Source organism: Myotis nattereri (assembly GCF_964212035.1).
Source record: "Myotis nattereri genome assembly, chromosome: 19".
NCBI lineage: Eukaryota > Metazoa > Chordata > Mammalia > Chiroptera > Vespertilionidae > Myotis > Myotis nattereri.
In genome coordinates this window covers 11,335,838-11,618,286 of record NC_138095.1, presented here as the reverse complement: position 1 = coordinate 11,618,286, position 282,449 = coordinate 11,335,838, and the positions used below count along the sequence as shown (strand labels likewise).

Below are 282,449 nucleotides of genomic sequence, written 5' to 3'. Positions count from 1 at the left end.
CGTCCAGGGTAATAAAGCGGACAGGGACCCAATGCGGTGTCTTTTGGTGTCTGTGTGGGAGGCCAGCGCAGTGACGCCGTTTGGCCACCAGGGGGCAGCAGCGCCGCAGGAGGCGTCCGTGTTAGGCGTCGGGTGCCCCGCGGGAGCCGAGGCGCCAGGTGCAAGCGCTTTGCTAACAGGACCGCGCGGTCATGGGTAACTCTGGACACCGGGCGGGCAGAGGGCTTACTCTCTAGAGGGGCGGGCAGTATCGTTTCCTGAAGTGGTAAATGCTATCAAGAAAATAAAGCAGGGCCGTAACCGGTTTGGCTCAGTGGATAGAGCGCCGGCCTGCGGACTGAAAGGTCCCAGGTTCGATTCCGGTCAAGGGCATGTACCTTGGTTGCGGGCACATTCCCAGTGGGGGGTGTGCAGGAGGCAGCTGATCGATGTTTCTAACTCTATCCCGCTTCCTTCCTCTCTGTAAAAAACCAATAAAATGTATTTTTTAAAAAAAGAAAGAAAATAAAGCAGGGCCCGGGGCGGCGTGGCTCCGTGGTTGAATGTGGACCTATGAACCAGGAGGTCACAGTTAGGTTCCCAGTCAGGGCACATCGGGTTGCAGGCTCCATCCCCGGTGTGGGGAGTGCAGGAGGCAGCCGATCAATGATTCTCTCTCATCATTGATACTTCTATCCCTCCCTCTCCCTTCCTCTCTGAAATCAATAAAAAGAAATCAATAAAAATACATTAAAAAAGAAAAAGAAAGCGGGTGGTAAGACTGTGTGGAGGTGAAGCTGGAGGGAGGGATTACTTTCCATCAAGGGTGACATTTGGGGGCCAGCGTGGGAAAATTTGGAAAAACAGCATCCCGGGAAGAGGGAACAGCAAGAGTTAAGGTCTGAAGGTGAACCGTGCTTGGCAGCCTTCTCCTGTCTGGCGGCTTCCTGATCTCTAAAGATGAGCCCTTCCCAGCTTTGCTGCCCTGAGCCCAAACTTCTGGGCATAGAGAGGGGAGGGTTAGCAAAGAGACTTTGGGGGAGCATTCTTGCTCTGCAACCATGGGACATGGTTTCCAGTCTGAGAGGTAGAACGGGTAGGAGGGATCTGTGCAGCTCCAGTCCCCACAGCCTTGCTAGTTCATACTCAAGTGTGAATGACCCTTGCGAAAGAATGACGCAGTTGGGAGAGGAGCTACTAGTCCTAAAACTCTTGGAAGGAAAATTTTCTTCAAAATCACTCAACCCATTGAGCCACACTGGCCAGGCTCTAAAGTAAATGTTAAAAAAATGGGCGGGGGGATGGGGGAGCGAGTGGCCAGGGAGAGGTCAATGGGGAGAGGAGAAAACATATGTAATACTTTCAACAATAATTTAAATTAAAAAAAAATCTAGTGGGTCCCTCGATCACCCCACCACTGGATCAGGCAGAGTTGAGCCCTACCTGGAATACCACAAACACTGCATATATTTCACTCTTCTCAACCTGTTTTATCCGTCCCCTCCCTCCTCAAATGCAGACAGAGCACTGTCCCCTTAAATGTCCACCATTCCTGAGTTCTAGTGATGGCAGCAGGATATTGGACCCGGTTTCCTTAACTGCAGACTATTAGCCGTGTTAGATTCCCAAGGTTTTAAGAAAGCGTCTGGACGGAAAACTCCCAAAAGCTGTGACTTGCCCGGCTGGCGTGGCTCAGTGGCTGAGTGTTGACCTATGAACCAGGTCACGGTTCGATTCCTGGTCGGGGCACATGCCGGGGTTGCGGGCTCGATCCCCAGTGTGAGGTGTGCAGGAGGCAGCTGATCAATGATTCTCTCTCATCATTGATGCTTCTCTCATTCTCTCCCTCTTCTTTCCTCTCTGAAATCAATAAAAGAAAATATATTTTTTAAAAAGCTGTGACTCAGTTTAAGACCTGCTGGCCTGGGTGGACCATATCACACCGACCCCCTCCTGCCCCCAGCACAACCAGCCCACCCTCCACGGGGCCGGGTGTGCCCCCAACAGGAAGGAGGGAGAGGAGAGCAAGAGAGACGGCGTATCTGTAAGAAAAGTCAGTATATTTATGGTTTGCTTTATAAAAGTTACTATAATACAATGGTACATAGTATTGAATTCACAAAAATATGAACAAATATTTACAGCAAGACACACCCACAACGGAAACACTTCTCTTCAAAACAAGTTCCATACGGATGATAGAGCTAGATGCACAAACACCCCTAAAAGGTGAGGGTTCTTTTCTTTGGGGGAGGGGGGAGGGAGGCAAAGGGGGGAGGGAACAGAAACCCCCAACTCTTCCAAAGCAAAGATTTGTTCAACGAAAACAAAGGCATTGAAAGAAAAAGGAGCCAACACATTCCTGGAAATGACAAGCCACTCCAGGGTTGGGGTGGGGGTTCCTGGGGACAGGGGGACGGCTCGGTGAGGCCAGGTCTCCCCACGTCCCCTCCACTTCCTCTGTTGGGGGGGGGGCGGGGAGAACACAGACAGCCCCTTGGGGGCTGCACAGTAACTGAAATCAGCCGTCTCTACAAACTACACATTTCCTCGTGTGAAAAATAAATATTTCCTCGGTTGCACAATTAGGCAGAAAACCGCAAATGGGAGAGAAGGTCGCCGCTATGCCCAGGTTCCCCCTCTGTGTCTTCACGCCACCGATTTCATGGGCCTCGATGACGTGGCGGGCACAGTCTCAAACAGAGAGGGCTTGGGGTGAAGAGATTGAAAGAAAGAAAGAAAAAGAACACAACAAAATCACCAACGACAAAAAAAAAAGAGAAAGAGAAAAAATAACAATTCTTTGTACAGAATTTACATGATAACAAGCTTGACACAAGCTGAGATTCCAGAGGCCCCTCGCAGGGTGGGTGCCCACCGACGGTGAGGATGAGTCCTGGTCACTTTCCATAAATTATGTACACGCCTGTTCTGCGTCCTGGGGTGCGGGGGGACTTGTGTGATTTTTTTGTTTTGTTTTTTTGGGAAGTACAAAGAAATGAGCAAAAAAAGTCTTCCCACGTGTTTCTACAAGAAACAATGTTCCCGAGAAAAAGTCCTTTACGGCCGCCTATATACAGAAGTGGGATCTGAACTTCGAACACCTCCTTCCCCCTCGGCTGGACTTTACACACGCACGAGCGCCAAGTCCATGGACGTGAACCCTGAAGAGGATGATGGGGATGGGGGGGGAGGAGGGGCTAAAAAAAAAAAAAGAAAACCTTGTCAGGTTGAGATCTGAATTCTGAAATCTTTTCCGAGATCTTCCTTTCTCTGGGAGAAATCGTCTCACTCTGAAAATAAATATGCTCTTGATGTCTTAGGGCGCGTTGGGCTGGGGGCAGGCAGGTGACGCTTATAAACGAGGAAGTCCACAGGCATCCACGGTCAGACACCCGGAGCGGCGAGGCTGGGCCCCGCCTGCCCTGGGAGGCCCTCCCCTCGCCTGTGAAGGTGAGGACGGGGAGAGTGGACAAGGCCCTTCCCAGTGCCCCGCCTGCCCACACCGGGGCCTCCTGCAGGGTCCTTCGTTGCTGGCATTCGAATGAGAAAGCAAACACTGAACCCAGATTTGGGTGGCAGAGCGCCAAGGGGGGAGGTTCCTGCCTGGGACCAGCTTGGCTTCACCAGGGTCGTCAAGGGGACGTGGCCCCCCGAGGCTGCTGGGGGAAGGCCAGCCTGGGGGTGGGGGTCTGTAAGGGTCTTCTCGCTGAGTCCACTGGTAGAGAGGGGGGCCTTCCATAGTGTTCTGAGGTCAAAGCCACCTGCCAGACCCCCCTCTGTGCAGCACCTGGCGCAGCGCCCGGACGGGGGCCTCCAGCACGCGGGTCCACACACCTCACACAGAGGCCTCGCAGCCCCTGCCGGGCCCCCGCTCTCCGCTTCTGCCTTCACATTTCAACGGTTAAAATGTCTTTTCTTTTGATAAGAAAATAAAGGGAAGACAAAACAAGGTAGCAGCATTCACGGAAAGAGGCGACGACAAGACGGGAAGGAGACGGAGAGATGGAGAGCCAGGGACAGCGACACGGGCACAGAGGCGTTCACGTTGGAGTCGGACACAAGTCCTCGAGGGAGCACGCTGAGAAGCGACAAGACACAGGCTGACAGACAGAGAAGCCCTTTCCCACTGAGGGCTGGAGCCGGGGTCCTGGGGGTAGTGTTGGGGCGCCAGGCCCTGACGTGGCCGCTGGGTAGAGGACAGCACCTGAAATGGGGGAGGTGGGGCCGGGCCGGGGCCCCGGGCCTAGTTGAGAGTCCCCCGGCAGTTCTCGGAGTTGCAGAGGCAGGGGATCTTGACGTCCTCGATGGGGAACTTGTAGTCGTAGGTGATCTCCTCGTTGACGTTGATGTGCTGCTTGGAGTAGATGACGATCTTCTTCTGCGACTCCACCGTGATCACCTTGGCGTAGCAGTTGGGCTGTGGGCCAAGGGAGGGGACGGTGAGCAGAGGACCCCAGGGCAGCCTCCACCACCAGGGGCCCGCACGGAGCCCCGTGCCTGCCAGATGTCCCCCATGCCCACTGCCACCTGCTGTGGGCCGCAGCTCTCCCCCTGCCCTCTCGCCAGCCTCATGTTCTTACCCTACTCCATCCCCACTGCCCCCCAGCTGACCCTCAAACAGGTGTTCACCCCCCAGCCCCAGGGCCTTTGAACGGAACACTTGCCCAGCACTACCTCACCTGGGTGATTCCCTCCTGTCCCTCAGCCCTCACAGGAGAATCACAGGAAGGTCCCTACCAGCCCAGGTAATGCTCAAGCCACAGCCCTGAGGGCAGCAGGGCTGAGAAGTCGCTGAGTCATCACACTCAGAAGGCCTGCATGCAGGACACACTGGGTCCTCCCAACGACCTACCAGGAGGAACCACCACCATTCCCATTTTACAGATTAGGAAGCTGAGGCACTGGCTAAGTAGTGACATCAAGACGTGAAACCGGAGTTAGGGGTGTTCTCCGGGAACAGGCTTGTCTCCTGTTTCAAGCTCCCCGTGCTTGTTTCTATTTATTTATTTGCTTATTTTTATTGGTTTCAGAGAGGAAGGGAGAGGGAGGGAGGGAGGGAGAGAAACATCAGTGATGAGAGAGAATCATTGATCAGCTGCCTCCTGCACGCCCCCTACTGGGAATCGAGCCAGCAACTGGGGCAGGTGCCCTGACTGGGAATCGAACCACGGCCTCCGGGTTCAGAGGTTGACACTCAACCACTGAGCCATGCCAGTCAGACTCCCTGTGCTTGTTTTCAGAGCGAAAAACACCCTTGTTATCAATGACACCTGTCCCACTCCAGACCTGCGAGATCCACCCTGGTTGTCACCAGCCACAGGTGAGGCATTTCAGTTTGAACTCGTATCAATTAAGATAAACACGCAGCTCCTCTGTCACTCCAATCACGGTTCAGGGCTCCACACGACACAGGGCGGTCCCGTGTCTGTGGACAGCATGGACCAGAGCTTTCCCAGCACCGCCCAGACCGTGCCCCACGTCTCATTGCACCCATTGCACAGACGGGAAGACTGAAGCTCAGAGGAGAAAGGCTCCCCGCTTGAGGTCCCCCCGGCCCCGGAGGCACTCACGTTGCAGCTGTGGTTAATGAAGCGCGCAAAGTTGCCGCACTTGGTGGCGTCGATGATGGTGTCGTGGTCCACCCGGAACATGTAGCTGCTCCCGATGCCCTCGTCCTCGTAGCGCTTCTCCCGCATGTCTGCGATCACCTGCAGGGACCGGGCCTCAGCGGGCTGGGCCGCTCCCGTCCCCCCCCCGCCCCCACCCCGGCCACAGGGCGGCGCCTACCTGGCGGATGTTCTGGCCCACGTACTCGATGACCATCTCGTCGGCCGCGATGGGCTCCATGGCGAACAGGCCCCAGTCGTGAATGTGGCTCTTGCAGAATTTGAGCTTCTTCTTCCGGAACTGCGCGGAAGGAGAGGGTGAGGGTCCTGGTCCGGTCCCGTGCCACCCGGCCGCCCCGATCGCCCGGCCTCACCTTGAGCTGGTTGAACTTGAGCAGGTCGCTGTCGCAGCTGCCGGTGAAGGACGACAGCAGGCGGCGCTGCTCCGAACGCCGCTCGGAGCCGGCGCGCGTGGAGGCGTGTGGCTGCGCCGGGATGCTCATGCCCTGCGCGGGGGCGGGGGCGGGGAAAGGTCAGGAAAGGGGCGCGGACGCCCTAGGAACGTGGTCCCACCGACTGATTGTCCCCTCTCCTCCCTGGCAGAACCTGGGCGGCTCCAGCCCCCCAGTCTTCAAGATGACGACACGCTTTCCCTCCCAGGCTCAGCGGGGAGACCTGGAATGGCCCCACTTCTCCACCAGGAGACGGTGGGCGTGTTTCCTCCAACCCCCGTGGCTCTCACCACGGCCCTCACAGCTCCCCCAAAATCCGAAATCAGTCACAGCTCCTGGTGCCACACCCTCGAATCCCTTCCTTCTCCGGCCGCCCTCACCCTGCACTGGTCCCTGCTGTGACCTGTGATTAGCATCTCCATGGTGACGATGCCCAACGTGCAGGTGCCACTTCCTTCCCACCTCAGTGCTGGGCATCCGGCTCCCCAGACCCGCAGGCCAGACCCACCCAATTCCCTTGTCTCTCATACCCAATCCAGCCCCCGTCCTGTCCATTCAACTTTCTAATATTCTAACATTCCTGCTATTCTTTAACAAGTATCCACTTCTGTCCTCACAGCCACCCCTTCCCAACTACCCGCACACCCGGAATGGAGCCGGCAGCACCTGCCTCAGTCGCTCCCCAGCAGCCAGTGTGAGCTCGGGAAGTCGTAGGCTGAACCGTGTCCCCCACACACACGTTCTCTCAAATCCCTCCTGTGGCCTGTATACAGAATGCAAACCCACCCTGCACGGCCTGATCTCTTTGGCGACACCTGGCCTGGCCGCTCCTTTCCCGAGTTCCTCCTGCCGCAGGCTGTCCTCTCCACAGGGGAACTGCCGGACCCAGTGGACCCCTCGGGCCCCATCTCCTTACGGAAGTTTTCCTCTGCTTCTCGGGGGTCTCTCCCAGTCACCCACATGGCTTGTTTCTTTACGTCATTCAGGTCTGGCTCAAATGTCACCTTCTCTGGCCCCGACTCGCCAAACCCTAACCTCCTGTCCTGTGGCCTCCACCTGGCATCCTATTTGTTCACTTATTTCCTATCCCCCTTAGGATGTAAGGTCCATGAGGAAAAGAATTTTGTTTTGTTCACTGTTCTGTAGCAAGTGCTCCACAGGAATCTGCTTCATTTAAAAAAGGAATGGGCCGGCCGGTGTGGTTCAGTAGTTGAGTGTCGACCTCTGAACCAGGAAGTCATGGTTCAATTCCCGGTCAGGGCACATGCCCGGGTTGCAGACTCAATCCCCAGTGTGGGGTGTGCAGGAGGCAGCCCATCGATGATTCTCTCTCATCATTGATGTTTCTCTCTCTCTCCCCTTCTCCCTTCCTCTCAGAAATCAATAAAAATATATTTAAAAAATAAAAAAGGAATGAGTGAGCCTTCTGGAAACACAACTGAACTCTGCTCACATCCCTGACTAAAGCTCTCAGAGGCTCTCCACTGCCCACCCTCACCTCACCACTCACACCGGAGCCACCAGGGCCACCCTCCATGCGCCACAACCCCTCAACCTGCCTGCACCCCATCCAGGACGACCCCTGCCCACTGCCCAGGCCAGAAGGCTCGTGTCTGGGCACCGGACGGCAGTACCTGGGTGTCTGTGGGGGGCTCGTCTGTGCTGGCGCGGGTGTTGTTGAGGTATCTGATCTTGTCCTTCTTGTCGATGGTGTAGAAGCCCTCGCTGCGGGCACAGCCTGTCACGTGCTCAGGGATGTCATCGTCCCGTTTCTTTTTCTTGGCTGAAGAGAGGCTGGTGGGTGGGTGTGGGTCAAGGGCCACGTGGACACTGATGGCAAAGCCCTCCTGAGACTCACCCCACCGGCCCAGCCGTTCCACCCTCAGACCAGTCTCCAGGAGGCTACAGAATCCAGCCTCACGGCCCACAACCACACCACCTGGCCCGCCGGCCAACTCCACGGATGGCCAGAGCTCTTGTCAAGGGTACCTAGTTGCATAGCCCTGGGTGTGTTTTATAATTAACCACTTTCTGCCTCAGTTTCCCCATCTGTAAACTGGGTTCATAACGGTGCCTCTCTGGATAATTACTGAGGTTTAGGTGCCTACCAGAGTTCCTGACACAAGGAAAATGCTCAATAAGTCAGTTTAGAACAACTGGGGAGATGAGAGTTACAACCTCAAAACACTGTTGTTAACAATTGACTACGAGGGTAGCATTGTGGTTAAGAGCCCACATTCTGGAGCCAGGTTTGCTTGGGTTTAAATTTCAGCTCTGCTACTTTGTAGCTGTGTGACTTCAGGCAGGTTGCTTAACCCTTGAGCCTTGGCTGCTACACAGATATAATGGGATGAATAGCCCCCCGTCCCTGGGCGGTTGGATTAAATTAGGTGATGGGAGCCCAGGGTGAGCAGGCCCTGTCAGTTCCTGCCACTGTGACGTGGTGCAGCCTCGTTACTACATGTGATTGGCTGAGACCTGCCGTCTGGGGGGTGAGCTGGGCCTGGCCTGAGGGTGTAAAGGTGCCAGTGCCGACTCCCTATGGGCACAGACACTGCCTCATAGGTGCCATGGCTGAGCTCTCGCCCTCACGGGTATCGTGGGCGACAGCTCGGTGGGTGAGGACCCCCGGTGCCGGGCGGCGCGGCCCCAGCCCGTGTGGCAGGATATAAGGGTGGTAGACCCAGAGCGTGTCGTTGAGCCAGTCCATGCCGTTGTCCTGCTGCAGCAGCCGCTCGTAGGTGACACACAAGAAGCGGATGTCCTCCTCGTCGATGCCCCCGTTCCAGATGTCGTACAGGATGGTCATCTCCTCAAACTCCATCCGGGGCCGGAAGAGGGGCTGTGGCGGGGAGAGCTCGGGCGAGGCCGAGGACACCAGGTCCTCGTGGCGCTTCTTGGGCGGCCGGCGCCAGGAGCCTCGCACCTTGGCCAGGTCCAGGAACTCCTCGGTGACACCCTCACGCCCGCGGGGACCCGGCGGGATGGCCTCAGAGAGCCACTGGTTCTCTAGCTCCTTAAAGGGCAGTTTGGTGGGCTCCACAGGGGGTGGGGGAGGGGGTGGGGGAGGCTGGGGAGGTAGGGGTGGTGGGGGGGCTGGGATCCCCGTGTTCCGGAAGTCCAGGGTCACAGCCCGGGGGTCGTGGGTGCTGGGGAAGACGGGGGTCTGTGACTGGCCGGGCAAGAGCAGAAGGTCCCTGCCCAGGGCGGCTGCCCCCGGTGGCCGGACCAAGGCCCCATCCAAGGAGAGCAGGGCCGGTGGGGAGCGTCGGGGCCGGCCCGGCTTCCTCTTGATGGGGGGCGGGCAGGCGGCCAGAGGGGTGGGCAGCAGGGGTGGCAGTTGGGGAGGGGCCCGAGCTTGGGGCCGCAGGACAGGTACAGGCAAAGCCAGGGGCAGGGGCAGGGGCAGGGGCAGAGGGAGCGGCAAGCCCGTCTCCAGGAGCACCTGGGGCGGCAGCGGGCCAGGCCGGTCCTCGCGTCGGCCAGCGGGGAGGGGGCAGATGGGCAGGAGCAGGGGCCCGCTGGGCTCGGGGAAGGTGGGCGTGAAGGTAAAGTCCCGGCCAGGTGTCCTCGGGAGGCCACCGCTGCCCAAGCTGGGGGACTGGGATGGGTAGGAGAAGGGGCTGCCGGGCACCTGCGGGGAGCTCAGGGACAGGTTGCTGCTGCCCCCCGACAGCGGGGGCTCCCCGCTTGGAGTGGCCGGCACTGTCTCTGTGCTCTGCGACTTGGCCAGGCTGCCGCAAATGCCTGGCGTACGTGGGGGCTGGTCCTCAGGGGGCGGCTCCAGAGGGACGGGTGGGTGTGGGGGTTCTGGGGTCTCGGGCTCGGGCGGTGGGCTAGGTGGCCGGGGCGGTCGAGGGGGTGGCAATGGTGGCTGCAGAGGTAAGGAGAGCAGCAGCGGGGGCTCGGGCTTCGCTTCCAGCTCCTCCCCTGCAGAGACGGGTGAAAACCAGGCCGCTGTTAGCTGACTCAAACACCTCTGAGTGCGCTACTTCTGCCCTGCTATGCACTCGATACCTGACCAACGCATGGCTCTGAGCCCACAAGACTCTTCTGAGTATAAAGACCGTGCCCCCAGCTAAACCCCTGAAGGACTGCTCGGCCTCCAGCCCAGTGTCAGGTACACAGTAGGTGCTTAATAAATGTTACAAGTAAATCAAAGGCTGAGACATGGTTGGAAGCCTTTGACACTGTCTTTAGAACAGTGTTCTGTGAACAGGGAATGTCCTGTGAACCAAGACAATGGGCTCTGCTATCGAATAAAATTCAAGTTTCTTTTGTGCAGGACTTGTCAGAGCGTTTAAGGTTTTCTCCAAGCATTTATCTCCATTGCCATATACTGCGTTTTCTAATGTATCAGCTGTTACCTATAACCTTGCCCTAGAATCAAAGCTCTACGAGGGCAAATGTTTTTGTTTGTTTGGTCCACTGTTGCCCTGTTAACACCTAGAACAGTACTGGGAATGCAGTAGAGTCTTAATAAAATACTTGTGACAATAAAGACCTGTGGTTCTGTAGCCAAACAACAGAATTAAACACAATATAACAGGCTTCTTTCCTAAGGACTTATTAGAGGTACGAACTAACCCCTAACCACCTGGCTGAGTTTAAATCAATTAAAACTAAGTAACATTACAAACTCAGTTGCACAGGCTCCTCACCACACTTCAAGTGCTCTTACAACATTGTGTCGAGTGGCTGCGGATTGCACAGGGCAGAGAGCAAACATTCCTATCGCTGTGGGGAGTTCTCCTGGAGCGCACGGCCAGCCTCTCACACACTGTGCAGCTCTATCCGGACCGTGTCCCCGGCCGCTCTCACCTGGCCCAGCACCCCAGGGCCTCCCCAACCTGCCTGTCACTGAACCACCATGCACGCCTGGCCCTCTTTTTGGGGAGCATCTCATAGGACTACGGGACAAGGACTAATCTGTGGGGACACCGGCACTGAGGATGGTGACAGCTGGTCCCCTCTGAGGAACTAGCAGGTGCCAGGCTCTACGCTGGCACATCACACACCCTCCCATTCTCTCCTCCCACACCCCATGGTGGGGGCATTCTCCATCGACCCCAGTTTGCAGAGGAGGAAACAGGCTTGGGACAGTTCCATGATTCACCCAGAGGATTTGGCTCATCCTGGGCCTCCCAGCGGCCGGGGCAGTTACCTCGGGGGGGCTCCGGGGACGCTGGGAGGCGGGCCTCCGTGTCTTTCGCAGGAGGCTCTGGAGACAGTGGCCTGGCCACTTCCTGGTTCAGACCTGGCTCCTTGGGGGGCTCTTTCACACCCACAGGCAGGGGCGGCTCTTCCAACGTGGGGGTCCGCTCCTCGGGGACCTCGTCCTCAGCCTCGATGTCCACTTCCTCTTCCGTCAAGGGCTCCATCACGGGTGCCCTCGTGGCCACCTCCTCCTCAAAGTTCTCGGGAATGGCGGGAGCCATGCTCTCATCTGTGGTGGCCTCCTCTTCCTCCTCCTCGTCCTCCTCCTCCCCGGCCACCAGTTCTTCTTCATCCTCCGAGGATGACGACGAAGACTCAGAACTTGATTCAAACTCCGAAGACTCCGAACTCTCGCTGGAGGACCCAGCCCCAGCCTTGCGGGTGGCGATGCTCGCGGTCTCCTCTGGGCAGGGGACACAGGAGGGAGCCTGTCATTCCTGCTGCACCCCAGCCAGGTGCGCCAGCAGTGGGCTCAAAGGGGGACCCTCAGGAACATGGGGCAATGGGTGTGAACTAGTCACCATTTGTTTAAATTGAGGTAAGAGCCACAAAACAGAAAACCAACCATTTTAAAGTAGAGAATTCTGTGGTACTGAGCACATTGACAATGTGTGCAACCACCGCCTCAGTTCCAAAACCTGGCCATGAGCTCGAGAAGTAACCCATCCCCTGTAGCTCTTACCCCCTGCCCCCACCCGTTGCCCCAGCAACCACTGGTCTGCTTCCCAGCCCCAGGGACTGCCCCTTTCCGGACATTTCACATGGACAGGCCCACAGGGTATGCGGAGCGTGTGCTTGAAGGAGTTCACGTTGCAAAGGCAAGACATGGTGCCCAGAACGTGCTGGTGACTCATGCTCAGGCTCCGCCCTCAGAGGGACTCTGGCCGGGCCCGGCCCACAGCCTGCCCCGCTCACCTCCGTCCGAGTCGCCTTCCTCCTTGTCACTCGCCTCCGACAGGGCCAAGTCTTCGTCTTCGTGCTTAGAGTCTTCCTGGCCGTCGCTGTCGTCATTGTCGTCATCCTGGGGGGAGACGCAGAGGGGTGAGCGCGGGGCCCCCTCGCCCAGCCTGGCACCCCAGGCCTCCCCACCCCGAATGGCACCTTATCTGACACGGAGGAGGTGGAGGAGGAGGAGATCGGGCTTCCAGGGGCCTCTTTCTCCTCCTCCTCTTCTTCATCCTCCTCCTCCTCCTCCTCCGTGCTGTCCTGCCCCTCCTTGTCCGAGGCTGAGGACGAGGGCGAGGTCGTCGAGGACCCCGAGGAGGAGGACGCCGAGGAGGAGGAGGACACGGACAGCGACTCCTTCTCGTCCTCCTCCCCGCCGCTGTCCAGCTCCAGGGGCCGGGCCGGCCGCCGCCGCACCCCCACGCCCTTGGGGTCCCGCTTGGCGAGCTCGCAGGGGGCGTCGACCATGTCCCGGTCCCGCTCGCGCTCCGACTCTGTGGGGAGGGAGGGTGTCAGTGGGCGAGGAGGACGGGGATGGAGGAGACCCCAGGACCTGCTGGGAGACGGGGGGACTGGACACAGACCTTCGTCTTCCTCGTCCACGGAGGTCGAGGGCCGCAGCCGTTTCTGGTCTCCGGACGTGGCCGTGTCCGGGGGCTCCTTCCTCTTGACCTTGAAGGAGGGCAGGCGGATGGCCCCGCGCAGCCCGATGCCCAGGCCCAGGCCCTCGTAGCCCAGGCCCTCGCCCTTGCTCCACGACTCCAGCAGGCACGAGGTGATGCGGTCCTTGGGCTTCGGCCGGTCCTCGTCCTTGTGCTCGCCCGACTTCACCGGGGTCAGCGAGGCCTGGGGTGCGAGAGGGGAGTCGCCGTGATTAGGGTGCTGCCGGCGACACCCCTGGGTGGCCCCCAAGCAGCCTGCCCTCTGCCAGTGTTGGCAGCCGCGGGGTGACCGGCCGCTCCCTGCCTCCATGCCAGCACTCGGGACACCCTGTATTCTCTGCCTCACCGAGCCTCCATTTCCTCCCTGGCGAGTGGACCCCTCCAGCGTCCTCTGCCAGGGCCGTGGCCGCCCACTCAGAGACTGCGATTCCCCACAAGCATCGGTGTTACTGACACACACGTTTCACAAACCACATTCGTGCTGGCCTGTTCTGAGGGCACAGCAGTGTTCCCAGGCGTGTGTCTTGGGAGAAGAGAGGGTGCTGGCGAGGCTGTCCGCTCGCGACCTGGGGCCGGCGCTGCCCGCTCACCTTCGCCATCCGCTCCTTCTTGTCCCACCACTCGTCGAAGGCCCGGAAGGCCACCACCTCCACCATCTTGCGGTTCAGGTCGCGCTTCATGATGGCCTTCAGCTCCTTGAGCACCACCAGCAGGACGCCGTCCACGGTGGCCTTGTGGGGGTCCTCCTGGCGTGGCAGGTAGCCTGGTGGCGGCACTGATGGGTCGAACTTGGGCAGGGGTGGCCAGGGCTGCCCACGCCCTGGGCCCGTGTTGCCCAGGGAGAAGGGGTTCCGGTAGGGGGGCAGGTTGACAAACTGCAGCCCCGCCGCAGCAGCCATGAAGGGGGGGTAGGGGCAGGCGCCGTGGCCGGTCATCAGACGGCTCAGCATCTGAGTTTGCATCTGGAAGGACATGGGCATGCCGCCCCACTGGCCGCCCAGCACGTGGCTCATGTCCACCTGCATCACGGGGAACAGCCCGGGCGGGAAGGGTGGCAGAGGTGGCAGGATGGGCGGGGGTGGGACACCGGGTGGCGCTGGCAGAGGTGGCGGGGGCACTGGCACGGCTGGGTGGGCCGGGGGTGGTGGGGGTGGTGGTGGCGGCAGAGGTGGGGGCATGGGGAAGCCAGGCTGTGGTGGAGGTGGTGGTGGGGGTGGGGGCAGAGGTGGGAAGCCAGGGGGCGGGGGCAGCGGCAGGTTCGGGGCCAGCACAGAGGGGCCTCCCACAGCCGCCGAGCCTGGGGTCACCACCATGGGCTTGGGACAGTCGGCACTGGTGATGGGGGCTGAGGGCATCTCGTCATCTGAGATTTCCATGTCCTCACCGGAGGACTGCTGGCCCTACGGAGACAAGGGAGACAGCAGTGAGTGTGAGCCTGGGAGGCCAATCCAGCCCCAGAGCCCCCTTCCAAACATCGGCAAGTTGGAGGAGAGGCCTCCAGCCATGTGGCCCTAGCCAGTAACTTCACCTCTCTAAGCCTCAGTTTCCCCATCTGCATAATGGACATCATAGTACCTGCCTCATGGGGTTATCATGAGGACTCAGTCATTTCACAAACATTTGCTCAGCACTGTCCTGGGTGCTGGCAACACAGCGGCCAACAAGACAAAATCCTTGCACTCACAGAGCCGGACTTCTAGAGCAGTGGCTCTCAACCTTCCTCATGCCGCGACCCTTTAACAGTTCCTCATGTTGTGGTGACACCCATTTCATTGTTACAAACTGACCATAATTAAAGCATAGCGATGAATCACAAAAACAATATGCAATTATAGATGTGTTTCCCGATGGTCTTAGGCGACCCCTGTGAAAGGGTCGTTCGACCCCCAAAGGGGTGGCGACCCACAGGTTGAGAACCGCTGCTCTAGAGGGAAGAGGCAGAAGGGAATCGGGATGAAGATGTGAATATACCGTCTGTCCTGGAGAAAAAGGAAGCCGGGAAGGGAGATGCGGTGAGAAGAGGAAAACAGATTCTGTTTCAGTTTGTATTCCGAGAAGATACTAATAACTAATAACTAAGCCTCTGCAGCTCTCCCCATGTGCCAGGCGCCTTTCTGAGCGCTTCACATGCATTCACGCAGCCAACCCGACACAGCAGGTCTGTTCTCTCCCTTTTCCCTGAGTTAGAAATGGGGACGCAGAGAGCTTCAGTAACTTGCCCAAGGCCACACAGCCAGCACGAGGCGGAGCCAGGATCTGAACCAGAAGTGGCTCCCCAGCCTGGGCTCCCGGTCAGCCCACTGCCCTCGCTGTGGCAGAGAAAGCGGTGGAGAAGGTGACATGTGATGGGGGGGGGGGGGGGTGTAACAACACTAAGGGTGCATAAATAGGAGGTGCGTCTTTATTTTTCCTTAATTACTCCTTTCATCGACTCTCATGACTGCACACAGTATGGGCCGGCGTGGGGCTGGGTGTCATTTCTTTTTTCACTTTGTTTTGTAAATGGAATGTCCTGGGGTCACACTGGATAATAAAGTTATAGAGGCTTCAGGTGCACAGCTCTATCACACACCACCTGTAGGCCATGCTGTGCTCTCACCACCCCTTTCCCTCTGGTAATCACCACGCTGCCGTCTGTGTCTGAGTTTGGGGTTTTTTTTTTTTTGCTTAATCCCTTCACCTTTGTCACAGCCCCCAACGCCCCTCTGACAGCTGTCAGTCTGTTCTCTGTATCTATGAGTCTGTTTCTATTTTGTTAGTTCATTAGATTCCACATATCAGTGAATCACAGGGTGCTTGTCTTTCCCTGACTGGCTTAGGTCACTAAGCCTAATACTCTCCAGGCCCAGCCACGCTGCTGCAAAAGGTAAGGTTTCCTTCTTTTTTTACAGGCAAGTAGAGTACGTGCACCACAGCTTTTTGTATCCTCTCATTACTGACGGACACTCGGGCTGCTTCCAAACCCTGGCTATTGTAGGTGACGCTGCAGTGAACACACGTGTCCCATTTCCTATCCGCGCTGTAACCTCGGGATGTGGGCTCTACTGCAGCCCCTCCTGACAGGCGAGGAGACACGCCAGAGAGTCGAAAGCCACTGGCCCAAGGGGCAGAGCCAGTCATAATCCGCCAGGACGCCGCCCAGAGCGGGGGCTGCTGCTGGTTCCGGGGACCTGGTAGCCGCCCCTGGTGAACAGGGGAGTGGAGTCAGGGGTGACCCCGCTCTAAAACGGGCAAGGGCCAGTGTACACTGGGATGCAGGGGGGGGGGGGGGCCTGGGGTTGCACGGTGGGGGTGCAGCAAGAAGGCAAGCGGGGGTGGGGAGAAAAAGGCCGGGCCACCCCCAGGCTCTTCAGTCAGGACAAGAGGCGAGAAGCTGCCCTGGATGAACCTGGCTGAGACAGAGCCTTTTGTAAGTTGCAAGCCTGGGAGTGCGTCTGAAGGCTGAGGGGACGAGGTCTTGCAGACTGTAAGGTCAGCCTATAGGCGAGGAAGGCCTCAAAGGAAACTAGGGGGTGGGAGGTGGGGGTGGAGAGGAATAGCAAATCTATGGCAGCAGCAGCAGCAAAAAGCCCTGGCTTTAGCTAGGTCCTCTCTATTCTCCTCTCGTCCTCTCCCTCCCTCCCACGGTCCCCAGCCGGTGAGAGCAGACTCAGCCTGGGACTCAGGGACAGCGCCCAGAAGATCAGCCCTGGACAGCGCCCACAAGACGGGCGCCGCAAGCAGAGGGTTAACCCAGCCGGCCAATCGCAGGGAGACGGGATCTGCGCGCTTCAGCCCTCGGTCGGCCCCTCCCTCGGCGCCTGGGGTGAGAACCAGAACCGGTGGAAACAGCCCGAGCGCCCAGCACCAACCTGCACCAACCCATGCTGTGCCTGGAGCTTCCCTTGCGGCACCTCACTCAGGCCCAGACGGTGTGAGACAGGTGCTCTCACCATCCCATTTCACTGACAACGAAACTGAGACTCAGAAGGGAAAGTGCCTTCCCCAAGGTCGCATAACCAGTGAGTGCCAGAGCCGGGCTCAAGGCCTGGCGCCTGCAGTTTTAACCACCAGCCTCTGCGAAGAAAGGGCATCTCCCCCACCAAGCGGGCCTCCCCGCGCAGCTCTCCAGCCCCCAGAGCAGGCGCTGGCAACTCCCAGGTCAGTCCCGAGGAGCCGGGATGCTGCGCTCCCGGCTGCCAGCAGGGGGCGCCCGAGGCCAGCCTGGAGGTAATCAGTGCTCCCAGGCTTCCCTGGGCTAAGGTCCTGAGGCACCCAGGACCCCAGCTCTCTGGGCCTCAGCCTCCCCGCCCCCCACTTCCCTACAGTGACTCGGTGGGAAAGCCCACCCTCCGACTACTTTGTGCTTCTCTGCCCAGCTGGTCAACGGAGGGAAGGAGGGAGGGCCGCTGGGCTGGCAACCCCCACCTCTGCACACCTGTCAACTCCCCAGGCTTGGACTCCTTGGCACCTGAAACCACTTCCCCAGGACTGCCTGAAGGCCCCCGGAGCCCCAGCCACCTGTGGTCGCTCCTGGGCAGGCCATGTCCCTCTGTTCCTCCCTGAGGCAGCCAAACCGGCCTAATCAAAGCGCCCGCCGGGCGGGGACCCTCCTCCTGCCACCCACAGGGGCACTGTGCTCTGTCTAAGCCCCTGGCTGCTCATGCCCGTCGGGCCCACAGGTTCCAAGCGGGTGTCCAGGAGGGGGAGGAGTGGTCAAGGAAGGTGACCTAGTACCCGCCTCAGGGAAATGTGGCCAGGGAAATGTGGCCGGCAGCACCCCCCCCACCCCCCCACCATCCTGAAGCTGGAGGTTCGGCAATGAGACCCCAGGAGAGGATCTAAGGGTGAGGAGAGGGTGGCGGGTGGACAACTTGGCCTGCTCCTGGCTGTGGCCCTCCCCCTGCGCTAGCCCTTAACTCCTTCACTACTGGAGCCAGGGAAAGTGGGAGAAGGGAAACTTCAATGCCCTCCCTGCCTGCCCGCCATGGTTCCCCTTCTTTCCGGAGGCACCGGGTGCAGGAGACAGGGCTCCAGGGCTCCCACTTTCTCCCCAACCTTCCTGAGCCTCGGGACCAGCCCTGGATCATCCCTAAGGCACCCAACAGAGAAGGGAGCCCACACCATCACCACAATCCATACGCTCTGGACCTGGAAACTCCTACCAAAGAAGATCAAGTCAGAATGGGTCCCTAGGAAGCCTTGACTTCCCGTTCGCGACAGAACTCGGCCGCGCTTCCCTTCTCTCCACGGCTACTCGGGAACCTAAGAGCCAGACCAGCGGCTCAGGCTCAGTCACAGCCTCCCGCTTTTCGCATCCTTTTTTAATTCTCTACAGCAGGGGTCCTCAAACGACGGCCCGCGGGCCACATGCAAATACAAATATTGTATTTGTTCCTGTTTTGTTTTTTTACTTCAAAATAAGATATGTGCAGTGAGCATAGGAATTGGTTCATAGTTTTTTTTTAAACTATAGTCCAGCCCCCCAACGGTCTGAGGGACAGTGAACTGGCCCCCCTGTTTAACAAGTTTGAGGACCCCTGCTCTACAGACTGACCTGTTATTCTGGCTGCTCTAGCCCTGTTGCTTCTATGTCTTAGCTAGTTGTCCAAGGAGAGGATGTTTCAAAGGGGTAAGGAGGGAGACACCAGACAGACAAAACCAACCCCAGACAAGAGATGGACAGACAGGGTGGTACCTCATCCATCTTCTCTGAGGTCGGGGTCCTGTCTCCAGCCAGGTCCAACGTCACCTCAGTTGTCTGGCCCAGAAGACCGGTGGGGTCTGGGGGGCCTGGCTCGGGTGGGGGTCGGGGCCCCAGCCCCAGGTCAAGCTCCTCATCCTCATCAGAGTCTGGCAGGGGCGTGGGGCTAATGTCCTCCAGGCCAGTGCTGGAGGGGCGTGAGGAAGGCGGCGTGGGGCCTCGGAAGCCCGGCTGGGAGTTAGTGCCGAAGGGAGCCAGAGGGGAAAGCTGGGAGGAGGAAGAGGAGATGGGGCTGCCCTCCATCTGCAGCTCCGTGTCCGAGTCCTGCTCCGGGAGGAAGGGGAGCTTGGTTCGCTGCTCCTTCAGCAGCATCTCGATGCGCGAGTCCAGGCTGTCGTGCGGCTTCTCCAGCCCCGCAGGCGACGACTCCAGGGTGGGGGTGCCCGGGCTGTCGCAGGGCTCGGGACTCCAGCCGAAGGTCGGCCGGCCACCCAGCTCTATGCTGTTGGCATCGGGGGGCGGGGGGCCGGGCGGCGTGCCTGGCTTCTCCTTGGTCCGGGGCTCAGTGGGCGGCAGGGGCGGGGGCGCAGGGGCCCTCCGGAACTCCCCACTGTCGCGGGCCCCAAAGGCGGTGGTGGCGGCGGCGGGGGGCTCTTCGGGGGGTGGGGGGAAAGGGGGCACAGGAGTCTGATAGGGAGAGAAAGCAGACTTGAATGTGACTCCAGGAGCAGGGGTCGCTTGGGCGGGTGGTGGAGTGTGGGCGAACGTGGCTGAATCCTGTGGCTGGGTCTTGAATGGAGGGCCACCGCCGGCCCCACTGCTGCCGACCACCCCAAACGGGAGGTCCACGGAGCCCCTGAAGGTGGCTGTGGCCCCGGCCACCACAGGGACCGCAGCAGAGTTGTGGACATAATGGTGCTCGTGGCGGCGGTTGTAGGCATCTGTAAACTTGCTCTCGTGGCGCCGGCTCTTGAAGGTCACGGTGGGGTCCTGGCTGAAGAGGTACGAGGGTGTGGGCTGGCGGCTGGAGTAGCTGGAATCCTGCGAGAAGGGGGTGCCCAGGCGCGGCGTGAGCGGGGTGCCCTGTCCATAGGAGTTGGGTGTGTCCAGGCGGCAGCTGGAGTAAGCGGTGTCCTGGGAGAAGGGCGTTCCACCACTATTTGGGGTGACCGAGGATGAGCCAGAGCCACAGCCTGTAGAGAGGCCACCATCCTTGAGGCGCTTCAGGGCATCAGACAACTAGAGAGGGGGGGGGGGGGAGAGAGAAGGGGAGAGGTGTGAGATCACTGGGGGGATCTGTCCCCTTCTCGCTCTGGCTGCCGGGAGTTCAGAGCCAAACTGGTGGCTTTAGAACTGCAACATGGAGAAGTCAGGCGCGTGGGCGGTTGGAGGGGCACGTCTGGGGGGTCCTAACCTCTCTCTACTCTCAGGGTAGCCAATTATCCTCATGGGCTCTGGAGGGTTTTTCCTAATCCCTGAGGCAGAGAAAAGAGAAGATCCCAACATCCTGGTTAGAACTGGGATCTCCTTCCTGTCTCAGGCTGGCAGAAATCAAAGACCCTCCAGGCAGGGGTCTTGGGAGGGAGAGGGTGGCCTCCCAGAGTTTTGATTGACATACTATGACATGGTAAACGTGCCTAAGGAACCTAGCTGACCAGCAAGTGAACGGTCTCTTCATTCAGGGAAAGCTACTCCGGAGGGTGGCTGGGTAGACGCTGGGGAAGGGCTGGGATGGGAATCCCCCCAGGTGCAGGCGGGCCAGGTGAGCATCCTGGGAGGCGGGGACTGGGGGAGGAGTCAGTCTTGCTCTGGAACAGTGGTTCTCAACCTTCTGGCCCTTTAAATACAGTTCCTCATGTTGTGACCCAACCATAAAATTATTTTCGTTGCTACTTCATAACTGTCATGTTGCTACTGTTATGAATCGAAATGTAAATATCTGATATGCGGGATGGTCTTAGGCGACCCCTGTGAAAGGGTCGTTCGACCGCCAAAGGGGTCGCGACCCACAGGTTGAGAACCACTGCTCTGGAAAGAGGGACCTGAACTCTGCTTTGGGGGAGCAGGGGGAGAGGGGTGCACAGGACATAGGATGCAGCCGTGTGGCAGCATCTACGTGGAGAGCGGGCTCCAGATGGGCTCTGGGGCTCTGTGCGTGGCCAGGCTCGGTTCCCTCCTAGGCCCCGGGGACCACACGAGGGAGCTGGTGACGGGAGAGGGGGCGCTGATGTGAGAAACCCACCTGCAGGGCCTCATTCACGATGGGAGAGACAGCATCCAGCTCACCCACCGGCAGGGTCTGGGGTGTGTACCGGCCCGTGACCAACAGCTCGTAAAACCGCATTCGGGTTTCCCCTGTGGAAGGACCAGGGAGGCGGGATTCAGCCAGGTTCCCCGAGGGGGCAGCCCCCACAGGCTGGCTTCTTTGTGGGTCCCTGTGCCTGAGCCCCCAAGCCTGGGGAAGCTGTGTGAGCATAACCAAGTTTCCACCCCTCTTTGCACCCTTCTCAGGAGCCCTATCTGCTCAACGAAGCTGCTAAGTTGTATGATTTTTCTCATCCTGAGACTCAGAAGTTAATGCCTCGTGGGGCTGGGATTCCCCCAGATACAGAAATGCCACCCCCAACACAAAGCCTCTTCCTGTCACCTGGACACCCAGAGAAAAGAGTCAGGTCTCCCAGTCTGTCCTCCCCCTTCCCCACGTAACAGCCAGGGCCTGGAGGCACGTGGTGAGGAGAGGGGACAGTTTGTTGGTAACTGTTGGGGGCCAGGTGACCAGCAGTTTACAATACCAGGTTCCTGGGAATGCCACCTGCCTCTCCCTCCAAACAGACTCCCCAGCTTTGGGGCTGGTCCCACTGAGCCCTGTCTGGTGACCTTCTACCCCTCCCAGCAGAGAGAGGCCTCTATAGAGGGGCCCCAGATTACTGATATTTATAGAGCCCCGTGAGGCAGCTGCTTACATATGCAAAGGAGACACATTCCTTGAGCTTCACTTTACACTTTACTGGTCTCTTTCTTGAAATACAAACTTAGCTGGCAGCTCTGAGGGCCCCCACCTTTTTTTTTTTTTTCTTCGCAGAAATGAAATTGTGGTGAGAGCTGGCTGCTCCTTCGAATAATGGGGAGGGGGCTCCACATTTGATTCTCAGGCCGGCAGCCACCCAAGGGGATGTAGATTTGAAAGGGTCTGTACTCCCCTCGCAGAGACTGAGCAACTAGACCTGAGGGTGTGGGGGCTGTGACTTAGGGAGGAACCTTGGACTTGTGTCCCTAGGAGACTCAGAATGAGGTACAACTCAGCAGAGTTTAGGGGACAACAGAGCCCACCCAGGACCAGCAGGGTCTCAGAGACTCAGCCAATATGCATTCATCATTAAAAGCAAAAATAAAGGGTCAGCTCTTTCCGTCTTGGGTTTTGTGTGCCCGGGTAGCTCGCAACACCCCTGGAAGCCGCCCACCTCAGCCCACCCAGAGGCCTCGAGGGGCTCTGGACCCAGTGACAGTATCTGCTCAGTCACAGGGCCGGCTGGTCCTCAGAGCGCCGGGCACCTGTCCCAGCTCCTTCTGTCTTGGTGGGGACTGGAGTCCGTGCTCACGCCCTCCAGCCAGCATTCAGTAGGAGCCTCCCAGTACCCACAGGGTGGGAGGTGTGGCCTCCCCAGCCGGCCGCTCCCAGCAGCCAGCAGGGAGTGAACACAGTGCAGGGGAGGTGCTGCTGTCTCTTTAAGAGAGAGGAGGGACGACACCGTGTCAACCCTAGAGCACCCAGAGCAGCCCGCCCCACACTATCTGGAACATTATCAATGAAACCACACTCTGGGCCCAGATTGGTTGCCACTTCCAGGGGGAAGGGGTGGCATGCGGGGAGGGGGGCCCTGGATCCTTGGAGGACTCTCCTTTTAGTTGAGGGACATACTCCTTATGCATTTAAAGGCATCCTGGTCGCTCTCCCTCATCACCCCCCCCCCCAAATAAACAAACGCAGACTCCTCCCCTCACAGAGGGCAACCCTGGGGACTGACTAAGCCCAGGCCACCGGGGCTCTAGAGGGTCCCCCCTGGGTGTCGGCGGTGGGGAAGCCTCCGGATGGTCCCCAGAGGCACAGTGGCCAAGGACCCGCACATTTGGTAAATTATAGCTGGTCTCCTAGCAACAGACAACACATTTAGCTCCACGTGACTCTAGCCTCAGGAGGGGGGCAATCTTTTTTTTTTTTAAAGATTGTAGAGAGGCATTCAAGGAAGAGTGAGGGGTCCCCCACTCTACAGGAGGGGCTCTGGGAGGGGGAGGGGCCGGACTGACAGGTCTTGAGCTCCTGGGGGAGGGGGGGGGCCTCCTGAACCCGCCTCCACTCACCTTTGGTGTCAAGCTCCACGTGGATGATATTGCCCATGACCGAAGTGCTATGCAAGTGCTGCACCGCCTCCTTGGCTCCCCGGACCGTGGCAAAGACCACCTTGGCGATGCCCAAGTGCTTCTTGGTCTTGGGGTTGTACAAAATCTCCACTTCCTCCACCTCCCCATACTTCTTGCACATGTCCCTCAGGAAGTTCTCGCGAATGTTATCGTTCAGCTTGGCGAATGTCACCTGCTTCGGAGGCACCGGGCCCACGTAGAACTCATCGATCTGGCAGGAGACGAGGAGGAAGGGAGTTTGGAGAGCATTGAAATGGAAGGGAAAACACAACCTTCCCCCCACTGGCCTGCCCTTTGAAAACAATGAAGGGTAAAAAAAAAAAAAAAAATTAAAAAAAAAAAATTTAGGGGGGGGGGGAATGCACGCGGGCGGGCCCGGGAAGCAGAGGATTAAATCGTTTGGAACGTGGAAGTCCTCCGGGTTCGAAAGGAAAGGGGGAAAAGAAACAGTTTCTCTCTCCCCTGCCCCCGCCTCTCCGGCCCCCCATTCTGGCCTCCTCTCCCTGCTGCCCAGTCCAGGGCGACCCCTTGGGCTCGGAAGTTGTCCCTCTACAGCCACAAGGCTGGGGAGGGGGGCGGGTCCTGGGGCCAAGCCCCCGGGCCGGCAGGAGCCAGGTGGGGACCCGCAGCCCCCAGCTGGGCGGGCAGGACATTGTAGCAGCGCCTCGATTACAGTTTCACCGCAGCGTTATTCTGTTTACAGCAGCTCGGCGGGGACGCCCCTCTCGCAGCAGCCTCCCCCTCCCCGCCAAAACTAGCCCGTCCGGGACGGCGGGAACTCGGAAGGCGGCCGGGCTCCGGCAGGGCTGGCGTTATTTTCGAACTCGGGGAGGGGGAGGAGGGGCCGCGGGGCAGGGGGAGGGGTCCTACCTTGAATTTGGGCACCGACAGCTCCAGCTCCTTGTTTTTGGTCCAGATCCCGACCACCCGGGGATCTTCGACAATTTCCACCGGGCGGTTGCTGGACATCTATAGGGAGAAACGGGGGGCGGGGGGCGGGGTGCGAGGGTTGGTCCCACTCCCCAGGGCCAGGGGCAGACCCCCCTGCTCCAGGCACTTGTCAAACTCCAGGGCTGGGGACCGGGCTGACAGTTGGCCGGGTGGTCGGGACGGGGGGTCCCCGGGCCGCTCGGACCCCGCTCCCGGGGCACAACCGGGGGTGGGTAGGGGCGGCGGGGAGGCGCGCCGGCTACTCACCGCCAGGCTGAAATGCTGCCCATCGTAGCGGTACAGTTTATGGTGTCCCTTTTTCAGAGCCGGGTCAATCATCAACTTGTAACTTCTCCAATGGTGGTTCCTCCTCTCGCCCGACGGGCCGGGCTGCGGCGGGGGCTGCTGGTGGTGGTGGTGGGGGTGACTGTTCTCCATGCCGTTAACCCAACCTGAAAACCAGCAAGTTGTTGTCGTCTCCGCCGCGCCGGCGGCGGCGGCGGCCGCTGCCACACACACTCGCCCAAGAATCAAATCGTCCAGCCCCCACCCCCTCCCACCTTACCAGCGCGCCCCAAAAGGCGCTGTCTCGCCGGCTCCCCCCAAAATAAGAACAGAGCGAGAGAATAACCCTTTCGGGAGAATTAGAAGCCCGCCCGCTCGGCCACCGTCTCGGGGAGACAGCGAGGGGCTCCCGGGGACCCCCGGAGCGGGCTGGCGGGGCCCGGGGCGCCGGGAGGACGCGGGCTCCGGCCCATGGTGCCGCCCGGCCGCCCGGCGTGGCGCGCACTCGCTCGCTCGGCCCGGCTCGGGCGCGGGGCTCGCGGCAGGCCTGGCTCCGCCCGCCCGCCCGCCCGCCCGCCCGCTCGGCCGGGGCCCGGGGCCGAGGCTGGGGGCTTGGGCCGCCCGGCTGCCCGGCCGCGGCCTCTCCCTCCCCGAGCCGCGCTTACATCCCCGCCGGGCGCCGGCCTCCCCGCGCCGCCAGCCAGTACATGGTGTCCCCCGCGGGAGCCGAGACCGGGGCTGCCGGACGGGGGGCCGGGGGAGGGGGGAGCCGCCGCCGCTGCCGCCGGGCCCGGAGCTGCTGCTGCCGCCGCCGCTGCTGCTGCTGCTGCCCCGGAGGCGGCTGGCGGCGGAGGCTCGGCTCCCAGTAGCCGCACATCCCACAATACACCGCTAAGGAGCCCGACCCGAGCGCTCACCCTCCTCCTCTTCCTCCTCCTCTTCCTCCTCCCCTCGCCTTCCTCGCCGCTTCCCCAGGCACTCGCCCGGCAGCGGCAGCTGCGCCGCCAAAGCCTGGGCCCCAGCGGCCCCCCACCCCTCACTCGCGCGCTCCCACACTGCCTCCCCCCTCCCCAGGGGAAGGCCTTTTAATTTATTTATTCTGCTGGGACCTAGGTGGGGGTCTTGGCGGGCGGGGGAGGGGGTCTCCCCGGGCTCTACCTCCCGCGGCTGAGGCTGCCCTTCGAGCCGCGGCGTGCGCCTCGGGCCTCCACTACTGTTTCCAAACTGCCAGGGCCGGGGGTGGGCGCGTGGGGGCTCGGGGAACAGGGCCCGGGTTTGGGGGTGTAATCGTGTGTCTGGACGCTGGAGCCGCGAGGGGGGGGTGGGGGGGTGGGGGAGGCAAGACGACTCCAGACGAGTTGCAATCGAGGTATCTCCGCTCCGGCTTCCTCTTCTGCCCGGCGACCCCCTCCCCCCTCCCGGAGCCGAGCCTGGGAGGGGCAACCAGGATTTTAACCAAATTAGCATTCACATTCCTGGGAGGATGCAGCCCTCGCCTGGACCTGGCTGATACAAGCTTTTTGCTCTGTTTTTATTTTTGGAGAGCAGAGCCCTGTAATTGTCCAGAACACATGCTTCTCCCCCCTCACCCCCCCCCCCCCACCTTCCTCCTCCAGCCACCGGCCGAGGAGAGAGTCCCCCCTTTTTTGCATTTATCTTTTCCTTCCCCTTTCTTTATTAAAGGTCCGGGCGAGGCGGCGGCCAATCAGCGCGCGGCTTCCATCTTGTGAGTTCAACTCCGAGGCTCCCGGGCGCCGCGAGGACGCGTTTGCAGCCCCCTCTGCCTCCCGGGTCGGGCGGCCGGGGCGAGGGGCCGCCGCGCCGGGGCTTGGTGGAGGTGTATTTCATTTTGGGGCTCTTTTCGGGGTTCGTAATGTGGCCGTGGGTAGGTAATTGGCTGGAGCAGGGCGGCAGGGCGCGGCAGCCAATCGGCGCGCGGCTTCTATAGGGCTTGAGTTATTAGACGCTGATCTCAAAACATCCTTCATCAGACACCAAGGAGAGGCCAACAGATGAGGGGAGCCATTTTTCTGCAATGGAATTAAATGGCCAAGTGGGTTTTTCCTTTGTTGCAAGTGGGGAATGCTTTTTCCTTTGACTCCACCATCCAGTTCAGGACGCCTCAGTGTTGTGTTTAACATTTGTCAACAGGCTAAAGGACTCACAGTTGGAAGAATGAAGACTTTTTTTTAAAAAGATCTGGATTTTTCCTTATGACTTGGAATCCATCTTTGTCTTGTATAACTAGGTCATAGCGCACACCATTAATGTCAGCAGTTAACAATTTCGAATTCCAAAAAAAACTAAGTAAATGACATATTTAATTTTTTTTTTTCCTCTTTTATTTTCTTGGGTGGGTGGTGGGGGGAGCTTGGAGCTGTCTTAATCTGTATTCTCTTAACTGAACAATAAATTTTTAAATATATATATATAGTTTCCTCTATTAAACACTTAAACCTGGCCATCTTATTAACTCCTCTCTTTTTTTAACAAGGTAATGTTTTAAATGTATAGTTTTAGGACTAGCGAAATGGCAGCAACAACAACAAAAAAAAACTGTAAGCAGTCGTTAACTCTTTTTAAGTTTTTAAAAAAACCTTTTACATTGTAAGTACCCAGTCCATTATGTCCTTAACGCAGTGCAGTTTTCATGTTAATGTCGCTGAGATGTCCTTAATTTTCTGAACCTTCATTGCATGTCTGTCTTTGTCGCTCTTGTCTAATATATAAGCCAGTTAAAATGCTTTTAGACGACTTTGCTTTTATAAAGCTAAGGCTTGAGCTTGAAGCTTTTTGAAAATGTTTACAGCAGTAAATGCCAGTCAGCTTTCTTCCCAGTAACAGGTACACTTTCTTTGAAAATCGATCTGTTTGGAGGAAAACAGCTCTGTTTCTCTGGTCTTGGTAGAGGGGTGGGTGAGGGGAAAGGGAAGACCTCTTTGTTAAGAGACTAAAAGCCGTCACAGGAAACTAGATTAAAACTGGAGAACAAGTCCTGGCTGGTTCGAGCCAAACACCAACGTTAACTCGTGGGTATTTTCTATGGTGGTTGGGATGGCCGCGTGTCTTTTTGCCTTTTGTTTGATTTGATTGTGTGTTTTCGCCTTTTGTCTCTTAATGACGGTCACACCATTGCTATATCCAGAGCAGTAAACAGCCCTCAGCGAAGCCGCCTTTTGCCAACCCAACCCTGGAAAGTTCACAGAAGTGGAAGGAGCAGAAAATGCCATGAGAGTCTAACTTACAAAAAGGTAACAGCAGCAACAAAGGCACCACCATTTCCCCAGATATTCCCAACTAAACAGTCCCCCACAAAGATATTTTTTTTTCCCCAATAACAATCTCCCAACCCTCCGCCCAGCTTGATTTGCAGACTCCATGGCACCGGGCTGAACGGGTAAGTTTAAAAAAAAAAAAAAAAGTGCCTTTTGTCCCTTCGAGGAAATCTGTTTTCCGAGCAGGCCAAAGGCTGCAGATGTGTGGGAGCTGAGGGGAGAAGGTGTGTGCAGCTTTACGCTTGACAGCCGGGTCCGGGAGGGCTTGGGGGCCGAGGAGGGCTCTTCGGACCCTGTGCCCCTTCTGCCCGGGAGGCGAGAGGGGGCTCCCCGGCGACCTCGGGCATCCACGCAGCTGCCTGCGCTCGCCCCTCGCTTCTCTAGATCTGAGCTTGGGTGGGGAGAAGAAATTGCAATGTTTTGGAGGTGGGGGTACTCAGAAGGCGAGGAAACGTCCCCGCCAGGCCTAGGGAACGCTTTCCCTTTGGGCTGGGGGGTCTGGCACCCCGAAGCCGGCACTCGGGCTCCCGGGCGCGCCTGCGCTCCCTGAGCCACCAAGGACAAAGGGCCGGCGTCCATGTTGGCACCATGACGCAGCACCTCGCCGCCTGCAGCCCTGGCGCCGCCGCTGCTCTCGGCCGCGCTCGCTCCTCCCTCCCAACACGAGTTTTATTTTCAGGTTCTGAGCCGAGCCGGGGCCGGGCGGCTGCTCATGGCGGCCGCTCTGCTGTCCTCGTCCTTCCTCCCGTTGTCGTTGCGCGCCCGGGGCAGGTGGGGGTCCTTGGGCAGAGCGGAACCCCGAGAACCCGCAGGACACAGAGCCCCGAGCCGGGGGCTAGTCGCGGAGACCGTTTCGGGGGCCCCCGGGCTTGGGGGCGTCGCGCGCTGGGGCTTGGGCGCTCGCCTCCGCGGGGCGAGGCGCACAGACCGGCGCCATTTCGCGCGCCGCCCGCGGCTCGGGCGGTGGCGGCTGCTGCGCGCCAGGCGGGAGGAGCGGGAGGAGCGGGGGGAGGCGGCGGGGCTGGGGGGAGGGGAGGCCGGCGCACCGTCGCCCACGCTCCAGGCCTCCGCCTCCGTGGACGCCCCTGGCCTGGGGGCCTCGACGTCGAACTCGGGCTGCGCAGCTGGCTCGAACCCCGCACCCGGGTCGGAGAGCCCCCGCGGGCACCAGGAGGCCTGGCTCCCCTCCCTTTCTCCCGCCCGCGCAGGAGCCAGTAGCAAAGGGCCACGGGGGCCGATCGGGGCCTCGAGGCCGCCCCCTGCCCCCGGGTTGCACACCCGGGCCTCGGCGCCCAGGTCTGGCTCGCAAGCGCCCTTTGATAGTCGAGCCCAAGGCGCAGGGGCCCTCTTTGTCCCCACTTTGGGCGTGAGGCCCTCGTGGAAGCCACCGACGCTGGATCTGGTCGCACAGGGCACGCCCTCCAACCGGCGCTCTAGAGGCGGAGGTGGGGGTTGAGGCCTGGGAAAGCTGAGCTGGCTTTCCCCGGGGTCCCCCCCAGGCGGAGGGCTCCCGGGTAAACATCGCTGGCCCAGGCTGGGGGAGGGGATGCGGACGGGGCGGGCCTTTGGAAATGCAGATGAGTCGCCTCCTGCTGCTGGTCGCCCGAGCTGAACCTTGGTGACTCAGCCACACACTCGCCCCCTCCCCCCGCGCACACACCCTTAACCATTCCAGAGTCAGGGCGCCTTGGCAGCTGGGGGGGAGGGGGGAGCTTAGGCGGGGGCGGGGGCATTTGTAGGGATCCCCTGTCGTCCAGGAGATCCTGTCTGGTTTGTGGCCGTCAACTCCCTAACAAACCCTCCCACTTCTCCCCACCCCCCACCCCCCAGGCTCTTGGCCAGAGAAGCGGTACCCCCAGAACGGACCGTCCTCCTCTGGACAGCAGGAGCAGGCCTAGTTTGATTCTGACAGTCCTACTAAGGTAGGTGTGCGCCCTTTCCCAACCGGCAAGGGAGATGTGGGGGTCTTTGGCCTGGAGCCCGGGGAGGGCGGACGCCTCAAACCGGCTAGGCCGGTTCCGCAACCCCTCCCCCACACAGATGTGTAGGACTGTGTGTGTGAAATCGGCGGCCTGCTGGGCCCATCCATCCCCGCCTGTCAAGCTTCTGTTGTCAGGAGTTTGGGGCCTGCAATTCTCTGCCGTATTTAGTAGCACAGGAGAGGCGGCCCTGGCCAGGCTTTCCCAGCGGTGTTTTGTGGTGGGGGGAGGGCCCTGGATGCCTCTGAAAGACTCCTCCGCTGCCAGGAAGCCCCGCCCTGCCCCTTCCTTCCTGCCCCGAGTCGGGGCGAGTGGGGTGACTCTTGAGCTGGCCTCTTCTGCTGCCGTGTCTGGCTGCCGGGGAGGTGAAGCACAGGGCCTGAGGCCTGGGCAGCTTCCTTGAAGAGATTTCCTGCCTCTTCTGCTTCCTGGGAATCCCCACGATCTCCTTTGCAACCCCACAGCCAAACCAGCCCTGTTTCTAGAGTCCCACGAGCCGGCTAGCTACTTGCCTGCTGTTGCCTAGCGCAGGCTGCACAGTCTCTGGGCCCATCGGCAAAGTGGGGGTAGGTCGGCGATTCTCGAACTAGCTGGCAGCCCCGTCACACCGTGGCACTGACTCTGGGCCTGTCCTGAGTTTCCGATTCAGTAAGTGGGGCCCCCAAACTTGCATTTCTAACAAGCCCCGGGCTGGTGCGGATTCTCCCATGTGGGAACGTTTTGAGAACTTTGGGGCTAGGTAACACCTGGGGTGTTGTGAGGCCAAGAACTCGGTGCTGGGCACGGCGTCGCTGGCCTGGTAATAATGGCAACTCCTCCTAGTTCTCCCAACACAAGCTCTGCACGCTGTTTCCCACTTGCTCCACAGCTGGAGACGGTGTGGCCCTTGATCTCGGCCCCCCTCCCGCAGGTGGTCTCTAGAAGGTGATGACTTTGATGAACCATTTGGGCCAGGTGCCTCCGATTGAACTGCCTCCCCCGCCCCCGTTTGGCTCCCAGCTTGGCTTCTGTATCCGTATCCGATCAGCCCTGCCCACTTTCACACCACCCCCTCAGTGTGGGGGCTAGTCTGAGGTCTGGGGGAGCCTGGAGGGCTTGACCTGAGATTTTGTTGTGGGCATCTTGGTGCTGAAGCAAGGGAGGCTCTCAGTCAGGCAGCTGTCGGCTTGAATCTCCACAGAGCTGGTGACCTTGGGCCAGTCTCCTGTGTAAAATGATAAGGATGCGTGCCGAAAGGGGTGTTGGGAGGATTAAGTACGATTAAGGGGGCCGGCCTCACGTTGAGGCTTCACACTGGTCGGCCTCCATTCCGATGTGGCTGGAGGGAGTGGAGGCTGGGCTGCCGTCCAGCTCCTCCCCCACTGGCCCACCCCGAGCACGTGGCTGAGCCTCCGGGCAAAGGGGAAGGCTGGGAGGCAGCGTCCTTCTTCCTCCTGTGTAGTTGGAGTCAGGATGGTGGCTTACCCCTCCCCTTCCATGATCAGTCATGATGGGGGGGGGGGTCGCAACCCCGCACTGGAGTATAAATTACCCAAGGTCAGGAGGTCACCACAGGCAGCCAGGACGGGGTTCCAGGTGTCTTGACTAACAGCCAGCGCCTGTGTCCATGGCACCCCCTTGCCCCAGCTGTCTGGGTTATTTTGGGCTCCCTCCTGTGCCAGCTGTCTGCTGGCATCACTGCTGGGAGCAGGGAGAGCAGTCTGGTTGAAAGTAATCCGTGTGGTGCACTTGGCTGCTTCTGGCTACCATGCCTCTCCAGTCCCAGATAAACCCGGCTGGGTCCACCTTGTCCTTCGCTGGGGACCAGGGGCGCACCCCGCCGCACCTGCACCCGTCTCTTACCTGGCATGAGGGGAGGGGAAAAGCTCTTTGTAAAAGTTGATGAATTATCCCCTTCCCTCCCAGACCTCCGGTTTAAATTAAGTTCAGCTCCTTACTGAACTCTCATCCCTCATAAACTGTTCAGCCGCCTGAGGGTGGCCTGTGTCCCTGAGGATAGAGCCCCGAGGCTGGGGGGGGGGGCAGGGGTCTACCTACTGTGGCCTCGGATTGTTCAATATAATGGGTTTAAACCCTCCCCTTATGGCAGCTGCCTGGAGGGCCGCAGCCTGTTCTTCCACTCCCGCCCCGGGACCAATTAGGGAGCAATTAGGTGCTAAACTGTGGTCTGGGTGTGATTCTTGGAAGGGAGAGGTGTCCCCATGACCTGGAAGGATCCTCTTCAGGGCACCTCCTCCCCGCTTCCATTTCTCTTCCACCCCTTCCACATTTTTTGTGCTACCCGCCCTCCCCACCCCCATCACCTCCTGGGGCAGGGAGGGGCGGGGCAGGCTGTCATTCCTCCTTGCCCAGAGGGCGGCCCCGCCCACCGGTCACCCAGGGGGCGATGGGCGGGCCGCTCCTGGCGCCTGGCCCTAGGGGCTGCTTGCAGAGGGCCTGGCCGGCCGGGCGGAAGGGCGTGCCGCTGGAGACGGAGGCCGGGAAGCAGCCAGACCTGCCTTACCACCGGACGCCAGGGTCCTGCCTCTTCCGGCCCAGCTACCGGGAGCCCAGCGTGGAATATGACCTTTTGGACCCTCTGGGTGGAGACGACTGCGTGGACTGTGGAGAGAGGCACCCCGCCATCTCAAGGCCATCTGGGTCCACCGCTGTCTCCAGCTGGCCTGTGACCTTGGCAGGACCCTGCTCCGCGGGGATCTGTGGTCTCCCCACGGAACCAGGAGGAGGAAGTTGGTGGATAACCTTTTGAGCCGTTTCTGAGCCTCAAAAGGTGTGTGGGGAGCGCTTGGTATGGCAGTGACTCCCCCGGCCACCGCCCATCGCTGGGACCTCAGAGAGTAGCTCAGTCTCTGAAGGCTCGGTGTCTTCAGCCTCACGTGGAGTGGATGACCCTCAGGTGTGCGGTGGCCACTCAGGATGTTCTGAGGCACCAGGGGAGCGGGACCATAGGCATGTCACTGACCATCCTCACCTGTGCTGCCAAATGAGTCCGCCCCACAAATGCCACCTGGCAGCTCCCCTTGGGGTCTGTGGCAAGGACCAGTTTAAAGTGTCTTTCTTGTCTTCCTAAACCTCTCCAGGAATTCCTGGTGAATAGAAGAAGAATGGCCTGGGTCCCCAGAGCACCTCACAGGTAAGGAAGCGGGGCGCCCCGGCTTGTGGGAGTACCCAGGTCCTCAGCTGCCTGCCCTGACCCTGCCGCCTCTGAGCCGCTGGCTTGGGGAGTTTTAGCTACAGATCCAGCCCCTACATCACACTGGAGCTGGGTCCAAATCAAACACGCTCCGTGCTGGCTGGGGCTGGGTTCTGCCAGCCTCTTGGCCAGGCAGGGGCGGGTGGGCTGGGGCCAGTGTCAGCTGTTCTGCCCGGACCCAGACGGGGCTGGACAGACTCACTCTTCCTCTCCCCCTCCTCTCAGCCTTGTGTAAGGAAGTGGTTTGTTCTGTCATAAGCTAAAATTGCAGCCCCATCTCTGAGATGGAAAGTGGAAACTGAGGAGTAAGGATTTTGAGGATAGTCAGGAGTCCTCCCACAGGCCCATGGGGTTAATTTCTAAGTGAATTCTCCCCAGGCCCCTCCCCCTCTTACTCTCCCAGTCCCTCCCTACGCTTTAGGGTTCCTGCTTTAGGGTCACTGCTGCGGCAGGCCTGAGATGAGAAGGTTGCAAAGATAGGTGGTCCTCCTTCCTTTGTTGGAAACCTTCCTCTTCCATCCTTCCCCTCCTCCTGTGGTCCTGGGGTCATTTCTGACATGTGTCTGGACCTGGTCTCTTCTTTTTTTTTTTTTTTTTTAAATATTTTATTGATTTTTCAGAGAGAAGAAGGGAGAGAGATAGAGAGTCAGAAACATCGATGAGAGAGAAACATCGATCAGCCACCTCCTGCACATCTCCCAGTGGGGATGTGCCCGCAACCCAGGTACATGCCCTTGACCGGAATCGAACCTGGGACCTCTCAGTCCACAGGCCGATGCTCTATCCACTGAGCCAAACCGGTTTCGGCAAGGACCTGGTCTCTTCTCCTGTCAACCTCAGGCTGCCTCACCAGCCAATCATAGCTCCTCTGAAGAGAGCTTGAGGGTCCAGTTTGGCTGGGCCAGTTCAGGAGCCTTCTGTCCAGAGCCCCCTGTTTGAGCCTGACAGCTAGGCCCTCTGTGGGCTAACCCTGGTTACCTTGACAACAGCGTCTGGCCTCTATCCTCACTCCCCCGCCACTGCCAAACCTGCTGGGGTTTTCCAGCCACCATGCGTTTGCCCAGGCTGAGTACCCATCTGGCCTGCTCTCCGAACACTGCCAAGCTTAGTTCACGTACCAGCCAGCTCTCAACCTCCTCTGAGCTCCTCACAGGTAGGAACACAATTTCCTCTCAATAAACTTGTGTTGCAAAAAAAGAATGAATGAGTTGCTGTAAATTTTTCTGAGGGTGCTTGACCCCCCTGATGCCACCCTACAAGCTTAACTTACCTCCTCTTCCCAGCTCTGGCTCTTTCGGGGCTTCCACGGGCGGTCGCTGCTGCCCTCTGGTGGTCAGTCCCTGCCTTGCATCCGCTGAAAACCTTGACCCTGCATTTATGGAACTGCCAGGTTGGCAATTTCCTGCCTGAAGTAAAGTTTACCTCATCTTTGCTGAGAACTTGAAAATTGGTCATCTTCGGGGTGGGGTAAGGGCAAGAAGATGCTGAGTCCTGCCAGCCCCTCTTGGAGGAAACTCCCAGAGGTCCTACCCCAGCTGGGAAGGCCCTGCTTGCTCACTTGGCCGTGCCCCTAACCTGCCTGCCACTCCTACCAGTGGCCTGGCTTGTAAAAAGGAAGTCAGCGCAGGGTCGCAGGGAGGGGAGGGATGGAGGACAGGTGATAGCAGCCATCTGCCCGACAGTACCTACGCATGGGGAGTGCTCAATAAATAGCTGTTATGGCCAGGGGGGTGGGAGGATTGGGAAGAACCCTTGGGATGAAAGACGCATGGCTGCTGGCTGTAAAACTTAAATTTCTGGGCGGAGGTGGGAGTTATCAGTCTCAAATGATCTCAGCTAGCGCTGCCCTGGCCTTCCTCGACAGGGTCCGGCTGGGTCAATGCCTCCAGCCCCTGCTAGAAGGAGGTTCCCGCCCACGTGATTAGGGCGCTCACCTGTCACCCATGCTCAGGCGGTCGCCCGGCAGAGGGCGCCAGAGGTCTACCTTGCGCCCCTAGGGAGGCGGGGGGGGGGGGGGGGTAGGTAAGCGGAACCACTATTCCCCACCCCACCCCGCGCCCACACAGGAGACAGACGAGGTGGGCAGGCACAACTCCCGTGCCGGCATCTTCCCTGGCACCACCAGCCTACCTCCTGTGGGGAAACAGGTGTGAGGCGGACTTGCCCCAGCCCCACAGCTGGAGCGATGCAAAGCTGGGGGGCTTCTTCCAAAGCTTGAAACCAGGGCTCCACAAACCAGGGTGCTGGGGCGGGGGGGGGGGGCAGCCCGCCAATCAAAGAGACCCTGTCCAAGCCGGCCAATCAACGAGCCCCTGGCGGAAGGCGGAGCCTGCCAATTAGGGGCCCCAAGAGCAGCGGCGGAAACGGTGGGGGGCGCGCCGTGATGAGCTGGGGGGCGGGTAGGAGCTGCGCTGGCGGCTGAGCACCCCGTTGCGCAGTTTCCCTGCGAATGAAGGGTGAGCGCCCCGGGCTGGGGCCCTAGCCGGAAGGAAACTGAGGCTGGAGGGTCGGCCCGGGCGGCTGCCTGACGGGGGCGGGGCCGCTCGGGGGCGGGGCTTACCCTGGCCCCGCCCCGCCCGCGAGCTTAGCCGCGGCTCTCAGCCCCGCGCGCTGCTGCCAGTACCGCCAGCTCCGGGCTATGGACGCCCCGGCGACCCCGGCGCCGCCCGCCGCCCCGGGCCCGGGGAGGAAGGAGCTGAAGATCGTGATCGTGGGCGACGGCGGCTGCGGCAAGACTTCGCTGCTCATGGTGTACAGCCAGGACTCCTTCCCCGAGGTGAGGCCCCCGGAGGGCGGGTGCTGGAGGCGCGTAGGATGGGGCTGGGGCGCGCGAGGGTTCCCTGGGGGCGAGGGACGGCCCTCGGCCTGCACCCGAGCCTGGGCCCTAGGTCCCCGGCGTCCTGCGCGCCTAGAGGCGGCCGCCCCCCGGGCGCCCCCTCGGGAATTCCGGCGCCTAGCGGTGTGGGTGCGTGGGGTGGCGGGGGGCCGAGCCGGATGGGGGGAAGGTGGAAGATGGGGAGTCCAGCGCACGTCCGGACCCCGCCGCGCTCCTGGGGACCAACCCTGCCCCTTCTCCGACAGCACTACGCCCCGTCCGTGTTCGAGAAGTACACGGCCAGCGTCACGGTGGGCAACAAGGAGGTGACCCTGAACCTCTACGACACCGCCGGTGAGTGCGCCTGCGCGCCGAGGGTCGGGGCGGCCCGGGGCTTCCCCGCCCGGGCATCCCCGCCGCATCCCGCATCCCGGCCGCCAGCTCCGCGAGGCCCTGACAGCCCATCCCTCCTGGAGGCAGCGGCGCGGTGCTGGCCCGGAGCCGGTGACCACCGCCTGGCCGGGGAGGAGGGGCCCTGGCGGCATAGCGGACCCCGGTCGCCCCGTCTGTATGTAAAAGGAGGGTGTTTGCACGAGATGAGCCCCTGGCCACCACCCAGCCCTGCTGTATTGAGAGCCACGGCTGGGTTCCTCTCGTTTCTAGAAAACCACGGGCTCCCTTCTGCTTGGGGTGGGACCTGCTGTGGTCGCCTAAGGCTCTGCGAGCTGCACATGTGGGTCCCGTGGGGCTGGGCTGCATCTCGGGGTCCTGTGCTTCCCGAATACTCTGGGCCACAGATGAGAGCGAGCCTGTGACCCCCAAGATCCTTGGCCGACAGCCCGAGGCTCCAGGGTCCTGTGGACCCACATTTTGACTCCCACGCTTCTGGGATTCCGCAGGCGACAGGGGGTGATCCTGGGATTTGGTGGTCTCCTGTTTGAGCTTCTAGGATTCTGTGCCTTCCTGGTTCCCTGGAAGAAACCGGGGCGCTGAGGAGGGAACCGAGCTCTAGGGAATGCCGGGGTGAGGTTCTGTCACCTGCAGCTGCTAGTGGGTTCGTGCTGCCTGCCTGGCCATCGCCATCGCAGGCCTGTTGCTGGGGGATGGGTGGGGGGAGCCCAGCCAATGAGAGGACTTGAGTGGCACTGGTTGGGGAGGGGGCGCTGCCTCCCCTCAGGGAGTTTCCTTCTTTGCCTCTGGACTGAATAAACATTGGGGAGCGAAGGTCAGGATACGCAGCCTCTGTGAGTCAGTGTTTAGTGAGCTGCGTGGAACCCTGTCATCAGGTGCCCCCTCCCCAAGGAAGCCTAGTGTGTGTGAGGTGACGTCTCCCACTGGCCTTGGATGGAGCCAAAACCCAGACCCTGCATCCCTTGCCAAGCTGCCAGGAGCATCTCTCCTTCTACCTGGACGTGGCAGGATAGGGCTGGCTGTCCCAGCCCCAGACCGCTCCTGGGTTCCTGGCTTCTGACAGGCTTTGTTTGGGTGTTATTCCCCCCCCCCCCTCCCTGCAGTGGGCTCTGAGGACCTCCCCTTCTTGTTGGATGAGGGCCCCGCGGGGCTGCCCCCAGAACGGGGATGTATGTGCCTCTGCTACTAAAGGCTTCAGAGGAATTCCCAAGGGTGTGGCCGCAAAGAGCAGTAAAGATCACAGTGTGTTTGGGACACTTTTCGTTTCACACGTTCCCGTCTGGGACCCAGGGAGGGGCAGGTTCCTTAACCCCACGTGGTGGGTGGAGTGCTGGTGGACCGGGAGAGTCCAGGGGAGTTGTGTGTCTCTCCTCCTGCCTCTGCCCTCAGGGCGTCTCCTCTCAGAGTCCCCAGCTCTTTCACGGTTCCCACTGCCTTCCCATCAGACCCGGCGCAGGGACCGCTTCTGGCCTCTCTGGCCTGGGCCAGAGAAAGATGCTCGAGGCACACGTCAGGGTCGGTTGTCACGTGCAGGCTCTGCGAAGCGCCTAGTTGCTTTAGGAAAGGATTTGCTCTAAGAGCTACTTCAGGAGGGATGGGGAAGCTGCGTCCGAGTTATCAGAATGGCTGGGTACCCTGACCTTTGCTGCGAGCACCCGGGGCCTGTCAGCCTCGCCCGCAGACCCGACACGCTCAGAGAACGGAAGCTGTGGTGAGGTCTGAAGTTTCCTGGGCAGGGGAAGCGGGGGGCGGGGGCATGGGCGAGGAGGGAGGTTAAGACACCAACCAGAGACGGAGCTGTTTGGACCTCGGGGTGGGGCTCAGGGCTAGGGCGTCACGAGATGGGGTGGCGATTGCCCAGGAGGTGGGGAGCTGTGGCTTCCTTCGTAGCCTGAGATGGGAACACGAGGAAAGGTGTGGGGCAGACGGGGAATCGGACCAGAGCGTTGTCTAGCAGCCAGGAGCACGGAGGCTAGGGGAGCCGCAGTGGTGGGTCCTCAGACCCGGTTCTGGGCCGCGGGCTGGCGCTGCCCGGGCCGCAGCTGCTCCAGTCTCTGCGGAGGGCGTGCAGGTGGCAGGCCCCAGAGCACTCGTGAGGGTGGGTTCCTTTTCTGGCAGCTTCCCCTTCTCGTGCTGCCGGCAGCCATCCCCTGACCAACGCCCTGGCCAGAGCTGGGACCCACCTGCCCTGTGTATGTCCTCCAGCCGATTTGGGGACCACCATGGCCCGATGACTCCCTCTCTCCTCCACCCAGCGCCACGCCTTAGAGACCCCTGCCCAGAGAGATGACGGCCCCAGCCACGCTCCCTCCCACAAAGGAAATACCCTCTCGTGAGGCGAGGCGAAAGCCTCACTTCCTCCCTGCCCCACAGACCTTTCCTCGCCTGAAACAAACGTCTCCTTTTGCACATAACTCAGGGCTTTTTTTTTTTTTTTTTTTTTTTTTTTTTACATCTGAGGCCCATCTGCGGAAGCCAGAGTGGGACACCTGTATGCCCGTAGACAGGGGACTTGGCCCCTTTAAGCCTTGGCATTACCAGGGGTAAATGGGGAGGGTAATACCACGTTGTGGGTGGAGGGCCCCGTAAAGCTTGTGGGTCTAAAGAGCCAGGGTTAGAACCTGCTCTTCCCGCCCCCGCCCCCAGGACCCTGTTTGTTTCAGGAGTAACCATAGTAGCAGTCCCTCGCCTTTTGCCCAGCATTGCTCAGCCTACCAGGAGCAGGGTTATCACCAGATAAGGAAACTGAGGCCGAGAGAGGGAAGGTACCAAGTCATGGAACATGAGTCTGCGGGCAGCCTGGCCTCCTGACTCATACGGGAGGCGTCCAGGACACCCTGCCCCTCCCAAGGAGACGCGAGGTCAACAGCCCTGGAAGTCTATCACCTGCAGAGTGGAGGCCCACTCTGAGGCCTGGGGAAAGCCGAGCCAGGCACAGTCAAGCCAGGAAGGCAGCCTGGAGGAGGAGCTGGGATCTGGGCTGGCTGCCCATCTCCTCCCAGAATCCCTCTCTTCTTGAGATTCCTGTGTTGGGAGCTTTCACCTCACCTGGTCAGGGCTGGAGTTTGTCGGGCCAGCTCCCTGTCCTTTGGGATGGAGCGAGAGGGAGGCCAGCTCCCTATCCTTTGGGATGGAGCAAAAGGGAGGCACCCCAGTAGTCCTCCCATGGTCTTCTGTCATTTACAAAGCTTCCTGTGAGCTCTGTGACCGTGGACAAGTCCCTTCGCCTCTCTGTGTTTCAGTTTCTGCGTCCGTAAAATGTGATAACAGCAGCCCTGTCTTATAGGATTATGGTGAGGAACGATGAGTCAATGCAGGTAAAGGGCTCTGCATGGGGCCTGGCATATGGTGACCCTTTTTATTGTTATTGTCAACAAGGCTCACTTGCTTCTCACACGTCCATTTCACAGATGAGGAGACTGAGGCCGGGAGGTTAATTCCCACTTGGGAAGGCTGGAGAAGGCTTCCTGGGAGAACTGGTGCCTTTAGAGTGGCTTGGCAGGCAGCTGACCTTGGCGTGGGGACTAAGTTGGTGCTCCAGCTCCCAGGGAGCCTGTCTCTGACCTTGAAAAATGCCCCCTCAGCCACGTGGTCTCCTAACAGGAAGAACCCTCCCCGCCAGGCTTACTCCCCGGGGCGGCTGCTTAAAGGAACAGAGGTGATGCAAGTGCGGTGCCCCTGCAGACGCCTAAAGCCTTGGGGACCATCATTGCACTTCCTCCACTCACTCATTCATTTGTTCATTCATTCACCAACGGAACTGAGTTCGCCCGTGTAGCAGAGATGGCCCCTGTCCTCACGGGGAGACCAAACAAACAAACAAAAACCCAGAAGAAAAAGCCACAGCTGGTCGTGGGACCCACTGGGAAGGAGGCTGTTTCAGAGCAATCCTCTTGGAGACGGTGACCCTTCTGCAGAGACCTGACGGAAAGGAGGGACCGAGCCATGCTGCTACCTGGGCAAGAGCCTCTAGAAGAGGCGACAGTGAGGGCAGAGTCTCGGGGGGGGGGGGGGGGGGGGAGCCAGCTTGGCCTGACTTCCTCCTCCAACCCAGGGCCGTCTGACTTCTGCCCTCACCGACTGCTGGAACCATCACGTACTTGGCAGACCTTCCGGCGCACCTCAGCCCTGGTCTCCACGGCGTGCCAAGAGGTGAACAGCTTCAACCAGCCAATACCGACTGGATGCCTGCTGGGCACCAGGAGTTAGTATTTCAGGACAGACGTGGGCCCTGCCCTCAGGGTGCCTCCAGTCCACAGGGACACGGGCAGTAAACAGCACACCTATGAGGACAGGCTGTGGACACACAGGGCGGTGGACTTTGCACCAGGCGAGATGAAGAGAGACGTGGGAACAGTAGGCCCCGTTTACGACGTGGCCATTCCAGCCACGTGTCTGGAAGGGAATGAGAGCGCGTGTGTCACGCCACAATTATGAACCGTGTCGTGCACCGTAGAGGGCCAGGACCGATGTTTGCACAGAAGCAAGAAAGCGTGTCGCTGCGTTTTTGCAGAAGGAACACGGGACTTGGGATTGAAGGAGCCGGGCAGAGTCCTGGCTCGGTCACTGGTGCAGTGACCAGGGGTAGGTTACTTCACTTCTCTGAAACTCCATTTTTTTCTGTATCAGTGGAATGTTCCTAAGTTCCCTGACTAGCTCCTCAGAGGGTTGCTGTCAGGGTGTGTCTTAATAATTTACAGGCAGAAGCACCCGGAAAAGTACATAAGGTGTAGGGTGGTGGTGTTATTATGTAGAAGTAGAGAGAAGGCAAAGGAAATAATGTGGTCAGTCTGAATGCTTGAAAAGAAAACGCTAGAAAGATGGGGAGAACGTGAGGGAAAAGCATTCCAGGTATGGGGAACAGCAAGTGCAGAGGCTCTGAGGCCCGAGAGCTTGGTGGGTTTGAGAGGAGGCCCCCTTGGCTGGACCTCAGTGAGTGAGGGGTGTGGAGGAGGGAGAGGAGGTCAGGACTAGTGGGCCCAGGTCATGTGGGCCATAAGAGATGTTTGGGTTTTAGTAAAGGGCAATAGGGAGCCATTGAAGGTGTTTCAGTTGTGAGGAGAGGGCAGGTCTTTGTGTTTTAAGATCCACATAACTGCTGCATGGAGAATGGGATTCACTGAGGGGCAGCAGGGGAGCAGGGGGAGGCGGCCTGGATGAGGACGGTGTCGTGCTGTGCACTAGAATGTTCTGTGGTGATGGAAATGTTCTGTACCTACGCTGTCTGTTACAGAAGCCACTGGCCCTGTGCGGCAGTTAATCACTTGAAATGTAGCTAGTGTAATGGAGAACCTGCATTTTTAATGTTAATTTAAATAGCCACCTGGGGCTAGAGGCTACCCTATTGGACAGCAGAGGTCTATAAGACACGCACAGAGGTGAGGAATGGGGACAGTTTGGGACAGCAAGGGGAAGGCATGGGCTGGACAGCACGCCGGGCCAGTTCTCCATCGTCTGATGCAGATTTATCCAGCTTTGTGGCGGTGAGCATAGGGGGGTCTGAGTGCGCTGGGCCCTGCCTACCCCTCCCCCCTTCTCCAGTGTTGGGGGACTTCAGCTGAGTGACAGCACGGACAGTCCTCCTGGCCCAGCCGTTGTCATAACTGTGGCAACCATTCACTGCACAGTGGAGGGAGTCAGTGGGAAGAGGGTGGCTGTGCCCTGTCATCAGTAAGAGGCCAGAAGCAGGACATGGTCTGTGCTCGGTGAAGAGGCCACTTGTCTTGAGAGGCCTTTGGCAGGGAGGGAGCTGGCCTCCTGTCCTGTTCAATGGAAGGAAGTCACCTTGCCTTTCTGCAAAGTGGCTGGGGGTTGCCAATGAGCCTGAAAGGCTCCCAGCCCTCGCTGTGAGAGTTTTCCCAAGATGCCGGGTGTAACAGCTACGTGCAGGACGTACAGACACCACCTGCCTCTGGACTAGCGGGAAGTCCTGGAGGACATTTGGGAAAAGCTGAGAGCGGCCAGTGGATCGGCTGGAGCACAGCTTCGCCGCGGCTTTCCCAAGTTTGGCAGACGCACTGTGGCCGGTGAGAGCTTGTCCCGTGTTCTTTGAATGTCCTTAGAAAATCCGCAGGGAACTAACTATTCCGGGCGCAGGAGCCCAATGTGTGCACCTGCTCCTCACGTGGCTCAAGCTGTTTCCCTGTAGATACGAAGTGGGGCCAAACGTAAACAGTGCATCTGAGTAAGGGTGTTCTTGGCGCTGTTTTTTGCCATTTTTCTGTAAGTTTTAAATATAAATAAAAAAAAAGAAAAAGAAAAAACCAAACCTACCCAACTGGCGTGTTTGGCCAGGAGGTCACAGTTCGATGCTGGGTTGGGGCACATGCCCAGGTTGCCGGCTAGATCCCCAGTGTGGAGTATGCAGGAGGCAGCCAATCAATGACTCATCATTGATGTTTCTCCCTCCCTTCCCTATAACAGTGGTTCTCAACCTTGGCTGCACATTAGAATCACCTAGGAATCTTTTTAAAATCCTGATTTCTGGGCCTCATCCTCTGGAAATTCTGTTTCTTTGTTACTAATGTTGTGGCCTCACCCCATAAAAAAGAAACAGAATTTCCGGAGGATGAGGCCCAGAAATCAGGATTTTAAAAAGATTCCCCGGTGATTCTAATGTGCAGCCAAGGTTGAGAACCACTGCTCTATAAAATAAATAAAAATGTATTAAAACAGCCATGACCAGTATGGCTCAGTGGATAGAGTGTCGGACTGTGGACTGAAAGGTCCCAGGTTCGATTCCAGTCAAGGGCTTGTACCTTGGTTGTGGGCACATCCCCAGTAGGGGGTGTGCAGGAGGCAGCTGATCGATGTTTCTAACTATCCCTCTCCCTTCCTCTGTAAAAAATCAATAAAATATATTTATATATATATATATACACACACACACACACATACACACACACATATATATATAATAAAACAAACAAAAAAACCCACCACTGCTCCAGCCCAGCCTGGGGGTGAGTCTGATGTGCCCTGGGGGGTGGGGAGAGGGTTCAGGTGAGAAACTTGCTTTTATTTCCAGCGGCCCCCACTCTTCCTAGTCCCCACTCCTCCTAGCAGTGGCCAGAATGGCAGGATGAACTTCACCTGAGGCCACGCACCTCTGGGCTTGGGGGGCACCCTCCTCTAACTTGTTTTGGGGGCGGGTGATGTGACTTCAGCCTGAGCACAGGGTAGGGGGTAAGAGGGTTGGGGGCGGGGTGACCGGCTCCAGAGTAATTGCTCGTGGCGTTTCAGCACTTACTGCTGTGTTTTCTCTCATGCCATCCTCGCTGCCGTCCAGGACAGCGGGCGGCCACCTGTTTTCCACAGGACAAAACTGAAGCCCAAGCAGGTGTCACTTGTCCGGCAGACCCCCAAACCCCTGGCCCTCCTGGGCCCAGACCAGGGACTCAGGTGGACAAGGAGGGGCGCCTCCCTGACCCCCACCTGCTCTCCGGTTGGTTTCAGGGCAGGAAGACTACGACCGGCTGCGGCCCCTGTCCTACCAGAACACCCACCTGGTGCTCATCTGCTATGACGTCATGAACCCCACCAGCTATGACAACGTCCTCATCAAGGTGAGGCCTGCCCCCCGGGTGGGGGCCTCGGATCCAGCCCCAGCCCCAGCCCTGATGCCCAGCCTCTCCCTCCACAGTGGTTCCCCGAGGTCACGCATTTCTGCCGTGGGACCCCCATGGTGCTCATCGGCTGCAAGACGGACCTGAGGAAGGACAAGGAGCAGCTGCGGAAGCTGCGGGCGGCCCAGCTGGAGCCCATCACCTACACGCAGGTGGGCTCGGGGCCCTCCCTCCCCTTCCCCACCGCCCCACCAGGAGCCCAGGTCCGAGGCACAGCTGTGGCTAAAAAGACGCCCAGGCCTTTGGCCTCTGCCACGGGGTGCCTCTGGCCTTTGGCACAGTGGAAGCAAACAGGATTCTGAGAATAATAGCTGTAGAATATTGAGAGCCCACATATCTGAGCACTTTATTTAATCCTATGACCCCGAGGCCGATACTGTTAGTGCTCCCCATTTTATGGGGAGATAGATTGAGACCCAGAGAGGTTAAGGAGCTTGCCCAGGGTCACACAGCTAACCTGAGTGAAGCGAGGATGCCGTCCCAGTCACCATGGCTCCAGAGTCTGGGCCCTTAGCCATCATCCTGTCCCGTCTCCCCAGGGGACCCCAGGGGCGGCCCTTGTTCAAAAGCAGCGAGTCCCGTGGCTTCCTGAGGCGCGGGAGGATGAAGGGAACACGAAGCAAATCTAATAAGGTTTAATAACAGAATAAGCATGAATGAAAGTAAATCTGTTTTAGAAATAGGTATTTTTAATTCTAATGACAAGCTCCGTTGCCTAAACGGTGCTTTCCAGAGGGAGAGAGGTCTGGGGAGGAAGCCCACCTCTCCTCACAGGCCTGGCAGACACGAAGGACAACCCCGTTCTCAGAATTCACCGCCCCCCCCCCCCCGTTTCTGCCTGAGTTGGGAAGGAGGGTGGGAAGGAGGCTGGGAGGGGACAAGAGGGGCCCCACACCAAGGCCCCGCAGCCCCTAAAGCCAGCCCCAAGCCCACCAGGGGGTGTTGGGAGGCGCCCCAGGCCCAGGCCCCGCATCGAATGCTGTCCCCTCCTCCCCCAGGGCCTGAACACCTGCCAGCAGATGCAAGCCGCCCTCTACCTGGAATGTTCCGCCAAGTTTCGGGAGAACGTGGAGGACGTCTTCCGAGAGGCCGCCAAGGTGGCCCTCAGCGCCCTGAAGAAAGCGCAGCGGCAGAAACACCCCCGGCGGTGCCTGCTGCTCTGACCTCTCAGGGCGGGCACTCAGCCCTCAGAACAGGACTGACAGGGCCCAGCCCGGCTACTCCCCGGGACCCTGCCCACCCCCAGCTCACGGAGGCACTCGGAGTTGTGTCTGGAGCCTGTGGCAAGACTCTTTGGATGGTCTGGAACTTTCTCCTTTCCCAGCTCGGCTCTGACCAGGAACTCGAGCTGCGGCCTGTGTGGCGGTGGGTGAGGGTGCGGACTCGGGCCCTCTGTGCCCTGGAACTGGCATTTGTCCCCAGGACTCTGGCGTGCCCTCTTTGCACTCTCCCCCCAGCCACGTGTCCCCCTTCAAACACCCAGTAGGTCCTCAAAGCCTGTGCTTGAAACAACCAACTACACTGGTCCGTGGGCCACTGTGGGTCTGGCAGCGCCCCGCGGCCCTGGGCTGGGGAGATAGGCAGGGCTGCATCCTCCGGTCTCGCTTCCTTCCCCCGGGAGCGCCGAGCCATGATGGGACCAGGCCTATCAGGAGAACGCAGCCCCGGACACGGACACAGGAATTGCATCGCCCCCACCCACTCTACGCAGAGGACTTCAGTGGTAGCCTTTGGCGTGGCCGACATCTGCCCAGATCCGGGTGCACATGACCAGGGGGAGAAGAGACTCGGAAAGCAGAGCAAACACTGTGGACCACCCATCCGACCCCTGCCTGGGGTCTCCTCACCTGCAGCCCCCACTGCCGGAAACTCAGATGAAGTGATAGCAGCTCCTGATCGTGGGCAGGCCAGTCCTGAGACTGTGTCCCTGTCTGCAAAGGAGTCGTCTAGCCCCCCTGCCCCCCACAGCCCCCACTGCTGGGGGATGTGTTCCAGAGCCGAGGCCACCCTGGCCTCCTTCAAGATCGGACTTGACTGACCGACCCCCCAGCCGCAGATTCACGGAACTTCCTTCTGGAAGGTCTGGGTTCAGGGACCCAGGAATTTTTTTAAAGTGCCCCAGGGGATTCCAGTACCCCAGAGACTGACAGCTGCTTGGTCCTGAGCTCACTCTGGAGTCAGCGCTACCAAAGGTGGGGTAATGGCTCCAGGTGGCTCCTGCTCCCCAGGTATCTCTGCCTCCGTACCCTGTGCCCAGTGCTGTGCCTAAGCCTGAGCTTCTCTGAAGTCACCTGCTAGGGCAAGACCTCTAAGCCCACCGCACCCCACCTAGGTTCCTGGAGGCCCCTCCATGGGGACTCACCAGAGCCTTCAGACCAAGGACCTCTGGTTCCAGCAGAGTCCAGGGCCTCGTGGACAAATGAGGGTCTAGAACAGAGGTCAGCGAACTATGGCCTGTGAGCCAAATCTGGCTGCTGTGTATTTTTGTAAATAAAGTTTTATTGGAACACAGTCATGCCCATTCATTTATGCGTGGGCTGCTTTTGCCCCACAACTGCAGGCTAAAGTCATTGTGACTGTGACCATCTGGCCCGTCACAGGAAAGGTCTAGGGCAAACCCAAGTTCTTAAAGGGCAGATGGGCAGCGTGGAGAGTGAAGGAAGGCAGGGCTAGGAGGGGGTGGTGGGGTCTCCGCAAACTAGAAAGCAAGCGCCACTCCGGGCAGGCAGCCAGCCCAGGTGAGCGCTGTTCTGTGGGAACGCGGCCAGGGCTTTCCACTTATCTGGGGAAAGTCAAGACCTGGATTTTTATGTGGAATCTTACTGGGGGTGGATTCCATATTTTAAAAATGTAACTAATTTAAAAAATTTGTAAACCCCTTTGAGGGCCACAGCATAGCTGTGGACACCAGCTATGACCTCCGGTCCAAGAGGATTTGTAGGGAAGTCGTTAAGGGCAGATGAGGCTCAGGTGTGGGAGAAGGGGCAGAAAACTGGCTTCTTCACCCTCCAATTCAGAATCTATCGTGAGGTGACCAGCAGCCTTGCCCTGTGTGACCTCCTGAAAGTGAGGTTGCCCTGACACCCCCCACCCCAATTTCCGGAACCTCTGAGTAAGGGAGGTGGAGGGCTGGGTGACATTGGTGCTGGCTGAAGTCCCGGCCAGCGCTGAGGGTCTGGGTCTCACTGTGAGTTCCCACTGTAAGGATTCGCATTCAGGAAGGTGGGCTGAGGGTTGAGGGTCAGGAAGTGTCAAATAACCCCTCAAACCACCTACATGGTGCCGAGGCTGGGCGCCCTCTGGTGGTGACTCAGAAACCCTGCCTGCCTTGGGCCCAGCTGCTCCAGGGGCCAAGAACCCCAGGCCCCAGGCCGGCCCGGCCACTTTCCCCAGGTGACCGGCAGTCAGGGGACTCAGGAAGCACAAAGAGCACAAGGCACAACAGCGGTTCTCTGAGAAGGTAGATACCCGCCCCGCAGAGAAACGGAGGCTGGGAGGAGGAGGGAGCCGACAGCAGAAGCGTGTGCCTGCGGAGGGAGTCCCCACAGGACTCCCAGGGCCCCCCTCCTGCCTCCGCCTGGGACTCTGTAACAGGTCACACATCCAACCTCAGGAGGCATGTCCACACCCTGCCCTGAGGGCTTCAAGTGCCAGGACGGGGGGACAGAGGGGCTCCCTGAGGCGTTGCCTCCCCCAGGAAGACAGTCCGGCCAAGAGCAGCGGGGGCTACGACTCTAGGGAGGTGGGGAGGGCGCGGCATTAAATACGTCATAAATAGGAAGGGTGGCTAATACTGCTCGGACAGGCTGGGTCACATTTCTCTTGTCCAGTCGGGGACTCGGGCCTTGGCCCTGCTCCCGGGGAGGCCACTGGCCCCTGAGGTCACTGCGCCAGTGGCCACTGGCACTGCTGAGGAGGAACCGGCAGCGAGGGCGCCGACTGAGACCCCCGCAGTCTCAAAGTCCCGGGCTCGGGGGCGCAGCCCCGTGGCTCACGGCGTCTTCGCCTTGCTCCTGTTCTTCTGGAGTTTGGTGTGCACCACTTTGAGGGTGGTCAGGAAGTTGCCCAGGAAGAGGACCAGGAAGGTGATTGCCAACACGAACACCTGGCGGGACAGAGGGCAGAGGGGAAGGAGGAACAGGCCGTGCCAGCTCTGACCAGCTCCCCCTGCTGGGGTGCCACCCCACCCCAGACCTCAGAACCCTTCGCACAAGCCACCCACCAACTGCAAGGTTTTGCAGGCGGAAGGCAGACATCCGGGCCAACTGGGTGAAGGACCTGAGTCCTGGGGTGGGGCCGGGCCCTGGGGAGTGTTCAATGGGGAGCCACCCCTGAGGGGCTCCCAGGCCCAGCAGCAGAGTCTGGGCCCCATGGAGGAGAGCAAAGGGGGCAGGCGGCTACGGAAGTAATTTCCCCCAAGTCGGCCCAGCCTTCCCTAGGACCTCCCCCTGCCCCTCCACATACACACTGTTCCCCAGGACCACACACACACACACACACACACACACACACACACACACACACGCCAGCCCAGCCTTCCCCAGGACCCCCCTCCCCCCCCCCCTCACACACACACACACACCCATACCTGCCATTCTCTGCATTCCTCGTGGCTGGAAAGCTTGAAGAGCGTGACTGCATTGTAGAGCTGCCAGAACTGCAGGGGGGAGGTGGAGGGGGGGGGGGGCACTGCTCAGTCCCAGTTCCCCTGGACACCACATGGGAAACCCCCAGGTGAGGCACCAGGACCCCAGCTTCTGGTAGCCACTGCCCTGAGACACTGAAACCCACCAAATGAAACTGGGGCACCCTAGGCCAGAGTAGCCTGAGGGCCAGTTCTGGGCCCTGCCTTTGGGCTCCCTGGACCCAGGGCCTGCCATAGCCTGGGAACCCATGAGGCCCAGCCCGGGGATGGCTGGTGAATGGGGAAATGAGGGAGAGGCTACAGACACTGTGTTCCTGGAGGTTACCCCAGAGTAGGGGACACCCACAGACTCCAGGGTACTCACATGGCCAAAGAACAGGAAAGGCAGGAGGAAGGTGAGGCCCCGCCACATCCAGGACTGGAATCCCTCTGTGGAGGAGGGAGAGGGCGAAGGCCTGTGTGAGGGACCCGGCTGCCCGCACGGCCCCACCAAGCGCCCACTGCTTGGCCGTGCCAGTCACCCCTAGATTAGCTAGGCACAGACAGACACAGCGCGGGGGGAGCAGCCCTCAGCTCTTACAGGTGCGGGAGCGCTCACCATGAGAATCACCCAGAGAGCATGCAGAACGCCCGTCACCAGGCCTGACAGCTCAGCCTGAAGTCACCAAGGACAAGTAGGCTTGACAACACTTCTGGAACGCTGATGTGCCAGGGACTGTTTTTAAATTTTTCTTTAGTTTGCACTTTATAGTGAACTTTCAAATGCATCATTTCAATCGAGTCTTGACAAAGCAAGGCCTACTTTGTGGAGCAATTCAATAGAAATGACCATCTTAAGAGATAGCAGAGTTTTATTAAAAACAGTTTCCCCTGAGAGCTTCGATGAAAGGTCTCCAAGCTTTTCTGATTAGGCACCCAACCCTATGAGATAACAAGTTACACACCCACCGCCGGCCGGGGTGGCTCGGTGACTGAGTGCTGACCTATGAACCAGGTGGTCACGGTTCAATTCTTGGCCAGGGAACATCCCGAGGGCTCGGTCCCCAGTAGGGGGTGTGCAGGAGGCAGCCAATCAATGATTCTCATCATTGATGTTTCTATTCTCTCCCTTTCCCTTCCTCTCTGAAATAAAAAAATTTTAAATAAATAAAGATATATTTTTTTAAAAGTTACACACACATTCCCAATGTGTATATATGTATATGTTGATATATATTTATATGTAGACATACTACACATCGGTTATATATGTACAACAGCAGTGGGCTAACATATATATAGTATATTTTTATTATAAATCACAGACAAAAAATAGACATTTTAAAAGGATAAGAGAGAAGCCAGCACTGAGGGTGCACAGCTGGTCTGACACTTCACTAAAACAGAATCCACAATGAATTATGAAAAGCAACTTGGGTAGAGGCCAGCAGCCCTGCCTTCACGTGTGGGAGGTTTTGTTATGTCCTTACCGGCACATGCTCCCACTGTGGGGGGTTAGGAGTCAGATCTGGGGGAGCAGGCAGGGGCCAGTACTTGTGTCTCCACCGCCCAGGTCGGCTACTCACCCACAGTGAGGTCCAAATGATTCCTTTCCCCCAGAGCCCGCAGCCGGTAGAGGCAGCCCCTCTGGTAATAATATTGCAGGAACTGGACACAGCCTGCAGGGGGAGCACAGCACGCGGAGGATTGAGTGGCACTTCCACCGCAAAGGGGTGGGTCTTCACAGCCCAGAGGGTACAGCCCTCTCCCACCCACACCCCTCCCTCTCTCTCAAATAGAAACTTCTAGAGCTTCCCTAGGCATGCAGTAGGCACTCAAAAGAGGCTTGCACCGGGCTAGGAGCTGTGTGCAATGCCAGGTCAGCAAGACAGTTCCATACAATGGGATACCTGTACTGGGGGTGGAAAAGCCCATGGTAATTGTTTCCCGGGTTACACGCAAAGCTGTATGTACAGAGGGATCCCGTGTTTGTGGACTATACATAATGCAGTATATATGCATATACGTATTTGTGAGTAAAATGTTAGAAAGGACATAGACCTATTACCAGTGGTCACCCCAAGGGCGAGACTGTACCTAATTTTCATTCTCAGCTTTATATATTTGGACTTGTTCGTAAGCAGGGTTTTATTTAAAAATTAAGTTGTATTTTTTTGAGTTGGCAATATGCACACGGTATAAATTCAAAGGGAACAAACAGGTCTATGGTGAAAAGTAAAACTCGCTCTCCCTGTCGCCAACCATTCAAGCTCGCCGACCCCTGGGGCAGTGCATTGTATATAAATCCAGGGCTGTTCCTAAATGAGAAAAAAGAACATATATTTCCATTTTAAGGAAAACAAAGTTAGTGCCCCAACACCAGTGGGTTCTCAGAGGGGGCGATTGGTTGGGAGAGGAAAGAGGCAGTGACTGGGGGTCCAGGGGGGGCAATGGGGCAGGCCATCGCTAGAGCTGGGGGTGGAGGGGTAGGATGGAGTTGACCTGGGGGGCAGGTAGCTCTTTGGATTTCCAGGGACCTCCCCCAGTGCCCTCTCCCCTCCAGGAAAGACCTCCCAGGGACAGGGCCTCCACAGGGAACCGTGCCCCCTCCCCTGAATGTAGGCAAGAGACACTCACTCTGAAATATGGAAAACGCTAAAAACTGACTGCGAAACTTCTGATAGATTAGTCCGTTGGGCCTGCAGAGAGGAGGGGGAGAAGGTGAGGGGTCATGGGGAATCAGACATCCATCCCGCCCATCCTGTTCCCGCTGGGAGAGAGGAAAGGGTTTTACATTTAAACCCAAATCCCAGTGTCTACCTTCTTTACCACCCGTGTCCCTGGGAGCGTGTGTCGTTTTGAAGCCTAAGGTCCCACAGGTCCCCCCTCCCTCTGGGCCTGACGCCTCGGTGCCACAGCCTTGTCCTTGCGCTGCTGTCCAGCCTTGCTCCCTGTCCCCTGTGCCCCAGCCTTGCTCCCTGTCCCGTGCCCCAGCCTTGCTCCCTGTCCCCTGTGCCCCAGCCTTGCTCCCTGTCTCCTGTGCCCCAGCCTTGCTCCCTGTCCCCTCTGCCCCAGCCTTGCTCCCTGTCCCCTCTGCCCCAGCCTTGCTCCCTGTCCCCTGTGCCCCAGCCTTGCTCCCTGTCCCCTGTGCCCCAGCCTTGCTCCCTGTCCCCTCTGCCCCAGCCTTGCTCCCTGTCCCCTCTGCCCCAGCCTTGCTCCCTGTCCCCTGTGCCCCAGCCTTGCTCCCTGTCCCCTGTGCCCCAGCCTTGCTCCCTGTCCCCTCTGCCCCAGCCTTGCTCCCTGTCCCCTCTGCCCCAGCTTTGCTCCCTGTCCCCTCTGCCCCAGCCTTGCTCCCTGTCCCCTCTGCCCCAGCTTTGCTCCCTGTCCCCTCTGCCCCAGCCTTGCTCCCTGTCCCCTCTGCCCCAGCTTTGCTCCCTGTCCCCTCTGCCCCAGCCTTGCTCCCTGTCCCCTCTGCCCCAGCCTTACTCCCTGTCCCCTCTGCCCCAGCCAGCAGGAGGAGGGTACATTTCCGGGAAAACTCCCTGGGGCTCTGCTGTAAGCTCACACTCTCCTTGGCCCCGAAGTCAGCCCAGCTGGGGCCAGGGCCTTGGAAAGCCATCTGGGCCCCTCACCCACAACTAGTCCCCATTCACGGCCCCCTGGGGAGGGCAAGGGGAGGCGTGGGGGGCGGGGCAGGAGACACTCACCAGGTCAGCATCACTCCAGACAGGAAGGTGGACACGTAGTGGTGCGACACCCACCAGCCTTTAATTCTCGGAGAGAACAAGAGAAGGGAAAGCTCAGGTGGGGAGAGAGAGGCAGGCATCTCCCAGCTTCCCAGCCTCTGTGTGTGTGGTGGGCGGGGGACTTTGTCCTCCTCCCTGTCCTACGAAGACGCAGAACCACACTGAGCCACCCATCTATGAGCCAGGAGACCCACAGAGGCTTCCAGGGACCCTGAGAACGCAGCCCCAACCTCAGCGCGGCTGTAACCACCGCCCTGTCCCCTCCTCCTCACACTGCCGATACCTCAGGACCTGCTACGGACTCAATTGCGTGTCCCCAGAACTCACAGACTGAAGCCCTAGCTAGCCCCCAGTGACGACATTAGCAGAGGGAGTCTTTTAAGAGGTCACTGAGGCTGAATGAGGTCATAGGATGGGCCCCCATCCAACAGCACTGGTGTCCTTAGAGGAAGAGGAGGAGGCGCACGAGGAGTGTGCGTGCGCACAGAGCAAAGGCCACAGGAGGTCACAGGGACCGTCCGTCAGCCAAGGACAGGCCTCAGGAGAAACCAGCCCGGCTGGCCCCCTGGTCTCGGATGCAGAGCTTCCGGGATTGAGAGAAAATGAATTTCTGCTGTTGGAGCTGCCGGTCTGTGTATTTTGTCATGGAAGCCGCGCTGACCGACGGGGAGGGCCTTCTGTACTTTCTCTCTGCTCCCGGGCCTTGGCCTACAGGCCTCCTGGTCCAAGTTCAAGTTCTGTCTGTCACCTCCTCCAAGACCTTCCCCGACCTGCTTATTCAAGTCAGCCAGACAGCCCCACCCTGGATCACACGGTCCTGCTGCCTCTGCCTCGAGGTGCTCACCACTGTCTGAAATTCTTACTGTTTTCTCCTTTGTTTCCTGAACCCCCTTCCCCACTCAGATGTCAACTCCAGAAGCGCAAGATTCCTGTCTGTCTGGTTCGTTGATGCACCTGCTCAGAGCAGGTGCTGAGTAAATTTGCTGAACAAACACAGAACACACACACTTTGACACAGAGCTGCAGCACTTCACACCACCCCAGCCGCAGCTGCTCCCAGGAGCCCACACCCTGGGCGAGTCTGCTCCTCCGTCCACTGCAAGCCCGCATCCAGCCCTGGACTTCACCCCACTTAGTCCAGAAGCTGTGGGGACCCCGTTGTCAGAGCCCAGTGTCCCCCAGCTCAGGGTTCTCACTCCACAGCCGGGAGGGATGCTGGACCCAACACCTTTGCCCTTCAATGTCCCTGAGATTGTCTCGGATCTTTGCTGGCCCTTCCTGGCCCGGCTCTGGGAGCTCAGATAACGGAACACAGGGCGGCAGGGATGTGCTTTGCCAAACACAGCCTGGGAGCAGGAGGGCTCCCTCGTCCCAAGGATGGGGCTGTAGTGATTGGGACACCAGAGGCATCTATAGGAGGTATCAAGCCATATCTTTCTCTCTCTCTCTCTCTCTCTCTCTCTCTCTCTCTCTCTCTCTCACTGGGGAGGAGATGGGGTCCAGGGCAGCACTGCTCACAAGGAGGAGGAGCCCGAGGACCTGCTGGCTTGGGGGGTGAGCTGCTGGATTAGACTTCCTTTTTAACTAAATCATGCTGCAACAGGCTTTCTCATCTGGATTCCCAGGCTGGTACCCATAGACCTGTCACATGGCATTTCAGGATGTGGCTCTGCCATAGTCCACGTGGTTGTTCCTCAACGGTCACTACCATCCTCGGTGCTGCCAAGACACCCCCATGGAAGTCCCTGGTGTGATGACATTGTTTCTCCAAGAAGCGGGATGACTGGCTCAGAAGTTGCCCCCCAAAATCTCAATTCCAATTTATACTCCCATCAGCAGCAGGGGAGACAATTTGGTTCCCCAAACTCACCAACGCCTGAAACCAAATTTTAAAATTTCTGCCCAACTTATTAGGTAAAAATTGGTGTGTCATTGAGATTTCCATTTGCATTGTCCTAAAGGGGGTGTAAGTGGCCTCAAAACCTCCCGACCAGAATATAGACATCATAAGAGCAGGGACTGGCTCGTCCTCATCCCTTCTTCTCTTTGCAGCCCCATTACAGTTCTGGGTGCAAATCAGGTTCAGACAATGGCCTGTGGGTCCCTCAAAGGTTATGGTGAAGGACAAGGCTTTTTCCTTTATTCCTAGCATGACCAGCACTAGGTAAACAGTAGGAAGTAAATTAATGTTGAAATGCATGAAGTGATGCCCAGGAGGTGCAGCTGGGGAAAGCCACAGCTGGTCTGGATGCCACCAGCACAGAGGGGACAGGAGATGGCTGCAGGTGCCACGGGAGTTCATGGGACAAGATACGACGTCCACTCACTTCCCAGTTCCGCCTCTCCCTCTTCGTGTCCCTGTCTTGCCTGTCAGAATCTAGGAGGCCCCTGGCACTGGTTTTCTGATAGAAAAGGCAGTTGGCCACCTCAGACTTTTAGCTTGAAGAGCACCCAGGAAACCACTCTGGAACCTCCCCAGCTCTCTGCGAAGCCACACACAAGTCCCAGGGTCCTGGCAAGTCCCGTGCTCCTTTGTCCTAGTCTCCCAACTCCCTGGACAAACGCCCTCTCTCCACCTGGGAGTGGCCTGAGCCAGACACAGGCTCTGGGCAACAGGCTTGGTTGAGCAGCAGCTTTTCATTTCACAGCTTGCTGTGCCCATAGCCCAGCGATGACAGCTGCCACTCAGTGGTACTGGGAGAGGCTAGACGTCGCTTCTTCCCCAGCCCCATCGTCCATCTGCACATCCCAGGCCTCTGGGCAGGTTTTGTGCACGTGTGTGTGTGTTTATATAACATTTTTATTGTGATACAGTTCAGACCCATACAATTCACCCATTTAAAATATAGATTCAGCCGAAACCGGTTTGGCTCAGTGGATAGAGCGTCGGCCTGCGGACAGAAGGGTCCCAGGTTCGATTCCGGTCAAGGGCATGTACCTGTGTTGCGGGCACATCACCAGTAGGAGATGTGCAGGAGGCAGCTGATCAATGTTTCTCTTTCATCGATGTTTCTAACTCTCTATCTCTCTCCCTTCCTCTCTGTAAAAAATCAATAAAAAAATATATTAAAAAAATATATATATAGATTTAGAGTTGTGCTACGTCACCACAATCAGTTTTAGGACATGCTTGTCACCCCAGAAAGAAACCTGCACCCAGTAGCAGTCACTCTCCGAGCGTGATTTGGGCAGAAAGGATGCTTGCAGGGCGGGCGGGCTTTTTCATGAGCAGACAGTAGATGCCCCAGGAAGCATGGAGCTCTCCTGCCAGAACGTAGGGACATCAAGTCCTGGTGTCTGCGGACTGTGCCCAGGATGACCACAGCCCCCCTACAGGACACCTTGCCACATCTGGATGTGTGTGGAAGATACCGCACCAGCCACTATTCATCTGAAGGCCGTTCCTGTAATCTGGGCAGTTGGTGGAATGGCTTCTACACTGAAGCTCCCTCCGTTGCCAGCTACCACTCTGCCTTAAAAGCTTGTTAGAGCCAGGTGCCCAAGGCTGGCTAGCCAGAAAAATGAATATGATCCCCGATTCATTATTTGTTCTGGCCCAGAACTAACTGCAGGAGACATCTGCTGTTTTGCCTGTCTGTCAATCACCCCCATTTCGGTCCAGGCTTCAGCTTTCTTTCAGGGAACCTATTCACGGCCACTCCCAGTCAGGATGCTTGGGTGCAGCTGAATAATATAACTGGGCCCATGACCCAGAGCCAGCCACAGTGATTGGCTCAGGGATGAGCATGTGACCTGTGCCTAGCCAATCAGGAGTCTGTCTCAAGGTTACAGCTAGATCTGCGAAGGAAAGGGACTCTGGGTTGCTGATCCAGTAGGATGCTTGCTGACCCCGGCTGCTGGGAACCAGTGCAGGGGACAACAGAATAAGGAGAAGGAGGAGGTACTGTTAACATTGAACCCTTTTTACCTCCTTGAACTATTTATATGCTCCCATAAATCCCCTTCATGTTACTCCTATCAGGTGGTTTTCAATCATTTGCAAATCTGCAAGGGAAGCTGACTTGCTTACCGCACTAACTAAGCTAATGAGTTACTTCTCACCTGGGAGGCATCAGACACAAAGCAAGGGTGGCTCCGTCCCACGAGGGGGGAGTCCCCCACCTCTCTAGGCCTGCTTCCCTGACCGTACCTCTAATTCAGGTCCCAAGTGCAACAGGGAACAGGATGACAGAGGCTCAGTCACACCAAAACTGGGCACCAAGTCTCCAGGAAGCCATATGGCTCAGCTCCACCTGTCCTCAGAGCATGGTAAGGCCCCATGGGCCCTGCCTCATCACAGAGCTGGGGTTGAATTCATTTCCACAAAGACCATGGGGCGTTTATGGGGCAGCAACGCTGAGCGCCTGAGCTGACCCTGGGATGCTTCAGAGGTGAGAAAGGTAGAGCTCACCCCTCCCTCCTCCTCACTGTGCTCTCTTAGCTACTGGTTTCTTAGCTATTCCCTCGTAAGGGCCAAGTGTGAGGGGGCAGAGCGGCCCCACATGCAAAGCTTTGCATCACAAGCTCAGAGACAACACTTCCTGCTGTCCCATCAGAGCACGCATTCCAGAGAAGCCCTGGAAAAGCCCCAGCTAAAAGCGTTAGGCAAATATTTAGGCTTGGCTTTGGAACCCCACTTCCTCCTTTTGTCCCCTCCGATTTTCCTGGTGTGCCCCACATTAGCAGAGACCTCCCCTCAGTCCTGCTCCCACCCACGGCTTATCACACTAGAAAAAGAGCTGACCAGAGTAACTTACTAAAGTGTTAGTGACCATCAGAGACACAGCATGCCCCGAACACCCTTACTATGAGACCATCAGGAGGGTGAGACTCCAAGGCTGACGGCACAGGAAGATCATTAGTAACCAGGAAGCCCTGCCAAACGCCCTGGTCCGTTTCCCCACTAAATGCTACCCTGGCTCCCCTCCAACCAGACCTAAAAGCAGAAAGCCACTATTCACTAAAATTCAGGCAAACTATGAATGTTATTTATTGGGTAAGATTTTCTACTTCGGTGTTTCCCAAAGCATGGGGTGTGCATCACTGAGTTTTAGATGACATTTGAGTGTAACACTAGATCAAGCATGTCAAACTCATGCTTGCACCAGATGATACTGAATTATATCTCTTTTCCTTCTCCTGATTAAGTCGAGGAGATGGTCTTGGTTAGAATCTAGTACATCTTTAATGCGTCTCTACATCCGTTCGTCTCCCTTTCTACACATGAACAAACACACATAAGGAAAAACACAAGCCCAGAGCCTTCAATAAATTAGACAATGAAAACAAAAAGATATTTTTATACTACTTCCTCTTTCCTGTAATTGATGCTGGTTTTCCATGTAAAGTAGTGAAATAGAGCTTCCTTTTAAAACAAATATTTATTTAAGTAAAAAAAAAAGGAGGCGGCTGATTTAGAATGTGGGAAAAATGATGCCCTGACCGGTGTGGTTCAGTTGGTTGGGTGTCGTCTAGCACACGAAAGGTCGCAGGTTCGATTCCTGGTCAGGGCACATGCCTGGGTTCTGCGCTCAATCCCTGGTGGGGGGTGTGCAGGAGGCAGCTGATCGATGTTTCACTCTCAAATTGTTGCTTCTCTCTCTCCCTCTCCCTTCCTCTCTCTCTAAAAAGCAATTTTTTTCAATTTAAAAATGCAATAAAAAATAAAATGTGGGAAAATGACCATCTAGGTGATACAAGGACATGGCAAAAATGGCGTGGATGGGACAGGAATGAGTGCAGTGTGAGAAACACTGATCTTTTCTAACAGGCTACATGCTACAGGGCTGTGTGCTTAGGAACCGCCGTTCCTGTCCTTACCTCATGGCTCTATGTTCAGAGCAGGCCCTGCTTAGAGACCACTGGGCAGAAAAGTGAGAAGGTGGCAAATTATTTGAGGGTTTGGATTAAATACATGCTCCTGGTTGTTCTTTATAGCCCCTGGGAGGGAGGGAGGAGAATGGGTTTGGAAAGTTGTTCCTTCGTGTTTTGGGAAACGCTAGGGACAAGAATGGTGTGCAGAGGTTCAAGTGGCCACCCCAAAGAGGAATCAAACTGTGGAAAGTAGGTTCTGAAGGGGGAAGGCAAGCCATGGATCTCAACAGAGTCCTGAGGCTCCTCTCCCTGTGGGGGACCATCACTCTTGTCACCAGAATCCACTCATCCACTCATCTAGTGACCTCATCCCAATTTTCCTGTGGGGAACCAGGCCCTCCTGACACTCAGCTTCTAGATTTCCAATGACAGCTAGAGGGGTGGTCAGGAGGCTCAAGCCCAGCCAATCAGAGAAGTGCATTCTCTGGCTACAGTGATTGGCACATGATCTAATGAACACCAAGAGAACCCAGTAAGACACCTTGCAAGAGAGGAATGTGCCCTATTTTGCTGGGAATGCTAAAAATAAAGACGTGAGCTGGGAACTGATAACTCTACCTAGAACCTGAGAATAGACAACACAAGAAGGCAGAGGTGAGAGACAGAGAGCAAGCGGGTCCTGATGACACTGAGCACCTGGATTAAGCCTTACCTGAGTCAGCCCCCAAGGACCTGTTTCTTAATATGAGAAAATAGCCAAAACCGGTTTGGCTCAGTGGATAGAGCGTCGGCTTGCGGACTGAAAGGTCCCAGGTTCGATTCCGGTCAAGGGCATGTACCTGGGTTGCGGGCACATCTCCAGTAGGAGATGTGCAGGAGGCAGCTGATCGATGTTTCTCTCTCATCGATGTTTCTGACTCTCTATCTCTCTCCCTTCCTCTCTGTAAAAAATCAATAACATATATTTAAAAAAAAATATATGAGAAAATAATGTCCTGTTATATTGAGTTAGGGTTTCTTGTAAACACGAGACTGACCATGGCAAGCGAGGCTGCTGCAGTAGCAGTAACGGTTTTCCTCCTCCCTGGGTCTGAAATGTCACGGATCCCCGAGGAGGAAGGGAATGCCGCTGAGGGTAGCAGCCCTCACCTGCCTCTTCCATGACAGAGTTCCCTTTGGCTGCCGCTACGCCCCCCATAAAGCCGGGCCCCCAATTACCTCGAGCCGTTGCTGATAAGAATACTCTCCCGAATCGTCAGGGTGCAGTAATACCACACCAGTAGGAAGTTAAAGATTTCGTCCGTTACCCTGTGGGGAGAAACAGCCCCCGGAGGGGAGCAGGCATGAGAACCAGGTACGGTTGTCCCAGCCCCACTGCAACGGAACAGAGAACCAGGCCAAGGGCCACTCACACAGGGGGCCTTCAGAACCCCCTGATGTCCGGGAAGGCAGAGGGGGTCTGCCCCTTAGGTGTCTCTCCCCCTAGAATGCGCATGCCCCCTCCTCACCTTTCTAACTGAATCCTACCTGTCCTTAAGGCTCTAGCTGAGGTTTCCCTCCTTCCCTGACCATCCAGCCCACAACAACCTGTCTCCCTCCCACCGAAGGGCCTGTGGGTGGGGCACCCAGCAAGGAAATGATCCGAAGGGGACAGAGTAAGGAAAGAAACTCCTGCTCCCAGGATGCTCAGGACATTAGGCTGTGATCTTTTCCCTGCCTGCCCAGCGTAGCGGGAAATAACGGTGGCAATAACAACTGCTTGTGTGCCAGGTCACATCTGAATGCCATAGGTGTACCTTATCTCATCCTCACCACTGTGCTGCTGGGTAGCTCCCCTTTTCCTCACTTTAAAAAAAAATTTTTTTTTTATTGTCTACAGTTTTATATATGTCTCCTTTTTCCCCAATTGACACCCCTCCTCCAGTCATATGCATGCATACAAGTCCTTAGGTTTCTCTCTAACCGCCCCCCTCCTTCCCTACCATTTGTCTCTGGATCTATTCTTGTTCATCAAATTATGTTGATCATTATATCCCACATATGAGTGAGATCATGTGAGATTTATCTTTCTCCGACTGGCTTATTTCGCTTAACATAATGCTCTCCAGTTCCATCCATGCTGTTGAAAATGGTAAAAGTTCCTTCTTTTTTATAGTGGCGTAGTATTTCATTCCACAGTTTTTTAATCCACTCATCTGCTGATGGGACTTTTTTCTTTTTTAAGAAATATATTTTTATTGATTTCAGAGAGCAAGGGAGAGGGAGAGAGAAATAGAAACATCAATGATGAGAGAGAATCATTGATTGGCTGCCTCCTGCACGCCCCACACTGGGGATCAAGCCTGCAACCAGGGCATAGGTCCCGACCGTGACTCAAACCGTGACCTCCCGGTTCATAGGTCAATGCTCAACCACTGAGCCACGCCAGCCAGGCCTGTTATCCTCACTCTCTATGAAGAAACCAAAGCAGGGCAAGGTTAAGTTATTTGTCAAAGGTTAAGCATCAGGACCTCAGAATATGACCTTATTTGGAAATTGGGTCCTTGTAAATGTAATTAGTTAAGAGGAGGTCAGCCCTGACCGATTTGGCTCAGTGGATAGAGCGTCGGCCTGCGGACTGGGGAGTCCCGGGTTCGATTCCGGTCAGGGGCATGTACCTTGGTTGTGGGCACATCCCCAGTTGGGAGCGTGCAGGAGGCAGCTGGTCGGTGTTTCTCTCTCATCGATGGTTCTAACTCTCTATCCCGCTCCCTTCCTCTCTGTAAAAAATCAATAAAATATATATTTTTTTTAAAAAAGAGGTCACACTGGATTAGGGTGGGCCCTAAATCCAAGGACTGGTATCCTCCTAAGAAGGTCATGAGAGAGACTCATAAACACACAGGGAAGGAGGCCACCTGGCAAGACTGAGGCATGTGAGGCAGAGACCGGAGTGAGACGGCTTTACGCCACGGAACACGAAAGGTGGCCAGCGACCACCAGGAGCTGGAAAAGCAGGGAAGCGCTCAGCCTGCAGAGGGAGCACGGTCCCGCCACACCTCATTTCAGACTTGTGGCCTCCAGACGGGAGAGGATCTGTTTCTGTTGTTTCGAGGCACCAGCTTGTGGTGCTTGTTACGACACCCCTTGGAAAGGAAGACAGACGGGGTGGGGAGCAGTGGGAACATCCAGGCCCTCAGTGAGCCCTGGAACTAAGTGCACCACACGCCACAGGTCTGCCCTCTGAGGGCCCAGAGGACCCAGCACAGGAATCTGGTTGCTCATTGAGAACTTTCACCCCCTTCCAAAGGGGCATGTGAGCTGGCATTACTGATGGGTGCAGCCTTTGCCCTCCAGGGAAACGGGCCAGGCCCAAGGCAGCAGGCAGGCATGAGCCTTTGTTTTGGACGTTCAAGTGGCCAGACCAGCAAGTGGACTCCCAGCCAAGCGTCTGCTAGGAAATAAACCCTTAACACCTGGGCCAAATGCCCAAGCTGTGCTTGGCCGCCTCCCCTGGGGCAGAAAACCACATGGAGACATGAAACCCCCTGGGGCAGTGTGGCTTCAGCCCCTGGCCTTGTCCTCAATGCACTGCTGGGTGGCACATGCTGGACAGAGCCCTCCACGTACAGTGTTAACACGCGAGTACCCTGTGAGGTAGGCACTGGTGTCACCCTCATTTTACAGACGGGGACATGGAGGCCCCCAGAGGGAACCTGCCTATGGCAACAGCCAATCAGTCTCAAAGCCACGAGCAAACCAAGGTTCTCTGTGACCTATTCCCTTTTTCTTTCCTTGCTTTTTGTTCCCTTCCTCCCTCTTTCTTTTTGTAATTGAGATATATAACTCACATACCATAAAATTCACCCTTTTAGAGTATACATTTGGTGTGTTTTTGTGTGTGTGTGTATTCACAATGTTGTGCATCCATCACTACTACCTAATTCCAGAACATTCTCATCACTCCCAAAGAAACCCATACCCATCTGCAGTCCCCTCCCATTCGCTGCCCCCGCCAACTCCTGGCATCCACTAATCTACTGTCAGTCTCTATGGATTTACCTGTTCTCAGCATTTCGCATAAATGGAATCATACGCTCTGACCCTTTGTGACCAGCTTCTTTCACTTAACATTCAAGTGGAGGTTTACAGTTTTCTTATGGAAAATAACACCATCATTAATAAACAACAATACAAGAATAAACTCTGTGTTTCACATACTCACAACTGTAAACCCACTTTTGCCTCACCCTGTAATGTTTCCCAGATTCATCTGTGCTGTAGCCTGTGTCAGAACGTCATTTCCTTTTACAGGCAAATACTATTCCATTGTGCGAACATGGCCAAACTGGGCTTTTTCCTGACTGCACTCGAGGCCTCTGCAGCAGCCCTTTAGTAGATATTATTGGAGGGATTACGGCGAACAGGACTGCTATTTCTCATGAGAAATGGCCCTTCTCTATCGACACCTCATCACACAAACAGGGTGGATGCAGGAGGGACCCTGGATCCCTCTCTCACGGTCCCCTCTCACCCCAGAGTGTCCCCCACCGCCATGCTGCCTTACCTGTAGTGAAGGACAAACTGACAGGCCACAGCCCCCAGGAGCAGGATGATGGTCAGGTAGAGCTTGAACTTCTCATACTCGTCCTTGTAGGCAAATCTATGGCAACAGACATGCCCGGGAAAGGTCACGTGACTGTTACTACATTTATGGTAGTATAACTACATCCCACTGGGGGCAGGACCCTGGCCCCATTGGATCCTTGACATACTGCCAACCACACCCTATTAGGACCTTGTGATCCCACTAAAGGAGAGACTGGACCTTAAATGACTGGTGACGTCAATTAGGGAGCGAGACAGGGTCCCCTCCCCCAAAACACCACGGCTCCACCTCCCTAGTAACTTGACAGATTGTGGCTGGACACAACTGTCTACTTCCCAGGAGAAAAGTGTATGAGACGAGACGAGGAATGGGGCAGAGCCATTTCTCACGGGAAACGCAGTCCTGTCCACCCAACATATGGAACCCATGAAGGAAGCCTTTCCCAGGGGGTTAGTCAGAGAGACCAAGAGCCAGGGCACCGCCTGTTAAAGTTTTTTCCTTTACGCAGAAGTTCTAGCTTGGTCCCATCTCCCCTGAATTGGAAGCACAATGCCTGGGTTCTGTAAAGCCAGGTGGGCGCCTGGGACACTTACTTGGCCTGGTTGCTGAGGAGGGTCACGCTCACGTTGCCCAGGACCAGATTCAAGTAGAGCCTGGAAGGAAAGACCTGTGAAGTCGCCACGTCCCTAACAGCCCTGGGGGCAGCCCCAACCAAACGTAATAGGCATGCATTGAAAAGCCAACACAGAACATACGATGCTAAACTCAGCAGTACAATGGGCCTCACATCGAGTTCGAATAACGATGAACTAGAGAACGGGAGGACTGTGACACTTGACAGTCATGACTGACACGTTTTCCTCCCCATATTTATCCCAGCTTCCCTTGCAGCTAATGTGAGCATGTGACTAAGCGCCAGCCAATGAGGTGAAGGTATATGTATAATATCTAGGTCAATTTAAAGCAGGCTTTTTTTAAAATGAAGGCATAACCTTCAAAAGTACATAAGTCTTGCTCTGGCTGAGTAGCTCCATTGGTTAGAGCATTGACCAGACACACCAAGGTTGCAGGTTCAAAACCCATCAGGGCGCATTTTTTATAAGAATCAACCAATGAATGCATAAATAAGTGGAACAGCAAATTGGTGCTTCTTTCTCCCTCTCCCTTCTTCTCTTTTTCTAAAACTCAATTTTTTTTTTTTTATATATTTTATTGATTTTTCACAGAGAGGAAGGGAGAGAGATAGAGAGCTAGAAACATCGATGAGAGAGAAACATCGATCAGCTGCCTCCTGCACATCTCCCACTGGGGATATGCCCGCAACCCAGGCACATGCCCTTGACCGGAATCGAACCTGGGACCCTTCAGTCCGCAGGCCGACGCTCTATCCACTGAGCCAAACCGGTTTCGGCTAAAACTCAATTTTTTAAAAAGTACACAAGTCTTAAGTATACAACGTGATGGATTTGTACATATTTATTCATCCCTGCAACCAACACCCAGATCAAAGAATAAAACACTTCCAGCCCCAGAAGGCTCCCTCCCAGCCCCGCCCAGTCAGTGCCTGACCCACAGTGTCCATGGAGAAACATGTGAGGAAGCCTCCTTCTCTTTCCTGCCCTCACTTCTGTCTTTCCCCCTCAACCTCAAGCCCTGATGGGAAGGTGAGAATTATGCAGACCAGGTATCCTAAACCTGGGTGTCTGCCCCAGCAGGGGGTGGGGAGCGGGGTGTGTAAGTTCCCAGCTCCTACCCGTTCTTCTTGGGCAGGTAGGCCTCCATGTCAAAGAAGGTGTTCTGCCGCTCCTTGATGGTGACATCTATCTGCTGGACCAGCTCCGCCTCCTCCAGACTGGCACGGCGCTTGTACCTGCGGTCAGAGGTGTGGGCATAGGAGAAGCAGGGGCGTTACCAGCCTGGAGGAAGAACCTGGAAGCTCTGGCCACTGCCCTCCCACTCTTCCCTCTCAATGCTTCTCACAACCTCAGTCTCCACCTGTATTCCTGGGTTTGATGCAAGCTCCCTGCTAAGCCTTGTGACCTTGGGAATGTCTTTTAACCTCTCTGCCTTATTTTCCTTATCTAAAAAAATAGGGATAATGTCAAGCCTACCTTCTGGAAATACCGCTGCGACAAGTAAATGAGTAAATGCAATTTAAAGTATTTAGCGCAGTGAAAAGTACTAGCAATAGCATTCCTCTCACTATTCTTTTTTTTCCAAATGACTCTGATTTAATCATGGGGAGTAAACTAAAAGGAAAGCTTACAATAGAGAAGAATTATTATATGTCAATGTCTTTTGCAAACTAAGCTGGGACACAAAGGGACTGGGGCTCTGCTCACTAGTCTACAGGAATAAGCTGAAGATTACTAAGAGGGAGACAGGATGGCACTTTAAAAGAATAAGCAGCCTGGCCAGCGTGGTTCAGTGGTTGAGCTTCGACCTATGAACCAGGAGGTCACGGTTCGATTCCCGGTCAGGGCACAAGCCCAGTGGGGCACGTGCAGGAGGCAGCCGATTAATGATTCTCTCTCATCACTGATGTTTCTAACTCTCTCTCCCTTTCCCTTCCTCTCTGAAATCAATACAAATATTTTTTAAAATAAATAAAAAATAAATAAATAAAAGTATAAGCAGTCAGGGGGCTGGGCAGAGGTAGACAAAGGGTAGGGCAGGAATGGGGACATCTGTAGTAGTGTCAACAATAAAAATAAAGTAAAAAAAAGGAAACAGCATAAACAGTAAACTAATCAAGGTCTAACTGTTAGTCTTTCAAGACTAGAAAAACAAGTCACAGACGTGCTTGGAGCAGGGGTTGTCTTCAGTGTAAGAACCTAAGTCAGGGGTCAACCTTCTACCCAGTGGTGCTCAGTGGCGATGTCTGGGAACTTTTTGGTTGTCAAGACCGAGTGGAGGGTGTTACTGGCATCAGTGGGCAGAGGCCAGCAATGCTGCTAAACATTCTACAACGCACAGGGCAGCCCCCGACAGCCAAGAATTACCGTTCGTGCCAAGGCTGAAAAACCCTCGGCAGATGTAAAGGACTCTGAAGTCCTGCCATTGGTAAGATGTGCTTTTCCAAGAGAGGCGATGGCGCTGCATTGAACCACTTACGCTTTACCCCACGACTAACGGGCCTCCGTTTCCCAAATGGTCAGCTAAGGTTAGGGGTACAATCAATAACCTTCCCAAAAAGTGTCCACGAGGGAAGGGAAAAAGTGACCCGGAGCCACACACTCTGGAATAGAAGCCCATGTAAGTGACCAGGGACAAGCCACTCAGAGCCTCAGATGTCTGCCCGACTGAGGGATCACAGCATCCACTGGACCTGTTCGCCTACGGGGGATGAGAGCACTTCCGAAACCAGAAAGACACAAGGACTGGAAACGGAACGTGTAATCCTGGCCTCAGGAGCTGACCTCAGTGATGAGCTCAAGTGTATCTCCACCAGGGATGCCAGACCTCTTACCCCCTACATCAGACAGCCTGGTGGAGGGAGCCCCCTCGCGCCTGAGAAGTGTAGTTAATGTTTACCTGCCCAGCAGGACTTCTTATAACAGTTTTCTTCTGGGGAACTACATGTCATCCTCTTCCCCCTGCATGTGGTGTAAGTAGGGCTGTCCCATTCCCAAGGTCCATAAACTGAGCATATGACCTAGTCTTGCCTAACCAGTCTTGGTGATTTGATTGGTTCAAAGATGGGCACGTGACCAATTCCAGCCAATGAGAACTGCTCCCAGAACTTGTGCTGAAAGACAAGTTCTCCTTAGGCTGGGGTGCCCAAGCCAGTAGGAAGAAAGGCTGCAGGATATAAGCCTGGCACTGCTGGTGGCCATCTCAGTGCCCATGAGAGGATGGTTAGCCATAGAGTGAAGCCAATCTAGGGAAATGCAGAATTTAGAGGGAAAAAAACAGATTCCTAAAAACATCCTTTGACCCCTGGATCCTAAAGCCACTTCTGGTTTTTTTCCATTAAAATTTCCATTCTCTGCCTCGCTGGCATGGCTCAGTGATTGAGCGTCAACCTATGAACCAGGAAGTTACAGTTCAATTCCTGGTCAGGGCACATGACCCAGCTGTGGGCTCGATCCCCAGTGTGGGGCATGCAGGAGGCAGCCGATCAATGATTGTCTCTCATCACTGATGTTTCTATCTCTCCCTCTCCCTTCCTCTCTGAAATCAATTATATATATATATATTTTTAATATATATATTTTATTGATTTTTTACAGAGAGGAAGGGAGAGGGATAGAGAGTTAGAAACATCGATCAGCTGCCTCCTGCACACTCCCTACTGGGGATGTGCCCTCAACCAAGGTACGTGCCCTTGACTGGAATCAAACCTGGGACCCTTCAGTCCGCAGGCCGATGCTCTATCCACTAAGCCAAACCGGTCAGGGCAATAAAAATATATTTTAATAAAATTTTCCATTCTCTGCTCAAGCCAGTGTTGAGCTGGGTTTCTGACCCTTAGAACCAGGGGAGCTTTGATTCGCAGCCCCACCTACCTCTGGAGCGTGCGCTTCAGGTCCTTCAGTCGCGTCTTATGCTTGCTGATGGAGCTGCTACACAAAGTCTGGAGCGCAGTCAGCTCCTCCAACTTCTGCCTGTAGATCCTGTGAGTTTCCTGAGGGATGGGGCAGCCCGGGCAGGGTGTAGAAGAGAACACCAACAGGTCATTTGTCACAGTTTGTTTGTGTCAGGGGACATGATTGCAGAGCTCACAATTGGACAGCTGGGACGATACAAGTACAACTATCAAATCTGCGGCTCAGAAACGTGGGACTGGAACTGGGGAAGGCGGCACAGCACAGCCCTTGTGCAATAAGGAATTACTGTTTTCGTTCTTACCCAAGTCCCTTCCTTCCTAATGGTAACAGCAACTAGGTCTGACTTTGAAGGGCCACTTCTTGTCAATTCTTAGTCCAGATGGTTCCAGTAGAGCTGACAATCCCCAGGCCAAGAGTGGTCATGCGATCTAGGCCTAACCCATCAGTATCTTCCAATCCCTTGGCAACTGACTGGTTCAGACATGGACACAAGGCTTAAATGGGCCAATGAGAGTAAGTCCTGGGACCCTCCTGGAAGAACTGGGGTAGAGATGCCCTCTTTCTCCTGAGTTTGCTCATCCGATAGCATGTACACATGGGGTTGCTGGGTGGGGAGAGCCTGCCTAAGCATAAAGCCAAACAGGAAAACAGACCTGAGACATGGTGAGAGACAGAATTCTCATAGCCTCATTTCAGCCCTTGGATCTAACCAGGTCTGAGTGTAATGCTGTTCAATACTCTTGGTTATATGAATTCATAAATTCCTTTTCAGTGAGGCCGGTCTGAGTTGGGTTTCTGATCCTGGCAATGAAGAGAGTTCTTACCACATCAGCTAAGGAAAGGTCATACCCCTTCCCTTACAGCCAACCCTGCCTACCTCGGGCACAGTCGCTCCAATTAACTCAATACCTCATTCCTGGAAATAACCAGTCAGGGCCACAAGAAATACAAGAGACTTTGCCCCAAAACTGGGAGAAAGGAACACAGTAACTTCTCGGCATTGCTGCCACAACAATGCACCTCCCCCAAATAATGCCATGTGCCAGGAAACAAGCCCTTGCCTCTAATCTGATTATCTAAGACAAATACTAACCATTTGGAGAAGCCAATGTGAGGGACGGGAGCCATGAAATTAAACACAATAATCCAATGAACACATTTAAGTGGCTGGAGGAGAACTGTATTTGGTAGAGGGAGAGAAAAAGGAGATGGTCCAACAGTGAGGCCAGAGCCTAAATTCCCATTCGTGCCTGCCAAGCAAGGTCCCTAAACATGCAGGGTAAGCCAGGAGGTAAGGGAGAAGTGAAGACAATGAAGTGAGTAGATAGCAGTTAGGGGCAACACTGAAGCACGCGGTGAGCAAGTCTCCCTTGGCTCCCAGACGGGAGGGCTCAGTCCCTCGGATTCAAACAGTATCATACAGTTGCTCCTTGCTGGCCCCCCAGAGAGGAAAATCCTATCTCTATTTTATTTAACTTTTTATCTTTAAATAATTTCACACTTGCAGAAGAATTCTAAGAAGAGTAGAAAGAACTCCCCTCTACCCTTCACCCAGACTCACCAACTGTTAGCATTACACCATCTTTCCTTATTTATTTTACGCACCACCACCACCACCACCAATACCACTGCCACCCTCGCCGTGTGTGTGTGTGTGTGTGTGTGTGTGTGTGTGTGTGTGTTCTTTTTCGATATCAGGCAACAGGAATTTATAGCCCACGGGCCAAATCCAGCCAAATCCAGATTTTTGTGCGGGCAGTAAGCTAACAATGGTTTTTCCTTGGTTGAAACAAATCAGAAGAATAGTTTGTGACATGAAAGTATACGAAATGTGAAACTTGCCGAAACCGGTTTGGCTCAGTGGATAGAGCGTCGGCCTGCGGACTGAAGGGTCCCGGGTTCGATTCCGGTCAGGGGCGTGTGCCTGGGTTGCGGGCACATCCCCAGTGGGAGATGTGCAGGAGGCAGCTGATCGATGTTTCTCTCTCATCGATGTTTCTAACTCTCTATCTCTCTCCCTTCTTCTCTGTAAAAAATCAATAAAATATATTAAAAAAAAAAAAAAGAAATGTGAAACTTCAGTAGCCAGAATAGAGCCCAGCCACACCCGTTCATTTGCATATTGTCTGGGGCCTCTCGGGGAAACTACAACAGCAGAGTGAGTAGTTATGACAAAGACCATATGGCCTGCAGAGCCTAGAGTCCTCACTACTTGGCTTTTGTGCCAAAAAAAAGTCTGCCTCCTCCTTTTCTAAACCATTTGGGAGTTAGCTATAGATAGACAACATGTTTCTTTACTCCGCAATCCTTCATTGTGCATTTCCTAAGAACGATGACATTCTCTTACATCCACAGTACAATGATCACATACAGACAATGCAACCTGGATCCCACACAATGCCATGACCTCACATCTTGCTAACTGTCCATCGATGGCAATGTCCCCGCAGATCCCGGACCCGACTCAGTCTCCTGCCTTGTACTACTGCTTGCATCGTTAGCCTCCTTTAGTCTAGCACAGCTCCTCAACCTTTCTCTGTCTTTTGTGACATTTTTTAAGGAGTTGAGTCTAGAATTGGGGCGTGTCCCTCCGCCTGGGTTGGTCTGTTGTTTCTTCATGATTGGACCTGGGTTATGCTGTTGGAGCAAGAATGCCACTAAAGTGACACTGTGTCCTCAGTGTCTCCCATCCAGAGGGACACAGTGTCCGTGATGTTAATGCTAACTGCTTAGAGGAGGCGGTGCCACCTGCTTTCCCCGTTGCACAGCGACCAGCTTTCTATCTGTAGTTAATAATGAGCGATCTGTAGAGAGACAGGCTGTTTTAATCACTTTTGAATTCTTCAGTCCCAAAACAGCCATCCACTTACAACCAATATCTACTGCAGTCTAGTCAGGGGGTCTCCATGGGGAGAACGGGGGCAGAGACCCCCTGGCTACGGTCCTCAAGAAGGTGGGGCCATTGGACTGAGTGTCCGGGCAACACCAGCTGCGGCTCCTGGAAGATAAGAGCCACGTGACCTCCTTGGCACTCTTTGGGGTTGGGTGCCACCATGGGGAGATAAGACCAAGACTGCAACATCAGCAGCCAGATGTTTACCAGGCCCTCTTCAGCTTGAATTAATATTTAATTTCAAAGTAAAATGGGAAGACATTATCCTTATAAAACATTAAAACACAACAGTTATGGCTGGAGTCAGCTTTGAACACATCCCTGACTTCTCCCCCATCCCCAGAAGTAACCACAGCTGCCAGTTGCTTCTAGACCTTTTCCTATGTATTCTTCCAGACTGTTCTATGTATGTACATATTTCTATATTTTATATAGACCCATTTCTATATATACACATAAATATATAGACATATATGTGAAAAACACACTTGCAAACACTAATTGTCCCTAATATTTATTCTCCTTTGCTGCGTTTTAGCAACAGGACCCCACAGACTTATGGCTACACATGTGGCCTACAGACTACATTTCTCAGCCTCCCTTGCAGCTAGAGGTAGCAGTCTGACTAAGAGTTAGCCAGTGGGAGGAGGACAGAAGTGATGTGTAGTAGTTCTGAATTACATTTTTATAAGGGACTGCTTGGCCTCCACTCTCCCTTTCCCTGGCTGGCATATGGCAGCTACGGGTCCCATTACATTGAAACCAGAGATGAAAGCTACATGATACAAATAGCAAAGCCCACTGTGCCTTCCCTCGCCAAACCAACAAGAATCCCACGTGACCTCATATGACGGAGCTTCCAACCTGTAATGGTTTAAAAACTTGATCGCCCATCCTTTAGCAATCCTTACATCGAGAGGTGGGGGTCTCTGTTCTCTCCCCTTAAATATACGTAGGCTTGTGGCTGGCTTGACCACATAGCTAGATAGAAAGATAGATGATAGATACATAGAGCAAAAGTGACACTCTATAATTTCTGAGAACATGTCGTAGAAAGACATATGCTTTGGCCTTACTTACGGAAACACTCACACTTAGAGCAAAAAGTTCAACTACCCTGAGGCTACCATGCTGTATGGAAACCCTAATCAGATGGAGAAGTCACAGGTAGACACTCAGATAAACAGTCCTCACTGGAATGACAAACCTTCTTGTCATTCCAGCTCAGGCACAGAGGCACAGAAACCTCCAGATGACTCCAGCCCCAGCCATGGGAGTTACTGCCAACTATTCAAGTCTTCCCAGCCATGGCCTCTTGGCATCACAGAGCACAGTCAAGTTATCCAGACTATGCCCTGTCTAAATTCCTGACCCACAGGATCCATGAGCAAAAAAGCAGTGATTGCTGTTTTATGCAGTGACAGGTAACTGGAATACCACTCACCCTGGACCACACCTCCCTCTGCACTGTTCTGAGAGAAAGAAAGACGATACCTCATTTCAGCCTTTTTTTATTTGGGGATCTCTCTCTGTTATAACAGCACAGCTTATACCCTAAAGCACATACTTTTTAAAACAAATATATATTTCTTTATTGATTTCAGAGAGGGAGAGAGAGATAGAAACATCCATGATGAGAGAGAATCAGTGACGGCTGCCTCTTGCACGCCCCATCACACTGGGGATTGAGCCCACAACCCAGGCATGTGCCCTTGGCCAGAATCGAACCTGGGACCCTTCAGTCCACAGGCCGATGCTCTATCCACTGAGCCAAACTGGCTAGGTCAAGCACATACTTTTGATTTTGAAAACTATATAACAGTATCAGAACATACATATGATTCCACAACTTTCTTTCCTTACTCAAAAATATGCCTTGAAAATCTACCCATGTAAGAATACATTTACTTCATTTTTCTTTAGTGCTGTGCAGTTTTTCATGCTGTGGACACGCTGCAGTTTAGTTAAGCCATTCCTCTATTACTGGATATTTAGGTTGTTTCCAGTCTCTGACTAGACCTAACAATGCACCCTTGCACTGCCTCCCTGGGCACACAGGCTAGTATCTCTCTGGGGAAGATTCTTTCTGGGGAAAAAAATGGAATTGCTGAGTCAGAGGGTACAGGCTTGTTTTCAGTTTTAACAGATCTTGGCAAACTGCCCACAGAGTGGCTGTACCACTTTACAGTCCCACCCACAGCATATGACAGTTGTCCACATCTCACCAACTCTCAATGCTATCAACATTTACTTTTTTAAAAATTAAATGTTTTTATTGATTTTAGAGAGACAGGAAGGGAGAGGGAGAGAGAGAAAAAACACTGATGAGAGAGAGAAACATCAATCAGCTTCCTCCTGCAGGCCCCGTACTGGGGATTGAGCCTGAAACCTGGGCATGTGCTGTGACGGGGAATTGAACCGATGACCTTTGGGTGCACTGGACATGGCTCAACCAAATATGCCACATCGGCCAGGACACAACAGCTGTCTCTTGATGCACTGTCCATGGGGGCTTCTGGGACGTGGGGGCAATACAATTCCTGCCTTCCCTTGGAGTCCCTAGCTACCCTCGCACATGATGGTATCTCCAACGGGCCCTTGATTGGACCTGTGCTTGGAGATGCTTTTTCCAGGGGCAGATGCACCACACTGAGGCAATCCAATCCTGACCTGTGGCCTCAAATGGAACTAGTTGCCAGATGGAGACCTTCTGTTGTGTTTGCCGACTGGGCAGCTAGTCCCCTTCTGGTTAATGTCCCCATAGTTTCTTTGGAGACCCATCCCTGAGTTTCTTTGGAAACTCAGTCCATGAGATCTGCCTAGGTTTGGGGTTGACCCTGCCCCGGGCTCCGGAGAATATAACGCAGGCCTCGCATGTCAGATCATCAGCCTCCCAATCCAGCTGGTTGATTCAGGGAGGGGCATTTAGAACCAGTGAAACTGAGTCATGGAGCTTTTATCAGAACTGCTGGAAAAAAGAGACTCATTTTTTACTAGTTTTGAAGGCAGTAGGATGTAAGCCCAAAGTTAATGGGGTTGTCTGGCTGAGAATGAACCCAAGAGAGAGGAAAACAGGATAGAAAGGTAGGTAGATAAAGGCTGAGTCCTGATGATTTTACTTGAGCCCCTGGATCGGACGGTACCTGAAGGCAGATCATCTTTGACTTTCCAATTATATAAATAAACATCTTCTATTTTGTTCTGTTTGGCTTTGCCAATTGGTTTGAGTGTCTTCATTTCAGAGGCAAGTGTGACAATCTAGATTAAGATGACAGAACCCAGCTTTCCTTCCGGGCAAAGTTAATCACACAAGGTAAGAGGAGAAGCCACAAATCTTGGACTCATTATTACCAAGCTCTTGCCCAGGACACTGTCATCTTAAAGATGCCAAAAGCAAGGACTTGGAGCCTGGCTGGATGAATCCTTCATTAAGCCAGTAACTAGTCACCCCAAAAATGCAGACCACTAAACAACCATATTGGGTAGTTTTCTACCAAACTAAGAACCTAAACTACTATTTTTTTTAACAACTTTATTGAGGTATAATTTATATACCATAAGATTCACTCATTTTAAGTGCACAATTCAGTGATTGTTATACATTTACCAAGTTGTGCAACCATTACCACATCCGGTTTTTATTTTTTATTGATTTCAGAGAGGAAGGGAGAAGGAGAGATAAAAAACATCAATGATGAGAGAGAATCATTGATCGGCTGCCTCCTGCACACCCGCAACCTGGGCATGTGCCCTGACTGGGAATCAAACTGTGACCTCCTGGTTCTTAGATCGATGCTCAACTGCTGAGCCATACCCACCAGACACCACATCCAGCTTTAGAACACTTCATCATCCAATAAGATATTAGGATCTATCAGCACTCACTCTCCACTCTCCCCTCCCACCAGTTTCTAGCAACCTCTAACCTGCCTTCTATCCCTATAGAGCTGTGTTTTCTGGATATTTCATATAAATGGAATCCTACATGTGGTTTTTGTGTCTGGCTTCTTTTAGTTAGCATAACTTTTTGAGGTCTATTTACATTGTAGCATGTGCTACTCAGCAATACAGATTTGGTATAGATTGACCACATTTTGTTTACCTAGTCACCAGTTCCTGGACATTGGGTTATTTCCACTTTTTTTTTTGCCTCTGATGAATAATGTCGCCATGAGTATTACGTACAAGTGTTTGTGTTGACATATCTTTTCATTTCTCTTGGGTAGATACCGAGGAATGGAATTGCTGGGTCACATGGTAAATGTATGTTTCACGTTTAAAGAACACGCCAAACTGCCACACCATTACTTACTCTTATTTCTAAACTTGGCAGCAGTGGATTGGAGCATGGGAGATACTCACCAAAAACGAGGAGTCAGTTCTCTGCACACGGCGCAGGGAACTCCAGCTTATTAACTGTGTGACTGACTCTCACATCAAGTCACTGCCCCTAAAAATAGCCCAGAGGGCTGGGGCACCAGAGCGGACCAGCAGCTGTGGAAGAAGGGACCGGTGCTGTAGCACAAAGCAGGTCCCAACCCCCCACACCACCACCACCACCACCACCATCAGCAGCAAGTGTCTAGTTCAAGACCAATCCAAGAAAAGAAACATGCTTGATAGAATATGTGCTGACAAAACGTTGGGGGGAAAAAGAGGTAAGTATAAAGCAAACATTGCCAGTGAGAATCAAATGCTAAGACACTTATTTCTCCAAGACAGAAAATACAACCACGGTACACTACTCAGTTCTGCTGTAAATGATATTTGCATGGTCATAATCACATCAGATGGCGGACACTGAGCCTAGAGAGATGTTCTCCTTTAAACGTCTTTTGGTACTGATGGATTACCTTCCAGTTTCCTGCTCGTTTTATGAAATATTTCAGGCACATAAAAAAGGACAGAAAAATCATAGGCTAGAAAATAAACACATTAACACTCATATTCTCACCCTCATTGTAAGAGATGATAGTGCACATAAGGTTGAAAGCCCTTGTGTATTCTCTGTGTGTGGGGGGGTGGGGGTGGGGGGGCGCGGTGTGGGTGTGCGCGTGCATTCTTTCTAGGTGGAATTCCCATCTCCTTTCCCCAAAGAGGTCAAACCCTATGCTGTTATTTCCGCCCCCCACGCTCACCCCAGATCACTTTAGTCTTTCTCTGTGCTGATGCTGACCCTTTCGGACTCTATTTCCTAGGCTCCCTTACTCTGCCTCCTACTTAGGTTTGGCCCATGGTGGGCCAGGACCGAAGACTGGAAGGCGGGAGGAGGAAGAGGTGGGGATGTTGTTCCTCCTGTCTCCTCCCTGCAGCCTTCAACGACTACTGCTCCAGCCCTGTAGCTCCCCTTCCCAGCAACAAGCTTTGGCCAACCTCTGGTGACTGACCCCGTCCGCTGTCCCTTTAGGCTCCAGTGGCCTCACACTTAAACTGTCACACCTCAGTACTACCCCTTCCTGAAACTCTTCACTGAGATCCTTTAGGGAGACACGTTTCTTGCCAGAGCCCTGCCTGAATCTCCACTACACGGCATCTGGCCCATCTCACTCCCTTGCAAGTGTTTGTATTTGTACTATAAAGATATGTATCAGGGCCCTGGCCAGGTAGCTCAGTAAGTTACAGCGTCATCCAGGTACACCAAGGTTGCAGGTTCAATCTCCAGTCAGGAAGCGACCAATGAATGCATAAAAAAGTGGGAAACAAATTGATGTGTGTCTGTCGCTCTCAAAACCAATTTTTAAAAAAGATATCTACCACCCTAGCCCCATGGTCAGCAAACTGCGGCTCGCAAGCCACATGCGGCTCTTTGGCCCCTTGCGTGTGGCTCTTCCTAAGCCTTAGGAGTACCCTAATTAAGTTAATAACAATGTACCTACCTATATAGTTTAAGTTTAAAAAAATTTGGCTCTCAAAAGAAATATCAATTGTTGTACTGTTGATATTTGGCTCTGTTGACTAATGAGTTTGCCGACCACTGAGCTGGCCAGTTTGGCTCAGTGGATAAAGCGTCGGCCTGCGGACTGAAGGGTCCTGGGTTCCATTCCAGTCAGGAGCACATGCCCGGATTGCGGGCTCGATCCCCAGTGTGGGGCGTACAGGAAGCAGCCAAGCAATGATTCTCTCTCATCATTGATATTTCTATCTCCCTCTCCCTTCCTCTGAAATCAATACAAATATATATATTTTTTAATTTAAAAAAGATATGTATCAGTAATACATAGTTCTACTTTATTATACATGTCATACTGTATACACCTCTCTGCAACTTTTCATTTCAGTGTTGCTTTTCTATTTAAAAGATATATCCATATTGATACATGTAGCTCTAAGTTTCTTCATTCTGCTCTTCATACCCCACTCCATGGCTCAGTGGAATTATCCATTTTTTAGTTGTTATAAACAAGTGGTTTGAAAATTCTTGGACAAATCTCCTATTTGAATTTTTAACTATGTGGATATATATTACTTATAAAAATGTATAATGGATTAAAAAAAAAAAAAAGACAGAGAAGCACTGCCCTGATTGGTTTGACTCAGTGGATAGAGCGTCGGCCTGCCAACTCAAGGGTCCCAGGTTTGATTACGGTCAAGGGCATGTACCTTGGTTGCGGGCACATCCCCAGTAGGGGGTGTGCAGGAGGCAGCTGATTGATGTTTCTTTCTCATCGATGTTTCTAACTCTCTATCTCTCTCCCTTCTTCTCTGTAAAAAATCAATAAAAACAATAAAAATGTATTTAAAAAAAAAAAGACAGAGAAGCACTAACATTAGCTCTGAGCTGAGATGCCCAGAGTGTCTTTCCTGCACATCTGATTACCCTCCTTTCATACCATGTACTGACGACACAAACAAGCGAGTTTCTGTTGGAGGACTCAGATCTGCCACCTCTCCTGTCCTCTGAGGCCCCAAGCTCTGCTCCAGTGGGAAGAAGAGGTTAATGACTCCAGGCCCCACACGGCTGTGAGACACTTGGAGATGCCTTCCTAACACAAGGCACTTGAAATGAGTCAACATTTAATGCAAGAATTGCCAGCAATGGAATCTCGTGGCATTGTCAGGGTGGGCTCTGGCCTAGGAGCATCAGGAGTTGATGGGCAACCTAGTAAATTTCAACAGAGCCATGGTCACCACCAAAATGTGGTGCCTGAGAGCTGTGTCCTTCTCTGGTGGTAAGTTTTCAAAGATGACATTTATATAGTGTTCTTTCCAAGATATCAATGTCAGATAAAGATTTCTGGATGCTGAGTATACCTAAGACTCATCACCATGGAAACACTACCAAGGTTGGCAAGTTGACTTCACCTCAACTGTATCAACTTTATATGGGGAAAGATGCTGAGTCATGTGCAAGGATTGATTAGTAATGTCTGTTATGTGAGCAGTAACTGAAGGTGTCAGCATGCATATCAGGCACTTGGAAGGCAGGATAACATAAATAACTAAATGATTAGCCGAAACCGGTTTGGCTCAGTGGATAGAGCGTCGGCCTGCGGACTGAAAGGTCCCAGGTTCGATTCCGGTCAAGGGCATGTGCCTGGGTTGCGGGCACATCCCCGGTGGGGGATGTGCAGGAGGCGGCTGGTCGATGTTTCTCTCTCATTGATGTTTCTGACTCTCTATCTCTCTCCCTTCCTCTCTGTAAAAAATCAATAAAATATATTTAAAAAAAAAAAAAAGAACTAAATGATTACATTATATAGTTAGACTGACTTCACATCCAGGAGTCTGCCTCTTGTTAGCTGAGTTATGTAATCTCTTTGTACCTCAGTTTACTCAGCTGTGAAAGGACTAGAAGATGAGGTCTATTTAACAGGCTACCTGCTGGTTTTTAAAAATCAGCTTTATTGAGGTATAACTTACATATCAATTTGCCAGTTTTCAGATGTACAATTTAATGAATTTTGGCAAATATATACAATTGGGTAACCACCACCACCATCAGCACATAAAACAAAGCTTCTGTTCAGGCTGCTATTGCTCAGTGGTCAGAGCACTGGCCCGCAAACCAAAGGGTCTCGGGTTAAATTCCCGATCAAGGACATGTATCAGGGTTGCAGGTTCAATCTCCAGCCCCAGTCGAGGCATATGCAGAAGGCAACAATCGATGTGTCTCTCTCACTTTCTCTCTCTCCCCCGCTTCTTCCCACTCTCTCTAAAAAAAAAACAAAAAAACAACAACAATGGAAAATTATCCTCGGGCGAGGATTAAAAAACAAACAAAACAAAGGTTCCTAAATTTTTCTGGCTTACCACACCCTTAGCATCTAAGTAAACTTTTCACAGAGTCCTCGGGCCAAATAACTAAAAAGTATTTAGGTCCTAATAACCTAGTAGCCTTTTGGAGGCGGGGAAAAAACTTTGAAATTGGCAAAAAATATTTATTTTCATTCCGAAAACAAACAAACAAAACAAAGTTATTTACTAATGAGAATGTGTGTGCCTGTTGGCTCCCCACAAATTCTCAAACCTTGGCATCAAATTAGACAGGGCTGCCATCATTTCCTGTTCCATGTTGATTCTCACATAGCACTTGATTTTAATCAGAGACCACAGCAAATCCAACTTTACAAAGATATGACATCATCGAAAAGGATGTAGCATGACCTAATGTACAACTGTGAACTGCCCCAAGCTAGCAGCGTCAGTGGTGTGGGACAGATGTCATCGTGTTTCCCTTGAAAATTCAATCAGACCATAGAACCCCTGTGACTTTTCTGCAGTTTCATGGGGAAGCCTTGACACGGTTTGGGAATCACAAGTACAGGCTGTTTCTATTAGCCCCCAACGATGCCTATCTAGCAACCCTTGTCTGTTTGTTTTCACTACCAGCATTTTTATTTTCCTTCATGAAACCACCCCTGCCCTATTCTTATTTCATGTGGTTTAAAGTAGCACTGATTCCAGTTTGAGCTCCAGGGGTAGACATGTAACCAAGGCACTGCCAATCAGTGCCCCAGTGACTGGTAAGGGATAATCACATGACTCAAGTCCAGCCAGTGAGAATCAGCCCTGGGACTCTTACTGGAATTACTGGGAAAAAGATGCACTTTTTTCCCCCCGGTTTGCTAAGTAGATGGTATATGTCAGCCTGGAGCCGCCAGTGGTCATCTTTACTATAACAAGGGAGATGCAAATCGCCTAAGAATAAAGGTGACAAAGAGGAGACAGAGAGACACACTCACAGAGACATCATTGGAGCCCCTGGATCCAGCCTTACCTGAAGCCGTTTGTCACTGGACTTTCCAATGCATAACCAATAAACCCCTTTTTTTTGGCTTAAACCAGCAGAATTGTGTTTCTGTCACTTGCAACTAAGAGTTCTGACTAAATGCTATTCTTTTAAAGAACCACACAAATGAAATGAGACCTCACAAGTTCAAAAGTTTTCTTCTAGAGCCAAGCGTCTCAAGAAGGGTTCAGAGTCCACTATGTTAGGAACCCAGAAAATATCTGACCCACAGAACGCAGACTCTGGTATTCAACAACTTGGGTTTGAATCCTGGCTCCAGCATTTACAAGCCATGAAACTTTGTATAACTTATTGACCTCTGTAAATTGGTGATAATGGGATCTATTTCTTAGGGTTTTAATACTATCTTCCTGCTTGCAGCCTGCCTTACCCTGATGTCTATTCCATACACAGCAGCTAGAGGTATGCCCATTTCATTGGTAGTAAGAGCTAAAATATCTTTTAAAAATATTTTTATTGATTTCAGAGAGGAAGGGAGAGGGAGAGAGAGAGAGAGAAACATCAATGATGAGAGAGAATCATTGATCAGCTGCCTCCTGCACACCTCCCACCAGGGATCGAGCCGGCAACCCAGGCACATGCCCTTGACCGGAATTGAACCCAGGATCCTTCATTCCGCAGGCTGATGCTCTATCCACTGAGCCAAACTGGCTAGGGCAAAAGCCAAAATCTTTACAATGGTCTACCTACTATGAGGTCAAGTTTAGGGAAAGCCCACTCCAGCTATCTCCTTCCTTGGTGGGAGGGGCAAGGCCAGGTTTCCAGTGATGTAAGGCAAGTCAGGAAAGGCTCATTAAACCACCTGCCACCCTGTCTGTACGTGACCTTCTGTGGTCACACCACCGGCCACAGAGCCACGCTCAATTTACCAGCAAGGCTGAAATCCCAAACAGCTAAAAACGGAATAACCACGGAGACCTGACCTTGCCCCAGAGTCCAGTGAGGCCCCACAACCAAAAGAAATCAGATCTTTTCCTCTGGAAATTCCCAGAGATTATGACTTTTGCGGGGAGGGAGGAATTCTAAAGACCTTTCAAATCCTCTAGTGCAGCGGTTCTCAACCTGTGGGTCGCGACCCCTTTGGCGGTCGAATGACCCTTTCACAGGGGTCGCCTAAGACCATCCTGCATATCAGATATTTACATTACAATTCATAACAGTAGCAACGAAAATAATTTTATGGTTGGGTCACAACATGAAGAACTGTATTTAAAGGGCCAGAAGGTTGAGAACCACTGCTAGGGCCTGAGTTAGGTTACCTCTTTCCTCCCTTCGAGTGTAAAAGGGAAGGAGAGGTAAAACCTAGGGATACTCTACAGTGCCCCAAGAAAGGAAATCAGAGAGATACAAGCATGAAATCCATGAATCCCAGGTGCTGAGGTAGATTAGGAAAATTAAGATAGACCGAGATTTTCTGGTGAAAAAAAAAAGAAAAACCTTCCTATTGTGAACCTTTCTAGTTCCCATCTGTCCACCTGCCACCTTGCTGTAACCCCCTTGTTCCCCAATAAATGCCTCATCTGAAAGTCTGTCCAATACATACACAATGACAAGGTACACCCTACTGATTCTATATGTATTTCCAGAGACTTTCATCCCCGGAGTTCAGAGCTCTCACACTGAATATGACAGACAGGGGCCTCCCAACACAAGGACATCCATGTGAAGTAAACATTTACAGGACTGAGCTCTAGCCCCAACGTGGTCACTAAATAGCTGTGTGACCCCGGTTACATTAGCGTGCCCAAGCTTCAGTCTCCTGATCTATGAACTGAAGACACAGTGTTTTTCACCTTCACCCCACCCCCACCCCACCCCCAGGGGACTCTGTGGCCTTCCATCCATCACTGGCCTCTGATCCAGAAGCTGCCACCAGAGCCTGAGGCCAGCAGGGGTGAAAGCAGCCACACAACCTGTCACCCAAATGCCTCAGTGTGCATTTGGGCTGGGGCAAGGGCTAAGGCAAGGGTTATGCCCTCCTGACAGGTAGGGAATTGATGCTCCCTCTTCCCCAAGTCCACTCCATGCCCTACTGCTGAAGAACTAAGCAGGGACGTCACAGTTCCCACCAGGTGAGCCCTTCTACCAGCCCTGCTAGGCACCCGGGGATGAAATCCAGAATTAATGCCCCATCCCCCCTGTCCCTCACCCATCTGAGCCCCAGAGACACCAAATAAGAACACAACAACAAATCAAACTGTCTCCTTTGCAACCTCTGCCTGCCAAGACCTGCTGTCTAATTGCTGTTAATTGCATTAATCGCATAGCTCTGAAGTGTGAGGACTCCTCCTTCTCCTAGAATAGTGACGGCGAACCTTTTTGAGCTCGGCGTGTCAGCATTTTGAAAAACCCTAACTTAACTCTGGTGCCGTGTCACATAGAGAAATTTTTTGATATTTGCAACCATAGTAAAACAAAGACTTATATTTTTGATATTTATTCTATATATTTAAATGCCACTTAACAAAGAAAAATCAACCAAAAAAATGAGTTCCCGTGTCACCTCTGACACGCCTGTCATAGGTTCGCCATCACTGTCCTAGGACCTAACCTAAGGCAGGACAAGGGGAAGGAATGATGAACAACAAAAGCTCCACACCGCACACCTCTTCTCCCACTGCGGACCCCAACACCCCCTCCGTGGACACGACATGAGAGCACAGTAGGACACAGCATGAAGAAGCGGCTGGGTTTCCTCAATGGCAGTGGAGCCACCAGGGTCCCCAGGGAGCTGGGTGGGACCCAAGCTCCAGACCTGAAGGCGAGGGCACCAACCCACACACGCCGGACAAGCCCAGAAGGGGATACCGCTTTGGCTCTAGGTACCTTACCCTCTGCTCATGCCTCAAACTGTCCCGTCTCTCCAGCACCCCTCTCTCTATTCATCCGGACCTGCTGCCTCAGGTCTAGGAGGACTCCTTACAAATACCCTTGGCAATCCCTTCTCCCCTCCTCTGGACACTGTAAGAGGCCAGCCAACTGCAGACAAACCTATGTGCTCGGGGTGGGGGGAGGGGGGGGAATGTCATTGCTCAGGCTGAGGACGAGGAGTTGGAGAGATGCGTGATCGGACTTCAGGCAAGCAGAGCCTAACTCTGAGAAAACAAACACAACAGGGTAGCTGCAGAGGGGGCACCCCATCTCCAGAAATGGTCCAGGAGTCCCCTTGGCCAACCCCACGGTTTCTCGGGGCGTCTCTAGTCACCAGGGTAGGTAGCTGAGGCCTCTGAGAACTCAGGAACAAACCCCCCTGCCCGGACCTCCAGGCCACAAAGCCATTCTCTCGAGGGGCCTCCCTTGCCTCCACCCCCAGCCCACCCGTCCTCAGGCTCCGGGCCAGAAGGGTGAGGGCAGGAAGCAGCCCTCACCCTCCCGAGGGAGGCAACCCAGCTGTCAGAACTGACAGATGCCATCCGCCACGCCAAAGTCAGCCTGCAGCAGCGCCCCGAAGGCGGAGAACGGGGAACCCTAGTCCCGAAGCAGAGCCGATGGATTCAAGGTGAACGTCTCCCAAGCACATCTTCCCAACAGAGCCGCAGCGGCGGGCTGCTCCCCAGGACAGACGGGCAGTTGAGCTGCCACAAGCCGAAGGGCGGGGTTAGGGGAGACCCCTGAGGAGGTGGGGGCAGGGCTGTTCCCTCCGAGTCCCAGCACAGACCTGTCCCCGCAGGCCTCCCCCACATGGACACGCCTGGAACTTCCCCTCAGAGGCCACAGACCAACTTTCTGCAGCGAAGGAGGTGCTCAGCGCCAAGAGCCGGTGCGAGGGCGGGGGGAATGGGGGCTTCGAGCGGGCGCCCCAAGTGGGTGAAGAACTGAAGTGCTGGGAGATGGAGGGGGCTGGTCCACGCGGACCACCAGCCTCCAGGGCCTGGCCAGGGACACCCCTGGGCCCTGATGGTGCCCACCGCCCGGGCTGGGGGCGCAGGAAGGGGAAGGTACTGCAGCTCAGGTAGCCGAGTCGAGGGACCAGGTGGCCCGGCCTTACCTGCAGTTCCTGAAATTCTCCCTCCAGCTCGTGCCACTCGCGCTCGCAACGCTCCCGCTGGCCGGACATGGTGCAGCGGCGCGAGGCGGCGGCGGCGGCTCCCGCAGCGTGGCGCGGCGGGCCCCGAGCACCCCACGGCCGTGCGCTCGCCGGCCGTCTTCAGAGCCACCAGCTGTTCCTGCGCAGCCGGAGCCACGCGCGCACCTGACGTCACAGCCCCCGCCCCGGCGCCCGCTCCACCCCCTCGCCGGGAGGCAGGCTCCGCGCATGCGCAAGCACCTCCCCCGGGCTCCGCCTCCGCGGGCCGCGCGCGGGTCCGGGGACGTCAGGAGCTTTTCGGGTTCTAGCCTGGTCTGCCTCTGGCCCCTGGGGAATGGGTTTGCGCCTCCAGGATCTCTCTTCTAGTTGGGGCTGGGGAACTTGTTCGCAGGCTGCATTTGCAGACCTTATTTTATTTAGATGAACCAGGTTGTGTTTATTTGGGGTGCCTGGGGGTCGAGAGGGAGAGAGGCGATTTAGGGACCGCGAAAGCTCGCCATCCCTTAGCATTACCTGGTCTGAGCCAAAGCCAACAGCCTGGAATGCTAGAACTGACATTGCCTATCCATCAAGGTCGCCAAGCAGGGCGGGGAAACACAGAGAAGGCCCTGTCATCTCACATTGTCATCATGTACTGCAACGAATAACATCCTAGATTCCTGCCCTCTGAGACTCTGGGTGACTATCTTGACAGCTGTTTCTGTCGCTCAAATAACACCACCGCCTCAAAGCTAACTGAATGCAAATCCTCCTCCCCCTCAAGATCTGTCCCTGCCTAGCTTTCCAGTCACATCTCTTATCTCACCCCCATCTCCAGCCACTGTTTTTCCTCTTCCTGCTTTTGCATTACTGGATGCCAAGAGCCAATCTCTAAAAAGAGCACCTTTCCAAGGAAAAGTGAAAATTCCAGGGTCTTAGGCTCTGGCCAGGTAGCTCAGTTGGTTAGAGCATCATCCAGATACACAAAGAATGTGGGTTCATCCTGGGTCAGGACACATACAAGAATCAAATAATAAATGCATAAATAAGCGGAACAACAAAAAAAGAAAATTCCAGGTGCATTTCCTTCATCTGCTTCCCACAGATGCCCTTGCTCAAAATAGTCCCGAAGATTGTAACAAGCAATTTGTGCAAAGACGTTTATAGCAGCACTTTCCAATGAGCCACACACTGAAAATATCCCAAGTGCCCCACAACAGGGAGATGGTTAAGAAGCTACATCCTGTCCATTTCGTGTAATACTATATGGCTGTTTAAATGATCATTATGGGAACTAAATGCATGCCTGTAAACAGGTATATGAAATCATGGTAAGTAAAAAATCAGAACCCCAAATAATCAGTATGTATACTGGTTAAAGTTATACGATCACTGGTGTACCCTGAAAAAGATTGGGCGAATTTAGTATAACAGAAAAAGTAAATCATGTCAATTGATGGAATTTTTATTTCCTGAAATGTTGTGCAGGTGTTTGAAAGAAATTTTAAACACCTGTTTTGCTGTTCGTGGGTGCAGAATGTAATGGAAACAGCAAGCATTATCTATTAAATTTCATTTGCTTACTGTTTACGCTTCAGGTATCAAGATGTCCTTTATGTCCTTATGCAGTTATTTGCTTACTGGACCTATCTGGGGCTAGATGGGGCTGTGTGATTTATTTGGCCCAGTCAGACAGACCTGAGCTCAAATCTCAGTTCTACCATCTGCCGAGTACAGGATCCTGAGAACCTAATTCACCTTCTCTGTAAATTGGGAGTCGCTCTGGTGGGATTGTTGTGAGGATTAAATGCAATGAATGATGTAAAGTGGCAAAACATAAGCACCAGAAAGCACTGACTTTATATGTTTGGGTGTTTTTTTAAAAAATATATTTATTTAGGGATAGTTTCAGATTTACAAAAAAAAAAACAAAACAAAACCCTGCCTAGATAGTATAGAAACTACCCAGCTACTCTTCACTCAGTTTCCCCTAATGTTGACTGTGTCCATAATTTCTTCAAAACGAAGAAATTAACATAGGTGTATTCCTAGCAACTAAGCTCCAGACTTTACTCAGATTTTATTCTGCTCTTCATCAAACTTTCCACTTATTTATATTAGCAAGAACTCATATTTTTCTATTTTAGTCAGTGAGTTATAATCCATTATTACATTTATTTATTTTGATGCTCAAGCGGTCATAGACTTAGTCACTGAGATCCACTTCAAGCTGGATTCTGTGTCCTTTTGATAGGTCGCCATCATTTTTAAAAAATATATTTTTATTGATTTTAGAGAGGAACGGAGAGGGAGAGAGAGATATAAACATCAATGATGAGAGAGAATCATTGCTTGGCTGCCTCCTGCATGCCCCACACTAGGGATCGAGCTCACAACCGGGCATGTGCCCTAACAGGGAATCTAACTGTGACCTCCTAGTTCAGAGGTCCACGCTCAACCACTGAGCCACACCAGCCAGGCCCCTATCATTTTTTAAAGGCCCTCACATTTTTGACACCAAGCACATCTTACACCTTCCCTGCTCCAACTCTGGAATCAGCCATTTCTTTGTCATTCTTGGTTCCTTTTAGCAAAGACTGGTATTTAGAAACCAAGTTCTGGGTACTAGATGTGTGTTTTCACAACCATGGATGCCACCACTCTTGGTTCTCTTGGGGGACAGATCTAGAGACTATGCTTATGGATATATGTACATAAATATTTGTGCACGTTTACACCTTTATTTATATCTATAAATATTTAAAACCATGATGTCACACCAATATGCAATTCCAATCCACAGATTTCATTCTAGTTTCCTCCCTTCCCCATATTCACAATTCACTTCTTCAACAGTGAGAAACCTGGCTCCCATTATGCTTATATATTTACTCATTCGATCAGTCCTCCCCATATATAACCAATCTCCCACTGCCACCACCATCCTGATCTTCCAGTCCTCATCCCCACCTTGCCCCAAATAAATGATATGAAAGGGATGATGAGCATCCCTTTCTTGCCTTGGTGTCCAGACTAAAATGGCTTTTTAAGTAATTAAAATTTCCCCAACCTCCAATGGCCATAATCAACAAGACATAAGTGGAAGTGCTTGATAAAGATTTAGAAATTGAATACTTCCTAATCCAGCTCCAAAGTCATCTAACAATATTGGAGGAATGTATTTATTACTAGACACCTTTGCTGTCCTCATTTCTTGTAGACACAGAAAAGCTCTATATCCTGGGTTCTGGCATCCTATTATTTTGAAGGCCCTCTGTCAAACAACAGGGAGAAAGCACCAATGTCTATGTTTTTCTTTTTGTTCCATGCATTTGAAGAATTAGATTTGACAGTTTCCCCAATATAGTCGTATTTACCAGGTTCTTTTGTATGATGGCTCATTTTGAAGGAAAACTGTAGGTAGTGGGAAATGCACCAAAATGTTTTCCAATGACCAGATGAAATGTTGGCTGCTTTTCATGTTTTTGTTTTGTTTTGCCCTTTTTTTTTTTTTTTTTTTACATGACTGAGAGGTTAAATATTGTTTCATTGCGCCACCTGCTGGCAACTTTTCATAATATCTGTTTCTTCCAACAAAAGGTAAAAAAATAAGGCTTGTTCAAAAAAGATTTCTTTTTTTTTTTTTTTAAATATATTTTATTGATTTTAGAGAGGAAGGGAGAGAAACATCAAAGATGAGAGAGAATCATTGATTGGCTGCCTCCTGCACGCCCCCTACTGGGGATCGAGCCCGCAACCCAGGCATGTGCCCTTGGCTGGAATTGAACCCGGGACCTTTCAGTCCGCAGGCTGAGGCTCTATCCATTGAGCCAAATCAGCTAGGGCCAAAAAAGATTTCTTAACAAATATTCTTTTTTTTTTAAAAAAAATATGTTTTTATTCATTTCAGAGAGGAAGGGAGAAGGAGAGAGAGAGAAACATCCATGATGAGAGAGAATCACTGATCAGCTGCCTCCTGCACACCCGCTACTGGGGATGAAGCCCGCAACCCCGGCATGTGCCCTTGACTAGAATTGAACCAGGAACTCTTCAGTCCACAGGCCGATGCTCTATCCCAGGGGTCCTCAAACTACGGCCCGCGGGCCACATGCAAATACAAATATTGTATTTGTTCCCGTTTTGGTTTTTTACTTCAAAATAAGATATGTGCAGTGAGCATAGGAATTTGTTCAGTTTTTTTTTTTAAACTATAGTCCGGCCCTCCAACGGTCTGAGGGACAGTGAACTGGCCCCTGTTTAAAAAGTTTGAGGACCCCTGCTCTATCCACTGAGCCAAACCGGTGAGGGCCAAATATTCCTTTTTTTCTCCCACCCTAAAACTACCACTCATAGTTTGCATAGTAGAAATATTTCAATGCTCTTTATCTTTAATAAAACAAAACATTTGCTTTCCAAGTTTCAACAATGAGAATACATTACTTTTTTAAAAATATATATGTTTTATTGATTTCAGAGAGGAAGGGAGAGGGAGATAGAAATATCAATGATGAGAGAGAATCACTGACCGGCTGCCTCCTGCACGCCCTCTACTGGGGATCGAGCCTGCAACCCAGGCATGTGCCCTTGACTGGACTTGAACCTGGGAACCTTCAGTCTGCGGGCGGATGTTCTGTACACTGAGCCAAACCGGCTAGGGCTATATTATCTTTTTATTGTGACAGATAACATTTGGCTTAAATAATACTTATAAAGAGAATCTGTGTAACTAAGACCCAATTCAAGAATAAGACATCAGCCCTAGCTGTGTGGCTTAGTGGACACAATGTTGGCCCAAGGACTGAAGGATCCCAGGTTCGATTCTGGTCAAGGGCACATACTTCAGTTGCCGGCTCTATCCTGGTCCTGCTTGGGGCACATGCAGGAAGCAACCAACTGATGTCTCTCTCTCACCTTGATGTTTCTCTCTCTGTGTCTCTGCTCCTCCCTTCCACTCTCTCCAAAAATCAATGGAAAAATATCCTCAGGTGAGGATTAACAAACAAAAAAAAGAATAAGACATTACCATCACCCTAGATAACACTATACCCCTCTTCCTTAATCATAACTTTTTCCCTCCCTTCCCCCTAACATAACCACTATGCTGATTTTTTGGATAATCATTTGAGCATGTACTATTTTTATAACTAAAAAACAACTAAAGTATTCATTTGAAAAAAAATATGTAAAAAATAATGTAAAAAATTTGGTGTAGCTATTTAATCTGGAAACTTGGTTATTCCTGCATTTAACAAATATATATTGAGTTCAACATCATTCATCATTAGGGAAATACAAATGAAATCATGGTGAGATACCACTGCACACCCAGGAGAAAACATATGTCCACACAAAAACTTGTACACAAATGTTCACAGTGGCATTACTCATAATAGCCAAAAAGGTAGAAACAACCCACATGGATAAATGAATAAACTGAGGAATGGATCAACAAAATGTGATATATCACCCAGTGGAATATTAGTAAGCCATAAAATGGCATGAAGTTCTGACACCTGCTACCACATGGGAAAATCTTGAAAACATGATGCTGAGCGAAAGAAGCCAGTCACAAACGGCCACATATTATATGATTCCATCGATATGAAATGTCCAGAATAGGCAAGCCCATAGAGACAGAAAGCAGATGAGTGGTTGCCAGGAGATGGAGATGAGGGGGAGAGTGACTGCTAATGGGTTTAAGGTTTCTTTTGGAGGAGGTAGAAGGAAATGTTCTGTAATTAAATAGTAGTGATGATTGCACAACTCTGAATATATAGTATGCTGAAAGCCACTAAAGTTTACACTTTAAAGAGTGAATTTTATGGTAGGTAACTTTTTGTTTGTTTGTTTTGTTGTTGTTGTTAATCCTCACCCATGGATATTTTTTCCGCTGATTTTTAGGGAGAGTGGAAGAGAGAGGGGAAGACAGAGAGAAACATCGATGTGAAAGAAACACATCAATTGGTTGCTTCCTGCACAAACCCTGACCAGGGTCCGGACTAGAGAGAAGCCTGCAACCAAGGTACGTGCCCTTGACCGGAATTGAACCTGGGATCATTTGGTCCGCAGGCTGATATAGCGCCAAACCGGCTAGGGCTATGGTAGGTGACTTTTTAAAAATATATATCCTATCTAATAAAAGAGAAACATGGTAATTAGCGTACATCCGCTACCCTTCCCATTGGCTAATCAGTGAGATATGCAAATTAACTGCCAGCCAAGATGGCGGCCAGCAGCCAGGCAGCTTGAAGTTAACATGAGGCTTGCTTGCTTCAGTGACGGAAGAAACCAACGCTCCCCGTTCCCCGCCTGCCTTGCCGGCCTCTGAGCTTGCAGTTTGAAACATTGTTACAAATATAGAAGCTAAACAAAACCCCAGAAACCTGCTTTCAGCACGCAGGGATCTCAGAGCTGGAGTTGATACAGTGTTTCGATTATAGAACCCAAACAAACCAGATACCTGCTTTCAGCAGCAGAGGCCTCAGAGCTGGAGCCAGAGCTAAAGCTGGCCCAGAATAAAAAAGAAAAAAAAAAGAAAAAAAGGAGCAGTTGGGAGCTTCAGTCACCCGCCAGCCTGAAAACAGCCCTCAGCCCCTCACCCAGACAGGCCAGGCACCCCAGTGGGGACCCCCACCCTGAAGGGTGTATGACCAGCTGCAAACAGCCATCATCCCCTCACCCAGGCTGGCCAGGCACCCCAGTGGGGACCCCCACCCTGAAGGGTGTGTGACCAGCTGCAAACAGCCATCATCCCCTCACCAGGCTGGCCAGGCACCCCAGTGGGGACCCCCACCCTGATCCAGGACACCCTTCAGAGCAAACCAGCGGGCCCCCACCCGTGCACCAGGCCTCTATCCTATATAGTAAAAGGGTAATATGCCTCCCAGCACCGGGATCAGCCAAGCCGCGAGGCCTCCCAGCACCGGGATCAGCAGAGCTGAGAGGCCTCCCGGCACTGGGATCAGTGTGACAGGGGGCAGCGCCCAAACCCCCTGATCGCCCTGTGGCTCTGTGTGTGACAGGGGGCGGGGCCACAATCGCCCTGCTCTGTTCGTGACAGGGGAAGGCGCCCCAATCCCCTGACCAGCCCTGCTCTGTGCCTGACAGGGGGGAGCGCCCCAACCCACTGATCGCCCTGCGGCTCTGTGTGTGACAGGGTGCGGTGCCCCAACCCCCTGATCTGCCCTGCTCTGTGTGTGACAGGGTGCAGCACCCCAACCTCCCCCCATGGGCCCTGCTCTGTGTGTGACAGGGTAGAGCCATAACCTCCCCATCGGCCCTGCCCTGAGTGTGAGAGTGGCAGCGCCCCAACCCCCTGATCGGCCCTGCTCTGTGGGTGATAGAGGGCAGCGCCCCAACCTCCCCCCATGGGCCCTGCTCTGTGTGTGACAGGGTAGAGCCATAACCTCCCCATCGGCCCTGCCCTGAGTGTGAGAGTGGCAGCGCCCCAACCCCCTGATCGGCCCTGCTCTGTGTGTGACAGGGTGCAGCACCCCAACCTCCCCCCATGGGCCCTGCTCTGTGTGTGACAGGGTAGAGCCATAACCTCCCCATCGGCCCTGCCCTGAGTGTGAGAGTGGCAGCGCCCCAACCCCCTGATCTGCCCTGCTCTGTGGGTGATAGAGGGCGGCGCCCCAACCCCGATCCGCCCTGCTCTGTGTGTGACAGGGGGGAGCTCCCCAACCCCCTGATGGGCCCTGCTCTGTGCGTGACAGGGTACAGAGCCCCAACCCCCCTGATGGGCCCTGCTCTGTGCGTGACAGGGTACAGAGCCCCAACCCCCCTGATGGACCCTGCTCTGTGCGTGACAGGGGGCAGCGTCCCATCCCCCTGATTGGCCCTGCTCTGTGCGTGACAAGGGGTGGCGCCACAACCTCCCCATTGACCCTGCCTTGAGTGTGACAGGGGGCGGTGCCCCAAGCCCCCAATCGGCCCTACTCTGAGCGTGACTGAGGGTGGCATCGCAACATCCCGATCGCCCTGCTCTGTGCATGACAGGGGGCGGCGCCCCAACTCCCCAATCGGTCCTGCTCTGAGCCCGACCAGGGGCTGCACCTAGGGATTGGGCCTGCCCTCTGCCACCCGGGAGCAGGCCTAAGCCAGAAGGTCGTTATCTCCCGAGGGGTCCCAGACTGCGAGAGGGCACAGGCCGGGCTGAGGGACCCCCCCTTCCCCCCCGAGTGCACAAATTTTTGTGCACCGGGCCTCTAGTATATATATATATTAACTGATTTCAGAGAGGAAGGGAGAGATAAACATCAATGATGAGGGAGAATCATTTATCATCTGCCTCCTGCACGCTCCCTACTGGGGATCGAGCTCACAACTTGGGCTAGTGCCCTGACCAGGAATCAAACTGTGATCTCCAGGTTCTTATGACGATGCTCAACCACTGAGCAACACCAGTGAGGCAGTAGGTGACTTACCTTACTTAATAAATTTGTTGTAAATAATACATATTGCCCTAGCCAGTTTGGCTCAATGAATAGATATCGGCCTGCGGTCTGAAGAGTCCCAGCTTCAATTCTGATCAAGGGCACATGCCTGGGTTGCAGGCTCAATCCCCAGTGAGGGGTGTGCAGGAGGCAGCCGATCAATCACTCTCATCATTAATGTTTCTCTCTCTCTCTCTACCTTCCTCTCTGAAATCAATAAAAATATTTTTTAAAATAATAATAATATGTATTTCAGTGGTTACTATGTGTCAAGCACCATGCCAGGTACTGGGATTATGATAATGAGCAAAGCTAGATAGGGCTCCTGTTCATATATAGTGTGTGTAGTGTTAAATATCACATAACACAAAAGATTTCAAAGAATCTTTAAAGGGAAAACAATGTCTGGCTAATAATACAAGACTTCCCAATTATTTCCACCTCGTAGAATTTTGTGATGGTGAAACACAGCTCCAAATCGCATCTCTTAGTTTAAGGAATTAGAGGCTGATGCTGGAGCCCCTGCACCCCAGCATAAGGGTAATTAACAAGTAAATGTAGAATGGAAAAGATGAAAACATATCATTACATGTACGTTTAATTTTTTTGTTTTTTATTTCGGGAAATCTGGGAAGAAAAGAAAGAAGGGAAGGGAGGAAAGAAGGAAGATAATTTTTGTGAAATATGCATACAGAAAAGTGCAAAAACATGATGTGCAGTTTAACAAATATTTATGAGGTGAACACCTATGTGACTATGCCCAGGTTGCCCCCCAGAAGACTCACACATGCTGGTTCCTAATTGAAATCCTTCCTTCCCCCCTAGAGGTAACCACATCCTAATTTTTATGGTAATGTATTTGCTTTTCATTGTAGTTCTACCACTTATGTTTGCATCCCTATATAACATCGATTTGTTTTTCCTAGTCTGGAACTTTTAGAAATGAAATGATACTTTATTTCTTGGTTGGTTGCTTGCTTTTCATGCCTGTCTTCTTTGCACACAATATTATGTTTTTAAGTCACATCCATGTGACTATAATTTGTTTGCTTTCACTGCTGTGACATTCTATTGTATGAACAGTACACAAATGATATTCCTGGGCTATCACTGATAAAAACCCGAGGTGTTTCTTGTTTGGGTTTTTAAAAAATATTTTTTTATTGATTTCAGAGAGGAATGGAGAGGGAGAGATAGAAACATCAGTGATGAGAGAGAATCATTGATTGGCTGCCTCCTACATGCCCCATACTCAGGATGGAGCCTGCAACCCGGGCATGTGCCCTGACCAGGAATTGAACCGTGACCTCCTGGTTCATAGGTTGATGCTCAACCACTGAGCCACACCGGCAGGGTTGAAAAATATATTTCTTGAGGCCCTGGTTTGGTAGCTCAATTGGTTAGAGAGTTGTTCCGATATCCCAAGGTTGTGGGTTCGATCCCCCGTCAGGGCATATATAAGAATCAACCAATGAATGCATAAATAAGTGGAACAACAAATCAGTGTTTTTTCTCTCTCCCTCTCTTTCTCTCTCTCAAATCAATACATCTTTTAAAAAGAAAAGTATATTTCATATGATTGATGATTTTTTTAAAAGTCTAAGTAGGTTTTCATGAAAGCTGCTACTGATCTATTTGAAATGGGGAGGTTAAGTGCCACTTGCCAGAATAGGCACTTAAAGAATTTACCAATTGCTCAGTGCCTCTCAGCTCTCCACTCTGACAACAGAACAGATGTCACCATTTATACATTTTCCACACACTGCCACTGTGAATAGTTGCTATTTACAGTATGCTTTCACAAAGGATATTTCATTTAATCCTCATAACAATCCCAAAAGGTAAATGTTACTATGGTATATTTTAGAGATGAGGAGACTGAGATTCAGAGAGTAATACCTATCTGGTTTATCCAGTAAAATACAGTGCGGGGGCTTGTACCTCGGCTTATTTATTGTCATCATAGCATAACTAGGAACCTGACAGGGTATTTTGTTGTAAAAGACTCATTGTAAGCAAATCAATAGAGCATTGTATACACCCTGGGCAGAGCGTACTTCCTACCTCTTCAGCTGGGATTTGGTCCTGTAGCTTGTTAGGGCCAACGTTACCAATGACTTTGAAAACATTGCATGAATAGACTTGCTCACTGCTGCCATTGCAGTGAGGAGAGTATTCCTGAGTTACCCGCTAATGCCAGACGGAGGAAGAGACACTTAGTACAGAGCTGCCCCAGCCAAGGGCCAGCAATCAGCCAAACTGCAACTGAGTGAGCTAAAAGAATGTTTATTGCTACCTGCCTTCAGAATAGGGGGCTGTCAATTTTATTGCAAAAGCTCACTGACCATCTGGGATAAGGAATGAATTTGTCATTCAGAACCCTTCCTTGGAATGGCACCTAGGATCATGAAATTTCCTTACTGGTGATTTCTCTTTAGGGCCTGCTATGACCTGAATGTTTGTGTCCCTCCCAAAATTCACATGTTGGAATCCTAATTCCCAATGTGATGGTATTAGGAGATGAGGCATTTGGGAAGTGATTAGGCCGTGAGTGTGGAGCCCTCATGAATGGGATGAGTGCTCTTATAAAAGAGACCCGAGCGCCCTAGCCAGTTTGGCTCAGTGGATAAAGCGTCGGCCTGCGAACTGAAAGGTCCCAGGTTCGATTCCGGTCAAGGGCATATGCCCGGGTTGTGGGCTTGATCACCAGTGGGGGACTTGCAGGAGGCAGCCGATCCATGATTCTCTCTCATCATGGATGTTTCTATCCATGGATGTTTCTATCTCTCTCTCTTTCCCTCTTCCTTCCTCTCTCAAATCAATAAAAATATTTTTTTAAAAATAATAAAGAACCAGCATTTAAAAAAAAATTATATAAAAAAATGAAAATAAAAAAAAGAGACTTCACAGCCCTAGCCAGTTGGGCTCAGTGGATAGATAGAGCATAGGCCTGCCTACTGACGGGTTCTGGGTTCGATTCCAGTCAAGAGCATGTACCTTGGTCGCAGGCTCGATCTCCAATCCTGGTCCAGGCACATGTGGGAGGCAACCAATTGATGTGTCTCTCACATCGATGTTTCTCTCGCTGTCTCTTCCCTTCACTTCCACTCTCCCTAAAAACCAATGGAAAAGTATCTTCAGGTAAGGATTAAACAAAAAAAGAGAAAGAGACCCCACAAAACTCCCTAGTCCCCCTTCTACCATATGAAGCTATAACGTGAGAGAAGTCAGCAACCTGAAAGACAGTCTTCACCCAACCATGCTGGCACCCTGACCTTGAACTTTCAGCCTTCAGAACTGACATATAAATTTTTGTCGTGTATATGCCACCAGAACCAAGTAAAACAGGGCCTAACATTTGAGTAATGAATGAGATCCATATTATTTGCAACACAATCTCAATTTCATTCACTATTTAGAAGTGCAGTTACTACTGCCAGATATATATATATATGTAAATAACAGAGAATGTTTGGCCTGCAAAGCAAAAGAAAAGTTTACTACTTTACAGAAAAGGTTGGCCCAATTATAATTCACTCCCTGGCTCTGGGGAGTGGGTCACTTTTCCCAGGCAAAAGGGAAGCTAACACATTTGGAGATCTGCCATCAAGGAGGAAAGGGGGAGGTGGGGTGTTGAACCAATAGTGCCCACCACCATTGCCACCCACTCTACCAGCCCATATTATCATGGCCCAGGACCAGTGTGAGGCACAGGACAAAGCCAGTATTAACCAAATACAGTGACAATGTCACAGGAGAAAATGAAGCAGGTTAGAGAAAGGGCCTTCACCAGGCTTGAAAGGCTAGACAAAGTTATTATCTTGATACCTCTTTTGTCATCTTTTGAAGAGCCATAGACAATAAAATTGTCCTTTATTCATTCACCCCTTTATTCAACAAGTTATATATTAAGACCTTATTGGGGACCATGGTCATTTGCTAGGGCTGCTGTAACAAAGTGCCACAAATTGTGTGGCTTAAACAACAGAAACATATTGTTTCCCAGTACAGAGGCCAGAAATCTGAAATGAAGGTGTCAGCAGGGGAGGTTCTCTTTGAGGCTGTGAGGGAGAATCTGTTCTGTGACTTTCTCCTAGCTCAGCCGTGGGCAAACTACGGCCCGCGGGCTGGATCCGGCCCATTTGAAATGAATAAAACTAAAAAAAAAAAGACCGTACCCTTTTATGTAATGATGTTTACTTTGAATTTATATTAGTTCACACAAACACTCCATCCATGCTTTTGTTCCGGCCCTCCGGTCCAGTTTAAGAACCCATTGTGGCCCTCGAGTCAAAAAGTTTGCCCACCCCTGTCCTAGCTTCTAGTAGTTTGCCTGAAATCTTTGCAGTTCCTTGGCTTATGGTAGCATCACTCCAATCTTTTTAAACAAATATTTTTATTGATTTTAGAGAGGAAGGGAGAGGGAGAGAGATAGAAACATCCATGATGAGAGAGAATCATTGATCGGCTGCCTCCTGCACGCTCCCCCACTGGGGATCGAGCCTGCAACTCGAGCATGTGCCCCAATCAGGAATCAAACCATGACCTCCTGGTTCATAAGTCAACCCTCAACCACCGAGCCATGCTCCCTGTGTGACTTCCCTGTGGACAGGATTGTACTAACTAATGTATTTTGAGTCCACTTAAGGATTTCATTTTTTGTTTTTTCGTTATTTTCCTGTGCTCTTTATGAGGTACCTGTGAAGTGGTCATTGTGTTAACAGCAGGTTCATTCTTGGCTTAAGACCCTGCTAAGAGCCTGTCTCTCAAGGAGAAAATAGCCTAAGGAGATGGTGGCTACAAACAAGAAAAGCTTTTCTCCTTAGCCCTACAGAATGTTCAAGCAACTTTCTCAGGACGCCCAAGAATCACCTTTCCTTTCCTTTCAGTGTTTTAGGTCCTTCATTAGGATATAACTCGTGGCATGGAGTTTTGTGCCCACCTGCTTAAGACTGTTTTTGGTTTCCCCAACCTCTCCCTGATTAACCAGATCACCGTGGTCAGAGAGTCACCTCTGCCTCATCCCATGCCATCAAAGCAAGTTCAAGAAAACACAATGGTTCTGGTCACTGGGTTTGGGCCCAAACTTCCTCAGCTTGGCATCGAGACCTCCACACTCCCAGGCTACCACACTATAATTTAGGGTGTGCTTTCTTATGTTATTTGAGGTCATCCTTCTGTTTTAGTCAAAGCAGTCTCCAGAGTCTATGCCAGCGGTTCTCAACCTGTGGGTCGCGACCCCTTTGGCGGTCCAACGACCCTTTCACAGGGGTCGCCTAAGACCATCCTGCCTATCAGATATTTATTTACATGACGATTCATAACAGTAGCAACATGACAGTTATGAAGTAGCAACGAAAATAATTTTATGGTTGGGTCACAACATGAGGAACTGTATTTAAAGGGCCAGAAGGTTGAGAACCACTGGTCTATACACTTTACTATCATTCCATCTCCAAGACCTTGCCTGGGCTACTCCTACACCTTCCTCCCAGTGAGAACTCTTCAAGGGCAGAGGCTGAATTATATAACATATACTAGTATACACACACACACACACACACACACACACACACACATATATATGCTTTTCACAAATGTTTATGGAATAAAGATGAGTTGAACTGAGGGGCTTCCAAAGCATTTATAAATTTACTAGAGGCCCAGTGCACAAAATTCATGCACGGTAGGCCTTCCTTCCCCCAGCTGCTGGCACCAGCTTCCCTCTGGCACCCGGGACCCAGTCTTCAAGGGAAGGACATCTGGTCTAATTAGCATATTACACTTTTAAAAATATATATATTTATTGATTTTTTACAGAGAGGATGGGAGAGGAATAGAGAGTTACAATAGATGAGAGAGAAACATCGATCAGCTGCCTCCTGCACACCCCTTACTGGGGATGTGCCCGAAACCAAGGTACATGCCCTTGACCAGAATTGATCCTGGGACCTTTCAGTCCGCAGGCCGATGCTCTATCCACTGAGCCAAACCGGTCAGGGCAACATATTACACTTTTATTATTATAGATGACACAAAATCACCCTTAACTCTGTGCAAACTTGTTTCTTTTTCTGGCTCTTACATAACAGATCTTCCTAACGGTTTTCTGACTACATGTTTCTGTGGGCAAGCACCTGTCCTCTTATTACTTTTTTTTTTTTTTTTTATAAATTCTTTTTTTTTTTAAATATATTCCATTGATTTTTCACAGAGAGGAAGGGAGAGAGACAGAAACATCGATGAGAGAGAAACATCGATCAGCTGCCCCCTGCACATCCCCCACTGGGGATATGCCCGCAACCCAGATACATGCCCTCGACCGGAATCGAACCCGGGACCCTTCAGTCCGCAGGCCGACGCTCCATCCACTGAGCCAAACCGGCTCCGGCTACTTTTCTTTTTTTATATATAATACTTGTTTTCAACCTGGGCACTTAGGAGGCATTCAAATGTTTCTTTATTGAGTCTTTTTAAAAATATATATTTTTATTGATTTCAGAGAAGAAAGGAGGTGGGGAGAGAGATAGAAACATCAATGACCAGAGAATCATCCACTGGCTGCCTTCTGCACGCCCCTTACTAGGGGTCAAGCCTGCAACCTGGGCGCCGGAATGGAACCCCGGGCCTTTCAGTCCACAGGCCGACACACTATCCACTGAGCCAAACCGGCCAGGGCTCTTTATTGACTGAAGTCTTCGAGAAATGTAAGAATTCATGGGGGTTAAGCTTCCCTCCACCAAAACCTTTAACACATATGTAAACAAGAATAACCTTGTAAAACTTTAAAAATGTTTTTATTTGAGAGAGAGAGAGAGAGAGAGAGAGAGAGAGAGAGAGAAGAATAATCATCGATGAGGGAGAAACATCCACTGAAACCCCAGCATGTGCCCTGGCCCGAACCCAACCAGTGACCTCGGAACGACGCTCAATCCACCGGGCCACACTGGCCAGGCTTGCAAAACTTTTCAAATGTTGAAGTTCTCAGTGTTCGTATTCTGGTCTTTACATTTCTAGGTTCAGTAATTTTACGGCAGGGTGTTTGGGGCAATTCCTAAATTCAGCTTTCCATTCAGGTACACTTACTTACCTTGGCCAGGTTTCCTCCCTCCGCCCTTTCCTCTTTGCAACACGATTCCGCCCACTTCCGGCTACGGGCTCCCAGAGCGCAAGCGCAACTCCCGGCACCCTTCATCAAGCTCTCCATCTATGCGCATGCGCAAAAGGGGCGTGGCTGGGTTATGCGCGGGAGAATGCAGGTCCACCAAACTCACGCGACTGTCTCCACCCACCTAAACAGGCAGGCGGAGCCCAGACACGCCTCAGGGTTCAGGCGGCGCATGCGCACTGAGGACAGGAACACTGCGAAAGAACAAGGGCGCGACTTTACGCATGCTCATGTAAATGAAGCAAGAAGCGTTTACGTCAGCATCAGAACCCGCCTCCTTCCTCTCTTCACCTGCCTCGACTTTTAAAGGGCCAGACCCCTATTTCAAAAAATAACTTTTTAAAAATTAAGCATTTCTTTAAAAAAAAAGTAAGCATTTCCTGAGAGCCCACTACGTGCCAGGCCCAACTGGTCTCTTGTGTGCCTTTTTCAATTGTTCCTTTTGTGATCATTGTAGTAATTATATTATTTTTGCATAAATTTCTTCCATGACCCAGTTGTACCATTCCTTTGGAGACAATAATTCGAAATGGGAGGCAAAGTGGTCTGGGCAGGTCTTCCTAGGTCAAGAGGTTTGAAATTGAATCCTGATTCCGCCACTTCCATGCTCTTTTACTCCAGATATGGTACTATCTAATCTGTGAACCTAAGAGTTTGCTAATTGTTTAAAATAAAAATTTTCAGTTACAGTTGACATTCAGAATTATTTTTTATATTACTTTCAGGTATACAACATAGCAGTTAGACATTTATATAATTTACGAAGTGATCCCCTGGTAAGTCTTGTGCCCACCTGGCATCATACATAGTTATTACAGTACTAGATTCCTGTGGGATTGGGCGGAAACTGGCTCTCTGACATCCGCCAAGGGCACGGGCCAGGCGGAGGGACACCACCAGTGCAAGATCAGGGCCTGGGAGGGACCGCGGGAGGGCTCCAAGGCATGTCAGGCCAGTCTCACTCAGTCCCCATCTGCCAGACCCCAGCAGTAAGCTAACCTACCAGTCCGAGCGTCTGCCCCCTGGTGGTCAGTGCACATCATAGCCAGCGGTTGAGTGTCCTTAGCATATCATTAGCATATTATGCTTTGATTGGTTGAACAGCCCACTGGTCGACCAGATACTTAGCATATTAGGCTTTTATTATATAGGACTACTGACTGTATTTCCTATGCTGTACTTTACATCCCTGTGGCTGTTTTATGAGTTTTGCTGATTTTTTAAATGCTGATAAGGTTCCTACCTACCTCAAAGGATTATTATGAAAAGTATATATATTTTTAAAGTATGTAGAGTACCAATACTATGCCTCACACCGGCTATCTATTAAATAAATAAAAAGCAGTCATGAAGTGAAATTATTTAATCAAAAAATAGTTTATAGTTCCTGTAACATAGTTCCAGATGATACTTCAGGAGGAAATACTTAATTACCAGGGTGGCTAGCAGTGTGAAACAGTGCCTATTTCCCCACAACGTTGCCAATACCACAGCCCTTCGTTTTACACACTTTTCCTTGTCTAGACAGTATGTAATGGTATGGCAGGGTTATTTCAACGTCCTTTAATTGCTAGTGAGACTCTGCATTTTTCCTTCGGAGGATTTTTTGTCTGTATTTCTTTGCCTAATAATTATTTTCAAACACTGTAATTTCCACTGGCTTATCCCTGTAGACATGATGTTAGGTTCTGACATAACATTTTTCTGACCAATTAAAAGAAGAAGAAAAAAGAGGATTGGGGTGGAGAGAGACAATTAAGAGGAAACATTCCCACGGAAGGGATAGAGACTACAGGACAGAGGTCTCAGAAGCAATGTGTCCCCCTAGCTGGTTTGGTTCAGTGGACAGAGCATCAGCCTGCGGGCTGAAATCCTCTCTGAAATCAATAAAAATATATTTTGAAAAATAAAAATATATTGTAAAAAATAACAAAGCAGCAATGTGTCCAGTAGAACTTGCTATGATAAAGGAAATCATTTGTATCTCTGCTGTCCCTATGGGAACCAGTAGCTACATGTGTCTACTGAATACTTGGAACCTGGCTAGTGTGACTGAGGGATTGAATTTTGGTTTTATTAAATTTATTTATTTATAATATTTTAAAAATTGATTTCAGAGAGGAAGGGAGAGGGAGAGAGAGATAGGAACATCGATGATGAGAGAGAATCATTGATCAGCTGCCTTCAGCACACCCTCCACTGGGGGTAGAGCTCACAATCCACCCAGGCATGTGCCCTGACTGCAATAGAACTATGACCTCCCGGTTTTATAGGTTGACTCTCAACTACTGAGCTATGCCGGCTGGGCGGTTTTATTAAGTTTAAATATTAAATAGCCACCTTATTAATGGCATAACCGTAGAGATTAGGAAAGAAGAATAAGTAGGGTTGAAAAGGGGTGTGCCTAGTCATTCTGAAGTGGCCATATAAATATGAAGGGACTCAAATTTAGATTTTCGGTATGATTCCCAATGAGATAGTCCGAGACAAGGTGTGTTCCGTTTGCAAAAATCTATCAAGCTATATACACAAACGATATTTCCACTTTTCTATGTGTATTTTACATTCAATGAAAATTTAAACTATATTTGCCACACTTTGTGTTACACTCTTTAGGCATTTTTGTCTCAGGGGATAGAGGGATAGAGCGTTGGATTGGGGACTGAAGGGTCCCAGGTTCAATTCCAGTCAAGGGCACATGCCTGGGTTGCAGGCTCGATCCCCAGTGGGAGCCGTGCAGAGACAGCCGATCAGTGATTCTCTTTGTATCTCTCTCTCTCTCTCTCTCTCTCTCTCTCTCTCTCTCTCTCTCTCATCTCCCCCTTCCTCTCTGAAATCGATTTAAAAAATACACAAAACCGGTTTGGCTCAGTGGATAGAGTGTCGGCCTGTGGACTGAGAGGTCCCAGGTTCGATTCCGGTCAAGGGCATGTACCTGGGTTGCGGGCATATCCCCAGTAGGAGATGTGCAGGAGGCAGCTGATCGATGATTCTCTCTCATCGATGTTTCTAACTCTCTATCTCTCTCTCTTCCTCTCTGTAAAAAATCAATAAAAAAAAAAAATACATTTTTCCGATTTTTATTTTAACGAAGTCTCCAAAAATAGAAGTGGGCTGTGACTAGCTTTGGACATCTGAGAGCCCCTAGAGGGCGCTCATTCCGCATTAGAGACTTGAAGGCTTCGTTGCGAGAATTCACATACCACACATTCATTCCTTTAAAGTGCACAATTAAATGTCTAGTCTGTTCACAGAGTTGTGCAACCATCACCACAGTCAGTTTTAAAATATTTTCTCATCACTGCAAAAAGAAACTCTCTGCCTATAACCTTCCTAACTCCGCCCTGTCTCCCCCTCCAAGCAACCACTAATCTATTTCCTGTCTCTAAAGATTTGCCTTTTCTGGATATTTCCTATAAGAGTAATCCCATAAAATGTGGCCTTTTGTGCCTGACTTCTTTCACTTAGCATGCTTGCACAGTTTATTTATGTTGTAGCATGCATCTCTATTTCATTCCTTTTTAGGACTGAATAATATTCCATTGTATGGATAGACCACATTTTGTTTATCCATTCATCTTTTGATTGATACACAGGAGAACTCCCTTCACCCAACCTGCAAACAAGGCCTTTGAGAAGAACCCAGCCAAATTCTAATCATTCAAATCTGGCAAGTAATTATCAAAAGAGTCGTTAGGACTGGGGCCTTCAAGCTTGGTGCTCCTGACACTTCAGTATGGGGCAGTTGCCAGGCGACAGCAACTCCTCAGGAGTTTGTGAATCATGGTAGCAGATTCTGACTCGAGATGAAAAATAATCTCATAGATTTGTGACCTGCCCTTCCAGCTGGCCTGCAGATAAGCCTTCGCCTGCCCCAAATTCTTTTCTAGGGGACAGTCCTGCCTTCCCCTGAACCAGGGTCTAACTAGGGGCTGTGAAAGGACTCTTTGCAATAGTGGGACTGAGGCTTGTGACTGTGTCTTCGCCTGGCCTAGGAAAGAGAAGATTTTAGTCCACGAGGCGCCATTCAACAGGCAGCAGGACAGCTCTGGACAAAGCCATGAGCCAAGGGACAGTTTGACCTACTTGGCTGGGCATGCTGGCCAGGTACCTAAGGAGGAGAGGCAAATGTCTTGAGGAGTGTCACAGAGTGTCAGCAGCATGACTGGCCAGGGGCAACTTTGGACCCTAGCTAGGCTACTCTGGAATTAGGGATTGTAATTCAGAAAGAGCCAACTAATTTTGGTGAGTGATATAAGAGGCAGCCATTTGCACCATGAATATAAGAACAATAAAGGAGAAAGAGAGAGAGAGAGAGAGAGAGAGAGAGAGAGAGAGAGAGAGAGAGAGAAATAGAGAGAGAGAGAGATAGAGGGGGATGATTGCTTTGCTGTTGACAGCTTTCCAAACTCTTGTATCCTTAATAAATTTCCTTTATTGCTTAGTATGAGATGGTGTCTCTACTTGCAACCAAAAGACCCTTGGATAAAGCAAGAAGATACATTGTGCAAGTTCTGTGTCCACTAGTTACTATGCACTGAGAGAGAGGCACACACTCCACAAATTAACTATAAATGATGTGGTGAGTGTGGAAACCAGAGCAAAATCCTCATTCCAACTGGAGTGAAGAGCAAAGCAATGAAGGAGCACCCACTGGAACAAAAATGACACTTCAACAAAGACTGCATGAAATCAGTGAAGCCAGGCACCCAGAATAGGCATATTTGTTAAGACAAAATAGAACAGAGGTTACCAGGAGCTGGGGGAGAGAGGAATGGGAAGTTGTTGTTTAAGGGGTACAAGAATTTTAGTTTGAGCCTGGCCAGCGTGGCTCAGTGGTTGAGCCTCAGCCTATGAACCAGGAGGGCACATGCCTGGGTTGTGGGATGGATCTCCAGTGAGGGGCGTGCACAAGGCAGCCAATCAATAATTCTCTCTCATCACTGATGTTTCTATCTCCCTCTCCCTTCCTCTCTGAAATCAATAAAAATATATACATATATTTTTTAAATATATTTTATTGATTTTTTACAGAGAGGAAGGGAGAGAGACAGAGAGTTAGAAACATCGATGAGAGAGAAACATCGATCAGCCGCCTCCTGCACATCTTCTACTGGGGATGTGCCCGCAACCCAGGCACATGCCCTTGACCGGAATCGAACCTGGGACCCTTCAGTCCGCAGGCCAACGCTCTAGCCACTGAGCCAAACTGGTTCCGGCAAAAATATATTTTTTTAAAAAAAGGATTTTAGTTTGGGATGATGAAATGTTCTGGAAAGGGACAGTGTGAATGATAGCACACTCTTGTGAATGTACTTAATGCCACTGAGCTGTACCCTTAAAAATAATTAAAATGGCCCTGGCTGGTTTGGTTCAGTGGATGGAGCGTCAGCCTGCGGACTCAAGGGTCCCAGGTTCGATTCCGGTCAAGGACATGTACCTGGGTTGCGGGCACATCCCCAGTTGGGGGTGTGTAGGAGGCAGCTGATCGATGTTTCTCTCTCATCGATGTTTCTAACTCTCTATCCCTCTCCCTTCCTCTCTGTAAAAAATCAATAAAATGTATTTTAAAAAATTAAAAGGGTAATATGGATAATCACAATAAACAAAAAACAAATCACAAAAAGAAAAAATTACACCCAAGTTCAATCAGGCTTGAAGTTAGGGCCTTCAGACTCATGTGCAGTGGCTGCAGGAGCTCAGAAGAACTGCCGATGGAAGAGGAGGCCGCTTGGCCTCCCGCCAGGCTGCTGTCTGGAGGAAAAGCAGCCTTGGCTGAGGGCGCAGAAGAGGCAAAGGCCCTGAGGCAGCAACATGCCAGGGACTTTCCAGGAAGCAGGTGTGTGGGGCTGGAGCAGAGGGGGAGGGGGCACTGAGCAGGGGACAGAGTCAGAGAGGAAAGGGAGGGAGGCGGGCAGATGAAGCGGGGCTTTCAAGGCCACCAGGGCTGTGGCTTTTACTCTGAGTGACCAGGGGAGCCAGGAGAAGGATGTGAGCGGAGGGACCGGGGGCCTACCTGTGTCCCCGTAAAATGTACGCCTCTTCCAGGGCTGGAGGGGCTGTGAACCCGCCCTCGGGTCCTCAAAGGCGGCTAGCAGACCCCCCCCAGGCTGAGAACCCGTGTGGCCTCGGCTTTCCCTTTGTACTTTTGCCACTCGTATGTTGGCAGAACCGCCCTTAACCCTTTCCTGCCGGTTTCCGGCCTGGGATTTGCTCCGGGAAGCCCCCGCGGCAGACGGGCAGGCGTGGAAAGGGCGGGAACCTGCCGGGGCGCACCGGGGCACTCCCTCCTCCCGCCCCCTGCACACCTGGGGCCACCTGGCGGGAGGCCCCAAGACTTCCTTCCCCGACGCCGCCGGAGGACCTGAACCGTTCCCCTCGCGCGGCCCGGCAGGAAGGGGCGGGCACTGCCAGCAGGCTGTGCTGGAGCCCCACGTTGCCATAGCGACCCCGGCCGGGCCGGGGACGCCGGAGCGCGCTCTGCCGGCTGCGATTGAGGCGGAGGCTGCGACACCTCATCCCGCCCAGGGGCTCCGGATCCAGGCTCCGCCAGGCAGGTGAGCGCCGGTCAGAGGGCGCAGGTGGGGCCGGGCGGTGTCGCTGAACGGTCCCCTAGCCCTCCCAGGCCAAATTCTAGCCTTAGGGCCAGCATCCACTCTGGATTGGTCGTACCGGTTATCAAATATGTGACCATCACCACCTCCGGCCCGCGGACAGCTTCTTACTGATGTCATCACAAACCCAACTGTTCTCCTGGTTTCCCTGGGTTCCCAAGGAATTGTGCCATCAGACCCCGCCCCCTCCCCCCGGGGGCACCTGGAGAAGCAAGGGAGGAGACAGCTGAGGATCCGTCCAGCACAAAAGAATCCCCTCCGAGGGCAGCTCATCTGCCCCAGGGACTCAGAGCACACATGATTCGCCCCACTTGAGCTCAGACAGTGCCTCCGGGGGAAGCCCCAGAACCCGGGCATAGCTCGAGGCACACTGAGCCCCTGATGTCCCTCACCCTTGCCAGCACCCTCTGGCCCCGCTGAAGCAGCCAACATGCCTATCTTCAAGTGCCCACCCAAGTCACAGCCCCCGTGGAAGGAATGGGACCAAAAGGCCCAGAAGAATGGACTGAGACACCAGGTGTATGCTGTCAATGGCGACCGCTACGTGGGCGAGTGGAAGGACAACATGAAACATGGTGAGTAAGGGACCTTCAGGGGCTCAGGTGGGGTCTGAGCCAAGGAAACGGGGTACAGAACTCATGAGGGACATAAGATATGTCCCTGAGGCTCCTCCAAGGGGTGAATGCTGACCTGGACCAGCCAGGGACCTCCACATGGAAAGGAACTCAGCCCTGACTTCAGCTGAGAGAAAGTCTCAGGGACCAGTAGGGCCCAAAGCAGTCTTGAGACACCAACCCCAGGTACAGCTGGGACTCAGGAGATGCCAGCTCTGTCCCACCCTCCCCTCTGAGACCTGGGCTAGGCCTTCGGCTGGCTAGCGGGAGGAAAAGGCAGACGCCGGAAATCAGCTTGCAATTGGGATGCTGGTCTTCAAACTCAGCCCTGATGTGAATTCTGACCAACAGGGGGTAAAGGAGGACCCCTCCCTTCCCTCAAGTAGCTGGGGCTCAGGCTTTAACTGCATTGGGCTCTGGGTCTAACCAGCAAGGGGGGGGGGGGGGGCAGGGGCACAGGAGTCCTGTGATACAAATGAAGACCTGAAGGCAAAAAAAAGTTTTCATTTTAAAAACTGGCATGACTTTTCATTCCAGTCTCGCAATTCCAGATTCTTAACCCCTCTTCTCTCCCGCTTACCTGCATTGAGTGCAGTGGAGTCCATAAACCTGGGTGAGAATCCTAGCTCCACCAACTATGACTTGAGTGACCACCATGCCATTCTGGGCCTCAGTTCTTCCATCTGTAAAATGGGAGTAAAACCTATTTGTGAAGATGAGAGATGACATCTATCAAGCATGTAGCCCAGGGTCTGTGCAAAAGGGAAAGGGTGTATGGAAGAGGCTTGTAATTTTATTTTTTTAAATAAGTTTTTATTGATTTTTACAGAGATAGGAAGAGAGAGAGATAGATATGGATGAGAAATATCATCCATCAGCTGCCTCCTGCATGCCCCCTACTGGGGACCTAGCCCACAACTGGGCATGTGCCCTGACTGGGAATAGAGCCAGTGACCTCTTGGTTCATGGGTCAATGCTCAACTACTGAGCCACACCAGCCTGGCAAGGCTTGTAATTTTAAATGGGATTACCAGGGTAGGCCTCATTGAGAAAATGAGATTTGAGCAAAGACTTGTAGGAGGTAGGAAGGGAGTGAATATTTGAGGAAGAGCATTCCAGGCCAGGGAACAAGCAGGTGCAAAGGTCTTGAGACAGTAGTATACCTGGTGGGTTCCAGGAACAGTCGAGGCCATCGCAGTTGGAGGGCAATTTGAAAGGTGGGAGTGGAATACACAGAAGGGGTTGGAGTAGTAGGAGATGGGTTCAGGAGAACTAGAGAAATATGCAGAACATCTTCCAGAAACTGTCCATGAAAAAAAATCCCAAATCTGTCCAGCCAGTGTGGTGCAGTAGTTGAGCATCGACCATGCACCAGGAGGAGGTTGCAGGTTCCATCCCAGTCAAGGCACATGGCCAGGGTTTTGGGCTCAATCCCCAGAAAGGGGACTGCAGGAGGCAGCCAATTGATCTTTTTCATCAATGTTTCTATTTCTTTCTCCCTCTCCCTTTCTCTCTAAAATCAATAAAAACATACTTTTAAAAAAAATCCCAAACCTAAAGAAAGGTTTTTAAAGTTTATTTTGAGACAAGGGTTTTGAGGTTAGTCCCGGAAGCAAAATCTCAAGGAATTGAGATAATGCTCCTTAGAATGGCAGTTTTGCAGCTTATTTTATACTAGAGGCCCAGTGCATGAAATTCGTGCACGGGTAGGGTCCCTAGGCCTGGCTGGCGATCAGGGCCGATCTTTGAGGTGACTGGCGAGGCGATTGGGGGCCCCTGCTGGCACCCGCCTTGGCTGGCCTGGCGCCACCCGCTCTCTGGCCCTGCCCCCCACCACCGCTGCCAGTCACCTCCCTCTGCAGGGCAACTGACGGGTTGATTGGGGGCCCCCACTGGCACCCACCTTGGCTGGTCTGGGGCCTGCGGGCTGGGGGCAGCTCCTGTGTTGAGCATCTGCCCCCTGGTGGTCAGTATGCATCATAGCGACTGGTCATTCCACTGTTCAGTCAATTTGCATATTAGGCTTTTATTATATAGGATGGTAGAATCAAAGGAGAAGACCTAAGGTGGGCACATGAAATCCACGGGTGGCATATTAAGGACAAAGCAAAGCAGGGAAATCTCTAGAATTGGGTAAAAAGTAAAATAGAGAGATACATACTCTGTTTTTTCCATGGATGGTTACAGGATAGTTAATATTTCACATACATAGTTTACAGGGGTATGTGGGCAATGAAGCATGTTGGAGTTATCTTGCCCCATACCAGGTTCTGAAGAGCATTTGGATATTTTAAATATGCTTTTCTAGATGCACAAAAACAATGGACAGGGCTCGTTCAAGGTAGAGCATTATCTATCACATAGACCTTAAGACGTGACTTTCCAACATAAGTTAATCAGTTATGATTTTTTTTTCTTTAAATATATTTTATTGATTTTTCACAGAGAGGAAGGGAGAGAGATAGAGAGTTAGAAACATCGATGAGAGAGAAACATCGACCAGCTGCCTCCTGCACATCCTCCACTGGGGATGTGCCCGCAACCCAGGTACATGCCCTTGACCGGAATCGAACCCGGGACCCCTCAGTCCGCAGGCCGACGCTCCATCCACTGAGCCAAACCGGTCTCGGCTATGATTTTTTTTTTAATGATTGAAATATCCCTTGAGGTTACTTCTAGCTATGGAGCTTGCCAGGCTTGCCAAGGTAGCCCCTTTTTGTTCACAAAACCCTGGCCAGCTGGCTTATCTATTCTGTATTATTAAAGAGATGAAACTGAAATCCTGGAGGGGCCAGTTGTTACTTGGGGTTTGTTTGCTATGTCAATCTGGCTTCAAGGCAAAGGACTGGAGAAACACCGTTTAAAGAAATGGAACTTTCTGGGGGGTTTTCTGAGCACTGGTGGTCTAGAGCAGTGGTGGGCAAACTGTGGCTCCGAGACACATGCGGCTCTTTGGCCCCTTAAGTATGGCTCTTCCACAAAATACCATGTGCGGGCGCACACTTACAGTGCAATTGAAACTTCGTGGCCCATGCGCAGAAGTCGGTTTTTGGCCTGGGCGAGTCTATTTTGAAGACATGGCGTTAGAAGAAGTGGGAGGTGTCGGTCGGTGGGGTGATGGGAGACACGGGCAGGCGGCCTCGGGATACGCAGCGGGGGAGGCGCGTGATTCATACACAAGTTGAGTGAGCCAGTCAGGCAGCAGTCTCATGTGCAGTGGTTAGTGCTAGTCGCATCCGCAAACCGCGCGCGGGTGACAAAAGTACCTACTCGAAGCATAAAGTTACCTGTATTTTTCCAACCAGCTGCAAATCCTACAGGTATTTTTGTCATCAATTTAAGAATTGTAATTATTTTGTGTTGGTGGCTTTATTATTATTTTAGCAAAGGCCAACTTAGGAGTACCCTAATTAACTTAATAACAATGTACCTACTTATATAGTTTAAGTTTAAAAAATGTGGCTCTCAAAGGAAATTTCAATCGTTGTACTGTTGATACTTGGCTCTGTTGACTAATGAGTTTGCCGACCACTGGGATAGAGACGATGCACAGACCCTGTCCCAGTCCCCCAGAATCACCAAGTCTAGGGGCCCCTGAGGCCCAGGCAGACCCAGCAACTGCCCTCCAGCCCCATGATGGCCACGTCTGCAGTGCTGGCCCATCTGTGTGTCACCAGGAAAAGGAACCCAGATCTGGAAGAAGAAAGGGGCCATCTATGAGGGGGACTGGAAGTTTGGGAAGCAAGACGGCTATGGCACCCTCAGCCTTCCTGACCAAGAGAAAGGGAAGTACCGGAGAGTATATTCGGGCTGGTGGAAAGGCGATAAGAAATCGGTGAGTGGTTCCCATCATGCCCTGGGATGTGGGCCAGGCTGAAAGCATAGTGTGTGTGTGTGTGTGTGTGTGTGTGTGTGTGTGTGTGTGTGTGTAGGGGGAGGAGCCAGAGAGGCCTGGGAGAAAAGGTGGGGGGATGGATTTGAGGAGTGAAAGGGTTACTGTGTGGGTAGGAGAAGGAAGGGGTGGGGGGACCCTTAAGGCTTCTCAGAACAAAACCCAGGAAACAGGAAGGCGGAGGAGAGACCCAGGGAGGAGCCTGTGAAACCCTGTGGCTACAAGAAGCCAGCCAGGCTATGGGCTGGTGGGTGGGGGAGAAGTCTCCTCCTCCTTCTCCCCCACTCATTTCCTGGCTTTCTTTTCCCTGGGAGGCCCTTTCTGAGACTCCCCCTTTGGTGGGCCAGGATAAGAGGAGGGTAGGAAGAGTGGGAGCAAGAAAGCTGAGGTCACACCCTTAGTCATCTGACAAGAAAGGAAGGTCCCACGTCCCAGGGGTAGAAGCCAGCCAGAGGCACGTTCTCACCCATAAACATCAATATCCTCACCATAGGCCATGGGAACAGATACAAATATATTATTGCTATTGAACAACTGCTATTGCAATCCTGGCAAATGATATGGTACTTGAGCTAACTCTCACATCATCGTCGTCGTCATCATCATCATCATCATCATCAGCCCCATTTTACTGATGAGGAAACAAGCTCAGAGGTGAAGTGCTTTGCCCGGGGTCACACTGCTGGCAAGTGATAGAGCCCAGGATTTCATGGTCTCTGCTTTCAAATTGTTTATTGGCCAGTGATGAGAGAAGTGTTAGGACAGAGCTTTGCACAAGGAGTCCAGAGGAACATCATTGAGCATTCACAGGAGGCTTCCTGTAGGAGTTGACACCAAAAAAAAAAAAAAAAAAAAAAAAGCAAAGAGTTAACCAGGGAGAAATAAAGGAGAAGGGGAAGTAGCAAAGGAGGCAGAAGTAACAAAAGGAAGGATATGTCAGCAAGGTGTGTGTGCCCACAGGGGTGGGAGTAAGGGGAGGGAGGGAGGTGTGGGCCTTGCTGTGGGAATCGGGATGTGGAGGGAGGCTTAACCCAGCCCCCTTAGATGTCCACGATTCTGTGACTGAGTGCTAAGTATGGTGTTGATAGTCATTTTACCTGGGAGGAAAATCCATAGCTTTGATCTGATGCTCAGAGGCATCTGTGACTTTTAATAGGGTCAAGTCAGAGTTGGGCAAAGATAATTAGATGGGAGATGTAAAGATCCTTCTAGTTGCTGTATGCTGGATGCACGAGGGCAGGGAGAACGGGAGAGTGGAGGTAGGGGAGATTGAGGAGCGGAGAAAGGACCGTGGGCTGCATAAAGGCGGTAGCAGAGGGACAGAGGGAAATGGACAGCCTGGAGAAACTTTTCAGTACAGGATGTGGGGCTCAGCGAGGAAGGAAGCAGCCCCGGTGCGTGGTTCGGGTGCCAGGGAGGATGGTGGGGGGCGCGGTGAACAGGGACACCTCCGTGCTTTCAGGGCTACGGGATCCAGTTTTTCGGACCCAATGAGTATTACGAAGGTGAGTGGTGTAGCGACCAGCGCAGCGGGTGGGGCCGCATGTACTACAGCAATGGTGACATCTTCGAGGGCCAATGGTGGAACGACAAGCCGGACGGGGAGGGCATGCTGCGCCTGAGTGAGTGCCCCGCCCCGCCCCGCCCCAACGGCCTGCTGGCCACGCCCACATGACCACGCCCAGACCTGCTCACCACGCCCCCTCCCGTGCCCTCAGGGCCGCATTCCTCCGGGCCCTGTGTAACCCAGACCCCATCAGGCCACGCCCTGCAAAGCCCCAAAGCGCCACTCCAGTGTGGGTTAAGGTGCAAGACAGGACCAGATCCCTGCCCTCAGGGAGCTTATACTCTAAAAGGAGGGCCCAACCATAAACATGAGCAATGAAGACATTTTCTTATGGTCAAAGCAATCAGAGCTGCACTTGTACAGTACTGAAATAACTTAATTTTTACCACAATTCTGTAATACAGGTACTCTTATCCTGACTCTACAAATAAAAGGAGGATCAGAGAAGTTAAGTTACTTGCTCAAGGTCACACTATCTGTTAGTTGTGGCATCAAAGAGTGCTAAGGAATTCCCCTTAAATTCACCGCCATCAGATGAGAAGTTGAATTGACTCCCAATGAAGAACATGGATTCCTGGGATGAACAGGCCTTGGTTTCGAATCTTGCCTCTGTCACTTCCTAGCTCTGTGACCTTGAGCAAGTCAATCAAACTCCTTGAGCTTTGCAAGCTCCATCTGTAAAATGGAGTCCTTCATCCTTCATAGAATTGTGTTTGTGAGGAGTGACGTCAGAAACAGGCAAGGAACCAGGTGCAGAGTAAGTGCTGAAAAAAACATTACCGATGCATGTTATTAGCAATATTTTTCTTACAAGTAGGAAACCATGTGGCTTGTTCACGTAAGTAGTGGAGGCAAGATGTGAAACAGGTTTGATTCTGGAAGTCACTGACACCCCAGGGCTCTGATGTGTATAGGTTAGTTGTCCCAGACCCCACCCCATCTACCAGCCCAGCTCACTCTAATCAACTTAGTTTTGGTCTGGCTTCCTGGTGGGCCTGGTGCCTAGCCTGGGAGTGGCAGAAGGCCAGCCGGGCATGCTCTGCCCAGCACCCACACCTCCCTGCCCTTTCTTCCAGAGAATGGGAACCGCTATGAGGGCTACTGGCAGGGAGGCTTGAAGAATGGGCCTGGGCGTTTCTTCCATCTGGACCACGGTCAGCTATTTGAAGGCTTCTGGGTGGACAACATAGCCAAGTGTGGCACAATGATTGACTTTGGCCGAGATGAGGCTCCTGCGCCTACCCAGTTCCCCATTCCTCAGGTGGGCAGCTCTCACCAGGGCCCTGTGGCCACACCCAGAAAGAGACAGAAAATAACACCCCCACCCCCCAACCACACCCAACCTGGCCTGATCCAGCCCAATCCAACCAGGGAACAGACAAGGTTTTGTTTTCAGTCTGGGTATCTCCAGGGAGGCAGGTAGCACCTCACAAGGCAGACAGCAGCCCCAAAAGCAGGCAGCACCTCATAAAACTGGCACCCTGGGACTTCCATGCTCCTCAAACCCATCCCTGCTGTTTCCCCCCAGGTCAAAATTGTAGACCCCGATGGTGTCCTGGAGGAAGCCTTGGCCATGTTCAAGAAGAAAGAGGAGCCCAGTGACACAGGAACCAGGAGGCCACGGTCAGATTCCCCAGTCCAAGCACATGCCCGGGTTGCAGGCTCGATCCCCAGTAGGGGGCGTGCAGGAGGCAGCTGATCAATGATTCTCATCATTAATATTTCTCTCCCTCTCTCTTCCTCTTTCTGAAATCAATAAAAACATATTTTTTTAAAAAGAAGAGGAAAAACAAGGAGACTGATGCCAGGTGAGGGGGTGGGCACACCTGTCACCCTCTATGTGGGTGAGGCAGCTCCTGGAGTCTTCTTTGGGGGAGGGTTTCCTTGTCCTTTCTGGTTCCTCCCCTTCAAAACCCATTTCACTGAAGACCAGTCCATTCCAGTCCTGCCCAAACCCTCCCATTTGTACCCTGGGCTTACTGGGAGGAACGCTGCTTGGAGGACTTTTTTGCCCCAGCCCTCCACTTGTCCAGTGGGCTCGTCCAGTCCTCGCTCCTCCTGCTGTGGGTATTAGGTTCGAGGAGAGGGCACTGGTACAGTGTCTTTGAAACACCAGCTCCCACCACCCCTTCACCCCTGCAGAGACTACCAGAACTTCAGGAGAAAGTCAAGTCCGCATCTTCCAACTGCTCAAACCGGTGGAGCTCCCACTGGAGGAGTGAGTGGTGACTCCGGGCACACCCTTGGCATCCTCAGAGAGCACCTCATCCTCCCAGCACTGGAACATTCTTTGTCAGTAGGGGCCAGTGCTTCTCCCCCAGTTGGCCTTGGGGGCCCTCTTGTTACAGCTTTTATTCTAGGCCCCTATCCCTGGGTGCATGAGAATAAAGGAGAACCTGGTGGCATTCGCCTGGGCCTGTGATGTGAGGTTTGCGGGGCAGGAGAGCCACAGGAGGGATTTCAGGTAGAGAAGAGGGAAGAGGGCTCTGGCCTGCATGGGTTGACCCTACAGGGGAGAGAGAGGAGGTGTCTCCCAGCCTCTGAGTTCTGAGATGCTCCAGAGAGCAGAAAGCCTGCATCTGCTCACATTGGTCACTAAGATTTGGGGTTAAACCAGGGGCTCTGGACTTGGGAATCCTGTGGGAACTTTAAAAGCTACAGACGCCCACGTTCCACGCCCAAGTTTCTCATCTGTCTGGGGTGAGGCCTGGGCCTTCAAAAGCTTCCCCAGATGACTTCAATGTACAGCGGGGGCCAAGAACTCCCGACTTACTGGATTTGTGATCCTTAGCCAGGGACCTCCGGGCTTCAGCTACAAAATGGGACTTAAGAGATCTCACAGGGGCATCTTGAGGATTTGCTAACAGATGTAACCATATGAGTAACATGTATTGAGGTTAGTTGTGAAGCAGATATCTGGGAAGGGCTTTGCATCACTCTAATCTAGACAACATTCCTGCGCGATAAGAAAGACTCTTACATAAGGAGTAGGAACATGAGCTCTGCAGCCAGTTTGCCTAGGTGTGAATCCAGTGTGATTTATTAGCTGTGTGTTCTTGGGTACATCACCTAATCTCTCTGTTCTCTAGGTTTCCTCTTCTCTAATATGGGAATAACGGTACTTACCACCCAGGGCTGTTGTTGTTACTGTGAGGATCAAATAAGGCACCCCATCTCCTCCCCAGGCACATTTGGCATGTCCCGAAACATTGTTGGTTGTGAGAACTGGCAAGAATTCTACTGGCACTTAGTGGGTAGACATGCTGCAGTGTAAACTCTACAAAAGAATGATTCAGCCCACCCTCAACAGTGCAGCCCTGAAATACCATGATGTTTGTAAAGGCCTCGCCAAGCACCTGGCACACAGTAAAGACTCAATAAATGTTCACCGACACTGTCGAGGTTCTCTCTGCCTCTAAGTCATAAACAGGGTGGCCTGACCCAAGGCATGGTACCTCTGACACCAGGAAGCTGAGCCTGGCATCCTCGGGGCACAGAATTAACAGGGCACCCACTTGGGTGCCAGGCCCTATGCTGACAGCTTTACCCGTGTCCTCTCCCAGGACCCCTCATCAACCTATGAGGTGTCCTGCTATGATAGTGCCATTTTTATTGTTGTGAATCCTCACCTGAGGATATTTTTCCATTGATTTTTAGGGAGAGAGGAAGAGAGGGGAAGAGAGAGAGAAACATCGATGTGAAACAAACACACTGATTGGTTGCCTCCTGCACGAGCCCTGACCAGGGCCTGGGCTGGGGAGGAACCTGCAACCGAGGTACGTGCACTTGATCGGATTCAAGCCCAGGACCCTTTGGTCTGCAGGCTGACGCTCTATCCACTGAGCCAAACCAGCTAGGGCTATTAGTGCCATTTTAGAGAGGAAACTGAGGTCCCGGGAGGCTGCCTAGTCACCGAGTTGTAAGTCGATTGTACTTAAACAGAGGCCTATCTGCTCTTAAGGCACAGAACAGTGGCAGTGTGTGCAGGCTACCACTTTTTTCAGAAAAAGCAGAGATGTGTGCTGGTTTATGTATAACTCTCTCTACATGGGAAATAAAGTGAATTGGCAACAATGGTGGTCTCGCCCCCTTGCTGGTGTGGCTGTTGGTTGAGTGTCCTACCATGTACCAAAAGATCACCTGTTCAATTCCCAGTTGAGGTGTGTAGGGAGGTAACCAATCAATGTTTCTCTCTTACATTGATGTTTCCCTCTCCCCCTCTTCCTTCCTCTCTCTCTAAAGTCAATTAAAAAAAATGCTGTATGATAAAACCCTAATATGCAAATTGACCAAACGTTGGAACGACCAGTCGCTATGATGCGCACTGACCACCAGGAGGAAGATGCTCAACGCAGGAACTGCCCCCTGGTGGTCAGTGCGCTCCCACAGCAGGAGCGCAGCTCAGCCAGAAGCCGGGCTCATGACTGGTGAACACAGTGGCGGGAGCTTCTCCCACCTCTGCGGCAGCACTAAGGAGCAGCGAGCAAGTGGATGGTAAGGAGTGAGGGGTCCTGGACTGGGAGAGGGATCCCAGACTGCGAGAGGGATGTCTGACTGCTGGCTTCAGACATCCCCCGAGGGGTCCCGGACTGCGAGTGGGCAGAGGCTGGGCTGAGAGACCGCCCCCCCTCCAGTGCACGAATTTTGTGCACTGGGCCTCTGCAGTGTGTGTGTGTGTGTATGTGTGCGTGTGCATCTTTTTAAAAAAATATTTTACTGAGTTTTTACAGAGAGGACGGGAGAGGGATAGTTAGAAACATCGATAAGAGAGAAACATCTATCAACTGCCTCCTGCACACCCCCTACTGGGGATGTGCCCGCAACCAAGGTACATGCCCTTGACCGGAATCGAACCTGGGACCCTTGAGTCCACAGGCTGATGCTCTATCCACTGAGCCAAATCAGTTAGGGCTGTTTGTGTATATTTTAAAGTCACTGTCTCTGGGGAGACTCAGGAACCTGGGAATAGGAGAGGGAAAAATTTCACTGTGTATCTGGAATCATGTGATTGTATTATCTATTCAAAATATTAATAAAATTGAAATTAAAGAGACTGTGTTCTTAACTACTAGCATTTTCATAAATTGCCTGGATTTAAAAGTACCTGGAATTAAAAATACAGTATCAGACACACCTAGGGATGGGCTTGGTTATCTGCATTTTACAAGCCAATCTGGTGATTCTTGAGTTCAGGCAAGTTTAGGGGGAAAAACTTGAGACTACAGGCATAGAAATTATTCCAGCGGGATCCCAGGTCTCTGCAGAAGCAGGGAGGTGGATCTCTTAGGAAGATGCATGGAAGGTGCCTTCGTCTTCTCTAGGGAGCAGTGGAAGGTTTCCAACAGTGGCCCCTAATCATCCCAGGCCAACCAGGGTGGGTCCTGGTGCACGTGCTGCAGGAGGAAGGCAAGAAACTGCCACAGGAGAAAGGACGGCCCCCTTCCCCATTCAGCCCACAAAGCTGCTGTTGGCCAAGTTCAAGTCTGCACAGGACAAGGACTAGGGCCACACTTGCCCCCAACCAACTTTCACTTTAGTCAGAGCACTTTGTATTTATAAAACCACTTTCTGAGACAGACAGAGCTCTCAAATGCAAAGACCCACGGAGGCCAGGCAAGTAGCATAGATGAAGCTGTGAGAAAAGAGGGAGCAGTGGAGACTGTGGCTAACATATGTCCTGAGGAAGAGGGTGGCTACAGCTCACTCCTGCTCGTTGTTGCTCTACAAAAAGGTGGGCCCAGTGCTACTGCTGGATCTTCTCACTTCTTTTTTATTTATTTTTATTTTTTAAAAAAATATTTGTATTGGTTTTTTTACAGAGAGGAAGGGAGAGGGATAGAGAGTTAGAAACATTGATGAGAGAGAAACATCGATCAGCTGCCTCCTGCGCACCTCCTACTGGGGATGTGCCTGCAACCAAGGTACATGCCCTTGACCGTAATCGAACCTGGGACCTTCAGTCCACAGGCTGACGCTCTGTCCACTGAGCCAAACCGGTCAGGGCTCTTCTCACTTCTTAAGCAAAGCCAGAGTCCGGCCCTGTGAATGCCCAAGACTTTCCAGGTTCGAATTCTGACCAATTGTTTAACCTCTTCGGGCATCAATTTTGTCATCTGCAAAATGGAGACAAATACTCCTGACAAAATGCACAACCTGATTATAAAAATGACAAAAAAATACCAGGAAAACCAGACGGAGGCAACATCCTACAAACCACAGATCTGGACTTTTCAAAAATGTCAACATCACAGGATAAAGAGAGGCCGTCCCAACTAAATGTAACACCCTGATCCTGGATGTAAAAACCACTGCCAGAAAGGACATGATTGAGACAAGTGGGAAAGTGAACACCAATGTTCTATTAGGTAGTATGGCATCAACATCAGATTTCCTGAACTGTGGTTATGTAGGAGAATGTCCTTGGTTGTAGAAGGAAGTATTTAAGCATGAAGGGTCACCATATCTGCAATCAACACATATGGCTCAAGGGCAAACACACAGTGATCCTCATCATTCATGGTTTCTGTATTTGTGAATCTGCCTACTTGCTGAGGTGGAATAAGGAAACCTCTGCCTTGTTTCAGCTCTCATGGTCTATTTAGTGCCATGTTTTTCACGTTGTGTGCTTTTTATTGATTTCACCACTTAAAATGGTTCTCAAGAGTAGCATACCTGAGGGCTGTGACGTGCGTTACCTACCTGTGTCAGGTGTAAGCTTCATTCATGCACGAGTGATAGTTCTGTTGGCCTGAATTCAATATCAATAAGTCAACAAGATATGTTCAATAAGATGTCTTTAGACAGAAACATACATCAAATCAGTTGACAAAAAATATTGTGACCAGAGGCTCGCAGGAACCTAAGCCCATATTTCCCAGAGAAGCAGTGGTTCAGTATCCACTCATTCAGCGTTCACAGTGATTTTATAGAACAGAACTACTGCGAATAACAAGAAATGACTGCATTTATATTTCAGTTACTGTTCATGCAACTTTTTGGTAGGTTTAAAATTTCTCAAAATGTTGAGAAAAACAATCAGCTTAGAGGCTCACCTGATTGGGGCACCAAGAGAAATGATACCAGGCAGCCCAGACCCAACAAATACAGACACAAGAGGCATCCCTTATGAGTATATTTATGTGTTCACACACACGCGCACACACTCGACGCTGAACAGGGAGAGGGAGGTCAAGACAGAAAGGACAGGAAGCATCCAGATGGCACTGGCATGGGCGGGGAGGAGGGACAAAGGGAGCATTTGTCCTGGCTCTGGCTCCCATTGGTGGCCACCTAGCAGGAGGTGAATCCTGGAGCTGGAAAAACAGGAAGTGCTTATTCTCCTAGAAGAAAGTTTCAAAGTGCAGTAATTTCTCTTTAAAAAGAGCTTCTTCCCTCCATTTCTGTCCCCTGACGAAAGCCCGCACCCTATACAGGCTGTCCTTGAGGCTGGGGCAGGACAAGGTCATGGGGAAGGGCATAAGGCCAAAGCTAGGAAGTGCCCAGGCCTGGGAGGGCTTAAGCGTAGTGGCTGCCTGGTGTCAGGGGGTGGTCTCCTCTGTGGTCCAGCTGGTCCTGCAAGCGGGCGAACTCAGCCAGCTCGTTGAGCTCCTGGAACTGTCGGTCCGTCTTATGGCTGACCAGCGAGCGGTAGAAGTGGACAGCAAAAACAATGAAGACCAGGCCAAAGGGGACCATGATGGTGGTTGAGGCGATGGCGGCGGCCTGGCCTGGGGTGATGCCGCCAGTGCCACCACTGCTGTCATTGGAGACCGAGCCGGCGGCTGGGGGCTTACTAGTGGGCCGCGGCTGACCTGGCTGCCTCTTGAGGGGCAAGAACTTGACCCAGCAGAGCAGCACCACCTCAGCCAGGAAGAGCAGCGTGCCGATGACAGTGGAGAAGGCCCAGGCCAGCTCGATATGGCGATGCATGCGCTCGTGGGGTGACTCCTTGACCGAGTTGAGGTTGTGCACATTGCTCACTGCTTCGATGTTGGGCAGGATGCAGGTGCTGATCATTAGTGCAAACAGGTGCACGGCCACTAGCACCGTCGTGCAGGCACTGAAGGCGATGAGCAGTCCCGGTGGGTAGTCATGGTCAGCATCCAGCTGCACCTCCACCATCGCCACCTGGGGGTAGGGGAGAGGCAGGCTGAGCACCAGGACAGTCACGGCCCACAGAGGCTTTCCTCCAGCCAAACCCTGTGACCCTGGGAAAGTCGCTTTGCCTCTCTGAGCCTCAGTTTCCATATATGTATAATGGAGATCATAAGACCCATCCACTGGGGGTTGGGGAACTGCAGAAAGTATAGGCCACGAAAGCAGGCTTGGCGCCCAGGCTGCCAGTACTTGAATCTACCAATAGTTACATGCTCTTGGAAAAGTCCCTGAATCTCTCTGAGACTCAACTTTCTCATTTGTACAGTAGGAACATCATATTAATTCAAGGATTATTTTTAACAATTAAACAAGAGCTCTTAGCACGTAGCAAACACCTCCCAAATGGCAACCGCTGCTCTTACCACCCAGCCAGGTATTAAAAACCAACCACCACAAATGGTTCAAATTGTTTTATGCATGTCTTACTATGATAAAAAGTTTGCATTAAAAAAAAGAAAAAGAAAAAGCAACCACCCCCAACCTCCCTCTTGGCCCCACACTCCCATTCTCAAGAAGACGGGTGAGGATGGAGATGAACACCCTCCGAGGTCATTCCCAGGCCCTTTCTGAGAATACAGTGCACCAACCAACAAGGAACCACGAGCAGCTTCCCAGAAGAGATGGGCTCTAGCCAGGTGCAGTGGGACAGCCCTGGGGCCATCTACACCCCAGGCCCCAGCTCAGGGCTCCAAGGCTGACGCACTAGCTACTCCCCAGTTCCTGGAGACTTATGGATCCGGGGTCACCAGGGGCATGTTCTGGGTCTGCCACCTGCTGCTTCTCACCTGGACCTTGCAAATCACCCCCAAGTGAAGGAGCCAGCACATGAGATCTGAGCCGGGAGCAACAGGTGCTGGGCACACTGCCAGGGCCTGCCTGCCGGGCCTGGAGCAGTGAGCACCAATGGCAATCATTAGGGACAGTGACCCTTCATGCAGTGTCCACTTCATATGTACCAGGCTCAGAGAATGGGAGGTCTGATGCTGAAATGTGTCTACCAGCCCCACACCAGCCTGCCCTGACCTTTCCTTACTCCCGGGGAGGGTAGTGGGCTCCTTCCTTCCCCACCAGCTCTCCTTCTGCTCGTAATGCCTGGCCTAGTTCGCATTCATTTCTCGTTCCTCTAAACACTTCCTATGGCCTGGAGAGGCAGAGTAGGACAGTGGTTAGGGGCACAGGCTCTGGAGCCAAGCAGCCTGCCTTTGAACCCTGATTCCTCTGCCTTTTATTAGGCTGTGACTCTGGCAAGTTCCTCCAATTTTCTGGGCCTTGGTTTAGAAACGTCACCCCCAAACCCACTGTCTCTATACGAAATCCTCTGAGGTTTCTCTCCTCCAGTTCTAGGAGGATGTACAATCTAGATCCGACTTGGTGTCCAGCGCCTTCAAGAATCTGGTGACAACAGTGGACACCCTTCTTAGAAGGCCCAGGTTTATATATTCATAGGACTTTTCAGACACACCCAATGGGATTCATAGATCCTCGCTCTGTAATTCTCACAAGGGAAGACTGTATGAACTTTTCAGTACAAGAGTTTATAAAATGTTTCAAGTTCCTATAAAGGTGAAGCAGTGCCATTAGGATTTTAGTCGTTTTTAAGACCATTGGTGGCCTAATGTCAACCCTGAGATTTTTAGCACATGTGGTTGAGGAATATGGGGCATCAGAGCAGGCCACCAGGGCACGGCGAATTAAAGGCCACTTCCGGAGGCCCCATGGCCTCTGTCCCCAGGGGTTGCCCACATGGGAAAAGGGGGGCATGCACCCTCCAGCACAGGGTGCCTCTTGCCTCCTCCCCACCCCCAGCACTTCCTCTTCCTCTTTTTGCCTGCTGCCCCGGCATCTGAAACCAGAGAAGGGACAAGCAGGAGAGCCTGCTTCTTGGCTGCCCCAGGTCCACTGGCTACTTATTCACTCACTGGAAATGTCCAGACCCATGAGGTGCATCAGGCCCTGAGCTGGACACTGGGAGCATAAGGGGGGCGGGTACATACAGGTCATGCTCCCTTACTTGCTATCCCCCTCAGTATATAGCCATTACGAGTGAATTGGCTCTTCCACTTGTCCTTAGAAGACCTGGCATATAATAAGCTTAATTAGTGTCAATGATTATTGGCAACATCATTATTAAAGTCTTGTGGAAAGGGAGTAACAGGCCCTAGCCAGTTTTGCTCAGTGGATAGAGCATCGGCCTATGGACTGAAAGGTCCCAGGTTCAATTCTGGTCAAGGGTACATGCCCGGGTTGTGGGCTCAATCAAGGGGCGTGCAGGAGGCAGCCAGTCAATGATTCTCTCTCATCACTGATATTTCTTTCTCTTCCCCTCTCCTTTCCTCTCTGAAATCAATCCTATATAATAAAAGGCTAATATGCAAATCGACCAAAAGGCAGAATGACTGGTTGCTACGATGCACACTGACCACCAGGAGGCAGATGCTCAAGGCAGGAGCTGCCCCCTGGTTGTCAGTGCGCCAGAAGCCAGGCTCACGGCTGGCGAGTGCAACTGTGGTGGTGGGAACCTCTGCCATGGGGAGTGGGCCTAAGCCATCAGCTGGACATCCCCGAGGGCTCCCGGACTGTGAGAGGATGCAGGCCAGGCTGAGGCACCCACTCCCCTCTGCCTGAAATGCATGAATTTCATGAACCAGGCCTCTAGTAAAAATATAAAAAAAGAAAATAAAAAAAGAAAGGGAGTAACAGGAGCATTTCCCTCATAGGATTATGCTGCTATAGACTGAATGTTTACATCATCGCCTCTAAATTCATACCTTGCAACCCAAACCACTAATGTGATGGTGTTAGGAGGTGGGGCCTTTAGGAGGTGATTAGATCACAAGGGTGGAGCCCCATGATGGGTTAGTGCCCTTATAAAAGAGGCTTTGGAGACTCCCTGGCCTTCCCCCATGTGAGGACACAGTGAGAAGATGGTGTCCATGAACCAGGAACACTGAATCTACAAGTGCCTTGATTTTGGACTCCAGAGCTGTGAGAAATAAACGTCGGTTGTTTATAAGCCATCCAGCCTGTGGTTTCTGATATAATAGCCCAAAAGGACTAAGACTAAGGATTAAATGAGATCTTGACATGTAAGTGTTTAACACAGGGTTGGCCCACAGGAGGTGCTCAATTAATCTCAGTTAAAAAGAAAAATGCAGGGCTTGAAGTGGAAGAGAAATAGCCCCTGATGCCCTCAGCTCAGGCTGGAGAGAGCTGACCCCACATGCCGATGTCCTACCCCTTGGGGTGGACACCCATTGTGGGCCTTGTTTGCCCCAGTTACAATCTCTGGGCACAGCAGAAAGTGTGTCCCAAACTGCACTGGACAAATGGCCACACCAGCAGGACAGAGACCGCCCTTTGCAGATCATTTGTCACAACCACAGGCCTCAGGGCTGGATGCAGACACAGCTGGCCTGGGGACACCAGAACTGGCTAGCCCTCCCCCAGCTCTTGGGCCAAGGAGAGGCTGGGCGGCTCCGTCTGTGACACTGGGCCCTCGGAGGAAGAGGAAGGGGCCCGAGGCCCTGCTCCGGAAGAAACCCTATCACCCTTGCCGGACCCTACAATTCCTGGAACTTCGACCACGCAGGCTGGCTGTATGCATGGTTCCCACAGTGGGGATCAAGTTCTGTGCCATGGGGCTGCATAAAGGAACGTTTGGCACAAATCACAGATCCTGATGAAAATTGTTCACAGGAATAAAGCCACTGCTTTTTCCAGGATGCTTTCCGCTTGGGAAATCTCCTCATGTGAAGGGAGCGTAAAATCACAGGGGCCTCATGAACCTGGCAGGCGACTCCCAGGGCCCCAGCTGAGTCCGGAGCGATAGATCAGATTGCAAGCAGCTTCACAAGGTAATTATAGCTGGAGCACTGGGCGAGTTAACCCAAAATAAACAGCTCCCATCCAGCCACGGGCCTGTTTGAACCTGGCCACAGGGGTCCCGAAGGGATAGGAAGGGTGAGAGACTGCCAGCCCCACCTCACAGTGGTCCACGGATTCCCCACATGTGGGATTGGGACACTCAGATGCCAATTTTCAAGCAAGCCAAGAGGGTCATGTGATTCTGGAAGGTAGGGCCTGGTTGGCTTTGCCAGAGTCTGCCCCTGTGCCTGAATGCCAACCACCTCTCCTCACTCCTGCTGGGCTCCATAGAGACCCTGGCCACCTGGCGCCCGGAAGTCTAGGTCCTTCCGAGGCAGCCCTCCTACGCTGCCTGGCCGACCCTAGCGCCTGCAGCCAGGACACAGGACGCTGGGCTTCCCCAAGCCTGGGCTTCTCTCACTTTGAGGAGGGTGGGTGGCTGCAGCCTGGAACAAGAAAGCTGCCAAGCCACCGTCACCTCGGCTCCCTCGGAGCTGCCTGAGCCTGCCCGTCCCACCTCAGATGCAAACCATCTATTAAGAGAGGGCTGAGGTCCAGTCCAGCAGTTTACAAACTCTTTTGACACCACCTCCAGTACTCCAAATGTTTCTATAAATAGAAACACACACATTTATAACAGAAACTAAAGTTCCAACAAACAATACTTATCCTTAAAAGCACCAACAAGGTCTATTCTTACAACACAGGATGCATGCTGCTACTTTCCTTTTCATTCCATTAAAAAAAAAATGCTGGTTGCAACTCACTAAATTTATGCCATAAACCACGGGTTGGGGGACGAGGGGGAGAGAAGAGGCCTAGACTTTCTCTTCCATCTGGCTAATTCCGACTTCTTTAGGTTTTACCTTCCAAGTCACCACTGTCCCATGGCCTCCCGGGTGAGGACAGGGCCATTCATTCATTCATGAAAATATTTATTGAGAACCTACTATGTGCCTGGAAGGTCTTATGGCTCTGCTGGAGAGAAAGCAGGAAGTGAAAGAGCCCCAGGGAGGAAGACAGGCACTGAACATTTAGGCAAATAAGTATTTTCAGGCTGTGATAAGGATCCTTCATCAATGCGCCTCCACCACCACACTTTACTGAGCATGTTCTGAAGATGTTGCCTCCACTCCACTCTATTTATCTATGTTCCTCAAGCACCCAGCACTGGGCCTGCCCTTCTAGGTGCTTCAGTAAAAGGATGGTGAACAAATAAATGGAGGCAAGACCTGATCTTCAGGTATTTTAACCCAGTGCCTCTAAAGTGTCTGACAGACTATCCTATGTAATCCACTGGAAACCAGAAGACCATCTCAGAACGTGAACGTCTAATGAACTTCTTACTTAGCTCATTTCTTTCAACTTCAATATTGTATTTTTATGTAAGCTTTATTAGAATGCCTATCATAAATAAGGTACAATACACATAAATATATGTATATACATAAGCATACAAATACTGAAGCTAGTACTAACAATTTTTAAAAATATACATATTTATTTCAGAGAGGAAGGGAGAGGGAGATAGAAACATCAATGATGACAGTCATTGATTGGTTGCCTCCTGCATGCCCCCTACTGGGGAGCGAGCCTGCAACCCAGGCATGTGCCCTTGATCAGAATCAAACCTGGGACCCTTCAGGCCGCAGGCGGACGCTCTATCCACTGAGCCAAACCTGCTAGTGCTAGTACTAACAATTTTTGAGCGAGGTGTGAACTCAAAAATTTGGAGACCACCACTGAGACCAGGGGATGGCAAACTGTGGCCTGTAGACTACAATTTTTGTAAATAAAGTTTTATTGACAGCCACACCCATTCATTTACACATCAACTAAGCTAAAATGGCAGAATTCAGTAGGCACCACTGAGGTTGCATGGCCTGCAAAGTCAAAAATACTATCTGGTCCTTTATAGAAAAAGTTGGCCGACTCCTGGGTTAAACCAATGATCCCAAAGAGGGCTGTCCAATCATAGTCCCAGGAGATTCTCCTCTGAAGAAAAGCTCGTGTTCCTATCAGGTTGAGACATCCCTTCTGGAGAGCAGAAGTCCCATCAGAGAGAAACCAGCTGCCTTTTGTTTAAACTTTCTCAGTTTTATTCCTCCCACTTCCGCACTGATTCCCATAGGGCCCCCCTTGGGAACCCTAGAGTCCTTCACCAGGCCTGGACCCAGGAACCAGCAGAGGTCAAAACAGATGCCTACTGAAAATCCCAGAAATGTGCCACAGGCACTTGTGAACTTTTATAAAAGGCTTCTTAGCTAGGCAGGGAGCATCATCCCCTCGGGGCATTCAGCAAAATTCCATTTATACACAGCCCGGAGTGCAGAGCTGGACATCTGGAAGACTTCAATGGCCCAGTTATCAGCCAGCTAGAGAGATGTAGAGAGACTGTAGCTGAACAGAAAGATCAGGGTTTGAATATTACTAGCTGGCTGATCATAAGCTCTATGAGCCTTCGTTTTCCTATCTACAGTACATAGATTTAAAGCTGTTCTGAGGATTAAATAAGACCAAAGGAAAAGGTCCAGGCACATGGCTGGTGTTCAGCAAATAGTAATATCATCAACATTATTCTAGAATTCATCCTGTTACTCCTCTGCTCCAAAACCTTCCATTGCTCCCTATTGCCTATATCAGAGTTCAAACTCTCTAAATAGCCAGTCAAGAACCTGCACCATCTTACGTGGCCAGATTCATCTTTCTCTACTACTTTCTTTCTTTCTTTTTTTCCCCTTAAATATATTTTTTTATTAATTTCAGAAAGGAAGGGAGAGGGAGAGACAGAAACATCAATGATGAGGAGAATCACTGATTGGCTGCCTCCTGCATGCCCCCTACTGGGAACTGAGCCCACAACCCAGGCATATGCCCCTGACCAGAATCAAACCCAGGACCTTTTAGTCCACAGGCTGATGCTCTATCCACGGATCCAAACCAGCTAGGGCTTTCTCTACTACTTTCCACACACCAATTCCAGCTAAAGCAGCCCCTCTGCCTTGCCCTGAGACCCTGTAACACTTCCTCTGATCAGAGTGTTCTTCCCTAAGCCCTACCTCTACCACCCTCAAGGTTTAGCTGGAATTACATTCTTCCAAATCAGTTATCCTTATAAAAACAGTCCCAACACCAGGAGAGCAAGGGTGAGCAAGATTCCTGGGTACCCGGGCCAGATATAAGTGATTTGCAGATACAGATGCTTCTCAACTTACAATGGGATTACATCCCAATAAATGAATTTTAAGTTGAAAATATAACAAGTCAAAAACTGCATTTAATACACTTAACCTACCAAACATCATAGCTTAGACTAGCCTACCTTACACATGCTCAGAACACTTACACTGGCTTAAAGTTGTACAATAATGCAAAGCCTATGTCAGTGATGGCGAACCTATGACACGTGTACTCATTTTTTTGGTTGATTTTTCTTTGTTAAATGGCATTTAAATATATAAAATAAATATCAAAAGTATAAATCTTTGTTTTACTATGGTTGCAAATATCAAAAAATTTCTATATGTGACATGGCACCAGAGTTAAGTTAGGGTTTTTCAAAATGCTGACATGCCGAGCTCAAAAGGTTCGCCATCACTGGCCTATGTTATAATAAAGTGTTGAATACCTCATGTAATTTGTTAACCATATCACTTTTGCACCATCGTAAAGTTGAAAAATCTGTTCAATCAAACTACTTTAAGTTGGGGACTGTCTGTACTAATTCAATGAATCCTCACCCACCCCATGAGGCTGGTACTACCACCACCCCCATTTTACAGATGAGGAGACTGAGGCCCAGAGACATTAAGTGACTTCCCCAGGATCTCACATTTGTAAGTGGAAGAGCCGGGATTTGAACCTAAGATGCCTGGCTCCAGAGTCCCTGTTCTTACTTTGAGTCCCATAGCAATGGCACTACACCACAGACACAGGGTTTTGCAGCTTACCGGCCAGGTAACCTCAGGCAAGCCATTCAACCTTTCCTAGGTTGTGTGAAGATCACAAGACATGGTACAAGTACAATACTTAGCACAAGGTCAGGTCTCTTACAAGAGCCTAAGCAATAATAGCAATGATCGCTACTAGTAATGAACACTATGAGAAGTGATAGTAATTTCTTACTCATCTCCATGCCCCCTGGATTCTGAACATGTTGCAGAGGCTCAATAATGTCTTATGATTTGAGCCCTACCTTCCAACTCATTTTCACAGAAATTCCAAGCAACTTTTGAACCCATTCTGGAACCTGGGAACAAAAGGGTGCTGGCGGGCAGAGAACCTGAGGAGGAAGATAATCCAAAAATAATTGATCCCAGGTCGTGGAAAGCATTTTGTTTACGGCAGCAGGCTGACCTTCCCAATTATCTTCTGCTTAGGCTAACGTTACAGCCTGCCCTCCCCAGCAAACCAAGATTGCCATGTGTGCACGCCACAATCCTTTAAGTAACAGAGTCAGGCCAAGGCTGGCAGCCTCTCACTGAGAGAGAAACTGAGGAACAGACGGCCTGAATCACAGCCCTCATGGGTACCTATGGCTCGAGAGCACCTGCAGGATGCTGATCATGTGCTGTTCCAGGCCCCCCCTGTTCAGAGTCTGGATGCTAAGCTCAGACAAGGCCTGTTTTTTCTAGAAATGCCATCAGGAGCGGGAATCATGTCTGCAGACTAGAGGGTCCAGTTAAGGTGTACGTCACATCATCAGATGCTGAACATTCTTCAACCTGGCAAGTAATGAATCCTCAGGCAAGTCCCAGGGAGAGGAATGTGCTCCCTCTGTACATACGAGAAAACTGGCCCCAAAGAGTAAAGCCGCTTGTCTGAGGTCCCACGGCCTGTCTGGCCTATCTCCCCAACACAGGAGGACACCTGGCCAGGCCCTTCCACCCATTGGAGGCGAGGGGGGCGGGCTGTCTCTCAATTCCTCAATCTCACCTGGAGACCAGGTGAGCCTGGCATCCCTGATAACTCTATCCCTGGAGATCAAAGGTCACACTAGCTCCTCTACTTTCCCAGGTCTCTAGGAAGGAAGCCCAAGGCCCTCGGGGGCAGGCAGTTGGTAGTGCTGACTCACAGGACAAGGGGGAGTAGTCCAGGAAACTCACTCACTCTGTTTCCATGGTGCTAGGCTGTGTGACACCCCTTCTCCTCAGAGGCTCGCTCACAAGGCTGGGTGTCTGTGGTGGAGTTGGGGTGCAGGCAGACTTGCCCTGTTGAGTGCCTCTCGCCACTCCAATCCCATCTCTGCCATAGATTTCCAGGCACGTGGCAAACACAGTTACCCTCTTGTCACTGCTTCCCCAGAATGGAGGCTGTCATGGGATTCAGCCCTTTTCTGCTGGCAGAACTTGGGGGGATTCCATCAACAGAGCCAGGAAGTCTGCCTCCCAGACCAGGGAAAATAAAGGTCCCCAAGAGATAGTTGGGTGAGCCAAGGCCCACCCAATGCTACTGCCTGACCCTGCCTACTTCCCCCGCACTGTTTTTAGTAAGAGGAAGAGGGAGGTGACATTTGTTTAGAAGGCCTGCTTCCTCGAGAGGAAGAAAGGACTAGAGAAGGCAGGAGAGTTATCACCCACTGATCCTCACTTTTCCTGGAGTGGGAAGGGGCCTGGGTAGCTGTGAATTTATGACCCCAAGAAAAAGGGGAGCAGGAATCCCCCTATCTTCAGAGCACTATCTTAAAGAGCTGATAATCACTGGTGTCACTCCCTTCCCCTAAACTGTAAAATTCTATTTTGCTTTATAAAATCCTTTTCTGGCCCTAGCCAAGTGGCTCAGTTGGTTAGAGCGTCACCCCAATATTTTGGGTTCAATCCCCAGCCAGGGCACTTACAAGATGCAACCAACAAAAGCATAAATAGGTGGAACAACAAAATTGATGTCTCTCTTTTTCTCAAATCAGTAAACACACAGACACACACAAAACTTCAAAAACAAAAATGTTCAGCTCTATTTCTCATTCTCTAGGACAGCGGTTCTCAACCTGTGGGTCGCGACCCCTTTGGGGGTCGAACGACCCTTTCACAGGGGTCGCCTAAGACCATTGGAAAACACATATATAATTACATATTGTTTTTGTGATTAATCACTATGCTTTAATTATGTTCAATTTGTAACAATGAAAATACATCCTGCATATCAGATATTTTACATTACGATTCATAACAGTAGCAAAATTACAGTTACGAAGTAGCAACGAAAATAATTTTATGGTTGGGGGTCACCACAACATGAGGAACTGCATTAAAGGGTCGCGGCATTAGGAAGGTTGAGAACCACTGCTCTAGGAGGTCTGGTTCTATACGTGACTGGGCATCAATCAGAGCTCCATACACACAAATGACAAAAGTGCCCGAGAGAGTTCTGGGTGCCAGCCAACCTGGGTTCAAGTCCCACGCCAGCAGACTAGCTCAATGGCTTTGGGAAGTCCCATGACAAAATCACCTCAAAGGGTGGTGAAGGAGTTAGTGCAGAAGTTAGGGAAGCCCATACAATGCCTTGGACATAGTGAGCGCTTGCCAATGTCGGCTCTTCTTACAGAGTCTTCAGGCAAAGGCAGAGACTAGTCTCAGGATCTGGCACTGATAAAAAAGAATTTCATCACATCAGCCTAAACTAAAAAATGGATGCCACTCCCTTACTCTCTCTCTCTCTCTCTCTCTCTCTCTCTCTCCTCCAATTTAATTCTTAAAGTCAGAGAAACTTCGTCGCTTCTCGGCCTTTGGCTAAAATCAAGTGAAGTCACAGAAACTTCTGAGTAGCGCCTTCACGCACCAATTCAGAAATCAAGTCTGAGGTCACACAGGCTGCAAGTGGCAGAGCTCAGAGAGCTCTTCCCACCCCCCACCCCCCCACCAGCACCGGCCTTTGCACTGTGGCTGGCCGAGCTCCGCGCCCCGCTCAGAGCTTCTAAAAGTTCAGGCTCCGCGGTCTCGGCCCACTTGTTTTGCAGAACACTGGGAGAGCACCAGACATACTCCCTTCCCGGGAAACACAAAGGGTGCAGCCACTCCCTCCCTCAAGGCTGAAGGCTGAGCTCACTCACTGACAAGCAGGAGAGCTCTGGGCTAGAGACCCTGCCCTGTGCGGGTGCGGGTGGGGGTGGGGATGGGGGTGGCAGACCCCATGCATGCAGGCAGATAATCAGGAAGTGTTGGGCAGCACCCTGTCCTGGGAGACTCCAAGATTCCAGGCCAGAAGGCATCCCAGGGGCCACTTCTCTGCCCAGCCAGCAGCCTTACCTACCCCACCCCTTTCTCACTACAACGCAGCCCTGCACGGGGAGGGGAAAACGATGCCTACCCCCGAGGTCAAGAAAGAGCCCATTCACAGGCACATTTCCCACCCTCCTCCCACGCGCCCGGTGACTCAGTGGCAAGTTGCTGGAGGAGAAACTGAGAGTGGCGGCTGGGTGTCAAACCCCGGGCTGAGGCTCTAGGCAAATGCGGCAGGAGAAAGGGTGTCAGGAAATCCCCTTTACTAGGTGATAAAAGAACGTGGCCAATACCTCTGGCCTCCAGTATGAGAGAGAGAGAGAGAGAGAGAGAGAGAGAGAGAGAGAGAGAGAGAGAGAGAACACTCGGGGGGTCATCTCCTCCCCACCTCCAGGCACCTGCTCCCAAGATCAGCCACTTGATGCCCTTCCCTCCCCCCTCCCCCAGGACAGATGTGGGACGGGATTCTTGCAGACCTACTTGGAGGATCCTGCTGCTTCTCCCTCCTTGCTGCATCAAACTGGCCCATCTGAAGGCACCTGGGCCCCCCACCCCAATTCTGGACAAGTGTAGGGCACCCAAGCGCCCCCATCAGGGGTCACCTGTCGCCACCTCACCTCACGTCCACGAGAGCCTTCTCCCAGCTCTTGCCCTCACCCTCAGCCCGCCCGGCCCGCCCGGCCCGCCCAGCCCGCTGCGCCGGGGGCCCGGTCGGGGCTGCGGGCGGGAGCCGCCGGGACAGGAGAGGGGGCAGGGCAGGGCGGCCCGAGCTCACCATGGCGAAGCCGGAGAGCAGAGCCGAGGTCCGGCTGGAGGCTTTGAGCTTGGCGCGGCTCAGGTAGAGCTTGCGCCAGGACAGCGCCTGCATCGAGTGCTCGTTGAGGCTCATCACCTCGGAGTAACTCTGGCTGATCCAGTCCGGGTAGGTGACGGCAGGCGGCGGCGGCGACGACCCTGGGGGCTCCCCGTCCCCGCTGCGGCGGCGGCTCCGGTGGCTGCCGCTGGTGGTGCTGCAGCCGCTGAGGGGAAGCTCGGGACTGTTGTTGCTCGGGGGCGGGGCGGCCTCCGGATGCATGGAGCACGCTGCAAAGGCGCGGGCCGGCCCGGGCGCCAGCGGAGGCAGCGGCACCCACTCCCCGCCGCACCTCCGCCTCCGCCCCAGGCAGCCGCCGCCTGTCCTTCGCGCGGGCCCGGCCTGACGCGACGGCCGCCGAGGACGCTGAGCAGGGCGAGGAGCAGCGGCAGCCGCGGCTCGCACACACGCAGCGCCGCCAGCGAAATCACGGGCAGCTGCTACGCAAGCCTGCGCCCGAGCCAGCGTCCCGGATCCCCCGGCCCGGACCCTCGGCGCGCGCCGCGATTGGCCGACGCCTCAGGCTCATTTGCATGTGCCCCGCCTACCAGGACACCCCGCCCACCGTCGTGGTGGGCGGTGTCTGTGCGAGTCATGTGACTCTCCTTCTCCGACGGCACCGCCCACAGTCCCTGGCGCGAAGCCGCGGGCGCCCGCGCCTCTTCCTGGAAGTGCCGCGGGTACCCTGGCCCCGCCGGGCTTCGGCTGCCGGCGCCTCCGCTCTCCTTCGGACTCCTTGGTCGGGTCGCCTGAGGTCACCCCTGGGCGGTTCCTGAGGCCCGTTTCCCCCTTGGAACAAGGTAGCTCCAAGTCTGCAGGAAAAAGCAGGCTGAGACCCAGAGGTCATTCTGTATTTGTTGAGCACCTACTGAACGCCGACACTGTTCCAGGCTCTGAGTGAGGGTAGGATGATGAACCAGGTGGGCCAGATCCCCTGCCCTCGTGGAACTTTCATTCGAGTTGGGGAGACACACCAAGAAGTAAATTATAATAGTTTAGAGCAGTGGTTCTCAACCTTCCAAGTGCCACGACCCTTTAATACAGTTCCTCATGTTGTGGTGACCCCCAACCATAAAATTATTTTCGTTGCTACTTCGTAACTGTAATGTTGCTACTGTTACGAATCGTAATGTAAATATCTGATATGCAGGATGTATTTAAGCGACCCCTGTGAAAGGGTCGTTCGACCCCAAAAAGGGTCTCGACCCACAGGCTGAGAACCACTGGTTTAGAGGGTAATAAATGTATAGAAAAAATAAAGCAGAGTAAAGGGATGGACTGGGCTGCAATTTTAAATTTAGAATGCTCTGGGCAGAGATTTTTTTTAGTCTTTTTTTGTCCAGTTCGTTCACTTACAGTTCACCAGCGTCAGACACAAGACACAAAGTAGGCGAGGCTGGCACCCTCTAGCACATCCAATTCAACGAATGTTTATTGAGCACCTGTCAAGTGCTAGGCTGAGGATTCCAGGGAAATGGTAACTTTCATGGAATCTTACATTTTAGTGGGGAGAACAGGCAGTAAAGAAGCAAAATAGGTTCACACTTTTCTTGCTTGGTCATATGTGAGCTGAGATCTGAACCAGCAATGTAAAGAGCCAGGGACCTGTATTCCAGAGGGAAAGGAACAGCAAGTGCAAAGACCCCGAATCAGCATTCCGTGGCTGGAGCCTCAGGAGGCCAATTTAGCTGCAGAATAGTGGGGGACAGAGGTGAGGTGGGAGTAGAGCACTGGGCTGAGAATTGTCCCCTAGGATGTCAGCTCCAGGAAGGCAGGATCCTCTTTTGTTGAATTCTACCCCCGGCATCTGGAATATCACTTGGTATATATACGGTGCTCAGTAAATACTAGTATTTCTTGCAGTGTAGGAGAGACAGGAATGAGTGGCATTCCAGGTCAGCTGAGTGAAATGTAACTGTTGTCACCACTAGAGAGCGCCCCTCCACTCACCTACATCATGGGATAAAACTGAAGCACCCCTTCCCAAAGAAGTCTTATGGGATTCCCCCAGAGGCCTTTCTCTTTTTATGAACACTGGGATAGAGAACTGGAAACCTCATCCCTCTGGACTTGGTTCTTTGGTGGCCTTTGTACTTGTTACTCCCTCCACTTACCATCTGTGTCTCAGCTCCAGGATCACCTCCAAAGAGAGACCTTCCCCATGTCATGTTCCATCACCTCACCTGGTGTTCTGTTTCCTTTATAGCTCTGATCACTACAGTATCTGGAATCACCTAGTTTATGTACTGACACTACAGATGAGTGTTCTGAAAGCTGAGTTCATGTGTGTTTAAATTTTGCCACCACCCAAGGGCCTCTCACAGGGTCCGGCACACCACAGACTCTCCATAGAAAATGTGTAATGAATAAAATAATGAAATGTTCTTGGTTCGAAGAAACCACAACTCAGAGTTGGGTACACACAGCATTTGGAGGCTGATGGGGCCGGAGGGAGGCCAGTAGGTCTAAAAGGGGGAAGAGGCTGGAAGCTTAGAGAAGAGATTTACTGATTAAGGAGAACAAAAGGATGCGAGGGAACTCAGTAGGGTTTTTTTTGGGGGGGTGGGGGTGGGAGGGAATTCAATAGGGTGTTTTAGGGGGGATGGGACCAGGTTTCCTTTCTCCTGCTCCTATATCATGTCCATCCCCCTCCTTTTAATTCTCTGGGGTTTGAATCCCACCATCTGCACAGAACAAAAATAATTAATAATAATAAAAGTGCTATCCAGACCTGAGGGGGACCTGTCTCCCAACCTAGGGTCCTAGAGTCCTGAAAGGCCTATGTGGTTAGTAGCTTTTCCCCACCCTATTAGAGCCAGGTGCAACCATGAGATGGGCAACACCTATTTAACAGATGGAGAAACTGAGGCTCCAGAGAGAAGGCACCTTGTGAAAGGACACCAAAGGAGCCAGTGAAGAATCATGTTTGGAACCCAGGGTGTCTATCCCAGAAGTGCCTCCAAGCATCCTGTGTGGTTCCCCCTAGTGGCCAAGGAGGTGTGCTCTCAGCCTTTTGGGGTTTATATCCGAAGAGACCAAATCGAATTTTTCAATCAACTGTGCATGAGGGTGTAAAGATCCAACTGAAAGGACTGTAACAACCAGCTGCACCACTTTGCCCACTTGACATAGCCCAGGGCTGGTCAGAGATGGCATGATCATCCTTAGCAGGTAGCAAGCTCACCATTATATGGGGTAAAAAAAATAGTTAACACTTACTTAAGTAGTACTTACCAATGACAGGCACTATTTTAAGCCCTTTATTATTAGATAATTAATATATTTATTATAAATATATAATATAAAATGTACTTAAATAGAAGTATATATTTTCATAAGAATGCCCACCTTCCATTCTTTTATTTTTATTTTGAGAGAAGAAACATTTATTTGTTGTTCCACTTATTCATGAGTTCATTGGTTGATTCTTATATGTGCCCTGACCAGGGATCAAACCCGAAACCTTGGCGTATCAGGGTGACACTCTAACCAACTGAGTTACTTACTCAGCCAGGGCTAAGTAGAAGTATATATTAATTATATATTAAACTAGAGGCCCGGTGTACGAAATTTGTGTGCGGGTACAGTCCCTAGGTCTAGCCTGCGATCAGGGCCATCTTACCCAGCTGCCCACAGCTGACCCCGCCCGCTGCCGCCACCCACCCCTGGTTCCCCGTTCACCATCCGGTGATCACTTCCTGATGGCCAGAGGAAGGGACCAAGAGGTCTGCTGTTCCCATCTGCTCACTGGCCCCGCCCCCACCACAGGTCGCTGTCTGTGTGTGAGGCAGGGCTGGGGCCTTGGCCTGGCGCCGCCTGCATCCCCCGCCACCCAACCCCGGTTCACCGTTTGCCATTAGGCGATCGGAGCCTGCTGGCCAGAGAAAGGGACCGAGAGATGGTCAGTGTGCCTCATAGTGACTGGTCCAGTGGTCATTCTGGTCATTCCGCCGTTAGGGTCAATTGGCATATTACCCTTTTATTATATAAGATTATCTTCTTGTTTATTATTTTATTATTTTGAGTATATCACATAGAACTTGGAAATTCCTTATAACAACCCACGGTGTAGCTGATACTATATTATAGATGAGAAAACTGGACAGAGAGCCAGTAAGTAGTAGTACAGAACCTTAAATCAACCAGCATCTGGGCTTATCCACCACCAGAGTCACCTCCTCCTCTGCATCAGAATCTCCAGAGGTTTTGTTAAAATGCAAGTCACTAAAACCCACCCAAGCAGTTTATTTTTAGCAAGGTCTTCGAGTAAAGTCTGAAACTGAACTAGAGGAGCTTGCATTTTTAATTATTTTTAGTATTTTACAGTGATTCAGGTTGGTTGTTCCCATGGCCACTCAGCTGCAGTGTGACTTTAACCTCTCTGAACCCCCAATCTTTTTTTTTTTAAATATTTTTATTGATTTTTCACAGAGAAGAAGGGAGAGGGACAGAGAGCTAGAAATATCGAGGAGAGAGATCGATCAGCTGCCTCCTGCACACCCCCCACTGGGGATGCGCCCGCAACCAAGGCATATGCCCTTGACTGGAATCGAACCCGGGACCCTTGAGTCCGCAGGCTGACGCTCTATCCACTGAGCCAAACCGGTTTGGCTGAACCCCCAATCTTTTGAGCAAAAATGGAGATCTTACAAATGCTTATTTCTGGACCCTGAATTTGGACACCTAGTCGCCCACCCCAGGCAGATTTTTAGGAGTGGTAAATCTGATGCCCAACTGAAGAGGAACCCTCCCCCCCTTCCTGCCCAATTAAGACCTCAAAGAAGTCATCGCTTGCACTTCAATTAAAAAAGAGAGCATTTTTCCAGAGCCCATCATAGTCCTTTGGCTTGCCTCTGTTCACTCCCTTCCCCATCCATGCCTCCCCTCTGACTGCTCTGAGTCTCAAAATCCCTAAATTAATAGTAATAAAAAGAGCCACCATTTCTTGAGCGCTTGCCTTTATAGAACAAAACTCCCATTCCTGGACTCCTCAGGCTCACGCTTCCCCCTGGTCAGAAGCCATTGCTGGGTCTGTGGCTTCGTGCCCATGTCTTTTATGGTTAGTGCTTTTTGTGTCCTGGCTGAGAAATCTTTGCCAACCTCAAGGTCATGAAGGTCTTCACCTATGTTTTAAAACATAGATTTAAAAATAACACCTGTGCTTGTATGTTCAGGTGTATGAGCCCATCAACTGATTTTTAAGTGAAGTAGGTTTCTCAATTGAAATGCTTGGACTTTTTTGAAAAAAATGAAGTGTCTCAATAATGGATTTGGAAAATTTCATACCAATAAAAAAGAATGTAAATTTTCTCAAAAAAAAAAAGAGAAGAAGTAACTATTTCTGGACTCTATTCTAGTCCATTGCTCTACATGTCTATTTTTCTGCCAAATCCATTGTCTTGATTACTCTATCTTTAAAATAACTCTTGAAGTCAAGTAGATGAAGTCATTGCATCTTTTAAAGGGGCAGGGTGTCAGCAGAATTAAATATCTTCCTGGAAGATCTAATCCTCCGTTAGCAAAACAAGACCACTGCGTCACATCGTAGAGACTGAGCACCTGAGATCAGGGAGGACTGTTGGGGGTTGAATGGTGTCCCCCAAAAGACACGTTCAAGTCCTAACTCCCAGTACTTCAGAATGTGATCTTATTTGGAGACAAGGTCTTTATAGAGATAACCAAATTGAAATGAGGTCATTACAGTGAGCCCTAATCCGATATGACTAAGTGCTTATAAAAAAGGGAAATTTGGACATAGACCTGTCCAGAGAGAAGAGAGTATGAAGAGACATAGGGAGCCCTAGCTGGTTTGGCTCACTGGATAGAGCGACGGCCTGTGGACGGAAGGCTCCCAGGTTCAATTCTGGGCAAGAGCACATGCCTGGGTTGCAGGCTGGATCCCCAGTAGGGGGTGTGCAGGAGGCAGCCGATCAATGATTCTCTCTCATTGATGTTTCTCTCTCCCCATCTCCCTTCCTCTCTGAAATATATATATATATATTAAAAAAGAGAGAGACAGGGAGAAGATGGCCATCTACAAGCCCAGGAATGCCTCTGGCTAAGAGAAGCTAGGAGAAAGGCCTGCAATAGATCGTGTCATAGAGTCTAAAGAGGGAACATGGCCCTGCTGAGACCTTGATTTCAAACTTCTGGCCTCCAGAATCGTGAGACAGTACATCTCTGGTGTTCTCAGCCACCCAGTGTGTGGTACCTTGTTACAGCAGCCCAGGAGATTCATACGAGTGCCCTGGAGAGAACTGAGGAGGGGTCTTCAGTCAGCCATGGAAGTTGAGTTCTCATGGGCGTATCAGGGGCTGTGTGTTTAGGATGTTAACAGAGATTAGAGAAGGGCACAGGCTTAGGAACTAGGCCTACCTCAGTTCGAATCCCAGCTTTGTTAATTTAGAACTGTGTCCCTTTGGGCAAGCAACCCAACCTCTCTGAGCCCCATCTGTCAAGTGGGAATGGTAGTGGGACTTGGCAGAAAGGGTTGTTGTGAGTGTCCTGTGAAAGCACATTTGTCCGGCAATTAGCACAATGCCCAGTAAATGGTGGATAGTATTTTCCCTCTTGTGGGATGTTCTGTGCTCAGTGAAAGGAGTGTATCTCATTCCAAACCTAAGGAATTGGCTAATTCCAAATCCAATGAATTGGCTATTTACAAAAGGCAGGATACCAGTGAGAATCCAACTAGGGAAAATATACGAGATTAGAGGAATTTACACAGAGAACTGCTTCGTAGGTAATGGAAGAACTATGGAAGAAGGCAAATTGGAGGGTGACTCACCTACAGGTTCGCAATAGCAAGAGGGTAAGCACCATTCTTGGGTTGGAGGGACAGAAGGAGGAGGTGTTTCTGGAACCCAGGAAGGACTGGAGTCCCAGATAGAAGCTGGACCCACCGTAGGCCTGTGTGGTGAGACTTGGAGAGACAGTAAATATGGCTGCTGTTGGAGATTCTACCCAAAGCAGAGAGAGGGAGAAATACCCCGGCTTCTCCCTTCCTCCCGCCCACCAGGCTCCTATCACTGCCTCCCATTAGTGGATCTATGCAGGAAGCTAGTTGATTGACAGCCTGTAGGGATTGGCCTCCCTGTGATACAAAGCAGAGGAGGGCAAGGAATGGTTTTGAGGACAAAGAAGCCCAGGCCCTACAATGGGGAGTTGGGGTGACGTTTAATCTCTCCGAGCCTCAGGTACCCCATCTAGAAAATGGGGATCATGGTATATGAGTATCGACTCATGGAATAGTTGAGTGTATAAAACAACTTAACCCAGTGCCTGGCACGTAAGAGGGAGTGCCTTGTAAATGTGAATGAAGGATCGAGTTAGCTATTTTCTGCTCAGAAAGGAGGGAAGAGGACAGGCCTGGGAATACACTCAAGGTGCAAAAGCGGTGCTGCTGCTGGTGGTATTTTTATCTCGGAGACATGCCCATCTGTCCTCTCTCTGCTCTAAGCTGGTGATTCTGTCAGTCTCCTTTTAGACATCCTGAGTCAGGGCTGACCACACCGAGTTTGGGGCAGTTGGGAGTTTGGTCTCCACGCTCCTTCAAAAGGGTTTCAAATCCACTGGATTTTTATTTAGTGTCTCTGCCTCTAACTGCTGCCAAACCTTCCTCGCCTCCTCCATCCTGGGGCTGAGCCGTCTCCAGACTCTCTCTTTGTATAATTAAAAAGAAAAATAGAACAGCCGATGTTGCCAAACATGTATTTAAAGTGACACCCTGGGTCCAGGAAGTGAAAAATAAAAACGTTTAAGGTTTAGATTAAAAGGCTCCGTGCTCAGCTGTCTCCTGACCCTGGGCCTCCTTTAATCCCTTGCCCTGGTTTGTAAAAGCCTTTTAACTGAGGCATTTATTTCCCAGAGAACTAATCACACAAAAATGCCCAGCCTCCCAGGAACCGCCTGTCAAGTGCAATGCGGTTCTATGAGGCTCTTGGGGAGGTGGGGAAATTGGGGTGCTGATCACCCTAGGAGCCACCCTGAATCCTTGCTTTCCTTCACCCCTGCCCTTCCCCCACCACACCTAATCCATGAAAAAACCCAGTTGAATGTAGCCCTTAACATTTTCTTAAAATCTGTACCTTCTCCCCCAGCACCCTCTTCCATCTTCTCCAGGCCGCTGTTATCACTTGCCCAGAAAAATCTACAGTAGTAACCTGCTCCCTGGTGTCTCTGCTGCCAATGGCTTTGCATCTGAGTTAGAATAAAATCCAAGCTCCTGCCAGGCCAGCGTGGCACAGTGGTTGATCGTCGATCTGTGAACCAGGAGGTCACAGTTAGATTCCTGGTCAGGACACATGCTTGCGTTGTGGGCTCTATTCCCAGGGTGGGGCATGCAGGAAGCAGCCGATCAGTGATTCTCATCATTGATGTTTCTACCCACCCCCCTTCTTCTCTGAAATCAATAAAAATGTATTTTAAAAAACTAAGCTCCTTACCTGTGATGGGAAGGCCTTATCTGATTTAGCCCCTTTCTATCTCTCCAACGCCATTCCGCCCACCCACCTTCCCCAACTTACTTACATTGGTAGGAGCTACTTGCTTTTCATTGTTCTTTCCACAGGCCAAATCCTCACGGCCTCTGCACGTGCTGTTCCCACTGTTTAAAAGCTCTTCCCCCAGACCTTCCCATGGCTGGCTGCTTCTTCCCTTTAGAATTTACTAGGTGTACCGGTTAATAATGTGGATTTTTTTTCAATAGATGGAGTTACACAAACGTTGTTATATATGCGCTTTGATATGTATGCTATTTTGTTGTATTGACAGCAAGCTTAAAACTTCATATGTCAAATTTTCTGAAGGTGTTAACATCATAGATATTTTTACGCTTGAAAATGTCGAATTTCGTGCCAAAAAAAGAGCATTTGTGGGAAGTTTTTTAAAAAATATATGTTTTATTGATTTTTTTACAGAGAGGAAGGGAGAGGGATAGAGAGTTAGAAACTTCGATGAGAGAGAGACATCGATCAGCTTCCTCCTGCACACTCTCCACTGGAGATGAGCCCTCAACCAAGGTACATGCCCTTGACCGGAATCGAACCTGGAACCTTTCAGTCCGCAGGCCAACGCTCTATCCACTGAGCCAAAGCGGTTACGGCAGGGCGGGAAGTTTTAATTCATTACTTTATTTTGAAGAAAAGTGCTGCTGAATACTTCCGGAAGCTTATGGTGGACATGCTCCATCTCAAGACACTTGTGAACGCTGGTTTAAACGCTTTAAAAGAGATGATTTCGTTGTGAAAGACAAAGAACGTCCAGGTCAACCGAAAAAGTTTGAAGACCAACAGTTACAAGCATTATTGGATGAAGATGCCTGTCAAACTCAAAAACAATTTGCAGAAAGATTAAACGTTGCTCAGCTTTCTTCTTTTTTTTGTTTTCTTTTTTTTTATTATTACTTAAAGTATTACAAAGAGTATTACATATGTCTCCTTTTTTCCCCCCTTGACAATCCCCAGCCTCCCCACCCCCCAATGTCTTATGTCCATTGGTTATGCTTATATGCATGCATAAAAGTCCTTCGGTTGATCTCTTACCCCCCTCCTGCCCCCCAACCCTCCCCAGCCTTCCGGCTGTAGTTTAACAGTCTGTTCGAGGCAGCTCTGCCTCTGTATCTGTTTTTGTTCATCAGTTTATAATGGTCCTTATTATCCATAAATGAGTGAGATCATGTGGTATTTTTCTTTCATTGACTGGCTTATTTCACTTAGCATAATGCTCTCCATCAGCAAACAATTTCTGATCATATACAAGCAATGGGAAAGATTTTAAAGGAAGGAAAACTGGTGCTACATCAACTGAACGAGAGACAAATGGAAAACCGAAAAGTGATCAGTAAAATGTTGCTTCAACGGCACGAAAAAAAGTCTTTTTGGCATCGAATTGTGACTGTCGATGAAAAGTGGGTTTATTTTGAGAATCCCAAATGCACAAAATCATGGGTTGATCCAAGTCAACCATCAACATCCACAGCAAGGCCAAATCGCTTCAGAAAGAAGACGTTTGGTGGGATCAGGAAGATGTGGTGTATTATGAGCTTCTAAAACCATGTGAAACTATTAATACTGATCGCTACCAACAACAAATAATCAATTTGAACTACGTTTTGATCGTCAAATGACCAGAATGTGCCAGAAGACACGGCAAAGTAATTTTGCTTCATAATGACGCACCATCACACACTTCAAAACCAATTAAAGACACATTAAAAGATCTTGCCTAGGAAGTATTAACCCACCCGCTGTATTCACCAGACCTTGCTCCTTCAGATTACCGCTTGTTCAGATAGATGGCACACGCACTTTCTGAGCAGCACTTCAAAACGTACGAAGAAGTGGAAAATTGGGTCTCTGAATGATTTGCCTCAAAACAAGAAAAGTTCTATTGGGACGGTATCCACAAATTACCTGAAAGATGGGAGAAATGGGTAGCTAGCGATGGACACTACTTTGAATAAAGCACTTTTGATGTTTCTCTTGAAATTATCATGTTTTCTTGGATTACAAAATCCGAATTATTAACCGGTACACCTAGTAGCTCAATGTCACCTTCTCAGAGAGGCCTTTCCCTGATTAATCTATCTCAACCCCCACTCCCTGCAATCTCTCACATCACCAGGGTTTGCTTAATGTCAACATAAGCCCTTAACATTACTTACTTGTTTTTAAAACTTGTTTATTTATTTAGTGTCTCTCTCTCCCACTGAAATGTGGTGGGCAAATGAGAGAAAAACCCCTCCTTGCTTTGTTCCCTGCTTGCATTCCCAGTGGCTGGTGCACAGTCCAGCCTTGTTAAATGGATGAATGGATAGGTGATGGTCTGGACCTCCACTTTGGTCTCTGGAATTCAGTTTCCAGGATGTAGGTTGGGGATGGAGGTAGGTCAGAGAGGCAGGAGGGTACAACACTGAATGAACACTCCCTGTGTGCCAGGCCCTGTGCTGCTAGTTCTTTCTTCGTGAAGGTCAACATTATTATTGAACACCAGCTGTGTGCTAGGCCTGGTGCAAGTTATTTATTCAATTCAAGGAACATTTATTGAGTGCCTACTGAATGCTGGATGCTATACATTTATTAAGCATCTACTGTATGCCAGCTGTCCCAAATCAGTGCCTGTGTACACAGTAGTTCCATAAATGCCTGAATCAATGAATGCCCTCAAGGGACCCCCATTCTTCTTTCTAAAATGGCCTATAAATACATAACTCTAGCACTCAAAGGTAAGGCCATAATGTGGGTGTGTTCAGAGTGTAGAGGGACCCTTATCACCTTGTATTGCCAGGTACCTTTCCCAGAGCCTTACTGCCTCACCTGTGACCAGCTCTTTGAAGGGCAGGTTGACTTGCCGCTCACTCACCTGCCTGTCCATCCCCAGGGCAGCCAGGAGGGACTTTGCCTGTAGCACAGGTTCAATCTGTGCACTGATTCCTGCTGCTTCTCCTCCTGGTAATTGTTTGTCATTCATACACCAGACAGGAGGGCAACAGGCTGGTCCTAATCCTGAGGTTGCCAGGGAGCTGGGTGCCTCCGACAGGCTGCCCACCCTCCCAGTTGGCCTGCCTTTCCAGCTGGAAAAGGATTTGATTCTTCCTCTTTTTTTTTTTAAATATATTTTATTGATTTTTTACAGAGAGGAAGGGAGAGAGATAGAGAGTTAGAAACATTGATGAGAGAGAAACATCGATCAGCTGCCTCCTGCACATCTCCCACTGGGGATGTGCCCGCAACCCAGGTACATGCCCTTGACCGGAATCGAACCCGGGACCTTTCAGTCCACAGGCCGACGCTCTATCCACTGAGCCAAACTGGTTTCAGCTGATTCTTCCTTCTTGGTACAACCCTTTGCCTGGACCTCTTATAAAAATTCAGACAATGCATAGAAATTGTTAAAGCCTAAAATCCTTACCATAGTCACAAGGCTTTGCCTGATCTGACACTTCCTTCCCTCCTTCCTTCCTCCTCCTCCTCTGCTTCTATTTTAAATTGTGGTAATATGTACATAACAACTTACCATTTTAACCATTTTAAAGTGTACAGTTCAGTGGCATTAAGTACATTCACCTTGTGGTGTAACCATCACCACCATCTTTTCCCTCTTTCTTAATAATACAAGATAATTTACTCATTTATCATTATCTTATATTGAGATCTTATATTTAATAATCAGTTTATTTAAAACATAAAGATAACTTTAAATATATAAAAATTATTTTGGTAATAAATGGCTAATACTGTAAGCATGTGTAAAAAAGAAAGAATATTATGCAGTTGTAAGCTTTAAAAATAAGAAATAAACATGTAAATGAGCTTAGCTGGTGTGGCGCAGTGGTTGAGCATCAACCTATGAACTAGGAGGTCACGGTTCGATTCCCAGTCAGGACACATGCCCAGGTTGCAGGCTCGATCCCCAATGTGGGGTGTGCAGGAGGCAGCAGATCAATGATTCTCTCTCATCATTGATGCTTCTATCTCTCTTTTCCTCTACCTTCCTCTCTGAAATGAATAAAAATATTTTTTTAAAAAAGTTATAGAGTTGGGTGGTACACAACAATTTGAATGTACTTAATGCCACTGAACTGTAGACCTGAAATGGTTAAAATGGTAAATCCTATGATATATATTAAAGGCCTGGTGCATGAAAATTCAAATTCATGCACTGGAGTGGGGATCCCTCAGCCCGGCCTGCCCCCTCTCACAGTCCAGGAACCCTCAGGGGTGGGAGGTGACCGGGCAATCAGGGGAAGACGACGCCCCATCACACCTCTGCTGCTGCCACTGCCAGCAGTGCAAGCCTTGACTGGCCCTGCTTACCTGAGCCTCAGGCGGCCCTGGGTGGCTGGGCAGTCGACATCCGAGGCTTGCCTGCACCTCGGGCAGTTCTGGGTGGGCTGGGGGGCTGAGAGGTGGGCCTGGCCTTGCTGTGTGCCTGCCAGCCTGGTGGGGCTGTGGGGACTGGGCGCTGCCATCTTGTGGCTGTGGGAGCTGCCATCTTTGAGGGTGGGGCAGTCATTAGCATATTCCCTCCTTATTGGCTGTGGGCGCTGCCATCTTTACGACAGTGTGAGGGTCAATTAGCATATTCCCTCCTTATTAGATAGGATATATATGTTGCCACAATAAAAGAAAACAGTGCTCAATTCAACAGTACATTTACTAAAATTAGAACCATACATAGAATATTAGCATGGCCCCAGCACAAGGACAACGTGTAAATTTGTGAAGTATTTCATAAAAAAGAAAGAAAAGAACAACAGCAACAACAAAAATCCCTTTCTTCCCCAAAGTCACTACTATCCTGAGGTTTTTTGTTGTTGTTGTTGTTGTTTTGTTTTAGTATGTGTTTTTAAAAATCCTCACCCGAGAATATTTTTCCATTTATCTTTAGAGAGAATGGAAGAGAGAGGGAAAGACAGAAATATCAATGTGAGAGAAACACATTGATTGGTTGCCTTCTGCACTAGCCTGACCAGGGCCCGGGTGGGAGAAGAGCCTGCAACCCAGGTATGTGCCTTGACAGGAATTGAACCCAGGACCCTTTGGTCCACAGGCCGACTCTCTATCCACTGAGCCAAACTGGCTAGGGCCACTTTATTTTACTTTTAAAAATTAAATCTTTATTGTTGAAAGTATAACATATGTTTCTAGTCCCCCTGCTCAAGTACCCTCGTATTGATTCTTCTTCTTTCCCTGCTTCAGTCCCCCTATTCCTCACTCTTGCTTCCCCAAAAAAGTTGCACCGCACCGCACAAACTTCTGATTCATTCTCTGCTTCCCAAGGAACCCAAGAAGGACATATGCTGCAGTCTCTCCACTCTCCTGTTGATATGGTTTCAAGTTTTTTGAGATTGCACACGGTGTAGCTCGGATAACATTCTAGTTTGCGCTTCCTGGTGTACTTGTGTTTGTGTTTCTGTAGAATGTTCCTAGCTATGGAACTGCTGGATAATAGGTTGCACACTCCTTTAGCTTCACCAGATATTACCCGATTGATTCCCAAAGTGACCACTTAGATTTTTCCAGTTTATTTCACCTTAACCCCTGCCTTCAACTCACTGGATTTGTTTGGGTCATCTGGGTCTTCTTTCAGTTCCTTTAGCCCATGTCGTCCCGTTGCACCCCCTCCCCCGAGCCCCCATCACGAGGCTTCTGCATCTGCTCTTTTTTCAGCTGAGCACACTTTCCCCACATGGCCTCGCTAAGACCTCCTCTTTCCACAGAGATCAGCCAGCTCAGTGCCTCACTTCTCTGCAACAGCTCCCCAACTTCCTGCTCAGCCCCAGACCAGGACAACCCCCTCCTCCCCCTGCCCATTTTATATATCTCATAGTCTCATACACCTCTCGGTTGTGATACACTTATCCGTTGCAATGTTTCACCCATCAGTGCAACTGTTGGAACCAGATCTAGTCGCCTAGCTAAGTTCACTAGCCTAAAAGTAGGGACCTCCATGTTTAAATTCACTGCCACATCTCCAGCACCGAACACCATGCCTGGCACACAGTAGGCAGCTGATATTATTCTCTTCGCTATTTTATGTTCTTACTCATAATTGAGTTTAGCGTGTGATTTTTCCAGCATGTTTAACATGAATTAGCATCTACTGGGAGCTACCAGTAAGATCATGACAATGTAAATAAACACAATGTCTTTCCTTGAGGAACTCACAGATAAAGGTCAGTAAACATTGTTGAGCTGGCTGGAGCCTGACATGTTTTAAGTGCTTAGCAACTGTTGAATTGACTCAGAAGTCACCGCTAGTCTGAGTATTACTATAACATGTAACCATGGCTCTTGTTTATTAAACACTTATTACGTGCCTGGCACTCTACTCAGTACTCTTCATTTGCGATCTTATCCTATCCCACACCTTGCCAGGGAGGCGCTGTTACTACCTCCATTTTACAGATTAGGAAACTGAGTCTTAGGAATATGAAGTCACTTGTTCCAAATCAAGTAACTAGAAGTAGTGCAGGCAGAATTCCTCAGCCAGAGCTCCTAACCCCCTACCATGGTGCTAATTTTCTCCTACCCCAACTACACTCCTTTCAGATTCCAGAGGCTGAGTTCTTGATTACAATGGTAAATTAATAATATCTACCATTATGGGGCACTTATTGAATATGAATCACTTTGCATCCATCCATTCATTGATTCAACAAATATTTACTGAGAACCGACCCTGTGCCATGCTATGTGTGAGGGGCTGGGGAAAAAGTGGTGAACAAAACAGAATAAAACACCTGCTTTGTGTTGTTGATATCCTAGTGTGAGGAGGAAAAAAATATATATACATATGATACTGATCAGTGCTACAGAGAAAACGAAAACAGAAACAGGAACTATGGAGTGGGATGACTGGGCTTTCCGTGATCTCATTTCATTCTACCAACAAGCTGTTATTTTTCCCATTGATAATGAGATTCAGAGAGGTGAAGACGCCTCCTCACAGGCACATAGCTCACAGGCTGAGGAGTGAGGACTCTGGAAGGACCGAGGATCCCGTCACTGCCAATCACTTTTTAAAAAAATATATTTTTCCCCCTAGCCAGTTTGGCTCAGTGGATACAGCAGTTCTCAACCCGTGGGTCACGACCCCTTTGGGGGTCGAACGACCCTTTCACAGGGGTCACCTAAGACCATCGGAAAACACATATATAATTACATATTGTTTTTGTGATTAATCACTATGCTTTAATTATGTTTAATTTGTAACAATGAAAATACATCCTGCATATCAGATATTTACATGACAACTCATAATAGTAGCAAAATTACAGTTATGAAATAGCAATGAAAATAATTTTATGGTTGGGGGACACCACAACATGAGGAACTGTATTAAAGGGTCGTGGCATTAGGAAGGTTGAGAACCACTGGGATAGAGTGTCAGCCTGCAGGCTGAAGGGTCCCGGGTTTGATTCTGGACAAGGGTATGTACCTTGGTTGCTGGTTCCATCCCCAGTAGGGAACGTGCAGGAGGCAGCTAATAGATGTTTCTCTCTCATCCATGTTTCTAACTCTCTACCCCTCGCCCTTCCTCTCATTTTACAGGAAGGGAGAGGGAGAGATAGAAACATCAATGATGAGAGAATCATTGATTGGCTGCCTTCTGCATACCCCTCACTGGGGATCAACCCTGCAACTAGGCTATGTGCCTTAACCGGGAATTGAACTATGACTGATTGATCTGAGAGAGACCGAGAGAGATTTGTTGTTCCATTTATGTATGCATTCACTGGTTGATTCCTGTGTGTGCCCTGAAAGGGGATGGAACCCGCACCCTTGGTGTAAGCGGATGATACTCTAACCCAGCGGTCGCCAACCAGTGGTCCACGGACCACTCTAACCTACTGTGCTACCCGGCCAGGGCAGGGACTTTTCATTTTAGTTTAATAGACAGACGTTAGACTATTAACACATGAGCGTTTTATTATCATTGTGAGAAATAGTCTAAATGAGAAAGGGTTTTGTGCTTGGGTAAACTGGGCAACTGGCTGGCTGTTGAACTTCTAAGGGCCGCGTCAGAGATCTCTCCCTTCCGTCTGGGGATAAGAGCCAAATCTCCGTCTCTTTTCGGAACACCCTCACCTCACCAGGGCGAAAGGCCTCCTTCTCTGCCATGAATAGGTGCTGAGGGGCCAAGAGGAGGGTTTCCTATCAATGCTGCTCTGTGTATGAGGCTAGGAGGCACTCAGTAAATAACTGGTGAATTAATGTTATTTCAAGGCGGGATAAAGAGCCACTGACTCCATTAGCAGAGGGTGAATGGCTCGCGGGGAAAGAAGAAATCTCGGCGCTGTGATTCCCAGATTTCTGGAAGGATGAGGAATTTGGGGACCAGGGAAGGCACAATAGCGATGCTGGACTTCCATTAGACACATCCTTTTAGAGTAGGTGCTGGCACCGTGCAAGGTAGGAGATGCATCAATGCATGAGACAGGTTGGGGGCGGGAGCGGGGGTCCCTGCCCTCCCCCAGCTCAGTCTGTTGAGAGTGAAGGCAGCAATGAGATAATGTGATAAGCATTATGAGGGGGCAGGAAAGAGAAGACAGCTCGGTTGATTGTAGGAAGATGAGAGTTTTGGAGAGGAAGAGGGCAGGCAGGAGAAAGTGCTCAGGGTGGAGGAATCAGCATATGCAAAAGCCTGGGGGAGAGAAAACAACTTCATTCAAAGAACTTAAAGTAGCTCTGGGAGTTCAGACTGATTGGGGTGAGAAAGGATGTTGGAGAGAAAAGCAGGGCCGTTCCACGCTTTCAGCCTTCCCCTTGGGGGAAAACTAAATTCCCCCAATCCACAACTAGTTAGGGTTATGAAGTCCAGGAGGTGGACTTCATTTTAACGAAGACCCATCATTTACTGACCACCACGTTATAGAACACTGGCTCATTCCATCCTCATGCAGCTCTTACACGGTTGATAATATGACTCCCATTTTACAGGAGGCCACAGCTGAGACTGTTCGGGTGCCTGGTCTAAGATCACATAGCTCTCGATGTTTGGGAGTTTAAATGTTGTTTTATGCAAATGCTCCTGTTGTAGCAGTTCCTTTTACATGAGGTAATGCATGTAAAAGCCTTTTTGTAATAGAGCCATGTAAACACGAGGCATTATTAGTTTTCGGTCTACAGCATTCGGGGAGCCCAGGAAGGGGCAGTAATGAAAGCCGAAAGGCCCAAGGGCCTCTCTTAAAATTCCCCCGAGTCTATTCTAGTTCCCTCTTTGGGGCACCTCCAGATATTATCTTCTGCCAAGTAGAAAGTTTCTCAGAAGTTGCAAGACGTGGGAGATTAAAAAAAAAAAAAAAAATCAGCACCAACAACTACAAAAACTCCCGCAGCAGACTGAACACAAAGAGTCTGAATTTTGAACAAAGGGCAGGGTGAGACCCAAAAGTAAATGCTGACACATCCTCTCTCCAGCTGTGAACTGGGGGTCTGAGGGCTGCGGCAAAGGTCATCTCTCGCCACATCTTCGGGCAGGAAATGCAATTCAATCCTCTCAGTGACTGATGGCTCTGCAAGATTAATGGCATCGTCCCTAACCCTGGACTCTCTTCTGACAGCACAAAAAGTGAATCAACCCCCCCCCCCACCCCCGCTTTCCTCTTACTAAGCGAGGTTCACTGATTTCTTATTTTAAAAGTTCAAAACTTTTCTCCCAGAAATTTGTCCCCAGGTGTCCCTTTGCAGGGGGAAACTCTGCCTTTTGGGGTGAGATTCTGAAGGTCTGGGGATCTTTGTAGGCTTTTCCTCTGTCCCTACTTCATCTTTCAAAATAAACATTAATGTAAAGGGCATGGCTGTCCCTGAGAGGGTTAACTGCCAGCCCTGCTGTCTGGCCCTTGGGGATTGGCAACCAATGACCACTTAGCACGATGAAGTAATTCTTGGGTTTTGATTTCCATTGGGTAGCACACTTGTCCATCAATCCAAAGATGCAAGTTTTGAAAGTATCTTTGAACTTTTATGACTAGCTTCCTGGCATTAACCCCTTAATAAGCTCACCTGTTATTTCCAACGTTCCTTCCAATGCTCACACAGGAAGGGACATTAGAAAAATGCAGAACTCTAGACATCAACTTAAGTCTTCTCCAAATGACCAAAGCTCTATGTAATTCTGCTCTTTCCTACTCCGATACTTCAATCTACAAGGTACTGAAGAATGAAAAGCCAGAAAAGGTCTTTGGGAATTCCAAACATTTTAATGGAAATAGTGTGGTATGTTGCTCCCCCAAATATTTTTTAATTGCAAAAGTAATACAAAATATGGCAAAACTCTAAGGTTTGGCAAGGTCTGGTACTAGATACACTCGTCCTTGCTATATTCTTTGTGATATTTATTTTCTATCTCTTTATGTTTGAAGTATTTGATAAATTTCAAAGGACACAATGGTAATTACAAATGCAAATCATATTTAAGTATAGTTTATATAACCCCTTCAAAAATTTCCTCTCTCTGTTTTTCTTTTGTGTGTGTTTATACATCACCTATATGCAGTTTGTTTTAATATAAATGGGATCATACATACACATTATTCTGAATTTTTTTTTAAACTCACCCAAGGATATGCTTTTATTGATTTTAGAGAGAGAGGAAGAATTATATTTGGGTGACCACCATATAGATTCAGAAAGAGAAAATTACTAGTACCTCTTGCTGTTCACTTTATCCCCAGAGTTGAGGCTTTTTCTGCATTTTGGGTTGATCTCTCCTTTGCTTTTATTTATGCTTTACCACTTACCTATATATAGCTAAGAAATATTTATTTGGTTTAAATTTGCCTGATTTTGAACCCTAGAGCCTCAAAAGGGTGACTAAAATGTAATTCCTTTTTGAATATGCAATATATTCACATAGAACAAAATTCAAAAGGTACTACAGCATACAAAATGAAATAAGTCTATAAGGTTCAAAATCAGGAAACACTAATGCATACACGTGGCAAAAATTTCATGCTGTACCAAACAATAAGTTTTCTTCCCTTTTCTGTTCTTTTCCCCATTTAAAAAAATTTTTAATTTATTTTAGAGAGGGAGGGAGGAAGAGAGAGAGAGAGAGAGAGAGAGAGAGAGAGAGAGAGAGAGAGAAATATTCAATGGCTGACTCCTGCACGTGCCCCTACCAGGTATCAAACAGAAACCTGGGTATGTGCCCTGAGTGGGAATTGAACCCGCCACCTTTTGGTGTATGGGATGACACTCCAACCAGCTGAGCCATACTGGCCAGGGCCTTTCCTGTATGTGTGTGTGTGTGTGTGTGTGTGTGTGTGTGTGTTTTCCCTATTTCTTTCCAAAGAAAATTCTGTGCATATAAAATATATGTAGCTATAGATATACCCCCTTGCTTAACGAAAGTGGTCAGCACAATTAAATATTAATATTCTACAGTCTACACCTTGTTTTGTTATAAGGCTATGAGACCATTCCATATCAGTATATATAGAACTACGTTATTCCTTTTAATGATTTAATATCATTTCCTTGGGCATACAAATGGTCCAGGAATTATTCAATCAGTTCCCCAACTTTTAGGTGTTTTCAATCTTTTTCTATTTCGAACAGGGCTACAATGGATTGCATCTTTGTGTTTGAGTCTATCAGTAGGAGATATATCAGGAAGTGGTTATCCCATGCTAAGGCTTCCCGCCCCATCACCACTTACCTGTCCTTGAGAAGTTTGTCAGATCCAGGCAGGTGGGACAGTCTTGTATGTAACTGTCCTCCCCGGGTGCCTACAGTGCCATGCTCTCCGCAGGCACTCAGAGTGAGTGGTTTAAGGGCTAACACTGCAAACATTCACATTGTACCAGATGGCTCTAGGAAACCTTTGTAGATATCCTGGGCCCCTCCCCCCAACTCATCATTACATTTTCTTCATTCATTCCACAAATATTTCCAGAAGGTTGATAGGGGACCCAGTGCCAAATCAGACCAGGAGGTAGCCTTGTAGGTGAGTTGTGACAAATTCTGGAAAACACTCGAAATTTGCACTGTCCAATAAGGTAGACACTAGTTACATATAACTATTTATATTTAATTACAATGAGTTAAAATTTAACATTGGGTTCCTTAATCCCACTACCCACATTTCAAGTGCTCAATAGCCACATGTGGCTAGAGACTCTGTATGATCACAGACATAAAAGATGTCCATTGTGCCCTGGGGACAGCCCTGCAGAGGCAGAGTGGTAAAGTGGGCTCTGAATTCCTACAAGCCCAGGGTTCAAGTTCTGTCTGCTACTTCGCAGCTGTAAAATTCGGGCAAGTAGCCTGACCTCTCTTTGAGCCTCAGCTATAAAAGGGGGGCACTGCAGACCTTCCTTCACAGAACTTTGATGAGGATTCAGAGAGATGGCCAAGGCGAGTGGCTTTGCTCAAAGGTATAGTAAGGTCTCAAAGATCAGGAGCTATTGTAATTACATATAAATATGATAACCGCTTCCATTTCTAGCAGTTTGAAAATCCTGAATTCTGAGGGTTCCATCCCATATCAGCCCTGCCTAACTAACTCCCTTGGGAAGCTGGTGGTCCACAGCCTGGAGTATGTGTATAATCGGAGCTGGTTCTTCTATACCCCCTGTCTTAAAGCACAGAGCTGCTCAATCAACCTTTGATGAATGAAGAAATGAATGAATGGGGCCAACACAGAATCTGACTGGGCTGTTTGTAAGAAGGAGCAGGAGGGTCCAGGAAATCATTATGATGATGTTTCAAATACAACTGGCCTGGCCGTTTTTTGTTTTTGTTTTTCCTTCCTGCAAGAAAAAGTACTTCTCTTGGAGAATTACCTTAATCTTCCTTCTCTCACCTACTGCCCACTCCTTTGGGACAATTAGCCAACACCAGGAGCTCAAGGGTCTTGGTCCTTCCCCCTTTGGCCCAAAATTACCTCCTCCCCCACTTTGAGCAAATGCCTGGAATTCTTTCAACAGGAGGACAAAGCCTTTCATCTGCCAATTACTGATAAAGGGAAAATGCAAATATCGCTGGGGAAGGTGATCCATCAAGGGCTCAACATTTATTGAGTGACCACTTAGGACCATGCTGCAGGGTAGGCATTCTGGGGGGGGGGGGGGCAGAGGGGAACAAACCCCCGGCTGGCCCATTCTTCTCTCTGGTCTTCAGTTTCCTCAGGGTTTGTAAAAGGAGGGGATTAAATTAGGTAACTACTCTACTGTTCCCACTCTGCCATGCCAGGAACTGCTCATCCGGGTAATATATGGACTTAACTGTTTTTACCCTAAGGTGCCTGTCATCTGCATCTTTTCCTGACACCATTTTTTGGGGGACCCCATGTGGCCACATGGGGAGAGAGGTCTTGAGGAGGAAAGAAGAATTAAGATCCAGCCTTCTATTTCAGTTTTGCTTTTTTCCATGACCCCTCCAGTCCATGCACCTTCCTTTGAACATGCTTGTTTCATGATGTGGGAGCAGTAAAGATAGTATCTGAAAAAGCATGTGATGTCCAAGGCCCGGGTGTGAGCCCCAGCAACCCCCCTTACAAGCTGTGTGATCTTGGGTGAAGTGGCTTTGCCTTTCTGAGTCGAAGCTTCCTCATTTGCAAAATGAGGAATAACAAGACTATTTCCCCTTAAAGCAGTGGTTGGTTCTCAACCTTCTGGCCCTTTAAAAACAGTTCCTCATGTTGTGACCCAACCTTAAAGTTATTTTCGCTGCTACTTCACTACTGTCATGTTGCTACTGTGATGAATCCTAATGTAAATATCTGATAGGCAGGATGGTCTTAGGCGACCCCTGTGAAAGGGTCGTTGGACCGCCAAAGGGGTCGCGACCCACAGGTTGAGAACCGCTGCGGCTTAAAGGGTGCTTGTGAGAGAGAAGGAAACAAAATGGTCCCTGGTTCTTGATAGAGGCGGAAGGCAGAACACTTCTTATTCCCACTGAGCCGAAGTGAAACAAATTTTTGACTTTTTTGCCAGCTAGTGGACTTGGATTAAAACAACTTCTAAGTAGTCTTTGGCGGAGGTGGGGAGAGAATACAAAAAGATAGGGCAGGAAACTTTAAGGTGAGTGAGGGGGAAGCTGTCTCTTGGGGTGACCAATAGGAGCTGATGATTCACATCCAATCTCCGATGAGGGAAGCCACTTCCTCTCCACATGTCTGTCTGATTGCTCTGTTGACATGGGGATGACAGGAGGGCAGAGCAACCTCCAGAATCATAACTTCCCTGAGCTTCAGTTTCTCTTTCTGCAAAATGACTTGCTCTAGCTCTCACACAAGGTTAATGGCAGAAAAGATACAATATTAAAAGAATGGCCAGTGTTTTTACCACGCCTGCTATAAGCATCTATAAAGTCCCTTTACTTCTTTCCCAGCCCCATGTCATCTAATTGTGATATTTACTCCCAAGGTCAGGCCTACATGGCCTAGAGGACTGTTTTAGGGCCAGCTTTTCTCACAACCAAAGTTGACCTGACTGTTCATTTAGGATTTCAGTTTTGAGGGTGGTCACAGCGAACCAGGTATGTGGACAGGGAAGCATACCCAGGTCTAATGGCACTCCATATATGTATAGGGGGTGCCCACACCTCCGCCAAGAAGCCTTATAGGATTAATCAAGGGGCCCCCGGAGCTCCCTGTGCCACATCCCAGAGAGCCTTGCATCTTTCCGCAGACTTTTCTCTTATAAATGGCCAATAAAGGCTTACCCTCCGCCTGTTTGCCAGCTGTGTTAGGAGGCGCCAGATCCAATTCTCTCGGTATTTCACTCCTGAGCCTCTATTTCCTCCTGTTGGCGAGCGCAGGGACCTTTAAAAAATGTTCAACTTCTGTTCCAGGGCTCATCGCTTAGCAAAGCAAAGGACTCCACAAGCGCGGGCAGAATGAATGAATGAAAGGCAACATCTTCCGGTCAGCTCGGATCTGAAAAGGCGCTGGTCTGGCTGTATTTCCTGAATGTTTGTGTGTGTGACTGTGTGTGTATGTCCATATCTTTTGAGTCCGGGAGTTTTAAAAGTTATGCAGTTCGCACAGGTATGGAGCCGTGCTAATTTCTTCCTGAGCCCCCAAATGCTTCCTCCTGATGGTAGGTCCGCACATGGGGGGTCTGGGAGGATCGTCCCCACCCAAAAAGAAAAGACTTGCAGCAGAAAAAAAAATATTAAAAATGCTTTGAATTTCGCTCGGCCCCGTAGGTAATAGGATGGGGTGGCTGAAGGAAGAGGAAGAAGGGTAGCCCGTGGGCAAGGGGGGCAGGAGTTGAGCTGGGGGTCGTCTTTTGGGGTGCCAAGCCCCAGGGGCTTTCACGCCGGCTTGCTCTGCTTGCATTTCCGTGCCTCCCACTGAGGCCAGCCGTGCAAATCTGCACCTCTTCCCCCACCCCCTCCTCCCCCTCTCTCCCTGCCCCGCCATCTCCGGGATGCGCCCTCCGCCTGCAACTCAGCCTCCAAAAGTCAGCTCTGCACACAACTCCCCGGCGGCGGCGGCGCCTGCGTGCAGAGGCACACTCGTGACCCAACAACAAAACAGCGATGCCAGGGCGCTAACGGCGCCCGGTGCCTCCCGGGCGCCCTTCCCGCCCCAAACCTCTTCGGGCCGCCGCCCCCGCCCCCCCGGGTCCCAGGCCGAGTGCCGCCCCCCCTTCCCCAACCCCTAGCCCGGCCGCGGGCTCAGAGCGCGATCGGCAACAATGTTTACGTTCCGGGGATTATGACGTCGACGCCTCCCCCCCCCTACAACTGCTGAAAATGGTTTCCTAGGACTTTGCAAACGGATCTGCTTAAGTGTTGGTGCAAAACTTTGTAGATCTCGGCTCTGGCTTGCTTTATTTATTTTTTGATTTGTTTTCTTTGGTCTTCTCTCCTTACCCCCTCCGCCAAAATGCAGGGGACAGGAGTGTTGACAATTAATTGGTGAACTCTCCTAAAAAAATGGAGGCAGAGAAAGACTCTGGAAGAAGATTGGTGTGTAGCTCCCCCCCCCCCCCCCAATCTGTATCTGGTATACGATAGATCTATTTTTTGTTGTTGTTGTTTCTTGCTGTCTTTTCTTTCCTTTTCTGTTTTTTTTTTGCAAGAGGACCGGAAAAAATATAATAAATTGCATGCAAAAGGAAGCCAGCAGCTTACTCCTCCAGCCCCTTGTGAGGCTCAGAGTCTCAGACACTTAAGTGGCGAGGTGGTAGCGGGGAAAGGCGTGGAAGGGGGCTGAGCGGGCTTGGGGGTTCGCCTGGAATCTGGGGGGCTGCGGGGTCGGGCGCCGGGCGGTGGAGGGAGGAGGCAGAGGATGCGGGGAGTGGCGGGGGAGTCTCCTTAGGAAGTGAGTGTGCGCGCGCGCTTGTGGGGAGATGAGGCAGCTGCTGGTGCGTTTTGGGGTCTCGGAAGGGAGCTTTGTGGCGGGCGGTCTGCCTCTCCCCCACTTACGCCCAGAACCCCCCCTCCCACCTCTTCTTCTTGCACCGGAGGGCGGTCGGCGGGGGCAGCTGGGGTCTCAGTCCTTTCATTTCAGCTTTCCAGCTTTCCCGGTAGGTCGGGGGCGGCTCCAGTCTTAGAAATGCCGCCGGCCCCGGTTCCGGCTTCCCGGCTCTGCCGCCGCGGCCGCCGGGTTGCTGTGAGCGCCGAGCCGGGCGCCGCCGCGGCTCCACCCGGGGCCTACCAGTGCCCCGCCAGCCCGTGCGCGGAGCCCCCCTCGCGGGTTACATAACCAGGCTCCCGGCCGAGTGGGCAAAACTCAAACCTCTCGGGGGTGGGGGGCAAGGGAGAGCCCCCAGATGTCCCTTCCATGGCCTCCAAAGACGCAGGAGGGGAATGCCCTGTACAGGGCGCAGGCGGACACTGGGGGTGCGGCCCCTCTCAGGATCCCGATTTTCAGCATCTTTGGCATTTGCGCAAAGTTGCTCGGGTGGCAGTGGTGGGGTGCAGGGGGCGCGCGGCTTCTGCACCTGTTCGAGCTGGCCTCTTGGTGAGAGACGACCCCCCAGGACCCCCAGTAACGTGCCGGGCTCTCTGGCTTGGGTCCCCGCAGCGCCCGATTGACCGCCAGAGATACGACGAGAACGAAGACGTGTCGGACGTGGAGGAGATCGTTAGTGTCCGCGGCTTCAGCCTGGAGGAGAAGCTGCGCAGCCAGCTGTACCAGGGCGACTTCGTGCACGCCATGGAGGGCAAAGGTGAGGCGCCCCCTCCTTCAGTGCCCTCCGCGCTGCGGGCCGAGCGCACGTGGGGAGGGAGTTGCCGGTGGCTGGGTTCGTATTTCGCGCCCGCGTCCCCCATTCCAGGGGATCCGGTGACGAAACGAGGCCGAGCACTGGGGGGGTGGGGTGGGGTGGGGTGGCCAGGGAGGAGGGCAGACTAGAACCGGGGCCGGGCGTGGGCCTAGGCCCGGCCCGCGCCCACCATCAGCACCAGGGTGGGCAGAGGCAGGGGTCCGGCCGACAGAGGGACCGGGGGACGAGCGAAAGGACGGAGGGGCGGACGGAGGGAAGGCGGGTGCGCCGCGGTCTACCCCTCCCGGAGCCGGCCCAGCTACTTGCGCGCTGCCCGGCTGGAGTCTGACTGGGGCGAGGGCCCCCCAAGCCTGAAGCCTCCCAAACTCTGGCTGTTTCGGGCCCTGCCAGTGAGGAGCTGGCGCTGGGGGCGCTCAGGGATCATGGAATGACGGGCCTCCTCAGGCCTGGGGTCTACGGAACCCCATCACCTGGGGGGCTGTGCCAGATTGGAGCGGGGTTCCGTCGGACTCCCAAGTTGTTGGGCGGAGCCCCCCCTTAAGCCTGAGGCCTCTAGCCCCGCAGCCCTGACAGTTTGAAGCGGGGATGGGGGTGAGGGAGTGACAACCCTCTGGCTTAAGGCTGAGTTCCCTGTTCCCTGGCACTTTAAACTGGAGACTTGGGGCACCCCTCTAGAATTCTGGGTGTCTTCTGGGGCCCGAGACCTTGAGAACTCTGTCCCTCTTGAGGGCCCTGCCAGTTTAAAGCAGGAGTTGGGGAAGCCTCTAGGATTTTGGGGTACCACCCCCTGCCTGGCACCAGGACGGTGACTGGGGATGTGCTCTGGGCCTTGGGGTGATGCTCTGGTTTGGGCCCGAGGCCTCCAGAGGCCCCCTGGGGTTGGTATTGTGAAGGCGCCTTTGCCTACCTAGGCATCTACCTCCCTTTGCCCTCCTGGGGTTTGTAAGGTTATCCTCCCCCTTCAGAGATTGGAGTTTCTTTTCTGTTACTCCTTTTCCATTTTGTTTGTCCCCCATCCCCCTTGGAAAACCGTTCCATCCATCCCTCAGTGAGCTGATAGCTGCGAAGCCCTCCCGGCCCCCAGGTTCCGCTTGAGTGGTTTGCCTGTGGGGTTAGCCTGGAGAGAGACTGTCCAGGCTTTGCATTTTGAAGTTTCTCTTTTGTGCCCACTGTTTCCTGGGGCGCCGGGCTTCCGTAGTAGGGGGAGTTGCAGGGGGGAGTTGGGGGTGGGGGGGTGGGAAGAAATTTCTGCAGCCTGCCTGGTTTTTCTGGGCATCTTTGCAATCCAGGGGCCATTCTCAACTTCATTTAAATTTCCTTAGCACAAATGGGATTTTAATTCCTCTCCTTTCTCCCCCCCTCTGGTACTGAGGAGTTGGCGGATCCTATGAGGAAACAATATGCAAACTCTTCCTAGCCATTTGTGAGGAATTCTCTGCCCGGGATCTCCGGCCTATTTGAGGAAGCTGAAGCTGACCCTAGGGGTGGGCTATGGGGGTGTGTGTTCCCAAGGCGGGCAGAGGTTCAAGCAAGGGAGATTCCTTAAATCTGCTGTCCAAGCTCCTTTCAAAGGAGAGGGCCCTAGGGTTTTGGTAGTTCATTCAGATCTGGCCCCCGAAACTCGGGGGGGGGGGGCGGGGGAGGAGCTGCGAAACAGAAGGAGCCCTGAGCCCGGATTCAAAATAGAAGCTTCTTAAACTTCTCTGCCTTTAAATCCTTAGGAATCCTCATTCACTCTGAGCCCCTGGGGATCTGAGCTGCTAAGGTCAGGGCTTTCCCCAGCTCTGGTTTTGTTCTCTCCCTCTCGGAGCTGAGCTGCCTTGGCCTCCTCCCCCTCCAAGTGGCCCCGGGGAACTGTTTCGCTGGGGCAGGAGCTCCTGTGACCCGAGAGCTCTTCTGTCTCCCTTCTGATGCGCCAGAGAGGCCCTGTGCCCCTGTGGGTTGCTTCCTTTCCCTGAGGATTTGGGGATGTGAGAGCTTATCTTAGCCTCCCTCACCTCCAGAGTTAGGGTGCGGATTTGGGGGTCTGCACTAGACAAACCCCAGATGGAAAACTAGGCTGTGAATTTTCTGGGGGCCTCTCCGTGTCCCCTTCGCACAGCCTCCGCCTGGGGAGCATCCCTCTCGGTTATCCAGTATTGTGATGCCGCCGCAGAATGTCACTGTTAAGGCAACAAAGCGGTGCCCAGTTCTCTAGTTATTTTGGCACCAAATACACAGTTTCCAGGGAAACCGACTCCCCCCCCCCCCCCTTCACTCTACAGGATATTACAATAAGATCTTCCCCGATGCTCAGCTACAATGAGAATCCTCCTCCCAGCCTCCTCTCTGGGCCTTCAGATCCTCCCAGGTGGCATTCTTCAATTTTGCCGTCCCTTTACTTTCTGGGCTCAGCTGGGGATGAGTTTCTCTGTCCCTCTGTCTCAGCAGTAGCCGGGGCTCCTGTGTGGGGCTCTTTCCTGAGTCTCCCTCCCCAACCCTCGCCATCCTTGAGCTATTCATTGACAAGTTCCGACCCGTGGGGCATGCCGGGAATGACTGAGTAGGCAGAGGAGCTGGTCATTGGCATGGCTTCTCCTAGACTTTGCTTAATCCATTCCCCTGTCATTTTCCAGGGAGCTTTTGCTCTGGAGCTGGTGTCTGCCTCTAGTGTAACCCCTGCCCCTTCCTCCATCATTTTTCTTCTCCTAACCAACTGACTGTGGTTCCTTTGCTCCTTCATGACTTCACCAGCTTGTTTTAATTCCAATATCCAAACAGATTTCAACTATGAGTACGTGCAGAGAGAAGCTCTCAAGGTTCCCTTGATATTTCGAGAAAAGGATGGACTGGGAATTAAGTAAGTTGCTGAAACTAATTGCTCCCCCTCCTCACCCCGGTCTCCCTCCCTAACACAGTTTATACCTTGGGATGGATTTCTCATAGCATTTGCTCCATCCATCTTTCATCACGAGGAAGGCTCTTTCTTCAGTATCTGGGGGATATAGTATCTCCTTGTTCAAGACCCAGCAAAGGGGAAGAACTCTAAAGATTGGTCTTTTTCAGAGAAGTTGGGGAAAGGATATAGGGTGCTCAAACAGTGTTGACTTTTCCCCCGATCCACCCCAGTTAACACACAGTGACTTCCTTAAAGAGAGTGTGCCTCCTGCCCCAAATTAAGAAACTGAGGCAGGGCCAGGACTGGGAAGGGCTTGGCCAGCCTCTAAGCCCCAGACAGGGCACCCAGGTACATATATCTTTTTAAAAAATATATGTTTTTATTGATTATTAGAGAGTGGAAGGAAGAGGGATAGAAACATCAATGACAGAGAAACATCGATCGGCTGCCTCCTGCACAACCCCCACTGGGGAGCGAGCCCACAACCCAGGCATGTGCCCTGTCTAGGAATCGAACCGGTGACCTCTTAGTCCATGGTTTGACGTTCAACCGCTGAGCCACACGAGCAGGGCACTGGGTACATATTTCTACTCAGACTCCCATTGTGTGGGAATTGGTCTCTTTCTGTGGAGGATGGGTTCCTAGGAGACTAGGCCCCTGTCTCCCTTTCTGAGCCTGCCCAGCACCTGCCTCCTCACTGGGACTTGTTTGGTTTACTTTGTCTTGGAGACCTGTCAGGGCTCCAGGTCAGGAGACATCTGGGAGACAGCCTGGAAGAACAGGTTTCCGCCCCTTGGGCAGGGGTGGGAAGGAGGCTGCGGGTGTCATCTTAGCCTGCTGCCCTCTCCAGCATCGACGGCTGCCAGACTTGCTCAAGCCTCTCATTCCTATGGATTGAAATGAAACCTGCAGCGTCATTGTTAATTAATAGTGAATGTCACCATAATCATTATCGCCCCCTTGCCATATCCCTGGAGTCGGTATGGTGAGTGTGCCTCCCTGCCCCCTCCCACCCTCTATAAAACTCATTATGCAGAATGTTTTTTAGAGGGAGACACACAGAGAGGGGTACCCACACTAAAAGAAGCAGGGGTTTGAATGCCCAGCTCTGGCTCTTACCATTGACACTACCCTTCAGACTTCCCTGAAAAAGTGGGCGGACAGTGGATGTTCCCTTTTTTCTGTAGGTGTGAGTTCAGGAGTCAGGGAGCGTGTGCGGGTTTGGTGTGCCCATTGGTATGAGGAAGGGGCTCAGCAGTGACCCTTCCTTGACCAGCTGGTTAATCACCCTCCTTCTGGGTTGTCTCAGTTTGGGTTCCAAAAATGAGAGCAAGGACCCAGCCCAGCTGGTGTGGTTCAGTGGTTGAGCATCAACCTATGAAATCAGGAAGTCACGGTTTGATTCCCAGTCAGGCAGCGTGGGGCGTGCAGGAGGCAGCGGATCCCTGATTCTTTCTCATTGATGTTTCCATCTCTCTCCCTTCCTCTCTGAAATCAGTAAAGATATATATATATATTTTTTATTTATTTTTATTTTTTTAAAATATATTTTATTGATTTTTTTACAGAGAGGAAGGGAGAGAGATAGAGAGTTAGAAACATTGATGAGAGAGAATCATCGACTAGTTGCCCCCTGCACATCTCCTACTGGGGATATGCCCGCAACCCAGGCACATGCCCCTGACCGGAATCGAACCCGGGACCTCTCAGTCCGCAGGCCGACGCTCTATCCACTGAGCCAAACCGGTTTCGGCATATATTTTTTAAATGAGAGCAAGCCCTAGCCGGTTTGGCTTAGTGGATAGAGCGTTGGCCTGTGGACTAAAGGGTCCCGGGTTCGATTCCCATCAAGGGCACATGCCCGGGTTGTGGGCTCAATCCCCAGCAGGGGACATGCGGGAGGCAGCTGGTCAATGATTCTCTCATTGATGTTTCTATTTCTCTCTCCCTATCCGTTCCTCTCTGAAATCAATTAAAAATATTTTTTAAAAATGAGAGCAAGTTCCCCTTGCCCCCAGAGTTGGGTTGCACTCTCTGGTTTCTGGCTTCTCATCAATGTCTGCTCCTCATCTTCTAGGATGCCTGACCCTGACTTCACAGTCCGAGATGTCAAACTCCTAGTGGGTAAGTTGCTTGCTGTGTGTGGCTCAGAGATGCTGAAGTAGGGAGGGGGAAAAGGGGAAGGAGGCCTGACCACCTGCCTGCTTAGGTTTTAACCGCCTCTGACAACACAGTCCCCGGCGGGAGGAGGCAGGAGCAGGTGTGAGCTGCAACCGCGTCATTGTCGGCAACAGGTCAGATTGCAAAGTCCTAAGAAGCTGGATCCGAGGGTGTTTGCCAGTGCGAAGTTTGACGAGGCTGATTTGGGCCCTAGTCTCCAGCCTGGGTGTCAGCGATTCAGTCTTCAGTCTCTCCTTTGAGTTTGCTTATGAGTTGCAGGGTAACGTTCGGCGTGCTTTATGACCCCTGGAAGACTTTCCGACTTTCCGGGGGAGGGATTGTTCATTCTTTCCTGCTTCCTCAGGGCTCCAGGCAGGTCTGGGGCGGGCTGGCCACTGATTGCCCAGCAAATGCCGATTAAGGCCCTGAGCACCTGCAGAGTAGCTGCTCACTGAGAGCTCCCGACTCCCGGTGGACCAGGTGGCAGGCGGCATTTCAGATTTCACAGGAAGTCGTTCGTCAGTCCGTCCTTTCCAGACGTGTTTCTCAAGGAGCTCCCGAATGGCAGGCGAGTTCAGAGCTGTGACCATGACAGACAAGATCCCTGCCCTCATGGTTGGAGTGATGGGCAATAAAGAAGTCAACAATTTTGTGTGTTTTTTTAAATAACTTTTATAGACATTTTTCAGAAGTCAACTGTTTTTAAAAATATGTATCATTTGAAGGGTGACAAAGGCTAAGGAGAAGTAAATCAGAGTAATGAGATGAAGCATGGTGGTGCTTCTTTAATTTTTTTAAAATTTATTAATTGGAGAGAGAGAGAGAAACATTGATTTGTTGTGCCGTTTATTTTGCACACATTCATTGATTGTATCTTGTATGTGCCCTGACAAGGGATATTGGGATGATGCTCTAACCCACTGAGCTACCTGGCCAGGGCCTATATGATGGTATTGTAGATGGGGTATTCAGAGGGCCTGGGTAGTGGTGGTGGAGGACATTTGGACAGAGATCTGACTGATGAGAAGCCAGCTGTGGGAAAGACCTTTCCAGACTGTGGGATGAGCAAAGGCAAAGGTCAGAAAGTGTGGGAGGAACAGAAAGAGCGAGGGGGAAAGTAGCATGAGAAGGGAGAGATCACAGGGTCAGGTTCATCTAGGGTTAAACATTTTTCCAAATATCGAGATAAAATTCCCATACCATAAAATTTTGGGCGTACAATCCAGTGGCTTGCAGTATATTCACAATGTTGTGCAACCATCACCACAATCTTATTCCAGAACATTTCTGTCACCCCCAAAATAAACCCTGCACCTCCCAATTCCTCTCTGCCTCTATGGGTTTATCTATTCAGACATTTCATGTGAGTGGAATCACATAATATGTGCTCCTTTATGTCTGGATTCTTTCTCTGAGCATCATGTTGTCACGGTATATCCACATTGTAGCAGGTGTCAGTACCTCATTCCTTTTCATGACTGAATAATATTCCATTGTATGGACAGACCACATTTTGTTTATCCATTCTTCAGTTGGTGGACATTTTGGTTGTTTCTAGTTCGTAGCTATTATGAATAATGCTGCCATGAATATTCACGTACAAGTCTTGTGTGGGCAAACGGTTTTATTTCTCTTGAGTATTTAGCTAAGAATGGAATTGCTGGGTCATTCAGTGACTATATTTAACCTTCTGAGAAACTGCCAGGCTGTTTTTCAAAGCAGCTGCACCATTTTACATTCCTATTAGCAAAGTATGAGGGTTCCAATTTCTCCACATCTTCGCCAACACTTGTCATTGTCTGTCTTTTTGATGAGAGCCATCTTAGTGGGTGTGAAATGGTGCGATCGGATTGAAGTTTTGTAAGAGCCCACTCTGGTGGCTGCGTGGAGGATGAAGACAGCTGACGGGTGGGTGTGTCAGATAATCCGCGTGAATAATTGATCTCAAAGTGTGTCATCTGATACTCAGAAGGGAGGCCGGATCTGCTGGAAGGATATGGCACTGATGACAGAAGGATCTCGGCTAATTGTCAAGGGCTTGCTCAAAGGATAGATTTTTCTTATAGGGGGGATTAATGGTGATGGGAAAAAATAAACAACAACAAAACGATGTTTTTAAAAGCAGGGATTCCAGAAGTGCTGAAGGAAGTGAAAATCAGAGCTGAAGGGAGCAAACTTCCCAACGGTGGGCAGATGGGATGATGGATCCTATAAATCAAGACTTGTCCCAGGCAACCCGCTCTGGTGCCTCAACCCAGCCCCAGCCTTTGCTGTTAAACAGCCCTGGTTTGAGGTCCCATTTTGTTAGTTGATGGGTGATTTGGGGAAAGCTACTTACCCTCCCTAAGCCTCAATTTCCTCATCTGCAAAGTGGAGCTAATTGGCTAATCACAGAATCTGCCTCAAGGAAGGACCCTCTACAAGAATGAATGCATACTCAGAATTATGCTGGATGATGAGTGCTCAATAAATGGTCCCCGTTATTCTGTATTATAAATGCAGGACATTGGGCTGGTGAGATGCTCTTTATGACCAAGGATTAAAGCCAGATTCTCAAATGGGGTTCAGGCAACATCACTGTCTTACTGACATCGCTTTTGGCCCTTTTGAGGAATTTTCAAGTCCTTGGCGGTTTCATTATGGTCTGGTGTGTCCAGGCCGCCTCTTCTCTCCCTGAACCTCATTCTTTGCACTGTGGAAGCAAATCAATGGTTCCTATGCCCTTGCCAGCTCTTGGAAAGTGTAGGATGGCAAAGAAGGCAGGACTAGTAATACCTGCACAGCCTCTCCTGGCATTTCTGTGATGATCAAATGATCGGTGACTATCAAAGTGCTTTGTAAAGCTGTAGTGAGCTCTGCCGCCGTGAGGGAGGCCTGTAATTGTGGGTAGCGTGGGGTGTTATTATGCCCATCGTGGTGCACACAGACATCCAGAGAGCGGCAACGGGGCACCTTTGTCATAGCAACCGAGGTGATAAGTGTAACTCCAGCTGGCCTAACCAAAACAGAATGAGTTCGAGGGGTGTCTTGATCTGGGTGCTCTAAGAAGATCTCAAGAAGTTGACGCATATTTTTCCTTCCTGCTTCCTCTTTCTTTCTGCTTCATTCTTTGGCAAGCTTTTCCCCATGTGGTGGCAGAGTTGGGGAGCCAGCAGCTCCAGGCTTCCATCCTGCCAGCTCAGGGTCCTCCTCCCCAACCCCTTAGTAATTCCATCAGATGTCTCTGCATGGGCTCTGATGGGCTTAGCACACCCCACCCAGCAGAACCACGTGCACTGGGCATAGGAAGGAGGAGCTCTCCAGGGTCGCTGGGCAATAGGAACATGCCCCTACCACACATGGGAGTTCTGCTTTGGAGGGTGGTGTACGGGGGAGGCTGGCCCACCCCCTCCAGATAGTGCGGGATCTCAGTCACTGTCTTCCAGCCTCCTGCCCCCTCCCCAGGTCACTGAGGATTGAGATGGCCTACAGCAATGGGGTCTTGCTTATTATCTCTTCCTGACTGGGACCCTTGACCTCCTGGTTTATAGATCAATGCTCAACCACTGAGCCACACCAGCCGGGTGCATATTATCTCTTTATTGTATTTCTCTCTACTGAGGATGCCCAAGCCAACTGATGTCTTCTTTGGCCCTTTTTCTTTAAAAAATTTCAGGATAAATCACCTCATTCAACATTCGTTTATTAGTTGTTTACGATATGGCCGCATTTTGTCCTCACCAATAATCATATAAATTAAGTGCTATTGTTCACTGTTGCAGATGGGGGATCGGAGGCTCAGAGGGAACAAGCCACACCGATGGGGTCAGTGAAGCCAGGCCCTGACCCCAGCTCTAGGTGTTCCCAAAGCCCATGCTTTTGCTTTTATGTTTACAAAGTGCTTTCAGTGATTGTGGCAGGTCTCTAGGGCAGGTCCTCTTCTCTCCACCTTCCAGATGAGGAAAGTGAGGCCCAGCCCGGTTCAGGGATATACTCAAGGCCTCGCTGCTGGGAATTGGAGAGTGGGATTGGGCTCTCGGCCAGTGCTCTTGCCTCTATGAAAGACTCACAAGGAGAGAATTTAAAAAAACAACAGTCCAGCCTGGCTGGTGTGACTCAGTGGTTGAGCATCGACCTATGAACCAGGAAGTCACGGTTTGATTCCCAGTCGGGGCACATGTCGGGGATGCAGGCTCGATCCCCAGTGTGGGACGTGCAGGAGGCAGCTGATCAATGATTCTCTCTCATCATTGATGTTTCTTAACTTTAAAAAAATATATATATATTTATTGATTTCAGAGAGGAAAGGAGAGGGAGAGAGAGATAGAAACATCAATGATGGGAGAATCTTGATTGGCTGCCTCCTGAACGCCCCCTACTGGGGATTGAGCCCACAACCTAGGCATGTGCCTTTGACGGGAATCGAACCTAGGACCTGTCAGTCCGCAGGCCGACACTCTATCCATTGAGCCAAACCGATTAGGGCCCTTTCTTTTTTTAAAATATATTTTTATTGATTTCAGAGAGGAAGGGAGAGGGAGAAACATCAATAATGAGAGAGAATCGCCGAAACCGGTTTGGCTCAGTGGATAGAGCGTCAGCCTGCGGACTGAAAGGTCCCAGGTTCGATTCCGGTCAAGGGCATGTACCTGGGTTGCGGGCACATCCCCGGTGGGAGATGTGCAGGAGGCAGCTGATCGATGTTTCTCTCTCATCGATGTTTCTAACTCTCTATCTCTCTCCATTCCTCTCTGTAAAAAACCAATAAAATATATTTAAAAAAAAAAATAATGAGAGAGAATCATTAATCAGCTGCCTCCTGCACACCCCCTACTGGGGATCGAGCCCACAACCCACGCATGTGCCCTGTCCTGGAATTGAACTGTGACTTCCTGGTTCATAGGTCAATGCTCAACCTGAGCCACCCTGGCTGGGCTCATCATTGATGTTATCTATCTCTTTCTCTCTCTTCCTCTCCCTTCCTCTCTGAAATTAATAATAAAAATATATTTTTAAAAAAGCACTGCGAAAGAAATCAGAAACTTGAGGATGATAAAGAAGGTTCCAGAACCATGACGAGGGCCAGTTGCATGCACTCTCTGAAAAGCAGGCCGGGGGGAGTTTGGGGTCAGGGCCCATGTGTGCTTCATATTAGTGTTCAAGGTCACCTTGAAGCCTCTCCCGGGCTCTGAGCCTGTGACTCTTAGAACTGACTGATGGAGCCTTCAAAGCAGGGCCAGGGGGCCACGGATTAATTCCTGCAGCTGGAATTTGTTGGATGTGTGTGTAGCCTGTGAGCCCAGAAACCAATGAGACTTGGGAACAGCGGAGGGGAGGAGAAGGGAGAGGCAGGGGGCTGAGCTCTTGGCCTACTTAGAAATGCCAGGCCCCGCAGCTCCCAAGTGGAAAATTTCTCCTGGAACCCATTGCCTTCGTGGGCTGGAGACTGCCCGCACTGTGGGTCCCTTGCAGGCTCCAAAGGGCAGCTTGTCCTTGTCACCTGCTCCAGGGGTGGCTGCTGTCCCCAAAGCTTGGAGGGCCGCATTCCATTTTAGCACTGATCTGTCCCTTCTGTCCCTACAGGCATTTGCTGGGCCTCCTGCTCAGAGACAGGGCACTTGTACCCAGCTCTCCTTTGCCACCCGTGGCACAGCCGACTGGGAACCTGAGAAGCTGGAGTGCCAGTTCTTAATCCCCCAGCTCAGACCAAAAGAGACTGGCAGGCCCCAAGTGTCCCCCGTGACTCCTCTGGGTCCCTTCTGCCTCCTACCTTCCCCCATTTCACATATCAGGGATCTGATCTGAGGATTTAAGAACTGGGCTAAAAGTCAGTGCGGCTGCCCTGGAAGAGGGACCCACAAATGACCTAACCCAGTGGTTTTCAAAGGGGAAATCCCGAGAATCTGGGTGTGAATGCTGAGCACCCCCGCCTCCCACCCACTTCGGCCTGAGCTCTTGTTTTTGTTTATGCATTTGGCTCTTGTCAAAGCTTCTGTTTGAAGAAGAAAGAGTTTTGTGGCAACCAAAAATAAAGTGTAAAGGTCAACTACTTCCTGTCTTCACACAGGAGGCAGTTGAGGCCTAGAGCAGGGTCAGTCGGGGTGCCTGGGGCTGAAACTCCGTCCAGGGCTCTTGGCACTGTCCCAGGTGCCCCTGACACACCCACGACTCATTCTGTGACCTCCTGTGGGCTGTCACTAACCGAGGAACAAGCCAGGCACCTGTGCTTCTAACATGGTTCTTCAAGGGAGAATAAAATACGTAGCTGGAATAGGCTCTGGCTGGCGTGGCTCAGTAGTTAGGGTGTCGGCCCACTCGCCAAAGGATCCCTGGAATTCTAGATGCAATTGGGTGATGGCTGTGCCTACCTGTGTGCCTATCGACATGCCGGCACTTCAACTTCTCAGAAGTGCTGCATGTTCATTATCTCATTTCAGTCCCAGGACAACCTCATGGGCTGGCTACCACCTTTGCCTCGGTGTAGTAACTGATCCTCAGAGAAGCTAAGAGGCCCAGCTGAGGTTTGAACCCGTGAAGTCTTTGCTTAATCACTGCATTGTGTCGATAGGGGCAGGTGAGCTCTAGGCCTTGCTTTAACCCAGCCGTGGGCAAACTATGGCCCGTTTTAAATGAATAAAACTGAAAAAAAAAAAAGACCGTACCCTTTTATGTAATAATGTTTACTTTGATTTTATATTAGTTTACACAAACACTCCATCCATGCTTTTGTTCCGGCCCTCCGGTCCAGTTTAAGAACCCATTGTGGCCCTCGAGTCAAAAAGTTTGCCCACCCCTGCCTAACCCCTAGGGGTGTGCTTCCCATGACCTGCCTGCCAGCAAACTCCCTTCCCAGGCAGGCGTGACCTTGAGCAAGGTTAGGGAAGAGAGGCAGGGAGGTGGGAGGCTGGCAGAGCGGCAAGGGTTTGGGGGGCCTGTTCTGCCCCCACCTCCCAGACTCTTATCAGCAGGCTCTTTGCCAGGTGGGCTTTCCAGAAAAGCTGAGCAGAACCCACCTGTTGCAGGCGCCCTGGTAAGGAGCCAGCATGGCCAAGAACACACCAGAATTTCCAGCAAAGTTCAGGGATGCCCCCTGGTGGATCTGCACTCCCAACGCAGAACTAAAGCTCTTCTCCCAGCCTTCCCAGGATCCCTGGGTGCCTGCAGCCAGCCACTGAAGAAGGCCAGGTCATTTTTTCAGGCTCAGCTCGTGATTCCGTGTTGCATAGGATGGGTTAGGGGTGGGGGGTGGGGTGGGGGATGAGCATTCCATAGAATTGGGTTCAAATCCCACCTCTGCTGCTCGCTAACTGGGCATTTTGGGGCAAGTTAGTTGTCCAAGCCTCAGTGTCTCATCCATCAAATGTGTATAATTTAAGTTCCACCTCACAGAACTCTTACCTCAATTAACTTAAGATAACCTGTGTAGAGAGCTTGCCTGTGCTGGCGTGCTCAATAAATATTAACTATTCTGATTGGTAGAAAGACTATGTTCTGGGGGAACTTGAGCCAATCACACCTGTCTCCACACCTTGGTTCCCTCATTAGTAAGACAGGAACCGTCCTAATTAGCTTCTGGGGTGGTGGTGAGAACTAGCTATTGAATGTAAAAGATGGTAACCCCCAAGTTCTTTTATGCGCTTAAGGCATTACTCTTTTTAAAAAAATATTTCTATTGATTTTTACAGAGAGAGGAAGAGAGGGGGAGAGAGAAAGAGAAAGATCTGTTTGAGAGTGGAACAAGGATGGGCTGCCTCCTGCACACCCCCAGGTGGGGATTGAACCTGCAACTTGGGCATGTGCCCTGACTGGGAATTGAACCTGCAGCCTGCCAGTGCACGGGACAATGCCCAATCAACTGAGTCACACCAGGGCTTAAGGCGTTACTTTTATTATTCACTTCCAACCAGGTGAAAGGCACTATGTGTTTATTCAACAAATACTGACCACAGGCCTGTCATGGGCCAGACTTTGTGTGTAGACTTTGTGTGTTTGCAGCAGTGAACAGATGGGAATACTGTGCACATCAGAGTGTAAGCCCCATGAGGGTTTTTGTCTAGTTCAAGGGTCTGCAAACTCTCTCGGTAAAGAGCCAGAGAGTAAGTATGTATTTCAGGCTTTGCCCGGCCGTTGTAGCTTGGAAACAGTCGGAGATATGTGAGTCAATGAGTGGGGGCTGTATGCCAATAAAACTTCATATATGGACCCAGAAATGTGAATTTCATGTAATTTTCACATCAAAAAATATTATTGATTGTGGGCCATACAGGAATCAGTGGCGGACCCATTTATTGCTTAGTTGAGTCTTTATTCTTGGGGTAGCTTTAAACATGGTTTTTCTCCTCTGGTCGACACATTTCTAAGCCTCCATACACTGTATATTTGTGACAGCTAACAATGGGCTTCTCATTCCAGCCCTAACTGACAGGAGGTATGAGCATGGAGTTGGCAGTCTGCTTTGTGTCTTTCTCCCCTTCAAAATGCGTCCACTTAGCTTCAAGTGTTGCTCCTGCCTTGGCTGGGATTCCCATTTTACAGATGGGGAAGTAGAGTCCCGGAAAGGTCATGATTTCCTTAGGGTTTGTGGCCAGTGGTAGCCCCAGGGCTAGCAGCAGTGGCCCTGTCCCCTAATTCAGAGCTTGTCCCCTTCTCTCCCAGAGCTTGCTGCTAAGATGAAGGTTGGGCTTTCCTGAGGAGGGGCACATACTCTCTGTAGTTTCGTCATTCATAGGAGAAGGCATATGTCCATGCTGTACAGGGCAGCCTACATTCATCGTTTATTTGTTCCATAATAAACTGGGTGCCAAGTTCCTTAGATACGTGGGGTAAAGGTGTGAACAAGACAGAGAAGACTCCTGCCCTCGCGATGGTTGCCGAGTAGTAGGGAAGAAAGAGCAGACAAAGAAATGAATTTAGGAATTGTGATTAGTGCCAGGGAATAACGGAGGGACCCATTCATTTATGCACCAGACACAGTGCCGAGGACTTCTGTAATCATCGTCTGGCTTAGTCCTCACAACTGGCCTATAAAGAGAAATGGCAGGATGAGGACATGGCTGGTCAGAGACGTCAAGTAACTTTCTTGGCTTCACAGATCAGGGAGGGGGACCACTAAACAGCTAATTATCTGTTGAAGTCCTATCCTTAAATTAACAGAAAGGCCTTGAGTGCCATGCCAAGGATTATTTGGTTGGCAGTGGGGAACCCTCTCTGATGGTTTTAAGCAGATGGTCAGGTGTCTCTCTTAGAAAGCTCATACTGGCGGCGGTATGGAGGATGGGGGTGGGGGTGGGGGTGGGGGCGGAGGGGCGGTGTAGTTGGAAGACAGCAGCAGTGGTGGACTGGACTAGAGAGAGGAGCGGTGGTGGTGGAGGAAGCAGATGGATTGGAAAGATTGACTAAGGGGAATGGACATGGCATAGGGGGAGGCGTATGGGGGAACCCTGGAGGAGGAGGAGGTTTTGTTTCATGGGGGCTCCCAAGTAGGATCTGGCCCCCAGGAGACGGGAGCTACCAGCGTGTGGATTCTGCCCCTAGGCAGCCGGCGGCTGGTGGACGTGATGGATGTGAACACTCAGAAGGGCACAGAGATGAGCATGTCCCAGTTTGTGCGATACTACGAGACACCCGAGGCTGAGCGGGACAAGCTGTACAACGTCATCAGCCTGGAGTTCAGCCACACCAAGCTGGAGCACCTGGTCAAGCGTCCCACTGTGGTAGGTAGGCCCCTGGCCACGGTTCCCTCCCGGACACCCTCCACCCCCTGCCCTCGCCCTGCCCCCACCGCAGGCCTGGGGGAAGGTGGGGGGAACGCCGGGGACAGGAGGAAGGGGTTGAGGTGATTTGGGAGCCCAGCAAGTGCTGACAGGGGTCTGGCTTTCAGGTAGACCTGGTGGACTGGGTGGACAACATGTGGCCGCAGCACTTGAAGGAGAAGCAGATGGAAGCCACAAACGCCATTGCAGAGATGAAGTACCCGAAAGTGAAGAAGTAAGACTGCTCGCTGGCAGCGGGAGCTAGGAGGGGTGACTCCCGGCCGTGGGGGGCGGGGGGAGGGGGCTGGAAGTGAGCCTCCCATGATGCCACAGCGCCGATGAGATGGGAGGGATGGTGTGGGCAGGGTGGCACCTTGCTTCCCTGGAATCCAGAGAGTCTGCGTCCTGCTCTGGGGCTGCAGTCTCCTTCCAGATGGTCCGTTGGCCTTGGTGCCAGCTGTACCCAGGGGGTGTGACCTGAGGAGCAGGGACCTGTCTCTGTGCCCATGTGTATGTGCATGTGTGTGCACTCACATGTGTGTGTGTGCACACTTATCAAGTCTTTGTCAACTCCGAGTGGGCATTTTCAGGGAGACCCGTGCCCCACAAACACTGCTTTTGCTGAGGGATGGGGAGGGTCCGAGTGTCCTTCTGCTTCTGGCTGTTGAGAGCGGGGCCTCTGATCCAGAAGAACCTTTCCCAGAGCCGGGGAGCCACTTCCTCACTAGACGTCCCGTGGACATTCCTCTGAGTGGGAGGCTGGCCCTGGGGAGGTGCCGACATTGGTTGCAGCAGGGACCTCACTACAGGCACCGTGACCAGCAAGTCATGAGACCGATTGCTCATCACGGGCAGAGACCCTATCCCTGCACGATGTAGCATTTGAGTAACGGACCCTTGGGAGGAGGAAGTCACCCTGGGGCTTCCGAAATGGGAAGCAGATGCTGGCTGTCCCAGGCAGGACTGTTGCTCTGGGTTTCCTAGAAGAATTGGCTTTGGTGGCCCGAATCCATTAGCATCTCTCTGCTCAGCTCTGCTGCCAGGAGTACCCCCAGGAGCTTAGAGGCTGTGAACTTTTCATTCATTCTGTCCTTTATTTAGTGCGCACTGAATGCGGACTCCATGCCAGGCTTTGTAAGGGAGGCCAGCAGGCTGGCCTTGGGTTTCTCAAGGTTTTGCTTTCAAGCTCTCTCTCTCTCTTTCTTTCCTTACTTCTCAGGCATTTTCCCTCCCCTCAAAGCTGAAGGCCCGTACACTCCTTGGATCTGGGTCCCATCAAAGGCAAATGGGCTCAAGGAGCCCCTGGGACAGGGAAGTAAAACGATGAACCGGACAAAAACCCCTACCCTCTGGGGGACATGCCATGGAAACAAGGGTTCAGGTGCAGCGCTCATGCCAGCAGAGGGAAACAGTCCAGGGAGGAATCCCTTTCGGCTGGTGGCTCTGGGAAGTCCTCTCAGAGGGGACATCGAACCCGGGCTTTAAAGGACGGAGGAGATGGGAGGGACCTGGGCAGGGATGGAGGTAGGGGAGTGCCAAGGGCCTGGAAGGAATCATGAGGGTCAAGCCTCAGGAAAGAGTGTGGGTCTCAGAGATCAGTTAGAGGCAGATCTCGGCTCTTACTGATGAATTGATTATTCATTCATTCATTCATTCATTCAGCATATATGTACTGAACATCTAATTGGTGTTGCCCTGGGAATGCAGCCAGGAGAAAATCCATGCGCCCCCTGCTCTCACAGAGCTTACAGTCTGTATGCTCATCTGAAGACAGTCATTAATTCAGTAACCAGAGAAACAAGCGGAACTTGCAGCTGTGATGAGGCCACAAGGCAGAGACCCACTTAGCTAAGGGAGCATGTACCAGGGGGTCACCCGGTCAGGACAGCATCCCCGAGCTGGGGTCTGAAGGGAGAGGGGTTACTTAGGTGAAGAGGCTTTGAAGAGCTTTCCTGGTTGTGCAGAGAGCCCGGGTGGCGGGGTGGGGCGAGGACCCCAGGAAAGATGGCAGTGGGGCTGGGGATTGGGTGCAGGATGCTGGTGGTGGGGGGTGCACCAGGGTGAACAGTCCCTGATGGGCCATAGGGCAGGGTCTGTATTTCTCCTACGAGCAGTTGGAAACCTCTCTGAGATTTTAGGTCGAGAGGGATGTGTTCAGTGTTGCACTCTGCAAGGCCTCCTGCTGCTGTGTGAGTTGAAGGAGGTGGAGATAGAAGAATATGAGGAACCACTGCATCGTCTAGACAAGGGTGAAGGACGGACCAGGGGCAGGAGAACAGAGAACAAACTGGACATGTAGGAAGGTAAAATAGACAGCAGTGGGTGACACACAGGGTGGGGCAGAAGTAGGTTTACAGTTGTGAGTATGTGCAAGAGTTTATTCCTGTATTATTATTATTTATTAATTTTTGTACTATTTATTTGCAGTACAACTGTAGACCTACTTTTGCCCACCCCTGTCTATTTCAGTGACTTTTTTTTTTAAAATATATTTTATTGATTTTTTACAGAGAGGAAAGGAGAGTGACAGAGAGTTAGAAACATCGATCAGCTGCCTCCTGCACATCTCCTACTGGGGATGTGCCCGCAACCCAAGTACATGCCCTTGACCGGGATCAAACCCGGGACCCTTTAGTCGCAGGCTGATGCTCTATCCACTGAGCCAAACCGGTTTCGGCTATTTCAGTGACTTTATGTCTACCTTGCCTCCCTGAGATATTTAGGGAAGGATTTAACTTGATTGAAAGATTCCTCTCCATAGTAAACTCTGTTAATACCTTGAGAATTCTATCTAATAACAAAAAAAAAAAAAAAAAGAACGGCTTACACAGTTTTCCAGGACCATGTGTCTCCAGCCCATTGGCTAGATTGTGTGCCAAATAGATTGACAAACTCCATCAGTGGCTGTGGAAACTCGTTAGAGGATTTGAACCTTGTTAGGAAGGAAATTGTCACCTTGGAACTAGTCCATTTGTTCCTCTGAAAAGAATGCTGATTTCAGTTAATAAGCAGAGTCAAATCCCACGGTGGTGAAGTCCTCTGGGACTGTAGAATGGTTGTGTGGAATGTAATGAAAAGGACACCGTTTCTGGAACGGTGAGTTGTCCACCCATGAACCAAGAGGTCCCCGGTTGGATTCCCAGTCAGGGCACATGCCTGGGTTTCGGGCTCGATCCCCAGTGAGGGCCGTGCAAGAGAAAGTCAACCAATGATTCTCTCTCATCATTGAAGTTTCTATCTCTTTCTCCCTCCCCCTTCCTCTTTGAAATCAATAAAAATATATTAAAACTATATTTTAAAAAATCTAGCAGGTTAAAACAGTAAACATTACCTCACAGCCTGTGCAGGTCAGGAATCCAGGAGTGCCTTAGTGGTGTGGTTCTGGCTTGGATCTCTCATCAGCTCCTGTCAAGACAGCCCTGGGCTGCCATCATCTGAAGGCTTGACTGGGGCTGGGGGACCTGCTTCCACCATGGTACCCTCGCATAGCTGTTGGCAGGAGGCCTCAGCTCCTCCCCATGTGGGCCTCTCGGCAGGGTTGCTTGAGTATCCTGGTGACATGGCAGCTGGTCCCCCAGAGGGAGCAGTTCGAGAGAGCGGGAGTGCCTTGTGAGGCCTAATTTTGGAAGTTGCATGCTGTTTACTTCTGCATATTCTATTAATTAAAAGTGAGTCACCACATCTGGCCCACACTCAAGGGGAGCGGAATATGCTCTGCCTCTGAAAGGGAGGAGTATCAAAGGATTTGTGGACATGTTTTAAAGACTCCACAGTCTCCTAGGTCAGTGATTTTCAACCTTTTTCATCACGTTGAAATCGCTGTCCTAGGTGTATGACATGGGCATATGCCCTTTGCACTTTAGACTTCTAGGTATTATAACACATTGCGGAAGGAAATGAGCAAGTCTCTTGCTTCGTCACCTGCTACGGAACACACAGGACTGGCAAAAATGAGGTTTGCTGGAGGAATGGAGAGATGCTGTGGACTAAAAGTCCAGCAAAACGGGGTCTTGAATAATTGAGAGTTGACTGCATTTTTCTCCCCATGTACTTTCTGGGGATGGCAGGAAGAACTGGGGAAATTTAGGGGTGCATACCGGAAACAGAGAGGATGAAAACGGGCACAGGCTAAGCCAGTTTCAGGGGCTGCCTCTGCCACTCTGGTGACCATGGCAAGTCTTTTGTTTTCTCTTAGAGACTCAGTTTTCTCCCCTATGAAGTGGGGTCCTCTAGCCGCTGCCCCCACCCCCCACCGTGGGGCAGACTGAGCCTGCAGTGGATGGGAAATGTGGATGGGACAAGATGCTAATGCATGTGGTCTCCGGTAGCACACAGGGCTCCAGAGGCCATTGGAATTCCTACATCCTCTGCTTTTCCATCTCTCTCTCATATTTGCATAGGGCTTTAAAAGTAAAAGTTAATCCTCACTCGAGGATATGTTTTTTTTTATTTTAGAAAGAGGAAGGGGAGCGAGAGAGAGAAACATTGATCTGTTGCCTTTCGTACCTGCCCTGATTGGGGATTAAACCTGATACCCAGGCACGTGTCTGACCAGGAATCAAACTGGCAACCTTTTGGTACACCCTCTGCTTTTCTTTTTTCTTTTAGCAGGGTGGGGGCGCTGGGGCGGGGGAGCAGGACGGGGGGGGGGGGCGCCGCCAGCCTCTGCTTTTCAATACACAGGACAACTCTCAACCAACTGAGCCACTCGGGCCAGGCTCTAGGACCTGATTTGACCCATGAGGGCCACTAGAGGTCCTCTGACTAGTTCAACAAATGGGGATGCCCAGTTCCAGAAGGAGGAAAGATTTAGTCCGATGTCACAAAGCTGATTAGAATAATAAACTTCAGGCCTTTTGCCATTTGCTGCACTTACACAGATGCGTCTGACATGGTTCCTGCCATCAAGGAGTTGAGGCATTGCTGACTAAAAACGTGATAATAATTCTCCCACGTGGACAGTTCATTTAACTCCACCTCTGTTTTGTGTGTGGCAAAGCCCTTGTTCAAGGACACCCACTCAATGACTGCTCAAGGTGGGGGATAGGTCTTATAATTGTTACTTTTTCGTTTAAATAGGCAAAACATACATATGGTGAGAAATTCAGCCAGTTCCAAGGAGCTCACAGTCTAACCCAGCCGTAGGCAAACTATGGCCCGCGGGCCGAATCCGGCCCGTTTGAAATGAATAAAACTAAAAAAAAAAAAAAAAAGAAGACCGTACCCTTTTATGTAATGATGTTTACTTTGAATTTATATTAGTTCACACAAACACTCCATCCATGCTTTTGTTCCGGCCCTCTGGTCCAGTTTAAGAACCCATTGTGGCCCTCGAGTCAAAAAGTTTGCCCACCCCTGGTCTAACCTCTCGGCAGGCCATCCCATGAACAAACCAGGAAGCCCTTGGCCCAAGCCATTGACCACTTTGAAATGACTTCAGATGTTCGCTTTCCTAAAATGGGGGCTATGGGGTTGTTTTAAGGGTGAAAGGACATCATGTATGTAAATAGCTAATATTAGTACTTGATCATTGGACTTGGTAATTAATATTGGGGAGTTCATTAACACTTGATAATTAGTACTGGTGGGTAGCCCCAGTGGATGGAGTTTGGTTGGGGAAGCTTGATTTCTGCTCCTGTAGGGAGTATAGCCGATGGTCACCTGCCCCCTTGTAAGGGTTTGGGGGAACGGTGTGGGGACAGGATGGGAGGAGGGCTGTGGCCCTGGTGAGCATGCCCCGCAGGCTGGGACTTCTGATTTGAGCCGGACCAGCTCCTTCAGCAGGAAGTCAGTGGTGGGGGTTTAGCGGTAACTGCAGAGTCAGCTTCGTGAGAGTCTTGGGCTTTGCCAGGCAGGCCTGGGGAGGACGACTGAGGAACTCCAAACCAGGCTCTTTGGATGAGAACCGCCAACCACTAGGGTGGTGACCAGGGTGAGTTACTACCTCTGAGCCTCTGCTCTCTCATCTGCTAAGTGGGGACAATCCTGGGAGTGACCTCAGAGGGCTGTGTGAGAATTGTACTCAGTCAAAGTACCATAGAGCCAGGTATGTGTGAACAGTACTTATCTCAATGACTCCCACAATACTTCCATCGTGTGGGGTTACAGAGCTGCTACGGTAGGGGGAGGGCAGCATCTTAGAATGCAGAGTTGAACTTCAGGTCACCTCCCTGCCCTTAGGAGGAGGAAATGGCTCAGAGAGGGGAAGTAAGTTGTCCCAGGTCACGCAGCTTGTCTGTCTTAGGGCCAGAGATGAATCCCTGGTTTCCGGACTGCCACCCGCTGGACCTGACACCCTTCCACCCCCAGCACCGATCCTTTCTCTAGCTGTGCCCGCTCGGGCACGTTTCAGGAAAGTGGGTTTGCTGGGCTGGCACCAGGACAGAGTCCACGCTCCCTGAAAACGGGGGTGGGCAAAGCTACCCGCGTGCTCCCACCCTGCCTGGGTGAGGGGGCGGCCGTGGGCGGCGGCGGCGTCCCCTGGCGCTGGCCCGCGCGCTTCTGTGTCACCACCGCGGCCTCCCTCCGCCTCCTTGGCGGCAGCGGCGCCGCGCCGGGTTCAGTGTCAGCGAGGATGAGCGCAGCCTGCGCTGGGCTTCCCGAGGAAGGAAGGAAGCGAGCGGGGGCGCCAGGGTCCTCGGTGGGTGCCTAGCAGCGCCGGGGAAGGGGCCGGGTTCTGCGAGCCGGGGCCGGGCGCGCGTCGAGCAGGCGCCGCCGAAGGGGACGCCCGGGAGCTGCGCCGCCGCCGCCGCCGCGGAGGGTAACCGCGGGCGCGCCGGGCGGGGCCGGGCGGGGCCGGGCGGTCGTCCCTGCGCGGTTCCCCGCCGGCTAGGGGCTGCCCGGGCGGCCCGCTCCTTCGAGGTGCGCCGGGCGTGGCGCGGTGGCGTCGCGGAGCAGCTCTTTGTGTCTCCCGGCGAGGCGTGTAAGCGGAGTGTGTGCGCCGTCGCCGTGCCAGCTTGCCAGGTCCGCGCCAGACCTTTGCCCGAGGGGATGTTTCCGGTGCCGCCGGGGCAGTTTTGCGAAGTTGGAGGGAAATGGGCGGGCTGAGGCCGCCCCGCCTCCTCGGACCCCAGACAGCACCCCAAAGTTGGTGCGGCAGGTGCAGCACCCCCTCCGCCAAGCTCCTCCCTAGCCGGCCCTGGGAGGCGGGAACCCTTTGGCTTAGCTCTGGGGGCTCCTGATGGTCAGCCCCTAACTCAGGGTGCCCTGTGACACAGAAGCCACTGGGCCGGTGGGGGGGCGGGGGTGTCGAGGGGCGCGGCTTTCCAGGCGGGGGCGGGGGGGGGGCGGCCAAGGCGGAAGCCAGGCTGGCTGGCCAGCCGCAGGGAGAGCTTAGCCGCCGTGGCACCGAGCCGGGGTGCCCATGTGACTGCGGTGTGCTTTGGAAGAGGAAGCTGTAGAGGTCAGTGCAAAGACGTCACGCCAGAGCGGGCGAGAGCAGGAGTGAGGGGGGGGGGGACCCGGAATGAGCGCGGGGAGAGGGGAGGGAGGCGGGGTGGCGGCGGCACAGCCCGGACAAAGCCGCCCTGTCACAGCCACCCTCCCCTGGACGCCCTAATGCATGCAATTGAGGGGCCGGCCGGGTCTGGCGGCCAGGAAATGAGGGCCGTGGGAGGAGGGGCCTCTCCAGGACCGGCGGGTCTGGAAGTGGTGTCCCCATGCTCCCAGGGGCCTCGGAGGATGTTGAAGGGTGACTAGGAGGGCAGGCCAGGCGCACACTCAACTTGGAGAAGTTTCGCTGCACACTGCAGCTGCAGCCTGCAGGCGTGCCGTTTTCCCCACGTGCCGGGCAGGTGGGGGCTGTAGGTGGGAGGGAGGGTGGGGTGGTCAGTTTGGCCAGGTAGGCCTGTTGCCTGGAGCCCAAGAACCAAGCTACTGCCTTTTCCTCTCCCATGTGGACACCTGGGTGGGTATCCAGCTGCAGACCGAAGGAAGTGTATCTTGCTCCACCCCAAACATAGACACTTAGATTGTTTTCCTTAGACCGTTCTGCTTAGGCTTGGAGGGGGTGGAAACCGAGGTTCGTTTAAAAAAAGAAAAGAAAAAAACCGAGAGGAAGAGGTGGTTTTAGGAGCTTGAGGACTAATATTTTGAAGTGGTGCTGAGAGAAAAGAGGCCAGTGTGGTCCATGGGGTGGTGTGTGTGTGTGTGGGGGGGGGTGTCAGGGCTTCAGACATCCCCTCCCCCCGTTTCTTGGGGAGAGAACGGATCGCCCAGGCCTTCAGAGTGGGGACCTGGCTGGGGCTGGGCAGGGTGTGGAGCTGGAGTCCCGAGCTGGGACTTTAACAACCCCAGCGCCTGTCTTCCTGACAGGGCTGCCTCCTGTGCTGTCCACTACACCCCTCCGATGGGGTTGCTAGGCAGCGGGGCTCTGATGTGCGGGAAGGCCTTCTGATTTGTCAGCCTCCTGCAGACACATGCTCCGGGCTCCTTCCAGCCTATCCCGATGAGGGACGCGGCACGCTGCCTGCAGACTGCCAGCCCTGAGCCCCGGTACACCTGAATGTGAGGTGCACAAGGCAGCCAGAGGGAGGGGGCACTTGGAGCCCCACAGCCTCCTCAACCAGCCCAGCCCCACCCTTTATTATCTCCACTCAGCTCCATGCTGGCTCCTCCTCCCTGCCCATCCCCGCCCCATTCCTCCCCTCTTCCCCAAACCATGGAAAAGCAAAGTGCTCCGGGGAAAAGAGGTCAGTGGGGTAAGCATGTGTGTGCGGGCCTCTGGAGGTGCCAAGATGCGTGAGTGTGAGCCCCGGGGGTGGGGGTGGGGGTGTCCTGCCCTGCCCGTGCCTCCAGTGGCTCTTGTGGGAAGCCGTGGATGGGAGGGAGGCGACCCTGCCACCCCTCATCTGCCAGGTCTGGAGTTGGAAGCCTGCTCCTTCTCCCTCCTCCTTAAGCACTGCCTCCCTGTAGGAGAGCGGCATATTCCAGGAGGAGGGAGGAGACTGGAGAGTTCCCATAAGGAAAGGCTCAGAAGGGGGCTCCTGAAGGCACTCCCCCAGCCCAGGCTTCTAAAGCCCAGACACTCCCTCTCCCCCCACCCCCGCCACCCCCCTCACCCCTACTCCCACCTGTCCACCCCAGGGTCTTCTCTTAATCCCTTTACCTTTTTTTAGCAGCTTTACTGAGATATAATTCACATACCGTTCATCCACCTAAAGTGTACAATTCAGTAGTTTTTAGTGATGTTTACGGAGTTGTGCAAGCACAATCAATTTGGGGACATTTTTATCACCCCCGAAGGGAACCCTGTACCCTTGAGCAGTCACACCCACCCCTGGCCACTACTGATCTACTCTTGTCTCTGTAGATTTGCCTCCTCCGGACATTTCATCTACGTGGAAGCATACACAGCGTGGTCTTCTGTGGCTGGTCCCCCTGAACTTTTCGCTTCTTTGCTTGCTTCGCAGCCCGTTGCAGTTGGTCTTGCCATTTAACTTTTCCCTGTGCAGTGCTCCAAGGGTGCCCCATCCTTAAGGGCAGGGCCCCATTTCGCTAAGAGCCATGCCTGGCTCTCAGTCAGTGATCGTTGAATGAATGTGGAGATGAATGGGGACTGGTAATTGGCCAGCCACGCCGGTGGTTAACAGCTGAATTCCAGGGCGCCCAGCTGCTGCAGAGGGGGCTGGCAGCTGGGGGGGCGCTCTGGATAGAGGAGTTTCTAAGGAGCAGAAAGGAAGACTCTTACTGGGGTAGGAGCGTGGGTGAGGCAAGAGCAGAAACCTGCGAGGAAGGACTCCAGTGGCCCGTGGGTTGCCAGCTCTCTTGTGGGAACCTGAAAACAAAAGTGCCTCCCCCAGCCGTGGGGAGCGGGTGGCCAGTGCTTGAGATTGGTCACCTGATTACAGGGGCTTCCCCCAGGGGGAACTCCGATGCAGTTTGGGTTTAAAAAAAGAAAAGAAAAGAGAAGGAAATTCCCCAGTGTCAGCGTTTATAAGAGGGCGGCGGGTGAAACATCTCCCAAATTGTTTTCTCACCTCCTGTGATTCAGGCGTTGACTCGTTTTCTCTGCTGCCCTGCTTCTGCGCTGCAGGTACTGTCTGATGAGCGTGAAAGGTTGTTTCACTGACTTCCACATCGACTTTGGAGGCACTTCCGTTTGGTACCATGTTTTCCGGGGTGGGAAGGTGAGTCCCGTTGAACCCCTTCACCTCTGTGTACATCTCCGGCTGTCTGCACGGCAGGGCTCGCTCCTCACCTTTCCCCTGTCTTCCGCCCCCTCCTCCAGCCAGTCCCTGCTCTGTGAGTACTTTCAGAGCCTCTTGGTCCCCCTGGGGCCACCTCCTTACTCTTGTCTTCTTCTGGCTGGAAAGGCCAAGATCACCCCACCCCTTTTGTATCACATCCGGTCACCCGTTCACACTTGTTCAGCCAGTCTGGTGCTCTCAGCACCTTAGGCCAGATTGGAACTCCAGATTTTGGTTCCCAAGAACCCGCAGCATTCATTCCCCTCAGCTCCAGGGCGGGGATCTTTTAACGTGAAACGCCAGTTGCCAGCATCACCTGCTCCCAAGAACATTTTACATCAGGGACAGACGTCACCCAGAGAATGGCCGTGCGGGACCTGCGTGCGTTTAGGGTGCTCCTGCTGTGTTTGCTTCTGTGAGCATCCACGTGGGGACGTAGGCGTCCCTCAGGGATGTAGGCGCTCCCCGAGAATCCGGGTGTGCCGCCCTGCTTGTCTGGGTCTCTTGTCAGGAGAAATTCTGGCTAGGATGTCATCCCGCTTGGTTCTAGATGTTTTCCCTCCCTCTCCCGAGTGAGCATCACCTGGGTTTGTTTATTGGGCCGTTTTATCACACACCTTCGGAAATTGCTCTTCTCCTTCCCCCACCTTCCTGACAAGCCTGTGGCTCAGGAGAAAGAATGTCCCACAGAATCCATTAAGTCTTCCCGCCCTGGTGTTGCGTTTGGAACAGGGATTCCCTAAAGGCGTGTAAAGGACACCCCTGAAGGGTGGCACAGCCCTCCCTTCACCCCAGAGACCCTTTGGGCCTGGGCCTGGAGGGACCCCTGGGGATGGGTCGTCCCTCCCCCCCCCCAGCCCCCCGCCCCACCTCCCCTCTCCCAGGCAGGTGGGGCTGTCTCCTTGTGCTGTGGCGGAGCCTGGAGGAAACCAGAGCCTTGGCCTGGATCCTCAGCTGACGACCTCCTTTTCCTCCCAAGATCTTTTGGCTGATTCCTCCAACCCTGCACAACTTGGCGCTGTACGAGGAGTGGGTGCTGTCAGGCAAACAGAGTGACATCTTCCTGGGAGACCGTGTGGAGCGCTGCCAAAGAATTGAGCTGAAACAGGGCTACACGTTTTTCATCCCTTCCGGTAGGTTCCAACAAGGCTGGCGCTGAGCTCGCGTGTTCCCGCGTCCCTGCGGCTTCAGCCAGGGTTTGTAAGACAAGCGACCGGGTTTCTCTGGGCCTCCTGGCCACTGGCAGTCTCTGAGAGGAGAGGTTTCGGGCTGCAGGGAAAAACAGCCCCTTTTCCCTCTCACATCTTCCCTGTATCTCTCTGCCTGTGGGCCAGAATTCTCTCCTGGGGGAACGCCCAGGGCCCTCCCTCAGGACTTCCTGCAGGGAGGTTTCTGGGTGATAGCATGGCCTGGGGAGGGGGGGAGGGGTCAGGTGTGACCCTGAGGACGCTGAGGCAGGCCCTGGGAAGGGCAGACCTGGGTCATTGGGGAAGGACCCAGAGTGGCAGCTTCCTTCCGGAAGCACAAGATGAGATGTAATCAGTGGCGGCTCTCACCCTTAGACTCCCCCCTCCAAAACCAAAATTAACTCCACAGCTACAGCAGAGGGTAGTAATTAAGAGCATCAGCCCCGGAACCAGACTGTATGGCCTTAGTTCAAATTCCGGCTCTGCTGTTTACAGGCTGTGACTTCACAGAAGTGACTTAACCTCGGTGTGGCTCATTGTTCTTACCTGTATAATGGGAATAAGATGTTCCAAGGTGGTTGTGAGGACTGAGTGAGTGAAGGCCTACTTGCCTAACGCATTTTGGAGATGGACTGAGGGCTTTTGGCCAGTTCTAGGCTGAGTCACTGGTGGATGTGGCAGACGACCTAGGAGTCTGGGATTACACTCTTAGGCTGCGTTAATAGAAGAATTTTACCCAGGACGAGGCGGGTGACGATCCCACGGCATAGAGTGAGGGCGTCAGGCCACATGTGGGAGGTTGGGTCCCTCTTGATTATACTTTGCAGGGTAAGTTGACCTGGAGAGAGAGCAGTCTGGGCACCACACCAGATGAGATGAATCTGCAGCAGGAGTGGGGTTGTTTTACCCAGGGAAGGGAAGGTATATGATAATGCAGTCAGCCAATTGAAGGATTGTTTCCTGGATGGAGAGGTAAAGCCAGGTGACATTGGGAGGACTGGTTCTGCTAGGTAGTGAGTTCCCTGTTCCTGAAGGGACAGTTGGGATTTGTCATGTTCTCAGAGACGGGGCAAATGTGGTTCCCAGGGGTTGACTTTATGGACCAACAGGGGGAAGAAAAAAAGTTGAAATCTAATTATAAGGCTACCAACTTGTAGTTTTGCTAAAGGTGGACATTAGTTAAAAAAAAAAAAAAAACAAGAACCCGGAATCTACTTTTACTAGTATTTCATGAAAGGAAGACTATTCTGACACTGAAAATGTTGAAAGTACACAATTTCAGAATCAAGGACAGCTCTTTAAATTGGATAGTGTTGAGTTTATGAAAATTTACACCTTCTCCATCCATGGACTTGGCTTTCCCCTCTGGCTGCACCTGCCCAGGTGAACTACAGTTAATAGTAATAATAACTGGTATTGCTGAGCAACAAATATTTTATATTTTTATCGTCTCTGCAATCAGGTAAGAAAAAACATCTCACCCACCCCCTTTTTTTTTTTAAATAAAGAATGTTCCTGAGGCCCAGAAAAGTGAACAAACTAGCCCAAGGTCACACAGTTAATAAGTGACAGACAGGCCAGGTGTGTGTCGTTTCAGAGCCCACCTGGTTCCCTATTAGCCTGGAAGTCAGCAGGTTTGGGATGTAGTCCCCCCTTCTCAGCTATATGACTTTGGGAGAATTATTTGCTCATTTAACGCACTTTCTTTTTTTAAAATTTATTTTTATTTTTTTAAAATATATTTTATTGATTTTTTACAGAGAGGAAGGGAGAGGGATAGAGAGTTAGAAACATCGATGAGAGAGAAACATTGATCAGCTGCCTCCTGCACACTCCCCACTGGGGATGTGCCCGCAACCAAGGTACATACCCTTGACCGGAATCGAACCTGGGATCCTTGAGTCCGCAGGCTGATGCTCTATCCACTGAGCCAAACCGGTTAGGACTAACGCACTTTCTTAAGGGTCCACTTGGCAGTCCAGAAGGTGCTGGGGAGGATATGAGATTCTCTCTGTCCTGAGCGAATGCCTAGCCGGTCGCAGCCAGGGTGGTGGAGCCTAGGATGAGAATCTCAGAAGGATGCTGGGGTCAGTGACTTGGGCTGGCCTGAAAGTATTTCCCATTCTTGCTCTATAGTAAGAACTACCCAAGACTGAAAATTCATGGTAGCTCCAGATGTTTCTGAGCCTCACGTAAGTCTGAGAAACTGTAACAGCAGCTGCTTATTAGCATCAGTTGGCTTGGACCTCTGATGATCCATCTGTAAAATGGGTACAGGGCAGTGCCAGGGAGGCAGTGAAGCAGGCTGGAAGTGAGGCAGAGGGCAGTGGAAACTGGGCAATTGCTGCTCAGCTACAACTAGGTAGGGTCAGGCGGGAATGGGGCCCGGTGGGCCCATCTTCTCATTTATCTTGGGAAGGAAGCAATTGAGATTGTCCTGTAAATTTTCTCCATTTTTGTAACGTGTGTGTGGGCGGTCCAACTGAACACTCCCCTGAGTCCCGATGCAACCCATGGCCTGCCAGCTACCAGGTCCCACAGAACTGAGGCCCTTCATGCTTCATCCTGGCAAACACAGACCTGGCTCTGCATGGAGGCAGGTCGATGCAGGGGAAAGAAGCAGGTGTGGGCGTCTGTGAGGTGCCCCTGAGTTCTCTGACCTTGGGTTTTACCCCTGCAGCAGCCACAAAGATAGACAAATGTGTGTGTCGGCGGGAGCCTTTGGATTCTGAATTCTGAACATCTACCTTGTAGACTCCATGTGTCCCTGCTGTCCTCCTGGGCTCCCTCAGGCCCCAGAGAACACCTGTGTCAGTAGGTTTTTGTGGGTCGCCTGCTTTCCTTCCACGAACTGGACCTGTCCCTTGTCGTGTGGCCTGAATAGCCTCTGTTATTGCCTTCATATTGTCGGTGACTCTGGCCTGGGAGCATCCGCCAGGGACACCTGCTCTCTCCTGCTTCCTTGGGGTGCAGCCAAAGAGACGCCATAGAGAGGGTGGGTACGGATGGGGCTCAGGAACAATATTATTGGCCCTCCCTGATTCTTCTGGAGGTAATCGTTTCAGTAATGAAGCCAACGTGTGGAGGCACTCGGCAGTGACTGTGACCCAGGGGAGGCTGCCTGACCCACCTTTGAGGCCCTGGCTTGGGGAGGGACAAAGAGCAGGTAGAAGCCTTCACCTGCTCTAGTGGGAGAATGACGGGGTATACAGGTTCCCCGCTTCCCTACTTGCAACAGTACCTCTCTTCTTTGCCCTCTTTGCTCACACGTGACAGTAACAGATGTAAGTCAGGTGTGTCTACGATGCCACCTGCCAGGAGAGCAGGGAGAGGTGGGGGCTGCTCAGAGCCATTCACATGGGCACCGGGCTCTCCAGAGCCCTGCAGGGGAGACAGGGCCCTCGTGGACATCGGCCGCAGTTGCTCACGTGGAGTGAGTTCTTGCTCACCAAGCTGCCCATACGGAGGTGGTGGCCGAGAGAGGGGCAGTCAGGTGCTCCGCGTCACAGGATAAGTCGGCACTGGGGACAGCCTCTAACTCAAGCCCCCGGACCTGGCCTTTCTGTAGGGCAGTAGGTGGGCACACCAGGCGCATAGGGACGGGGACCAGAAATCTTCGTGCCTGTTCAGGCTTCACCCCACCACATGCATCCACAGAAACCCTGTGCGCCTAGGTCCAGTGGTAGGAAATACTGCTTAAATAATGCCGACGATGGCAACAGCAGCAAAGGTAATAGTGTGGCTCCACGTGGTAGAAACATACAAATGTTGATGAGAAAATCAGATGGCACACGGCTGAGGCGGAGAGGCTGAGCAGATGGGGACACTGAGACTTTAAAGGCATCCGCACACAGGGTGTAAGTACAGGGGGAGGGGACAGAGACCCAGGTGGCTCGACAAGGGCACACCAGCAGGCAGAGCTGCTCCCTCTGCCTCCCCAGAGCCAGAGATGCAGGGAGCTAACAGCACAAGCAGGTGACATAAAAGCCTTCATTCCTGTGTTCTTGGCAGGCAGTCTTTCCCTGCTCTCCCCCCATGACTGCCAGCTCTGTCCCGCTGCCATCAGTGGCCTGTACCACTCTCCTCCCAGGGCACCTTTGCCTGGGCAGCGGGGACTGGCATGTGTTTGCTCAGGGGGAGCCAAGAGGCTGGAACAGCGTCCGCGGCACCTGCCTGGGGATCCTGGCTTGCCCCTTGCCTGTCCCCGGTCCCCTCTGCTCATCCTGTGTCTTTCACCGTGACTCTCTGACTCTGCCTGTCCTCGCTGCCTGAGTGTCTTGTTTCTCTGCGTTCCTCCCCCTCTGCATTTGCAGGCCTGTCTCCCGGGACCCGCAGGCCTGCTCTAAGCCTTTGATGCAGTGACAGTGCAGCGGAGCGGTTAAAAAACGGAGGCGCTGTCACTTACCGGCTGTGTCTTCATTCAGCAAGTGACTTAGCTTCTCTCAGCCTCAGTGTCAGCATCCTAAATGGGAGTGGATCGTATGTTACCTATCCCACAGACCTGAGCTGTCCCTTACGGTAGCCAGGAACCACACGGAGGTGCGGCGAGCACTTGAAATCTGGCCAGTCCGAGAGTCGCTGACGGAATTTGGGGGCCTGCTTTGTCTCTGGCCTTTATGGACGGAGTGGAGCCTGACTCCCTGGGTTCCAGTCCTGCTAAGTGACTTTTCTTTTCCCTGCCTCAGTCTCCTCATCTGTAAATTGGTGATGAATCTAATATATACTCTTTCGGGATTTTGCAAGAATTAAATGAGTTAAGTCCTTAGACCAGTGATGGCGAACCTATGTCACCTCTGACACGCGAACTCATTTTTTTGGTTGATTTTTCTTTGTTAAATGGCATTTAAGTATATAAAATAAATATCAAAAATATAAGTCTTTGTTTTACTATGGTTGCAAATATCAAAAAATTTCTATATGTGACACGGCACCAGAGTTAAGTTAGGGTTTTTCAAAATGCTGACACGCCGAGCTCAAAAGGTTCGCCATCACTGTCTTAGACCGTGCCTGGCCCAGGGAAGCACTCAGTTAGCATTTTCATGTTTACTGTGCCAGGCTTTGGGCTAGGAGCTCAAGGAGAGACGTGTCAGTAGCTCACGGGCCTTCGAGGGTTTTGATGGCAGAAGGTGGAATCGGGCAGGGAGAAGTATCTGGGTCCTGCAGCCCTGACAAGATGTCACTTCTTAGTTGTGGCCTCACCTGAGACTGGCGATCCCTGGGATGTCCAGGAAGAGGCTCAAGGACATCTGAGCAGCCTGAGTGAGGGGTTTCCAGCTCCCTGGCCAGCACGGGAGGGCCTACGTCTCTGTTGGCTGCAGCCAGGTCCGAATCAGCATAAGGAAGCCTTTGTCACCAAGGTCCTCAACAGGTGGGGGCTGGTCTACAGCTGCCTACCACCCTACCCGAGCTGGCCAGCATCACTGTCTGCAGCGGTCCAGCTGGCTGCAGGCCTGAGTCCGGCTTTCTGCATCAGGCAGGCCTGAGCATCCTTCATCTTTACCCTGGGTGCTCACCTGGGCCTCCTGCGCCCTTCTACACACTGGCATAGGTGGGGCTGGTGACTGACCTTCTCTTCCCCTCACCCCCAGGCTGGATCCATGCAGTCTACACCCCTGTAGACTCTCTGGTATTCGGTGGAAACATCCTGCACAGCTTTAATGTGCCCATGCAGCTGCGGATTTATGAGATCGAGGACAGAACACGGGTAAGGCGGCTTCCTTCTCTCTGGGTGGGCGCGCCCAGCCCCTGAGCTCTGCTGAGATCGATGAGGGTGTTGTGTGGACAAGTCATTCTGAAGCCTCCGCAGTGCCTCTTCCCTCCTGCTCCCTGCCTCAATCCGGGCCTTGGTCCTGGTTCTTTGGGATGATGGGTGCCCACAGGAGCCTCTCCCAGAGCCCTGGGAGTTTCTGTTCACCTCCAAGCTGGTGGCAACCAAAACCCCCTTGCCTAAGAGGAAGTGTCTCTTGAGAAAGCACCGTGACATGTCAGGCAGCCTGCTGCCTCCTCCTCACGTGGAGAAGGGATTGGAGGGAGTAGGGGGAATTTCGTGGTGGTTGTTGCTGTGGTTTGCAGGAGGGCTTGACCTTGGAAAGAAGGTCAGTCCCCTGGGAACCCCAAATGTGATGTGGAGCCTGAGGAAGCCAGTGTCTGTGATTCCCCCAGATGCTGCCTCTGAGATCTGTCTCAGTATTCACTGGGGATGTCCCTAGCTCCCCTTGATAATGATGGTGATGGTTTCTCAGATATGGATCCCCCCCCCACCCGACATCCACCCCCCACCTCCCCCTCGGGACCTGGCGTGTGCTCTCTGCTCCACTCCTTGAGTGTCCCCAGAAAAGCAGGTTCCAAGTTCCCCCTACTTGGAACTTGCTGCCCTCTTTCCTATGCTGGAACTTGACCAAGTGTCCCCAAGCATTTAAGACAGGTCGGAGGGTGGGAAACTGGGGCAAAAAGGGCTCATTCTTCTTTTTTTTTAATTATAGTTACTCAGCTATTTCTGTTCTTTATTGAGAGAATTCACATTTAAATTTCACCATTTAAAGTGCACAGCTCAGTGGCATTTCGCACATTCATAAGGTTGTGCAGCCATCACCGCTGTCTAGTTCCAGGACATTCATCACCCCCAAAAAGAAGCCCAGTCCCCATTAGCAGTTACTCCCTGTTCCCCCTCCCCCAGCCTCTGGCAATCGCTAATCTGCTTTCTGTCTCTGTGGATTCGCCTGTTCTGGACATTTCATATAAATGGAGTCATAATGAGGAGGCCTTTTGCATCTGGCTTCTCTCACTCAGCGTGATGACTTTAAGCTTCATCTCTGTTGTGTCAGTGCTTTATTCCTTTTCATGGTTGAGTAATACTCCACTGGATGGACGGACCATACATACATACCATGTCTTCCCAGCTTTGCCACAGAGATGACTTTTTTTGCCCCAAAGATGGGTTGCTATGCTTGGAACCTAAAGAAAAATGTTATAGAGGCAGGAGCTCTGGGCCCAGGATTCTCTTTTTCAGTCTTGCTTTCTGGCCTTGATCTGCATAGACTCACATAGATGGGTGGAAGTTTTAGCCCCTATATGTGCATCTGACCTTTTTAGCAGCCCTGACATTGAGGGACCTCATGCAGAGGTTTCTCAGGGGTCACTTTAGACACCGTAGCGGCCAGGTGCACAAAAAAAGAGAGGACGCATCTTCAGACAGTAGGTTTGCTGCCGGGGCGGCCCAGATCTGCACAGACTGGATCTCATCTTGTGGACGTTCGTGCCTTTCTTCTCTGCTGCCCGCCCAACATCCCTTTCCTGATCTGGGGGTGGCCAGCCCAGCGCTGGGCTGGAGGTTGTCATTCTGTGGTAAGGGCTCCATTTGGGTGAGAGTGGTCATCTTAGAATCTGGACCACGTGCTGTCTGGGGCTCTGGCCGACTGTTCTTTGACTGGTCCCGAGGAATGGGCCAGCTTGTTTGTGAGCAGACTAGGAAGTGTGGGATAGGAAGGGAAAAATCTAGAACGAGAAGTCGGGCTCATGAGTTTCCAGGCTCAGATTTCTAAAAGCTTCAGCCAGTGGATTTGGGCCTCATCATCCCCCGAGGAGCCCAGGTCCCCACCCCACTCAGCAGGAGGTTTGGGGGTGGGGGGAAGGTACTGGAGCTGAACACTGAGTACCCATGGAATATCACACCCACATCCAGATGAGCGTGGCAGGGTCCCCTCCCCCAAGGCCCACTGTCCCTGTCATGTGAGCGGATACTCATCTGGCTTCCCCCCGAGCAGGTTGATGGGCAGCGGGGCTGGTGGGCAAGCTGTTCAACCTGCTTTGATTTCTGGTCCTCGGCGAGGGCTTGTCGACAAGGTCCAATTGTTCATGTCTTAGGAGCTAAGGGAGACAAAGGCTGCTGGGGAGAGAGCACTGGATGCCAGAAAAAGTGCCACGGCTCCTTGTCAGCTCGCTACAGCTTAATTCTTTCCGTCACTGCGAGCTGCTGAAGAAGGATGTGGCCATTTAAAAATCGTTTTCCAGGAGTCCTAAAACATGGCTTTGCTTGGAAGCCAAATACTGGGGACGGGACAGAGGACATGGTCCGTCTCTGAGCCTCATGGTGTGAGTTTGTCTTAGAAAAAGAATTTGCCTTCTGTGGCCCAAGGTGGGGGACCCCGCCCCCTCCCCCCCATCCAGACCAGGGGAACCTCATGATTCTCCTAGGTCTGGGAAGCCATGTCTTGCTCTCACAGTTTAAATTTTTCTGCGCCGGGTGATAGGTGACTTTACCTGCTGCCCCGAAGACAAGCACAAACAGGTGTTCTGGGACTGGTGGGTTTCCATTTCCTGCCCCCCTGTCCCCTTTGGAGATTAAATCTTTCCCCTCTCATTCTAAAAATATGCAGAGGGGTGGAAGGACGACAGCAAAGAATGGGCAAGTTGCATGCTTGTTATTTGAAGATAACGTCTCAACAACGATCACTACGTATTTTTAGCTCCAAGTAGGGATGGTCCCAACGATCATTAAACTGCCATCTCTCCTTTATTTACCTTTTTTTTTTTCCTTTTCCCTAATGGTTCTAGTGAAAGCAGCCTTCTCAGGAAAGGTAATGCCTGCATGCCCCATTTCCTCTCAGTCAGTGAATCTATTTGGAAATTGCAAATAATTTACCCTTCCTCTCACCTTTCTCCTACCATTGGATTTTTTTTTCCCCCATTGCCTTTTTTTTTTTTTTTTTTTTTCCAGGAGAAAAACAAAATTTTTAAGATACTTCCACCCACCCTCATATTTTAGCTTTTCAAATCCTGAGGCCTGGGAGTTCTCTATGCCCCGAAATACCCGTGGTTCTAACCTCCTGCGGTCACTCTGCTGTAAGAGGAAGGGCTCAGGCCAGGTGCCACTCCAATGGGCCTTTGGGACCTCAGACTGGCCCCTGGAGGCCCGCTGACACCTGGATGACCCCGCAGGTAGGGAGCACGCGATGTTCCCTGAACAACCAACCGCCTTGCCTTTTGGTGAACAACTCAATTTGATGAGGCTCCGATTTTTGTCAACAATTAATGTTGAGCAATCGTGTGTTTAATGTTCCCAGGCATGTGGCTGAAACCTTTTGAAGGCGAAGGGTGGAAGGCGACAACCCGTTTGTAAGTCAATTCTTTGCCAATTTTGTTTCCTGCGGTGCTCTCTTGGAAAAAAAAAAAAAAGAAAGAAAAAGAAAAAAAAAATGAAAAGAATTTTAATTCCTTCATCAGCATTTGTTTTCACCCAGCTGGTTTCTCTTGGGCTCAGCAACAGTGAGGGGAGACTTACCTTCCTCTGCTGAAATACAGCCAAAAAGTTCCCTCCCCTCTAATCTACAAAGATTCTCGGGTGCCATGGTGCCCATCAATGCAGAATGGCTCGGATGATCTCCCCAAATTTGAAAAGTCAGAAGCAACTTGGGAGGTTTACCGATGGAGTCTAAAATCCGGAGATGTGAGTGAGGGTCTGAGAATAGGAGGGCCTGTGTGTCCTCCGCTCTAGGTATTGGCGATTTGTTTCCCAATCGGTCGGCCTTTGTTCTGGAGTAGGGGTGGGGCTGAGACGCCCACACCCTTCTTCCCAGGAGGTCAGGGTCTGCCTCACGTGGAAGGGCCTCTCTCCTTTTTCAACTCCAGAGGGAACTGATCTGGTGACTGAAAAAAGGTCATTAGTCGCATACTATTCCAGCAAGAAAGCTGGCCCTTGGGGAAAGTCGCTGAAGCCAAGGAAACCGCTAGATGACGTTCCCAACGCCATGCATCCCCCACCCCCCGAGGAGCTCAAAAGCATGCGGCAGCCAGAATCTCATTCCAAAGCTTACCATCCACCAGAGGCAGGGAGGTCAAATGGACCCAATACGCAGATGGGAGAGGTGAGGCCCCGAATATGGGAAAAGGGCCTTGCGTCTGGAAACTGAATCAGCAGGGCCTGGATGGGGAACTGAGAGCTGGGACTCTCAAGAAGGGTGAGGTTGAGACCCTTTCCAGTGGGCTCGGTGAGAGAGGCAGGAAAATAGGATTTAAGGGCACGTGGTGGACCTGGGCCTGCTTGTCTTTGTTTTCGTCTCTCATGTAGGATGTTGCCTGTTGATTGTCAGCAGAGAAAACTGGGAGAGTGTATTAACATCCGGCTCCCTGAGTAGAAGAGGTGGAGAGGGGTTCCCGGCCCCTGCACAGGTCCCTTGAGGCAGACGCACCCTTGGTGAGAGGGCAGGCAAGCAGGAGTGAGTGTGGACGTGCAGTGTCTATATACAGCCTTGGGGGGTGGGGGAAGAGCAGCCAGAGATGGGAGAGGGACCACCCTCCCACTCCGTCAGTCCTCCCTTGCTGGCTCAGGATGCAGTTTCCGGAAGGTTCATCTGTGCCAGGGCCGTCAGTGGTACTGCTTGCTTCCCATCTTTCGCTGCCATCTCACCCATATAGACCCTGCGTGCTACCTGCCACCCATCTGCATTCCCCTGGGTTCCAGGCCTTTTCATAGTTCTGATACACAAAGCTGTCGGCACCTATCCTTCGTCCCCTATAAGAAACAGCCAAGAAGGGATCTCTGGTCTGAACTCCTGCTCCAGACTTGGGGTGTGACCCTTGGTGTTAGAGTTACGCCAGGAACTTGTGTCCAAGGGAGTCGCCTGGGAATGCAGGCTGGGCAGTGCCAGGTGGTGGTGGAGAAGGAGCTGGAGGTGGACCCCTCTTAGGCCCCGCCCCCAGGGGTGGAGAGGCCACACCCCTCCATCCTCATTGGTCCGCCTGGTGAGGCCTTTCCCTCAGAGTGCAGGAGATGCTTGATAGGTAGCCTGTCTGCACATGGACTTGGGTAAGGTTCTGGGATTGATTTCTGTTTTTTGGGGGAGGGTGGGATAGCAGAATCTGTGCAAGAATTTTTAAGAACGACAGGAGCCCGTTTCTGTTGTAGCTGGAATCAGGCAGTGGCTCGCATTCGTGGGTGCCCGCACCCTCCTCAGCGGGCCAGGGGACAATGCTGTTTCTCGAAGCACAAAGCCGCTCAAGGAACCTTGAAAGGCTCTCGCCTAGGCCTTTTCCTCCCCTCTCATTCGTGCATGCTACTGGTGTTCTTCCTCCGCCCAGCGCCTCCCCCTTGCCCTGCAGCCCCTCCCCATTTTTTCCTCACACCATTTGTGCTCTTGCTAAGATGATGAAAATAACTCCCACCCCCAGGAGCCCTCACCCCCTCAATTCTCTCCCTCCTTTTCCCTTTTCCCTCCAGAAACTGACCTCCACCTTTGGGTCTTCGTTTTCAGGTGCAGCCCAAATTCCGTTACCCCTTCTACTATGAGATGTGCTGGTATGTCCTGGAGAGATACGTGTACTGTGTGACCCAGAGGTCCTACCTCACTCAGGAATACCAGAGAGAATCAATGCTGATTGGTGAGTGGACAGCGGAGTCAACCACCTTGCCCGCTCAGCTGGGGCAGAAAGCACTTTTTTCAGTGGGGCCCTGGAGAGTCTTTGGCAGATTCCTAGAGACACCTTAGCTGGGAAGCCATCCTTGTCAGATTCCCACTTGGAATGCAGAGTCCAAGAAAACGAAATCATGACCCCAACCGAGTCACACTGATGGCCTCCAGGTCGCGCTGGTGACTGTGCAGATGTGGGAGGGGCCCGTCCCGGGCGTGATTGCGGAAGCAAGATCCTCACGGAGCAAAGCATCCCGGTGGTTCTTTTGATTCCTCAGTAGCTACCAATGACCTTCCCCCTCCCTGTGCCCTGGGGGTTGGGTTTTTGTCCATGTAAGAGCAGGCCCACGAGACGCAGCCAGTCCCTCGGATCCCAGGCCAGCTTTGAGCCAGCAGAGGGGTGACCAGGACTGGAAACACAAGCCTGGCAGGGCAGTGGGTGGCTCTCAGCAGCAGCTGTGGCGCCCTGCCCTGCTGCCCTTACTTAAAGGGACCTCCCCCCACCCCACCCCAGAATGCTCAGTCCTTGCGTCCTGACTCACAGACACCTGCCCCAAAGCTGCGTCTAGCTCTGACAGCCCCACTTCTTTCCCTCTGCCCCTGAGCTGTCACTGCTGCAGTTTTACTGGACGCGGATCCGCTGTGCCTCAATTACTGCATCTTTCTCGACACAAGATAGAAGGATGCAATAGGGCCGCATGATTCCTGCTGTCATCTCCAGGATTTTGAGATTCTTTTTTCTCTCTCGTTAAACCTCCTTCCTTCCCTTGGCTCCCATCCTTGGTGCCTTTAGGGGTTGGTTCCAGGTGGGCATAGGGTCAGGAACATGTTTCTGCCGGGGTTTTATTGGGATGTGCTCATTTGCCTCCTGAAAATTCAGTTTTGTCGGGGGTGGTGGTGGTCTGTTTTGAGTTACGTTCCTGTCAGATGATACGATATTCAGGTGTGAAAAATGCCGAAACCCTGCAACCCGCTCTTCTGACGTCGCCAGCCTGGTAGGAGATGGAAATGATTTTGAGATAGCGTGAGAGCTGCTGTGATTGTAGTCGTGCCACGCTTCTGCGGGGACCGGAGGCTTGGTTTTGTGGCAGCCCCAGGCCAAGAAATGAGTCCCTTCTCTCACTGGGTACTTAGGGTTGGAGAAGAACATTCCAGATTCCGAGAGGCAATCCATATATATATATTTGATTTTAGAAGGGGGGAGAGAGAGAAACATCAATGACGAGAGAGAATCATGGATCGGCTGTCTCCTGCACGCCCTCTACTGGGGATCCAGCCCACAACCTGGGCATGTGCCCTTAACTGGGAATCAAACCCTGACCTCCTGGTTCATACGTCGACGCTCAACCACTGAGCCATGCCGGCTGGGCCTGAGAGGCAATCTTGAATCAGAGTTTGGGTCATCGGTGCCCACTTTTTTCTTAAATTTTCTTGCCACTGTTTCCCCCACCTCTCTAGTCCCTCTACCAAGGAGAAGGGGGGATGTTAGGGAGACACACCTCATTGATCAAATGCTAGCTGTGTGCCAGGGACCGTGCTCTGCTCTGTGAGACCTTATTTAATCCTCACAACGGAGGAAGTCGTCTTTGAGATACACACACACACACACACACACACACACACACACAGTGGTGCCTTGACTTAACGAGTGTCCCGATTAAGGAGTTTTTCGAGATACAAGCCATCTCTCGGCCGATCTTTTGCTTTGAGTTGCGAGCTAAAATTTGGGTTACGAGCCAGCTTCAGATACCCCACCGCTAGTTGGCTCAGCGAACGTCACAGTGAACGCCACAACGTCAGCCCAGCATCACGTGTCTCACTCGTTCACTTTTTGATTTGACATACGAGTAATTTGAGTTACGAGTTCTGTCACGGAACGAATTAAACTCGTAAGTCAAGGCCCCACTGTGTGTGTGTGTGTGTGTGTGTGTGTGTGTGTATACACGGTTCGATTTCTGCTCAGGGCATATGCCTGCATTGTGTGCTCGATCCCCAGTGTGGGGTGTGCAGGAGGCAATCAATCAATGATTCTCTCTCATTATTGATGCTTCTATCTTTCTCTACCTCTCCCTTCTTTTTTGAAATCAATAAAGATAAATTTTTAAAAAAAAGAAAAAAAGAAACATCAGTGATGAGAGAAAATTATCAAAATGCACGCCCCCTACTGGAGATCGAGCACCCCACCAGGGCTTATGCCCTGACTGGGAATCAGACTGACCGCCTGGTTCATAGGTCAATATTCACCCACTGAGCTACACTGGCTGGGTTGCCTTATATTTTTAAAGAGCATAATGGGGATATAATTCAAATACCATACAACTCACCTATTTAATGTGTTCACTTTAATGGTTTTTCGTTGTGCAGCCATCACCACAGTGAATTTTTAGAACATTCATCACCCCAGAGGGAAATCAGTAGTCGCTAATCTGCTTTCTGTCTCTGGGTTTTTCCGCTGTCTGGACATTCCAATGAGTGGAATCAGACATCATCATATATGTTCTTTTGTGTTATTTTTATATGTTGAAAATATAAAATGCCAGGTGTGTTCAGAGAGGTGAAGCATCTTTTGTGGGTACACGTGGCTGGAGGAAGCTGAGCTGGGATTTGAACCTGTGTCTGACTGACCCCAACCTTTCTAGAAGTGAGGGAGGCATAGACCGTTAGAACTATTCAGAGAAACTCGATCTCCAGTGTAAAGGGGCGCGGGGGGGGGGGGCGGCTGGGGGAGGGAAGCAAGTGAATGGAGGTCACATGACTTTCAGCAGGGCATTTAGGGTGTTCATCTCAGTCTTCTTTTGTGATCCCTTCACCCCCACCCCTTGTAGATACCCCAAGAAAGCCCAGTATAGACGGCTTCTCATCTGATTCCTGGCTGGACATGGAGGAGGAGTCTTGTGAGCAGCAGCCCCAGGAGGAGGAGAAGGAGGAGGAGGAGGAAGAAGAGGGTGCAGATAAGGTGCCCAAGCCACCTGCCGATGGCCCTGCCTCACCCACCAGCATCCCCTCTGAGGACCAGGAGCCCCCCGGAAAGAAGCCCAAAGCACCTGCCCTGCGGTTCCTCAAAAGGACTTTGTCTAATGAGTCAGAGGAAAGCGTCAAGTCCATGACGATGCCCATAGACGACCCTAAGACGCCCACTGGCTCTCCCACCGCCGAGGTCCCTGCCAAATGGACCCACCTCACCGAGTTTGAACTGAAGGGCCTGAAGGCTCTGGTGGAGAAACTTGAATCCCTCCCAGAAAACAAGAAGTGTGTCCCCGAGGGCATCGAGGACCCCCAGGCACTCCTGGAGGGTGTGAAGGTGGGCAGGGAGCTACGTCTGGGGCTGTACAGCTGAGGGCTTGGGAGGGTCTGTTCAAAGCATAGTTTCTCCAGGGCAGCTCAGCACAGGGTGGCTTGGAGCAGACCTTCCTTGGGACACATCCATGCACAGAGAGGGGCCTCTGGTCCAAGTCAGCTCATCCAGGGAGTCCGAGTGGGGACTCTGCTGGAAGACAGCTTTGTGGTTGACAATGAGTTCTTTCTCGCACTTGTTGGAATTTGAGGATTTGCCAACAGTAGTCGCTATGGGAGCATCATGAGTGCTGCCGTTGGTTTTGGGGAGGGGCTCCGCCATCCTGGTCGGGGAGCCTTGTGTTCTGGTTGGCTTCCTCTGGAACATGTATCCATTTCACATGAGCCGGGTGTACATCCTGGTGAGCCTCAAGGTGGCCAGCTAAAGTGGGCCTCCTGGCCACCCGGGGTCCAGAGTTCTCCACGTAGTAGAGCCTAATTATTGGTCCAACTTTCATTGAGCACCAGCTGTGCTATCCATTGGGGAACAGAAGGCAGAGGGCCGTAGTCACTGCCCTCGGATTTTCTTGGGAACCAGACGCTGTTTAGCAGCAAAGCAGGCAGGTGAAGAAATCAGGAGACAGAGAATGAAGTGCCGCTGAGCATGCGTGTGTACCCTGAGCATGGGAGCTGGCCAGGGCTCTGGGATAGTTATGCAGAGGGCATTTGAGCTGGGCTTTGAGGCGGCATAGGAGTCCTCCAGATGGGGAGGGCTGCAAGAGGCAGAGGGCTAGTGAACAGGTGTTTAAGAAAAAGGAAATACACTGGGCAGCCTTGTCCTGTTGTCATCATAATCCTAACATTTGTGGAAAGCGTACTACTTACCAGGTACCAGTGCTAGGCAAGTGGTAGTTACCCTTATTATCTGCCCTTACAGGATGAGGAAGTAGTTTCAGAAACGTTAAGGGACGTGCGTGAGGTGACAGAGCAGGGATGAAGACGCAGGAATGCCTCCAGAACTCCTGTGTGGATATGCTCCAGGAACTCCCTCCTGTCAGCATGGCTAAGGCTTTTTGGAGTGAAGTTTCAGAGGCATCTGAGCTTCCTTCTCCAATGTCTGGTTCCCAAGAAAATCCAGCTGCCTGCTGGAGTTTGAAACGGAATTTAAGTCTCTTTTTTTGAGGTGTGCAAACTCAGCCCAGGGTTTGTTAATTAGTTCAGTTATTCGTTTAGGAAACATTGTGTGTGAGGCCTTGGGATATAGAAATACTAGAGGCCTGATGCACGAAATTCATGCACAGGGCTCGGCCCTCGCAGCCGAGGCTTTGTCCGGAAGGTCGTCGGAAGGTCCTCCGGTCTAATTAGCATATCACGCTTTTATTATTATAGATTAAGACTGTCCTCCCCTTGGTGCTCTGTGACCAGGGGTCTAGCAGAAGTGAGACCTGGGGCCCACATCAGGTAGTCTGACAGAGACCACCAGCAGAGGGAGCCAGTATACGAAATCACTAATCCAGGCACATTTCACTTTGATAGAGCAGGTACATCTTCTATAGGGGTTGTGAAATTAAAGTTTTATAATTTTTGGCTTTAAAAATCTTAAACTCTATGGTGAGTATTTCTGTAAAGCAAGTCTTTACTTGCTAATGGTTTTTTTCATTGATTCTTGACTTTTTTAGAGGTTGCTGGCCTCTCTTGAGATTTTTATGAAAATCTACTTATACACACAAAATTGTGCATGCAATGTCAGGGGGTCTTGGACACCTGAGCCTGTTCCTGGACCTTAGGTTAAGAATCCCTCATCTTGTGGCAGGAGTTTTGTATATTGGGTTCCCCAGAGGAAACCTGAGAATTCTGTCTTGTGGCTATGTTATTCTTCTGAGGTCCTGTAAAGTGAGAATAAGGTATTTTCATCAATAATTCAATCATTAATAGTATTAGGCTCCGAAAACATTGTAATTGTTAAAAACACATTCATTTCAAGAGGAAGTGCTGTGGAGAGCCTTTTTCCTTAAAAGTATCTTGTGTGTCTGACCTGTTTATGTGCAGTGTTCCTGATTCCTGGTTGGTTAGATTCCTTTCTGGGAGTGGGACTCGGCCCCTCCTCTCACCTACATCCACCTGATAGACCTCTGAAGGCCTGGATTCAGCCTCAGTGGTGTTTGGCCTGCACGGTAGTAAACATTTTTTTTGTAATTAGTTGCCAACATTTCGCATACAATGTCCTGGCTACCCTGGCCCATGTTCCTGAGTGGCGGCAAGCAGTGGGGAGTGAGAGGCAGCTGACTTCACACACCGCAGTCCCCACCACTCCCTACTGCCTCCCTGAGTGTGTATTTTCCACTAGGCCGGCACATCTCTTTTTCATATAATCTACTCACTTAGCTCATCTGTTGAACTGGACAGTCTTTAGAGATATTTATGGTCCTGAGCCTCATCTGAGGAGGCCCTTGTTAGGCTAAGGAGTTTGTAAACTGGGTGGACAGGCCTCCTAGAGCCCCAGGAGCATTGGAGCGTCTGCGAGGATCTCTAAATGCTGCGTGGCCAGGAGCCTGAATGGGTGAAGTGGACCCGTGCTGTCCTCCGGAATAGGGGACTTCCTGTTTGTCTGGCCAGGCTACCAGTCCCTCACGGTCTCTGGCGACCCAGGAAAGATTTTTGAAGCCAAAACGAACCTTCCAAGTGAGAGTGTTGTCACAGAGGGTGAGCAACTTCTTCCTGGCTGCACACCCAGGGCTCCCCCCGTCCTCTCTTCCCAGATGTTGGGGGTTCTTTTGCACTAAGAAATAAAACACAGCTCAGGAATGTAGGTCCAAGGCAGAATCCTTAGCTGGTGCCCCCTGCTGCCACTACCAGTGAGTGAGTCCTGTTTCTGACCCCTGGTGTTCGTCCTGGGTGCTTGCCCAGGTGTGACCTTTGGCTTGTGTTACAAAAAGGCCAGGTCTTCTCTCCTTCTCTCCGTTTCCCTAGGACCTCCGGCTGCCGCTCACCAAGGCTCACAGTAACCAGAGCCCCTGGGATTGGACACAGTCCCCGAAATAAGTCAGTCTCCGGATGGCTAGGTTTTGGCTCTGATCAACCACCCATTTTTCTCTTTCATTTGTATTTTTTTAAAATTTATCTTCATTGTTGAAAGTGTTACAGATGTCCCCCCCCCCCCGCCTCCCCATTGACCCCGTCTAGCCCATACTCCCCCCACCCCAGGCCTTCACCACATTATTGTCTGTGTCCATGGGCTATGCATATATGCATATAGGGTTTTTTTTGGTTAATCTCGTCCAACCTGTATTTTTGTATTTTTTTGATTTAGACATTTAAGGAACTTGATCAGAGACTTCTGGTGAATTGTGGGTTGAAGGTTGAGAGAACAAGGAAGGGACATGGTGGCTCCTTCAACGTTCGTTTTCTCTGGCTGGTGATGAAGGGTGTTGTGGAAGGAACACTGGATTGAGAGTCAGGTTTTACCTGTGTGATTTGGGCTTCCCTGTGAACTCCTCTGAGCTTAATTTTTCTCATTTATGTAGTGGAACTAAACCTCTTACGTTGTCTGCTGTCCAAATGCCCAAAAGGCCAAATGAGGACAGGCATTTGAAATCATTGGATAAACTATAAAAATAAACAAGGTAAAGTGTAGGTCTGTGTTGAACAAAGAGGCTGATGGGAACTGGGGAATGACCAGTGACCTGTTCTAGGAAAGAATGGTTTGCGCATTTTTGTGGAGTAGACATTTGGTGCTAATGTATGCACATTAGTTGATTTTGTTTGGCTGGGGGTCAGAGGGGGCTCCCTGATGATGTGCCGTCGATGACAGAAGCAAGAAAACCACATGGCTCAGTACCGCGATCCTTCCAGAATGGAACTAAAGGAGACAGGCTCTGAGAGGCACAGTTCCTCATCCACACTGTAGAGGTGGTGATAAATCCATCTCACGGGGTGGCCGAGAAGATCGGATGAGAGAGTGGATCTGAAGTCGTTGTTATGGTGCCCGGCAGAGAGAAAGTACTCAGTACATCTCACTCTCATGCATGCGTGCGGTGCCTGCCCTCCTGCTGTGTACATGGGCACCCCTCACCCAGCTAGTCCCACCTGTCCCGAGTGATGGACAGAGATGAGGAGGGGACAGGTGTGGTAAGTACTAAAGGATAGGACGTCTTCGGTGCATTTGAAAACAATAATTAAAAATGGAAACTGATGAAAAGTTGGTTGGCTTACTATTATCGTCAGGACGTTGGCAATTCTAAACAGTGCCCTCCCCTCGGTACACATAGTTCCCGCGGTCCCCCCAACCATTGGTAGCCTTTCCCGGTGCCCCATGTGAAGTACCCACCAGAGTTGAATAATGTCCATATTCTTGGTTCTTCCTGTTGTATTTCGTTTTAAAAAAAAATATTCTTAGCCCTGACCGGTTTGGCCTTGTGGATAGAGCGTCGGCCTGTGGACTCAAGGGTCCCAGGTTCGATTCCGGTCAAGGGCATGTACCTTGGTTGCGGGCACATACCCAGTAGGGAGTGTGCAGGAGGCAGCTGATGGATGTTTCTCTCTCATCGATGTTTCTAATTCTCTATCCCTCTCCCTTCCTCTCTGTAAAAAATCAATAAAATATAATTAAAAAAATATTTTTATTGATTTCAGAGAGGAAGGAAGAAGGGAGAGAGAGGTACAAACATCAATGCTGAGAGAGAATCACTAATCGGCTGCCTCCTGCACGCCCCACACTGGGGATCGAGCCCACAACCCGGACAATGTGCTCTGACTGTGAGTCGAACCTCCTGGTTCATAGGTTGATGCTCAACCACTGAGCCACACAGTCGGGCTGAATTTCTTTTGAAATATGTACATGGTAGAAAAATGGGTACCCTACACATTCTATTTTACCTTATTGTAACTGTTACTGTCTACTTGGCATTTTAAAAATTATTTTTTATCAGTAGACTTTGTTTTAGACTTACAGAAACATTCAGCAGGTAGTACAGTTTCCATATACTCTGCACATACCCAGTTTCCCCTATTGTTAACATCGTACAGTACATTTGTTACAATGAATGAGCCGGTGTTGATACATGGTTATAACTGAAGTCTGTAGTTTGTTCACATCGCCTCAGTTTCTACCTCTGGCCTTTGCCGGTTCCTGGATCCCACCCAGGACACCATATTACGTTTCCTCTTGGCTGTGACAGCTCTCAGACTTCCCCTGTTTTTATTGGCTGCGACAGATTTGAGGCGTACTGGTCAGGCATTTCGTAGAAAGTCCCTCTTTGGGAATTTGTGGCTTTGTTTATTTATTTTCAGTGATTTACTGGAAGCTTACTATAGGTTAGTCATTGTGTGTGGCTTTGGGGATATAACAGTGAGCCAAGCCGAAACTGGTTTGGCTCAGTGGATAGAGCGTCGGCCTGTGGACTGAAGGGTCCCGGGTTCGATTCCGGTCAAGGGCATGTACCTGGGTTGCGGGCACATCCCCAGTGGGGGGTGTGCAGGAGGCGGCTGATCGATGTTTCTCTCTCATCGATGTTTCTAACTCTCTATCTCTCTCCCTTCCTCTCTGTAAAAAATCAATAAAATATATTTAAAAAAAAAACAAAAAAAAAAAAACAGTGAGCCAAGACATTTACAAGCAACATTTACACGTTAGTGACATGGACTCAGTTTCTTCTGAGTGTGTGGGTGGCGGGTGGGTGGCGGACTTTGTGGAGAGCTCTCAGGGTGTTTCTAACTGGCTTAGGTGTGGCCTCCAGCCCCCTCCAGAGGTCTTCCCCCCCTACCCTGGGCTAATATGGCTCCTTTGTTTGGCCACAGAATGTCCTGAAGGAGCACGCTGACGACGACCCCACTCTGGCCATCACTGGGGTCCCCATAGTCACCTGGCCAAAGAAGACTCCAAAGGTAAGACGCAGGCTGCCCGACGCTGGGGGACCATTTCCACGGCCTTTCACATCTGTATGGTGAATGTTGACATTTTCAGGAGGGATTCCTGAGAGAGGGCACTCCAGTTAAGACGGTTTTAGTGGTTTGTTCATTGCAAGTGTTTGGTTTTCGAAAGGGATCATTTTCCCTAGCGTGGGAATTGCAGGCAGTGCCTCCTGGTGGTCACTCAGGAAACGGGGGGAAGTGATGCCTCCCCTTTCCCTGCGGTGAGTTTTCTTCTCCTTCCCTTTTTTCTTTCTCTCCCGACCTCTGCTTTTTTTCTTCCAGCGGACTCATGCACTGTTTTCTTTTGAAAGTGAATTTTTTCTCTTTATGAAATTGGTGGATGCTTACCGTACAAAAAAGTCTAATCAAACAGGAAAGGATAAAGACGCTGGGAAGAGCTCTAGCTGGTTTGGCTCAGTGGACTAAAGAGTCATGGGTTTGGTTCCGGTCAAAGGCATGTACTTCGTTTGCAGGCTTGATCCTTGGCCAGCCCTGGTAGGGGCGAGTGCGGGAGGCAACCAATCGATGTGTCTCTCTCACATCGATGTTTCTTTCTCTCTGTCTCCCCCCTCCCTTCTACTCTCTCTAAAAATCAATAGAAAAATATCCTTGGGTGAGGATTAGCAAAAATAGAAAAAAAGACACTGGGAAGAATACTAGAGACATCTCTAGAACTTGTGGGGAGCAGGTTGCTCTGCTTAGTCCTCTACCTCCCGCATCTTTTTTTTTATCTTCTTTTTTTTAATTGTTTTTTCTTTTTTATTTTATTTATTTATTTATTTATTTTATTTTCTCCCTTATCTTATTTAGACCCCACCTCAAAGTCCACCATCCAGAGAAAACCAGTCAGGTTTGGGTGTGTCTCCTGATGGCTGTGTTAGGCTGCGATTCATGTGTGTCAACCCATCCATCTACCATCAGTCTGTCTGCACTCAGCTCCACTACTTTCTTAAGCAAGTTATATATGCCCCAGATCCTTACCTTCCTCATTTATAAAAAGGGGTTACACCATATATTCTTTGAATATACCATATATTCGGTGAGGATTAAATGAGATAATGCACACAAAGTCCGATGGTTAGGGCTCTCCAAATGTGAGTTGTAACTTCAGCAACCTTCCTCCTTGATGGGTATTTTGCTAATTTCTGATTTATTTTAATTTTATTTTTTTGCCATTCTGTAAATTACTGAGAATAACATTCTAGATCTGCGCTTTCCAAAATGGTAGCTACTAAGCTGTATGTGATTGTTGAGCACTCGAAATATGGCGAGCAGTGCTATAAGTGTAAATACACAGCAGGTTTCAAAGATTTATCCCAAAAGAGAACAGTGCAAAATATCTCATTATTTTTTATTGATTGCTTATTGAAATTAGGGTTGCCAGATTTTTTTAAAAGATGCCCATTTGTATTTGATTTTCAGATAAATAACAAATAAAATTTCTAATATAAGTATATCCTATATATTACATGGGATATACTTATGCTAAAAAAGATTATTCATTATTCATCTCAAATGTACTTGGGGGTACTGTAGTTTTTTAAAATCCTCACCAAAGGACATGCTTGTTGATTTTAGAGAGAAGAAGGGAGAGAGAAACATCAATGATGAGAGAGAATCATTGATCGGTTGCCTCCTGCATGCTCCCCACTGGGGATCGAGCCCACAACCTGGGCATGTGCCCTGACTGGGAATTGAAACGTCAACCTTCGGTGCCCAGGATGCCACCAAACCAATCGAACCACACAGCCAGGGCTCTTTCTACCTGTTTAAATGTGGCTACAGTAAAGTTTAAAATCCGTATGTGGCTCACATTCTGTTTCTATTGGACAGTGCTGCTCTGGGTTATTCTTTTTACTTTCGTTTATCTCCTTAGGGTGTATTCATTCCTAAATGGGGGTCCACTGGGGAAAAGGGTGCTCATTCCTTGTGGGTATTGGATTCTAATACTCTGAAGCGTAGTGGGAATTTCGGAGGCAGTGGGAATGGAAAAGGATTCGCCTCCCTAACTTCCGCCTTTAGGTCCCCAGTCCATGGAAGCATTTTAAAATTGGCTTTCCCCGACATGGGCAATAAATATAAATGCCATTTAGCAGACCACAAACTGTTCTCGCAGACCTAGCACCCTGAAACAGCCCAGCCAGGCCCCACAACTGTGCTGAACCTGAAGAGGAAACCGTGGCTTTGCCTCACTGCCTCCAGGGGGAGGAGTAGGGTTTGCAGAATGTGGGCTGTTCAAGAAACAAACTTACCGCTACCCACTGCCATCTCAGAATCCATGGAGAGGTCCAAAGGGGGAAGTCACTTCAGGACTACAGATGTCCCTGTCGTCTCTGCCTGAGACCCTCAGCCCGCTCCTCAGGGGCCCATAGACATTTAAAAAAAAAACCCACACTGAACATCTGCCCCCCTTTCCTCCAGAGGCCTGGAAATGGCAAGCTGCTTCTGGGGGAGTAGCCCTGATCCCAGGAGGGCCCTGACCCCGAGGAGGATCAGTTATAAGCACCGGTCTATACCCAAGTTGGGCCTGGATAGGAAAAGTTGGAGCCCTTAGGGACCTGGGAAAGAGGGAGTAGGAGGGAGAAGGAATAACCTTTGACATTCAGCAACACGTATGGGGTACCAGCCATTTTTTAATAAAACAAATGTCATTCACATACCATACAGTTCTCCCACTTAAAGTGCACAATGAGATGTTTTTAGTATATTGAAAATGTTGAAAGAGTTGTACAAACCATCACCACAATCTAATTTTAGAACATTTTTGTACCCCCTTCCCCTAAGCTTTCTTTTTTTGTTTGTTTGTTAATCCTTACACAAGGATATTTTTCCATTGGTTTTTAGGGAGAGAGGGAAACATCGATGTGAGAGAAACACATCGATTGGTTGCCTCCTGTATGCTCCCGCACCAGGGCCCAGGCTGGGGAGGAGCCTGCAACCGAGGCACGTGCCCTTGACTGGAGTCAAACCCGGGATCCTTTGTTCTGCAGGCTGACGCTCTATCCCCTGAGCCAAACCAGCTGGTGCCCCCTAAGCTTTCTTTTCCCAGCCATCGCTAATCTACTTTCCTTCTCTATGGATTTGCCCTATTCCGGGCATTTCATAGAAATGGAATCATACAGTATATGGCCTTGTGTGATTGGCTTCTTTCACTTAGCGCAACATTTTTGAGCTTCATCCAAGTTTAGCATGTATCAGTACTTTATTCCTTTATATGGCCGAGTAATATTCTATTGTATGGCCACATAGCATATTCTGTGTGTCCATTCCTCTGTTGATGGGCTCTTGAGCTATTTCTACTTTATGGCAATTGTGAGTAGTGCTGCTCTGAACATTTGTGAACAGGTTTTTATGTGAGCCCGTGTCTTCATTTCTCTAGGGTAGATACCTAGGAGTAGAACTATGCTATGTTGAACTTTGAGGAACTGGCAGGCAGTTGTCCACAGTGGCTGCCCCTTTCTCCCTCCCCACCAGCTGTGTTCGAGGGCTCCGATTTCTCCACATCCTCACCAACACTTATCGTCTGTCTTTCCGATTAGAGCCAAGCCAGCTCGGTCTTTTTCTTTTTAATTTAGTTTATGTTTTCTATCGTTTCTTTGAAGTTTATTGTATGAGTCTGGCAGGGCCACCCTAACAACGTACCACAGATCACGCGGCTTACACGACAGGAGTTCATTTCCTCACCGCCCCGGAGGCCAGACGTCTGAGATCAGGGTGTCAGTTGGCAGGATCTGTGTATTTCTTCCGAGGACTGTCTTTGGCGTGTAGGTGGCTGCTGTCTCTGTGTCTTCACAGGGTCTTCCCTTTCTGTGTATCTGTGCCCTAATCTCCTCTACTGGTAACGACACAGCCAACCTGAATTCGGGCCCCACCATAACGACGGGTTTTAACTTAGTTACCTTCTTAAAGACATATCTCCGTTTGGAGGTGCTGGAGGTTCAACATAGGAATTTGGGGGTTGGGCACAATTCAGCCCACAGCATTTATTGTAAATGATTTCAGAGTCCAAAAAGGTATAAATAATAGACTAATGAATAATACTGTGCCCTTCCCCCGGCCCCCAGTTCTAGAAATAAATGATTGCCAGCTCAGCCCACGTCCCCTGGGTGTTGCTCCTCAGTGTTTGTACCAGTGTTTAGATCTTATTTAACCCTTACAAGGAGGTTAGGAGGTGGGTAGTCTTATCCCCATGGAGCCGTGGAAGCTGGGGACTCGGAGAGGTGCCCTGGCACGCTTGGGGCCACGCAGCTTGTGAGTAGTAAGGCATTTTTGTCCCCAGACGTGTTTCTCTGCTCGGAGGAACTCACTGAAATGTGGCAGAGAGAAGGGGGAGAGGGGGCCCGGTGCTATATTTATGCATTTCCTGGCCCGCGAGGTTAAAAAGTTAACGGGAACGGAAGAAGTAAGTAAACGACTGACTGCCTGGGCCGCCCGGGGTCTCCTGATTCCCAGGTTTGCAGTCGGCTCCTTCTCAATTTCATGCAGGTTGGGTTGAAAGATCAAGGGTGCTCACTGAGGCTGTCAGGATGCGAGGTAGGGAGCAGCACAGGGTCTGGGTCGGGTTACTTAACAAGTAATTAATGAGAAATGATGATTAGCTGGAAATGCTTTGATCTCCCACCTTGGCTCCTGCAGAACGGGGTCCTTCTCTGGAAGTGATTAGGCGCTGTGAGGTCATTTCTGATGTGGCGTCTTTCAAATCAAAGATGCTACTGAATCACCATCCGTCTCCATGCACTTGATGGGCTGTTTCCTCCGGTGGTGATGGATTTGTTTGATCCGTCTGCACTCTGGCCGCTTCCTTTTATGACCAGGTGGCGGGATTGGGGGGGCCCTGTCTGTGACCTTAGCACCAAGCCCAGAGAATTGAGCTTATTTGAAGCCTGACCTCTGAACTCAGGAGCCAGTTGACCTTGTGCTCGACAGCCAGACACTGTGACCTGGCCAGCTTGCCGGCTCATTCCCGGGAAGGAAACTGAGGAAGGGGGGAGGCCGAGCTTCGGCTGCCTGTGGAAAGAGAGCCTGTTGAAGCGTCCTGCTTCTTAATCCATTATCTCTAGTGTCCAAAGCAGGCTGCCACTTGAATTTCAATTATTGGCAATTTCGTTGGAGTGCAGGAGCAGAGAGGCTGGCCTGTGGATGAGCAAGCACCGTGGCAGGGGACACGGGGACAGTCGTCTTCAGCGGGTACTGGATCAGCTTTCTCACGAGGATGTTAGGGGCTGCACAGGGACCGCGGGAGGAAGTGACACACACACACACACACACACACACCTGATGCGTGTGTCACCCTCGGCTCTGCTCTGCTGGCTCGTCCCCTTCCTCCGCATTTGGTCATTTAGATCTGGGAGGCGTTACGTCTAGGGGGCCTGGGGAGTGACAAAGCCTTTCCCGGAAGGAGAGGCACAAAATTTGTTCTCTGCACTTCCTGTTCCTACTTGGCTCCCGATTCCTGTCACCGCCAGAGCCATGAAGTTGGTGCACAGTTGGCAAAGAGAATGACTGCCATCATGTCATCTGTGCAGGGCCAGGTGGTTTCCTAGACGGGCAGTGTGGTCCAGCGAGGACCAGCCCTCAGGCATCTGCTCTATCTGGGGAACAAGTTAAGGAAATACAGCTTCCTGGGCCCCACCCCGGACGCTGTGATGCATAGGGTTGGGCAGGGCCTGGGAATCTGCACTTTCCAAGTGCTTTGCAGGTAATGCTCATGCACGACTAGGATAAGCTCTGGGGTCAGACGCATCTGGGCATCGAATCCCAGCTCTGCCACTTAACTCACATGTAAAAGGGGCTAATAATGCTTTCCTGCAAGATGCTGTCTGTGCTGAAACCGGTTTGGCTCAGTGGATAGAGCATCGGCCTGTGAACTGAAGGGTCCCAGGTTCGATTCCGGTCAAGGGCATGTACCTGGGTTGCGGGCACATCCCCGGTGGGGGATGTGCAGGAGGCGGCTGGTCGATGTTTCTCTCTCATCGATGTTTCTGGCTCTCTATCTCTCTCCCTCCCTCTCTGTAAAAAATCAATAAAATATATTTTAAAAAAAAGAAAAAGATGCTGTCTGTGAAATACCTGAACAGCAGGTCATCAGTCACTGATAGCAATTAAATAGGTTTTTGTAATGACGGTTTCTAAGTAAACGCTATAACCCTGAATCTGTCCTCCCAGAAGGCTGGTGGCTTTCTCAGTAGAAATAGAGGACACATTTCCATCCCTAAGTTACTATTGTCTGGTGCTAAAACTTAATTTCTAGCAAGAGTCCGAATGGCTGAATTTCCCTGGAGTGGTCACGGGCTCTGCCGAAATGGTTGGTTTAGGAACATGCCTCTTGACCCCTTCCTCACTTCCCTGAAGGGGGGAGGGTGACTGTTGCCTTAGATTGTGCCACTGGGGGCGGGCGAGGGAAGGAGGGTGGGCAGGAGGTTAGGCAGCTGCCTTGATGGGCCATGGTGGGAGGAGAGGGTGTCGATTCCACCCTCCTGGGAGCAGGAAAGAGCAGCCCCTGAGGGTGGGCACAGGTGACACTCAACAACAGGGATGAGGGTGCAGTGAGGGGAACCAAGTAAAATATCACCTTGTCTGGGGTCCCCAGGGTTTTCCTAAAGGACAGCTAAGGCTTTTGTAGAGCTCGGAGTTCAGCAGGATCCCTTGAGTGGAGCAGATACCTTTGATAAGAGGATGCCCATAAAAGAAGGTATGTGGTTCTGAACAGTTGTTCACAGAATCAGCGACAGAAGAGTCCCGTTGACCGAAAACTATTGGTGGTTCGGGGATGCCATTTTCTTACAAGCTGGGACCAAGTCTCTGGCTGGTATACGTGAGCTCCGATCCCAAAATTTGTTAGTGGCTCAACCATAGGACAAGGGTCCCATCAGAGCCCCCCACGGTCCCTTTAGTGGAATGGACTGAAGCCAGGAAGTGGACGTTTCTAGCCACAGCACCTGCGGGATCCAGGCAGGATAGAGCAGTAGCAGCTTTACCTGCTGGCTTTTGTAAGAGCTGGAGTTGCCCTCTCCCGGTGGCTTCACACCGTCCTCCTTCTGTATGCGTCTGTTTCCAAATTCCCTCTTTTTCTGAGGACACTAATGACCTCATTTTAACTGAATCACCTCTGTGAAGACCCTCTTAATTCGGTCACATTCGGGGGGTTGGGGGTAGGATTTCATCAAAGAAATTTGGGGGGGGAAATACAGTTCAGCCTAGAACCCTGTGATCACACCTTCCGTGATCCTCTGTCTTTCAAATTATCTCCCAAGTCCCTATCCTGGCCTCTCGAGTCTTCAGCCATCGTCCGTCTTAGGATCTGCTGATGTCTCTCTTCCTTGCAGGGGAACTGAGCTACTCCCTCGTTTCTATTTACTTGCCAGCCTGGGTCTTTCCCCCTTGTTGGGAATGGTCCTATTTCCCCACGTACAAATTCTCCACCTCTGGGCCCAGCCGATGCCTTCTTCACCAGGAAGCTCCTGGTTGGGTGTTTTCTAGTTGTACCCCCAGCCTCCCTGTCCAGCCTTGTCCGGCCTGCTCCGCGGGCTGCGTCAGAAACCAAAGGGCGCCCTGGCCTCTCTGGCTCCGGGTGGGGTTCAACCATTGGGAGGGACCGGTAGGAGAATGGAACCTGGGAGCAGAGAGAGGCTGGGGGATTCGTTCTCCCAGCTTCCTCCCCACGGGATCCTTGCAGGTTGGCGGTTTCCTCCCGTGGAGACCACCGCTCCTCCTCCTTGGCCTTCTCCAGCGTTTCTCTTTGTTTCTAGTTACCATTCCCACCCCTAGCCCGTTGGCCAAAGGGAGGCAGCAGCTTATCACCATCTCCAGGCTCAGGGTGCAGCTTCATGCCTTGCTGGTGTCTCTGACCCGACTGAACTCTGCTCTGTAAATTGAGCCCCTGTTCAACTTTTCTCCGTGAACCTGGTGGGAGGGAGCTGGGGTGCCATCCATTTCCTGCCAAGACCTTGGCTGATCTACTCCCCGGTTTCTCTCTCCACTGGATGTCCACATTCTGCTCTGAGTTTTTGTCACATGTCTGTCCTAAGCCTCCACTAGCTTCTTGAGACTGAAACTCACCTGTTAATTTTTCCTTTTAAAAAAAAATATAGTATTGATTTCAGAGAGGAAGGAAGAGGGAGAGAGAGAAACATCAATGATGAGAGGGAGTCATCAGTTGGCTGCCTCCTGCACGCCCCCTGCTGGGGATCGAGCCCTGCAACTCGGGCATGTGCTCTTGACTGGAATTGAACCTGGGACCCTTCAGTCTGCAGGCCGACGCTCTATCCACTGAGCCAAACCAGCTAGGGCTAGTTATGTATTTTTGTATCCTGTCTTGCATGTATTTTTGTATCCTGTTAATTCTTTATGTATTTTTGTATCCTGTCTTGCATGATTGATCCCAGATAGCAAGGGCCCGGGAAATGTTTGTTGAGTGAATGAGCTTGATAGCAAGGTCTTCCTAGTGCTTCTAAAAGATAACGTTGTATTCAATCCTTTTCAGTCACTTTGATCTCCAAGTTGCCCCCCCGGCCCCCAGTACTCCCTTTGGTGAGAGGAAGTGTCTCTCCTTACTTTTAACTTTTGTTTCCCAGTCCCACTAAGAAGGGCTCCTTGGCACCCCTGAGACCCTTTTCTCCCTGAAATGTAGGCCTTTATTCCACCGACTTAGAAAGATCTTGTCTCACCTGGAATTTTGCAGCCATCACCTGTGTCGTTGCACAACCGCTATATTGGAACTTTAAGACAGCGTTCAGCCAAAGTAACCTGTAATTAAAGTCTGCAGCCCAGGATTTCTTTCTTCGCCTGATAACCTGCTTAGCTGTCTGTGTTAATAATGCCAACGACAATTCTTGGAAAGCAATTGCAGTGTTGAGGGCTCCTGCCCTCGTGGAGTCATTAGAAAGCCAGGCCGGTGCCGGAAGTGATTGAGGGCCATGATCATGGTTATATTTCTGGAATAATGGCCTACCCTTCAGTCTTTTCTTTTTGTCAAATGTCATCGTATACTTTCCCCTTTGAAAGGGGGACACTTGATCACTGACACTGGGAGTAAGCTGTCCTGTTCTTTTTTTCCCCTTCTCTATAATTTGGCTTTGTTAGAAAGATGGATGGATGTGCTACCAAATGGTGTCAGATAATCTTTCTCCAAAGTCAGCTGATCTAGAGAAAAAGGCATGATTAGGTGAACACAGGTGAAATGTTCACATTGTTTAATTTTGCTTTCGTGTTACAAAGGTGGGAAGGGCAAGTAGATTTGTTGGGATTCAAAGAAAGTAGGTGGGTGCCCCTGAAACTAATGCAAAATAATATTGAATGTGAACTGTAATGGAAAAATAACATTTTTTAAAAAGCAGTGGGAAGTGAAAGTAACAGTAAAACCTGCTCTAACCCACCAACCTTCTCACCAATGGATGTAAATGACTAACCAGCAATGCACTTTGCAGGAGTTCAGATAATTTCACTTGGGCACTTGGGTCGCTTCCCCCTTTGTCTGTAGTAAGTAATGCTGCTATGAACACGAGTGTATAAACACCTTTTTGAGCCCTTACTTGTAATTCTTTTGGGTATATGCCCGGAAATGGAATTGCTGGATCCTCTGGAAATTGTATGTTTACTTTTTTGAGGAGCTGCCACACCGTTTTCCAAGGCAGCAGCACCATTTTTTAAAAAAAATTAAATCTTTATTGTTCAGATTATTACAGTTGTTCCTCTTTTTCCCCCCCATAGCTCCCCTCCACCCGGTTCCCCTCCCACCCTCCGCCCTCACCCCGCCCCCTCACTGTCCTCATTCATAAGTGCACGATTTTTGTCCAGTCTCTTCCCGCATCCCCCACACCCCTTTCCCCCCCAAGAATAGTCAGTCCACTCCCTTTCTATGCCCCTGGTTCTATTATAATCACCAGTTCATTCTGTTCATCAGATTATTTATTCACTTGATTTTTAGATTCACTTGTTGGTAGATGTGTATTTGTTGTATCTTTACCTTTTTCCTCTTCTCCCTCTTCTTAAAGGATACCTTTCAGCATTTCATATAATACTGGTTTAGTGGTGATGAACCCCTTTAGCTTTTCCTTATCTGTGAAGCTCTTTATCTGACCTTCAGTTCTGAATGATAGCTTCGCTGGACAAAGTAATCTTGGTTGTAGGTTCTTGGTATTCATCACTTTGAATATTTCTTGCCACTCCCTTCTGGCCTGCAAAGTTTCTGTTGAGAAATCAGCTGACAGTCGTATGGGTACTCCCTTGTAGGTAATTGACTGTCTTTCTTTTGCTGCTTTTAAGATTCTCTCTTTGTCTTTTGCTCTTGGCATTTTAATTATGATGTGTCTTGGTGTGGTCCTCGTTGGATTCCTTTTGTTTGGGGTTCCCTGCGCTTCCTGGGCTTGTAAGTCTATTTCTTTCACCGGGTAGGAGAAGTTTTCTGTCATGATTTCTTCAAATAGGTTTTCAATATCTTGCTCTCTCTCTTCTTCTGGCACCCCTATAATTTGGATGTTGGTATGCTTGCAGCTGTCCCAGAGGCTCCTTACACTGTCTTCGTATGTTTGGATTCTTTTTTCATTTGCTTTTCCGGTTGGGTGTTTTTTGCTTCTTCGTATTTCAAATCTTTGACTTGATTCTTGCGATCCTCTGGTCTGCTGTTGGGAGTCTGTATAATATTCTTTATTTCAGTCAGTGTATGCTTACTTTCTAGTTGGTCCTTTATCACAACCTTGAGGGTCTCACTAGATTTCTTGAGGGTCTCATTAAGTTTATCAGCGGTTTCTAGAAAATTCTTGAAAAACCTTAAAAGTGTGGTTTTGAACTCTATATCCAGTAGTTTGCTTTCCTCCATTTCTGTCATTTGTGTCCTGTTTCTTTGTCTCTGCATTTTTTATGCTTCGCTGTGTTGATAGAGTGACTTTCTGTGCTAGGTGTCCTATAGGGCCCAGTGGTTCAGCCTCCCCAATTACCTGAGGAGGACACTCTTGGTGCACCCGCTTGTGGTCTTTGTGCACAGTCTTGTTGTAGTTATGCCTTGGTTGTTGTAGGTATCACTGGGAGGAATTGACCTCCAGGCCAATTGGCAGTGAGAATCAGCTGTGTCTGCACTGGGAGAACTTCTGTGCTAGAGACACCCCTCTGGGACAAGACTTGCTTCAGTGGGGCTTTGGTGCTCACTGAGGCTGCCCTTTGAGTGTGTCCTTTATGGATCTGAGGAGCTGCAATCTGGATGGTCCCACTCTGACCACTGGGCACACTGGCTCCTGGATCTCTAAGGAGGTGCTAATCTAGCCTCTGCCTGAGGCTACCCAGCAGAAGCCAGCTGTGAAGCAATGCAAGTTGCCGTGGGGCCTTGGGCCAGCTGCAGTTTGTTCAGTAATTTTCAGATTGCAAAGCCTCCGTGCAAGGTTTGGGCGGGGCAGGGTCCCAGGGGATCAACAGGGCAGGTGGGAGCGAGCAGTTATGGCTGTTCTCAGTCCTGCCCTCAGAGGCCCTGGCAATCGCTATGAGCACCTCCAAGAGAAAGCTGCCCTCGAGTTCCGACCGATGCCAGACAGTCCTGTTTCTCCCGTATGAGTCTGGGTCCCCAGAGACTCGCCGGAACTGGAGCTCAGAGCTTGAGACTCCCTCCCGATTGATAAAGACAACCGTGTCCTCAGCCGTGTCCTCTCCGCATGCACCTCCACACATTTGTATTTTACTTCCGCACCGCACCTCCTCTGAGTCTCGGTATGCTTTTCTGTTTCCTTCTAGTTGTAGAATTTCCACTCAGCCAGCCTTCCTGTGGTTCTGGGTGATGTCCGTTCCGTCTTTTAGTTGTATTTTTGAAGTGGTTGTGTGAGGCAGCAATCTCCCGTGTTTACCTATGCCGCCAGCTTGGTTTTCGTCAGCAGCACCATTTTTTTTTCCCCACTAACAGTCCAGAGGGATTCCAGTTTCTCCACATCCTCGCCAACACTTGTTATTCTCTGTTTGTTTATTTTTAAATAGCCATCCTAATGGCTGTTATTTCTTTTTGACTCGCTTTATTTTGTATGCCGAAGCATTGTTTAGAAAATTACAGACATTCGTGGCAATTCTACCTCTAAATACTTACACTTGCCTCTCTGAAAAAGAAGAAAAATTTCTACTAGTACATAGCCAAAATAACGTTATTACCCCTAACAAAATTGGTAATTCCTTAATGCTACCTAATGCCTGGTCATCCTGGTCATGTTCAGATTTCCCAAATGATCCTTGATGAAAGTACACCACCCAAACCAGGATCCAACCCAGGACCACACTTTGAATCTGCTCTGAATTCTCTTCATCCAGACCTTTCTTGGGATGGCAATTGGTGAGAAGATGGAAGGGACCATGTGTGATGCAGAGCATCTTGTTTTATGCATGTGTCTGATGCTGCCTGGTGCTGTCATTTCGCTTCTTCCCTCTCTCTTGTCATTTCTGTAAATTAGGCATTAGATCTAAGGGCTTGGTAAGATTAAGGTTACATATCATAGTGACTAAGGTGGTGGTGGTCTGATCCTTCCCCCCATTACTCAGTGATGTTCGTCCATCTTTCTCCTGTAGAATGATCTGGAAGGTGATGCCTTGGCCCCTTGCTTCCCTCCACCATTCACTGGTTTCAGCACCAGTTGACCATTCTTTCCTGTATCCATTTTACCAGGAGATGCAGAGTGAATTGCCGGCATCCTTTCCCAAGCTTTCCCTCATCCATCGAGGTTGCCCTTATCTAGAGCCACCCCCCCCCCCGCACAACCCCCAAAAAGGCAGCGCTCATGCTTTTTCTTTCCCTTTAAAGACTAATTTTCAAAGGAAGGAGTCCGTTTAATGGCAGTTTCATATGGTGACAGATGAGTTTCGTCAGGCCTTTTCTATTCTGAGTGTCATGATAAACTCATGGATTTTCATAGACCCAGGAGGATTTCAAAGGTAAATTGGCCCTCTGGAGATAAGCCATTTTTGAAGAAAAGCAAGAATGGTACATGAAGAGAGGCTCATGGCAGCTGTGTGTGTGTCTTCCCCCACTCCTCCCCCCGCTCCCCAGCCAAACTAGACATTTGCATTTGCCTGGTGTGTGTGTGTGTGTGTGTGTGTGTGTGTGTGTGTGTTTTCCCCCATCCACTCTCCCAGCCACACCAGAGCGAGCGTTTGCATTCACATTTGCCAGGCATGCATCCCTAAGTGAAAGGCATGAAAGTTTAGTGAGAGCCCATCAGTGACTGTTAGCAGCTCATAGAAGATGGGATTCAACTCTCTCCTTGGTTTGATTAGCTTCAACCTGCCCCAGGGTTTAGGGCCAACATTCCCAACCCGGTTACCTTTTAGGGATAGGAATTAAGATCACTCTTAAGTGATGGCTCTTACATACACTTTTTCATTTAGGTAAAATTCACCTAACATAACAATAATCATTTAGCCCTGGTTGGTGTGACAGTTGGTTGGAGCATTGTCCTGTGCACCAAAAGGTGGTGAGTTCGATTCCCGGTTAAGGCATATACCCAGGTTTTAGGTTCTATTCCCGTTGGGGCAAGTGCAGTAGGCAACCGATTAATGTTTCTCTCTCATCTAAATTTTTCTTTCTCTCCCCCCACCCTTCTTCTCTCTAAAAATCAATAAAAAATGACCTTTAAGAAAAAAGAATAGTTTATTGATTTTGATTTTTATTATTTTTAAAAATATATATTTTTTTATTGATTTCAGAGAGGAAGGGAGAAGGAGAGGGAGAGAGAGATAGAAACATCAGTGATGAGAGAGAATCATTAATTGGCTGCCTCCTGCACGGCCCCCGCTGGGGGACTGAGCCCGCAAGCTGGAAATGTGCCCTGAAAGGTTGAACTGGCAACCCTTCTGTGCATGGTACAACACCCAACCAATTGAGCCACACTGGCCAAGGCAAAACACACACCGCAAAAACAAAACATTTTTAAGCGAACAGTTCAGTGTCATTTAGTACATCCACAATGTTGTGCAACCTCCACCACTGTCTAAATTTCAAGAAAATTTCACAACTCCAAAAAGAAACCATGTACCCATTATCCGTCACTCCCCATTCCCTCGCAAACACCCCTCAGCCCCTGGCAGCCGCCAACCTATTTTCTCTCTCTATGGGTTTACCTACCCTGGACATTTCATATATATGGAATCATATAACATGCGGCCTTTTGTGTGTGGCTTCTTGCACTTAGCGGCATGTTTTCAGGGTTTATCCACATTGTAGCAGGTGTCAGTGCTTCACCCTTCTTTGTGGTTGAGTAACATTCCACAGGTTGGGAAGACGGAATTTGGTTTGCTCATTCATCACTGGAAGGAATTTGGGTTGTTTCCACATTTTGGCCATTATGAACAGAGCTGCTATCAGTGGTGAACATACTCTTACCTCTTTCCTGTCTGCTTTATCATCCCATTTTGCATCATCTTTGGATTTGGTCTTTTCTTTTGAGTGTAAGTTCCACACACAGAACTTTATATCCTGTTTCTCCAAGGTCTGTCTTTGGCAGATGGTGGGACAGACAATGTGATGACTGGTTTCATGCCAGGAAACCAAGGTGTGTGTGTTGGGGGGCGGGGGGGCTAGATTTGGCCTAGTTATGAAGAATATTTTTAAATTACAAAAGTTCTGGTTTTAGACTGGAAGTATGCTGGCATTTTATGCATTTTTATATGTTTTTATTGATTTTTAGAGACAGAGGAAAGGAGAGGGAGAGAGAGGGGGAGAGAAACATCGATTTGAGAGAGAAACATCAATCGGCTGCCTCCTGCATGTACCCAAGCCAAGGATCGAGTCCACAAACTATGCATGTACCCTGACCAGGAATCAAACTGGCAACCTTTGGTTACATGGGACAATGCTCAACCAACTGAGCCACAGTGGCCAGCGCATTTCATGCATTTTTAGCTCCTTATACTTTCCAGAACTTGTGGGGAGGGTGGTTTGTCTAATGAATCCATTTGTTTCATCTGAATTGTCTGAGCACTCAGCCTTAGCCTGGATTTTTGTGGGGAAATAAATAGAGGAGGGGAATAACTAAGGTCAGCGAATGAATTGGAAATGGGTGGATGGTGGGAAAACATTTCTCAGATCAATGCCGTTTACCTGTTAAACTAGTTAATTTTTTAAAAATCCTATGCACAGTCACAAATCTTCCAGTGACGGTGAATACTTACTGGTTGATTTGGGTAGTGTAAGAAGACGTTATTGGGAGAGGAACCCCTTTTCACAGGAAGTTCTGTCTGTTGAAAGGGCCTATATGACAAATATGCTTAGTTTGTAAATGCTCATGGAATGACTGTCCCCAGGGGCGAGAATGGGGAGATAAAAAGTAACTAAACAACATCAGTAATTTCCTGAACAGAAATCACTGCCGCCTTTTTGTCACTCAGGCATTCTTTGAACCGTAGTTTTATCCAGGCAACCCTGCAATCAGCCCTGAGTTGCTATGTGACACTAGGCAAAAATTCTTCCTATTTACATTTTGTTAGAAAAATAACTCTTCAAAAGCCCTCCTTTTGTAGTTCGGGGGGGAAAACCTATTGAAGAATAGAGAGAGAGAGAGAGAGAGAGAGAGAGAGAGAGAGAGAGAGAGAGAGAGGCAAGTGGTGGAATGACAGGAAAATAACTGAAGCATGCATTCTCTATTGCTTGTTAAGTATAAATTAATACTTGCATTAAGAGGCAACCCCTTGCATGCCTGCTTTGTCATTTCTGTTCCCTCCTTAGGGGCAGGTTGACGCCTAGTGTCCCCTGGTTCAGGAGAGTGCCAGCCCGTTCTCTTTTCCTGCCCTGATCCTCTAGAACAGCGGTTCTCAACCTTGGCTGCACATTAGAATCACCTGGGAATCTTTTTAAAATCCTGATTCCTGGGCCTCATCCTCCGGAAATTCTGTTTCTTTGTGATGAACCACCTGGGAATCTTTTTAAAATCCTGATTCCTGGGCCTCATCCTCCGGAAATTCTGTTTCTTTGTGATGAAGTGGGGCCACAACATTAGTAACAAAGAAACACAATTTCCGGAGGATGAGGCCCAGGAATCAGGATTTTAAAAAGATTCCCAGGTGATTCTAATGTGCAGCCAAGGTTGAGAGCCGCTGCTCTAGAAAGTGATGTTCGCGCCCTGTAGCCACGCCCTTTGTGGCATGGGCACAAGGAAAGGGGCCACATGCAGGAGAGACCTTCGCCCTAGGGGAGCCCAGGGTCCAGAGGGCGCTTGCCGAGTGTGCCCTTTTCCCTGCCCCGTTCCTGGGAGTGGGCATGGGGAGATGGATTTCTGCCACCTTTTACCTTAGCTCCCTGCCTGTCCCCACCCTGGGTCAGCCTGCAGTGCCCTTCGGTGCCTAAGTCTGGGCAAAATCTCTCAGCAATAGGGGGCATTCCTGGTGTTTCATGATCCAACAGGCCGACCAGAAAATGAAATGACACTCAGAGAGGAAGCAGGGACATGAGTGAGGACTGTGATCCAGGCGGACTTGGCATCTGTCTATTTTTATTTCCTCACCACTTGGTGAAAGTTCTGGGTCCTCTGGCTCGGGCAAGTGCCAACTGCCTGGTGGCATCAGCTTTGGAGAGCGCTTTCTAAGAATGTCAGCCTAGGCTAAGTGGAGCCAGGAGAGTGTTCACTTCTCAGGGTCACTGAAAGATGAGGTTCAGCCCTGGTCTGGTGGCTCTGTTGGAGCATCGTCCCATACCCTGAAAGGTCATCGGTTCGATTCCCAGTCAGGGCACATACCTAGGTTGAGGGTTTGATCCCTGGGCAGGGCGTGTATGGGAGGCAACAGATGAATGTTTCTCACACTGATGTTTCTCTCCCCCTCCCTCTCTCTCTAAAAGTCAATAAAAACATGTCCTCGGGTGAGGATTAAAAAAAAGAAGAAAGATGGGATCCAGAGGGAGGAAAAATGAGCCTAAGGCATGAAGTAAATGCTGAATTTGAAGGTGGCAGTTTTACTGGGCAAGGGCTGGTGTCATGTATTTTATTTCCAGTCCAGGCCACAATTAATACAAAACAAATGTTGGATAATTGTGTGCACCAGTTAGCTAAAGGAAACAACTGTGGAAACTATAAGATACTCAGAACAGACATGTTTCAGTAAAGAGCAAGTCCGCTGGGATTTTTTCCCCATAGTGTCAGTGGGTGCATACATTTCAGACAGACTTTAAAATCCACCCTGTAAGACAGGCATCCCTGTCTATTCACTCTTGCTAACTCCCGGCTAGAAGCCTCCTGAGTTTTATTTACAAGTTCTGTGTCACACATTCTGCCTTCCTTGAAAGACCAGGCCATGACCTGCCTGTGGGTCCCTTCTGCTCTCACAGTGGATTTCTCAGCCAGTGGCCTGAGCATGAATTAACAGTTGGATGACATTGAAGAGGTGATGACCAGATTTCACAGTGAACGGGGGCTCTTTCTGGGGAAAGCCTCTGATCTCTTTACGGAGGAAGGTCACCCATTCCTCTGCTGGGCAAACCTTCCCATTTTACAGATGAATCTGAGCAGGTACAGGTATGCATATTCAGTGTCAGGTTGGGCATCCCTAGTTAGGTGATGAGTACGCTGGCTGCTAGGCTGTCTTTCTGCTCAGCTTGAGTTGAGCTATGGTCTTGATTCTTACAACAACATTGACCACTATAGCTACGGGGTTGGGAGTTCCTCCTCCATCAGAGTAAGGGCAGCTGGTGTAAGTGCCCATAGATTTTTATTTATTTTAAAAATTAATCTCAACCTGGCTTTACAGTAACAGTTTTCTGCAGGAGTGGGCTGCTTTTGGAGTAAGCACTAGGAACCTTTACACTTTAGAAACCCACACCTTCTGGGCCAGCCCGGTAGTTGCTAGTCTCCAAGGACAGAGCGCATTCAGGGCTTCTCTCTGGTCGCCTCCTCGTCTGGGGCTCGATCTGAACTCCCATCTGCACCGCCCCACATTCAGTGCCAATTCCCTCTCCACTTGGAAAGGCAAACCTGAGGGCAGAGAGGGCAGAGTCGGGGAGAACTGGGCCCCCAGATGATTCCAGGCCAGCGGGCCTTCAAGCTCTGGGCGCGGGATTCTCGGGTTCACGGACATCAGGTCCTGGTCCCAGAGCTTGTGCAAACCCGGAGCCCGGGTGTCCGTCTTCGGGGGCACAGGGACCGTGCCAGGCGTCGCGTGCAGGGTTGCTCCCCATTGGCCCCTGCACCCCGAGGCTCCCACGGGACGTCCCGCAGGACCACACAAAAGACCCCACCCCAGGTCGGGCGTGCATTTCCTGTTAGATTGGCGGCGGCGTGCAGCCAGCCACCCTTGTGTATCCCGGGGCGCACGGGCCGGGCGGGGCACGGGGCACGCCCCCACGCAGCCCCAGTCCCCGCGAGGGCCGGTCTCTGTGGGTCCGCCCCCGTGTCACCGCAGGCTGGGCTCCCTTTGTGTGCGGCCCGAGAGCCGCGGCCGCGCCATTGGCCCGCCGGCCCGGGGGGCCAGCCCCTTCCTGGCTCGCCTCATGCATATGCATGAGCGCCCGGCACTCCCTCCCCTCCCCGGCCCCTCCCCGCCCCCTCCCGCGCGGGCGTGCGAGGCGCGCGGCGCGGCTCCCTCCTCGCGGCGCGGGAGCCCGAGCCCGAGCCCGAGCCCGGGCGAGCCGAGCCTGCTCCGGGCGGGCGGCGGTGGCGGCGGCGGCGCTCCAGCCATGTCAGCGCGCGCGAGCCTGGGCCCACCATGAGCCATGGCCATGTCCGTGAGCGCCGAGGACGACGACTATGAATCGGAGCCGGACCAGGTCAGGGGCCCGGGGTGGGGCTGAGGGAGGGACCCGCCACCCGACCTCCAGACCGACCGACTGACGCGCCCTGGGCGGCCGCGACGCCACCCCGCCGCGATCAGGAGAAAGTTTTGCAGCCGCTGCCGGTGGTGCCGCCAGGGCCGGGCCCGAGCGGGGCAGAGAGGAGCGCGGCAGGCCGGCGGGCGCCCCGGGCCCCGCAGCGGCCCGGGCAGGGGGCGTGTGCGAGTGGCTGTGCGCCGGGGCGGCCGGCCGTGCCGCGGGGACAATGTGGGCCTCGCCGTCGGGCGGGCCCTGCCAGGCGCCGGCCCGGGCCCGCGGGCAAGTTGCGGGCGCCGGCGCGCGGGCGGTCGGCCGGGGCGCGCCTCGCCCTCCCCTCGCGCCCTCGCCTGCGGCCCACGCGCGTGCCGGCCGCCCCGGGCGCACCCGGACCTGCGGGCGCCGGCGCCTTCCTCCTTCACGTTTGCAAAGTTGCATCGGGACCCTCGGCCTCTGGGCTGGAGGACGCCGCGGCCCGGAGGGTGGGCGGTCGGGGCCCGTGGGCCCGTGGGCCCGACGGCCCGAGCTTTTGTCTGGGCGCTGCGCGCCCGCCGCCCGCCGTGGGCCGACGAGACAGGAGGGAGACAGGAAGGGGTGCGAGCCGCGGCCGGCGCGGGGAATCCGGAACCGGCGAGTGCGCTTCGCGGCAGAGGAAGCCGTGACCCCAGATGGCAGTATTCGGCCTCCGATGGGTGTAGAAGGGAAAGCAACCTCTCTGGGGAGCAGCGGGGAGAGATCTGTATAAAACAAAAGCCCCGGGTGTGTTTGTGGCGTGAATGTACTCCGGGAAGATTCGCGTTTAGGAAGCAGGAGAAGAAAGTGGAGGTTCTGCGAAGTGTAATCTGTACGGTATTTGAAACGGGACGCCGGCGATGTAGACTTGTCCCCAGAATTAAGCATCGGATGGTTGCGTTGTCATGCGGGCATGGGACTAGGTAAGGGGCGTGTTTATAATCCTGGGTGCCTTTCCTGGATGGGATAAAGATGTTTGGGGATGGTCAGGCCTAGATGCAGGGCGTTTTATCCTTCCATTAGGCGCGATTGAGGAAGTCCTGGGTAGGTTGCACTTAAGTCTTATCTCACGTTATTGAGTGGCTTTTCTTAGCAGAGACCAAGTTAAATTGTGTGGTTTTCTGTTTGGCTGGATCGTCTTCAGGCACACGTACCTTATGAGGTGTTCCTGGGTCTCCCTGGTTTTAGGAATTGGACTAACTCAGAGGCAACCCAAGTGGTTTGGGAGCTTGGGGCTTTGATCACGTCGGTGGGTAGCGATGCCAGTAAATGGTTCTCACATTCCTGCTGCTCAGTTCACACCTCGGCTCTAGGTTTGAAGGTTTCAGTTTAGTTTGGGCGCACCTCACCCCTGCCCACAGCTGACCATTTCTCTGTGGCATCTGGTCATTCATAAGACACTTCACACGGGGTACTGCACTTTGGTGTTTCGGGATCCAGGTTCCTGTGACCTGTTTTGCTTTTGTTTTTTAATTTGGCCACGCTCTCTGGCCTTCCATAGGTATAATGTTTGACACTGCACGAGGCAAGACTTGGTATGTCTCTCTGGGCTTACAACCGCGTTTTCCGCTCCTGCCACTCCCGAGAGAGACCTCCATCAAGAGCGGACCTGTACTCCCGTTGCCAGGTTTTGTTTGCCTCCTCCTCAGTCAGCCAGTGTGGCGCTTGGAGTTATCAGCCAGGGAAGTTCTCGAGGTTGCGATGTTCGCTCTAAGATGATTTCCCCCCCACACACGTACTGAGGGAGAAGACCTCTAAGCCAGGTCAGTGGGCAACAGGTTTTTCTGTAGTCCTAACAGAAAATGGTTGTCTGCTAAGATAACCGGCCTTGGGAACACTCTAAGCTAGGGCTCCCTTGCCTCGAGCCTCCCTACTTCTTCCTCATCAGTGTGTGGTGGTTTGTCTGTTTCTCAGTCTTGGGATTTCTTGGGCCTGCGTAGAAGAGTGGCTTCCTCCAAGGACCGCCAAGGCAGGTGTTTCCAAATGAAAGCGAGTCTCCAGGTTGCAGGCTCTAAACCCCCCTCCTTAAAATAAGTCTCCTTCAGGGAGGGCTCCTCCATCCCACCCGCCAGAATGGGCTGGCACCATAGGAGAGGCCCTTCATGAGGAGGCGTGGGAGACCTGGCAGGTGGGTATGCAGGTGATCTTGCTCACCTGCTTAGTGAGAGGACCCCGTGGAGGCCCTGCTGGGAAGTTCCCGTCGCCCAGTCCATCCATCCCTGCAGCTGCGCCCAGCCCCTCCCCCCACCCCTCATCAGAATTTTCCTGCTGCCGGGGTAAAAGTGCTCGTCTCTCACCCCCACCCAAGGCAGGTGTCCAGTTCTGGGGACCATCGGGCTTCCTTAGGCCTGTTCTGCTGGGCTGGCCTGTGTGTCCTTTCCCTTCCCGCAGCGGCCTGGCTTCCCCCTGCTCCTGATGTCCGTCCTGTGGGACCAGAGCAAGGGGGTAATGCTGAGGGGGAAGGAGACCCCTCCCACATTCTTTACCTATGATCACCTTAGTCTGGGCCTTCTCCTCATCGACTTCATTTGCTTTTCCAGTGCAGAATGTGTCTGAAAATTCTTCAGCTCTGCTTTTCAGTTTGAGGAGATGCCCCTTAAAGAAGGGCTTGTTAGAAGAATTCTTGTTCCATCTTGGGTGTTTTGTGGTTTTTTAAACCCCTGAAGTAAAAATAGTTTTATTCCTTTTTAAAAAAATGTTTTTATTGATTTCAGAGAGAGGAAGGGAGAAAGGATAGAAACATCAATGAGAATCATCAATCGGCTGCCTCCTGCACGCCCCCTACTGGGGATCGAACCTGCAAACCCAGGCATGTGCCCTAACCGGAATCAAACCGTGACCTCTTGGTTCCTGGGTCGATTCAATGCTCAACCACTGAGCCATACTGGCTGGACTTATTTCTTTTCTTTTCTACATATATATATATTATTTCTTTTTTTAAATAAAAATGATTATTGCTTGTTTAAAGTGATGAATAATAGAAATTTATGAAGAAAATATCTCATAAATTTATGCAGCCCTAATCACTATGTTACTCATTATAGCTTCTTAATGACATTTTAAGACAGGGGTCCTTGAATCTTCCTGAAATTATATGCAAAAGTTTTGAGGCGCCCTAACCGGTTTGGCTCAGTGGATAGAGCATCAGCCTGCAGACTGAAAGGTCCCAGGTTCGATTCCGGTCAAGGGCAATGTACCTTGGTTGCGGGCACATCCCCAGTAGGGGGCGTGCAGGAGGCAGCTGATCAATGTTTCTCTCTCATTGATGTTTCTAACTCTCTGTCCCTCTCCCTTCCTCTCTGTAAAAAAATCAATAAAATATATTTTTAAAAAAAGTTTTGAGGCTGTGCCTATGTGTAGAAGGTCTTTAGCTTTCCTCAAACTCTCCAGAACCCATCTCTTGGGTTCTGGTACCTGTGTTTTGTGGTGGTTTTTTTTTTTTTTCTATCTCTTGCTCCTTATCCTCAGCATATAAACAGACTGAAGCCTTCCCTGGGTCTATAGGTGATTGTTAAGGGACCTCTGGTGCTGCTGAAATCCAGCTTTTCTTGGAATGTCCATGATGCTCCAAGATTTGGGAGCAGCTATAATGTTGACATAAATCTGTTATGCAATAGAATGCAACATTAGCATGACAAAGGAACTCCGCTGCTGTGGCCACCCCTTGTGGGGCTACCTGGCAGTGTGCTGCTGCTAGGGGTAGTTCGGTGGGAAACTGTCTTAACGGTGAAAACGTCCACTCAGGTTTTACAGTTTTTCTCACTGACTCCCCGTGACAGTTGAAACTCCGGCCAGCTCTCTTCTTGAAATTGTTCCCTGGCTCGGGGATGCCACACCACCTGCTGCCTTGCCTGCCGTTCTGACCATTCAGCAGTTTGCTCTTAGTCACCTGACCCTTAGATGTTTTTAGTCTTGAAGGTACTGCTTAGGGGACCCTCTTTTCCCTCTGCCCATTCTGCCTGGACAACCTCCTGGACTTTAGTTTACCACTATTGCCGATTCCCAGTTGTATGTGTCAGCTCCGGTCCCTCCTGCCTGCTGGCCACTTTCCTTGGATGTCCCACGGGTTCCTCACATTCCACAGCGGAGCCATTGTTCTCCGTCTTCTCCTAAGCCCCTTGTTCGCTTGTTGCTCAAGCCAGAAACCTCCAGGTTTTTCAGGACTCTGCCTGCCTGCGTACCCCATGTTCACTCCGCCTCCCGGATCTTCGAACAGTGGGTCAGCGTCTAAAATACCTCCTGAGTCATCCCCTCCTCTCATCCCTCCGATTCATGTCTTCACAATCTTCAGCTGGACTGCTTGCTGCGGGATCCTCATCTCACCTCCCTGCCTTTCGTCTCACCCACTGCCCCAAAAATACTCCCCACATTCTTGCCAGAATCCGATCGTGTTGTTCCTGCATATAAAGTCCTTGGACGACCCTTCCAGGGGCCACCATTTCTCATGTGGCACACGGGGCCCTGCGGGGTTAGGCTCCTGCCACCTCAGGGCTGCTTGTCCGCAGCCATATCAAGCGATTCCTCCAATGTGTCGTGTTGTTTCACATCTCTATCTTACTCTTCCTTCTGCCTAGAATATCCACTCCCTAACCCCACCCCTACCCCTGGCCTGCAGAGTCCTAGTGCCCCTCTAAGACTCTGTGTAGTCACCACCTCCTGTGTCTGTGACACTTTTCCCAACCTCCCTCCCCAGTGAAAGGCGGCATTTCTCCTGGGACCAGCACACCAGAGGGCAGGCTTTTGAGCCACTCTCTGGGTTCGCATCTCGGCTTCTCACTTACCGGCGCTATGGCTTAGGGGGGAGTACTTGACTATGCTGTCCCTCAGTTTCCTCACTGCTAAATAGAAATAATGATTTCCACCTCATTGATTATTGATTCAGATGTTGAGGTGTTAGCTTCTGATATTATCATCGTGTTGCATTGCGTTCATGTGGTTACAGTCTGTATTTCCCCCCCGCCCCCCCCCCCCCAGGCTCTAGCGCTTTTGAGAGTTGTGAACTGCTCTTACTCATCTTTATAATTCCAGCATTGAATCTGGTACATAATTCGTAGCCTGAAAACACTTGGGTGGGTAGGTGAGTGGATGTGTGAGTGAGGGGGTTAATGAACAAGTCTCACGTGCTTATCACATATTCTATTGACTAGTGGTGTTGAACATCTTTTTTAAAAAAATATTTTTATTGATTTCAGAGAGGAAAGAGAGAGAGAGAGAGACAGAGAGAGACAGAGAGAAACATTAATGATGAGAGAGAATCATTGATTGGCTGCCTCCTGCACACCCCCTACTAGGGATCGAGCCCTCAACCCGGGCATGTGCCCTGACCTGGTTCATAGGTTGAGGCTCAACCATTGAACCACACCAGCCGGGCTTGTGTGCTTTTCCTGTGCTTACTGCCCATTTGTTTATCTGTTTTGGAGAACTAAATCCTTTGCTTATTTTTAATTTGGGATTTTTTTTTTTTTAATTGTTGAGTCGTTCGAGTTTTTTTATGTATTCTGGATACCAGCTTCTTTCCAGATACATGATTTGCAAGTATTTTCTCCCATTCTGTGGTCTTTTTCATTATGTAGAGCTCTTCAAGCACAACAGTTTTTAAGTTTGAAGTCCAGCTTATCTTTTTCCCTTTTTCTTCTTTTGAAGTCTAGTTTATCTTTTTTCTTTTGTTGCCTGTGCCTTTGGCGTCATCCAGAAAACCCTTGCCTAATCCAAGGCCATGAAGATTTATCCTTAAACTTTCTTCGAAGAGTTTTATTGTTTTAGCTCTTGCATTTAGATCCGTGGTTCTCAACCTTCCTAATGCCGCGACCCTTTAATACAGTTCCTCATGTTGTGGTGACCCCCAACCATACAATTATTTTCGTTGCTACTTCATAACTGTAATTTTGCTACTGTTATGAATCGTCAAGTAAATATCTGATATGCAGGATGTATTTTCATTGTTACAAATTGAACATAATTAAAGCATAGTGATTAATCACAAAAACAATATGTAATTATATATGTGTTTTCCAATGGTCTTAGGCGACCCCTGTGAAAGGGTTGTTCGACCCCCAACGGGTCGCGACCCACAGGTTGAGAACCGCTGATTTAGATCTTCAACCCATTTTTTAGTTAGTTTTTATATGTAGTGTGAGGTAGGGGTCTAACTTTATTTTTTGCTTATGGATATCTATTTGTTGAAAAGACACCCCTCCCTCCCCCGAATTGACACTTGACATCTTTGTTTGAAACTGTAGCAGCAGCTGTATTTCTAGCTTGATTTGGCAGCCAGCTAGAGGGGTCGGAATTAAGGTCCTCAGATCAGCGGCTCCTTACACTCTTCTTTTGAGGCCTTATCTGTCATTTCTGTCATTTGCTTTGTTATTTTTTTGGATGTCTCAGCTGCCATCGAGATCCAGACGGGCTTGTTTTTCCATAGATTAGAAAAATGCTTCTCGCGATAGGAATGTGCTTTGGAAAGCACGGGAAGGTGGGCTTGTTTCAGTCGCATCCTGGCTCCGGGACTCGGGCTGGATTGACCCAACGTTTTTTCGGAGGGACACTGAGTTTGTGGCCAGTGAGGCCACAGGCCTGGCTCAGCGGCTGTTTATACCTGGCATTCCTGAGTGGGAGGGGAGAGGCCTATTTGGATCTTGGAATTTTTAAAATGTTGTTTATTCAGTTCTTCACCAAAGAAGCTAGTCCTTGGAAGTTGGCCCCTGCGCTGCCCTCTCTACCTGACTGGAAGCTCTGGATACCCTCCTGGTTGCTCATGTGACGATTGGAAGAGTGAGTTGTTAACAGGAGGTGGACTCTTCCGCGCTGTGAAGAGAGGGAGAAACCGTCCTGGTTTCCATTTCCCTGGAAGCACATGTGCTTCTCTGCACCTCCTGTTGGCGCCCACCATACTGTGGGTGTCGAGGCACTAGCTGTGAACCCCTCCCACGGGCGTGCGCACTCTGGGGGGCTCTCGCCCTCTTTGCCTTTAGTCCTGGGCTGAAGTGTTCAGAGCATGGCTTGAGGGCATGCGCAGCCTCTGCTGACTCTGCGACCACGGGCAAGTCACTGAACCCCCAGCTCCAGTTTCCCCATCTGAACAACAGCATCTCATTGGGTTATTATTGGGAAAATTAGGGAATATCACACGTGAAATATGAGCGCGATAGTGCGTACTCAGCAGATAGCCTCCACCTCTGCCGTCAGCGTCCTTGTCATTGCTTAGTTTTTAGGCCCGCGGTCTCTTATGTTCCATTCTCAAATCCAAAGGCTCTGAAAACCGATCTTTTTTTTTTAACTGCTCCTCTGGCAGCAAGACCTGACCTGCACAATATGTAGGCCAATTTGGCATTATCGCTGCGAAATGTGCCACTCGGGGGTGGCCCAGGCCTTCCTGGGATGTTGTGCAAGGACAGTGCAAGGAGACGGAGAGACCCTTCGCTGCTTGAAGGAAGAGTCGCCGGTGTGGAGTTTGCCCCGGAGGTGGGCAGGCATGGCCGAGCTGGGTGTGGCTTTGTGGGAGATGAGGACAAAGGGGTCAGCGGAGCCGGGTTTAGCATCCCCCTTCCCGCTGTGGAGTTCAGAGCAGGTTGAGCTGGATTAAGATCAGAGCAGCAGCACCTCGCGCAGTGGGCCCCACAGTTGTCAGAGGCCTTGCAGTCTCCTCGAATGCTACAGGCTGCTGGGAAAATAAAGAAAATGGATGAGGGTGAGGCTTTATTCACAAAGCCAGGTGGACTGTTTCTCTTCCTGAGGTGGTTGCACGTTTCCCGTGGGGTTGGGGCAGTGGTGTGTCATGGGAGGGTAAGGAGGGCCTCAGCACAGTCGTGGTCCTGTGACCAGCAATTAAAATGCAAAGGCTGGAGCTGGACTGAAGCTTGCTGAGTTGGCTGAGAAGGGGCTTTGAGTATTAACTGCCATTCATATCAGATAGTTTTGGGATGAGTCATGGTCTCTCTGACAGAGGGGTGAGCCATTCTCCAGCAAACGCGTGCTACTTAGACAAGACACACTCCGCATCCTGGTCCTTCCCTCTTCCGATCGTAGGTCGACAGGGGACCTCAGCAGACAGCGTTCCCCAGGGGCTGACCAGGAGCTCCACCACAGATTCTTGATTGCAGGAGGCTCGGGCTGGTGGCCAGCATACAAGGACCTCTGAGCAGGACACTGGCGCGTTCACTGTTTAACATTTAATCTACCTGCCGTTTCCTTCTGAGTCACGGGGGAGGAAGGGTTTGGAGCCCATTTCGAGAAGGTCTCGGAAGTCAGGGCTCCGTAGGGTTACTGTCTCATCCTCCTGGGGGTCTGTTTGGTTTATTGAGCACATTCTATGTCCATCGTCCTGTGGAAGGAAAGCGGTGACAAGACACCCTTGATCCCTGCCTTCCTGAGCCCCTTGTCTCAAAGGGAAGGCCTGCTGACAGGCAGGGATGATAAGTGCTGCGAGGGGCCGTGCAGGGTGGTCAGAGAGCCGTGGGCAGAAAGCAGTGGGTGGCTGGGGCCTGCAGGAAGAGCAGGCGGTAGCCGCGTGGTGTGGGGAGGGTGTTCCTGGCACAGGGAACAGGCTGACCGCGTGGCCCCGTGTGGCCTCTCGGGGGAGGCACAATCACAGGGCCTGCCCTCCAGCGTGGGGCCGCGGGAGGGTCTTGAGCCAGGGCGTCGGTCAGAAGCTGGAGTGGCCGCGGTGTTAGGTTCCTGGGGCTGCCATACGAAGAACCACAGCTGGGTGGTTTAAAGCAACAGCAACTTAAGTCTCTCGCAGATCGGAGGCCCGAAGTCTGCCCTCAAGGTGTGGACAGGGCCGTGCTTGCTCCCAAGGCCGTAGGCGAGGATCCTTCCGCATCTCTTCCAGCTTCGGGCACCGACTGACATTTCTCAGCTCCTCGAGGCATCCCATCGCCGGCTTCTCCCTGTGTCTTCACATGCGCTCCCTCTGGGCTGTGTCCAAATTGCCGCCTTTCACGTGGACACCAGTCATGTTGGGTTAGGGCCCATCCGATGACTTGGCTTTAATTCGGTTACCTCTGTGAAGACCCTGTCTGCACATAGGGTCCCATTCTGAGGGCCCGGGGTTCCACGCTGACATATATATTCTTTTGGTGGGGGTGGGATACAAGCCACCCAGTACTGCCGTCTGCTGGGGGTCTGGCCCGCCCTGCAGCCTCGCATTTCACCGGTCCTGTGTGTTCTCCTGCAGAACCGGGCCATAGGGCGGCCCAAAGGGAAGCTGGGCCCCGCCTCCGCGGTGAAGTTGGCCGCCAATCGGGCCACAGCGGGAGCTCGCCGGCGCCGGACGCGATGCCGCAAGTGCGAGGCCTGCCTGCGGACCGAGTGCGGCGAGTGCCACTTCTGCAAGGACATGAAGAAGTTCGGCGGCCCCGGGCGGATGAAGCAGAGCTGCATCATGCGGCAGTGCATCGCGGTGAGTGGCACGCGGGGCCTCCGGGCGCCGCAGGACCGGCGCTGCTCTGCGGTAGACCCGGCGCCCCGTCTACGCCGGCCGGTTTGTTTCTCTGCTTACAGAGAAGGTTCCCGCAGCAGCGCGCCCTCGGGGAAGAAAGGGGCTCCGATGAGTGCTGTTTTCAGATTCCGCAGGGCAGAGCTTCCTGCCATGGGCGCGGGCTCCTTTTTCTTCATCGTCTGATGGGCTTACACCTCCTTCCTCCCCTAGATGGCCGGGTGCTTTGAAGTCTCTGCCATTAGGGAGGTTAGGGCAGCCTATCCCGTCTGTGACCCCGTTGCCAGCATTTATGATCCAGCTCATGTAGGCCCTCCCTTCCTTCCTGTCCTACCTTCAAAGTCCGAGGTCTGGGTGGAAGGTCAGTGCTCCTCCTGAAGGGGCAGCCCCGGAGAAAGAGGCTGATTTATGGCGCTCCGGGCCGCTGCAGAGCCTGGCCAGCATGGCCCATGGTCTGCCTGTGGGTTCCCTCCCGCATGCACCCATGCAGTCTGCTTTCCCTGGGGTGCTGCTTTCAAGGCCCCGGGGTCCTCCCTGTGGAGGTAGGGACAGGATCCTGGGCGAGCTCCTCCCAAGGCCCAGCCTGGCATCCGCGAGCCTGCTGTGCCCTCCAAGCCCAGGGGCACCTCCCCCTTGTCCCTCGACAGGACACACTGTTTTGTTTTTTATTGTAAAAAAATACATAACAAAATTTACAATTTTAACTTGTTTTTTTGGCAAAATAAATATATTTTTGTGCTATATTCAATACATGTGTACAAGGATTTTTGTGGGGGGGTTTTTTTGGCATAAGAAACATTTTATTCGTACTTAAACTTACTAAAAGTCGATAAGCTCCAATAAATTATCACAATATATTTTCACTTTCTTTTTTCAAAATTTTATTGTTACTTGTACTTACTTCCTAAACAAACAGGCAAAAATCCACTCCCCGATCCACACAACCAAATAAACAGATATATCAATTTCAGTGCACAAATAAAACATTTTTCTTCTGATCAAACGGTGGTTTATGTTCACCAATTATTTTTTATCTCTATTTTTTTAAAAGGTTTTTTTTGGGATTTTTAAAATATAGTTTACATTCAATATTATTTTGTGTTGGTTTCAGGTGTACAGCATAGTGGTTAGACAATCATCTATTTTACACAGTGTCCCCCTGATATTTCCAGTACCCACCTGGCCCTGTATATAGTTAGCACAGTATTATTGACTATATTTCCTAGGCTGTATTTTACATCCCCATCATTTTAACCAGTTTTAAGTGTATAGTACAGTCATACAACCTATATGCCCATTGTTGTGAAACCGATCTCTGGGACTGTTTCATCTTGCCAAATGGAAACTCGATATCCATTAAACCACAACTCCTCTTTCCCCCTCCCCACTCGCCAACCCCTGGCAGCCACCTTTCTGCTTTCTGCTTCTCAGTAGGACTACTTTAGACGCTGCATGTGAGCGGAATCAGACAGGGTTTCTCCCTCTGGGACTGGCTTATTTCATCCAGCATAATCCTCTTACGGCTCATCCACGCCGTAGCCTGTGGTAGGATTTCATTCTTTTTAAAGGCTGCATGCTATTCCATTGTGTGGTCTCTACTGCATTTTCTTCATTCTTTCCTCTGTCCTTGGACATTAAAGTTGCTTCCACCTCTTGGCTATTGTTAATGATGCTGCGATGAGCATGAGTGTGCCGATACCTCTTTGAGGTCCTTTTTTGAATTCTTTGGTATATATTCCCAGAAGTGGGATTGCTGGATCCTATGTAGTTCTATTTTTTTTTTTTTTTAAGTTTTTGAGGAACCTCCACACTGTTTTCCATCATGGCTGCACCATTTCACATTCCCACCAACTGTGCATGAGGGTCCCGGTTTTCCCCATGTTTCTTGTTTTCTCCACAATTTCTCGTTACTTTCTGTTTGTTTTTATTTTATTAGAGTGGCCATCCCAGTGGGTATGAGGTGTGATATCTCATTATGGTTTTGATTTGCATTCCCCTGATGACGAGTGATATTGAGCTTCTTTTTGTAGGTTCGATACGTGATGTCTGTGGGGCTTTTTTGGAGAAATGACTTGAAGTCCTTTGCCCAATCTCTAAATTGGATTGCTTCTGTTTTTGTGGTTGTAGTGGGAGCCTTTTGTATAATTTGGACACTAACCGCTTACATAAATGACTTGTAAATATTTCCTCCCACCATAGGTTGCCTTTTCACTGTTGATTATTTCCTTTGCTGTGCAGAAGTTTTTAAGTTTCATTGCTTCTGTTTTTGTTACATGTACCCAGGTCATTTGAATGGATTTCAGGGAATTTGAGATCCCCCTTGAAATTAAATACAGATTTTTATCTGCGTGCGTGCGTGGGTGCATTTTTGTAGAGAGGTGGTCCATGTGACTTGTTGTGTTCTGTCAGGATTTAAGAGGTTGTCTGTAGAGGCTCTTGTTTTTGAAAACAGTGTCACCTAAAACTGGGTGTGCTGGCCATGACCTGGGACTGTCTTTTCTTTGTAGCCTTGTTTTTTCTCTTCCACCCTCTCCCTCCCGCCCAGTGTCCCAGGCTCAGTTAGAGGAAACCTGTCTCTGCTATCACCTATTCTATATATATATATATAATTATATATATATAATATATATATATATATATTATTGATTTCAGAGGGAGATAGAGCCCAAGCCAGTTTGGGGATAGAGTGTTGGTCCTGTAGACTGAAGGGTCCTCCCTGGCTCCTGCAGGAGACAACCAATTGATGTGTTTCTCTCACGTTAATATTTCTCTGTCTTACCCTCTCTCTTCTAAAAATCAATGAAAAATATCTTTGGGTGAGGATTAAAAAAAGAGAGAGAGAGAAATAAAACATCAGTGATGAGAGAGAATCATCAATAGGCTGCCTCCTGCACACCCCACACTGGGAATTGAACCTGCAACCCGGGTATGTGCCCTGACCAGGAATCGAACCATGACCTCCTGGTTCATAGGTTGACGCTCAACCACTGAGCCACGCCAGCCAGGCCTATCACCTATTCTTTGCGGTTCTGGTCCTAGGTCCGGTACCTGGCACAGTCGGTGCTGGTTGAAGGAAACCTCACATTTATGTGTCTCCTCCTTCCCACCCCGATGTGGCTTTTGGAACTGATTGCAAATGCAGGCTTGGCATGACGGCGGGGGCGGGGGGTGGGGGGTATGAGGGAGGCTCCTTACTCTTCTTCCAGCCCTTCCACTTTGTCGGATGTTTTACTACCCGTCTTCCTTTTCTAGGCCTTCTCTCTCCATGTGCCAGAGCCTCCCTCTTCCCACAGCAGCCTTCCCTTTGCCCCCTCTCCTCGAGGCTTCCCCGCAGACCTGATCCCCTCCCACCGTCCAGCACCATCTCCAGCTCCTGGACTTCCTCTCCTGGATCTGTGCTTCCTTTTGTTTCTACCTCCCATCACTCTTTCAGTCAGACGCCTACCCCATCCTAGACCAGCGCCCTCAGTGTGTCCCAATGCGCTCCCCTCTTCTCTCCTCTCTGAGCCCAAATTCCCTGGCTCTGTGCCTCCTCCAGCACCCGCCTCTGCTGCTCCCGGTAACACCTGTACACGACTCATCTCCGTTTCCCTAGAATTTCTGCATGATCTGCCTTCATCTTCCTAAAAACCTTGAGGAGCAGCTGTCTCCCTCATCACTGTCCCCCTCTCGGCCACTTGCTTCAGGCTTTAGCAGATGTTCCTTAAGTATTTGTTGAAGGAATGATGATTCTCTTACCTTCCTTATGTTCTATTTATTTGAATTTCAATGTTTGTGCCATTTTGTAGATTTTTCCCCGCTGGGATGTCCAGTGGCGTATATATCTGTATATCCCTGCGTATTCGAAGCTCCTCTGACTCAGTTTATTTTTTTATTTTTTAAATATATATTTTATTGATTTTTTACAGAGAGGAAGGGAGAGAGATAGAGAGTTAGAAACATCGATGAGAGAGAAACATCGATCAGCTGCCTCCTGCACACCCCCCACTGGGGATGTGCCCGCAACCCAAGTACATGCCCTTGACCGGAATCGAACCTGGGACCTTTCAGTCCACAGGCCGACGCTCTATCCACTGAGCCACACCGGTTTCGGCCTGACTCAGTTTATTAAATGTTGCCTGTGTGGTTCCTCTGGATCCCTGTGCCAGGTGCTAGGAGGCAGGTCTGTAGAAAGGCAGCGTGTCGGGGCAGGGCGTTCAACGGTCTTTCCCCTCTTCAATATCATTAGGACCCAAAGAGCTTTTGCTTATGTGGCTTATTATTAAAGTGACTATATTCAGAATTAACACTGAACTCATTAAAAAAATAATAAGAAATCCACTTCATGAAAACATAAATAACATTTTTATGAGAAGTAACTACATCTTCCAAACAAAAATGGTTAGTGGAAAGAATGGCAATGTGTTATGTTTCTGTAAATCTCTTTCATGCCTGGTCCGTTAGAAAAGACCTGGATGTTCGTATCTGTTTCAATATTCACTGTATTGCGATGTTTTAGAGGAACCTATGAGGACTGTCTGGCCTCACTCAGGTGCGTGGCTGAAAAGGCAGGAGTGTTTTTAACAGTCATTTCAGATCATCGTGGGTATTTTTTCAGGTATTCCACCCGCACTCAACCATAGCGGCTTCTTAAAGGTTAATTGTAATGTGGACTCTGAAACTGTTATCAATGAACTTTTTCGTAGTTACTTAAATGTCATTAGTTGTTCTTGCCCCTGAAATAGCTCATTTGCTCATAGATGATGTTGCAACATCATGCTTCAGCCATTTAGAAAATACTGGTGCCCCGAGTTACGCAGCTTTTCTAAATATTGGTGCACAGCGTTGTACGAAAAAAACAAAAACACTCAAAACCACATTTGCTAACACTGCTACCAATCTCGTCAGGAAGGTCTTTGGGAAGCTGTTGGGTTCATAGTGGCTAACGTAAGTTTTCTAAGGTTCTAATTTCTGTTTGAAAATTAGCATCGTACCATTTGCAGCCCAAGCTGTAAGTTATTTCTCTGGAAACGACAGGCTCCCTTGTTTTGTCTTTGAGGAGATAATGCCCATATCCGTGGGCTTTTCTAAAAGTCCTTCCAAGTAGAAGATGTTCTGGAGGAAGTGGCCAGCGAGCCCTCAGCTTGGCCACGTGAGTGCTTCTGCTTCAGAGGGCCCCTGCTTGGCATGCGGCAGAAGCACTTCCCTATTTTGTCACACAGAATGGTAAAGGGATCAAGGGCCAAGGTTTCACTTATTTATTAAATTTATCTTTATTGTTGAGAGTATTACAGATGTGTCTCCCCTCTGCCCCCAGTGACCCTCTACACCCTGCTCCCTCCCCTCCCCAGGCCTTCACTGCACTATTGCATGGGTTATGCATATATGCACATAAGTTCTTTGGTTAATCTCTTTTTCCTGCTCCCACCTTTCCCTCTGAAATACCTTAGTCTGCTTCATGCTTCAATGTCTCTGGATCTATTTTGTTAAGGGTCAGTGTCTTAATAAAATTAACCGTTTTTGCTGCTTCATCAAAGACACTCTTAAATGAAACTGATCTTTTTAATGACTGCGTGGCCAGGAGTAGCTCAGTGACCGCAAGGGCACGGTGAGCCCTGCCCTGTCTAGTGCCATTGCCCAGCAGCGTATGCTGTCAACACTGTGAAAAAGGCAGATAACGTCTTAGTATTGTTCTTTTTTATTTTTTTAAATACATTTTGATTTTAGAGAGGAAAGACGAGGGAGAGAAACATCAGTGATGAGAGAGAATCATCGATTGGCTGCCTCTTGCATGCCCTCTACTTGGTATGGAGCCCGCAACGTGGTCATATGTCCTTGACCAGAATCGAACCCGGGACTCTTCAGTCTGCAGGCCGATGCTCTATCCACTGAGCCAAACTGGCTAGGGCTTAGTATTGTTCTGAAGGGGGTTTTGACCTACTTCCCAGTCCTCCTTGTGAAGGTCTTGGGGACCCCGGAGTCCATGGCCTAGGCTTTGATACCCCTGGGGAAATGCTGCCTCAGCCCCCACAGAGCTGGACTCACTCCCTGACCTCCACGTTTCAGATGAGCCCGCCTTCCACCCCTGGCCCTGGCCCTGCTTGCTGTATTTTTCTCCATATCCCTTGCCACCATTTAATATACTGTATTCTCCACTCTGTCCTCCTCCCTCCAGTAAGATTCAAGCTCAGGACGGCAGAGGCGTTTATTACTGTACTCCCAGCGCTACGAGTAGTTGGTACCTGGCGCACAGAGGCAGGAGTGTTAAGTCTTTGAATGAGTGACTGAATGAATGAATGACAGTGGCAGGCCGGAGGAGAGTAGCTCATGCCTTTGCCCCGTTCCCCATGGGGTCCCGGTCTCTGTTGACTTCTGCTCTCCCCGGTTCTCCAGCCAGTGCTGCCCCACACCGCCGTGTGCCTAGTGTGTGGCGAGGCGGGGAAGGAAGACACGGTGGAAGAGGAAGAAGGCAAGTTTAACCTCATGCTCATGGAGTGCTCCATCTGCAACGAAATCATCCACCCTGGATGCCTTAAGGTGAGCGGCCCCGGGGGCACCTGGCTATGCTGCTCGACACCCCTCCTCGGGGCCTCTAGTGTTGGTGAAGCTCGGGGGGTAGGGGACACTTAGACTCCTCCATGGAGGGCCCTCACATCGGGGGCATTCTGTGTGTCAGATACGAGCTGAGGGCAAGAAGGGTCTGGAGCAGCTCCGACCTCACGCACAGGTGCAGGGCTCCCCCCACCCCAGGCAGTACCTCACTCAGAACTACAGAGTTTCCAGAGGCTCCACCTGGGCCAGAGGGAGACGCTGGCTGGTCAGGCTGCTTGCTGGGACCCTGGCTCGGGGCTTCTGACCGAACCGGGGCCTGGCCAGGTGAGGGCCATAACACTAGGGCAGCCGTGGGCAAACTATGGCCCGCGGGCCGGATCCGGCCCGTTTGAAATGAATAAACTAAAAAAAAAAAAAAAAAAGACCGTACCCTTTTATGTAATGATGTTTACTTTGAATTTATATTAGTTCACACAAACGCTCCATCCATGCTTTTGTTCCGGCCCTCCGGTCCAGTTTAAGAACCCATTGTGGCCCTCAAGTCAAAAAGTTTGCCCACCCCTGCACTCGGGGGTTGTGTTCCCGGGTGCCGGGGACCTGCCCTTGGTGTGTACAGCAGGGCTGCCGTCTGGGGGCGACCGTCTGGGGGCGGCCGTGCTGTACCTGCCCGTCTTGGGCAGCAGGTTCTTCCTTTGAAAGGAAGAGACTGTTGTGGGCTGGCACACAGCTTCTGTCCCAGGAGAATGTCGACATACCTGGCACCTCCCTGTCAGCTTGTGTGCATCTGTGTGTTTTAAAGAGGTCAGGGTGGGCCTGCCCCAAATGGTACCTCGGCCCTGAGTGTCCCCTTTCCCTGGATGGCCTGACCGGTCTGTTGTGATGCTCACCGCCCTCTCTCTCTCTCTCACACACACGGACTTTCACTCTGAAGGGGACGCTTTGCTATTCCCAGACTTTGGAAGTCAGACCACCACGTCTTAATTGCCTGGTTACTTCTCTCTCCCACATCAGCAGCTCCTCCAGGGAGGGGACAGCCGGTCTGACTTGCTCACACCCAGCACCGCCCAGTACAGGGCTAGTGAATGAATTCAGAGTCACCTGTCTTAACCACTCTTGTTTTCTTTTAGCCAAAGATGGGCAGGAAATGGCATTGGGGGGAACTGGGGGGTGGGCACTAATGCTCCTGGCAGGAGTGGCCTCTTCCAACCCCCTCCCTGTTTGCTGACTGGCTGTCCCTGGCAGATTAAGGAGTCAGAGGGCGTCGTCAACGATGAGCTTCCAAACTGCTGGGAGTGTCCGAAGTGTAACCACGCCGGCAAGACCGGGAAAGTGAGTGCCGGGCTCCCAATCCCAGGGGTCAGCCCGGGAGGGACGGGCGGACCTCGGCCTTGCCAGTCCAACCTGTGCCCACATGGTTGGCTGGTGGGTGCTCTGGGCTCAGGGCAGGGCGCTCGTCCAAAGATATACAGTGCGCCTGTCCCTTCTCTCTTTTTGGCCTACAAGCAAAAGCGTGGCCCTGGCTTCAAGTACGCCTCCAACCTGCCCGGCTCCCTGCTCAAGGAGCAGAAGATGAACCGGGACAACAAGGAAGGCCAGGAGTCGGCCAAGCGGAGGAGCGAGTGTGAGGAGGCGCCCCGGCGCCGGTCGGACGAGCACCCCAAGAAGGTGCCCCCAGACAGCATCCTGCGCCGAAAGTCAGACGATGTGCACCTGAGGAGGAAGCGGAAATACGAGAAGCCCCAAGAGCCGAGTGGACGCAAGCGAGTACGTCCTGGGAGGGGAAGGGAGGGGCGGGGCGCGGGTGGCCCAGCCGGTCCCAGGGGCAGGGGGCGGGGGCGCAGGGCGTGGGTGGGCCGTGGGGAGAAGTCGGGACCCTGGCCTCTGGCTATCCTGAGAGCCCCGCCCAACAGAAAGGAGGGGGAAACTCGCCAGTCACTCCTCTTCCCACCCCTTTAGGCCTCGACTCTCCAGACGTCCCCTGGTTCCTCCTCTCACCTCTCGCCGAGGCCCCCTCTAGGCAGCAGCCTCAGCCCTTGGTGGAGATCCAGTCTCACCTACTTCCAGCAGCAGGTGCGCCCACTTCGCCCCGCCCTCCCGACGCCCTGGGGACTTGCCAGCCCCAGGCCACCCCTCCACCCCGACCCCGCCCCCCTGGTTCTCCTGCCCCGGAGCTTCCCAGGCCTCTGCCCAGATCACTGGCTCGGGGTCCCGGCGCGGGGCCTGGGAAGCTGAACTGTGGCGGGGCAGCCCTGCGGATCTGGGAAACCTCGGTGGCCCCGCTCCGCCCACTGGCCCTTCCAGCATCAGCCACCAGGTGGCGCCTGGTTCTGTTCTCCCCGCTCTGGCCGGAAAGGCTCTGCCTCCAGGACGCTCCCAGGGCCAAGTCCACCTGAACGGGCCACTGCATATCTCTGGGCCTGGCCAAGGGTGGGAGGTCAGCTGGGTGGGAACAGTTGGGCCACACTACCCTGCCCCCAGCCTCTTCCTTAAAACCAGCCGGCAGGGCCCCCCCCATCAGAGTGGGTTTCGGGGGAGGTGCCCCTCCAGCCCCTACTCTAGAGACCACGGACTGGTGGTGGGGCTGGGTGCAGAGGGGACCAAATCCTTCGAGCCTGGGAGCAAGCTCTGCATTCTTTCTGTTCTGTGACAGCTGAAACCTGGCAAAGAAGATAAGCTTTTCAGGAAAAAGGTACCCACTGTCCCTGCCCTCCCCTTCCTTTCCTTCACCTCGCGCCTGGGCTGGGGCAGGATCCTGCGAAGAGGGTGGGGAGGCCTGAGTGGATGCAGCCCTGAGCGGGGACTTACCTGCCCTTGCCCCCTGCCCACCTGCCCTTGCCCCCGTCCTTCCTCAGCGGCGGTCCTGGAAGAATGCCGAGGACCGGATCGCTCTAGGCAACAAGCCGCTCCGGCGCTTCAAGCAGGAACCGGAGGACGACCTGCCTGAGGCGCCCCCCAAGACCAGGGAGAGCGACCATTCCCGCTCCAGCTCCCCCACAGCGGGGCCCAGCACCGAGAGCGCGGAGGGTCACGACGAGAAGAAGAAGGTGAAAATGCGCCGGAAACGGCGGCTCCCCAACAAGGAGCTGAGCAAGGAGCTGAGCAAGGAGCTCAATCAGGAGATCCAGAAGACGGAGAGCAGCCTGGCCAATGAGAACCACCAGCCCATTAAGTCGGAGCCCGAGAGTGAGAACGAGGAGCCCAAGCGGCCCGTGGGCCTCTGCGAGCGCCCCCATCGCTTCAGCAAAGGGCTCAACGGCACCCCCCGGGAACTGCGACACCAGCTGGGGCCCGGCCTGCGCAGCCCGCCCCGCGTCATCTCCCGGCCCCCTCCTTCCGTGTCCCCGCCCAAGTGCATGCAGATGGAGCGACACGTGATCCGGCCGCCGCCCATCAGCCCCCCACCCGACTCGCTGCCCCTGGACGATGGGGCGGCCCACGTCATGCACAGGGAGGTGTGGATGGCCGTCTTCAGCTACCTCAGCCACCAAGACCTGTGTGTCTGCATGCGGGTCTGCAGGACCTGGAACCGCTGGTGAGGAGGCAGCGGGCTGGTTGCGTGCCCGGATCTGGGCTAAGGGTTGGCGAGACCAGGGATGGAGTGTGGGTGGAAAGTAGGGTCCCACCTGGAGTCCGTGGTCATGCCCTGCTTCTAAGCCCAGTCCAGCGTAATTATCTTCCTCCAAGAGTTCCAGCAGCTGCCGCAGTCCGGTCAGTCTGGACTTGTCAAAAGAGGTGAAGCCTATTTGATTTCCTGACGTAGCTCCTTGGAAGATGAACTGAAGACCAGGTGGAGCCCTGGCCTGACGTGTTCGCCCGGCTTATTAACAGCAATGGTGCCAGTGACTGACCTTAATCCCAGCTTTGATATTTCCTAGCTTTCTGGCCACGTTATTTACCTTCATCGTGAATGGGTACACAACTCTGCTCAGGCTTGTTTTGAGAAACGGTGTGTAGAGCAGTGGTTCTCAACCTTTTAAAATCCTGATTTCTGAGTCTCAGCCTCCGGAAGTTCTGTTTCTTTCTTACTAATGCTGTGATTCCCGGGTGATTCTAATGTGCAGCCAAGGTTGAGAACCACTGGTGTAAAGGGTGGGCTAAGCCCCCATTAAGTGTTTAATGGAGAACAGGTGCCAGCACCTTCCAGGGAGGGCCTGAGGCAGTCACAGCAGAGGTGCCCAGGTACAGGCAGACGGGACCTAAACAGAAGGGTCCAGAGGGTGGAGATAGGAGCCTGTCCCTGAGCTTGGAAGGTGAGGAGTTGTCACAAGTGAGACCCCAACTCTGACAGCACCCCCTCTTCTGGGTCTGGCCTCCAGGTGCTGTGATAAGCGGTTATGGACCCGCATCGACCTGAACCACTGCAGGTCCATCACGCCCCTGATGCTGAGCGGCATCATCCGGCGACAGCCCGTCTCCCTGGACCTCAGCTGGACCAATATCTCCAAGAAACAGCTGAGCTGGCTCATCAACCGTTTGCCAGGTGAGTGCAGGGCCAGGAACCCCAAATGTGCAGGTGCGGGGGCTGGTGCATCACCTGACCTGCGACCCCTTCTCTGTTCCCCCAGGGCTCCGAGACTTGGTGCTGTCAGGCTGCTCATGGATCGCGGTCTCGGCCCTCTGTACCTCCAGTTGTCCGTTGCTCCGGACCTTGGATGTCCAGTGGGTAGAAGGGCTAAAGGATGCCCAGATGCGGGATCTCCTGTCTCCGCCCACAGATAACAGGCCAGGTGAGGGGCCAGGCTTGGGGGCAAGGCCATGGGGAGGTGGTGTGACCAAGCTGCGCTGTTGGGTCTGATTTTTCATCACAACGGTGTGTAGAGGGTGTGCAAAGCCCCGATTACATGCTTAATGGAGAACAGGTGCCATCTGGTGAGCGTGTCCTCCAGCCTGCTCTGGCCTCTGTCTGTCCCCAGGGGATGCCTGGAGGAATTTGGCTGCTTTGTGCTCAGTTTGCTTCCGGCACCCAGGGCCTCTCACAAATCCCACTGCTTCTCTGTTAGTTTATCCGGCATCGGCGTCAGGCCCCCTGGAGCATCAGGTCAGGGTGGTTGGACAGGGGCTCCTGTGGAGCTCTCCAAGGTCGGGTTTCAGGGGTCATCGCTCCCTGTCAGCAGCTTAAATGAGGAAACCATTTGGCCCAGTACTGCTGGGTGGAGAGTGGGCTTTGTGTTTCTAGGTCTTCTGAACTTTCAAGAATCTGTGTGTAAAATTTGATGTATATTTTTTTTATTGATTTGAGAGAGGAAGGGAGAGGGAGATAGTGATATAAACATCAGTGATGAAAGAGAGTCATTGTTTGGCTGCCTCCTGCATAGGTCGACACTTAACCACTGAAACAAACTGGCCAGCCAATCTTCTGATTTTTAAATATTGGAACTGATTCTGACTTTTGGGGGGAAACACTCAATGACGAACTGAAACCAAGTGTGATGTCTGGCTGGTAGGCCTTTTTGTGTCCTGTCAGGTTGATCGATGCCTCTCCTCCCTGCCCCTCAGGTCAGATGGACAATCGGAGCAAGCTCCGAAACATCGTGGAGCTGCGTCTAGCAGGCCTGGACATCACCGACGCCTCCCTGCGGCTCATCATCCGCCACATGCCCCTGCTCTCCAAGCTCCACCTTAGTTACTGTAACCATGTTACTGACCAGTCCATCAACCTGCTCACTGCAGTGGGCACCACCACCCGGGACTCCTTAACAGAAATCAACTTATCAGGTCAGTCGGGGACACCCATCAGGGACTGACCAGCATCCCGTGGGACAAGCTGGGAATTTCACATTTGTGCACCTGCTATTATTATAGGATCCCAGTATTTGGTGTTAGGACATAGCAGTGATCAAGACAGATACACAGCCCAGTGTAGAGGGGAAACATGCTGCAGAAGTTATTACCGGATTTGTAATAATTGCTACCAGAAATGCTGGTAGCTGTGAGCACATAGAACTGTGGTTCCTGGCCCAAAACAAGCACCAGGGAAGCTTCCCTCAGTGGGCACAGGTTGGCACCTGGCGGGATGAGTGCTGTGGGATGGGTGGGGAGCAGTGGGCAATGAGGCCAGGCCAGGCCCAGTAGGCTTTCACTGGGAGTAAGCAGCTTGCTTTCTGTCATTGTTGTCTTCAATTTCATGCACCCTTCCTTACCCTGCTGCCACAGGGCCTGTGGTTGGAGAGAAGAAACCTCCAGTGCCCTATGGTTCGGCATCTTGTCGCACTTGCTGATGGGGAGGGAGTTTGTTTTTAAGGAACTGGGACATGAGGGACAGTGGCATGATTTTTCTGAAAGAATTCCACATCCTCCATCACTTGTTTTTGCAGCAAGCTTATAAAGAGGGTCAGCCACTTGGTGGGGAGGAATTTGAGAGATTGATCGAAAGGTTAAGGGGTACCCTTGGAACAGGTGAGGTGTTAAAACCCTGCCACCCCGTCACTTTTCCCATCTAACTGCCCGGCCTTCATTTATTAGTGGCACCGCCTGTGATGCAGACAGCATTCCATTGTGCTGGTTCCAAGTTCATGAATTCCTATGGCCTTTATGAGATCGGGTTGTACTTACACTGTCTGAAATGTGCATCCAAGCATCTGGGCACGGCTGTGCGGAGATGTTGTGTTGACCTGAGGGCATTGCTTGAAAGGGGCAACTCTGATTGTTTGAAAGGCGGTCAGTTCTTCGCTGACTCATGTGGTGCTGTCACTTTACTTCCTTACGCCACCTCCTAACCTGCAGGGACGTTGATAAGACAGGTACTGCTGGCCTCCTGTGCATTACCTACAGGGACTTTGATAAGCTAGAGGCAGTGCCGGCCTCCTGTGCTTTACTGCAGGGGCTGGAATATGCTCAAGAGCTCCGTCCAGTTTCTCCATTGCTGAGCGCCTGGGATTTGGGGGCCTGTGTTCAGGCTCCACGTTCCCTCCACCTCACATTGTGTCCTCTTCCCTGCAGACTGCAATAAGGTCACTGACCAATGCCTGTCCTTCTTCAAACGCTGTGGAAATATCTGTCATATTGACCTGAGGTACTGCAAGCAAGTCACCAAGGAAGGCTGTGAGCAGTTCATAGCTGAAATGTCTGTGAGTGTCCAGTTTGGGCAAGTGGAAGAAAAACTCCTGCAAAAACTGAGTTAGTCCAGGACTAGTGTGTAAATACGGGGTGGGTGGGGGAAGGGGCAGCGCCATGGGGAGGGAAAAAGACTTTACAGAAACTAGGGCTTTTCTTTTCAATTTGGAACTTGGAACAACAGACTACGGAGCGATACCATTTTGCAAGTCTTGCCAAGGCAATGCCGTTCCACCACCCATTTTGGGGATGAGTGAGCTGGACATTTGGGTTATTATGAATAGTAACTGCACTGCTTTCTGGACCATTTCTAAGGTGTCCTTTACCAAGAAGACATTCCTGTTGGAGAGGAGGATGAACTTTGGAGAAATTCTCTTGCTGAAGCATGAGCTTAGGAGTTTATCTGGGTTTTTTTGTGGGTTGTTTTTTTTTTTTTTGTGGTGGTGTTTTGTTCTGGACACCTCATTCCTTGCAACTCCGGGGTTTTGGTGTCAACATTAAGTGGACCACACAACACATCTGCCGTCTTGACATATTTTGTTTGGTTTTTGTTACATCTTACATTATGAGGAATTATTTTTGTACAAATTGTTTAAAAGTTATTTATGCAAGGTTTGAATGCATATCAGTGTTTTTATTGTTTTATGATTGCCAACTTTCCTGGTTTCCTTGAGGTAGGAGAAAACTTACCCTGGACTTCATCAACACAAATAATCCATCTATACATGTGCCCAGACCTGGCAGAGCAGGCTGAGACCTTCCGGTTAAAAGCATGTTTACCTGGAAGTGGAGAGCCTGCTTTGGACGTTAAGAAATTACATAAGCATGCTGTGCATATATGTAAAGTATAGTGGAAGTAAGACACTTTGCCAAGGTTCCCCTGTATAGAATTCACCCTTTTCTCAAAAATTTTAAAATTGAACTTCAACCTTTGCACTCAGGAGGGTTTGCTCCAGCATGAGCTCTTGGACTCTACATAGATCTAATTTATATGGTGAGTCAAGTAGAGTAAATGACCCAACGTAGCCTTTCTTTTCCTTTTCTCTCTCCTTTGAAGTGTGAGCAGAGTTCTCGTTTCAGGTTTATAACATGGCTATTTCCCAGTTGTAAAGATATGCATTCATAAGTGCCATTGTTGTTTGGTGGTGTTTTCCTAGACCTTCCCGACTCAGTTTTACCTTTGTTGAATTTGTATAAACAATTGTACAAAAAAAAACCCCACTCTTGGACTTTGAGGGTTTCTGTTCTAGGAGTGGACTAGACATTTGATTAGAAAGTCTAGGGGCACTAATCTCAACACTAGTATATATTGTTTTGAAGCCAAACAAGCTGTAATTTCTTATTCATCTGAGAATTGCTGTAGTCCCTTTGGAGAAGGAGAGAAACATTAATGATAGAGAATCATTGCCTCATGCACACCCCCTACTGGGGATCGAGCCCGAAACCCAGGCATGTGCCGTTGGCGAGACCTCCTATTTCGCACATAGGTCAACGCTCAACCACTGAGGCACACCAGCCGGCTTTCCTCATCTTTAGAGAGAGATCTTACTGTTTATGGCTAATAAAGGTAGTGGGAAAGAACTATGCTACACAATGTCCACTTGGTATTTTTACTGCCAAAGGTGGGGGTGTGTGGAGTCCATTTTCTCAACCTCCCATTAGAGGCAACTCAAGGCTACATCCTGTGCTTTAGTAGCCTTGGGCCAGGGTAGCTGGAGAGGCTTGGTTATGAGGTAACTTCCCCAGGTGGCGGATGCAGAAACTAGTGAGAAGTAATTTTAGATCTAACGGCAGAGCCTTGCAACCTTGTACTCAAATACAGAAAGAAATGCTCTAGTGAATCTGAAAATGGAGAAGATAACCCCACTTCCTGCCTCCATAATCAGTAGCAACATAAAACTTGGGTCTCCTGGGACAAGCCTTTTCTGCTAACGGTAGTTTTCATATTGCTGGCCCCTCCCTTTATCTTTCTGTTTGTCATGGCAAAATGATTGTAGATCCCATCTAGGTTGTGCCTTCTGTTAATTTAAATCCATAGATTCTTTCTGACTTAGATTGGAGACATCTGAAGCTGTTGCACCCCAGAATTTAATTTGGGAGATGCATTTAACAGATTAGTTTAACACTCTATGGTTTGTTTATAAAACATGGCTTACCCTTGCAAGCCTGACGATTCATCATGGAGCCACCCCCATTGGAGGTCAAGTTTTGGTTTTCTTGACAGCCTGAGTTCTCTGAACCCCTGGGTCAGTTCCCCTGATGTCCAGTAGAGGCATCCTCTTCCTGGGGAATTGTTTTAAGGAACATCATGGTTTTCAGGTAAACAGACCTGTGTTAGAGGCCCCTGATTGTCTATAACGTTTCTGGGAGCACCCAGGCTTGCTGAGAGGAGGTTCCAGAGCTGGGAATCCGTAGCTACCATAGGGACATAGAGCCAAGACACAGCATCTCACCAGGCTTGAGGTAGGTTGCCATAGTGGTTTTAACAGGTGATCTCCCTCCCAAGTATATTGAAAAATCTAGCTGAGGTTTTACCCCAGCACCCAGTCTCAGTACAGACCTGTCATTTAAAAAATGAGCTTTAGATAAGGCCAAGCTGAGCTAAATGCTTGCAAACAGCTGCTCTGAGTCCATACAACATTATCTGATGATGTAATGAAAGTAACATAAACCAGAGGTGGTGCTTCCTGTGTGAGATCACAGCTAAGAACTCAGGAAAGAGAGGCTCCATCCCTCCTTCCTCTAGGAAACCTTGTTTACAAAGGAAGACACCGTGACTCCTCTAAAGCATCAAGTGCCATCCTTTTATATTGTGAGGACAGGGACAAGGAGATGTCATTGTATTCTGTTTTGGACTTTCAGAATTTTATCCATATGATTATTATGTATTCAAAAAATTAACTTCAAGAGGCATGGTATGCCAGCTATAAAATGTAGACTTCAGAGAGAAATGTTTGCTTTTTGCCAAACAAGTTAGTACCTTGTAATTCAGTTATTCTAAGTGTCAAGCCTGTTAGGCTAAAAATTTGTTGGTTTCTCACTAAACCAAGGTGACTTTGAAACACCACTTAAAAAGATCCTCCATTAAGTTTTTATCCTTTTGCTAAAACAAGCACTTGAAACTTACATAAACCCAAGAGGAAATCATTAAGTAAGTTGTTTTAAGCTGAGACTATGTGCAAATAAACCTCACTTTTCTAATTTAACCTTAGATAAACCAGCACCTACTGCTCAGCTTCTAAATGTGCTTGCTATTGAGGGCTGGTCTGGATTTGAAGACTTCCCAATTTGTGGGGAGGGCTGAATTTCTGGAGCTCACTGTCTTACAATAAGTAAGGCAAGATAAGTGCTCCTAAAGCTTCAGCAGATGCCGAGTTTTATGGCTTCTGTAGGGAGGCAATGACCTGCTCATGCTGGTTAGTGTGAACCGCAGCCGACACCGACCCTGGGCTCTTCTTATAAAGAAGGGAGCTACAGCTCTAGCCAGTGTGGCTCAGTGGATAGAACATTGGCCTACAGACCAAAAGGTCCCGTGTTTGATTCCGGTCAAGGGCACATACCTTGGTGTGGACACCCATTCACACTATACCCAAGTGAATTAGACACTAACTAGGACAATGTAAAGAAAAGCATTTTTGAAAATCTAATTTTATTCCTAAAGTTCAAATTAGCTAGCAGTAGCACTGAAAATACACTTTCACTATACAAAACAGTGTAAACCAATTACACATTAGTAAAGAATTTAACACACACTTTTCTCTAGTGAAGAAGCTAGATGCAGCCCTTGCTATAAAAAGCTGTACCTGAACAGAAATGGACATGTTATTAGTCTCTAAGGCCCTGGCAGTTTACTATATAGATAAATGTCAGTGTTCTCAATGAAGTTTAAATTCAGAAATAGCAACAATGTGGAAACTTACATTCATCAAATAGTAGCATTTAAAATATCCATGACTAATAAAGTGAACATTCAGAGGTACCACTGCTCAGCATGTACCATGTTGGTCAGTTGTGGACAGTGATCTCATCCAAACAGAAGTTTCAAACATCTGAGTAGTTTAAGCTAAAAACAGAAGAATGGAGAAGAGAAGAGAAATGTCCTCCAAAGGGAGAGTAGCTGATGCCATCAGCAATCTGACTTCAGCAGTTACTGATCACAGACGTGTGATGAAGCCGGGCTAAACCTGGGAAACAGCATGTCCACAGGCTGACAGGCGTATGGCACAGACCAATGTTGCCGTAACTTACTATGAATCTTTGTTCCCAGTTAGTAGTGAAAATAATTTTAAAAAATAACTTCAACTTTTGAACAGTAAGTTTCCAGTCCCTCTGTGCACGGAAATGTCTGGGTTCAAGCTTGGGGGCGAATGTCCTATCGGGAAGAGCGTCTACTTCAGGACTTGAACACGTGCACAGCGCGCACCACATATTGTCGGCAGATGGGACACTCACTCATGCGCTTGCCGCACTTGGTGCAGGTGACCATGTGCCCACACTCGAGCAGGACACAGTCGATGACAGCATCCATGCAGATCCGGCACAGGCTGTCATCTTCCTCTTCCTGCAGCTGCAGCCGCTCACCATCTGAAAGGTAACAGAGAGCTAGAACTGCGCCTGATAGGCTGAGCAGCCACCTGCTGAGTGACCACAATAGGCACAGCATGATCCTGCAGTAAGAAATAATCCCAACTTCTCTGCACTTCCCTCCACTAGAGATGGCAATATTAATGCCTACACCTGGTAGAGTTTTGTGAGAATAAATGAGAAATGCTTAGCTTAGGACCAGGTATAAAGTGCCCAACAAATGTTAGCTATTTAATTCTATGTAATTCCAGGTTTTGGTGAGGATTGCTTCTGTAAATAAAAATGAGGAAACCTAGGTTGTCCTTAATATGGGCCTTGGAGTCAGAAACACTTGGAATTTTCAGCCACCTCCAACTTGGGAAAGTTGCAGTGTCCGGGGCCTCATGTCAGCAGGAAAAAGTTATATTTCCATAGTGAAGTTACGAAGAGTTGTACATCAAGTAGCCTGTAGTTGGAGGAAGCCCCAGACTCCAGCCTTGGAAACATCTCAAAAGCCACCTATGTTTCTGGCCACCCTGGTACTGATGAAATGTAACTGAAAAGGGCTGCGAGCTTTTTCTGGCTCTCTGGTCCAGATTAGGTTTTGAGAAAATCCAGAATCTGAATAAGAAAGGTGCTAAATGAATTCTAAAAGTTCACAGCTTGCCTGCCATGACTGGTATGACTCATTCAGTTGGAGTGTCATCGTATACCAAAAGGCTGCGAGATCAATCCCTGGTCAGGTCACATATGGAAGGCAACCAATCGATGTTCTCTCTCTCCTTCCCTTCTCTAAAATCAATAAGCATATCCTTGGGTGAGGATTAAAAATTTTTTTTTTAAGTTCATAGTCTGAGATTTGGACCTAGAGTTAGAGATATTGAGGCTTCCATTTCTACAAGTCACAGAAAGGATCAATGGGGATCATGAATATGGTTTGGAAGGACAATAATTCAAGGTTGAAAAAGCCAGTAATCCCTGGATTTAAGAGAAATAAACACTGTCACAGAAACAAATTTGACTTGTAACAGAAACAGCCCAGCTTCTAAAGCCTAAGGAAGGATACTGCAGGGGAAATAGGAAAAAAGAAACCTACATGACTTTTGGTTTTCTTCATTCTCTTTGTATAAGCGGTTTACTTTCTCTACCAGCTCCCATTTTTCACAACAGCCAGAGTAGTTGACAAAATTCCGAGCCAGGATTTCCTTCAGCTGGCGCACGCTCATCCCTTCCACATCTTCAAGGCTTGACAGGTCAGACAGTGAAGCTCTCAGTCTCTTCTTGGAGATGCCAGGCGCCTGAAATTATACAGCACTTCTATTCCTACCAATTCAGACCTCCCACAGCAAGGAAAATGACATGCTCTCACCCTACAGTCATGACTGGCCCTAGATATTCTTCCCAGATTACTTGTCAGTCCTTAAAGTATCCTATATCATAAAAAGCTAATATGCAAATTGCCCCCTCAGGAGTTTGACCACTCGCTTTGATGTGTGCTGACCAGCATGGGGCGGTGCAGAATGAAGGAAGGCCCCAATCGGCCCTGATCACCAGCCAAGCCTAGAGACCCTACATGCACCGGGCCTCTAGTTATATATTGTGCTACATTCAAACCTAAAGAAATATCCTCTGCTAATCAGCAAAAGTGTACATGGGCCTTTTCCTGCCTGCCAGGTTGACATGTCAGGAAACCAAATTTTATAGGAGATTTCACCTGTTGCTCCAAGTTGTCATCTTCATCGTCATCATCATCATCATCGTCGTCATCATCATCTGTGTTTGCTGATGCTGTTTCACTTTGTACCTATATGCATAATGGATATGGTTATGTCAGAAATCACCTTTCCCTAACAGTATCAACCCATCTTTATCACTGGAGTAAACCTTTGCACAGACCTTCCCCAAGAATGCACCCAACAATGGGCATATTCCATGACTTCTTTGGATCCTGAATGCTGCTGCCCCTTCCAAAGAGTTGGGCCCTACATGATTTGGTCAACTTCACTTCTGTAAAATTATCTCAAAAGCCAAATTCCTGGGTATATGTGAATTTATAAAACCTAACTAGAACCCTGAGGATGGTCCCATCATGGGACCATAGTCCAAAGCCATAAGATGATGGAATTTCACTGAGTCATTATCAAAGGACCTGCCTACATATAGCTAGTTTCAGCCTCTAAGATATAGATAGAAACTAAAGTTCTAAGATCAGTGCAAGTGTTAGGGGATATGATTGAAAGATCTCGATAGTAATTCCAAAGAATGGTTTCTGGACTTCTTCACTGATGGCTATTGCTAGTTCTAGTTTTTAGAAATTCCTCAACAGTCAGAGGCACTCTTTAGGAAGGACAGAAATCCATTTGATTTATATACCCTTTTTCATACCTTTCTCTGACTTTTTCTTGACCATGGCTCTACGACAGTCAAGGTTAGTTCTCAGTTTCAAATATTACACCTCACTGGTACACAGGCATCAAATGGCAGCATCTGCAGACCTCAGCAGTATTCTGCACTGGTACTTCTTTGAAATTAACAAATAACCACATTCGTTCACTAATTCAGTGGTTCTTTCCCATGATCCAAATTAGGACACTTTTACTGCAGCAAGACAACTGGGCATTAGGTTAACTTACACTACTGTTTCCATGGTCACTGGCATAGTCTTGCAAATGTTTATATTTGACGTTTCAGTCATTTCACCATATAATATAGGGAAACTGAGGTAACTAAGGTCAAGAAACTGATGAGTTATTTAGAACCCTTCAAACAGCTGACTTTGAGGCCACCGAGCACCTAAGCTTGGAAACTCACATCAGGAGGCTTGTAAGTGCAAAGTTCAGCAGTGTGTGGAACCTCTCTCCCACAAGGAGGCATCAACCCCTAAAGACCCCACCAAGAGTAGACATGCCAGACCCTTAGGGTAATTACCAATCATACCTGTGCCAAGGCTCCAGATCCTAAGGTCCGGTCTCTACCCATTAGTTCTCCCTGAAATGAAGACATGGTAGCAGAGGGGGCTGTATAGTTTGAAAAAAATGAACGTGTAAAAAAACTAGAATTCTGGGACCTTGAGGAATTCAGACTGCTGGTGTCCAGGTCGTCCTCAGAGCCCAGCCCATGGTGGCACAGCACTAAATCTACCAAGTCTTCTTTCTCTCGACAGGTATCAATGGGTATGTTTCTAAGAATGAGATATTGCCGCAGATCCTTCACTTTCAGTCGCATTAACTGAGGGCGCTGAAAGGCCGTCTCTTGTAATAAGTGACAGGTGGAACATCTACGAAGATTTTCTTGTAAGACTGAGCAAACGGAGCAAAAATCCTTCTTGCAGTCACAACATATGTGCTGAAGAAACAAATAGAAAAGAAGCATTTAATGATAGCCAGCTATGAGCCGTTATGAAAGTACTAGTTTTCTTTCTTTTTTACCTTCTTTTAACATTTAATTCTAGTTCTTATGAAGTGCTCTGTGGCACCAGACTATTCTCACAGGTGTTTTTATGTTCCAAAAGCCATGAAAATAAATAACAGTCACTGCCAAGGCAGTTTGGATTCACAGAAGTTCAAATACAGCCCTTTAAAAAAAAACCATACACTCTTGTGTTAATGAATTAAAACCTTTCCACCCCTTGGGGCAAACATGTAATTAGCAGAGCAGAGCTGTCTGGAACCACATGGAGCAGAAAGCACAACCACAAACTTTTTTTATGTGAACAATTTCCGCTTAAAGAGAAGCATGGGAGGGGAATGCATATAATACAAGGAAAGAGAAAGGCAACTGATCTCTCAAGATCAATCCAAGTGAACAGAGGACCCCACTAATGCAGTAATCCTTACCCTACACAGCCTTAATCACAGTCAAAGCCATTCCACTAGCAAAACTTAAAGAAGACACTAAGATGTGGTCATTTCCGCTTGGTACATTGTCCCCAGAAGCTAATACCTTGTTCCTTAAGTATTTTAGTGTATGGGACAATGCTCCAACCAGCCGAGCCACAAGGTCAGGGATGTTCCTTAAGTATTTTATTTTATTTATTTATTTTTTAATATCTTTTATTGATTTTTTACAGAGAGGAAGGGAGAGAGATAGAGAGTTAGAAACATCGATGAGAGAGAAACATCGATCAGCTGCTTCCTGCACATCTCCTACTGGGGATGTGCCTGCAACCAAGGTACATGCCCTTGACTGGAATCGAACCTGGGACCTTTCAGTCCGCAGGCCGACGCTCTATCCACTGAGCCAAACCGGTTTCGGCTCCTTAAGTATTTTAAAGGACTGAATTGACAATCAAAGATTGTGAGAACTATTGCATGATGGTTCTCAGAACAACTTTAACCCAAGTGTTTTAGGTTGAATAGTAGTTACCTTAATACATTTATTTCTTCACTTGAGTTAAAAATATGGTTAGGAATATATTTTTTGAAACTTGAGATCAGAGTATATACAATAAGTCATCTCTGAACAAAACTGTACACTAATTAAATCTCTTGCTTTAGAACATAAGCATCATTAGGAAGAATCAAGGTGTACAAACAGGTCAAAGTTCAGGAGCAACATGACAAGTAACAATGTCTAGTCAGAAAACTTGAACAGTAATTTAGTCCCTCCAACTGAGTACTTTCCTAAATGGGAACTGATTAATAGGACTAACTTTTTGGTATTTTTTAAAAAAAGAAATGAAGATTCATTAATATTCAAAATTACATACAATCAAGAATTCTGATGTCTTTTGTATATAACATTTCATCTAACTCACCTTCTTTCTGAAGACTGAAAATGAAAGTCCACAGGCTTTGCAAACTATATTAGGACCTTCTGTAGGTGCTGGTGGGTAAGTAGTGGAAAAATCAGAGTTTGGTGTAAATCTGAATGGACCGGTACTTCCGGCGAATCCTGCCTGCTGGCCCCTGACAGCTCCGGTTCCCATGACTTCATTCAGCAGTCCACAGCATGAAGCCCACATAGATGTGGCACCCGCCTGGAAAGGAATATAAGAAGGAACCAGATTAAAGCTAAGTGGAACCTGGGCTCTCTGAATGCCATTCTGGAGAGGTATGTTTGCCCTAAATAACTTTGAGATTATTCTTTAAAATTTTTTATTCTTACTGATTTCAGAGAGGAAGGGAGAGGAAGAGAGATAGAAACATCAATGATGAGAGAATCATTGATCGGCTGCCTCCCGCACACCCCTACTGGGGATCAAGCCTGAAACCCAGCATGTGCCCTGGACCAGAATCGAACCCGGGACCCTTCAGTTTGTAGGCCAACACTCTATCCATTGAGCCAAACCAGCTAGAGCTGAGATTATTCTTTAAAGCAGAGGTCCTCAAACTACGGCCCGCGGGCCACATGCAAATACAAATATTGTATTTGTTCCCGTTTTTTTTTTTACTTCAAAATAAGATATGTGCAGTGTGCACAGGAATTGGTTCATAGTTTTTTTTTAAACTATAGTCTGGCCCTCCAGTGGTCTGAGGGACAGTGAACTGGCCCCCTGTTTAAAAAGTTTGATGACCCCTGCTTTAAAGTGTCAAAATTTTAAGCTATTTGGAAAGATAACTTTCTGGTATTTGCAAAGAATATTTCCCATTGGGGATACTCATAAAAACTACCTATTTTTTCTATGTGCTGAGGCAGATTTTCCCAGCTATCATTTAGCAGAAAGAATATAAATTCAAATTACTTAATTCCATTAAACTTCTGTTCTCATTTATAACTGGGCATAATAAACCATGGCATAAATTTTTTTATTTTTAAAAAAATGACTGGGAAAACATCAAAATGCCAACTGAAGCTCTTTGAAGTTTTTAATGTATCTTTGTATAATTTATTTTTTTGAGTTTTTCTCTACTTCCCAAAATCTTTAAAAAGAATATATTAATTTGACATTAAGGAAAATATTTTTTAAAAGCAGTTATTCTACTTTTTGTTGTTGTTAATCCTCACCCGAGGATAATTTTTTCAATTGTTTTTAGTGAGAGAGTGTAAGAAGAGAAGGGGTACAGAAACATCGATGTGAGAGAGACACATCTATTGGTTGCCTACGCACCCCTGACCCGGGCCTGGGATTGAACCTGCAACCCAGGTACATGCCTTAGATCAGGAATCCAACTGGAGATCCTTCAGTCCAAGGGCCAACACTAACCACTGAGCAAACCAGTAAGGGCTATTCTACCTTTCAAAGTGAAAATACTGAACACAAAATGTATGGGCTATCTGCCACTCCACTAAGTGGCCTGAAAAGTAATGTACTGCCCTTTTATATCTTTTTTCTTTCATCTCTTCCCTTTCCGTGAACCACAAACTGCTATCACTATACCCACCTAACAATCTGTCTCCTTTTTTACTGCAGACTCAGAAACCCAATAACCAAGCTTGTTAGAAATATATATACTTTTTTTTTTTCAGTGAGAGCTCAAGGTATTTTCCCATGTTTAAAGTAGAAAAGCTATGATGTTTGGAGCCAATGTTTGTCCCTTGACCTAATTTTAAAGCATATTGTAGACTCTGAATAAATGATAGGTAATAGAAGTCCGGTTAGAAGAGATCTTAAGTCCAGTTAGGTGAGATCTTATGTATTAAAATGGCAGCACATGAACTGGCATAGTTCATTTATTTATCTAATTTGTTCAAACATTTACTGTTTGTCCAAGTTCTTCAAAAACTTTTTAAAAACAATTTTAAAAGGCTATTTGGGATGCTATAGAAGAATCATATTATTCTTGCTACTACCCAGGAATAATATGTTATATTAAATATAGGGAAAGGAGAAGGTAAAGTAATAAGAAACCACAATACAAGATTCAAACAGTCTTAAGTATCAGGGTCATTGACTTAAGTATTATATAGCTTCACACCCTGTAATTCTCAAGAAATAGTGATGCCTTTAAAAGTCCGGTTAAATTATAGTTAATAGTTCATACCTTTAAATATATACTTTAGAATCATAGTTTGTTTAAACATAAAAGGATGAAAATCCAGATTTACTCATTTAAAGTGAATATTCTTTTTTTAAAAATTGATTTTAGAGAGAGGAGGGGAAAAAGAAAAATCCATGTGCGAGAGAAACATCAATCAGGCCACCTCCCACACTTGCTCTAATCAGGGATAGAACCCTAATAAGTGCCCTGATTGGGAATCGAAACCGCCACCCTCAGGTATACAGGACAACACTCCAAACAACATAGCCACACCAACCAGCGCTAAAGTGAGTATTCTTTTACCAGAGGATTCCATCTACAGTGCTTTAAAAGGTAAGCTCTTAAAACAAGTAAAATGCTGTTTTAAAAATTTTAATTTGTACATAACATTTTGGGGAAGTTATACATAATTCAACTGTAGACTATACCACCGGAATAAACTTTTCTTCATTCCAGAAGTTTAAAGAAGTAAAGTTTTTGAGAAGCTTCAGCTTCCTGCTGACCTAACTACTAAACAATTAAATAGCTATATTAGCTTTTATCCCTGTTTTGATTTCTGGGAGATGTTGTCTTCCCAACTCCAGCAAATGTTCCTTGTGGACAGAACTTTTTTCCACTGCATCTATAGTTCTGCCATCATGACTCTGATAAATAACTGTGTAAAAGGTTCCTTTATATTACCTCTTGAACGGCAATGTAACATTATTTAAAATTTTCATGCTACCCAGAAAGTTCAAATTGTTTCAATGAGAAAAAATAATAAAGGTAAAAAATGACTTTGACCTAGCAGGTTAAAAATCTCAAATCCAAATCATACTCCCTTTTAAAAACAGCACTGCCACACATTGTGTTCTTTCAGAAATCAGTTGTATAAGTTACAGAACACGAATTTCCAAACCATGATCATTAAAATTCTAGGCTGAAAATGTTCACAGCTCTGGTGAAGAGAATAGAAGAGTTTACTTCAGGAAAACAGGTAGACATCAATATTGGAGGGTAACAATTTTGTCCCAATCCTCATGTTTCTATAAAGGGGATGGAATTTCCTCCTTCATTCACCAGAAGGGAAGATAATGAAAAGATCACTTCATCTTCTTTTGGTTACGTCATCATAAAATAAAAATTAAAAAACACAGACAGGCAAAAATATGTTGCTACAACTCAACCAAAAACCAGAGCAGAGGGAAAGAGGAAACACTGAAAAATCTAGGTTTTGGCCTCATTAGATCTGTGAACTCAAAATTGGACAAAATCTCCCAATAAGAGAATAATCTCCCAATAATACTCTTAGCACATCCTGAGGGTAAATTTGCCTATGTATACTGTTAGCTTCTGACAGTAGTGTTTGCAACACTCTAGCCTTCTTGAAAGGTCTGAAATTTGGCCGAAACTGGTTTGGCTCAGTGGATAGAGCGTCGGCCTGCGGACTAAAAGGTCCCAGGTTCAATTCCGGTCAAGGGCATGTACCTGGGTTGCGGGTACATCCCCACTGGGAGATGTGCAGGAGGCGGCTGATCAATGTTTCTCTCTCATCGATGTTTCTGACTATCTCTCTCCCTTCCTTTCTGTGAAAAATCAATAAAATCTATTAAAAAAAAAGAAAAAAGAAAGGTCTGAAATTTGAAACATGGAAGCCTCAGTCACTAGTTTGTTGTTTGTTTTTAATCCTGACCAGAAGATATATTTATGGATTTTTTAGAGAGAGAAGTAGGGAGAGAGAAAGAAACATTGATCAGTTGCCTCCCGTATGTACTCCAACTGGGGATCAAACGTGCAACTGGGGATCAAATGTGCCCTGACCAGGAATGAAACCCATAAACAAGAGCCACCCGGCTGGGACAGCTCAGTCACTAGTTTTATTTGAAGTACCTTTCCCCAGTTACCGTATCTGGTAGGATAATAGCCAAAAAGCTTCCCCTTTTGCACCCTTCCTTCAAAAGCTTTAGAGACCCAAGTTCTAGTCTGTCTTCCCTATCCTCTAAGATCTTCCTCCTTCATTCCCTTATTTTTTTAAATTCACTCTCTGCTCATCTTTTATTAGCAAGCTTGAAGCTTTTCCCAAACTACTATATTTCCTCGTAGATTTTCTGAGCAAACCCTATTTCCAGACAGTACACAAGACACAGACCTTTGGCTTTTGAATTTTTAGTAAATTCACTGAGTTATTGCTCTGCCTCAATTCCAAAGAGGTATATTGCTGAAGTAAGGGTCACCATCCACCTTTTATTTGCTTTTAAACAAAAACAAAACAAACAATAACTATTACCCTTCCATGAATGAAGCCAAAGTCTGGATCTCTGAAAACTAAAGCTATGATCTGGGCTTATGTGACTAAAAATTATAAATCCTATTTGGGACCAGGGTTAAGAGCAAGACTCTATAGGCTAAACTACATGAATCCAAGAGGTTAGGAAGAATAATCTGTAAAGTTGGCAATATTTCCTCCCTTGATCAAGAATGTAGTTCAAAACAAGAGGGAAAAACCAGGCACATCTTCCTATGCTTGGCACGAAACTTCTAGCTCAAGGAATTTAGCTATTTGCAGTTTATTTGCTAGTCATCAGTTTATTTGCTACTGAGAACAAATGGCTTTTCTTTGATAATCCCTTTCCTACACAACCCCTTCAGCCAAAATTGTTCCTAAATAGATTATTCTTGGGACCATGGCCTTTCTTATATCAGTTAAGAACCAGGTATCATATTAAAAAACTTACATGGGCCTAGTAAGAGATTAAATTCCACAGCCTCCTATCTGGACTGCCAGACACCTAGATCTCCTCATGCTATTCAGACACCCAATGCCAGTTTTGGTGTGTGTTTTTTCCCCCAAACCATTGCTCCAATATTTAAAAAAATATATATTTTTATTGCTTTCAGAGAGGAAGGGAGAGGGAGAAAGAGACAGAAACATCAATGATGAGAGTCATTGATCGGCTGCCTCCTGCACGCCCCCCACCAGGGACCTAGCCCACAACCTGGGCATGTGCCCTGACCAGAATAGAACCTGGGACCTTTCAATCCTCAGGTTGATGCTCTATCCACTAAGCCAAACCAGCCAGGGCTGCTCCAAGATTTTTGAGGGCCAATAACACTACCTTTTTTTTTTCACTCCTAATTTGGAACTAATTAAAAAATAAGACAAATAGAAATGTAAATGTTTGCTTCATTACTAACTAGAGGCCCGATGCACAAAATTTGTGCAAGGGGCTCGGCCCTCACAGCCGCTATGGCTTGCCTCAGCCTGGGCTTTGTCTGGAAAGTCATCCGGAAGGACATCCAGGTCATTTGGCTGTCGGGTTTAATTAGCATATTATGCTTTTATTATTATAGAAGATAACACCAATTGGAAAACATGACTTTAGCTCTGCAGCCAAATGGTCTTGATAATAGGACATCCCAGCTGACCAACAGCAGCTTACCATCTAGTTGACCATATTGCTATCCCCCCATAGGAAGACATCAGACAAGTCCCAGAGAGGACTGAGCTAGAGCATGTGTAGTTCATTTGCTAAAACTCACCAGCCTAAAAGTTGCTTTTTCCCCTCTGGTAATAGAAAGGCTGAAAGTGTTCCTCCTATATTGTTCCTTCCTTAAGAATGAATTCGAAATTTCCTCCCCTCAGTAGGAGTATATAGGGGGGGAGCGGTGCATTAGAGGGGGACTGACAGATCCCAGGACTGTCACACTTTTTTCCACAACAATAGACTACTGATTTTATAAGCACTCTCTCATATTTCTCAGTCAGATTCACACAATATAAGCTCATTCTGAATCATCATTTCAGTCAACAAAGCAAGAGCAGCAGCCTATCCTTCTTTCCAACAGAGTGCCAGTTTTCAAATGGCCTCAAGGTTCAGCAGTCTTTGATTGTGTGTATAATCTAATATGCTTTTAGAATCCCTATGGTGGGGAAATACTTCCAAAATTTAAAGAATTAACAAAAACTTTATTACAAATTTTGAAACCTAAACTACATTAGAATATGATGCCTTTTAATGATTCTACCAAATGTAATGGTAACCAGACAAACTAAAATAAAGAATAAGAAAAGTTGCCCTGATTTCAGGGATCAGTTTTACAATGAGTTACAGAAGAATGGTTAGAGCAGCGGTTCTCAACCTGTGGATCGCGACCCCTTTGGTGGTCGAAAGACCCTTTCACAGGGGTTGCCTAAGACCATCCTGCATATCAGATATTTACATTACGATTCATAACAGTAGCAACATTACAGTTATGAAGTAGCAACGAAAATAATTTTATGGTTGTGTCACAACATGAGGAACTGTATTTAAAGGGCAAGAAGGTTGAGAACCACTGGGTTAGAGTATTGTCCCAATATGCCAAGGTTGCGGGTTCTTTCCATGGTCAGGCACAAACAAGAATCAAACAACCAATGAATGCATAAATAAGTGGAGCAACAAGTCGATGTTTTCTTTCTCTCACACTCTTAAAAAAATAAAAATATATTTCCATGAAGATCAAATGACAGCCAAATACAGAGTCAATGGATATGAAAACAGCAAAAAACTAAATAATTATGTGGTAGGCAGTTAGATAGATATGAGCAGAGCAAGGACGATGAGCCAGGTATAAGTCACCAGGGGCGGTAAGCCCTGGGTGTTTAACTATGTGCAAAACTGGAAAAACAAGAACCTCACTGCCCCAGGGTAACCTTTCTTCCTCTAGCCTATCACTATGGTTTGGACATGGTTTGGACCCCTGACCTTTCATATCGTTGGTCATGCGGCTTGCATCGTCCTGACCTTTCCTCTCCTGGCATGTCCATAGTCATGCAGACCCTTCAGGAGGAGGAAAAAGGAGACAGAGTGGCCTCTAATACAGGCCCTTACGCATTAACCCGCATTAACCGCATTAACCCATAGGGATAAGATCCAGGCCTCAGCTGTTTTAGCTCCAGGCTCAGAAAAGCTGCAAAACCTGACAAGCAATGCCAGGGCTAGCATCAGGACCAGCTGCACTGATGAATGACCCCCTACCCTGGCACCTACCAATCAGTGAAGACCACGACTCTAAAAGGACATACCTGACCTCCTCCAAGATCCCTGCCTCTGGAAAGGGACCTCCTTCCCTCTTTCTCTAGAACACACCCCCCTTTCTCCCCACCCGCTTCCCCAGGCATATTTTCCTTTCCAAGGCCCTTCTTTTGCCTCTTCAACTTGTTTCCTGAGCCCATTTCTTCTACAGCTGACTTCTACTTGTGACTTTGTAAATAAACTTTCTTAGCCAGAACTCAAGTACTGAGGTTGCTAAACCAAGGTCCAGTCTGTTTCTACTGTTCTAACACCTAGTTCCCTTTTGCAAAAATTATGGTCTAAATCGTTTGCCTTTGATTAAACTAGATAAGCAGCAGTAATCATAATGCCACTTCCTAAAAGCTGCTTGCCACAACTCTAAATTAAATATGGTAATATTTTACAGATATTTTAAGGATAACTTAAAAGTTTCAAATTCAAGAACATTTTCTTGGATGTTGTAGGAAGCTACAAAGACCAGGCAGGGATTCAGTTTTTCCATCAGTGAAAGTTTCCTCAGAGAATTCAACCACTGTAGCCTTTGTTTTAAAACTCCAAACAACCTTCAATTTGCTAAAATTCAATGTCCTGTGTTTAAACTATATGAAAAGATATTTCAAATCTTGAAACCAGTAAATATAAAACAATGTTTTGCAGTTTGAATTTCAGTTGGGTTAAACTTTCCAGTAGAACTAGAGCAAAGCAGAAGAAACAGTTGAGATAATAAGCAAAAATACTGATCCTATTTAGAGCCACTTGAGAAAAATGTGCTCCTTAAAATGTGAAAGGATTTCTTACTGAAACTGCTGCCTCAACTGAAAAACAATATGCAAGGAACTCTACTACATTTTTGACCAAACATCAGACCAGACCATATACCACCAAGGAGGAAAATCTACCTACATCCTGAATTCTTTCTTCATTCCATTTGGACATTAAGCAGGTTGCAAAAACAGATACTAATCTTAAAAATGTAATACTTTTAGGTAAGACATTTGGTCACATCAATAGAGTTTTACAATAATGTGTGCTGGAGACCATACCTTCCTCATGTTTGGGTTTTGTTTTCTTTTTCTAAAACAGTGTACTTGATCCTTAGCACCACTCCCCCACCTTTCAAAGAAAAAAAAGGAAAGAAAATTATAGTCAACATATTACTTTCTCCTTGATATCTCATTTTGAGCATGGAAGAATTAATGTGATTAGTACAATTAAGGAAAGCTGAGATCAATATAAATATAGAAAATCATGAAGGAGGATTAAATCAAATTAACATAGGACACCGATTTTGTTTTTGTTTTAAATCCCTATGAGTTAATTACATGCTACTCTAAGGTTAAATAGTTACTTGAGTCTTGAGAGGTAAAACTTATTTCAAAACAAACAAATTAAAGGAAGAAAGTAAATACCCATTCCACACATACACTAAAACCAGTTGCTCCTGGGTTTGAGTGAAGATGTACTTTATCTGATTGCTTTGCTTTCAAAATAATTTTAATTCCACTGGAAGTGCTTGCTTAAGTGAATGTTCAAATGTTAGAATTCCTGACATAAGGAATTACTGACCCTGCCTAGAAATCCCCACAATTAAACAATTTCAATGTAAAACAAAATTAAATAAATCAAATCCTAAATTTTGTGAATCCAGTTTTCACAAAAACATAAATGAAATGCAGTATCTTCATCATTGTCATCTTGTTCAAATTGAAGTCCATTTAGATCTGCTTCATGAAAATAAATTTTTTCTACATCTTCAACCGCCACCAAACTTTGTTTCTAAAATTTCAACTCAGAAAGCTGTATCTCCCACCTAAATTAAAAAACACTTCTGTTTTTAAAGAACTTGCTTTAAAAATTCAACACTGGCCGAAGCCGGTTTGGCTCAGTGGATAGAGCGTCGGCCTGCGGACTCAAGGGTCCCAGGTTCGATTCCGGTCGGGGGCATGTGCCTTCGTCGTGGGCACGTCCCCAGTGGGAGATGTGCAGGAGGCAGCTGATCGATGTTTCTAACTCTCTATCTCTCTCCCTTCCTCTCTGTAAAAAATCAACAGAATATATTAAAAGAAAAAAATTCAACACTGGACCGTCCTAATTCCTTCTACATCTACTTCCTTGATGGGCCACACATTTAATACTAATAAAGATACTGATGTTCTTTGAGGCATTCTACCCACAGGTCCCTCTGTTGTTTTTGGAAGATGATGGTTTTCAAGAAAGCAAGCTAGTTTTAGACATTTTAATAAGTATTCTAAGTTGAAATATTTCATCACTGAAGCTTGGAAGTAAAAAATAAGCTCCTCCTAAGATAGCCTCATACTTGAACACACAGTTCAAAAGTTACCTATTGCAAAATTCTTCCTTGCTTCCTGCGGCCAGAAATAACCTTCCTTGCTCTTGGGGGTTTCACTCCCCCCCCTCTCCCCACCCCCCCAATTCTCATAATGTAGTTACTTGGAATGTCTCTCTTGACTGGCAAACTTCTAAAGGGTGGGATTGTGTTTTGAATTACTTCTGCTAACAACATCTCCGTCCTGACACACAGGACATGTTTGATAAAATGTATGTTGAATTTCTCTAGCTACCTGACACTCCCTTTATCAGTCTTCCACAGTCAATCTCGGAGACTTTGTGTAGGTCCAGTCCTAAGCCGGCCGCTCTCGCTCTGTTAGCTTTCTTACCGCACCGAGCACACCTCTTCACTGAGATGAACGAAATCGGCTTGTGTCTCAAAGGGTAGCATCACCTTATGACTCACCCCGCTGGGTTGGAGTCGGGCAAATGAATCAATACCTGAACGGATTGTTGTACACGGAGCTCTTGAAAATTCCCAGCTCCCCAAAGTAGGCCGGAACCTGCCCCCTTCCCTTCCACTCCTCACTCGGCGACGCTCCCACGCTCTCACACCCACCTTGAAGAACTCAAGCTGTCAAATTACTTGCTGCGTAACCTACTGGCGATGCAGACACATCCAGTTTGCTAGCGCTTTAGGTCGCGGCCCCCAATGTTAAACCTACGGGGGGGAAAAATAAAAATCCTTCGGGGTGGGATCCCCGGCCCGAGACAAGTCTAACCTATTAGCCTGGTCCCAGCCTCACGGCTCCCCGCATCATCACTCCTTTTCTCTTCATCCTGCAGTTGTGGTCCTGCGACAGTCCCGTGGTGGTCCCGGCAGTTGGGTTAGTTCAAGGACTCGGGGCGGGCAAGGGCACGCAGTGGGCAAAGCCGCGAGGGCTGAGGCGAACACCAGTGGGTCTGTCTCAGGCCCCCGAGGACGCGGACCGGGCCCGGCGCAGCACGAAGCCCTGAGGCGTGAGCGCAGGGGGCGCCCGGCCTCTCCCCGCTCCTCGGGCTTGCGGCCCGGAGGCGCCGTGGGAGTTGGGGAGATTGGGGAACCCAGGGTATCTATCTGTCGTGGATCGGTCAGGGACCCGGACGCCGGGCGGCCAGGTCGCCCCTCAGCGGAGGTCTCTGGAGAGGTGCCGCCGAGGAGAAAAGAAAGCAATTAGGGCGCTCTGGCCGGAGAGGAGAGACGAGGAGGGGCTGCCCTGAGCCACCGGTCCCTCACCTTCATGGCCGCGACCGCCGCGTCTCGGTCGGCTCCCGCCGCAAACTCAACAGCATCACAGCTCCTCGCAGAGACGAGCTCCTTCCTTCTGGACCGCGATTACGGCGCCTCCTGAGGCGACCAAGCGTCCGGACGTAAGGGGCGTGGTCACGCCCGCCGCGCGCCCCCGGGAAAGAGCGCCGAGCGGCGGCCAAGTTGACCAATCCAAAGCCGACACTCGGGGGGCCGGTCACCAGAGCCAATCAAGTAGTGGAAGTGGGGCGGGGCCTCGGCGCAGCTGGGTGGGCGGAGGAAGACTCCATCCGGGCTGGAGCGGCTCAGGGCGGATCTGGGCGTGGCGGGAGGCTCTCTCCCGGTGGTTTTCGGTCCCTGAGGAGCCTGTGCGGCTGAGACTTGGCTCTAGGTCAAGCTCCCCAGGGCGGGAAGAGGCGTGATGCGTTTGAAAACGCCGGTAGGTTTGCAGGCTTTTGTTTTAACCGTCAGAGCAGGGCCCTCAGATTTCCGCTCGAGACTTCCGAGCCCCTCACACTCGGTAATGACCTCGGGTCTCCTCACCAGAGGGTCCGGGGGGCTGCGGTAGCTGCGCACGCAGAGACGCGGTTTTGAAACGGCGTTGTTGGAAACATTTCAATAACGGTTCTCAAATCCCAGCTGCTCTTTTTAGAGCGATGTTCAAAACAATCAAATTCTAGCACAATGAGAAAATTCAGGTGAGCTCTTGGAGTGGAGGGTTGTTTTGTGTGTTTTTTTTAACAGAACGAGTAAATTCAAGTATTCAGCTTGACTGGATGACACTCAGTTGGTTTCCCTATATTCATCCCTCTTCCCTCCAACTCAACCAGTATTTTAGTTAAATAAGAAAGAGACATGAAGATGCCGAGTCACTTGTCTTAAGGACCTAAGACTTGTATTCCTTTGTACTAGGCTTGCCTATTTATATGTACTGCGCCAGGTTAAAACACGGAGCCACGCCACTTCCTTAGGCTGAAATGATTCTTAATTTTTAGCTTATTTTTCTTGCTTCAAGCATTGACTTACCCAAAGAGGAAGGTCCTGGATTTTCCTCTTTGCAAAAACTCAAAGAAAGCCTTTCCTCACCATGTCAGAGTAGTCGCTGAGCTTCACTGGAAGAGAGTATCACTTCTTCTAATGATCTAGGCACAAAGAAACTCAGTAAAAACTTGCTAATGGTACAAAGCCATATTTCTCATTAGAAAGGAAGCTGGCAGGTCTACCCCAAGAGTTAATCAGTACATGAAAAGAAGCTCAACATCATTAGCCATCGGGGAAATGCAAATCAAAACCACAATGAGATACCACTCCATACCAATTAGGATGGCAAAAAATAATAATAATAATAATAAGTGTTATTGTGGATGTGGAGAAACTGGAACCTTAATACGTTGCTGATGGGACTGTAGCATGGGTCAGCTGCTTTGGCAAACAGTCTGGCAGCTCCTCAAAATGCTAAACATGGAATAATCATATGATCCAGCAATTCCGTTCGTAGGTATAAACTCAAGAGAAATGAAAACTAATATCCACACACAAAAAAAATCCTTGTTTATTGCAGTACAATTACTGGTACAGTAGCCCCAAAGTGGAAACAACCGTAGTGTCCATTATTTAATGAATGGATAAATAAAATGTGGTCTAGCCATACAATGGAATATCATTTAGCCAAAATAAGAATGAAGTACTGGCCCTGGCCCAGCAGTTAGATTGGTTTGAGTGTTGTTTCCCATATGCCAAGGTTGCGAGTTGGATCTCCAGTCAGGGCACATACAAGAAGCAGCTGTTACCGTAGACCAGCGGTTCTCAACCTGTGGGTCGCGACCCCTTTGGCGGTTGAACGACCCTTTCACAGGGGTCACCTAAGATCATCCTACATATCAGATATTTACATTATGATTCATAATAGTAGCAACATTAAAATTATGAAGTAGCAACGAAAATAATTTTATGGTTGGGTCACAACATGAGGAACTGTATTAAAGGGCCAGAAAGTTGAGAACCACTGCCGTAGACAGTCAGAGGGAGTACCCGGAGTCTCTCCCATTGGCCAAGAAGGTGGCAGGTGGAGGTGCTGCATAGAGTTAAAGTGGGCCCTCCATCCAGAGGATATTAATCTGGAGGTCTCAGGAGAGGATCCCAGTAGAATATTCCTCAGCTTTCTAGGTGTGTCCTTTCAGGGTCATGACCTCTACTCAGTTGGCGCCAGGGTATGGGGGTCATGACTCAAATTAGCTGGTCCTAATGTAAGCCATGACGTTGCTTGTCTGGTTTTGCAGCTTTTCTGGGCCTGGAGTTGAAACACAACTGATATGGATGCGGGTCAGAACCTCATTGTCCTAGGAACTTAATGCTTAAGGGCTTTCTTCGGCCTCTTCCTTCATCTTCTAAGGGAATCTAAACCTCATGACTAGAAACATGCCACCATGGAGGAAAGGTCAGGGGAGGGTCTGAACAGTATGACCAGTGATATGCTAGGGGAGGACAGGTTACCCTGGGGGCAAGGTCCTTGTTTTCCTAGTTTTGCTTGTTGCTAGGCACGCCCTGGTGACCTTCTGTACCTGGCCCCATCATCCTTGTTCTGTTTATACCTATCTAACTGCTTACCACAATTCCATATACTGTATGTGAAATGTCCAGAATAGGCAAATCCATAGAGACAGAAAGTAGGGTAGCAGTTGCCTAAGGTTGAGGGGTTGCGAGGGGGAGGGATGGAGTGACTATTAATGGGCACAGGGTTTCTTTGGGGAGGTGATGAAAATGTTCTAAAATTGATTGTGGTGATGATTACCAACTCTGTAAGTATGCAAAAAATACTTAATTGTATAATTTAAACGAGTGAATTGTATATGTATGATATGTGAATCATATGTGGGTTTTTTTGTTTGTTTTTTAAATATATTTTATTGATTTTTTACAGAGAGAAAGGGAGAGGGATAGAGAGTCAGAAACATCGATCAGCTGCCTCCTGCACACTCCCCACTGGGTATGTGCCTGCAACCAAGGTACATGCCCTTGGCCGGAATCGAACCTGGGACCCCTGAGTCCGAAGGCCGACACTCTATCCACTGAGCCAAACCAGTTAGGGCGAGTCATATGTTTTTTTAAAAATATATATATTTTTTATTTCAGAGAGAAAGAGTGATAGAAACATCAATGATGAGAGAGAATGATTGATTGGCTGCCTCCTGCAGGATCGCCCCTATTGGGGATTGAGCCCACAACCCCGGCATGTGCCCTTGGCCGGAATTGAACCTGGGATCCTTTAGTCTGTAGGCTGACGTTCTATCCACTGAGCCAAACCAGCTAGGGCTGAATTATATCTTAATAAAGCTGTGATAATAATGATAATAAAAAATATTGAGAAACAAAAAAAATAGTTAATGAAGCTGAAGGGTATCCAGAGTAAAACAATTAAAAAAAACCAACCAAAACAACAAAAACAACCAAGAGTAGATAGAGATTTAAGTATTGGAGACCGTTTTATTTTATTTTATTACTAGAGGCCTGGTGCACAAAATTTGTGCACGGGGGAGGCAGGGTGTCCCTCAGCCTGGCCTGTACCCTCTCCAATTCGGGACATCCCTCTCACAATCTGGGACTGCTGGCTCCTAACCACTCGCCTGCCTGCCTGCCTAATCACCCCTAACTGCACCCCTGCCAGCCTGATCGCCCTTAACCACCTCTGCCTGTCAGCCTGATCGCCCGCTAAGCTGCCCTCCCCTGCTGGCCTGATTGCTCCTAACTGCTCCCCTCTGCTGTCTGATCACCCCTAACCGCCTCTGCCTTTGCCCCACCACCGTGGCTTTCTCCGGAAGATGTCTGGTCTAATTAGCATATTACTCTTTTATTAGTATAGATTATTATTTCTTATTATTAATCCTTACCAGAGTATATTTTTTTCCTTGATTTTTAGGGAACATGGAAGGGAGGGAGGAAGAGACTTTTTATAATAACACTCTTTCTCAGGTGTGTACTAGTTGTACCAATTGTGGTTCAGGCAAATAGTTTGTTTTTTAACAGTCATAGCAGTTCAGCTTTGTATTTCAGAGTCAAAAAGTATTATCTAGACAGATGGGATAAGTTATTGCAGTTCAACTACTTGCTTAGGATGTATTGGGGCTGTTCTCTGAGTTTGTTTTTTTAATCCCTCACAAAATTTTTTTATTGAATTCACAATGTGCTTAAGTCAAATAATTTCAAGATCCTAAATTCAAGAAGCAGCAATTTTTATTTTTATTTTTATTTTTTTAAATATATTTTATTGATTTTTTACAGAGAGGAAGGGAGAGAGACAGAGAGTTAGAAACATCGATGAGAGAGTAACATCGACCAGCTGCCTCCTGCACATCTCCTACTGGGGATATGCCTGCAACCCAGGTACATGCTCCGTATTCATAATTATGTATAACAAGATATTGTACAAATTAAGTTATGAAATTTTTATTAAAATGTTTCTTACATACCATTACATTGGCTGGGCCACAAAAATATTCATTGTGGGCCGCATGCAGCCTGTGGGCTGCAAGTTTGACATGCTCGTAATGTACATTTTGGGATGCCCTCGCACGACATAGAACTATGAGCCCCTTGGGTGCCCTGTTCTCATTGGAGTTAGTGACATCTGTCTATTTGGGCAGTTAGTGACCTTGTCTATTTAACTGCCCACAAAAGAGGCACAATCTCAAACTTCTTTGAACTTCCCCAAAGCCCTTGACCGGAATCGAACCCGGGACCCCTCAGTCCGCAGGCTGTCACTCTATCCACTGAGCCAAACCGGTCTCGGCAAGAAGCAGCAATTTTTTTAAAAAAATTTATTTATGGATTTAGAGAGAGAGAAGAGAAACATCATTCATTGGTTGATTCTTTTTTTTAATAAATTTTTACTGATTTTTTTACAGAGAGGAAGGGAGCGGGATAGAGAGTTAGAAACATCAATGAGAGAGAAACATCAATCAGCTGCCTCCTGCACACCCCCAACTGGGGATGTGCCCGCAACCAAGGTACATGCCCTTGACCGGGAATCGAACCCGGGACCCTTCAGTCCGTAGGCCGACGCTCTATCCACTGAGCCACACCGGTCAGGCCATTGGTTGATTCTTGTATGTGCCCTGACCAGGGATTGAACCCCAAACCTTGGCATACCAAGGTGATGCTGTAACTGAACCACCCGGCCAGGGCTAAAAAAATTTTTTTAAGTTACTAAATAATCTGTTTATTTCAACATCATGTGTATTCATAAAACAAGAGGGTAGAAAGCTAGCTATTTTTATTTTAGCAATGGACTTAATGATAAATCATAGGAGATCTTATCAGCTTTTCAAAGTTGGTTAGCAACTTGCTATAATAAGCCATTTCTTATTTTGGAAAATTTCAAGCATACATATATGAAGCAAATAGAATGAAGTCCCATTTATCCATCACCCAGTTTCAACAATTCTCCACATTCTATCATTCTTGTCTCAAATCCAACACTCACATCTCTCTACCCACTTCCCACCCACCCCCCATCTGAGTTAAGTTGCATTATTAAATTAGTGCATGACTGGTTGCCTAGCTATGATCCAAATGAAAGTATCTGATAATTGGATCTGGTTTGCTATGTTATGTTTATCCTTGGTCACCTTCACAAATTTAACTATTTATCCAAAGTAATCCATTTTCTTTGTGGCCATTGCTTCAATTGCATGACTTAAGAGTAAAGGGATTCTATAACTATCCTCACTTAAACTGAGTTTGTAAATGCCGAAGTTGTAGATGGGTCATCAAATCTACCCACTGGTGCCTTGGCCGGTGTGGCTTAGTTGGTTGAGCGTCATTGCGTGCACAGAAAGGTCTCCAGTTCAATTCTCAGGTCAGGGCATATACCCAGGTTTTGGGTGTCTCCCCTCCCTTCCCTCCCCTCTTCTCCCTCCTCTCTCCTCCCCTCCCCACCCCTCCCTTCCCTTCCCTCTTCCTCTTCTCTTCTTCCCTCCCTTCTCTCATCTCTCTCTAAAATAAATTTTTTAAAAATCTACTCACTGTAGAGTAAAAAAGCATCTCGTCACTGGAATGCTTAAGCCAGGTCTTATCTGGATCCTGGCTGTCTGATTGACATCTGCTACAGGAAAATCCATTTCAACAATACATACTGCACTTTAGAGAGTAGTTGGAGAACAGATGGTTCCACAGAATCATTTGTTCTGGACTCAGAATCTTCTGGGAATTTTCCTGGTTAATTACTTTGCTGACTTGAACATATAACCCCTGTTATGTCTTAAGTTTCTCCATCTGTAAAATAGACATAATGATTATTGACTAGCTTCGGTCTTACACTTGGCTCAATGGTTGAAGAACCCTGATACCAAAAGCAAAATGGAAACAGAACTTTAAACTGGTTTCCAGAAAGTAAAGCAAATAATATAGGATCCATTTTCTATCTCTCTGAAGTAAGTTGGAGCACTTTACAAGCTGCCCTCTGGATCCTCCTTAGTAGGCAAAAAGGGGACAATATTTTCCTTTTATGGCTTGGGAAACAGCCACTGAAGTAAGCTCTCTTGCCTTATGAGGCAGTGATGGAAGTTAGAATAGCTGCCAAGTCTCCTATCCCTAGCCCAGTGTTTTGCTCATCTGTATTACTATTCTTCTAATAAAGAGGCAGACCTTGCAAAACAAGTTAATTCCTATACATTAGATCTGCATTGACATATAACCTCTTTATGGACATTGTTAACAAGTACATTATGGGGAAACAATTCACCTACCACCGAAATGTAGAATTAGTACAATTTCCCACTGATATTGATATATCATTTGATATATATTACATAGCTACTATGTGTCAAGGGGCCATGTCCTCATAGAGTTTAAATGGCCATTATAAAAGAAAAATGTCAGAAGTGGAGTATTGGTTTCCTGAAGCTGACATATCAAAACCCTACACACTTGGCTTAAGTGTGCAGTCCAGTGTTTTAGTGACTAATATACCCATATAATCACCACATAAAACAAGATATAAAACATTTCCATCACCCCAGAAAACTACCTTGTGTTTCTGTCTAGTCAACACCTCCTCCCAGCAGCAAAGGCCTCATTGTATAATTGTTTATTTGTCTGGATAGACTGGAAGCTCCATGTCTGCCTTCTTTAAACATTTCACAACCTAGCACATAATAGGCACTGAATAAAGAGGGGTGCATGAACGAACACATGGAACATGGATAGAATGGATAGAAAACTGGAGTGATGCCTGTACTTATGATCAACTGGCTATAAATTGGAGTTCCCACGATTCCCTCCTCTGGTCTGATAATTTGCTAGAGTGACTCACAAAGTGCAGAAAAACATTTATTTAGATTTACCAGTTTATTATAAAGGTTATGATATTCAGATGTACAGCCAGATGAAGAGGCACACAGGGTGAGGTCTGAAAGGGTACTGAGTGCAGGAGCATCTGTCCCCATGGAACTGGGTACGCTACCCTTCTGGCATATGCGTGTGTTCACCAGCCCAGAACCCCATCAGCCTTGTTCAAGAGTTTTTACAGAGCTTAATCTCCAGCACCTTCCTAGAGATTGGTGGATGGGGCTGAAGATTCCAACCCTCTGATCACTTGGTCTTTCTGGTGATCAGCCCCTTCTTATGTTACCCTGTATCATGTCTAGCATAAACTCAGGTGGGCTTATAAGGGACTCCTTATGGACAATAAAGTACACCCCCATCACTCAGGAAATTGCAAGGGTTTTAGGGGCTCTGTGCCAGGAACCTGAGGACAAAGACCAAATATACTTATTATATCAGAAGTTCACCAGTAGACATCAGTGATAAGTCTCAGTTATCACACTCAGCATTTGCTTCTGGGCTAACAAGGTATGAAAAGTAAATAAAGCCAACTTTCCCCACCCTCTTGAGAAGGGTTGGCAGGATCAAGACGGCAATAAATAAGACTAAGCCTCCCAAAGGTCACAATAAACACATTTATTAAATCTCTAATTGCATGTGGTGCTATGCCATGCTAAATGATTCACAGAGAGAGTTAGCTAAACCTTGCCTCTTCTAACAGTTTATAATCCAAGGCAGACAGGCTGACGCTCAGTCACATTTACAGACCAATTGGACAGACACAATGGAACACAAACAGTAAGTCAACTCATAAATGAACAAGGTAAACAGTCAGAGAGAGAAATATTCAAATGCTTGAGATAAGGAGAGTTGTCTTGAAAAATTCCAGTTGCAGGCTATGCAAGATAGAAAACCAACAACAGCCCTAACTGGTTTGGCTCAGTGGCTAGAGCATCGGCCTGCGGACTGAAGGGTCCCAAGTTCGATTCCAGTCAAGGGCATGTACCTTGGTTGCAGGCACATCCCCAGTGGGGGGTGTGCAGGAGGCGGCTGATCGATGTTTCTCTCTCATTGATGTTTCTAACTCACTATCCCTCTCCCTTCCTCTCTGTAAAAAAATCAGTAAAATATATTTAAAAAACAAACAAAAAAACCCCAACAATAATACTTTTCTCTCTTCTATACCACCACTTTTATTTACAACCATATAAAAATATGTATGTGCCTCATAATTGTTCCCTAAAATGTCAATCTTTTGTCCATCCTCACTGTAAAAACCTTATACCTTCTAATCTAGGGTCATGATGCTTGTAGTAATTTTGTATAGATCATGATTTCAAATGATATTCCCAAACACACATCTGATTGTCTTTGCTAAAATAAATAGCTTTTTCTTTTGAGCACTGTTGGAAAGATTTTGAGCTCTTTTGATATTACCTGGAACATTTTCTATTTCAACTGGCTCAATTTTATTTGGTTCTTAGCTTTTCTAATTCAAGGTAACTTTTGATTTAGAATGCCTCTTTTATTTGAATAGTTAATTATTTAATCATTGACACTTCAAAAAATACTTTCTTGTCCAAAGGGAAGATAAATTTAAGAGAAGAATGTTATATTATTTGAGATATAGCATCTTGTTCAGTGAGCCAAGATTGAAGAAATATGAGTATGACCTATGCACAAAATAGTCATGCTTGATTTTAAATTATAACCTAGTGTATTTCTCATTAATTTAGATTAAAATCTTGGTGGTTTTGGCTTTTATATTCTTTCTTCCTGAATCAGGATCCCTTAGGTACAAGTAACTGGTCCAAATATGCTTGAGCCAAAAAATAACAAAAGAGGCTAGAAGATATTAACTTGACCAAACAGGCCAATTTAGCAAGACTCCTTTAAATCAAGCTTAATCTAGTGCACTCATACTGGGCCTGGGGCACAATTTATTTCTCAGCTACACATTCTCCATATGAGCTCCATTTTCAAGCCAGTTTTCCCTCTAAAGTCTCCAGATAGCAGCCTCTTACTCTGAGACCACATACTTTCTCAGGCCTTTTCAGTGGGAAACAGTTCGAGCAAATATCCAGAAACTGAATCTGATTGATCTAACTTGAGTCATGTGCCTATTACTGTGGCTGAGGAATAAGAGTGTCCAGAGGCTGAAAGTAGGGCCAACCCCACTCTACCAAATGGCTGGGAATTTCCCATTATCTAAAGATGGTTAAATAAATTCTTCCCTGAAAGGTTCCTGAGGTTTTGTGTTTTTTTTTCAACCACAGCAGGTCCTGCAATGATGGTGTTTCCTTCAAATCCTTTTGTTATAACGTTGATGAATTGCCATAGAAACTTAACTTTTGTTTATGTCAATTAGCCTATGGTAAAATTGTTTTTTGTTATATATCCTTTCTCTGAATTTCTAAGAACCTGTCTATTATGTTAAGTAGGTATATTGTAGTGACACCCAAAGAACAGAGCTCTTGAAATTTGCTCTCTGGGTATAATCTTAAAGTCCCAAATCTGAAGCCAAAACTCCAAAATTTATATTGAAAAACAACCACAGTTCAAGCCATTCTTCAGAAAGACATTAGAAATTTTCTTGTTCAAATTCCTGCAGAGCATAAATCCACACTAGTATTTTTTGATATAAAATAAAATCACAACACTTTACATCAATTGAGAAAATGCCTCTCTGAATTAGTGAAAAGTCTGAATTATGATAATTTTGAAAGAGGCATGATTTTAGCACATTCAAGTATGTGCAATAACTCTGAATAGGCCAAACAAGATTTAGGGAAATTGAAATTCTTGAAAATTTGATTTTATGAATAGATAAATATGATTTTCCCTGCAATCAGTAACAAGTTTATGTTTGTATAGTGCCTTATCATTTTCAAAACACTTTACCTTTATTATTTATTTTTGTCCTCTGTCTCAGAAGTGAAGGAGGCAGCTATCATATTTTGTTTTATTTTTATTTTTTAATTTTTTTTTATTGATTTCAGAGAGGAAGGGGAGGGAGAGAAAGATAGAAACATCAATGATGAGAGAGTATCATTGGTTGGCTGCTTCCTGCATGCCCCACACTGGGGATCAAGCCCACAAACCAGGCATGTGCCCTGACCAGGAATCAACCACTGAGCCATGCCAGCTGGACTATTTTCCGTTTTAGAGGTAATAAGAAAGCTAGTGACCGACTTGGAAGAGGTAAAAATGTCACTCAGCTTATCAGTTTTTTGAAACGCAATAATAATAACAGCTAACACTTACTAGGGTTTACGAAGTCCCAGGCACTTCACCTCTATGTTCTTATTTAATCTTAAAATAACCACTAAGCTTTGTACTATTTTTATTCCCATTTTATAGACAAGAAAACTGAGGCACAGAGGATTAAGTAACTTGCCCAAAGTCCCATGATAGTAAGTGGTAGAGCCATATTCAAACACGGGCAATCTGATTACAGGGCCCACACCTCTGACTATGATCTTAAAAATAGTAGGCTCACTATAGATACTTCAGAAGGACAGAGACAATGTGTTTCAGATAGGTTAGCAGGTGCCTCCTATGGCCTGGTGTCCCTGGTTCATTTACTTAGAATTGCTTCCCATGCAATGAGAGAAGATTCCTCAGAGCTGACTGTCCAAATAAATGCAGTTTTTATAGACTTCTGTTTAATGGTGTTTAACTGGATTACATTTGTACATAGGATTCTGTATTTGCTGATAGCTCATTTGTACTGATGTGCCAATTTTGTTTCCTAATCTTTTTTTTTTTAGAGGTATAGATCTTGATCTCTGGTTTCTTGCCATCCAATTTTCATCTTGATATGGAATATCCAGAACAGGTAAAATCCATAGAAAATGAAATTGCTATGCCATGTGGTAACTCTGTGTTTAGCTTTTTAAGGAACTACCCTATACTTTCATTGCCACCAGCAATGTATGAGTGTTTTGGTTTCTCCACATCCTTACCAACATGTGTTATTGTCCATCTTTTTTATTATAACCATCCTAGTAGTATGGAGTCTCATTGTGATTGTCCCTATTTATGACTTCTCTATGTCTGAACTAGACTGTGACTTCAGTGATAGCCTGAGCTGAATTTGTCTCTTTTACCACTATTTTACCAGTCAATGCCCTGCTAAGTTCCCAGCACATACTAGATGATAACAAAACTATTTGGTGAATAAAAGAATCGACAGCCTCTGTTATTTTTTTAAATATATTTTATTGATTTTTTTTACAGAGAGGAAGGGAGAAGGAGAGGGATAGAGACTTAGAAACATCGCAAGAAACATCGATCAGCTGCCTCCTGCACACTCCCTACTGGGGATGTGCCCGCAACCAAGGTACATGCCCTTGACCGGAACCGAACCTGGGACCTTTCAGTCCGCAGGCCGACGCTCTATCCACTGAGCCAAACTGGTCAGGGCAATCACTGTTATTTTTGGGTACTCCTGCACAACTCCTATGGCATACATCTTTAAACATAAAGAAGTTGATAAAAAGAATAAACTTCAGTGTTAAATTTCCAAATCTATTTTTTTATTTAATAAATTCCTCCTACAGTGACTTAATGTGTTTTAGAAGAATTCTAAAGTTACTTTTGCTGATTTCAGATTTATCAATGATGCTCTTGCCATGAGATACTGATTAGGTTGAACAACAGCTTTCTCAAATGTCTATTCTGAGGACTATACCCTAGTAGGTGTGGAGGGTAGGTAGGCAGCCCAGGAACAGATTTTTAAAAATGTATCTATCTATCTTAAATGCACTCTCTGAACAAATTAATCTCATCTTTTCTCTGGGATAATGGCTGAAACCATTTTCTCTTCTTAAAGATGTCCATTCTTTTCTTCATTAATTGACACAAATTAAGATCCCCAAAAAGAGCTTTCCTTCCTTTCTCTCCTACACACACACAATGAATAAAATACCTGTTCAACGAACTTCAAATGAACAGAATTCTTGAGAGGTGCTCTGGCAACTTAATTGCTTTTGTGGTACAAGGCCATTAAGAGCCTGAACATAAAGAACGAAAGAATCATACAGTTTTTAAGATTGAATGACTAATGCTCAGAAGTTCCAGAAGCTTATGGGAAAGATGCCCTCCAATGCTTTGGCTGGGAAGCATGAAACCACTTTGAATTTCTAACAAATGGGCCTTGACAAGGACTGATTAATCAATCCTTCAAGCTTTAGATCAAGTGTATCTTATATCCTCAACTCTAGTGGAAATAGATATGTTTTTAAAGACTAAGTAAGAAATGCTGTGAATATGTTTCCAATTAGTACTGATTAATCTCTGAGACTCCAAAGTTGAGTTCTAACTTTGATTTCTAATATTAGGGAGTTTTATTCATAGCTGGTTCCAATATGAAGTGAGAGAGATATTTGGGGGAAATAATTTAAAAGGAATGAAGATCCTGAATTTGAAGTGATTAAATTTAGTTTATGCTATGGAATAAATTGTGAACCCCTGACTCCCAAAGTGATAGTGTTGGGAAATAAGCCTTTGGGAGGTAATTAGTTTTGATGAGGTCATGAGGGTGAGGCCCTCATGATGGGATAAATGTCCTTATAAAGAAGAGACATCAGAGAGCTCTCTGCCATATGAGAACATAGTGAGAAAGTGGCCTTCTGCAAGCCAAGAAGAGAGCTCTCACCGGGGACTAAATTGGCTTGCACCTTGATCTTGGACTTCCCAGCCTCCAGAGCTGTGAGAAATTAATCCCTGTTGTGTAAGCCACTCCAACCATGGTATTTTGTTATGTCAGCCTGAGCAACCTAAGACAGCCCATGTATCTACTTTATATAATTGTTTGGTGAACCTGAAAACATACAAAAATCAGTCATGGACCCAATCTTCCCTTTGCCTAAATAAACTGAGGTTTAAGAATGGACTATGTTTGCCCTAGCTGGTTTGGCTTTATTGGATAGAGCGTCAGCCTGCGGACTGTAGGGCCAAGGGCATATACCTGGGTTGCAAGCTCCACCCCTAGTGGGGGCATGCAGGAGGCAGCCGATCGATGATTCCCTCTCATCACTGATGTTTCTAACTCTCTCTCCCTCTCCCTTCCTCTCTGAAATCAAAACAAAACAAACAAACAAACAAACAAACAAAAAATATTTTTTTCAAGAATGGACTAGGTTTAAGAAGGGGATGTGAAGGGACTGCCTTGCCCTAGCCGGTTTGGCTCAGTGGATAGAGCATCGGCCTGCGGACTGAGGGGTCCTGGGTTTGATTCCAGCCAAGGGCATATGCCCGGGTTGCGGGCTCGATCCCCAGTGGGGGGTGTGCAGGAGGCAGCCGGTCAATGATTCTCTCTCATCATTGATGTTCCTATTTCTCTCTCCCTCTCCCTTCCTCTCTGAGATCAATAAAGATATATTTTAAATAAATAAATAAATAAATTAAAAAAAATATATTGAAGGGACTGCCTTTATGAGATTACACTTTTGGCCCCAATTCTTTACCTTCCCGTGAATCCCACACTTGTTGCCATGTGACTTTGCAGCTCCTCTTGCTAAAGAGGAGTCTATTTCTTGACACATGGATCTGGGCTGGCCTTACGCTTTAGCTAATAGAATGTGGCCAGAGTACTGATGTGTGCCATCAGTGAGCTTAGGACTCTAAGACACACTGGTTTCTACTTTCTCTCTTGCACCTGTGCATCTTCCACAAGAATATTTCCTGGGGTTGCCTGCTGGAGGAGGAGAGAAACATAGAGACATTTCAGTTGTCCCCAGTCACATCCATTCTAGATCATCCCATCAGCCATCCCTCAAATCTGTGCTTGAGCTCTAACAAGAGTTTTAGAGCTTCCTACCCTACCATCCCAGATGTGTGAGCAAACATGTTTCTTGTTACACCTTCGAGATTTCGAAGTTGTTGCGTAGCATTATCGCTGCAGTAGAGAACTTCTAGTATGTACCATCACTATTTGGCACCACATGTTCATCAAACATCACAGGTCCAGAGACTCTTGCAAACTGAAATGTATGCAAGTTTTACAAGCCTAGGAAATAACATCCCTCAAAGATGGGAAAGCAATGAGCAAATACAATTTCTCCTCCTATTATTGAAAGCAGCCACTTCTACTGGAAACTGCCATTAAGTCCAGTATTGAGAATGAGTCAGGGTATCTACAAATAAGTGAAAATGGTGAGCATAAAATGTACTCTTACACTTGTGAAAATTATGTGATGTATATTATCTCTCGCTTAACCGTAACTAAGAGATATTTGAAGTGTGTTCAAGCAAACAAATGATGAGAGTTGACAATAGAAAGGGAAACTTGGCCCCCATGAATTAATCTGTTCATTGACCCTTCCAGCTGCAGATGGTGACATCTACTGTGGATGAAATAGGAGATTGAGAGACAGCAAGGAGAGTTTCTTTCCTCAGGGAGGGAGGTCAATTCAGTTTGTGAGCTTTGAGAAGCTGGAATGTTATCTTGGATCTGGAAATACTTAGTGATGCTTGTCAGGCTAGAGATCAAGTTACCCTGGGAGCTCAGTTAATTACCCAGAACTTTCTGTATTGATTGAGCCTGAGACTCTGCAGGACTTTCTCAGAGCCAGGGCTCCTTTATTCTATAAGAGCTATTTTCTCCCCTCCTTAGCTGGATTTTCTTGGATTACTGAAAGAAAGTTTGCGCATGCACACAGGAGAGCTGCCTCACACGTTTTATTTTCCTTGTTTAGATCAATCAGAGCAATGATCTGTGTCCTCTAATATGCTGTCTTAGAATAGCATAGCCACAGTTAGGTTTTGTCATTTTCAGAACTTTTGGATCTGATTAGCAGGTGAAGAATTCATTCTGTGCCACTGCTGGCTCTCCCATCTGTCATGGGAGCTGCAGAGCATGCGCTCGCACTTGGGTGCTGGTGAGCCACTGTCTCATGAGCAAGGGAGAAAACGAATCTACATGGGGCTCACAGTGTTCAGAGATACATAAAATCATGAATACAGTCATCCATTACTCAAAATCACCTGAATACCTTTGATGAGTATTCAGTTCTTTCATAATCATGACGTTGCTAATCATGATTCCTGATTAAATAGCAAGCTGGGTTCCTGGTCTTCATTAAAAGGTAGAGGCCACCTTTATTCATTGCTGGTGGGAATGTGAAATGGCATAACCATTGTGGAAATGAGTCTGGCAGTTCCTCAAAAAGTTAAGCATAGAGTTAGCATATGACCCAGAAACTCCATTCATAGAATATATCCAAAAGAATTGAAAACATGTCTAGAAAAAAATGTGTACATGAATGCTCACAGCAGCATGATTCAAAGTAGGCAAAAGGTAGAAACACCCATTGAGGGAGATGAATGGATAAGCAAAACATAGTCTATCCATACAATAGAATATTATTCAGCTATAAAAAGAAATGAAGCACTGACAATGCTGCCATGTGGATGGACCTCAGAAACATGATGCCAAACGAAAGAAGCCAACACAAAGGCCACATATTGTATGATTCCATTTACATGAAGTGTCCGGAATATGCAAATCTATAGAGACAGAAAGAAGATTAGTAGCTACCTGGGTTGGGGGGAGGGAGAATGGGGAGTGACTGCTAATTGGTATGGGGCTTTGGCGGGGGGGGGGGGGGGTCATTAAACGTATTCTGGAATTAGATAGTGGTGATCCCTGTGGGCTTCCTTTCCCATTTTCGAAGTCAGTTGGCTGGGTTGTGCTAATAAGGGACTCTGGAGGGAAATTAGAGGGTTGGTGAAAAGGAGAAGCCATGGTATTTCTTGCTCTCTCTTTACTGGGGATGGAAGCGGTCAGTCACTGAATTATACATAAGATAAGATAAAGGTTCGTATAGGAATAAATCAAAGAGCCTGAAGGTTTCTGGGGACTAAACTGTTCTGGCAGGATGAATTGCTTTCAATATTTTCAATTATATATTAATAAAGATGACTTTGGTCGCAAGAGCCAAAAATCTTCCTCAGTGAAGCTAAAGCAAAAAACAAAACCAAAAAACCAATAAACATTGGCTAATTTTTGTTATTAGGATTATATACTAGGAAAGCTGATACAGTTGAAGGAAGCACTGCGGAATATGACATTGATAGCCTTGCCTAGTTACCCCAAGACAAAGAGGGCTCTTCTTTCTTTAAAGTCCACACAGCAATCCCAGAGAAGGATATGATTGGTTCTGCTAGGGCAGTGGTTCCCAAACTTATTTGGCCTACCGCCCCCCTTTCCAGAAAAAATATTACTCAGCGCCCCTTGGAAATTAATTTTTTTTAAATTTTAATAGCAATTAAACAGAAAGATATATGTATTAATGTTTCTACCCTTTTCGTAAAATATAGTAAAGAAAAGGTGTAAATTAGAAACATTGAAGTTTGAAATTATGAAACTATTGAACTCAGAATAGAAAGGTAATACAAAAAAAGTTAAATGCACCTGTGGCCATCACCGCGCCCCTGGATCGCTGCAGTGCCCACCAGGGGGCGGTAGCGCCCACTTTGGGAATCACTGTGCTAGGG

At 50.2% G+C, this 282,449-nt stretch overlaps 8 protein-coding genes and 1 long non-coding RNA gene across 14 annotated transcripts in view; 5 read left to right on the top strand and 4 right to left on the bottom strand.

The window, feature by feature from the left end:
- The window catches only part of HPD (4-hydroxyphenylpyruvate dioxygenase), a 9,694-nt gene extending 9,663 nt beyond the window's left edge, over positions 1-31 (top strand). The window contains exon 14 of the mRNA XM_081113770.1: positions 1-31. This exon is cut by the window's left edge and continues 297 nt beyond it. The gene's annotated coding sequence lies outside the window, so the exon portion shown is untranslated.
- A 1,988-nt stretch (positions 32-2,019) lies between these two features.
- SETD1B (SET domain containing 1B, histone lysine methyltransferase) lies at positions 2,020-24,348 on the bottom strand. Its single transcript, XM_081113557.1, has 16 exons — positions 24,164-24,348; positions 23,837-23,935; positions 22,907-23,177; positions 20,790-20,902; positions 18,542-19,786; positions 13,455-14,264; positions 12,787-13,048; positions 12,359-12,696; positions 12,173-12,278; positions 11,205-11,660; positions 8,689-9,970; positions 7,675-7,834; positions 5,963-6,094; positions 5,770-5,889; positions 5,553-5,690; positions 2,020-4,399 (listed from the first exon to the last, which is right to left on the bottom strand). The coding sequence occupies exons 1-16, from the start codon at positions 24,332-24,334 to the stop codon at positions 4,226-4,228; spliced, it is 5,877 nt and encodes a 1,958-aa protein (XP_080969683.1). The 5' UTR covers positions 24,335-24,348; the 3' UTR covers positions 2,020-4,225.
- A 2,792-nt stretch (positions 24,349-27,140) lies between these two features.
- LOC308535270 lies at positions 27,141-33,818 on the top strand. The gene is made up of 5 exons (XR_013997244.1): positions 27,141-27,210; positions 27,327-27,432; positions 29,287-29,378; positions 32,516-32,568; positions 33,249-33,818. It is a non-coding gene; the product is annotated as an uncharacterized lncRNA (long non-coding RNA).
- A 573-nt stretch (positions 33,819-34,391) lies between these two features.
- Positions 34,392-45,990, top strand: RHOF (ras homolog family member F, filopodia associated). 2 transcript variants are annotated; one of them, XM_081113555.1, is made up of 5 exons: positions 34,392-35,404; positions 35,710-35,797; positions 43,310-43,419; positions 43,497-43,631; positions 44,478-45,990. In XM_081113555.1, the coding sequence occupies exons 1-5, from the start codon at positions 35,267-35,269 to the stop codon at positions 44,640-44,642; spliced, it is 636 nt and encodes a 211-aa protein (XP_080969681.1). In that variant the 5' UTR covers positions 34,392-35,266; the 3' UTR covers positions 44,643-45,990. The 2 variants fall into 2 exon arrangements, with proteins under 2 accessions (XP_080969681.1, XP_080969682.1); XM_081113556.1 differs by lacking the exons at positions 34,392-35,404; positions 35,710-35,797 and adding an exon at positions 39,150-40,438.
- On the bottom strand, positions 45,929-83,116 carry TMEM120B (transmembrane protein 120B). The gene is made up of 12 exons (XM_081113554.1): positions 82,933-83,116; positions 66,760-66,878; positions 64,005-64,121; positions 62,845-62,904; positions 62,210-62,305; positions 58,882-58,971; positions 51,811-51,876; positions 50,741-50,802; positions 49,690-49,782; positions 48,489-48,553; positions 48,068-48,136; positions 45,929-47,584 (listed from the first exon to the last, which is right to left on the bottom strand). The coding sequence occupies exons 1-12, from the start codon at positions 82,999-83,001 to the stop codon at positions 47,471-47,473; spliced, it is 1,020 nt and encodes a 339-aa protein (XP_080969680.1). The 5' UTR covers positions 83,002-83,116; the 3' UTR covers positions 45,929-47,470.
- A 21,831-nt stretch (positions 83,117-104,947) lies between these two features.
- On the top strand, positions 104,948-113,648 carry MORN3 (MORN repeat containing 3). Its single transcript, XM_081113553.1, has 8 exons — positions 104,948-105,110; positions 105,569-105,742; positions 109,459-109,616; positions 111,136-111,295; positions 112,317-112,501; positions 112,769-112,863; positions 113,020-113,048; positions 113,383-113,648. Exons 2-8 carry the CDS (start codon positions 105,598-105,600, stop codon positions 113,460-113,462), a joined length of 852 nt encoding a protein of 283 aa, XP_080969679.1. The 5' UTR covers positions 104,948-105,110; positions 105,569-105,597; the 3' UTR covers positions 113,463-113,648.
- A 4,545-nt stretch (positions 113,649-118,193) lies between these two features.
- Positions 118,194-131,791, bottom strand: LOC308535257 (calcium release-activated calcium channel protein 1). The gene is made up of 2 exons (XM_081114062.1): positions 131,254-131,791; positions 118,194-119,367 (listed from the first exon to the last, which is right to left on the bottom strand). The coding sequence occupies exons 1-2, from the start codon at positions 131,551-131,553 to the stop codon at positions 118,756-118,758; spliced, it is 912 nt and encodes a 303-aa protein (XP_080970188.1). The 5' UTR covers positions 131,554-131,791; the 3' UTR covers positions 118,194-118,755.
- A 23,770-nt stretch (positions 131,792-155,561) lies between these two features.
- On the top strand, positions 155,562-246,150 carry KDM2B (lysine demethylase 2B; the record flags this gene model as incomplete). Of its 3 annotated transcripts, none has more annotated exons than XM_081114126.1 (23): positions 155,562-155,759; positions 156,820-156,964; positions 159,782-159,860; positions 161,977-162,023; positions 171,573-171,751; positions 171,919-172,025; positions 181,824-181,917; positions 182,957-183,110; positions 188,753-188,868; positions 194,414-194,540; positions 197,395-197,870; positions 203,639-203,725; positions 231,691-231,915; positions 238,324-238,467; positions 239,725-239,811; positions 239,986-240,246; positions 240,439-240,552; positions 241,133-241,171; positions 241,335-242,014; positions 242,799-242,962; positions 243,048-243,209; positions 243,979-244,197; positions 245,422-246,150. In XM_081114126.1, the coding sequence occupies 23 exons, from the start codon at positions 155,727-155,729 to the stop codon at positions 245,601-245,603; spliced, it is 3,921 nt and encodes a 1,306-aa protein (XP_080970252.1). In that variant the 3' UTR covers positions 245,604-246,150. The 3 variants fall into 3 exon arrangements, with proteins under 3 accessions (XP_080970252.1, XP_080970253.1, XP_080970251.1); XM_081114127.1 differs by lacking the exon at positions 155,562-155,759 and adding an exon at positions 156,143-156,157; XM_081114125.1 differs by lacking the exons at positions 155,562-155,759; positions 156,820-156,964; positions 159,782-159,860; ... (7 more) ...; positions 197,395-197,870; positions 203,639-203,725 and adding an exon at positions 222,308-222,464.
- A 3,015-nt stretch (positions 246,151-249,165) lies between these two features.
- RNF34 (ring finger protein 34) lies at positions 249,166-265,734 on the bottom strand. Of its 3 annotated transcripts, XM_081114123.1 has the most exons (8): positions 265,617-265,734; positions 264,960-265,061; positions 263,095-263,164; positions 254,855-255,076; positions 253,036-253,443; positions 251,813-251,902; positions 251,195-251,396; positions 249,166-250,119 (listed from the first exon to the last, which is right to left on the bottom strand). In XM_081114123.1, the coding sequence occupies exons 3-8, from the start codon at positions 263,101-263,103 to the stop codon at positions 249,929-249,931; spliced, it is 1,122 nt and encodes a 373-aa protein (XP_080970249.1). In that variant the 5' UTR covers positions 263,104-263,164; positions 264,960-265,061; positions 265,617-265,734; the 3' UTR covers positions 249,166-249,928. The 3 variants fall into 3 exon arrangements, with proteins under 3 accessions (XP_080970249.1, XP_080970248.1, XP_080970250.1); XM_081114122.1 differs by lacking the exon at positions 264,960-265,061 and having other exon boundaries at positions 265,617-265,729; XM_081114124.1 differs by lacking the exons at positions 263,095-263,164; positions 264,960-265,061.
- Positions 265,735-282,449: the final 16,715 nt, after the last annotated feature.

What these genes read in the sequence shown, in the direction of transcription:
- SETD1B (XM_081113557.1), bottom strand. Translation starts at nt 24,334, where the DNA reads ATGGAGAACAGTCACCCCCACCACCACCACCAGCAGCCCCCGCCGCAG. An exon ending in TCGTGAATGAGGCCCTGCAG is followed by an intron (nt 19,787 to 20,789) that starts GTGGGTTTCTCA and finishes CCCCCTCTCTAG; the next exon opens with TTGTCTGATGCCCTGAAGCG. An exon ending in AGAAGGAGCGGATGGCGAAG is followed by an intron (nt 13,049 to 13,454) that starts GTGAGCGGGCAG and finishes CTCGCACCCCAG; the next exon opens with GCCTCGCTGACCCCGGTGAA.
- RNF34 (XM_081114123.1), bottom strand. An exon ending in GATCTGGAGCCTTGGCACAG is followed by an intron (nt 251,903 to 253,035) that starts GTATGATTGGTA and finishes TTATGCATATAG; the next exon opens with GTACAAAGTGAAACAGCATC. An exon ending in TGAAGAAAACCAAAAGTCAT is followed by an intron (nt 250,120 to 251,194) that starts GTAGGTTTCTTT and finishes GTTACCTTTCAG; the next exon opens with ATGGTGAGCGGCTGCAGCTG.
- TMEM120B (XM_081113554.1), bottom strand. Translation starts at nt 83,001, where the DNA reads ATGTCCGGCCAGCGGGAGCGTTGCGAGCGCGAGTGGCACGAGCTGGAG. An exon ending in CAGTTTGTCCTTCACTACAG is followed by an intron (nt 58,972 to 62,209) that starts GTAAGGCAGCAT and finishes TTCTCCCCACAG; the next exon opens with GGTAACGGACGAAATCTTTA. An exon ending in AGGAATGCAGAGAATGGCAG is followed by an intron (nt 47,585 to 48,067) that starts GTATGGGTGTGT and finishes CTGTCCCGCCAG; the next exon opens with GTGTTCGTGTTGGCAATCAC.
- MORN3 (XM_081113553.1), top strand. Translation starts at nt 105,598, where the DNA reads ATGCCTATCTTCAAGTGCCCACCCAAGTCACAGCCCCCGTGGAAGGAA. An exon ending in GAAGGACAACATGAAACATG is followed by an intron (nt 105,743 to 109,458) that starts GTGAGTAAGGGA and finishes GTGTGTCACCAG; the next exon opens with GAAAAGGAACCCAGATCTGG. An exon ending in CCCAGTTCCCCATTCCTCAG is followed by an intron (nt 112,502 to 112,768) that starts GTGGGCAGCTCT and finishes GTTTCCCCCCAG; the next exon opens with GTCAAAATTGTAGACCCCGA.
- RHOF (XM_081113555.1), top strand. Translation starts at nt 35,267, where the DNA reads ATGGACGCCCCGGCGACCCCGGCGCCGCCCGCCGCCCCGGGCCCGGGG. An exon ending in ATGACAACGTCCTCATCAAG is followed by an intron (nt 43,420 to 43,496) that starts GTGAGGCCTGCC and finishes CTCCCTCCACAG; the next exon opens with TGGTTCCCCGAGGTCACGCA. An exon ending in AGCCCATCACCTACACGCAG is followed by an intron (nt 43,632 to 44,477) that starts GTGGGCTCGGGG and finishes CTCCTCCCCCAG; the next exon opens with GGCCTGAACACCTGCCAGCA.
- LOC308535257 (XM_081114062.1), bottom strand. Translation starts at nt 131,553, where the DNA reads ATGCATCCGGAGGCCGCCCCGCCCCCGAGCAACAACAGTCCCGAGCTT. An exon ending in TGCTCTCCGGCTTCGCCATG is followed by an intron (nt 119,368 to 131,253) that starts GTGAGCTCGGGC and finishes CCCTACCCCCAG; the next exon opens with GTGGCGATGGTGGAGGTGCA.